The sequence below is a fragment of the Canis lupus genome, chromosome 13, assembly GCF_048164855.1.
Source record: "Canis lupus baileyi chromosome 13, mCanLup2.hap1, whole genome shotgun sequence".
Classification (NCBI taxonomy): domain Eukaryota; kingdom Metazoa; phylum Chordata; class Mammalia; order Carnivora; family Canidae; genus Canis; species Canis lupus.
This window is the reverse complement of record NC_132850.1, coordinates 41,758,416-42,021,230: the sequence shown is the minus strand read 5'-3', so window position 1 is coordinate 42,021,230 and position 262,815 is coordinate 41,758,416. Positions and strand designations below refer to the sequence as shown.

The 262,815-nt window shown below is 40.3% G+C and overlaps 5 protein-coding genes and 1 long non-coding RNA gene across 53 annotated transcripts; 3 read left to right on the top strand and 3 right to left on the bottom strand.

Annotated features, from left to right (window-relative positions):
- The first annotated feature begins 34,565 nt into the window (after positions 1 to 34,565).
- GNPTAB (N-acetylglucosamine-1-phosphate transferase subunits alpha and beta) lies at positions 34,566 to 105,962 on the top strand. 5 transcript variants are annotated; one of them, XM_072773307.1, is made up of 21 exons: positions 34,566 to 34,866; positions 56,083 to 56,168; positions 63,931 to 64,050; positions 65,111 to 65,152; positions 67,532 to 67,737; positions 71,961 to 72,025; positions 72,229 to 72,363; positions 79,038 to 79,199; positions 79,845 to 80,024; positions 80,233 to 80,403; positions 82,223 to 82,346; positions 83,422 to 83,625; positions 84,238 to 85,343; positions 87,514 to 87,713; positions 87,960 to 88,179; positions 88,829 to 88,942; positions 90,164 to 90,249; positions 90,502 to 90,600; positions 93,346 to 93,513; positions 96,424 to 96,514; positions 105,589 to 105,962. In XM_072773307.1, the coding sequence occupies exons 1-21, from the start codon at positions 34,750 to 34,752 to the stop codon at positions 105,658 to 105,660; spliced, it is 3,768 nt and encodes a 1,255-aa protein (XP_072629408.1). In that variant the 5' UTR covers positions 34,566 to 34,749; the 3' UTR covers positions 105,661 to 105,962. The 5 variants fall into 5 exon arrangements, with proteins under 5 accessions (XP_072629408.1, XP_072629407.1, XP_072629411.1 ...); XM_072773306.1 differs by lacking the exon at positions 105,589 to 105,962 and adding an exon at positions 98,774 to 100,217; XM_072773310.1 differs by lacking the exons at positions 80,233 to 80,403; positions 105,589 to 105,962 and adding an exon at positions 98,774 to 100,217.
- On the bottom strand, positions 82,146 to 117,897 carry LOC140602975 (uncharacterized). 25 transcript variants are annotated; one of them, XR_012005980.1, is made up of 8 exons: positions 117,757 to 117,890; positions 117,247 to 117,407; positions 114,613 to 114,749; positions 114,096 to 114,184; positions 100,207 to 100,318; positions 86,020 to 86,165; positions 85,554 to 85,941; positions 82,146 to 85,382 (listed from the first exon to the last, which is right to left on the bottom strand). XR_012005980.1 is itself a non-coding variant. In XM_072773344.1 (8 exons), exons 2-8 carry the CDS (start codon positions 117,262 to 117,264, stop codon positions 85,742 to 85,744), a joined length of 576 nt encoding a protein of 191 aa, XP_072629445.1. In that variant the 5' UTR covers positions 117,265 to 117,407; positions 117,757 to 117,897; the 3' UTR covers positions 85,404 to 85,741. The 25 variants fall into 25 exon arrangements, 13 of the variants coding, with proteins under 13 accessions (XP_072629445.1, XP_072629444.1, XP_072629448.1 ...); XR_012005982.1 differs by lacking the exon at positions 82,146 to 85,382 and having other exon boundaries at positions 85,404 to 85,744; positions 85,823 to 85,941; positions 86,114 to 86,165; positions 117,757 to 117,897; XR_012005985.1 differs by lacking the exon at positions 82,146 to 85,382 and adding an exon at positions 95,002 to 96,133 and having other exon boundaries at positions 85,404 to 85,941; positions 86,114 to 86,165.
- A 16-nt stretch (positions 117,898 to 117,913) lies between these two features.
- Positions 117,914 to 128,344, top strand: SYCP3 (synaptonemal complex protein 3). Of its 3 annotated transcripts, none has more exons than XM_072773330.1 (9): positions 117,914 to 118,070; positions 118,875 to 119,024; positions 119,688 to 119,751; positions 119,898 to 119,932; positions 121,691 to 121,808; positions 122,594 to 122,693; positions 125,669 to 125,767; positions 127,758 to 127,862; positions 127,992 to 128,344. In XM_072773330.1, exons 2-9 carry the CDS (start codon positions 118,892 to 118,894, stop codon positions 128,043 to 128,045), a joined length of 708 nt encoding a protein of 235 aa, XP_072629431.1. In that variant the 5' UTR covers positions 117,914 to 118,070; positions 118,875 to 118,891; the 3' UTR covers positions 128,046 to 128,344. The 3 variants fall into 3 exon arrangements, with proteins under 3 accessions (XP_072629431.1, XP_072629433.1, XP_072629432.1); XM_072773331.1 differs by having other exon boundaries at positions 117,923 to 118,070; positions 118,879 to 119,024; XM_072773332.1 differs by lacking the exons at positions 119,688 to 119,751; positions 119,898 to 119,932.
- CHPT1 (choline phosphotransferase 1) lies at positions 124,810 to 161,759 on the bottom strand. Of its 7 annotated transcripts, XM_072773329.1 has the most exons (12): positions 161,678 to 161,759; positions 160,217 to 160,338; positions 159,391 to 159,483; positions 159,127 to 159,178; positions 145,253 to 145,400; positions 144,810 to 144,951; positions 138,637 to 138,721; positions 135,923 to 136,054; positions 133,144 to 133,302; positions 132,561 to 132,686; positions 130,478 to 130,588; positions 124,810 to 125,167 (listed from the first exon to the last, which is right to left on the bottom strand). In XM_072773329.1, exons 4-12 carry the CDS (start codon positions 159,175 to 159,177, stop codon positions 124,934 to 124,936), a joined length of 1,188 nt encoding a protein of 395 aa, XP_072629430.1. In that variant the 5' UTR covers position 159,178; positions 159,391 to 159,483; positions 160,217 to 160,338; positions 161,678 to 161,759; the 3' UTR covers positions 124,810 to 124,933. The 7 variants fall into 7 exon arrangements, 5 of the variants coding, with proteins under 5 accessions (XP_072629430.1, XP_072629425.1, XP_072629426.1 ...); XM_072773324.1 differs by lacking the exons at positions 159,127 to 159,178; positions 159,391 to 159,483; positions 160,217 to 160,338; positions 161,678 to 161,759 and adding exons at positions 148,473 to 148,529; positions 156,820 to 157,097; XR_012005978.1 differs by lacking the exons at positions 124,810 to 125,167; positions 159,127 to 159,178; positions 159,391 to 159,483; positions 160,217 to 160,338; positions 161,678 to 161,759 and adding exons at positions 127,902 to 128,071; positions 148,473 to 148,529; positions 156,820 to 157,097 and having other exon boundaries at positions 130,392 to 130,588.
- Positions 161,760 to 162,655: 896 nt separating this feature from the next.
- Positions 162,656 to 170,283, top strand: LOC140602977 (uncharacterized). Its single transcript, XR_012005993.1, has 3 exons — positions 162,656 to 162,965; positions 163,702 to 163,830; positions 169,944 to 170,283. It is a non-coding gene; the product is annotated as an uncharacterized lncRNA (long non-coding RNA).
- MYBPC1 (myosin binding protein C1) lies at positions 169,217 to 253,121 on the bottom strand. 12 transcript variants are annotated; one of them, XM_072773314.1, is made up of 33 exons: positions 252,966 to 253,120; positions 235,348 to 235,398; positions 233,146 to 233,187; positions 225,543 to 225,581; positions 224,981 to 225,016; positions 223,042 to 223,152; positions 221,384 to 221,532; positions 220,940 to 221,057; positions 219,416 to 219,467; positions 217,308 to 217,364; positions 211,508 to 211,674; positions 209,073 to 209,205; positions 207,383 to 207,507; positions 206,413 to 206,518; positions 205,101 to 205,267; positions 203,506 to 203,668; positions 202,432 to 202,538; positions 201,965 to 202,098; positions 195,411 to 195,570; positions 194,002 to 194,106; positions 193,029 to 193,217; positions 192,008 to 192,142; positions 188,749 to 188,802; positions 187,623 to 187,790; positions 183,980 to 184,068; positions 182,153 to 182,348; positions 179,958 to 180,097; positions 177,099 to 177,258; positions 175,809 to 175,945; positions 174,102 to 174,288; positions 172,339 to 172,397; positions 170,862 to 170,904; positions 169,409 to 169,492 (listed from the first exon to the last, which is right to left on the bottom strand). In XM_072773314.1, the coding sequence occupies exons 1-32, from the start codon at positions 252,988 to 252,990 to the stop codon at positions 170,899 to 170,901; spliced, it is 3,567 nt and encodes a 1,188-aa protein (XP_072629415.1). In that variant the 5' UTR covers positions 252,991 to 253,120; the 3' UTR covers positions 169,409 to 169,492; positions 170,862 to 170,898. The 12 variants fall into 12 exon arrangements, with proteins under 12 accessions (XP_072629421.1, XP_072629412.1, XP_072629417.1 ...); XM_072773313.1 differs by having other exon boundaries at positions 169,470 to 169,492; positions 172,330 to 172,397; positions 252,966 to 253,121; XM_072773320.1 differs by lacking the exon at positions 172,339 to 172,397 and having other exon boundaries at positions 169,217 to 169,492.
- Positions 253,122 to 262,815: the final 9,694 nt, after the last annotated feature.

Sequence of the window (262,815 nt, the reverse complement as noted above, 5' to 3'; positions counted from 1 at the left end):
GCGCCGGTGGGGGGAGGTGTGCCCGACGGGGGTGTGCCCGAGGGGTGTGCCCGACGCGGTGTGCCCGACGCGGTGTGCTCGAGGGGTGTGCCCGACGCGGTGTGCCCGAGGGGTGTGCCCGAGGGGATGTGATGATCGAAGCCGCCCCGGCCCTTGCGCAACCCAGGAGAAACCGAAGGCTCCTTGGCTCGGCTCCTCCAGGGCCTCCTCCCCTGGGGCTCTCGGGTTCCGGCCTCCAGCCCCGGGGGCTTCCCTTCCGCGGTCCCCCGCTGCCCGTCGCGGGTGGAGAGTGTGGCCACCGCTTGGCGACATCCACGGCTGCCGGGGTGCGGACACGGGTGTAGGGTGACGTTCGCCAACCCGGGGGGGCGCCGAAGCTCACCCACCCAGCTGTGTGGCACGCACAGGGACCCCGCAGTCGGGGTGGTGCTGAGCGCCCCCGGGGGCCGGGGTCCCCCGCACTAGAGCAGGTGGCAGCAGCCCCTAGACAGGAGCTGCCCTTGGGCCTCACCGCGCAGGGCCGCCCGCGACCGCAGGGGAATGATCCTGACCTCACGCACCTCGAACGCCCCGCAAAAAAGGCTTCCTGTTCGGGAGGCGCTTGTGAACCCAGTGAATCGGAGGGAGGGTCGTTTACAGTTTACAGGTAGGAGCCCAGGGTATGCTTCCGCGGAGGTCACTGGGTCACAAGCAGGGACCAAACGTGGGTTCTTTCCAGTCACATAGACATTTCTTGGGTGCACACCCTGCAAGCAGCCGGGGTGCAAACACTAAAGAGCGCCATGGGGCCTAAAAAACGGACATGTCAGAATTCAATTCAATTATATGGAATATTAGATAGAAGATAAATAAAAGAATTGGCAGGCAGGGACCAGTGCTCAGAAAAAGGATCAGGGAAGTTTTCCTGCCAGACGATAGTAGAGTTTTGGAAAGTAGGTGATCCCTACCCAGGCAGAGAAAGGGGACACTGGCTTCCCGAGCAAGGATGAAGCAAGAGAAAATGCACAGACCCGTGGACTTGCTTGTGTTTCTGGAACTAGAAAAAGGACTCAAGTGTAAGGCCGAGAAAATAGAGGTGGGCAGAGAGGCCATCCCACAGCAGTCCTGGTCATTATTTTTTTACTTGTTTGCTTTTTGGTAGTGAGGAAATTATAGGAATATGGACACATATATATTTCAAATAGATTGTTGTGGCTGTAGTGGGAGTGACTAACATACTGAATAAAGCAGAGGCTTTATATTAAAGCTTTTAAAAAATCAGGGGCGCTTGGGTGGCTCAGTCAGTTAAGCACCTGACTTTGGCGCAGGTCATGGTGTCAGGGTCCTGAGATGCAGCCCTGCATCGGGCGCCCTGCTCAGTAAGGAGGTTGCTTCTCCCTCTTCCTCTGCCTGCTGCTCCCCCTGCTTGCTCTCTCTCTCTGTCAAATAAATAAAATCTTAAAAAAAAAAAAATTCAGAAGAACTGTCATTCATGGTGGTCCACCTTACATCTGAACCTTGGTTTCTGAAAACTACTCCTTTGCCTAGTCTTCCTTCTCTTTCCCTATGCCCTCCTTTTTTTTCCCTCCTCTACTAATGATTCATCTGATTTAAAAAAAAAAAAAAACCCTCTGAGGCAGAGAAATTATAACATCAAATGGAACTCACCTGATCACCTTATCCTTTTAAGTTGCTTATGTAATTCTCCTAAGAAACCGAACTGGCTAGTAACTGTCAACACAAACATAGTAAGAGTTGTCTGACTATCATGGAAAATAGGTATTTCATTGTTTAAAATAAGTGTGCATGCATGTATATATTTAAAATAGATATATAACTATAACTAACTATATAAACTACATATGGGGCCATAGTGTTGGTTTTCCCCTCTAAAAGCCTTCCATAGCATAGGTCACCTAATACCCTCTCCTTGAAATAGTCAAGTTTTCGGTGGTAAGAAATGCAAAAATCCTGGAAAACAACCTTATATCAAAATATGCCTCTTTGATATAGAAGTATGTTGAGCTGAAGGTAATAAAGCAACAATTAAGAGCAGGAAAAGTTCTCTACCCTCCTCCTTTCTGTCTAAAGGAAGGCTATAAATTCTCTTTGCTGCAGACAGCTCTAAACTCAGCTCAGAGATAGCACCGGAGGAATCGCAAACAAACTTTGCTCTGTTGGTTCCCCCACGTATTCACCTTTCCTTGGAAGCCTAAGACCCTCTCCCTCTGTCCTGTCATTACAAGTCGATCATTCCCTTGTTAAGATACAGTAGGGTTCTAACTTTCACTTGGAGTTACTCATCCCCGAGTTTCTCCCACGTATACAGTTGACCCTGGAGTAACACAGCTTTGAGCTACAGATGTCAGCTTATATGCTGATTTTTACTTTGATAAATAGAGTATGGTGCTTTCTCTTGGGATTTTCCTGATAGTTTCTTTTTTCTAGTTTACTTTCTTGTAAAGAATACAGCACAGGATACCTTATACATCCAAAATATGTGTTCATTGACTGTGACTGTGTAATCAGTAAGGCTTCCAGTCGATGGTAGGCTGTTAGTAGTTAAGTTTTTGGACAGTCAAAAGTTATATGTGGATTTTCTTTTTTTTTTTTTAAAGATTTTATTTATTTTGAGAGAGAGAGAGAGAGCACGCGTGTTCATGCACAAGTGAGGGGGAAGGGGAAAGGGAGAGGGAGAGGCAGACTCCCCACTGAACGGGGAACCCAATGCTGGGCTCCATCTCAGGATCCCAGCCTGAGCCAAAGGCAGGGCCTTAACCTACTAAGCCGCCCAGGCACCCCTCTACGTGAATTTTCAACTGCGTCGGGTTTAGCACCTCAACCCCCACGTTGTTCAAGGGTCAATTGTGTATGAGATATGCCTATGAATAAAATTTGAGTTTTTCCCTTAATAATCTGTCTTTTGTTATAGAGACCTAGCCAAGAACCTAGAGGAGTAGAAAAAATATTTTCCTCCTCTGCACTGAGTATCTTTTAGGATTTTTTTTTTCTTTTAGGATTTTTAATAAAAGTTGTGCTTTCCCCTTGAATTAACTCCTGATTTTCTCTCTGTCAAAGTCCTGCTGACTCAAAGTAAGGGTCTGGTTGGGACTGTCCTTTTGAAGATGAAGGCATTCTTCCTTGATGACCACCACTTATTTAAAGGCAGCATGCTTCCTGATCTAAATAACATTCATGCCAGTGCTTGAGTATCTCCTTTTTACGGCCTAGGGAATAAGGTTCAACATCATGCAGCTAGTGAACATGGGGATGCAGAATTTGAATCCAGGTCTGTGTGGCTCAGATGCCTGTAACCCTAAGCATTGTGAGGAGCTGTCTTGCTCTTCAAATTCCAAAACTCCAGAATTTCAGAAGGAAACTCCTTGAAATATATGCAGTTATCTTTTATTTTTATGTATGTATTTATGATTACATTAGACATAAAAAAATTGCAAAAAAAGTACACAATATTATCTAATAATAAAAACAATGGAGAAGCATCTATGATTCTCTGGCAAGTCAGCTTTCTCAATTTCCTAATTTCTATTTGGTTCTTACTCATAGAAATATTCAAAATAAAATTGCAATTACAATTTTGTAGCTTTATTATTCTTTTTTTAGGATTGTTTTATATATTTGAGAAAGAGAGCATGAGCAGGGGACGGGCAGAGGGACAAGCAGAGCTTGGAGCCTGACTTGGAGCTCTATCCCAGGACCCCGAAATCATGACCTGAACTGAAATCAAAAGTCAGACACTTAACCCACTGAGCCACCCAGGCGCCCTGCTTTAATTATTTTTATTTATGTATTAAATATCTACTCCATGTTATGATCTTTGAGCTACTGCTTTTCATCACTCTATATTTGTCCATTGAAATAATGAACTACGATTTACTTCACTGTGCCGGGTGCTAATATTTATGTTAATCCAGGTCTTTCCCTATTTTAAGGAACATCTCAGTTGTTCTTGTGTTTTCTTTTTTCCTTTAGGTAAATTTCCGTGAGTAGGATTGTGTGCCAAAGGGCAACGTGAACATTTTAAAATCTGTCAACATCCTAAATTATTTGAAAGCATTGTATCAATTTCATTGCTTCTAATAACCTGAGTGTTTCAGTTTCATTATATATCACCTCTATGTCTGCATGCTTTTTTTAAAAAGATATTTATGTATTTATTTAAAGTAATCTCAGTTGAATAGATACTCAACTGAGAGTTGTGGGGCTTGAACTCATAACCCCAATATCAAGAGTCGTGTGCTCTACTGACTGAGCCAGCTGGATGTATTTTTAATGTTCTATGTATTTTTAATGCTGTATTTTTAATGTTCTATTATAGCTATGAAAATACTGCTTGAGATTTTAGCATACTTCCTTTTAAAGTTATTGATCCCTTAGTTTCATTGTTATGATATAGACCACGAGCTACCCAGTGCAGCATCCATTTTTTTTTCCTTTCTCCTTAGTAATAAATCCTCACTTTAGAATGGACATATTTTGCCCCACACAGAAGGGTTAGATTCCTCAGCTTCCCTTGCAGCTAGGGGTGGCCATGTGACTTGGCTCTGTCCTAGGGCATGTAATAAGTGTTATGTGATATAAGGACGTTGCTTAAAGGAAGCTGACTTGCAACATAATGGGATAGCTGGACTCCAGCAGCCATCGGGGACTATGAAGTCATCAACCTTGAGGAGAGAAGCCCTAAGTGAAAACGATCGAGCAAAAAGATGGGTGCCATAGTCCCTGCCGACAGTATGGAGCTGCTGAGGTGGCCCTGGGTCGTCTAGCCCAGGGCTGCATTTATGTGAAAGAGAAACTTCCATCTTACTTAAACACTATTATTTGGGGCATTTTCTCTTACAGGTAGCCACAACTAATACTTCCTATATGGGTTGTCACATCCCCTTTACAAGGTCTCTAAGTCTCAGGTACCCAGTTCTTTGATGGGCCATATTCCTAGAAAACTGAGCATAAGTATTCATTTTCTACATACCACCTTTGAAATACTTATAATGAATCCTCTTGTAAATTACTATCCATAATGTATCTCTTTTGTAAATCTGGATTTGCATATGCTAATTTGCTTAAGCCACTAGTTTATTTCTTCTACAAGGTACTGATAATTTACAAACTCAATCCACAGTCTTTGTTTCCCTCGTAAAGGGTGCTTTCACATCCCTGCAGTTCTTTAGGCACCATATTAAGTTATCCTGGTTGAATATTAGATATATTTTTATTGAAAAGTTACTCTTAGAAATAATTTTAGAAATAATTCTAGGTCTTCAATGATACTGGCTTTCTCCAGTGAATGTTTCGTTTACTTCTTGCCTACAACAGGAATACCTGTTATTCAGCATTTCTGAACCCCATTTTAGGGCTTAAGGTTTTCTATCCACCCAGATATATTGAAGTGAGACTTAGCAGTGTAAGTGAAGGCTGGTTGTTTGTTTACCCTCCCATCAGCCTCACAGCCCTCGCCTCCAAGACTTACTATCCTATGTAGTAACCTATGAAGTAGTTGAGAGCCCTGCTCTGTGACCTCTCCTGACTAGCAGATGCCCCTACTCAAACAGCACCAGAGCTGGACTCACTCTTCTGCTTTTCTATTCTTTTGGTGGATCTTGACCCCCAAAACTCCCCATAATTTGGTTAAGTCTTTGATGCTTTTAGGGAGATGTTTTTATACTTCCCCACATTTTTCAACCTGTCTGAATTTTCTAGTCCATCATTATTTGAAGCAGAAGTTGGGGCACCACATTAAGGCCATTTGTTTTATTAAGAATACATGGTATTTCTTATAAAAGCACCTTAAAAAAATTCATAGTTCAGCAGTTTGGTCACTTGTCCTTACTTGGCTCTTTAATACTAGATCAAAGAGTATAATAATTAGCACTGGTAATTCTGTTTCCTTCATCATGCTTTTATATATATATATATATATATGTATATATATATATATACATATATATACATATACATATATCCGAGAAAAATAAAAACTTGAATTATTTCTCCATTCTAAAAGTTGCAGTATCCCCTCTCCTTGAATGTGGACTAAACTTAGGGATGTGCTTTTTTGAAGCCTAGAGTATGGAAAGGAAGTGAAGTATCTCAATAGGAGAGAAATCTGGCAGACACCACCTTAACCGGATTAAAGGTTAATATCACCAGTGATAAATTAATACTCTATATATTCATAAAATAAGATACAATAATACAATGTGATAAGAAGGTACAGCACCTCTGTGGTATTTTCCCCAAAACCTATACCTGCACTGTGGTCTAATCATAAGAAAAATTGAAGGCCATTCTATAAAATACCTCATGAGTACTTTCAAAGCATCAAGGTCATCAAAACCAATAAGAGGTTGAAAAACTGTCAACAGATTTAAGAGGACAAAGGAGACATGATAACTAAGTGCAGTATGGTATCCCAAATGGATCCTGGAACAGAAAACCTCAGTGGAGCCTTATGGGAAAAACTGGTGATGTCTAGACAAAGCCTGTAGCTTTGCTGGTGCTAATGCGAGACCTTACCGTTAGGGGCAACTGGGTCATGTTATCTCCATTTCTGTGAAATCTTTGCAACTTTTCTATAAATCAAATTATTTCAAAATAAGTTTACTTTTAAAAGTATCAGGAGCTTATTCAGCACTAGCTCAATGTTAAGATCTCATATTTAAAATCTCATATTTCACGAGTCACCTTATAATGACCACAGTACTTTTCTAAATGATATTGTAGAAACAGAAAACATGGCATTGTGGCAGAAATGATTAGACATTCACCTGGAATGAAGGTTCCTGCTCCTTTTCCATTGTGAGCTCTTGCGGGGAAGGAACTTCTCAGACAGGGACTTAATTTACTTCCTCCTGGTGGGGTCATACTAGTGCTAGCCCATGGATGATGTGAGTCACTCTGCAGGGCAGGTGGTGAAATAGCCAGTAAGCCTTCTCTACTTTCTCTCCTCCCCTGTCAGCTGGCCAGACGCCAGCGCCCATGATGACCCTGGAAGCTACATGTTATGGGGAGACTGTCGAATAACTTTGTGAAGCAATGCACTACACCCAGTCCCCACCACCACCACCATTAAGAAATCCTCCTTTGGGTCTTCATATAAATGAGAAACTTAAGCCTTTATGATTTCTGGGTCTCTCTCCCACAGAAGTTCACAGTACCACACCTACTACATACATCGAATTCCCTTGAGTCTCCTGCCTTCCCTAACTCATCTGAACTGGGTTGACATGACACAGTTGCAGAGTCAGGCAGAGGTTAGCAAACACTGTTCTGAACAACATACACATACAGGGGAACTCATGTGAATAGAGGTTATTACAATTCAATATACTTAGAATTAAAATAGTATGTTTTTTCAATGAATGGCAGGGTCACAGGGATCTTCCCACCCAAGTAGCATGTCACCATCTTCTTCCAAAAATCCTTTGATAAAGTCAAGTAAATTTCTTTGTGTGTCACCATAGCTCTGAAAAAAAAAAAAGGCATACATACGAATGTGGACCATCTCTTTTAAATGCAATGTGTGCAAGTTCTCTCCTTTTTATGAAAACTTAAAATATGGGAGTTGGGAGTTGAGGTTAGGTGGAATCCCTTCGTTGTCTTCCTGCGTCTGGCAAAGGAACATTGTTCCATGGGGATGTCATGATGCAGGATGCTGGTCATTGTTGAACGGCCCACCCTGTGTGTGTATTCATTGCGGCAGGGACCGCGGAGTCGTGAATGGATTTGAGCCCTGTTCTCAGGTGTAGAAAGCAGTTACCTCTCTGTAGACAAAGGCAGGAAATGTCAACACATTCTCAGCACGTTTTGAACAGGACAGAGATTACAAAGTGAGCCAGATTTTTCTGGTGCCTTAACTATACTCACTTATACATAATTATCCTTTAAAGACATATCGTTCTTCTTTTTTTTTTTTTTTAGATTATTCATCTGGCAAACTTACTTCAGGGTATTCTCCCAACATGTAAATTCCACCAGGACAGGACTTTCTGCTTTATTTTCTCTGCTATAGTCCCGGGCTTGGAGCAGCACTTGACATAGGTAGCTTAATAAATATCTGGTGTATGCATTCACATCAGCAATGATCTGCTTTAGGAAGTCTTCCCTAACACTCCCAATGTCCGACTTCTGTGGCACACTTCTGTGCCCCAGAGCATCCTGGGCTATTCCTCCTCTATATTCTATTATATGCTCATAGTGTTAACTTGTCAGCCTACGCACTAGACTCTAAACTCTTTGTGAGCAGGAGATACCTGTATCTCCATTGCCAAGCACTGGCACAAAATACGTGGCTAATAAATGTTTATTTTAAAAAATATGTAGGTAAATGCTTACTACTAGGTTACTAGTATTACCTAGAGAACTCATTCTTTATACAATGGTATAGACCATCAGCATATTCACATCTCTTAAGAGGCAGTATTGATCCCATATCACTGAGTACAGAAATTATAGATGCAGCAAAGGTTTAGAAATTTCACTTACTCAAAGGGAAAGAAACCAGAGCCCATCATGGGAGTGATACCTGTTAGTGAAGATAAATTGATCGTGACAAGTTACTACACATTTGGGCAATGGTACCAGATACTTCTTCAGTTTCATAATATTTTCTGGCAGATGTTCTTATGCTACCAGACATAAAGAAGAAAGAATACATTTGAGAAATTTGGGAATTTCCGTTTTGACAATGAGAGTATTTCTTGTAAATTTTAAGAGGGTTTTTTTTTTCCTCCTTCCCCTTATGCTACTTTCTAAATTAACTTGCAAATATAGGAACTTATATGATCTGACTTTCTCAGTTTAACTAATCTTAAGTCTCTATTTATGGCAACAGTCTTATGTAGGGTTTTATCATGATGTGTAATTCATGCATTAGTGACCGTTATCTATGGAAAAACAGGTTTGATGTTCATGTTTCTAATGATCTCATGAATACATTTCTCTACCCAATAAAGATATTACTGAAGAGTGGGGAAGGTTTTGTCAGCTGCTCTTCTCTTGATAGTCTGGCATAAATTAGACAAGATTTGTAGAAGAGTAGAATAATGACAGAAACATCAGAACACCAGGCAATTATTTGCCTCCCCTTCTGAAAAAAAAAAAGTAATTTCTTTGAAGGAGGCATTTCTTTTATAATCATTTTGCTTACTTAATAATTAAAATCTTATTGAAGAACCAACCATCCAGGATTTGTGCTTAATTCATTCAACACTGATCTGAGGATATACAATTTCTCAGATGTTGTGCTTTGGGATGAAGGGTAAAGAGAACACTCCATGCCTGAAGTCTGAGTCACAGGGTTCAAATGAACTTGGTTTGCTTAGGGGAGGAGATGAGGTTCACTGTGGTGACTGGAACACATGAAGATGAGCCTGGGGAGATTGTGGTGATGACATTGTTAAGGGCCTTCCATCAATATGCTGAGGTGTTGGACACAACCTGGAAGCAACCTTTGAGGAGAATGGTGTAAGTTCACAAGTAGGGTGGTATCATTATCAGATCTGTTTTCTCTGGTGAAAACTCCAACAGGCTTTGGGTGCATGGACCAGAGATAGCACCTAGGATAAATGACAGTTGGGCCTTTCTAAGAAATGCAAAAAGTGAGTGTAAGGCAGTGGATTATGGATGGAGAAAAGGGAGTTGATGGACAATTGGATGAATGGAATAAGAGAGAAGAATTGAAGATGAGATGGGGCTGGTTTCCTGCTAGAGAGGCTTGGTTTACTGATCCTCACTTGATCCAGGGAACATAAGAAGTACAGAGGATTATGAGTTCAGTTTTAGATACATAACAGTTTAATGAATTAGATGCTTGCAGGAGACCTAGGTGGAGACAACTTATAGGCAGTTGTGAGGCGTCAGTAGACGGGGGTGGTACATCACCAAAATATGTGAGAACATCAAGGGAGTATATTCTGCAGTTGAAAGCCAGCATGAGAAGAGAAGAGATTGGCTTGGGCAGATAATGATTGACAATTAAAAATTTTTCACGACAGTGGTATGAATAAAAGTTGGATTGCATTGGACTGAGGAGTAAAAACAGTAGGTTCAGACTTCTGTTCCAAGATGATAGGTAAAGAATTACACAAATACAAAATGGGGAGATACTCATTAGTATGGGTTAAGACAGAATCCTATCCAAGGGAGAATCTGAAGACTTCCTAGCAGAGGAAGTAAGTGGTGAAACAGGGTGGTGGAGGGAGAGGCAGAGGAGTACCAGGGAATATCGGTAAGCCCTCTTGCTCAAATCTGAACCCCAACAGTTAAAACTAGAAACAGGCAAGACTGCTTAACTCATGCTCTACCTAAAACCCATTGTGCTCAATACCACACTTTCTTGAGACATCGATAAAGACGTTTTGCAATGACCAGAACATTCCAAACACCAGACCAAAAAAGCCCTGATAGCACTGGAGTGTCTAGAAGACTGCATCCTCTGTGTCCCCTTCCCTGCTCATGATCGTAGGCTCAACACATACTGACTCCCCACCCATGACCACATGCTGTCTGCGTACTCTCTCACACTCTGATTCCTGTCAATCCAATCTTCTGTGTTTCTGCTTAACTCTATCATTGTTACTGATGTGGAAAACAAAGGCAGAAAAAAAATTTTTAGATTTCCTTACTGTCTACAGCCTATTGGCCAGTCCTTGTAATAGGCAGTGACCTTCCTCCAGGGACTCAGCTACCTCAATGTTAGTACCTTGCTGAGGGCAAAGGTGATCTTAGCCCAACCCCCAGGACCCAGTAAGTCTACTTTGACATAGGAAACTTCCTTTGGAAACTTCCTTTATTTCTATCTCTACAAGAGACATGTTGGCGATCTTCCCCCAAGCACATGATATACATATATCTGAATGGTCTCAGGACTCAGGGTTTATTAGACAATAATAAATGACCCCTTCCCAACAACAGCTAGCCCCTGCAAGGTCCTAGAAACCTTGCTTTCAAAATTCCTTACATATTTAAGCTCTCCCTAACTCCCACCTCCCAATGTGAAAGGCTATACTGGGCCCCTCCTCAAGATCCCGGGGCATTCATCCTACCCTCAGGCCCTATGTTCATGCTTTAATAAAACCATATTTTTGCACCAAAGAAGACTCAAGAATTTTTTCTTGGGCATTGGCTTTGAATCCTAACACCTTTCTTCAGTTATTGCCATCATTATCACCATTATTATCCTCACTAATATTGAGCTCTAATGTTTATGGTTAAAATTTTAAACATTATATCTCAACTATATAAAAAGGTATAGCTTCTTGATTTTCTATAATTAATCTAAAAAAGGTAGACAGGAGTGAGGCGGGTGAACACCCATATTTTCTAGTTAAAGGATCATGTAACTGGTCTAATCTTACAGAAGTACCTCCCCAAAATAGCTTTTTTTTTCCTCTGGAGTCTGTTTCCTTCTCTTACAAAGATTCTTAACTTCAAGGCTAAGGGTGTTTTGTTGGCTCAGAGAAAGGGAGAAGAACTAGCTTTAGATCAAGGAATACAAGGGAGGAAAAATAACACGTTTTCCTCTCCTCATTTTAGGTTCTCTGGTTGGGGCCTTGTACATGAGACTGGCAAAAGACAGATTAATAAGAGACAAACCAACAAGTTTGTGAACATGTTCATCACATGCATGGGAGCACTCACGGATGAACATGCCAAGCTGGTACTTAGACTATGGGTCTATATACCATGTTAGGCTAAACAAAGGAACCAGTGTTTGGGCCTTTTGGGTGGGAGGAGGTGAGGGAAACCGTGTATTATGGGAAGATGACCCGATGAAGCATGGTAAAGGAGGGTTGTTGAGTCAGATTTATTAGGCAGATATAATGAATAGTTGGTAAGACTCTTTCTTGTTCTGGTTCCTTTTACAAATGGAAATTCCCTTTATAAATGTACATTTCTTTACAAAAGAAAAATCTACACTGCTTTGTTGGAGGTTTTCCTGTATCTGCTGTTTCTCCATGGATTTTAGCTCAAAATAATCCCTATGGGGTGGCATATTCTGGTGCTGAATCTTCAGAAAGAAGGTACTCAGGGGTGCCTGGGGGCGCTCAGTGGTTGAACGTCTGCCTTTGCCTCAGGTCGTGATCCCGGGGTCCTGGGATCCAGTTCCTCATCGGGCGCCCTCAGGGAGCCTGCTTCTCCCTCAGCCTGTGTCTTTGCCTCTCTCTCTCTCTCTGTGTCTCTCATAAATAAATAAATAAAATCTTAAAAAAAAAAAAGAAAAAGAAGAAAGAAGGTACTCAGGGCGGCCTTCCTGTGGTCTAGTGCTGCAGGTCGTGGACTGTGGGGGAAAAAATTAGACACCAAAACCCCTGTGTGGCACATACCTCAAGCTCCCTGCTGAAACTCCAAGGTGCTATAGCATCACCAGATTTCTCTTCCTTCAGTGCCCAAAGTTCTTGGCCATGCTGCTTTGAAGGATGAAGGAAGTAGACCAAGCCAAGGGGTGGGCAGAAAAGGGAAGTGTATTGAACGATAGTAACATGACAGTACAAAGCTCCCGAAGAGGTGAGGGACCCAAGAGGGTTGCCGCCAGAGTTTCTAAGTCTAGGGGTTCTTATAGGCTTGTTGGCGGGCTGTTTCCATCTGATTAACTCTCTGCTTGCATGTCATCCAATCTGGTTTTTGTCATCTATCGCATAGGAAAGGGTGGAGGGTTCCCTCCAGGGTGGTATAAAATCCTTTTAAGGGTGGCTTCCTCTTAGGGTAGGGTGGCCCCTAGTCCCTGCCTGCCTTTTTGCCAACTATCCTTTATCAGTAGTTGATTAGAAAAGTGTTGAAAAGAAAAATCACAGGCCCAAGATTGTGTCACTTAGGCTAAATCATCAAACTGGGGCTTAACACCTAATGGAATAGTGTTTCAATCTCTCCCAGAAATAACTAGTCAGTCAGGAATTTTCTGATATCATCCATTAGGTAACTTGCACATAGGCCCTCTTCATTCTCAAAAGGAAGACTGAGGCAATCTACTTAATATGACCCCTGCCCTTTCCCCTGATGGAAGGTGAGACCTTGCTTGAAACAATCCTTCTTTTCTTTTGCTAATATCTCTCTTATCCCACCCTCCTTCCTATAAAAATCTTCCATTTTGGGATGCTGGCTCAGTGGTTGAGCATCTATCTGCCTTAAGCTCAGGGAGTGGTCCCGGGGTCCTGGGATGGAGTCTCACATTGGGGTCCCTACAGGGAGCCTGCTTCTCCCTCTGCCTGTGTCAGTGCCTCTCTCTCTGTGTCTCTCATGAATAAATAAATAAAATATTTAAAAAGAAAAACAAAAAACAAACCGTTCCATTTTGTATGGCTCCTTGGACTCCCCTCTCCTTGCTACATGGGATGCTTCCCCATTCATGAATCACTTAATAAAGCTACTTAATCTTCAGATTTACTCAGGTTAATTTTTGTTCTTTAACAAGAAGGAAACCACCATTTGTAGTGAGATAAATCAAATGCAAAGGGAGCCTGGCTCTTGTTTTGAGAAGAGAAAACGGCAGCTCAGTAGTGTGCCCCAGGCCTACTCAGAGTGGCTGCAGCTAAGCAACGAGTTGGAGACACTGAAGGAGCCTCTCCCTTGAGGGCTTGGATGGAGCCAAATTCCCCCTCTCACACATACTTTCAGGAGTGGCAGATAATCAGTGGCATCCTACCTTGGGGTCACATGAGGAAGGAGATGGAGCAGGAAGTGACTTGACAGCTTCTGCCACCAGTCTGGTAGAGATAACACCGAGTTCTCTAAGTTAGGGCCAAGAGGCCAAGGCAGCATTTGTGGATCACTGGGCCCCAGCCCGGCCAGGAGTGTAGGCCAATAGTCTCAATCCAGCCCATTCCAGCAGTAAGTGTCCCCAGGGTCCCCATGACAGGCATTTCTGGGACATTAGTACTAAGTTGAGGAGGATGCCTGAGGCCTGCAAAGGTTTCAAAGCCTAACAGACAAGAGGCACTTTTGGATATAAGAACTCCCTCTTCTCGCCAGGAGGGCACGTAGCTTCTCCTGTGGAACCCAGACACCTTGAAGAGTAAGAGTGGGGAGGATGATGAACTGGCTGCAATGTGGAGTAACAGATTGGATTCTCGGGTATTTACCCAGCAAGAGACAGTTTCAAACAGCACACACAAAGACACCCACCAAGATACCTTTCCCTGGCAAGTGTGACTCTCACAGCATCCCATTTTATGGCTTCCCTTCTCCCTTCAGCTGAGCGGAGTGGGGATTAGTGAGAATGTTTAGATCGATTAAAAATGGAGAGGACCTACTATAATGGGTTGTGGTATTGAAATGTTTAGCCTCATACTTCTATGACCTTTATGTGAATTATCTCATTTAATCTTCACAGCAGCCTTAGAAAAACATACAGGTTATTATTATACCTATTTTACAGGTGAGAAAACAAGGCTTAAAGATAGTAAGAGGGGACCAGTTATTGGGTCTACACTGATTGATTCCAGAGACTGTTCGCTTGAGAAGTTTTCTGTTTTCTCCCTGTAAGTCAAATAGGATACTTAATGAAAGTTTAAAGTTTCAGTAATCAATTGATTAATTGAGGTTATGTATATCACCCTGAAACTTTAAATCTGAGAAATCCCAAGCATCATTCATTCATATACCAAATATGTTTTGAGGGCTTACTATGTGTCAATCCCTGTGCTTACTGATCAAGAAACTGTATCTGATAAAATTGGGTGGTCACCCAATAGGAGGTCAGGATCTCTTGCTCTGTACTTGAGCCTGAGTCCATTTTCAGATTTCATACAGGGTTACTGAAGAGGTGACTGGGTCACGAGGCAGAGGAACCTGGAAACTCCATCACAGTCCTTCCTCAAGGAGACATGGCCGTCTACCAAAAAACTGTGTCTACTGTGTCCTGGAGAAAGAGGAATTCTGAAAGGTATTCGAGGACTACCAAATACAGGGGTTGAGTTGATACTGGTATTTGGAGACCTAAAGCATCGCAATAGGACATTTTTTTCTCTGTATGGTAGGCTTTAATTTAATAATAGGTGTGGGACACATTTAACATATGACTTGCAAATATTTGTTCTTAGAATCTAGATTTTCTTTTATGTTATATGATGTATCATATGTCAGAGTAAGGTTTTAATTGGTGTTAGAGTTCCTTGAGGAGGTCAACTTGGTGACAAGTTGACTACATTGAGCATAGTAGAAGATAACACTTCAAAAGTATTAACCTTCATAAGGGAAACAGCTGACACAATGACACAATAACTAGAGTAGTTTGGGTGCTGGATTTGTATAAAATTTCAAGATAACTAATTCTTTAAAGAAGAGAAATAGGGGATCCCTGGGTGGCTCTGCAGTTTGGCCCTTGCCTTTGGCCCAGGGCGCGATCCTGGAGTCCCGGGATCGAGTCCCGCGGCGGGGTCCCAGCATGGAGCCTGCTTCTCCCTCTGTCTGTGTCTCTGCCTCTGTGTGTGTGTGTGTGTGTGTGTGTGTGTGTGTGTGTGTCTATCATAAATAAATAAATAAATAAATAAATAAATAAATAAATAAATCTTTAAAAAAATAAAGAAGAGACATGAATACACAGAAGAACTTGCTATGTTGCTGCATGAGAATACTAAATGCCTTAGAGATGTCATAGTCAGCAATGGACTTACAGAACACCAAAAAAGAAGGAAACAACCTGAAAGCAGCCAGAGAGACAAGACAGATCACCTGTAATTAACTACTGATGTTTCAACAACGATGGAAACTAGATGTGTGTGGAATGATAGCGCCAAAGTCTTCACAGAAAACTACCTTCCAAGAATGAGGGCACATCCGAGATGTTTCAGATAAACAAAAACTGAGAATCTTTACTACCAATAGACCTTTTCTCTAAACCAATATCTAAAGAATATATTTTAGGAAGAATATATTACAGAAAAAAGATCCAAGAGTCAAAAAAGAATGGACGGGCAGCCCGGGTGGCTCAGCAGTTTAGCTCCGTTCAGCCCAGGGTGTGACCCTCGAGACCCAGGATTGAGTCCCATGTCAGGATCCCTGCATGGAGCCTGCTTCTCCCTCTGCCTGTGTCTCTGCCTCTCTCTCTCTCTGTGCCTCTTATGAATAAATGAATAAAATCTTGAAAAAAAAAAGAATGGAGAAGATGGAAATTGTATAACATGTATATAACTCAAAAGAAGTCTGTATAACTGGGGAAAAATATGTGTGTGAATTGGAAGATTCACTAGTATCCAGGTATAATTCTCTCCAAATGGATTTAAGGATTTAATGCAATCTCAACCAAAATCTCAATGATCTTTTTTTTTTTTTTGTAGGAACCAACAGATTGATAAAATTTATGGAAAATCAAAAGATGGAAACAGTCAAAACATTTTTTAAAAGAAAAAAATACTGGGAGACTCAAATTATCAAATTTCAAGACTTTGAATAAAGTTACAGTAATCAAGGTAGAGTGGTATCGGTGTCAGGAAAAGATGTGAAGAATTTTGTTGGAATTGATGAGAGAATCCAGAAATAGACCCACATGTAACAGTCAGTTGATTTTTGAAAAGATGTCAATTCAATGAACAAAGCAAAGTCTTTTCTGCAAAATGTGCTGTACTGATACACACTGTCCCTCAAAAATAAGAGAGAAGAAACTGTGCTTTACACCATATACAAAACTTAGCTCAGAATTATCACAGACTTAAAAATAAGAGCTAAAATGAAAAATATTTCTAGAAAATATTTATGATTTTGGAAGTGACCAATAGCTTTTAATTGCCAAACACTTGGCAATGTCTGGAGACATTTTTGGTAATTACAACTTTGTGTTACTGTTGTTTTTTAAAGATTTTATTTATTTATTCATGAGAGACACAGAGGGAGGCAGAGACATAGGAAGAGGGAGAAGCAGGCTCCCTGTGGGGAAGCCTGATGTGGGACTGGATTCTAGGCCCTGGAGATCACGCCCTGAGGCCAAGGCAGATGCTCACCTCTGAACCCCACCACCCCACCACCCCTCCGCCACCCTGCCCCCCGGCATCCAGGTCATTACAACTCTGGATGGGGAGTTGCTACTAGCATCTAATGAGCAGAGGCCAGGAATGCTGGTAAACCTTGTACAACACACAGGGTAACAAAATTACCCCTCACAGAATGTTAATAAGGATGGAGGTTGAGAGAACCCTGGGTGGGCAAAGGTTTCTTAAGACAGACACAGAAATAGGAACCACGAAAGAAAAAAAAATTGAAAAAAAAAAAGCCAAAAAAAGTTGGGCTTCACCAAAACTTTTCCTTTTTGTGAGACCCCGTTAGGAAATGAAAAGACAAGCCACACACTCGAAGGTAACATTTGTAAAACACATGTACGTGAATGGAAATGTTCACAAACTGGTGAGTGGAGAAACAACTTGCAGTACAAGCACACAGTGGAAAGCTACTTAGCAAGAAGCATAACTACCGAGAGACGAAGCAACATGCGAGGACCTTAAAAGCACACAAAGACACACACACACAAATATTTACCATCGGAATCCATTTATAGGACAACTTAGAAAAGGTAAAACTACAGGTACAAAAAAGCAGATGGGTGACGTCCACAGGCTGGAGGTACAAGCAGGAGCTGACCTCAAAGGGGCCTGAGGGAACTCTTCCAGGCGATGAAGCATCTTCCATCCTAATTGTGCTGATGGCCACGCAAATGCACACTTTGTCAAAATCCACTGAACTGCACATTTTAAAAGAGTGAGTTTTATTGTATTATACTTCAATAGGCCTGACTTAAAAAAAGAAAAAGAAAAACTCCCTAACCGTTAATTCAAAAGCATCGCACATACTAAAGTCACAGACTAACACTGAGCAATCGCAGGCAGTTTGCAAGTCTACGAACCGGCCACACTTGTATATATTTTATAGGCTAGGTGCCAGAAGGGAGGGGTTTGCTCCTTCCCCACCGTAACTACAGAAGCACAAATTAAAAAACCAGTGAGGTTTCTCAGAGGCACCAAGTTCCCACCTCAGGGCTTTTGCACCTGCTGCCTAAAATGGTCTTTCTCCAGATTTTCATGGGGCTGCTTTCACTTTGTTCACATCTGTGCTTAAAAGTCACCTCCCCGCAGCCCTTTCCAGATGATGCTAACCCCTTAATGCCATCGTTCTCTAGTTCCTTATTGTGCTCTATTTTTCTTCATCACATTTATCACCACCTAACACTGCATTATATATTAACTTGCTCATTTCTTTATTGCCTGCCTGCCCTTGGTGATTACGTGCCCATGAGGGAATTTTGCCTTATTGCTTTTGGATTGTCCTTCTGGCCTAACACAGGGATTGGAACGTTGCAGGTTCTCAATGAGTATTTGTTAAATAATTTTAAAAATGAATACATGAGAAATGGTTTTATATAGTATTCTTTCACCGGATGTGTAAAACTTAAAAAAAAAAAAAAAAAGAAAGAGTGTTATGAGAGATGTAAGAAATCTGATCCTGATATTCTGTTGAGGGGTATTGATTGGTGTAGAATTTTTTTCATGGTAGTTAGCCAATATCTATTAAAATATGCATATCTTTTGACTCAGCCAGTCTACTTCTAGAACATATTTGTCAGAAATATTTATACAGATAAAATTTAAGAATAAGGGTATTCACTGTGTCATTTAATAGTCAAAAATTATTTTGAAAGTAAAGGACTCATTGAATATATTACATTAAATTCATTTGTGGAATATTATGCACCTATAAAAAGAATGGGGTAGATCATATACTATCAACATGGTGAAGACACAGGAGAGAGGCAGTGGTATAGTGGTGTAGCCTACGGATCCTGGAGTTAGTCTGCCTGGGCTCATGCTCCAGCTCTGTCATTTCCTGGCTTTGTGATCCTGGCCAGAACTTAATTTCTCTGTTTCTCAGTCCCAGCATCTGCAAAGTGAAGATTATAATTGTTCTTACTTTACAGGGTTCAGCTAGTTAATATATTTAAAATATTTAAAGCAATGTCAAGAACATATTAGGCACAACAAATATTAGATTTGATTGTTACTGATAATGATAATTATTTTGTTATGTTGTTGTTATGCATTATTGTTATACTACTACATATTATTATCACTACTACTACTATGTTATTTTCTTTTTGTATATTTTTTATTGGAGTTCGATTTGCCAACATACAATACCCAGTGCTCATCTCATCAAGTGCCCACTTCAGTGCCCATCACCCAGTCACCCCATCGACCCCCCGCTTCCACTGCCCCTTGTTCATTTCCCAGAGTTAGGAGTCTCTCATGTTTTGTCACTCGCTCTGATTTTTCCCACTCATTTTTCTCTCCCTTCCCCTATAATCCCTTTCACTATTTTTTATATTCCCCCTATGAATGAAACCATATAATGTTTGTCCTTCTCTGATTGACTTACTTCACTCAGCATAATACCCTCCAGTTCCATCCACATTGAAGCAAATGGTGGGTATTTGTCGTTTCTTTTTTTTTAATAACAAATTTATTTTTTATTGGTGTTCAATTTGCCAACATACAGAATAACACCCAGTGCTCATCCCGTCAAGTGCCCCCCTCAGTGCCCATCACCCATTCACCCCCACCCCCTGCCCTCCTCCCCTTCCACCACCCCTAGTTCGTTTCCCAGAGTTAGGAGTCTTCATGTTCTGTATCCCTTTCTGATATTTCCTACCCATTTCTTCTAATGGCTGAGTAATATTCCATTGTATACATAGACCACATCTTCTTTATCCATTCGCCTTTCAATGGACACCGAGGCTCCTTCCACAGTTTGGCTATTGTGGACATCGCTGCTATAAACATTGGGGTGCAGGTGTCCCAGTCTTTCACTGCATCTGTATCTTTGGGGTAAATCCCCAGCAGTGCAATTGTTGGGTCGTAAGGCAGTTCTATTTTTAACTCTTTGAGGAACCTCCATAGTTTTCCAGAGTGGCTGCACAGTTCACATTCCCACCAACAGTGCAAGAGGGTTCCCCTTTCTCCATATCCTTTCCAGCATTTGTTGTTTCCTGCCTTGTTAATTTTCCCCATTCTCACTGGTGTGAGGTGGTATCTCATTGTGGTTTTGATTTGTATTTCCCTGATGGCAAGTGATGCAGAGCATTTTCTCATGTGTGTATTGGCCATGTCTATGTCTTCCTCTATGAGATTTCTCTTCATGTCTTTTGCCCATTTCATGATTGGATTGTTTGTTTCTTTCGTGTTGAGTTTAAGAAGTTCTTTATAGATCTTGGAAACCAGCCCTTTATCTGATACATCATTTGCAAATATCTTCTCCCATTCTGTAGGTTGTTTTTTAGTTTTGTTGACTGTATCCTTTGCTGTGCAAAAGCTTCTTATCTTGATGAAGTCCCAATAGTTCATTTTTGCTTTTGTTTCTTTTGCCTTAGTGGATGTATCTTGCAAGAAGTTACTGTGGCCGAGTTCAAAAAGGGTGTTGCCTGTGTTCTCCTCTAGGATTTTGATGGAATCTTGTCTCACATTTAGATCTTTCATCCATTTTGAGTTTATCTTTGTGTATGGTGTAAGAGAATGGTCGTTTCATTCTTCTGCACGTGGCTGTCCGATTTTCCCAGCACCATTTATTGAAGGGATTGTCCTTTTAACAGGGGATAGTCTTTCCTGCTTTGTCGAATATTAGTTGACCATAGAGTTGAAGGCCCATTTCTGGGTTCTCTATTCTGTTCCATTGATCTATGTGTCTGTTTTTGTGCCAGTACCACACTGTCTTAATGATCACAGCTTTGTAGTACAACTTGAAATCTGGCATTGTGATGCCATCGGCTCTGGTTTTCTTTTTCAATATTCCCCTGGCTATTTGGGGTCTTTTCTGATTCCACACAAACCCCCTTAAGATGATTTGTTCCAACTCTCTGAAGAAAGTCCATGGTATTTTGAAAGGGATTGCATTGAACGTGTCACTACTACTACTATGGGAAGAGTTTCAAAATTTCTGTTAGAGTAAGCTCCACAATTCAGAGACTGCATTTGCTTTGCTTATCAGTATAAACCTAGGGCCTAGCAAAGTTATCTGGTACATAGTTGAGCCTTGATGAAAAATATTGACGTGTTGAATGAATGATGATAGATTTATAGAGCACGATGTAGACCAACATGTACAAGACATTTTTGAAAGGCAATTTATTAATGTAACATAATGTGTCAACCAAACTTCAATTAAAAAAAGATAAAAGGCAATGTAATGGTGAAGTGTTTAGGGATGATGTGTACTGATCTCTGCAACTTATTTTGAAATACTTATTTTTTTTTAAGATGGATAGTTGAATGGTAACTGGCATAGATATTGGCCCATATTTGAATAGATATGTGGAAAAACAATGAAGGTAACACACTAATAGTAGAACGTAGGGGGTAGGTAAGTGTTTCAATGTACAATTCTTACAGCTTTTCTGTTGAATGAAGAAGCGCTAAGTGGATGTGTTTATACTCAGTATGGAAGAGATCTTCAGGGTTTCTAAGGGGGGAGGTATTCCAAGTGAAATAATGTTTTATCTTGGGGGACCTGTCTAGCCTTTTCAGAGGTGTGAACATCTGAGCACTCTGCCCCTGAGGGCCACAGAACTTCCTAATTACTCTGACAACCACAAAGGTCCTCACCTATTTCCAAATACTTCCATGTTGAGAATGAGAATCTGTATCAAACTGGTAACAATGATTATGTCTCTGCAATTTCATTTAAAAGGGGGATGGAGTGAGAGACACAGATAGGAAATATTATTTGTATTGTAATTTCAATAAAACATGCCTAAACTTAAAAAACTAATTAAATATGCAAAAAATAATTGTCTGGAAGAATATGCATCACTATGTTAACAATGGTTAACCCCTGGGAATAACCGCAGGACCTGGGAGACGATGACCTCTTTAACTTTTTACTATATATGCTTTGATTGTTTTTATTTTTATAAGCATGAATTATTTTGTAGCAATAAAAATGTAAAGGTCAATTTGTAAAAGAAGAAAGCTAGATGAAACATTCACCGAGGAAAAAAAAGCAACAGGAAGAGCTATCAGAGATTTTGTCTCCTTTGGCCTATTTTATGCTAAGAATATAAGACTTTCATGATAAGAAAACTGAACTTCAGTTAAAACAAAAGAGAATATTAAAATTCATAGGAAAATGCATGAACATAAATATTTGTGAAAAAGACGGACACTTTTGGTTTTTAACTCTATTTGTTAGATATTATCTGCACAGACAATGATTCATCGGTAATTTTTCACCAGAAAGAGAATAGTTTGACTAACAGGTTGCCTTGTCATACTCCTGTTATGATCATTGAAGTCTCAGTGACAGGCTCGCTGAAATTGGGCCATTTTGGAAATTATCACTGTGGGTGCTGCCACTTAGTGGTGAAACGTGTTGACTATCTGTTGTCAGAAAGAAATCTGGAATTTCTTTTTTTTCTTAAGAGTTTATTTATTTATTCACAAGAGACACACAGAGAGAGGCAGAGACACAGGCAGAGGGAGAAGCAGGCTCCCTGTGGGGAGCCCGATGCAGGACTCGATCCCAGGACCCCGGGGTTATGCCCTAAGCCAAAGGCAGATCCTCAACCCCTGAGCCCCCCAAGTATCCCAAAAATCTGGAATTTAGACAAGGAACTTAGACGAGTTTTAGGACCATGTCTGAATCATTCATTTATTCATTTTACAAACATCTCTATTTTACAAAGTCTCTAAGTCAATAGAACATTGATAAGCACAGAGAGGATTTGAAGGAGTATGGAGAACAGACTGCCCTAAAATGCTTATAAGCTCATTCAAGACACAAATGCATACTTGAGGATTTCAAGAAAATCGTGACGCAGTGTCGAGAACCATAAAGCCATAGAGTGTCACACGTACAGAGGATCTTAACAGCCATCTGTTCCAACCCAGTGAGATAATTAATGCCAAATAAGGGACAGAAAATTTATGAGCAGAGGAGATCCTTGACTGAGGCTCGTAGTGTATTCTGAGGTCCCCCAAGAGCCTGGGCAGTGATGCAGGCACTGCGATGGTGACATCTATTTCAGACTCTGAACGTGAAGGAAACAACATACATACTCTCCATTTGCTAACAGATTCATGCCCTGCCCTTTGCTGACCCCAAGGACGGCTTTACCCAGCCTCTTCTCCCCTCTGGCTTCGAGCAGTGGGAGGCAGCAGTGTGAAATCAAGGGGGGAAGCAGATGGAGTAGGGGCTGTGGGGGGCACTTCCTTCTGGCTCCCTCACTGCCTGGCCACATCCTTTCTCACAGTGGCTGTGTTTCTGATTAATCTACAAGGACATCTCCTGGCAGGCAGCTCCCACCCCAGCTCCAGCCCTCACAGATTCTGATAAACCCCGTTCCCTTAAAGACATTGTCAAATATCTAATTTCCTTCTAGATATTTCCTTAAAGATATTATAATTTGCCATGGAATAAAATGTAGAAGAAGAGCAGAGGGAATAGGGCTCATCTACGTGCACTAGACCACTCAGGGACGGCAGGAGGAGGACTGTCATCCAAGAGAGTTCTCAAAGAAGAATCAGGAAAATATTCTGTCCTGAACACCAAAGCAAGACAACATTTCAAGAAGGGTTTTTTTTTTAAGATTTTATTTATTTATTCATGAGAGACACAGAGAGAGTGGCAGAGACACAGGCAGAGGGAGAAGCAGGCTCCCTGCAGGGAGCCCAATGTGGGACTCGATCCCAGGAACCCAGGGTCACTCCCTGAGCTGAAGGCGGACACTCAACCCCTGAGCCACCCGGGCATCTCTCAAGAAGGGGTTAATAGGGGCATCCCGGTGGCTCAGTTGCTTAAACACCTGACTCTAGGTTTCATCTCAGGTCATGATCTAATGGTTGTGGGACTGAGCCCCAAGTCAGGCTCCATGCTCAGCCAGGAGTCTGCTTGTAAGATTCTCCCCTCCCCAAATAAATAAATCTTAACAAAAGGGGGGGTGGTTAATGAAGACACTATCAAATATTCCAGTTGGGTCAAGGAGAAGGCGAATGTAAAAACACTATTGGATCTGTTAAGACTCATTATTTCAGTGGTATTTCATTATTTCAGAGGGCAGTTTTAATAGGAGTAACAATAGAAATCAGGTTGTCAAAGGTTAAAGGGGGACCCCATTTTAAAAATAGGCAAAAGGGGGCACCAGACTGGCTCAGTTGCTAGAGCATGTGACTCTCAATATGAAGGTCATGAGTTCAAGCCCCACATTGGGCAGGAGAGCTTACTTTAAAAAATAATAATAAAATAAAAATGGGCAAAGGGTTTAAGTAGAAATTTCACCAAAGAGGGTTGCTTGGCTGGCTCAGTTGTAAGTGGGTGAGACTTGATCTCAGGATCATGAGTTTTTTCAAAGATTTATTTGAGATAGAGAGAGAGGAGGAGTGGGGGGAGGGACAGAGGGAAGGAGAGAGAGAATCTCAAGCAGACTGCACCCTGAGCGTGGAGCCCAACGCAGAGCTTGATCTTATGACCCTGAGATCATGACCTGAGCTGAAATCAAGAGTTTGATGCTTAACCTGCTGAGCTACCCAGGTGCCCCAACACTGAGGCTTTGACTGTGACTTGTTGTTTGAGAAAAAGCTGTCTTCATACGAATGCATGCTTCTAGCTTAACTAGAGGAAACTTCTCAAAGTTAAGTGACAGTGAATCTGCATGTTGTGTAGTGAAAAGAAAGCCAGGAGAATGCACCTGTGGAACCTAGACCAATATAAAGTGAGATGCGAAACATGACACATCCTCATCTGAATTGCAATTTTAGTGTCATTGCTTTATTTTTTTTATTTTTATTTATTTATGATAGTCACACAGAGAGAGAGAGAGAGAGAGAGGCAGAGACATAGGCAGAGGGAGAAGCAGGCTCCATGCACCGGGAGCCCGACATGGGATTTGATCCCAGGTCTCCAGAATCGCACCCTGAGCCAAAGGCAGGCGCCAAACTGCTGCGCCACCCAGGGATCCCCGTGTCATTGCTTTAAATATCTTAAGTATTTATTTATTCATTTATTTATTTACTTATTTATTTTAAAGTAGGCTCCCCACCCAATGTGGAGATCAAGAGCCCCAGGATCAAGGGTCACACGCTCTACCAACTGAGACAGCTAGGCACTCCTGATGCCATTGCTTTAAATTAAGAACTCCAAGAGTTCTCTGAGCCCTAGAGAGGAAGAGGACTGTCCACACTGCCAGGGAACTTCGTATGTAGCTTTTAGAGTTTGTTCAGTTTCGTGAGCACTGCACAGTGCAGCAATTGGGAGAAACCTGCAGCTGGCTCGGACTTGAAGAGATATCTCAAGTCTCTCTCATTTTTCTCAAGTCTCTCTCATTTTTCTTTTCATTGCGCTTCCCTCTGTTCACTCTACTCTAATAACTACCAGCCCTTTACCTTGCTATCCTTCAGAGATTCATACCATGGCCATTGCTTCATTCAGCCTGATGTGTCAAAGCCATCAGTTAACCAGTCTTCTACTATGACATTCACACTATAGGTAAATCCTGGAATTCGTGCCACTATGTTAGTTGACACCACTTGGTTTCATGCAGTTTCCTTAAGATTGTTTACAATGACTGTACTAAATTCAGAGCATTGCCAAAGCACTGCAGCAAAATGTCAGAGTAGCCCTGATGGTCTTCTAGAAGGCATGTGGTGCAAAGGGTTGCAGAAGGGGAGGTGGAAGGGGGGATGAGGTAACTGGGTGATGGGCACTGGGGAGGGCATGTGATGGGATGAGCATGGGTGTTAATACTGTATGTTGGCAAATTGAACTTAAATAAAAACAAATGTAAAAAAAATAGAAGGTATGTGGTGTGAGATGCAAAAATCTCCCCATCTAAATATGCAGTTGACATTGTAATGAGTTAGATAATCAGGGCTTACAGATAATTAAATATAGATGTGGAGTGCTTACTACATTGGATCTGAGGAGCAGAAAACTAAGAACCAGTAAGAAAAATCATGGATATCAGAAAATCCCAAAGGCTTGGAAATCAGGAAATGGATCTAACTTTCAATCATAAGGGTAAGATGTAGCTTTTGCAAATAGGTAGACTGCAGAGTATATCATGGGAGGTCCAATATTAATCCAGGGAAATACCTGGAACCTACTGCTACATGGATGGCTTGTGAGAACTTAAATACGGAGGTAATTAGGAGCTAGGCGAGGGAGGGGATTTTTGAGAAAACCTGAAACCTTTGCAAAAACTGCTCATGTGTTAGGCAAGGAAGGAGGCCTCAATGAATCCCAAAGAGTCAGTATCACACGAAGCCCATTCTCTTACCTTGTTTTGGTCAGATTATTCATAGACTAGAGAAACCACTCATCGTCTTCCACAGAGAGGGATTCAGTTGGTTCACCCACCAACCAGTAGGAGAGCTGAACAAAGAGATTTTAGGTTGGATTTGTAGGAAGGGCTCCCCAAACCTTAGCCCAACTGAACTGCCCAGTTACCAACACTGCCCCAGTCATGAAGAACAGGGGCAGGGTGCCACCTGCTAAGGCAGGAAGTCAGTTCACAGCCCCATTACCAAAAACGGGTACCCTCTGCCCTGCCCCTCTCTCCCGTGTCCCTCTCAGATGAAATCCTCCTGTGACTCCATCCACTCAGGAGGATCTGCTTTTAGAGATGTGCAGGCATCAGGTGTTGGCTCTCAGCTTCAGGTTTCCCTCCCCAACCCCAGCTCTCTGGTCACTGCCTGCACCCAGTCCTCTCTCTCTCTCTCTCTCTCTCTCTCTCTCTCTCTCTCTCTCTCTCTTCAGCCTTTGCCAGCACAGGGTAGTGGACAGACTTTGCAGGGAGAAGCAGGCTCTTGCATTTTATTCTACCCACTGTACCATGGACTGTTAGCCCATGAATATGTGAGGCCATCAGTGATGGTCTGCCCAGCCCTGCACTGCCGGGAGTGCAGGTACTGCCCAGGCCCCTACTGGAGCCACTCAACCATGGTCTTCCCAATATGGATGCTGTGTCCAGGTCCGTGCCCACTGAGGAGCCCCAACTCCCAGTGTGCACCTGCATTCTGTGCCAACACTTACAGGATGCAATATAACTAGTGCTTACAGGTAAGTTTATAGTCTTGAAGCATTAAATAAAAAATAATAAAGACTGAAAAAAGTTGAGCTAAGTATTAAAGTTGAGAAACTAGTGCAAAAGCAACAAAACAAATTCAGAGAACAAGAGGAAAAGAAATGACACAGATAAAGACAGAAATCAATAAAAGAGGGGCGCCTGGGTGGCTCAGTCAGTTAAGCAGCTAGCTGCCTTTGGCTCAGGTCATGAACCTGGGGTCCTGGGATGGAGCCCCACCTCGAGCTCCCTGGTCAGTGGGGAGTCTGCTTCTCCCTCTCTCTCTCCCCCAACCCCTTGCACTCTTCATCATTCTCTCTCAAATAGATAAATAAAATCTTTAAAAATATAAAATAAACCAATAAAATAGAAAAAAAACAAAGAAAAATAGGATAATCCAAAGAGTAAGTGAAAAAAATTAGGAAAAAATGGAGAAAATACAAAAAGAAGTAATGCATGAGATGAAACGAAGAAACAGAAAGTAAATCATAGTAAACATTAACAGAGATTTTAAAAACTAGATGATTAGAGTACATTTCTGGAAATCTCCCATACCAACATCACCCAGGTCCAAATAGTTTTTCAAAGTGAGTTCCATCTCAAAATTTAGGTTTGTTCTTCATAACATTCTAGTTTCATTTAATTCATCAAAATTTTAAGCTCTATGAGGGGCTTAAACTCCCCACCCTGGGATCAAGAGAGTCCCATGCTCTACTGACTGAGCTAGCCAGGTGCCCCCAAATAACCAAAACTTTAATAGTTGCCAACTCTATAGTTGGCACTTATTTCCAAGCAAAATATATTGACCCATTTGGTAGATAAATTATCTAATTGGCTAGTATCAACAAAGCACGATGCTATGGTGGGGATGCAGTTATGAATAAAATAGGAAAGTCTCTTGCCTTTATAATGCCTATAACCCATGGATGGAACATACAACCCCCCCATAAGTAAATATCAAATAAATGGAATAAAGTCTGGTCACACATGAGAAAATTATACTTCTATATACATGATGTATTTGAATTCATGAAACAGTAAACAGGCCGCATTATGTCTTGGCTCTTGAGATTCTCTCAGAAACGTTTAATGATTTTATTTTATTTTCTATTTTTCAAAAAAATTAAAAACTACCCTGGATTTCTTTTTAAGGACAAAGACAGAGAGGGATGAGGTCACTTATAATAGGCCTCCGTTTTATGAACACACACCACATATCCTGAAAGGAGGAAGAAGACCAAAGTCAAGACACACTTTCTGGCAAGAAGCAAGGTTTTCAAGGCTGAAGCTTGAAAGTGAAAGCATTTCACCACCTGAACGTTTTATCCTTTTTTACCTGGAATAAGGCAAAGACAGAACTGAATCCAGATTTATCAGGAGTTATTTCAATGTAGCTTAATCGGCCAGTTAAGGCTCTTTGCTTAGAGACCTTCCCAATTCTCCACCTTTACTTAAATATAGCATACTGTTTTGTGGGTCTGGGGCAAGTGGTCCTTTTCGTGCACGACCGTTCACTTCTACTGTTCATTTTTCACCCAGGCCAAGCCAAAGACAACTCAAGCATGGAGTTGAGTTGAGGTTTTAGGTTGAGTTGAGGTTTTAGGGCCCAGTATGCAGAAGCGTTCTCCTTGTCTCTTGAGCTTGGGACCAGATGAGAAAGCCATGTGAGAATCAGGCAGCTAGAGATCCAAGTGTCAGCTCCAGTCCTGGGTAAGTTGGACAGTGATGCTTCACCTCTGCGGACAAGTGGGCAGGCCGCATTTCACCCCCCGAATGAGACAGAGTTTCTAGGTCCTGGCTCAGCCCGGCGCAGATACTCCCATGTGGGGCAGACAGTAGATGAGGACGTGAGTCTGCGGCAGATAGTTTTAATTCCTTTCTGCCTCAATCAGGCACACCCCTCCTCTCCTGGGATGAGGGCATGAAGGGACTCCAGGACTAGGGGATGATGGGGAATGTGTCTTAAAATGAAAGAAAGTCACTGCAAACCCCCTGAGACCTAAGCTGTCCTGTTTTATTCTATCATATGGTCTGGTCCAAACTCCCTTTCCTAGAAAAGGCCCTGAGGAATCTTGGTCTCAAGTGAACGATTAATTAGCATTTCTGACGATGTCTTGTATCATTCTAACGGATTTTCTAAGACTCTGCCCACCCCAGGATTTAATCCCCCAGGAGCAGGGCTCGAATAAGTACGCAGGGAGGGGCGAGGAGACGATAAATGTCGCCTTGCTTTCAATCTTAACAAAATCCAAACTATTAGCCAACAGTCTGACCGGTGGCTGCAATTTGGGCATCTCGTTTCCAGGTCTCATCGAGGCAGATGACACATACAGGGAACTCAGGCTCATATGTTTATTTCTACACATCATACACACACACACATCACACACATACCCCTCCCAACCCCCTAGCCTTTTGATTAGAATCACGTGGTTCTCTCTGCCATCTGTGTACCACTTTTGATAAGACGTGTGTGCAAAGAAATCTGTCTTACCTGTACACTAAGTTGTAGTGCAAGTGCTACAATACCTGTCACAAGACCTTGGGCCTCGGGGGTGTGAGCGCCACGCGGCCACAGTGAGCAGAGGCCCTACACAAATGCAGTAGGCAGGCCCTACTGAGCCCCGTGGATCGCCGCCAGGCAAACCCTTGGCCGCAGTCATTCCAAGTGAACTAGGCGTTAGGATTAGGGTTTGTCAGTGGAATGTCAGTTTAAAAAGTATCTTTAACAACCTGCCAATCAAGTAAAACTCATCTGCACACCATAGGTTAATCATGTGCGACGTGCTTAAATTACTTTCTTGTGCCCTCGAAAAAGGTCAGCTGGTCGGTTTTTTTGTTTGTTTGTTTTTTAATTCGGAGAGGCTTTTATGATGTTTGAAGCTTTCATCTGAATATTTAAAAAAAAAAACTATTGGGAAAAGAACCTATGGAAAAGAAAAAAATAAGGGCGCCTGGGAGCTCAGTCTGTTAAGCGCTGACCCTTGGTTGTGGCTCTCGCCAGAATCTCAGGGTCCTGAGACTGAGCCCCCGGTTGGGTTCCCTGCTCTGCGCGGAGTCTGCTTGAGATTCTCTCCCTCTCCCTTGCTCCTCTTCACTACTTGCCCTCTCTCTCTCTCAGATAGATAGATAGATAGATAGATAGATAGATAAAGTCTTAAAAAAAAAAGAGAACATACTTTTTTATTGATTTTGTGATGGATCTTATTAGAAAACTGGAAAAGTGCACCAGTGAAAAGAATGGAGTGATGATTTATCAAGCATTTTGGGAATAAATTGATCCATTTCTGTAAATGTCATAGTTTACCAGAGCCTAAGATACTAAACCTCTGGTTTTTCTTATTATCAGTAATTGATCCAGTTTGGAAATATATTTAAAATGTGGATTGCACTGAAAATGTGATTTCATTGAAATAAAATATTTATTAGGATGGTGGGAGGGTAAATTTTACTTTTAAACCTGGGCAGCTCAGTGGCTGAGTATCTGCCTTTGGCTCAGGTTGAGATGCTGGGGTCCTGGGATCCAGTTCCACATTTGGCTCCCTGCAGGGAGCCTGCTTCTCCCTCTGCCTATGCCTCTGCCTCTCTCTCTTTCTGTGTCTCATGAATAAATAAATGAATCTTAAAAAATAAATAAAAAAAATATGGATTGCATGCCCACTCTTCCTCTGGTGTCCCCAGCCCGGAGAACCAGCACTCAGTGGTCCCTACCACATGCAATCAACCCACCAAGTCCCAGCAGTTTCCTTTACTAAGTATACCCAGGATTCTTTCCCCCTGACACTGTTCTGACCCCCTCCAAGCCACTCGTGCCCCTTGCCTGGACCCTCCAGGAGTCTCTCACCTAGGGCTGCCAGGATTGACATATAAAAATACAGGATGCCCAGTTAAATTTGAATTTCAGATAAACAACATATGATACTTTAGTACAAGCCAGTCCCAGATGTTGAATAGGATATGCTTACAGCTAAAATATTATTCACTGCCAATCTGAAGTCAAAGTTAACGAGGTGTTCTACATTTTATTTGACACTGTCTTCCCACTGGTCTCATGTCAACTCCTTGGGTTACCTCCTATACATTTTTTTTTTAAGATTTAATTTATTTATTCACAAGAGATACACAGAGAGAAGCAGAGACACAGGCAGAGGGAGAAGCAGGCTTCCTGTGGGGAGCTGGATGTGGGACTTGACCCAGGACCCCGGGATCACACCCTGAGCTAAAGGGAGATGCTCAACCACTGGGCCACCCAGGTCTCCTTCCCTATACATTTTCCAGACCACAGTTATGATTCTTAAAATTCCTACCTGAACATGTCACTTTTTGATTTTTATTAACATTCTTTGCTATGTTTAAGCCTTTGCTCTTTTAAATGATTTTATTTTTTAAGTAATCTCTACACCCAACGTGGGGCTTGGACTCACGATCCCAAGACAAAGAGTCACATGTTCTTCTGACTAAGCCAGCTGAGTGCTCCAGATCCTTTGTTCTTAATATAGTCCTCAAGTCCCTGCCAACCTCTCCAGCCTCTCCAGCTTTACATGAGAGCCCTCAGTCTGCAAGTCCTGCCTGGCATGCACTTCCCTTCCCACCCTCCCATCTGTAGTCCTCAAGCCTTGGTGTCAGTACCTCCTCCAGGAAGCCTTCCCTGATCTTCCAAGCGAAGTTAGCTCCCCTCACAATGTTAACTTAATACCTGTTTGTCCTTCTGGAATGTAAATTCCAAGAGTCTCTACTAGGTAGCTTCAGGGCCTGCTAAAATGTCCAGCACAGTGTTTGCTGATAAACTATGAATAAACACTAAGCATGTCTTGAACTTTTCTCAAAGATTGGGTTTGTCACTATATCACCTATTGTACGGGAGATACTGGTGCCTCCATTATGTCTCTGTTCTTGCCTCTATTTACATTATTGGCCCCAAGAAGGTTATATTTTTGAACCAGTTTGACTTCTTTTTTTAAAATATTTTTTTCTCTCATTTTTCCTTAATATCATCTGTTTTAGTCACTTCTTGCTTAGGAGAAGAACAGGAGATGGAGCTTTAAAAAAAAAAAAATCTGCCCCCCCCCCCGCCCCCCCCATCTGTCAGGACTGAAAACCCAGACAACAAAAATCTCTCAGAATTTTATCTATTAGATTTCGAGAGGACTGAAGGGTTTGCCTAAAAGCAAAACTCATGGATTTCAGTGGTTTCCTGGCAGTCTTTTTGCTCTCTTGTTTTTTCAAATGGCCTTTCTAGGTTGCCAGATAAAAGATTTGGAGATAAATGAGATGCCACTGTGTATTTTTTCCCACTGTTCAGAAGCTGAGAGTTTAAAATCATCTTCATAAATTTTGTGTTGCTAGATTAATCTTCTGAAAGAACATATTTAATCAGATTATTCTCACACTGAAAAGCCTCACTGCTTATTAGAACAAAGCTACATAGTCTTTTCTTAACTTTCCTTACTTTATAACTTTTTAACTATTTCTTAACTTTTATTGATATTCTTAGCTTAAAATATCCCAGACACTTAAATGCTTTCCTGCATTATCTTATTTAATCTCCCTCATACCTCTCTAAAGTAGCTAGTTACTAGAGATGTACCATTTTATACTCACATTTATTTTATTCCCTCCTGGCTCAGGAGGGAGAGAGCAAGCAAGAGTGAGTTCTCTAGAAGAAAGGGCTTTGACAAAACTTCTGACACCCCTGAAGTTCTCTGGTTGGAGCATAAAGAGAGAGAGAGAAAAAAAGCAAACAACAAAGCAAAATTTCTAGGATGCATAGCTTTAGGTCAGGAGGGGACTAGCAGAGGGAGGCACTTTTCAGGTGCAAATTTAAAGAGAAAGCCCAAAACTCACTAAACAAGGTGAATAATATTTTAATGCTCTTATTTAAAAAGATCAACATTAATACAAAATATCCATCAAAAGCAAAATATCAAAATTTTAAACAAGGACAGAATCTGTCTTGGTCTTGCACTTGCAGGCCTCCCCTCCCTCTGCCCCAGCTCGGTTTTAGAGACTAAGTATACTCTTCCAATCTCAATCCTGCCATTTCCAGGTTGTGTGATGTTAGACAGTTATTTAACCTCACTGTACCTCAATTTCTTCATCTGTACAATGGGGATAATAAAGCTATAGCCCTTGTAAGGCTGTTGGAGGACTGGCTGAACCCTGCCTACAGTAGCTTCTAAGTAGATGCTGGCCATTATCATTGTGGAAATAATGTAATGCAGTCCTGTTGAGGGTTCATGGCCTTATACCTGCCACCATGCCTGAAAAGCCCTCAGAACTGCGTGTCTCACACAACTGCCATAATGTTTGTCATGTACGTGCGTACATGTGATCAGCACTTCCTAAAGAAGGATTGAGAGTTGGCTAAAGGGGCATCTGGGGGGCTCAGCGGTTGAGCATCTTCCTTTGGCTCAGGGTGTGACCCCAGGGTGCTGGAATCGAGTCCCGCATCCGGCTCCCTGTGAGGCACCTGCTTCTCCCTCTGCCGATGTCTCTGCCTCTCTCTGTCTCTCTCATGAATAAAAGAGTAAAATCTTAAAAAAAAAAAAAAAAAGAATTGACTAAAAAGTGTCAATCCTGGGGCTCCTGGGTGGCTCAGTCCTTAAGCTTCGGCCTCTGGCTAGGGTCATGATCCTGGCTCCCTGCTCCTGGGAAGTCCGCTTCTCCTTCTCCCTCCCCCTCCGCCCCCCCCCCCCCCGTCTTGATTTCTCTCTGCCAAATAAATTCATCTTTTTTTAAGCAGTGTAAATGCCTGAGCTTGGATCCGAGTGATCCACTCGTGCCATGTGACCGACCATTCAATTAAGGGCATATTGTGAGTATTTCCTTGAGCTGCTTCTGAAGATAATTCCAAACCTGCTATCATGACGGCAACAGCGGCTACGTGCGCTGTTTCCCGGGGTGACTGGGTCAGGACGAGTCCTACTAACCAGGGGGTACCGGGAGAAACTAAAATTCCTCTCCAAGAAGAGGCGCCAGGGGAGGCCTTCCGCGCAATCACCGCCTGGGAGCCCCGGGGGGAGCGCGGCCCCCAGCCCCGCTGTGCGGCCGCGCCGGGGTCATTCGCTGCCGCTCGCGGCCACCGCCGGGCACTGCCGACGCCCGCAGTCCCTGCATCGCGAGCTGAAACTGGGGTTCGGGCGTTCGGAGCCCAGGGGTTCCTCTGTCCACACGGTTAGGGACCCAGAGGCGAAGGAGCCTCAGCCGCAGCTCGCAGCGCCGGGAAGATGGTCTGCCGTAGCTGCCGCACTCCCGTCAGTGCAGGAAGTCACTGCGCACGCCGGCTCTCGTGGCGCGGGCGGCGGTACCCACACCCCGCGGGCTCCAGGGCCCGGCCCCCGCGTCCCGCCGACCCGCCGCTCCGGGAGGCCGCCGCGCACGCGCCGATGGGAAGGGCGCCCGCCCCTCCGCCCGCCAGGGGGCGCTGGCTGTCCCGCCGCCACCACCGCTGCCGCCGCCGCCGCCGCCTCTCTCCCGGCCAGACCCGGGCGGCGCCGGCCCCCTCGCGGGCCGCGGGTCCGCCTCCGCCGCGCGGAGGGCGTGGGCTGCCGCCTCCCGGAAGCGGCGGCGGCGGCGGCGCGGAGCCCAGCGGGCGTGGGTCCCGCGGCAGCAATGCGTGGCGGCCTCTTGTGACTTGACAGCGGCGGCCGGGCCGGGGCCGCTGAATGGCGGCTCGCTGAGGCGGCAGCGGGGCTGCTCGGGGCGGGGCGGGGCGCGGCGGCCTGATGCTGCTCAAGCTCCTGCAGAGGCAGACCTACACCTGCCTGTCCCACAGGTATGGGCTCTACGTCTGCTTCGTGGGCGTCGTTGTCACCATCGTCTCCGCCTTCCAGTTTGGAGAGGTGAGTAGCGGCGCGGGCGCCCGGGCTGGGAGCCCAGAACCTGCACGACCCCGCGGCCCCCCAAGCCCAGCCCCAGCCCCTGCCCACGCCCCCCGCCTCCCCGTCGTCCTGCAGCCGCGGAGACGAAGGAGCCTCCCGGAGGAGCGCGGTGTCGGCGTCCGGGACCCAGGGCCCGTCGCCCCGACGCTCTGGGGAGGGCGCCCGCTCCGCCGGCAGCGTCCCCTGCAGGGGCTTCCTCCCGGACACTCGGGTCACCGCGGCGGCTCGCGCAGGCCCGCCCTCCCCGAAGCCCCTCCGGGACCCGGAGCCGTGTCGTTTCGCTTTCCTGGACTCCCCCGAATCCTCCTCCTTTGCCCCTCCCGCGGACACCCTTCTGATCTTTCCACTTCGACAAAGGCACTTTGTCTTCTGTAATCTCGTTTCTTGCCGGATTTCAGGACTTTCTCCGAGGGCTGCGTGTACGCGAATTTGCAGTGAGGACGGGGTACTGGACCCGAATTTAAAGACTTAACTTGCGGAAGAGATTTTTTTTTTTTCCGCTTTTGTTCTGTTCTGGGAGCACCAGTTATCCTGCGGAGTCTCTGTGTGCGCATGAGATGTCGGAGAGCTCTTGGCGGCCCAGACATGCGTCCCTATCCCGAGATCAGCGGAGGCCTGGGCTCTCACCTGACCGGGAAGCCGTGACCTGGACTCCGGCGCCCAGCGTCTCCGGAGCCAGCACAAGCCCTTGGGTCATGGGATATGCTGATGATTTAGACTCTGGATAACACGAGTCGGATCTTTCTTGATCTGCTCGTGGTTAATGTGCAACAGTTTGCTTAGACCCTGTAAACTCTTTAGAGGTCCAAACAACAGGTTTGGGGAGGTGGAAACACACAGGTTTAGTAGATTTTATGCCTGTTTGGATAGTAGATTAAACATTTGCTTGAAGGAAACAACCCTTTGGTTTAGGTTGGATAGCTGTTAGATTCCCGACAGTCTAACATGGTGTTCTTGATCCTAAACACGCGGTGTACACAGATTGGGCAGCTCAGAAGTGGAAGAGTACACGGATGTGACTTTAGAGAACACATTTACAAATAAGTATAGCTCCTGGGAGAAAAATTGTATTGTCAAATTGTTGGAAATATGTCTCTTTGTTTTAATATTTCCTTTCTTTTCTTTCTTTTTTTTTTTTTTTTTTTGGTAGGAGGGTTGCAGAAGGTTTTCAAATTAAGAGAATGGTTTTTAGAAATGCCACAGTATACATTTACTTATGCTGGATTGTAAGCTTCATAAGAGAGGGTGCTGTTGACTGTAATCCTGATCCAAGCATTGTGCCAGGTCCTGCCAGCATAGGCAGTCTAAATATTTGTTTAATGAGTAAATGAATTAATTATGTGGCATGATTGCCAGGTGCACAGTTTTAGTAGTTCTTGTTCTAGAGGCAAATGAAAATAAGTCTTAAAAGTCAGGGTAAGTACATGCCCAGACTTGGAAATATGGAATACGTTCTATCTTTGTTTCATGTACTGCAATCTAATATAGTGGATGTAGGTATTCACAGTGGACTGTCTTATTCTTGATAAAAGAGTTTTTTGGCCCTGAGTAATTTAATTTAATAATTTTTAAAGATTTTATTTATTCATGAGAGACACACACAGAGAGGCAGAGACACAGGCAGAGGGAGAAGCAGGCTCCATGCAGGGGGCCTGATGTGGGACTCAGTCTCAGGACCTGATCACGCCCTGAGCTGAAGGCAGAGGCTCAATAGCTGAGCCACCTACGGGTCTCTTAATTTAATTTTTTAAAGACTCTGTTTATTTGAGAGAGAGAAAAGAGAAGGGGGAAGGGGCAGAGGGAGAGGGAGAAGCAGACTCCCCACAGAGCAGGGAAACCCTGTGGGGCTTCATCCCAGGACCCTGGGATCAAGACCTGAGCTGAAGGTAGATGTGTAACTGACTGAGCCCCCCAGGCGCCCTGGACCCAAGTAATTTTAAGTTAGGTATTTACTAACACTCCTGCAGTGTGAAGGTGACTTAAAGGCATCAGTTGCTAGAATTTTTCATTTTATATATTCCATGCTTGGTTATTTATTTACCAAAAGAAAGACATTTGTCAGCTTTGAAATGGCCACAAATCTTTAAGTTTGTAACAGATAAAAGAAGTAATAGGCAAAGAATGTCAGAATGTCAGCATGTGGCATGGAAGGTAGAGACAGCTGGCTCAGTGCCACTAATACATTGCCCAGGTACAATTTCTTTCTTCCTTTTTTCTTTTTCTTTTACATAGGCTCCACACCTATCATGGGGCTTGAACTGATGGCCTGGAGATCTGAGAGTCGCACAGTCTAACTGAGGTAGCCAGGGACCCCCCTGTAGTACAAATGCAGCACAGTGGAAAAGAGGAGCCTTGAGATTGGGCAGATCAGGGTTTGAATCCTGGTGCCAGTATTAATGATCATGATAAGAGCTCACGTATAGGGCTTACTGGGTACCAGGCATTCTCTCAACTGCTTTACATATATTAATTCATATAATCTTCACAACAGTGCCTCTGTGAAATGAGTACTATTATTATGTCCATTTTATAGGTGATGAAACTGAAGCACTTGCACAGACTAATCCAGCTAGTTCATGGCGGAGCCGGGCCTTAAACCAAGGCACTGTCTGGTTCCTTGCTGTTGCTCTTAAGCACGTATCTTCATGGTTTCACACAGTCTGGGCTGTCCTTTGTATGATCTTGGAAAACATATTTAACCTTTTTGAACCTCAGCTTCCTTATCTTTGAAATTGAGATAAGAGTACCTTCCTTGCAGAGTTGATAGGATTAAATAACACTCTTCTGCAAGGCACCTTTCTCTTTTTAAAAAATATTTATTTATTCATGAGAGACTCAGAGAAAGGCAGAGACAGAGGCAGAGGGAGAAGCAGGTTCCCTGCAGGGAGCCTGATTCAGGACTCCATCCTAGGACCCCAGGATCACGACCTGAGCTGAGGGCAGACCAGACACTCAACCACTGAGCCACCCAAGAGTCCCAAGAGGGTCCTTCTTAACTGTGAATTCGTTAATATTCCCCCCTGCCTCAGTATAAGTGGTACTGGCTGCTACCTTTTGATAAGCCATTTATATACTCATCTAAATTTTGAGGAAGAAAAATATAATGGAGAGAAGTATTAACACAATATTTTTTAAGGTTTCCCTTTATGTTGAGCCAGGTAGTTTCTGGAGAACTCTTGAGAACTCTGATCATACAAAAGCAAAGCTGGATCCAAACCCGCAGGGTAACCCTCAGGATGGAGACTAATAGCCACCAAAGTATACTACCTTGGGGTGAGGGTAGCAGATGGGAGCTCATATAATGTCAATGAGTCGATTGCCCAAGTCCTGTGGCCTCATTTCCTTGTCTACAAATGCAGGCACTAGATTACTGTGCTCCTAAGATCATTTTTAGCTCAGAAACTTCTGATTTTAATTATTTGTCCTCTGTCAATATCATATAGACTTTAAAACGTGTGCTTTTGAAGTAGAATTTTATTACTTCATCAGTATTTGGTTGAACCATTTATATACAAATCCACGATCCTGTATCTGAAAATTCTACTGAATTAACCTTATAATTAAACATCAGTAGCGTTTACAGTGAAACAGTATTCTCACTCAGGAAAATAAAGACTATAAATAATTTCCAGTCAGTCACAGGCCAAGTTTTGCCACCAGATGAGTTCAGGTGGTCAGGTTTTGTTGCCAAATAAGGTACAAAAGTCTTCAGTGTTGAGAACTTTCTGGATTTCAGGATTGTAACCTAGAGGACTCTGTGTGCATATCTGTATGTGTGTGTAGTTAGTGTGTGTGTAAAATGTATCACTTCCTTAAGTACACTGAGTATGGACACAAGTAAGTACCCCAAAATTAACTTCCAGGAGGAGGCAGGTTTAGGTGGAATCTGCGTGTGGGGGTCCTAACTTTCCTGGCCTCCCTGCTCCCTCTGGCCCGCATGCTTTCTGCCACTGCGGATTAATGAGATGTTACTGTTCAGTGAAAAAGGTTGAAAACTGGGTCCAGCCCTTGGTAACCAGTTTCTCATCCTCCCTTATTTGAGGAAAGAAATTAATTCCTGTGTATTTGATTAGTTCATTCATTAAACAGATATATTCTGAGTGTGTCCTTTTTTTTTTTTAAGATTGTATTTATTTATTCATGAGAGATGCAGAGATATAGGCAGAGGGAGAAGCAGGCTTCATGCAGAGAGCCCAACATGGGACTCGATCCTGGCTAGGATCACACCCTGGGCTGAAGGCTGGTGCTAAACCCCTGAGCCACCTGGGTTGTCCTCTGTGTTCTTGCCAAAGGCAACAGATAGGTGGAGGCAGGCACCTGGCCTGAGGACAAGTAGGCGGCCCAGCCCTGGATCTAGTTCCACCCGAGCTGTGACCCTCAGTGCTTTCCATCCTGTGTTACTCCTCCCAGCTGCCTCCTGGTTTGGGGCAGCCGCTCTCTCCTCTCTCCTCTGTTAGCTCTACCTCCTGTAGATTTCTTTTGGGGGTAAGGAAAGCTTTTGTTATTAAAAGTAATGTTTTAAAAAGACGAGATTCTAAGACTCCCATTTTAGCTTTAATGTTCTGTGAATATACATTTATTGAGTGCTTCATATGAGAAAGCATGAATTTTTTTCAAGATTGTATTTATTTATTCATGAGAGACACAGAGAGAGGGGCAGACAAAGGCAGAGGGAGAAGCAGCAGGAGCCTGACTCAGGGGATTGGATCCTGGGACCTGCCCTGAGCCCTGAGGGGAAGGCAGATGTTCAACCAGGGAGCCACCTAGGCATCCCAGAAAACATGTATTGTAATGTAATGTCGTTTGCACTACAGAGAAAATGCCAGTGGCCACACAAGAGGCTTTTGAAATGGTCTTTTTCTTTTGTGGGGTTTGGGAAAGACACACAGCCCTGTTAACTGTCTCAGCAAGGACCTTGTCTTAGTCCCTGCTGCATTCTTAGCATTTAGAAAGTGCTTAGTACCCAGTTGGTGCCAAATAAATACTTGATGATGGATGAGTGAGTGAATTAGTTAGTTGGGGTGATCTTCACAAACATCCCTTTAAGCTCATTTCTAAAAAAATAATGCAGACCCTGACCGAGCTACTTTGATACAGAGCCTGTTGCCGACCCGTTGTCCCTAGCTACTGTTGATTTCTCAGACACTGTTGGTCCAACTGTCCTGTGTATGGTGAGTGGCGCTAGCAGGTGTACAAAGACCATAGAGCTTACCATTGGCCGTCCTTGTGTAGTTGAGGTGAGGCTGTGCCATGTGCACGAGCAACTGTAAGAGGAAGTAGGTAATCGAGTGAGTGTGTGCACAGTAATTGCTTAGGCCATCAGAGGAAAGGAAGAAAATTCTGGGTTGAAACATCTTCGAGGACATTGAGGCTTTTAGGGGGAGGCAAAAACTTTTCCCTTTTGACCTGTTAGTGGTTTACAGTTGCTGCTCGCAGTAGTGGCGCTTGGTTGCCCGTGACAGAACCCAGCTCGGACCTGCTGTAGGAAGGCAGGTGGCTCTATGGCCCCTGTAGTTGAGAACAGGGTGCAGAGCTCCTCACGAGTTTGGACAGAGGTGCTCACGTGATGTTGTGGAGAACCCCTTTTTGTCCCTGTGCTGCAGCTGTTGGTTGAGGACTCGGGCAGGTGCTGCCGGCGTGGGAGGGCATGGCCGCCAGTGCCCCGGCGGCTACTCTGTCAGGGTGGTGACCCTAGCAAGGGAGTTTCCTTCTCGTGCCTGCCCGCCATGGCCTGGGTGCCCCTCCTGTGCCCTGGCAAGCCACCCGTGCCATCACAGAGCTGGGCTTGGGGCCTTGGCATTCCTGATCAGGAGCTAAGGGCTCCCCCTGGGAGGTGGTCAGGAACTGAGAGTTCCCCCCAGGAGGTGGCCAGGTGCAGAGGGCTCCTCCGGGGGTCACGAGGCTGTTCTGGAGAGCAGGGCCAAGCAGCAGGTGACCCACAAACTGCCTGACGCTCAAGCCCGTTTCCTCCCCTAGGGCCTGACCATGCACGCTGTGACTGTGGTAGTGTTTACCCTTTACCTTCTTCTTCAAAGTGTAAGAGTCACTTCTGTTTGGGCGGCCTAGTAAGGACCTTGTCTGGGAACTGGTATTCTTAGCTGGGCATAGGGTTTTAGCTGTGCTAATACGCAGCCTGTGTGCCCTTACATCTTTCTGTGGCGACTCATTACATATCTTTAATATGGTCATTTGAGAGTTACATTTTTAGCATTGAGGTCTAAATATTGTTAATTTTGTTAGTGAAATTTAGCATGTTGTGAGAGAAAAAACTTGCCCTTTTTGTAGCCGTGTGCCTGGAAATTCTTATGCCCTCTTTTGTCACAGAGAGCACCCTCCCTGTTCTCCTTGCCCACCCACTGCTCTCTTGGTCTTGAATATTGGGGTTCCCCAGTGTGGCTCCATGGCTGTCTGCTCCCACGGAGAATGTTGTGTTTCAGACCCCCATGCACATGTTTGTGTGTCCTGTCCCCAGCTTCAGACAACAAGCTCCAATCCCACACGTCCTTCTACCTGCCTCCCCTGTGCTCCTTACCACCCTGCCTCCCTTTACAGGCCGTGCTCATTCTTCCAGGTACTTTCTCTTCACCGCACCTGGACATGGCTCCAGAATAAGTCCTTAAAGTGTATGATTCCTCTGTCCTGCAGGCTCTTCCAGAAAGTACAGGAGGAACTTGACCCAAGATCTCAGCAGACTTTTCCTGGAGTTGGCTGCAACTGGGTCATAGAGCATTTCCTAAACCACCCCCTTGAAAGGAGGAGGACGTTGCTTTTTTTTTTTTTTTTTTTTTAAGATTTTATTTATTTATTCATGAGTGACTCAGAAAGACAGAGGCAGAGACACAGGCTGAAGGAGAAGCAAGCTCCCTGCAGGGAGCCTAATGTGGGACCCCATCCCATGATCCCGGAGATCACCACCTGAGCCAAAGACAGACACTCAGCTGCTGAGCCACCCAGGCATCCCAAGGATGTTGCTTTTTGGCCAGTCTGATCCATTACTGAATTTAGGGCCTGTCTCCTAAGCATATATGTTCCATGGGTGTGGAGTTCACTAGAACAGGACAGGGAAGTGGTGTTGGGTCGGCCCCGGCAGTACGTATCATGTCCAGTAAGCACAATGGGGGGGATGTGTGGCACTTGCCACGTTAGATAAGCACCACAGATATGGAGTAAATGTCTATCTCCTGCCCACCTTTTATGTTAACTTACAGGGTTAGCTCTACGTCCCCCTCCGCATGAAGACTCAGGTGGGCTCAAGCCTTCTCTTGTCACTCCCAGGTAATAAAAAGTCTGTGGTCAGTTCACATTATAAATCATAATCTCATTTCAGCAGCTTTGAGCCTGTTGAATTTGAAGCCTCTTACCTGCCTAGCTCAGGGCTGCCTTAGGCAGAAAGCCTGAAAGTGAGGAAGGAGGGTTAGGCACAGTGGGCTACTTTTCTCTTTGCTCATCTGATGCTTCTCCTTCTCCTCCATAGCCCATTTCTGGCCCTTCCTTGGGCCAGCGCCTGGGAGGTTGGAGCACCTAGAAGAGGGGAAGGAAGTGAGAGCAGGAAAGCCCTTCCAAAACAGGTGCCAGAGCTCTCTAGAATTTGCAGGTGTCAAAGCTTATTCTCTCTTGAATGCTTCCAAAGTGTCTCCAGAGACCACACCCTGGGAGCCATGACTTGCTTTAACTCTGGTGAGCGCAGATGCCTCCTCATGTAGGCTGGTTGTGTACCCTTCCTTGGTCTTAGGGATCTGATGATACCATGGGGCTCTCATCTCAGTCTCTTTGCCTTTCTTTTCGGGGACCCTGGACCTGACCTAAGATCTGCAGGTATTCTCTTGTGCATGGCATACATCTGGTACATGGGAGACCCATGCACTTTGCTTTGTAGGGGAGGAAGTATATCTCTTTCCTCTGTTCTTCTGAGTTCTCGGCTAGGGCCCCTGTGACAAGAGGCAGATTGATAAGAGAAAAGCATACATATTTATTTAATGTAAGTTTTACATGATGTGGGAGCCTTCACAAAGAAACAGAGACCTCCCCCCCCCCCCCCCCGCAAAGTAGTTAAACCTGAGCATTTTTATTGTAGTTTTGATGAAGAGGGGAGAATTTTGGAAAATTGTGATACGATAAAAAAGAGAATGAGCTAAGTAGAGTAAGCTGGGGAAACCAAGGCCTGTTCATTCACATTCCTTTCAGCAATACTTGTTCTTCGGAGATAAGGATCCTCCTTTCCTGCTGGTTTAGAGTCTGATGACCTGCTTCAGGGGAAGGTCAGGAAATTCTGCACCTGCTGTTTCTCAAATTCCTTCAGCTTAAAATATTCAATAAGGCAGGTGCTGTATTTGGGGATAGGATATCCTGAACCCTTTCAGCACAGAGACAGGGAGCATGGGCTGATTCTAGCACAGCAGCACCTCTCCTTTGTCCTCAGAGCAGTTAGCCAGCTAGCCCTTCTGTTTCTTGGGAGTGAGACAGATGTGGCATCTACCCAGCTGCACGGGCCTCTCCTAGCTTCAGGAGAATGGAAGAGATTTCCACCCTTCCCTTTTAGATGAGGTGAAGTGGGTTTGCAGAATGCCAGCAGCTTCGTAGACCCTCCCCTGGACCTTTCTAGCATGAGTTGGATGAGTTTTCAGCCACCTCCTGAGGAAACTTTGCTTCTTGTTTCAACTCTTCACTTTGGAATGTGACATCTGGTCTTTTGGTGCCTCAGAAGAAACTTAGGTTTACATGCACATTTTCTCAGTGCAGTTAGATGAGTTTGCCCAGGATATGAAACCTATTTGCCATTTTTGTACTCAGCATCCTGAGCACAAGACATTGCCTTTCTTACCTAAGGGTCCCTGTGCCCAGCATAATACTAAACTCATTCATTCTGTTAGCACATTGTGTGTTATGTGTTAGAGCACCATGCTGGGCCTTGGGCATAGAGCAGTGAGCAAAGCAGGCGGTTCCTACAGAGAAGGAGCTTATATTCTGGTCCTACCGTCAGATGTTAAATGCTTCTTAATACAGTGGTAAGAAATGCTACAAAGGAGAGGGTGTTGTGGGAGAGACCAGCAATGTCCTGTCTGGTGCCTGGGTCAGGAGAGGCTTTCTTGATGTTATTGGAGCTCAGTTCTGAAGGGTCAGAGTTGCTGAGGCAGAGGACAGAGCCTAGTGTTTTCTGTAGGCCACGGGTTCTCAACCAGGGGCAGTTTTGCCCCAAAGGCATTTGGCAATGTTTGGAGACATTTTGGGTTGTCCCTGCTGGGGCACAGGGTAGGGTTGGTGCTACTGGTGTTTACTGTGTGAAGGCCAGAGGTTCTGTGAAACATCCTACAATGTACAGGACAGGACCCACAGCAAAGATTATCCAGTCCCAAGTGTCAGTAGTGCTCAGACTCCGGAACCACTGTGAAGGTCTTGAAATTGGGGTACATTTGAGAAGGTGAACAAGGACCCATGCGCTGGAGGTGGAGAGTGAGAAAGTGAGGATCTAGGGAAGACTGGTGTGGTTGGTGGTGCCTGCCTCCTAGCACTTAGTAGGTTAGAGTTTGGGTGTTTGTCCTGAGGATAGTGGGATGCCATTCAAAGTTGTCATGGACTGGCTTTTACTGAGTGAAAGCCAGGATGCTGATAAACCTTCTGTAACGCACAGGACAGCCCCCACAATAATGTGTTTTCAGTAGTGCCAAAGTGGAAGAAGCTGAATTAGAGAGCAAGAAGGCTGAGGGCGCTTGATCAGGAAACTTGGACTAGGCTGGTAGAAGGGCATGTTAAGGGAAGTGGACAGATTTGAGATATTTCAGAGGCAAAATCCTCTGGTCTTTATGTTCTATTACAGAGTGCCAGACACTCTGCAGACATCGTGGGTTACAAAAGTGAGCAAGACAGACAAGTTCTTTTGCTCTGCCAGCTGCTAACTATAGATGCTATGCGAATGAATAGGTGCTTTGCTGAATACTTACAAAAATCATTTTTATTAATTGATTGTGATTGAGTCCTAGTGAGGAAAGATGGTTTAAATGACGTGCCTGATGTATGCAAGGTACCTTGCATGATGCCTGGTGTAGGATGCTTACTGCATGCTAAGTCAGTGCCACGTGTCCCATCCCAGGACCGTTCTTCCCTTGGCCAGGATGCTGCATGGAGGGCAGCAGGAGACCAGCCTTCTGGTCTGGTGTCCAAGGTCACATCGAAGAGTACATTAATTTTTCCTTAGAGACAGAGCTGGAAGGTTTGCAGTGCTTTCTTTACCTGAGTGCACTTTATTATGGCTGATGTGAAAACAGCAGGGACATTAATTTAACACAGGCTGTGCTTTACAATAACATACGTTATTTGTTCCTTCTAAAATGTAACAGATCACTGTAATGTCATAAGTTCTGCACACTCACAGAGTATCTTGTAATACCTCTTAACTGTCCTTTAGATTGATTGTTCCAGTCTTGTGATCCACATTGCTGTATCTTTAGTAGGTGATTAGTCATCCTGTGTGTGATTCATACTCGCACTAAATTAAGCAGGGGAAAATCTTTGAAAAATCTTTGAAAAATGTTACAGACTAAGTCACACTTGTGCAGGGAGAGCCAGTTGTATTCTACCCTGAGACTAAGAACCATACTGCCCACTTTACAATTGCTTCCTAAAATTATTTCTTCCTTTGGGTTCTAGATTTATCTTTCCCCCCGGATATATCTTTTATTCCCCCTTCACTACCTCATTCCATTAAATTCATTCCTATCTCTGATTCATTCCAAATTGGATAAAACTTCTTTACCAAATTCTCAAAATTCTCAGAAGCCATTTATTTGACAGTTTTACAGAGGCGCTCTGCTGCCTACTGGAGACACAGAGGGTTCAGTTTATGCTTTTGAGGTGCTCACTCTAGATAGGGAGATGGACAAGCAAATAGACAAAATGCATTGTGATAAATTAAGTTGAAGGAATAGGCATGGGTGTTTCTCAGACATAAGAGTGACATCTGAACTTGATCTTGAAGGAGCTAGCATAGATGGCTCAAGGGAAGGAAAAGGAACTCCCACTTGGTTGTGGTGTATAATGCTTTCTATACATTGTTGGATACAATGTTGTGGATAACATTGAGGATTTTCATATCTATGTTCATGAGAAACATTGCTTATAATACTTTTCTTCATAGAATGAATTAGGAAGTTGGTTTTCTGGAAGGAGTTGTAGAGAATTGGTATAGTTTCTTCCTTAAATGTTTGGTAGAAATCACTAGTGAACCCATCAGGGCCAGGTGCTTTCTGTTTCAGAGTTTATTAATTACTGAGTCACATTCTTTAATAGGTCTTTGCCTATTCGGCCTACTTGTTTCTTGTTTGAGCTTTGGTAGATTGTGTCTCTCAAGGAATTGGTCCATCTCATTTAAGCTGTCAGATTTGTAGTCAGGGTTGTTCACACTTCCTTTACTACTCTTTTCAGAGGAGTATTGTAGTCACTCCTCTTTTGAATAATTGTTACAAAACACAAATAACATAAACTTTACCATTTTAATAATTTTTTAAGTATACAATTCAGTGACATCAATTGCATTTTCATCATGCAACCATTACCACTATTTCCAAAACTTTCCATCACCCTAAACAGAAGCTCTGTAACTTTTAAGCAATAACTCCATTTACCCCTTGGGGCCTTGTAGGCTCTAATTTCTGTCTGTACGGATTTGCCTATTCTGACTATTTTATATCAAGGACATTTCATATAATACTTCTTTACTTGTTCTGGCAGTTTCTGCTTGTTTTTCAGTGTTTCTGGGGTGAGCGAGGGGATGAGACATTGGAGTTGCTTATTCTGCCATTTTGCCAACATCATGCTTCAGCCTGATAAGTTTTGATTATTGCTTTCTGCACATAATATTTTACCAAATACTTGATCCTTTGGTGGGTCTGTATGTTTCACAAAGGAAGATACTTAGTTTTGGCCTTTGCTATGTCCTCAGAGTCTAGAATGGTACCATATTAACATTTACTGAGTTATGGAATTAAGTTACTAATTTTTAATAATTATTTGAAAATAAGATTTAAAAAAAAATATTTTATTTATTTATTTGATAGTGAGAACGAGACTATGCATGCATGCACATGCACTAGCAGGGGGAGAAGCAGAGGGAGAGGGAGAGGCAAGCAGGCTCTCCACTGAGCAGGGAGCCCGATGAAGGGGGCTCGATCCGAGGACCCTGGGATTATGACCTAAGCCGAGGACAGACACTTAACTGACTGAGCCACCCAGGCACCCTGAAAATAAGTTTTTTTGTTTTTTTTTTTAAATAGCTTCATAATGTTTGTGGGACTATATTTTCCTGTTCACCTATTGTTTAATTATTAAACTACTATTTTCAGGTTTTATTTTTATAAGTACTAATGGCCATTATCATATTTGTATAGACCTTTGGGTACATCTGCGATGATTTCCATGGCTTGTATATATTAGAACTAGAATTAGCCAGAACAAAAGACATTTTATTTGGTCCTTTCATACATAATGCTAATTGCTTCTCAGGAAAGGGGTAATTTTTTAAAATGACTTGGCAGCTATTTAAAGACATATAACATATTTTTCAACTAACTTATGAGTTTTATGCACTTCAGACTCATAAAAAGAGATCTCTTCTTGATATATTTAAACAATGTTTTTAACTAGCTGTTAGAATGAGATAACATTCATTTTGTTGATGGAAAGCAAGTGCAATATCACAAGCAGATATTTTGTAAAACTTTATCTCATTTCACTAGTTTTTTATTTAAATTAAATTTTGCCAAAATAAAGTAAAAAAAGAAACCTAATTTATTAATTTTAGTTTCTGGTTTAATAGTTACAATGGAAATATCTACAAAGTTCAACTATACTTTCATTCATATTTTGGTTATATTTTTCACATGCTATATTGTAGTTATTTGTCTCATATTTATCTCCCCAGCAGGCTGTGAGCCCCTTGAGGGGCTAAATAAAGTTAGTCTTAATAACTTATGTTTTCTGTAGTATTTTGTAGTTGTCAGAATATATGGATATATATCTGCTCAATCGTTTTTTGTATCCCTTGTAGGATAAGATATTACTTAAATTTTATACTTGGCATTTAGAGAAGTTTAAGTGACTTTCCTAAAATCACAAGACTGGGGCCTTCTTGTGTGACTCTTGCTTAACTTTAAGGATTGAATAGTCACCATACTGCCCAGTGGAACTTTGTGCAATGATGGAAGTATTCTGTGATCCTGAGCTATCCAGTACAGTGGCCACTAACACTATGAGTACTTGAGATGTGGCTGATGTGACTAAGGTACTGAGCTTTTTATTAAGTTTTATTTAGTCTTCATTTAGATACCCATATGTGGCTAGTGCATACCATTTTGGACAGCGCAGGTCTACACTTATAGGTGGAGTAATTGTTTGCCAGCACATTATAGCAGAGACTCAGACATTGGCTTGCCAAGTGGAGCACTGGATTTGAAGTCCATCCTATACAATTCTGTGATTCTATAAACTGACCAGTAAAACAAGTAGACCCACTACACGCAGAAAGTCCATTTGAATACATTTTGAAAATATCTTTGGTAGGTTTTTTTTTTTCTTTTACTTTTTATAAGTGTGGTTGCAGGAGGTTCTTTTTCCCCTTTAGATAAAAATTTTTTTACAATGAACTGTCAAAGTTTTAATGTTTTTTCTTTTTTTTTTAAAGATTTTATCTTATTCATGAGAGAGAGAGAGGCAGAGACACAGGCAGAAGGACAAGCAGGCTCCATGCAGGGAGCCCAATGTGGGACTCGATCCCGAGACTCCAGGATCACGCTCTGAGCCAAAGGCAGATGCTCAACCACTGAGCCACCCAGGCGTCCCAGTTTAATGTTTTTCAATTCCACTTTTTGATATGATTTCCTTAATTATTTTGTTCCCCACTTCCTATCCCTGTGGCAAACAGTCCTCCACCTCTCTCTGCTCCTTCATGTCCTTCGAAATCTGTTTTCTGTCCTAGGACAAGGGGAGAGATTTTGTTAAGCTGTCATCATTAACTCTGTCCTTGATTTTTTTTTTCTGTCAATCACCTATTTCACTGTGTACTTACTTACTTATTTATTTTTAAGATTTTATTTTATTTACTCATGAGAGACACAGAGCGAGAGAGAGAGAGGCAGAGACACAGGCAGAGGGAGAAGCAGGCTCCATGCAGGGAGCCTGACGTGGGACTTGATCCCGGGTCTCCGGGATCACACCGTGGGCTACAGGTGGCACTAAACCACTGCGCCACCGGGGCTGCCCCTCTGTACTCATTTAAAAGCTGAACAGTAAATATTCCTTAATCATTTCATGCAAGTAAATAGTAACAGAGGTGTCAGCTCCTTAAGACAGAGGCCTAATTTCCATTTTGTGCTTCTTCACATGTTCAACAAATGTATGTTGTGTGTCTAATTTTGCGAAGGATTCAAGGAAGGTAGAAATGGTCTAGAAAAGTGTTTTTGAATTTAATTAATGTTTGAGTAAATAGTGGTCATGCATCTTGGATTTGGATCATTTCTTTTATGTGAAATAGGGGAAATCATCCAGTTTTAATAACCATTCAGCTCTTAGTAAGAAATGGGTTAATTTCTTATTTTAGTCACTTTGCATTGGGAAATGCTACAGACTGAATGACTATGTCCTCTCAAAATTTATCTGTTGAAATTTTATCTCCAGTGTGATAGTATTAGCACGTGGGGTCTTTGGGAGCTGATTGGGTCATGAGGATGGACATTAATGACCTTATGAAGAGACTTCAGAGAGATTCTTAACCCCTCCTGCTGTATAAGGTGACACAAGGAGAGGGCAGTCTGAATCAGGAGGCAGGCTTTCAGCAGACACCCAGTCTCCGTGCCTTGATCTTAGTCTTCCCAGTCTCCAGAGTTGTGAGAAATACATTTCTGATGTTGATAAGCTACCCCGTCCATGGTAGTTTGTCATAGCAGCCCAGATGGTGATGAGCAGATTGACTTCCTGATTGGTATCAAGGAAGAGAGTTAGTAGAAAAGATAAAGCTTAGAATATTTTTAAGACATCTTGGTCTCATGTAGTGCCTCTTAATGAAAAATTTTGTTTTCAGAGACTGAGGAACATGTTATAATCTAGGAATATTATAAACTTTTTTTGGAATATTATAAACTTTGAATATCATTATTGGTGTGTGAAAAGCTGTCATTGTTACTTTGGGTTCTTAATGCTTGAGGCTGGAGAGCCCCAATATTTTAAGTTTTATAAGGTAAGCACTAAGCATACCACATTCTTTTTTTTTTTTTTAATCTAATTTTTGTTTGTTTTTAAGTAGGCTCCACACCTAGCATGGAGCCCACCATGGGGGCTTGAACTCACAGCCCTGAGATCATGAGTCGGTCACTAAACTGACTGAGCCATCCAGGCATTCCGCATGTCACACTTCTATCCTTGAAAAATTGAGGAAGAGACATTTGCTTTTACGAAGAGTTTTAGACCCTTGTGTGTCTAGCCTGCCATTGTCTCTTCATTAACTCTAGCCTGTAGCTTTTACCTTGAGTATCCTGGAATGAATCTGAAAGCAGAAAGTCCTGGAGGGAAACTATGTCATGTAAGCTGTTCCAAGATGTTTGCCTTATAAAACTAGTAGCCATTTTTATTCATCCTTAGAATGTTTATTGGTTTTTGTGCAAGGCACTATGCAAGGTTCTGGGAATAAAATTTAGAAAGAGAACAAGTTCTTGACTTTGAGTTACTCATAGAAGTTAAGCAAATATTTAAACAGGTAGATTGTATTGCAGCATGAACACATGAACACTTTTAGTGGATGTATTATACAGCCCTGTGTGATATGCACATCTCATTTACTCATGAGAACAATCATGTGAAATAGGTGGTGTTCATACCTTAATTCCACAGGAGAAGAAATTAAGAATAGACAAATGCCATAGATCATTTATTGATTAAGTGTCAGATTGAAACTCATGTCTTCTGATTGTAAATCTTATTATCATTGCACTGTATACCAGTTGTCTTCTGGATAGTTACCTTTCTCTTTTCCTAACTGGGAAATCCCTCTAATAGGATTGTGGAGCTTGTGTCTCAGTAACTATTATTCTTTTACAGGCAGGCATTTGAACTTGTTCAAGAATTACAAAAATCTTCAACCAAAGCATGTACCAGTTTTATAACTTTAAAAAGTTGATCATCCAAAAATTTTAGTATTTGTATGCACAAGCCAGCTAAAGGACTATTAGGCATTCTAAAAATACTGGGGGAGAAACATAAATTTATTATGGACTGTGGTCATTTATAAACATGCCAGCGTCGTTGAATTAAGGATGAGAGGCATACCAGTTTTGGAATTGGTTGAATGATCACATTTATAAGTGTATGTTTTACAAAGCTAGTTGTGTGTAAAGGAAGCATTGGAGGAGACCTCCTGCTGAAGCTGAGAGAGCCTGGGCAAAGCTGAACAGGAACAATGGCTCGGGAGTTGGGCTGATTCACATCTCAGCCCCATACACACAGCTGTGTGGCCTGTAGCTGCTCTTTGGGCAATGACCCATTGAAGGGCCTACCTCACAGCTAGCACCTTGTTGCAGGGGTACAGTGGGTAGGAGAGGAGCACCTGGCAGAATGGTGTTGGGCAGTGTGTGATGTGCGAGCAACACGTTAAGGCTGACTTTGGCTGCAATGTGTACACAGTGACCAGTAATTGACCTTGAATACCCTGAATGCCATGAGTATTACAATGGAGTCTTGAAAGTGGTAAATATTTTAAACTCGTAGAATAAACTACCTTAAATCATTTAAAAAATTCTTTATTAATAATACATTGCTTATGTGGTATTTCAGAGCTCCTGTAGTATTCTAATAAATAGTATTTTACTTCATTATATCTTAAGTCTTACCAACAAACTACTTTTTTTTTTTTATTGGTGTTCAATTTACTAACATACAGAATAACACCCAGTGCCCGTCACCCATTCACTCCCACCCCCCGCCCTCCTCCCCTTCTACCACCCCTAGTTCGTTTCCCAGAGTTAGCAGTCTTTACGTTCTGTCTCCCTTTCTGATATTTCCCACCCATTTCTTCTCCCTTCCCTTATTTTCCCTTTCACTATTATTTATATTCCCCAAATGAATGAGAACATATAATGTTTGTCCTTCTCCGACTGACTTACTTCACTCAGCATAATACCCTCCAGTTCCATCCACGTTGAAGCAAATGGTGGGTATTTGTCATTTCTAATAGCTGAGTAACAAACTACTTTTAATGGCAGAAAATGTAAATACTCTGAAAAGAATCGTGTAGAAAGGAAGTGTGTGTGTGTGTGTGTGTGTGTGTGTGTGTGTGTGGCGAGGGGGTTGGATAGCACAAAATAGCAAGAAGGAAATTTTTTGAAGGCCAGCATTATGTCTGTAAAAATCATATCAGTTTTCCGTTTTTCTCCATAAAAATTTTGCATTACTACCAATATAATATTTTAAATGTGTTGCCATTATACAAATGATGGTTCAGGAAGAGATGTTTCGTTTACCCGTGACTTCTAACATGCCTGGTACCTTCCTCAGACCTTTTATTTATGCATGTCAAGTGGGAATCCGTCTCATGCTGAAGCAACACAACAGACTGATGAAATACGTTTGGTACTTAGTTCATAGTTGAGGAAACTGAGTACCCACAGTTAGACAGCTACTAAATAGAAGAACTGGGAGGTTCTCCCCCAGAGGTGTTCCAAGTCCCCAAATCCAGTCTTTTTTTTTTTTTTCTAAGATTTTATGTGTTTGGGGGAGAGAGTACACATGTAGGAGCGGGGGCAGGTGTAGAGAGAGAGGGAAGGGTGGACTCCACCCACGCTGAGCAGGGAGCCAGATGTGGAGCTCCATCCCAGGGCCCCGGGTCATGAACTGAGCCCAAGGCAGAAGCTTAATCCCCTGAGCCACCCTTGCATCCCCAAATCTGGTCTTATGCTACTTCTGCCATAACCAGATAATATTTATGACAAGAAGATGCTATATAATGAATTGTACTGGGTATGAGTTGACGATACATAGAATTGAAAGCATTTCTGTACCCTCAAGCAGTTTATAACTTAATTGGTCTGGCCAGATGCTACATGAGGGGGAAGGTAAATAACAATGAAAAAGCCAAGGGATGCAAGGCAAGAAATGTTAGAGGGTAGTGAGTCATTGATTTCCAAATAAGCAGTAGAGAGCAAAGTTAAAGCCCTACGGAGGAAGCATTGAAGGTGGGCCAAAGAATACGGAAAGGCTTCGTGGATGAAAAGGGACTTGGTTTTATAGTAGTTAGTGTTTCTTTGACCTTGTCCTCTGGTCTTTTGTTTATTGCTATTAATGTCTGGAAACAAGATCTGATTGCAAGCCTAGGTCTATTTTTGCTTCTTTGTTATTTGAAAGGTATTTATATTTGTATAGTTTACCCCAGAATAAATAATCTGTTAATTGTCCATTCAGATTTCTGTTCTCTTCTACACCATCCTTGATAGTGTAAGAAAATGATCTGACACTAAGGTCTCCTAAAAGTGACAGCTGGCATGAAACTCCATGTCCCCTGAGTCATAACCCAGTATTCCTACTGTATTCCCTGAGATTGAGGTGTGTACAATTCTGGGCTGATAGGAACACTCCTAAATGTGATTGATAAGGACTCTTTGCTGCTGCTGTGCTTTTTAATAATACACATTGGAGATGGTGAGATAATTTATCAGATAAAGGAAGGCACGTCGTGTCAACATACAGCACATCAGCATTTCTCAGCCATTTGTGAAGTGTGCCCTTCCTGATATTATCTCCCTGTCTTCTGGGTAGCACCAGGAGCCAAGAACAATGATATTGAGCTTCATCTTTTGTGGTTTGTTTTATAAAAATAATGTACTAGTTGTCCTTTAGCAGCAACATAGGGATATTGATGGAGAGTTGCTTCTGTTTGATCTCGATACATTGATCCAAATCAATATAATTATGTTATTAAAAATAGATATATATTCCATATTTGGCAAAGAAGATGGCATTTTATAGCTATATGGCTGCCCTTGGGTTTGGTGTTATGTGTGATACTACCATAGAGCTCATTCCCCTTCCTTTTGGAATTTCCAGTCCAGATGGAAAGGCCAGTTGTATGCATACACAGCCTCAAATCTACCATGGCTAACATGCGGATCCCACCAGCTCTCATCCTCGCTACACCTGTCCCTCCTCTGTCATTAAATGGCCCCACTGTCTCTTTAGTCACTCATACTAGAAATTCTGGAAACCTAGCCACACCTTGTTTCTCTTCCCCTTCATCACTCCCTCATCCAGTCTGGTAGTAGGTCCCTCCAACACACCCTTCATACCCCAGCTGCTGACAGACTCCTGCTTATCCTTTACAACTGCTAACATTGCTTCTTCAGGGAAGTCTTCCTAGACAGAGGTGCTCCTTCTCCAGTGCAGTTGCAGCTGGCAATAAACTTCTCTATTCATTGTTGCCTATAGTTCCTTCAAGCCAGGGAATTTACTTTTCTCTTGGTAAACCCAGTACAAGGCACATTAGACCCTTAGTTTTTAAATCAGTACATTGAGTGATGGGAGGATTATTAGTTGAATTTGTGGTGTTTGTGAAGCATCCTACTGAAGTAAGATTGTGCAGAGGTCAGATATTGAAAATTTGATTGTCATATAAAGAAGTGAGCAGTTACAGCTGGGCACATGGGTCCAGATGGCCTCCCCAGTAGCCACATGTCATCATGCGACTGCATTCAGGCCAGTGAAAACAGACGTGGTAGGTGCCCCTTCTAAGAAGTTTCCTTAATGGAGGGGCATGTCATTCCCTATCTCTCCTTTCTGCTGGCTGGATTGAAATCTGAATGATTTGGGCTCCCATGGTCATCTAAGTGTAGCAGGGCCACACATCCTAGGGTTTGCAGTGTAGGAAACTGGCAGAACCCTGGCAGGGAGGGGGGCATTCCAGGAATAGTAGTGGAATGAAAGGACATATTTAAGGTCAGATAGAAGAAGATGACCTGGCAAAGGATACTGAAAAGGAGTCACGATAGTGTTAGGAGAAAAACTAGGGAAGTGGTTCACTAAGGAGGAACTGGGTAGCTCCTACCAGTTAAGTAAGATAGAGATGGGGAAAATGTCACCGAGTTCCACACCATGGAGGCCTTGGCAAGACCACTGACATGGTAAGGGCCAATATGATATTAGGGAGGCTGAAAGGTAGATAGTGTAGGGGAGGCTCCTCCAAAGGTATTTGCCCTTGAAAGAGAGAATTTGGAATAGAGGGACCAACCGGCAGAGGATGTAGGGTGAAGGAAAGGTTTTGATTATTGAGATTACTGGAATATGCTGATGGAAGTAATCCTGTTGAGGGGAAAAGAGAGCAGACAAGGTCTTGAGACAAATTGATGAGATCCAGAGCAGATGGACACAGAGTTAGCAAGGAGGAGGATCCCTGCCTTTGTGGTGAAGGGCGTGAAGAAGAAAATGGGCACATATGTGGGTGCTTGTAGATTCGGGGTGCAGACGTGAGGGAGCTCCTCTCTGAAGCTTTCTACTGTCTCCTGACATAGCAAGGTCATTGGCTCAAACGTCGGAGACAGTAAGGCCATCACCCTGTCTCATGTCCTTCTTCCCGGGACAGCTTTGTTGCCCTGTGTTGTGAGGAGAGCCTCCAAGTGTTGGGTGGATCACATGGCTGCCTGCAGCTCCTTGAGTGCCTCTGCCTCCCAAGGCAGGTGGCACCTGCAGTTGAGCCCAGCTTCCCATCCAGGCCATGCTGCCCGCTTACTAGCTGTGCCCTGGCCAGAGCCAGCCATCCTGGACCTGGAGTCCACCCAGCCCGGCTGCTCTTTGGCTCTGAGTATGGTCCTGTGGCACCGGCCCTTTTTCCCCACCCTGTGAGCTCACCCTAAGATCCCGTTCTCATGTAGCATCCTTTGACATCTCTTCCATTCTCCCCTGTGCCCCCAGGCCAGTTGCTACAGCTTCTGTCTGTCTGTATAACTGTTCTTTGGTTGTAGTTTTTTAATCTGGATTGAGCATGCTGTTTGGTTTACGTGTGGTAGGCACTGGGCGAATGGATGAATTCTGATTGAGTTACCTGTTCCTTTAGTGATTCTTAATGACATTGAAATGAAATGAAAGTTATATGCTCTTAGTATTTGATGCAAGGAAAACATTTTTCTTTCTTTCTTTCTTTCTTTTTTTTCCTAGGTGGTTCTGGAATGGAGCCGGGATCAATACCATGTTTTGTTTGATTCCTACAGAGACAATATTGCTGGAAAGTCCTTCCAGAATCGGTAAGAAGAGATCAGTTTTGGAGAGTAGCTTATTTGGACTTAAGAGATGAGTCATGAGATTACTCTTACTTTAAATAGAACAGTTGAAGTTGAAGGGGTTTTTCCAGGTGTAGATACGGTTTAACTTACTCGAGACCATTCCTGTCTGAAGGAACTTTGTGGTCCTTCCTCAGGTTTTATGATTGAAAAATCTGATTCCCTAAGAGTAATCCTGCCTTGCAGAGTTATGTGATCATCTTATCATCACCCCAGTTCTGTGAGGTAATTCCATCAGGTAATTCCATCCCCCTGTAGAATGAGGTGGTTACTCTGGCCAGTATTCTTCTTTTCCAAGCCTGGCCCATATTCTTCTGTGGACATCACTCTGTTAACCAGGGGGAGTCCCATGGAAGTCACCAGGACTGACCCCCATCCCGCCCCCACAGACACTACATCTCTGCTGTCCCGCTGTGAGGAGGAGCAAACAGCCTCACAGCTTGGATCTTTTCCTCTATAAAGCCAAACTTCCTGGTACAGCCACTCTTGAAGGCTCCCGTCAACCATTGTTTTCCTTGGAATTTTTTTCCACCCTCATTAAGGTAGGCTTCAGAGTAGAATCAGCCTTTTCCCACATCCTCCTTTTCTTCCTGAAGCTACAATGAATTATACAGTCTGCTTTTAAATTTTGTCTATGAAATTATTACTTATTGTTTTATATCATAAAAGTAGTTTATGTCTGTGGTTGAAAAGCATGGGTGGCTCAGTCAGTTAGACATCTCCTTCGGCTCAGGTCATGATCCCAGAGTCCTGGGATCAGCCCCATATCGGGCTCCCTGAGCAGGGAGTCTGCTTCTCCCTCTGCCCCTTCTCTTTGCTCGTGCTTGTGCACACTCACTTGCTCTTCGCTCTCATAAATAAATAAATAAATAAATAAATAAATAAATAAATAAATAAATAAATAAATAAATAAATAAATAAATGAAAACAGTTCAAATAGCATAGACAAATAAAAATTTATGCCTCCCTGTTCCATTTTGGATTTTCCCTCATCCAGAGGAAGCATTATTAAATTTTTATTTTGGATTTTTCTGGTAATCATCATTCTAACTTTAAAAAATAGATGGAGTTCTCTCCTTTTTTTATTTATCCATTTTATGTAGTATTTATTTATTGACTCTTCCGTTGTCACAGTGCACAGCTAATCATTACAGGGCAAGGAACAGTAGGTGACCAGAACAAATGTAGGGCAGCTAACAAGTGTAGTTACCCCACAAAAGTCTATATGTCAGAGGCCATAACTAAAAAAAACCTCCCTGGATCCTGACTGTCCATTTCCCCCTGAGGATAGTTCTCATAAATCTTTCCCTTTCTTCTCACTGAACCAGAAAACCTAATGGAACTATGAGTAACCACAGTTGGTATCAGTCGGCACACCTGGACAGTTTTCTCAGAACCTCTAGGCTGCATTACCAATCACTCTGGAGCCCTTGCTCTCTGTTTAAAAGCACTTCCTTATCCCTCTGTTCACTTTTTTATGAGTGCCCATGTGATTTCTATCAAATCAGTGGTTTTTAAATTACTGTACTCCTTGGATGTAAGCACTGTTGGAGTCATGAACGTCTCAGGGAGGGAGGGCTCAGGGATTCTTCGAATTGACATAAAGCTTTACTCTTTGCTTCGTGCCCTATGTGTGAATGACATCCCTGAATCTGCTCCCTTTAACAAAAATAAATCTTTGAGTCTTCCTCTGTTTTAGACACTGAGATATTACAGCAGTAAAGAATCGCATAGTCTAGTAGGGAGAATAATAGCATGTAAGCAAATAATTTGTGAAGTAGGGAAACTCTAGGTTTTTTCTTAGGACCCCTCTCTCTTTTTTAAAGATTTTTTTTTTATTCACTTGAGAGAGAGAGAGAGAAAGAAAGAGCAGCGGAGGGAGGCAGAGGGAGAAGAAGACCACACTGAGCAGGGAGCCCGACTTAGGGCTCAATCCCAGGACCCAGAGATCATGACCTGAGCCAAAGGCAGATGCTTAACTATTTGAACCACCCAGGCACCCCTCTTAGGATTTCTTATAAACAGTTTTCAAAGCCCCTAGGGGTCTCTAAAATCAAAACTATTTCTTTTAACAATACTAAGGTGTTATTTGGCTTTTTTACTGTGTTGACATTTGTACTGATGGTGTAAAAGCATTGATGGGTAAAACTGCCACATCTTAGCATGAGTCATTGTAGTCTTCACCACCCCATATTGCAGTGGTAAGATAAAAGCTAGTTTCACTTAAAAATGTTCATGATGAAGCAGTAAAAGTTAATAATTTGATTATATCTTGGCCCTTTGACCCCACATCTTTTTAATGTTCTTTGTGATGAAATGTACCTGACTGTTGGTGATTGTCTTGAGAAAAAGTGCCATGTGATTGTTAGAGCTGCCCCCTATACTAGCCCTTCTGTTCTGTGGATCACTGTTGTCATAACTTGAAAGGACAGATAACAGTATTATTACTCAGACTTGGTCATTTGGCAGATGTTTCTTGACAGTGAACAAAGCAATTGTCTTTCTCTAAGATTTTATTTATTTACTTGACAGAGGGCACAAACTGAGTAGCAGAGGGAGAGGGAGAAGTAGCTGAGCAGGGAGCCCGACATGGGGCCCCATCCCAGGACCCTGGGATCATGACCTGAGCCGAAGGCAGACACTTAACCCACTAAGCCACGCAGGAACCCTGTATCTCTTGAAGGAAAAAAGAATAGTATTCGTTGCCAGTGATAAAATTTGAGCTTTCAGGTGAAAATAAGAACTTGGGAAAACTTGTTTCTGTCACTGTGAGCTTAACAGCTTCACAGTGTAAGACTTATCTGTTTAGATCTGTGACATTGTCCAAAAATCAAATTTGCTGGTATTATATAAGAAAATGAAGGAAATAGGGCACCATTTGGCAGATCTGCCTTAACTCAATAAGCTATTATTTTCCAGACATTGTTATGGGATCATTGTTACAGACGTTACAGAATCTTGCATGGGGAAGAAAGCCATTCAAAGCGCAAGAAGGACCAATGGATTTCAGTGGAAAAGCACAAAAAGTTCATTAATGTGGCTTCATATTCCACACTGCAGCTAATTTTTAAGCAACTACCATTTACTTTGGTGTAGGATCAGAGAGGAAAATCCACTACTACTGGCAAAGGCTATGAAAATACACCTCTCCTTTCCCACTCCATATCTGGGAGTTGTATGAGCCTGGGTTTTCTTCATATATCACCACCAGAACAACCTGTGGGAAAAGATTGAATGCACAAGTTCTGAGGTGCTTTGCTCTCTTCTACTAAGTCATTAAAGAGATTGATAGAAATGTAAAACAATGCCGCTCTTCTCACTAAATTTTGTTGTTTTGGAAAATATTGTTATTTTCACTTAAAAAGTTATCATGTTAACATGAAGAGTTTTTTTTGTTTTGAAATTAATTTATTATAATATTTTTAAAGTGCTGGTTTTACTTTTAAATATGGCAAATGTGAATAGTTATAACCTATAAACAAAAGCTTTTTGGGGTTCTTAATAATTATTAAGTGTGAAGGGTCTAGAGAAAGTTGGTGAGAACCATTTCTTTAACATAGCAGTTCTCGGGGCACCTGGGCGGCTCAGGCAGTTAGGTATCTGTCTTGGGCTCAGTCATGATCTTAGAGCCCTGCAGCTGGTTCCCTGCTTCTCCCTCTGCCATTCCCCTTGCTTGTGTGCATGCTCTGTCAAATGAATAAATAAACTTTTTTTTTTTTAAAGAAGAAACCATAGCAATTCTCAAAACCTTAGTGTGCAGCAGAATCACATGGAAGGTTTGAAAAAATGCATTTTCTCACCATGCCCAGAGTTTCTGAGTCTGAAGGTCTCAGAAGGGTTCAGAATTTTCATTTCTAACAAGTTCACTGAGGATACTGATGCTGCCAGTCTGGTGACTACACTTTGAGAACAATTCATTCTTGGATTCTTAATGAAATAGTTTTCCTACTTCATTTTCATTATAGCTGATTTTCCTAAGAAAACCTCAAAATGAATTGTCTTTTTTTTTTCTTTTAAAGACTTTATTTATTCATGAGAGACACAGAGAGAATGGCAGAGACACAGGCAGAGGGAGAAGTAGGCGACCCTGCAGGGAGCCTGATGTGGGACTCCATCCCAGGACCCTGGGGTTATGGCCTGAGCCGAAGGCAGCCGCTCACCTGCTGAGCCACCCAGGTGCCCCTGGATTGTCTTTTTTTAAATCACATATTTATCAAGCGCCAACACAACCTACTGTGCCTTATGCTGTGCTAAATGCTGATGGTGCATGCATATTTGCAGAAAAGCCTGCCCTAAAGGAGCTTTAAAACTTTAGAAGAAAATGTAGCTTTAGAAAATCCAGATATTGAGGTCAGCAGTTTTAATCAAACATTCTTGTTCTTTTTCTGAAAAATTTTGTGTATGTGTTAAATATTTTTCCTCCTAATTTTAGATTGCATTAAAATATAGTTTGATTTTTATATAAGGATATTTCAAAATTGCCTAATTTTGAAGATGACAAGTAAATGGATCATATATAACATATCACATGTTCTGATATTTTTTTTGATATATTTTTAAATATCGCAGTATTTATAGGAAGTTTTCATTATTTTGCTAGTTTCTCTCCAAGTCTTTTTAATGTTATTTGAAATGTTTAAAACAAAGTTTTGTTCTGTTTGTCATTAAGAAGTGAATATGTAAATTATTTATTGCTATTAATTGTGAGGCATTAAGTCAGTCTGAGGACTAGTCCTTCATTTCTAAAATATAGGTATTAGATTAAGGGTAAAATTTCTTCCAACTCTTTGATTCTAAGATACCATTTAAGTTTTCAGTGTTCTTACCTATTTTATGGAATGTAGAATCAAGGGACTACATTCATAGCATCCTTTATATGTGATAGTGCCTTGTATATTCACTTTAAACTGATTAAAATAAAAGCTATATTACTGTCACTGTGGCTTTGGTTCTGAGTCATAGATGACATTTAGTCTCTAAGATAAAGGCTTTCTTCTCATCTGGAAACTAAGATGTAGTGGTCTCGTGGTTAGAAAGACTCAAACTCGCTGTGGCCATGTCTAATAGTAGAAAAACAACTGACTCACTGACCTTGAGCAGATCATATGGTCTCCTTAGTTTGTTAGTTTAACACTGGAGAATTAAATTGATCATCTAATACAACCTTATTAGAATAGCCAGTACATAATAAACCCATTATATACTTAATGTTTTCCCCAATTAAACATGTATAGATAACTGCTGATTCTATTAAAAAGTTTCTAATAGCAGATAATTACTTGTACGAGATAGCTTTGGAAACGTGTCATTTTTTTTAACCTTAAAAAAAACTTGAAGCAGTTTTTTCAAATTAATTTTTGGTCTGAGAAACTGGGAGTGAGATGACCTTGGACAATTTAGGTATAGGTAATGCAAGACAAAGATTGATGTATATGTTGATAGAATGAACTTAAGAGTTAATTTAGCAAACAGGTATATGTTAAACCCCACTAATAAAAGCCCTATTCCTAGGTGTCTTGTGATGACCAAGAGGAACTCATTGACCTCGTATAGACTTGGCATTTTAGTGGGGGGAGCTGTTTCTTTTCTTTCTTTCTTTTTTTTTTTAACTTAAGAATGTGAACAACTATAAATCATTAGTTCTCAATGTGAATTTCTGGGTTGGCAGCATTAACATTACCTGGAAACCTGTTAGAAATGCACGTTCTGGGGCCCCACTCCAGACCTCATGAATCAGAAACTCTGGGGATGAAGCCCAGCAATCTGTTTTACAAGCCCTAACATGATTCTGTTGCCTCTTTATGTTTGAGAACTATTGGTATAGTAAATGCATTTTAAAACCTAGCTGAGGAAGCTGTCACATGCTGTTACATTGAGGAGAGAGCCTGAAGATCTAGGAAAGAGAGGAAGTCACTAACGCAGCAGGGCACAGATTGTATGGCATCACATGGCCCTAGAGATGCTGCATCTAGTGGAAGACACACATGCATAAAAGCTAGCACAACACAGTGTGCTAGGATCCTTTGAGTACAGGGCACAGCGGAAGCTGCATGATAAGTGGTACCTTCTCTTTGGGGGAGGTGAGGGGAGAGGGCAACTGGGGAAGGAGGAAGTGGTTCAACAAAGCATGAAAGAAAGGATAGTTAGGCACAGGGAGAGACATGTTCAAAGGCACAAAAGCTTGCAAGTCTTCCCCTGTTGGGATAAGTGACTGTAGTGTCTAGAACACAAGGTGCAGATTTTGACACGGTTTAGATGTTACTCTCAGACAGTGGTGACCATTGTCAGGAGGGTTGGTAGATGTCCAGCTTTCCCAGGTGCCTGAATATGAGGTGATTGCTCATTTTTCACATGAAGCTCTGGGTCCCTGATTCTCTTTGACCTTCATCTTCTCTTATGCTCTTCCCTTTTCTTCCCGGTCTCTGCCACACTGGCTTCTAGCTCCTTGACCATGACAGTTATGTGTCTGCTTCAGAGCATTTGCACTTGGTGGTCCCATTCTCTGACCCAGTCTTCCCCCAGTTACCCACATGGCTTGCTTCCTCCCTTCACATCTTTGCTGAAATGTGTGAGTCACGATGAACTCCTATATCATAGATCTGAAGCTGACCTGAAAGATGGGGGGGATTTTGGTCAAGCTGGTAAAAGAAGGGGGAAGAGAGCTTTCAGCAGGAGTGAAACCTGAACAAAACATGAACATGAGGCTTAGGCGAGATACGAACTAGAGGCCTGCCTGACTCCTTATTTTGAGGAACAGATAATAAGGAAAAAATCGGACAGTTTCAGGAAGGTGTGTGCTAGTGGCTCATAAATATCATGGACTCATTCAACAAGTACTGAGCTCCTGTGTGCTGGGCACTTTTCTAATTGGTTGGGTACTTTAGGGAACAAAATAAGGAGGTTTCCTGCCTTCTTGGAGCTTATGTTCTGGGGGAGGGACATGTACAATTAACAATATAGGTAACAAGTTAATTATTTAATATGGTAGAAATGTGGTAAGTGCTATGAAGACAAGGAAAAGCAGGGTAGGGTGAGGAGGGCTGGGAGGGGTTGGGCTTGGGGCAGAAGGGAATAAGGAAGGCTGCAGCATTAAGGAGGGCTGGATCTTCTTTCTGGACTTAGTTTTGGTAATTTTGTTTAGCTTCTCATTTCTTTTTTTTCTTTTTTTAAGATTTTATTTATTTATTCATGAGAGACAGAGAGAGGCAGAGACACAGGCAGAGGGAGAAGCAGGTTCCCTGCAGGGAGCTCGACATGGGACTCAATCCCAGGGACGCCAGGATCACACCCTGAGCTGAAGGCAGACGCTCAACCACTGAGCCACCCAGGCGCCCCTAGCCTTTCATTTCTTTTCTAGGTTTGGCCGCATGTGCCTTGCAGCACCCTGTTTGCTGAGTGCACGTGTACAAGTGTAAACTGAGCTTCCAAGACCTCCTGACAATCCTAAAAGCAGAACGATGGCAGCCTCTTTTCAGGGTGCTTGTGGGGAGGAAATGGTACAGACCTGCATAAAGATCTGCATGTATCTTGCAGAGAAAGTTCTCAACAAATAGTCTCCCAGTGCCAGTTAGAAAACATGCAATTCTCTGATATGGTTGGCTGGTTGGATTACCTTTTCATTGATTTTTTTTTCATAACCTTGGAGTTCAAACCCTGTTATACTCTTATTCCCAAATATTGGCGAAAAGCATGTTAAGTAAGCTGGAGGACTTGTGATTTGCCTTAGGCTCTGTCTGCCCATGCCAATTGATGTGGTTTATACCTGGGTGAATGGCACAGATCTTGAACTACTGAAGGAACTACAGCAAGTCAGAGAACAGATGAAGGAGGAGCAGAAAGCAATGAGGTAAAACTGATGTTTAAGAAAATAATACACACAGTTCTGTGAGTGCAAGTAACAGTGCATTTCAGATGGGTGGGGTGATGTTCACAGTGCTCTCCCAACAAAAATCTGCATCTCAAATTCCTGCTGTTAGAAGATGTTGTCAGTCATGTGTCTGACTCTTGTTTCTTGGTGCCCGAGGAGAATTCAGCCACTTTAGTGACACCCTGGCCTCCCTTGGTTAGATGGCCATTTATGACCATGCCCCTCTAGGGATGCCTTGCTCTCAAGGTCCCTAAAGGCAAAGGGGCCTCCCAAGAGAGCCCTTGTCCCAGGTGTAATAGCTCCATGAAACAAGGTGTTTGTTATGCAATGTAGCCTCATGGTAAGGCCCATTATTCCCTTGAAAAATAAAGCAGGCCTACAGACTTGATTTTTTTCCCATTTGATAAAGACATTAGAAAATATAGTCCCTTTATCCTTTTCAGTATCAAATCATATAATATAGAATTAGAATCATTGCTAATTTTTTTTTATATATGGAATTTTGATCATTTTATTTATTTTATCTGAGAAAGGTACAGTGCCCTTGAATGAAGAGCTGTTGGAGCTAGGGATCTGACTGATGTAACTGCCTCTCAGATTCCTTAGCAGTGTTTGTTGAGAATTTCTCCCTTCATTTCTTTGTAAATGTTATGGGTGCTCCCCATTGCAGGTCACCAACCAAGTTATACAAGCAGCAAATTGTCTCTTTCTTTGTCTTAGAGAATATGATTCCTTCCCAGTGCATGAAAATGACTTTGGCGGCCTGGTACCATGTTTTCCTAGTAAAATGTAAAAGCTTATGTTTTAAGTCAATTTTTTTTGGTCACTGTGGGAAGTATGTGATGGTAATAACTGTTGAACAGATTTCATTGAAACTTTAAATTTATTATGCATCTTAAATGTAAGCATTATATTTCCTAACCTACTGGTTAGTTCCAGGGGAGTAACCAAGAAAATCAATGCTGCAGTTACTTCTTGTTCACGTTTAGGGCTGGTGCTAGCCCATGCATATATAATAAAATATATTTGCTTTTGTTAGAGAAATCCTTGGGAAGAACACAACGGAACCAACTAAGAAGAGGTAAGTGTTTTGAATCTCCTCTCAGGAATCAAAGTTTAAGTACTGAAGTAAAACTTCCAGGTTCTCACTTGGTTTTGTTGGATACACAGTATCTTGTATTTATTGTTCCTCTTCAGTCAGTACTTCATCAGCTAGTTTTTGAAGTAAGAACTCTTACTCAGGTTGTATCTAACCAAAGCTTTACTGTTCCTGATGTGTTAGGCTTCTGGACAGTAAGGTTTTTCTTCCCTGTTTTTATTAATCTGTCTTGGTATTCTGTTCTTTGGTCCTCTTAATGTATGACTTACACCCAGTGTTTCCAATTCTTGAATTTATATCCACCATTCAGTTGTGTGTTTATTATATATTTCCTTATCTTTAGAAAGCTGTCATAGTTGTGTGTCTTGTATTTAAGGACTTGGGAAGGGGATTTAGCCCAGTGCCAAGAATCCGACGTACCTGTTGCAATTTAAACCATAACTGACTCTGATAGGCCCTTCCAACAAGACTGCCTCACTGACTAGTGGAAGTCTCTGCTAACTGTAATCCCCCACTTAGCCATTAGACTTTACATAAAAGAGTTATTTTATAGAAATGAACCTGAGGAATTTTGAGATCTGGAAGTGCCTTCTAGATCATTTCTTTATGTTATATATGTTTACTTATAAATATACTACTGTTAATACTGTTTTTATTTATTTTTAACTTTTATACTGTTATTCTTAAATAACATAAATAAAATTTTAAATTATTCAAAGTAGTGATGCCATGTTGCAGTAAGGTTGAGAGGACAGTGAAAAGAACAGGCTCATAAGGAGCACCCGGGAGGCTCAGTTGGTTAAATGTCTGCCTTCAGCTCAGATCGTGATCCCTAGGTCCTGGGATGGAGCCCCACATTTGGCTCCCTCTCCATCTACCTGCCACTCCCCCTGTTTGTGCTCTCTCTCTCTCTCTGCCAAATAAAATCTTAAAAAAAAAACAAAACAAAACAAAAAAAAAACCAGGGTCACATAATTCTATGGCCTCATTCAACAGCTGTTATTTTCTTATTTGCTTTTCATGCATGTATTTCTAGTTGTAATTTATAATCTATGTGCAATTTTATATCCCTTTAAGATTTTATATAATGTACACATTTCTGTTGATAAATTATCTTCATGCTTTTTCTCAGTTCTAATAGTTGTATAATATTCCATAAAGTAACTGTACTGTAATTTACTAAATGTTGGACACCTCTGAATTTTCACTGTTGTAAAAATTTTGTGATCTTATATTTGGATCTACTATATTTTCTGTGTGTGGGTTTGTTTTTCCTGTTTTGTTTCTCTTCTACTACTTGGACTAGATTCCTGGAAGTAAACTACTGAGGAAGAAGCATATGTATAAGTTTTTATGGGTCTGAATAAGGACACAACCACATGCCCTAAAATTGCTTCTCCAGAGAAGAAATGAGGAACACTCATCTGCAGTGACACCAGCAGTGTTCGAGAGGAATAGGTGTACTGTGCTTACACTAACCTTGAGTCCATTTTTTGAGGGATACTAATTTAGTAAACAAAATGTGTTACCCCATTGTTTTCTTTTGCATTTCTTTTTTTTTCTTTTAGATTCTATTTATTTTTTATGACAGAGAATGAGCAGTGGGGAGGTTTAGAGAGACAGAAGCAGACTCCCTGCTGAAGACCTATGTGGGGCTCGATCCGGGACCTGGGGATCATGACCTGAGCCAAAGAAGGCAGACGCTTAACCAACTGAGCCACCCAGGCGCCCCTTCTTTTGCATGCCTTTAAATATTAGTGAGGTTGAACAATATTATATATTGTTTAACTAGGCCTAGGTCCCACTTTGTGAATTCTCCAGCCGTGTTTTGTCCATTGTTTATGTAGGTAATATGTTTATTCTAGGTATTCCTTATGTTTAGATAGAAATACCTCATGCATTCATCTTAGAACCTTGTCACATTTGCTTTGGTTTACATCAGTGTCGTATCTTTCCATTGTATTTAATTGTGAATTGGTAAATTGTATCTGGTAGGATGATGCTCTGCTAAACAGAATTTACCCACTTCCTACTCTGTCTAATGATAGGCTTCACTGGAATTATGAAAAATCTTTAAAATGGTAGGAATGAAACACTTAATTTCTTGTGCATCTTTGAGTTAGTAAATTTTGGTGGCAATCATTAATACGAATTTGAAAGTGCTTTCTTAAGGACTCCACTTGTTTCATAATTTTATATCATATTGGCTATCTTTTTATATTCTTGAGATAAGATTCTTTATTAAATATGATTTTTATTGGATATAGAAAACTATCTGAAAAATTTAGTAATACCAACAAGCTTTTCAATGTTGATTAATTTTTCAAGAACAATTGTGACCATGTTGGTGTCCCTTTCCAGTGAGAAGCAGTTGGAATGTTTGCTGACACACTGCATCAAGGTGCCAATGCTTGTCCTGGACCCAGCTCTGCCAGCCAACGTCACACTGAAGGACCTGCCCTCTCTTTATCCGTCTTTTCATTCTGCCAGTGACATATTCAACGTTGCAAAACCAAAAAACCCTTCCACTAATGTCTCAGTTGTTGTTTTCGACAGTGCTAAGAATGGTAAGATCGCCTATGGGTATTTTAAAATCATGTCATCGTTGGTTGTTTGAATAACCAAATTCTGAATGGAGCAGACATGATTCAGTTTTAAACAAGTACCTGATAAACTAAAAAATTAAAAAGAGAAGCAAAAGAGCTGCCACTGTATTTCAGCCCTAACTTCAGAAGGGAGTTGCATATGTCATACTCTTACGTAATATACTTGCCTTTCTGTGCTATGGCCAGGACCTTGAATTTGGTATGTCCATTTACCTTATTCTCTTGGCTCTGAGTTATTGTGGAGACTTATATTAGTATTATTATTTTTTACCCTATAACTCTTCAGCAAGGTTGTTTTCTACAATTTGAACAGAACATACCTGGAACATTCTTACTTTACATTCTGAAACATCTGATTTTACAGTTTATTTGGTCAGATAATAGAATTGAAACTGTAATTTCTGGCATAGAACAAACTTGCATGTAGAGATCCCATCTCCCACTTGGCCCCTGCGCTGTTGAACCCATGGCCTGTGTCTCTTCTGGCCTTTGTCTCTCATGCTTCCTCTGCCCTGAGCCTCTGTCCTTAGAGGCTTTGTGTGTTTCACTTGTGTAAAATGAAAACTGTCATGTTTCCTTTACAACATTGAGTTCTGTTCTGAAGTTCCCGTTTTATCAGTGCCATCCCTCCCAGCTTAAATCTTTGGAAGTATCTTGGATGTGTTCTTACTTTTTACCTTCATCACTAATAGATTAACCTCACTCTATTACATGCTTTTGTTTTTTTGCACACAAGTCTCTCTCCTTGCTCATCTCACTTCATCTGCACCAGACTGAATTCATTCACACAGGCTCCAGTAATCACCACCTAGCAGCTCTGTCTGCCTGTGAAGTTCCTCTCCAGTCTGTCTGGCACATGATCTAAATAAATCAGAAAGCTTTGGTTTTGTTGGTTCACTTCCCTTTTGAAGACAGCAATACAGTAGTGTGTATTTGTTTTCCCCATGGATAGAAATTCCTCTTTCTGGTGTTCAGGACGCAGCCTTGCCTTTGCCGTTTGTTCCCCACATCTCTGTCCTCCAGGATCTCCTTGAGGCTGCCAGTGTCTTCACACATGTGGTGCTATCCACTTGGTCCTCTTCCTCTCTCAGCCCATGCCCTGTTCATTCTGGCTCCACCTCAAGTTCTGTCTCCATGAAGATCCTGACAGTACATTCACAGTGATTCTAATTATCTGTACTTTTCTGTAGCCCTATAGTATTTGTAACCTGACTCACAACTTAGTTTTGTTTTGGTCTATTTATTTTTAGAGTGGGGGAGGGGCAGAGAGAGAATCTCAAGCAGACTCCCTGCTGAATGTGGAGCCTGATGCACAGCTTGATCTCACAACCCTGAGATCATGACCTCAGCCAAAACCAAGAGTCAGATGCTTAACTGATTGTGCCATTCAGGTGCCCCCCAACGTAGTTTTTGATTATGCAGGAGTTTATGGTGTTATCATCTAATTTCATTTTGTTTTTGTTTTTTGTTTTTAAGATTTTATTCATTTGAGAGAGAGGGAGGGTGCGTGTCCACCATTGCGGGGAGGGGCAGAGGGAGAAGGAGAAGCAGGCTCCCTGCTGAGCAGGGAGCCCGATGTGGGGCTCCATTCCAGGACCCCGAGATCATGACCTGAGCTGAAGTCAGATGCCCAGTGACTGAGCCACCCAGGTGCCCCCTCATCTAATTTCTTAATCAAGCAGAGACCTTTATCCCTCATGAATGTGTGTCCTGAATAGTGTCTAACTAACATCGTGCTATCTTCTTGGTTCTTAATAGGTTACTTGTAATTTAAAATAAAATTGTAATCTTTCTAAGTATAGAAACTGCCCCCTTTATACTATAGATATGTTTCTGAATTATTTTATGTAACATTTTTTGTATTTAAGTTATAATTTATATAAGGATAGTGAAGGGATAACCCTTGACAAGTTATAACAGATTACCTTGGTTTCTTGTTTGGCTAAATCTAGCTTCATTTTTTAAATTAGTTAAGGTGCTCTGATAATGCTTTACCTGAAGAGAAAAAGGAATGACATTATGTTAAGAATTATCACTCGATTATAACATCTATGGAGAGAATCTTGGATTTTTCCTCTGCTGATTTTATAACATAGTAAAGACTTAAGAGGCTGTCAGTTTTGATATAAATAATAATCTGTATTAAACTATAGTCTTCTAAACATTGTTTTTGAATTCTCACTTGGGTTTCTGTGTACCTGCCCTACTTACCCATTTATGTAGTAAAGGTTTGTTGAGCCTCCGCTCTGTGTTGGTTGTTATTTCAGGTAACAGGAAAGCAAAGCAGAGAACAACAAAAAAGACACATTCCTGCCTTCACAGAGCTTACATTTCTAGTGGGCCACAGATTCCCTTCATCCTCCTCAGTCATCTAGATCAGGGATTGCCAAATTCTTTCTTAAAGGACCAGATAATAAATATTTTAGGCTTTGTGGGTCAGGAGGCCACATGGAGGATATTATGTAGGTATTTTATATAAGTATTTAACATTTAGCTGTTTTAATATGTCAAACTGTTCTTAGCTTGAGGCCATACTATACCTGGCTGTGGCTAACTTTTGGCCATGGAATGCCAGCCCCTGATCTTGATGAAACATTGGTATCTACATTCGATACTCCATTTCTCTCATTTAACCTCTTTCCAGTTAATCATCAAGATCTGTTGATTTTTTTTTCTCCTCTGAAATGTGTCATTTCTGCCCCTTCGATGACTCTGCCACTGCTCATAGTGAGGCTCTATCACGTGGACTGTGCTTCACAGTCACACCGTCCAGGATTGCAGCCTGGGCCTGGATTTCCTCAGCAAAGTGGAAACTGACCTTCACAAGGAATTATAAAGTGCTTCCCTACAGCTTTCTGACACTGGTTAAATTTGTACCTGTTGGGATCTTCCAGAACTAATATAATAATTTCTTCCCCATGTGACATTTCTTCTCACTCCTGTTCTTTTAGCCTTCTCTTGGGGTCTCTCTGTCCTAGTTTGTTCTTCTCACAATGAGCTTTGGTTTCCATTGCTTTTATTTATTATTTATTTTTGAATATTTATTTGAGGGAGAGTGTGCACACACATGTGCACATGGCAGGGGAGCAGAGGGAGAGAGAGAGAGAGTCTCAAACAGACCCTATACCCAGCACGGAGCCTGATGTGGGGCTCCATGTCACCACCCCAAAATCACAACCTGAGCCGAAACCAGCAATCAAACACTTAACCGATGGCACCACCGAGGTACCTGTAGTTTCTGTTAAAGTGTCAGCTAGACGACAGCATTGTTCTCAGGTGGTTTGTCTGCCAAGAGAGCGGGACTGTCCCTAAAGTGTTATGGAGTGTGTACCCTGTGCCAGATAGTGATCCCAGTGCTGAGGAAGCAGCGATGCGGACATGGACTGAGTCTCTGCCCCCATTGAGTTCATGTCTTGGCAGAGGGAGACAAGAACTACAGCATACAAGTACAGTATATAGTTTGTGGAACACAAGTAGTGTAGAGAAGGGAAGGGAGTTGAAGAAGGGAAGTGGGGTTATAGGGGCAGACTCACCAAGAAAGTGACTTGGGAGTGAAAACTCAAGGAAGGTGAGCAGGCCAGCAACATGGACATACAGGGAAGGAGCAGACCAGCCAGTGCAAAATCCCTGAGGCAAGAATGTGTCTGGCCTATTTGAAAAAGAGCCCACACATGCTGCAAGCATCCCTCCATCCAAAACTTAGTTCTTCCAAAACCCTGATAGATTGTTGAACAAGACAAAATCCACAGCAGACCCCTAAACCCTCCTGGTAAGTTGACAGCAGCTTTATGATTTTGTTCTTCTGTCAGAATTGGTTACAATCTGCCAATGTGGAGACCTCGATCACGTCTATTATATCCATGAGGATGATAGGAGATGTCAGTGGTCAGCTTGCTGAGATGATGTGCAGATAGATAGATACACCACATCTATTGGGATTCTACGCTAGTGGACCCGATCTCTACTTCAGTGCTGTAAAATTTAGCATTTAATCGTATACTGGTGTTACATCATCTCCCTTTTGTTGGATGGGGGGTTAATTTTGTCTCCCCCAACTACTTGCTTTTGAGACCAGGTATTGAACTGCTACAACAGCTCTCAGAATGCTTTGGAGTGTCCTGGCAGATGTCATATACTTAAGTATTCATTAAAAAGATGCTTGCTTATTGTATTCTTTATTGTAGTTGAAGATGCCCAGAGTGGAATGTTGAAAGGAAACAGCAAACAGACATTTTGGAGGGGCTACTTGGTATGTTATTTTAAATTAATTGTATTTATGCAATAGATTAGGATAAAAGTATATAAGTAATAAAGCTGTTTTACCTCGAGAGGCTTTTTAAATGTGCACTTTCTTCTAAGCCAAGCTTACAAGAATTAATGATTTAAGTAATTTTAACATTCTGATTTTTTTACAATGCGGAGAGTGAGTTGTAGTTTCATCTCTCATTTCAGACCACAGATAAAGAAGTTCCTGGGTTAGTGCTGATGCAGGATTTGGCTTTCCTAAGTGGATTTCCACTGTCATTCAAGGAAACAAATCAACTAAAAACAAAATTGCCAGAAAATCTTTCTTCTAAAATAAAACTGGTAAGAGCACAGGACACAGCAATGAGGATGGCACACGTCATTGAATGCATGACCTTCTCTGTGGTCCATTTTGCTGTAGCATACAGGACAGTCATGAGCAAAGACGATCCCTGTTCTGCCCCAGTGTTGTCATGAAGATGGTCAAGATGGCCCTTGATAGAAGATCCTTACCCTTTTTATTATTTGGGCAAAAATTTCAGAGCCTTATTTGGTTTGCTGGTTTCCCAGACAAGACACACAGTTTCATTTAGTTAATAAATGAGCTCCTACTATGTGTCAGGGGCTGTCGCACCTGCTGAGAAGATAGCAGTAGACCGAACAGACAAAAGCCCTGATGGCATGTAGGGTGGAAGGAGATGGAAGCACGCAAAGAGGGAGGGGGTGGTCCTACATGCAGTAAAGATACAGGCTGCAACCTGGGTGTTTGTTAGAAGCCTCCCCCACAAAGGAGTATGCTTCAGATATCTGCAGTGTTTGATAATGTGAATCCTTACTCATAAATAGGGATTCCTACCTATTAACTCCTCACATTTTGTTGCCATTTGTTAGAGTTGACTCTGGAGGCTGCCCTGACACATGTCTTTTCCTTAACATTTACTGTCTTCAGGCCCTTTGGCCTGTTGTGTGGGTGGAAGTTCTTCTCTTTGACTTTTTGTCAAGACGCCCATGGTTCTGTCAGAAACATTCCAAGTTGTAAAACGTGAATGCTTTTCTCTTAGAACAAAAAGGGATAAAATCCTGGGCTCAGAATTTTTTAGGGTCTGGTTTTCTTGATTTTACAAGGAAATGTCCTTTAAATTCTGCGCAGTGTTCAGGTTCCTTTTGGTATCATGTAACAATGTGGAGGTGGAAGGATGGGGAACTGGGGGGGGCGAGGGGGGTTGGCGGACAGCAGTGCTTGGCCAGTTCTTACTTAGTTCCTGTCTTGACCATGTTTTTATACCCTGCCTTCCCCCCAAAGTCCCCTTTATCTTGTTTCTTTCCATCAATGTTTCACTGTTTTAAGCTTCACTGTGTGACCTTTTGTGATGGTAATATGAGTGACATTTATATTCTTTCTTTTTTTCCATATTTTTCCAAGTTCTTTTTATGGTACTTGGAAATCTGGTTGTGTACAGCTAGATTGTGGTTGAATTACTTATATTTAGTTATTTAATAGATATTCTTCTTTCCTCTAAGGAAGAGGAATTGAAAAAATGCGACATATAACTCTAAATTTAAGGTTTATAACATGTTACTTTAAACACACTAATGGCTAGTAATTGACTGCCATCGCAGCAGTATTTATCATGTCACACAATTACAGCACAGTAATATCTATACTTGTTATATGGTGCATTCCATCTCTGTGGCTTACATGCTACTCATTGCAAAGTCTGTGTTTGTAAAACATCAGTCTTATTCTCCTATTCTCCAATCCCCATCCCCTGGTAAATACCATTTTATTTTATGGTTTTTATAAGTTTGACCTTTCTGGATTTCACACGTAAGTGATAAACAGTATTTATCTTTCTCTGTCTGACTTAGCTCACTTAGCATGATATGCTAAGCGTAAGATCCATTTGTGTTGTAGCAAATGATAGGATATCCTCCTTTCTCACGGCTGAATAATATTCTGTTGCGTACATATACTACATCTTTTTTGTTAGTTCATCCATTGTTGGGCATTTAGGTTGTTTCCATGTCTTGGCTGTCATGAATGATGCTGCAGTAAACATGGGAGTGCAGCCATTACTTTGAAATCCTATTTTTATTTCCTTTCAGTGTATACTCAGAAGTGGAATTGCTGGATTGTATAGTAGATTTACTTTTAATTTTTTGAGGACCCTCCATATTGTTGTCCATAGTGGCCAGACCAGTTTGCATCCCCACCAGCTTGTACAAGAGTTCCATTTTCTCCACAGCCATTGGTTATTTAGCTTCTTACTTCCACGCTATTGGCACTGGAATCACAGGCCTATGTATCCATACCTCGTTGGCTAAAACTGCTCATGCAGAAAGAATAACATTCTTGGATCTGTTCCAACTATAATGTGTTTTTAGAGGAAAGAAGGTGTATGACACATACCCATTCTCCAGTCAGGTTTGACGGCTCTCTGCTTGCTGCGGCTGCTCACCAGTGCCAACTGCTTTTGGCGCGTCCACCAGTGCATGGGTGTGTGCTGCCGAAGAATGCCAGTCCACACAGTGGTTGACCCTCCAGCAAACTGTTTATGGGTGGTGTGGAGTGTGTGGGGGGTGGGTAGGTCGAGGTTGGGGGGTAGTAACTTGATTTGGACAGGGAGCACCAGCAGGCTCTGCTCACAACTAACACCGCCTGTCTTGTTCCTTCACTGGGCTGCAGGTTTATTTGGATCCCCAGACTTACCTTTGTGGAGGCCCGCACCTCCCTAGAGGGTCAAGCTAATTCCTGTAACGTTCATTGCAGGTCATTTTCATGATGCCAACACCTGCATCAACTTCAGGGATTAGAACTGGTGGTTTTTAGAGGCTAGAGAGAAAATGAGAAGTGGAAGGACAGAAGGAGTGTGTCAGCACATGAGGCTAATTCAAGTGATCATCTGTCTGTGGGTTCCTCTTCTGGTTTTATTATGACTACCCTGAGAATGAAGTTCCCGCCACTGGATTCCCAGCCTGTTCAGAGTGTGAGCTCCTAGATGTCTGCTGCTCTATACCAGCGACTGTGTGAAGGATCACTGAGTGAATAAAGCATTGAGATCATTAGGGGGCATGATCACTTTCACATAAGTGTTGTAAGAACACCGGGGCCTTGGTGTCCTGGCGCAAGAAAGGCTTTGCAGAACAGAAGGCGTTTTCGCAGGGCCCCAAACATGGCAGCTGTTCTCCCAGCACAGAAGAGGGTGGGAGAGACCATTCCAACAAGAGGGAGCAGCCTGAGCAAAGGGCTTCCAGAAACCCAGGCAGCTGTTCCTGGAGGACAGCAGCGAGGCAGAGATTTTGCTGATGCTGAGGTCGGGAAAAGAGATTGAGGCCAGATTGAGAAAAGACCTTCTGTGGGGGAGCCTGGAGGCAGGGGGCATCCTGGGTGGGAGCACTTAACCCATATCTAGGGAACATAGTGGGTAGAGAGTAAGCAGGATGAGGCTGGGCAGAAAGCCAGTTCAGCCACTGCGGCCATAGCCCAGCAAGGTGTACAGGTTCGGCAGGTACCTTGGCAGTGGTGCCAGCAATGAGAATAGGTTCCAGGAATATCTGTGAGAAGTCCTCAGCATGACCTGTGACTTACTGGCTGTTGGTGGGATGGAAGGAGGAATGCAAGGGGAAGTGGGTGTTACTAGTGAAGGTGGAAGTGATGGCCTTCACCACATTCAGAGCCTCAGTGGGAGAAGCAGGGTTTTGGGGAAGGAAGCCCAGAGATCAGTTCGGGTATTATGTTAGAGGTGCTTTGGTGTACATGGAAGGGAAGGTCCGTTGGACGCTGGACTTCAGGACCTGAACGGGCAGGACTGTTTTGCCCTCTCCCCCCACCCTCCCCACCCCACCCTGCCACAGGGTCCTCCAAGAGGCCTTGTCCTTGGCCTGTGGCTCCAAGGCACTCGGTGCTCAGTTCTGTCCTGGATGCCCTGCCCAGCGCAGGCAGCCCAGCACAGACGCTGCCGTGTACCTCTGGTGATTACCCTGGGGCCTGGCACTGTAACTCAACAGCCACCATGTCTTGTGTCCTGGAACATGAAGGTGGATGTCTGCGCACTGTGATTATTTTAGGAAGTCATTTTGGGTTTTAGTACTAAGATCATATATATACTAAACTTTGCATTTATCATTCTGTTTAGGGCAAAACCAGAATCCCCTCAGTGCCCAGGAGGGGAAGTAGGGGTTGAAAATAGTTTCATTTGCAAAATAATAGATTTGAATTCATCAAAACGTTTCTGTGGACTATAGTCTTACAAATCAAAGTCTTCTATTGAAAGCTTTCTGGTTTGAGCTGCTTAATAACCATTTCATTTATCTGTAGAATTTTTGTTTGTGATGGACACAGAATTCACCTTTTGGGAAATCATATGATGTATTTATTGGTCTTTATTTACAGCTCACTCGAAATCATTCTGTATTTTCAGACATTTTCATTTGTTTTTTGATTTTTGTTTTTGCTCACTTCTTCTTTAACTATATGTTAGAGCACATGGAAAAATCTCCCCAAAGCTCTCAAGCCCATTCTCACATTTGGTTTAATTGAATACTACTGGTTGCTGTGTGTGCGCAAGAGCAGAGCAGTAGCTTGTCCTCCAGCTACACAGAATCACATTTGGAGGCAGTATTGTGCACATGTGAAGCATTCAGGTCACGGCATAAGCTTATATAAGGTGAGCTATCAGGGGGAGTCATACAGCCTTCCAGGTGGGGATCCTGAGGCAGGAAGGTCTGTGGATCCAAGACATGGGGACATCTTCAGAGAGAGAAAGAGGCTGATCAGGTCGTCTGTTCTGGCAGGAAGGACAGCACTGGGGGATGGGAGCACCTTCCTGTCCTGCCTGAACGTGGTGGCCTGAGACCTCTGTTGAGGGCACGTTCGCGGTAACAGTAAATTATCATAATAACTGTTTTCGTGTGCCCTTTCGCGATTCCCCTGAAACCATCTCAAGCACCTGCTCTTTTAAAGTATGGTACCCTTTGTGTTGGTTTTATTCCTACAATAGACACTTCAGTAGATTAAACTGATGTAAGTTTTAGAAAACTCTTGAGTTACTAAATTACTGGAATGAGTCGGTCTTCAGTTGTGTTCATTGGCATGTGTTTTCCCTCACCCTGTGCTACCGCGTATGGCTGTCCCAGTCCGTCACCCTAGATGATGCTCTAGTAACAAACACCCGAAATCTCTGACCGAAAAAGAGCAAACCTTTATTTCTCAGTCATGGTGCAGGTCTGCTGTAGGCCTGCAGTGGGTGGGTGTATGAGTTGCTCTCTCTTTGAGAAACTTATAATTTAAAGAATCCAGGGAGGCTTATAATTCCATGTGGGAAGCTACATATGGAAGCAGTTGCTGGCAGCTGCCCAAGTAAGAGCTCTTGCCCTGGGCGCTTAGTACCCCCCTTCTCCTTCCCACTGTCTCTAGGCACCAGAAACTGTGGTGTGCAGGGTGAGGGTGCCACCTGGTGGCTAGCAGGACATACGTGTCGTGTCCCCCCCCCCCCCCCCCCTTGTCACCACGCTCAACTTGGTGGATGATGGTGGCAGGAAAGCTTCTCCAACATATAAATATTCCCTTAAGCTCTTGACTTTTCAGTTCTCGAGTCAGGAAAATGTCTATTAAATTTCAAAAGTTTTGCAGATGAAAAGCAATTTGGATAGAAGAGATTAAGATATAAAGGTATTTGCCCCATAAAATTTAAGTTAAATTAGGGTATCCAAATACTACATTCATAAACATTTAGTGATTTTTAGATTTCAGGGAGCTCTTGGGGGTGCTGTGGAGGCCACTAAGGGAAGGAGGGAGCAGGGGAGGCCAGGGCAGGCAGCGAGACTAGCCAGAGGAAAGCGTGTCTGCCCTGCCTCCCCACCTGCCTCCCTAGTTCCGAAGCAGGGTGGCGACAGCAGTGAGAGCTGATCCTCAGTGGGTACTTGGTATATGCCAGGCACAGTCAGGGGGAGAGGGTAATGAGGCAGGAAGACAATCCACACCTGAGCACCCCACACGTCCACATGCACTTTGTGGTAAGAAGGGGACAGATATAAATGCAATTCTGACTTGAATCTCTCATCTTGGGCATAGATAAACACAGGAAACTACGAAAGATGAGCTAAATATAGTCCTGTAGCATATATGAGAGCTCAGAATGAGCCCATAATAATTTGCATTTGCTCTGTCTTATAAATTAAGAAACTGGCCTTGTTAGGAGAGTCAGTTCAGCCGAAGGGTTTCATTGTCCTAGATGAGTAGTTTTCAATCATCTCTCCCACCTTTTTAAGCACTGAAATCCTCTTTTCATAGGAAATTGAATGATACAGAGTTAGAACACGAACCAGATCAAGGGCAGTGTAGACTCTGCTGATGGTGGAAGCATGTTGATGTTTGTGCTCATCTGAGACTGATGATTTCTTTGAAGGCTTTGCCTCAAAAGGTGCTTTTCCTGTGGAAGTCCTTGAGGCAGCCCTGTCCAAAAATGTTCCTCTTAGTCAGGCGGGGGAAGGGGGGGTGTTGGGGTAGGAGTGGTGGTGGGGGGGGCACAAAAGTTCTTTGGAGTCCCTGCGAGCAGGCTTGTTGCCTACCAATCCCAGCAAAGTTACACTGCAGGGTTTCCCCATGAGCAGACTGGTGATATTCTAGAACAAAGGTCACAGTTGGTGACCACTTGTGTTTTGTTTGAAAGCAGGACAAATGAAAACACCTGAGCCAGCACTGAAAATGGGGAGACTTCACAGAATATTTGGGGATCTGGCTGCACCTGTTGGTACTTGTGAGTAACAGCTGCAGCTTTTGGATGGGGCTGGAGATGACCTATCTGCCACAACTCCACGACCCCCTGGTCTCTAACATTCATCTGGGAAAATGTCTGGCCTGTCACGTCTTCTTTTGGTGATTGTAGGCTTGCTAGTTCATAGTCTATAGACTATACACTATATACATTCAGAGATGAAAGGTCACACTGGGAACTTAGAGGTGTCTCCTCTTTGAGGCTCCATCTTTCAACACATAACCCTTGTGTTATTTACAGTTACAGCTGTACTCAGAGGCCAGTGTAGCCCTTCTAAAACTGAATAACCCCAAAGAGTTCCAAGAACTGAACAAGCAGACTAAGAAGAACATGACCATTGATGGAAAAGAACTGACTCTAAGTCCTGCATATTTATTATGGGACCTGAGTGCCATCAGTCAGGTAAGGGTGCATTCTTTCTTTCTTTCTTTCTTTTTTTTTTTTTTAATATTTATTTATTTATTTATTTATTTATTTATTTATTTATTTAATTTATTTATCATAGACAGAGAGAGAGAGAGAGGCAGAGACACAGGAGGAGGGAGAAGCAGGCTCCATGCAGGGAGCCCAATGTGGGACTCGATCCCGGGACTCCAGGATCACGCCCTGGGCCAAAGGCAGGCGCTAAACCGCTGAGCCACCCAGGGATCCCCGTGTTCATTCTTTCTAAGCCTGGATTGGGGGTCTACATTGTTGAATATTTATAAGTCATTACATGAGGAGGAGGAAGAGAACTTACAGAGAGTGGAGTTGACTGGAACTTTTCTAATTTTCCAGTCATTGCCATTGATTAACTGACATGACCTAGAATCAGATCCAAGAACCTTCTCTTTAAAAAGGCACAACAGAAATGTTGGGTATTTATGTCATTTTAAAGATACCGAGTATTGAATTTTTTGTAATGTTTGGATGTAGGACTTGGTCTTCGGAAGTTGGCCAGAGCACTCTGAGAGCAGATCGTGTGGGTGGGGGACAGCCAGGAGGAAGGAAGAGCATGATTTACTTGGTGTGTGTTTTACATCCTCACGTGTGTAATGTTCCTCTCAGTCTAAGCAGGACGAAGATGTTTCTGCCAGCCGCTTTGAAGATAACGAAGAACTGAGATATTCACTGCGATCCATCGAGAGGCATGCTCCCTGGGTTCGGAATATTTTCATTGTCACCAACGGGCAGATTCCATCTTGGCTGAACCTTGATAATCCCCGCGTGACGATAGTCACACACCAGGTCCATGACTTTCCATGTATCACAGGGCTTGGTTTCCTTGTCTGTCCTTCACCCACCCCTCACTTCATTCCCGTCTTCCTCACCCTCCCCACCTCCATCCCCTTCAATTCTTCTACCCTTCTCCATTCCTTCCTTCCAAAAACCAAAACCAAAATGAAATAATTCTCCTGCACTTTGTTTCTCTCTTGCCTTTGTTGTTGTTTAAAAGGATGTTTTTCGAAATTTGAGCCACTTGCCTACCTTTAGTTCACCTGCCATTGAAAGTCATATTCATCGCATTGAAGGGCTGTCCCAGAAGTTTATTTATCTGAATGATGATGTCATGTTTGGGAAGGATGTGTGGCCAGATGATTTTTATAGTCACTCCAAAGGTCAGAAGGTGAGTGCCTAAGAAGAAAGGATGCCTAGCTTCAAAGTCACTTAGAAATTATAAACAGATCAGGAAATCAGTATGCATACTAACATACATAGTTTTGGTCAAGTTATTTGGTCAAATAATAATTTTTGAGCGCTAAGCTTAGGAGTGTTAACAATGTGGGAGAAAAAAACTCCCTGATAGTTCTTTGCTTCCCTATAGTGTCAGACACCCAGAACCCAGCTTCTAAATTTTCTCCTTCACCATGAAATACAAAATCATGGTTAGAACATTTGGCAAAATTGCCAATATAGACCGAAAAAAAAAAGTTAGCTCAACTGACCTCTCGCTCTGAAACCAATAATACATTTTATGTTAATAACTGAATTTAAGTAAAATTTAAACAAAAACAAAAAAACAGAGTTAGGTCAATTTTCTGCTTACAGACATGGATGAAATTTGCCTCAGGCAGCGATCTCACTCTGGCTTTGGGAGGCATGACGGAGAGCGGTTATGAGCACAGACGAGGAGCCAGCAGTTGAGGATCATCCTGGGCAGTGACTTGATGTGCGTTTCCTGTCTGCTTAGCGGGGAAACTAGAACATCCCTGTGGCTGTTGGGAGGAGTCGGGGAAGGGCTGGAGACTTACACCAGGAACTTTTATGTTACACACCTGTGCACCTGGAAATGCTAATTGCACAGAGCTGCTTTCCCGTTGCCATTCCTGCCGCCCCAGTGTGCCCACTCTCTCTTTTCTGTGTTTGTTCGCCTCCTCTGTGTCTGAAGTGCTACCACGTGGAGCTGTGTCCTGTCAGGGCAGACGCACAAAATCAGTGACCAGGGATGGTGACGTTGTGCTGGCAGATGTGCCCTGGGAGGGAAGGCCTGGGGGCCTAGGAGGGTGAAATCAGATAGGGCTAGAGAGGTTTCCCTATGAACTGAAGTGAACTCTGAAGAACAGGTAAGAGTTAAGTAGATGAAGACAGACATTCCAAAGAGATGGGAGCATGCAGAGGCATGGAGTGCATTTTTTTAAAAATGGATTTAATTAAAAAGTAACCACACACCACATCACTCATTTTGAAAGCAGGCGGGTTCACGACTCAGAACACTGTGCTAGTAATCTATCACAGGGATAAGGATATTGAGAGTTCATCTGCTGCCTTCTCAGCCTTGATGCAAGTTCACGGGTAAATACATTCAGGAATTCATGACAGTTATCACAGAAAAGCGATGACATGTGTAGTATACTTGCTACCTGCTGTGTCATGCTTTTGTCCTCACCTTTAAGTCTGACGTGTTGCTGTTTTATTTCAGGATAGATAATAAGACCAGGTTGTAATAAACAAATGTGTGAGTTGAGTCCTGAGTAAATGTGCTCAGTAACAAATCATCAACAGAGCAGGACTTTGTAAACTACTGCAGGTGCCCACATGCTCAGTGTGAAGTAGGCCACATGGATGCAGACTGTCAGCCCAGGGAGAATCGTGACCTTTTCTGGAGGCTCAATTGCTTCTTTCTTTCTTTCCTTTCTTCCTTTCCTTTTTCCTTTCCTTTCCTCCTTTCCTTTCCTTTCCTTTCCTTTCCTTTCCTTTCCTTTCCTTTCCTTTCCTTTCCTTTCCTTCCTTTCCTTTTTCCTTTCCTTTCCTTTCCTTTCCTTTCCTTTCCTTTCCTTTCCTTTCCTTTCCTTTCCTTTCCTTTCCTTTCCTTTCTTTTTCTCTTTTTTCTTTCTTTTCTTTCTCTTTTCTTTTCTTTTCTTTTCTTTCTTTTCTTCTTTTTTAAAGGAATCCTAATTTGACATTAAAAAGCGTCCATTTTATTTTCTCTGTGGCTTTGTCATTAGGTTTATTTGACATGGCCTGTGCCAAACTGTGCTGAGGGCTGCCCGGGTTCCTGGGTCAAAGACGGCTATTGTGACAAGGCTTGTAATAATTCCGCCTGTGATTGGGATGGCGGAGACTGCTCTGGTAAGGCTGTGCTTGTGTGTAATATGTTCATGTTTACAGACTGTTTTTCATTCTTAATCATCACCGAATATGTATAGTGACTTAAGCATTCTTCATGTATGCAAACAACATATAGAGTAATCTGCAGATTATGGAGTAATGACTAGTATCCCCGTGTAGCTCAGGTTTTTCATATTCTCCCTTGTTGAGGGCATATTCCCAGGCCGGACCTGAAGTTGAAAATGCCTTCTATTATTCAAAATATGAAAATCAAGATTATCTTTAATTATGGAAACTGAAGAGCCAGACTCACTCTAACTGGTTCTTTAAGGAGCTCACAGCTGGTGACTTTCAGCAGCAGCTTGCTGTCAGCTAGCAACTATGGAGAAATAGAGATCTTATCTCTCTCTTACACGGTTATATCTGCATTTGTTGATAATAGCATGTTTTTACATTTACCGATTGCCTTTCAGCTTATAAAGTATTTGCATTTATACAGCATCCATTATCCACCTGAGTTTCTTAGTTACCCAGGGAAGAGAGGGTGTGCACAGACACTGTTGTCCTCATATTCCATATACAGAGACAGATGTGAAACAGTGCTGAGGATTAGAAGAAACCAAACTTTAGGTTGTGTTCTGTCTAATACACTCATGAAAAATGTGAGCAGCCACAGTTGAAAACAGAGACCTGCTAAGAAGATCCATGCAGTCTGGAGACCTCAGGTGAACACTTGGTGATGAGGTTGGCAGCCCACGTTAAGATGTGTGGCACTGCTGACAGCCTTCAGAATAATCTCCTCCTGCTTCCCTGCCCTCCACACGCACCCTTCCACGCACCCCCTGTGGGCAGGTCTGTATTTAGGGTTGTGCAGCTAATAAGTGCCAAGGCCTGGTCAGCCCGTGCCCAGCCTCTGGCAAGTGATGTTCCCTTTGCTCTCTTCCTAAGGTACGTGTAGTCTTCTGCTAAAGACTGGGGTGAACCTTCTCTGACTGACATGCAGGACTCAATCCTGATAGCATTATTGAGAAAAGAGGACTATCCTTTTTTCAAGATGATAAGCACAGCAAGATTCTGTTTTCTCCTCCTTCTGCAGGTAACGGTGGTGGTAATCGCTATGCTGCAGGAGGTGGGGGGACCGGCAGCATTGGAATTGGACAGCCCTGGCAGTTTGGTGGAGGACTAAATAGTGTCTCTTACTGTAATCAAGGATGCGCAAATTCCTGGCTTGCGGATAAATTCTGTGACCAGGCTTGCAATGTCTTGTCCTGTGGATTTGATGCTGGCGACTGTGGACAAGGTATGTTTATCACTGTGAAAAGATGCTTAGACTAAGGGGATCAAAGTCCTCGACAAGTAGAGGGAGGTTGGTGTGGCTTAATTATTCTGAGTCCCTCACCCAACCTTGCATCCAAACAAGTTGTAAGTGAAAAGTAAGAGAGGATACGGACCGTTCACAAAGATCAGTAGACACTAGAGCTGCATCTTTTCCTGTTACTGCTTCACTCGGACTTACTTTGTACTAAGCAGATGTACCTTCGTTGAAAATATATGGTAAAGGTTTAAGCCAGAAACAATAAGAAGAGACCACTAATAAAGGAATAGTTTGAATGCTGGATCTTGTTGATGGGAGTCATTTTGGCAGAAGGTTGTAGTTTTTCAAATGGACACAAAGATGAAAGTTGATCAGTGGAACCTGCCATATCTCTGTAGTGAGTTAGACTCAGCATTCCCTGTTAATAGTGATTGCTTCAGATAATAAAATGAACCCCGTACCAGCCGCTCTTGTGTTAGAATGGTTGATTATTCTAAAGTCATTCTTAGAAAGTGAAAACTTAAACCCTAAGAATTAAAGAAAAAGGATGAGAAAAAGCCTCGTTTTTAAAGTCATGTTTGTGTTTTTTTCCTCTAGATCATTTTCATGAATTGTATAAAGTAACTCTTCTCCCAAACCAGACTCACTATGTTATTCCAAAAGGTGAATGCCTGCCTTATTTCAGCTTTGCAGAAATAGCCAAACGAGGAATTGAAGGTGCCTACAGTGACAATCCAATAATTCGACATGCTTCTATTGCCAATAAGTGGAAGACCATCCACCTTATAATGCACAGTGGGATGAATGCAACCACAATACATTTTAATCTCACGTTTCAAAATACAAATGATGAAGAATTCAAAATCCAGATAACAGTAGAGGTTGACACAAGAGAGGAACCCAAAGTGAATTCTACAACCCAAAAGTCTTACCAAAATTTGGTTAGCCCTACATCACTTCTTCCAGAGGCGGAAATCCTATTTGAGGATGTTCCTGAAGAAAAACGCTTTCCAAAGTTCAAGAGGCATGATGTTAACACGACAGGAAGATTCCAAGTGGAGGTGAAAATTCCCCTGGTAAATATTTCACTCCTTCCCAAAGAGGCCCAGTTGAGTCTTCGTAACTTGGATTTGCAACTAGAACATGGAGACATCACTGTGAAAGGATACAACCTGTCCAAGTCAGCCTTGCTGAGATCATTTCTAAGGACCTCACCAGATGCTGAAATAAAAATAAATCAACCTATAATAATGGATGAAAGAAATGACAGTGTAGAGGCCCCACTAGGAAAACAGGTTCACAAAGACACCTTGCCGAACAGCTTGGAAACATCTGAAAGATTACAGAGGTCAACTTTTCCAGCAGTCCCCATGAAAGTGAACAGCCACTACCAGAGTCGCAATCTACCCCCAGAGTTAGAAATCGAAGGAAAATCTAGATCTGAAATTCTGACCCCACATGTAAGAGCTGGAAGTGTTTCAAAAGAAAAACTGTTGTCTCACATCGTTCCACCAGAAAGCCAGATGACAAAGGAGAAGCAAAGCACAGGGAAAGAACAAGAGAAAAACAAAATGGAGGAGAATGCAAACAATTACATAGATGTTAATGAAGTACTACCTGGAAGAAAGCTGCAGCACTACACAGACAGTTACCTGGGCTTTCTGCCGTGGGAGAAAAAGAAGTATTTCCAAGATCTTCTTGATGTAAGTTGTAAGTCACATCCAGCTTTTTTCCTTTCCATGCTCAGGAAAAGTAAATAATTTTGTAAGTGATAATTATGTAGTAATAGGTACAATTTATTCATGACTTTCTGTGCCAACCATTAGACTAAATGCTTTTTCTTCCATGGTTTTATTGTCCTAATACCCCTAACAATAAAAATACTATACAAAAAAAATATCGTATGAGGTTACCTGCTATCATGATCCCATGTCACAGTTAAGAAGTAGCCTTAGTACGAATGAGTAAGGGTGTTAACTAGGAGCATGCCTCGAGTAAGTGGTAGGACAGGGGTGGAATCTTGTCTTCACTTGGCATGTTGTGACTTCAAAGAAAGCTTTTATGTCTGTTGTGTGAGTCAGATCTGATGATTTTTCCAATTTTACTGATGAAAAAAAAACCCAAGGTGCAAATAAATTCATTAGCTTCCAGTGGAGCCAGGCCTCAAGGTTTAAGTGCTCACCCTCTGGTACCACGGTCTCCTTGGTGCTGCGGTGTCATCTGTACATCTGCCAAGTGCTGTCACAGGGCTTGCTGCAGGGGAAGGCAGCTCATGGAGCCTCAAAGGGCAAGCCTGGAGGACTGTGGGTGAATAATTGTAGCAACATGATAGGTGTCTCTTGAGCTATGGGCAAGGAGTCCCAAGGGACAGCTCCTTACCTTTTCCTAGAGGTACTGGGGAAGGCATCCACGAGGAAGTGCCCTGTGAGCTGACCTGTGCAGAGTGTGTAGGAATTGACAGACCAGGACAAACCTGTGGTCTCGGCTGGATCAGGAATAGAGCACAGCCATGAGGAGGTGTCAGGCTGAGAGAAAGGAGGCCAAAGAGGGGAACGTATTTATCTCACTGTCTTCTGAAAGTATCTTATCACCAACACAGTAGTTGTTTACTAATTGCTAAGTGACGGACTATAGAGTTCTTGCCTGTGATGATTTCCTCACTTCCCCCCCTTTCATTACTTATTTTAAATTGCAAAAGTGTTTTAGGTTAATAGTAACCATTGCAAGCAACCCAAAACATAAACAATATAAAAGGGAAAGATCTTCATCCTTTCTTCATCTTCCTACTTGAAATAATCACTATGAATAGTTTGGTGGGTATTTTTCCAGTATTTTTATATAGATATGTGAACATATGAACTATATAATATTTGTTTTGTAACAGTGAAATTACACTATACTCATTGCTCTGCCTCTTGATCTAGTAGAACATGAGCAAGCCCACGCTAGTGTCATTGTTTTTTAATAGCTGTATTTGTTTTGCAGTTACAAATAGTGTTGTGATAAATATTCTTTTATGCATAGCTTACTCTTGAGGAAGTTTTTACTTCTGTAGGTAGAATTGCTAGATTACAGTTAAATTTAACTGTGTCCTTCTAGAATGTTGTACCCTTCATACTCCACAGTGTATAAGAGTGCTTGTTTCTCCACAGGCTAACCAACAGTAATGAGTATCAATCTGTATATATATTTTTTACCACATTGAGAAGCAAAAATATCTCATCTTTGTAAAGTGTGTTTATATATTTTGCTATTATTCTTTGCCCATTCACTCAGTTTTAGCTCTTACTGGTTTTGACAGGGTTCTTTACATTTTATAACATTAACACTATTATGGTAAAATAATCCTTTTTTTGTCCTTCTGTTCAGAACTCAAGTGCTTACTGATTTGATGTCACCAGTAGAAATAACGGATATTGAAAGTGCTATTTTAGTTAGCTAGTTAGTTAGTAGGCTCCACCCAATGTGGGGCCTGATCTCACAACCCTGAGATCAAGACCTGAGCCAAGATCAAGAGTCAGATGCTCAACCAACTGAGCCACCTAGGCACCCCTCTACCAAATGTATTTTTAAATAAATGTTCTAAATATTGCATTGAATTGGCTATGAAATCTCATGGTCGGTGACTAGCCCTTGAAGAATACCCTATAAATAGACCTCCATCACACTGCAGTCATTCACAAGCCAATGTTGGTGATACTTTGACTGAAATACAGTTTAGTCCTGCTCTTAGGATCCTTAAAGTGACCAGTTAGTGCTATTTCATTTGCCACAGTTAGTGGCTCATTACATAAAATAGTACCTTTATCTCTCGTTAACAAAATACTCTTGTGCACTAAATGCAATGCTGTGTTCGTGGAATTCTCTTTTTAGGAGGAAGAGTCACTGAAGACGCAGTTGGCATACAACACCGATGGCAAACACACTGGAAGGCAACTGAAAGATACATTTGCAGATTCCCTCCGATATGTAAATAAAATTCTGAATAGCAAGTTTGGATTCACATCTCGGAAAGTCCCTGCACACATGCCTCACATGATTGACCGGATAGTTATGCAAGAACTTCAAGATATGTAAGTCCCGCTTGTTGTTTCAGTTGCTTGCACATGCTCAGAGCCAGGTCTGCTTAAAATGGGCATCTTTACTGTGCCAGATGTATGGCTCTAACACTTGACAACTGATAAAACTGAAGGTATTGGCTGAATAAGAGGAAAAGAAAAGGATTCTGACCCCACAAATGTTGGAATATATTTGAACGTAGATTAATGTCTATATATATTATAAATATCCAGGGCTCACTCTATGTTATGTTTTCTCAGGTTCCCTGAAGAATTTGACAAGACATCATTTCACAAAGTGCGCCATTCTGAGGATATGCAGTTTGCCTTTTCATATTTTTATTATCTCATGAGTGCCATTCAGCCACTGAATATATCTCAAGTTTTTGATGAAGTGGACACAGACCAATCTGGTGTCTTATCTGACAGAGAAATCCGAACCCTGGCTACCAGAATTCACGATCTGCCTTTAAGTTTGCAGGTGTTGTATTTTTTTCTCCTAAACTTTCTTTTCTTTCACATATGTCAGCATAATGCAAGTAAAAGTAATTTGTAATATTTAATGGGGGTGTTCACAACTAGTCCACTTTTAGTGCTGAATTAAAACCAAATTTGAGGTTCATATTTTATGAGATTACATTTTTAGGCTTTAAGTAGGTGTTGCTCTTGTATTATCTGGAGAAGAGCCAGACCATCCTGCATATAAGATTCTTGTGATGAGTTCTTTCAGGAGCTTTAGGTATGCCCCATGGAGCTGTGTCTCAGCCAGGCCTGGGTGGTTGCAAGGTCCCCTCGGTCACAGATCCTCTAGTCCCAGGAGTGAGAGACTTATTAATGGAGAGTGCTGAGATGTATCTAACTGCAAGAACTCCTGCTGGGGGATCCCCCTGACCCCCTTGTGTAAAACAGTGCCTCCCAGTCCATATGTTCTACTTTGAGATGAAGATGAAATATTTTTTGTATTATCTCATTCTGTTCTTTTTTGGAGTGTTTTTAAGAATCACATAGTCAAACTCTCTTTGAAGATAGTGTTTAAAGAAATATTGGAGACTTCTACTTACTTTTTATTTTTTAAAGCCACAGTTATTCCTTGTACGTAGAAGGTTTATCCTTTTATTTTGTTTTGTTAGGACTTAACAGGTCTGGAACACATGCTAATAAATTGCTCAAAAATGCTTCCTGCTAATATCACTCAGCTAAACAGTGTTCCACCAACTCAGGAAGCATACTATGATCCCAATCTGGTAAGTGGCATGAGTTTCTCTGTGTAAAAAGGAGGTATATCTTTATCAGGTGTTATTTACACCATTTCTGTATAGCACTTCAAACAGCAGAAGCAGGCCCTATATTTATGTCTTTGGTACACAGCAGGAGTCCTGATAATCCAGAGTCATTTCTGTCTTTTCTTTTCTCTAACCTAGCGGATGTTAAGCTGATATACTGAGATTAACTGTTAATATTCTATAACCAGACATCGGCTCACCAAGGACAGCAGAAGGTAGCCATGAGAGTACTTCAGAGAGTTTTGCTGGTGGCACAGCCAGTGTCCCCTCTCGCTCAGGACTTCTCTTTCCCCCACCTGTGCTTCTGTATCTGTCCCTCACTATCTGTCTTTCCTCCTCTAGTTTTCATTGTTTCTCTTTTAAACTAGGTTAAACTGGGTTCCTAGTAAGACTTTAGAGTTACCAAGCCCCTGCATTTATACAGAACTTGCAGAAGTGTGTTCTTCTCTAAGGAATGTGATATACACAGAGAAAACTTGTTTTTCTTGCCCTGTTACAGGCACAGTGAAGGGTTATTGAGATTTTAGTTTTCTTTTGAAATGCATACATTTCTCTTCATTAGCAGAGTATTTAACATATGCCAGCTTTCTGGCATGAGATTTAGAATCAGCAAATATCCTTTGAGTGTGAAGGATAAAGTAAAGGCTGCTTTCTAATGGTAATAAGTTAGTCTTGAGGCTCCTGCGAATAAGCTGCTTGGAGCATGAGTACTAGTTATACTAGCAACATTAGGAAAGGAAGTGGCTTATGTTGTTTGGAGCAGGTGGAAATGCCTAGTTAACCTTATTCAGGTGAACTCTAGCAAGGTATTGGCTTCATTACTGTAATTAACTGATTATACCTAGGATAAAGTATTTTCTAATAAGACTGACAAGTGAGCTTATGAGCATCACGTATTGTTAGAGTTCGTTAGAAATTTCTTTCTGAAAAAAAATGCTACCAGTAGCTTAGGAGACTTTTAACATGCAGTGTTTGTGTGATTAAAATAAAAATTTATTTACAAAAACAGGCAATTAGCCAGGAGGCTATCCCATGCCTATTTGATTTTTTTCAAATACTGCATTAAAGTATTTGTCTTGATTACAGAGTCTTTGGTCTCCCCCTTAAATTTTGCACTGAGGTCAGTGCTTCACCTGCCCTACCCTAGTCTTGGCCTGATGCAATGTCTCTATTTTCTCACAGCCACCAGTCACTAAGAGTCTAGTGACCAACTGTAAACCAGTAACTGATAAAATCCACAAAGCATATAAAGACAAAAACAAATATAGGTAAGTAGTGCAAACTTTCTCTGTTTAGTTTAAGAATAATTATAAGAATCTGGCATCTTCATAATTTTACAATAGTTTATCTCTTAAGCTTTCTTTTTAAATTTATGTGAGATTGTTTTCTTTAGTAATACCGAAAGATTAAGTCCTTCTCAGGATGTTGACTGTTGAAGTTTTATAAAATACTTATCTCAATGAAACTGCTTTTATTTCCACATAAATATTTACACTCCTTAAATATGTTTTGATAATTAGGTTTGAAATCATGGGAGAAGAAGAAATTGCTTTTAAAATGATTCGTACCAATGTTTCTCATGTGGTTGGCCAGTTGGATGATATAAGAAAAAACCCCAGGTACTTTTTTTTTTTTAACCAATAAACTTTACTTTTTTGAGTACTTTTAGAAGTTACAGCAAAATTGAACAGAAAATACAGAGAAAACCCATAACTTTAAGAAATGATCCTTAATCATGCAAATAAACATGCAAAAAGGCAGCACGAATCAAGGAAAGGAAGTGGTTTATGTTGCTTGGAGCAGGTGGAAATGCCTAATAGTGACGTAGTGTCAGTGTCTGAGCTAGAGATGGAAGCTGTGAGTTTGGAGAAGGTTCCCCCAGGCACAGGGGCTAGCATGGACTTCCAGGAATCTGGTGACAGGAGCTGTTCACTGAGGCCAAGGAGTGACTCCACCATGGGGAGTGAGGCTAGATAGCTGGGACTCTCCTAGCATTCTTAAGAAGGTGCTTCCAGAAAAGTTGTTTTGGTGATTAGACTTTGCAATTCAAAGCAAAGTCCATTATTAGCTTCTGAAGAAAAAGAAATGCTCTCATAAATGTGAAAATTAATCCAGTAAAGTGCAGGCATTCTTTGGGGCTGAATAAATGTTCAGGCTTATGTAAGCCTTGAAAATTTCCAACCTGGCCCTGTAACAGTTGCCTGGAATAGTTTGATAAAATTAGTTAAAAATCTGCATTTTTGAGTTTTGAACTTTAGTGGGAAATAGATATTTGATGGGTTTCCTAGAAAAATAGACTTTGGCATATAAAATTGAATATTTTTCATCTGAGTCTTTTAAGTACCTTTTAAGTCTTCAGTTTTTATGTCCTCATTTATTATGATTTTAATGATAAATGATCAGAAATGTAAAATTTCTAGACAGGTAAAGCCATGGTATTTTTTTTTTTTCTAAAATTCATTCCTGTTTGGCAGTGGGATGGGGAGAAATTGGAATTTGAAGATAAATGGAAACATCTTTCATGCTTATTTAGTGTATTCAATAATTCAGTAAAATACTTTATTTCCTATAAAATATTTCCCACAAACCAAGCAAACAATAAACTATTATAATTAATAGTTACTCTGCTTCAGCTCTCTATACCTGCTGTTCCCTCTGCCTGGAATGCCCTGCCCTAATTTTTAAAAATAACTTTAAAAAGCAATTTCAATACTTGCTTTTTGCTTCCCCCTTTTTTTTTGATGTGCTCTCCCATTTAGTTATCTGTAATAATGGCATGTGGGAGTTTGTAGTTTTCAGTTGTACCTTGTCCTTTACCTCTTGGTGCCAGTTCAGAAGTTATGGGGTTAGAAAATTTGTAGACCTTCATGGTACCTAAACGGACAGGGGTTGACCAGAAGGATCCCTGGCAAGCCAGGCTGTGTCTGTTGGGCCCAGCTAGCTCCTGTGACCTTGCACAGATCTTATTAATTCTCAGCTGTTTTACTTTTATGGGTGCTCACCCTAAGTCAGGAGTGGAAACCTGCGTTCTAACCGACTAAACCTTTAAGGACAGGTTCATCCCCATTCGCAAGGAACTTTGCATTGCTTTTCCCTCCGACTATTAGTCTCTGCCTCTCCTCTTCAGATAGAGGTAGGGCACCACAGTGGTTGGAGATGTCCCTGCAGACACAGCTGTGCTATAGCACAGAAATGGATCACCCCTTTGTATGTGCGGTGTGCTCACCACCCCCGCCGCCGTTCTTTTTTTTCTTTATTTATATATATTTAAAATTTTATATATAAATTTATATATATTTAAAAATAAAATATAAATTGATATATATTTAAAAATAAAGATCTTTATTTATTTATTTGAGAGATAGGACATGCTCATGACTAGGGGTGGAGGTAGAGGAACAAGCAGACTCCATCCCGTGACCTTGAGATCATGACCTGAGAGCAGAAATAAAGGTCAGATGCTTAACTGACCGAACCACCCAGGTGCCTCTGTGCCCCATTCTTATATCAGTCACCATGAAGAGGATTCACATCACAGTCAGAAGCTGCCTCTGGGGGAGGGAGTGGGCTTCCCTCCCCTTGAACTTCAAAAGTGGGGTTATTCCTGCCTACTGATTTAATGGGCCCTCAGTTTAGTGACTTCACCTTGAAAGGAACTTGAAACAGTAGGGAAGTAAGACTGTCATCTGGTTTTTGCCAGAACTCCAGCAGCTTGGTTGGAAACATAAGAAGAGGTCACTGAACTCATAGAATCCACAGCTGTAAGGCACCATCTTTATCTCACTTATCTACAACACTATTCTTTTTTTTTTAAGATTTTATTTATTCATGAGAGAGAGAGAGAGGCAGAGACACAGGCAGAGGGAGAAGCAGGCTCCATGCAGAGAGCCCGATGTGGGACTTGATCCCAGGATTCCAGGATCACACCCTGGGCCAAAGGCAGGCACCAAACTGCTGAGCCACCCAGGGATCCCCTGCATCACTATTCTTAATAATGTAACTGTATAGAACTTGGTTTTCATTGTTTACTAATACCTCCCTGGCTGCCAACAAAATGCTCTCGTCAATAAACTGCATTTATTGAACACTTAATTGGGGACATGCTAAACAGAAATCATTAATTTATTCCAACAGCTAGAAGACACTTTTAAGATTATCTTCCCTAGTTCTTTTTGTTTTACAGGTGAGGAATATCCAAAGAAAAATTTTATAGAACATTATTCCCCCTAGAGAGTCGTATCAACCCATGCAACAACATGGAACAGGAGCCCATTTAAAATATATTTGGAAGCTACATTTCTTGTTTTATGATGTCAAGATGATTCTCACACTAACTAATAACCATGGATCTCTGTTAATTCTAGGAAGTTTGTTTGCCTGAATGACAACATAGACCATAATCATAAAGATGCCCAGACAGTGAAAGCTGTTCTCAGGGACTTCTATGAATCCATGTTCCCCATACCATCCCAGTTTGAACTGCCAAGAGAGTATCGAAACCGTTTCCTTCACATGCATGAGCTGCAGGAGTGGTAAGGGCTCACGTTCATGTGTGTGTGTATGAGTGATGAATTCCTGTAATGTGTTATTTGATCTAGAATTACTTTATAAAAATATGCTTAAAAAAAAAAAAAAAAAAAAATGCTTAAAAGTTTTTATTTGAGCTTGCTGGCCAAGCACATCTGCCAAGCCTAACTCATTGCTATCAGAATAGCGACTGTGTTTCTTACATACCTGCTACCTGGCAGGAGAGCATGATAAGAGCAGATGAGGCAGCTGTAAGTGGTAAATGCAGCCTAATTTCCAACCTTGCATATATTCCACCGCAACCTAAAGCTGCTTCATAATATCTCCTTCATGTCTTATTTTACTGCCATTTACCCCAGCCATGTGCTAGGAATACACAGAGACAGAGGAGTGTGGGACCAGGCTCTGGGGTGCTCATGGCCCCTTCAGAGCAATGGGCTACAGGCAGACAGCTGTAGTGTCAAGTGCTGTGGCAGGATCTGTGCTAGCGGGGTGTGGATGAGGGAGCAGCTAATTGTTAGGGGAGGGCGGCATGGGGACTTGGTTTTCAGTTGTGAAAAGGACTTTTCCAGGTAGAAAAGAGCATTCCTGATAGAAGAAATGGCCTGTACAAAACAAAGCACAGGACTGGGAAAAGAGAGTGTGTGGAGAGAAAAGGAGACATTGTGAAGGGCTTGTGTCTGAATTAGACTTTTTTCTTTGGAGCATGGGGCGCCCCCAGGAGAAATTTTGTTTAGGTGTTTGCAGTGATCAGACTTCATGATTTGGAAAGATAGCAGTGTGGAGTTGGAGTGGTGAGGAGTTGTTTGGAGTGAGGCAGTGTTGTCTGGAAACTGGAGGCAGAGAGACAAGATCTAAGCATTTCAGTAGCTCTGACACAGTCATGGTGTGACCAAGGACAGAGCTCAGAGAATAAGGAGAATGGAGTAGATGGAATTGAGAGACACTGTAGAGGAAATTAGTGACCTTAGTGGCTTTCGAACTCTTGGGTATCTTGGGGTTGGGTGAGACAATCAGTATGTATGTTGTTAATAGCTATATATATTTTTATTTTCAAAAGAAGTTATTACTAACTGTGGGTCTTGTCTTCTAGGAACAGCTTCTAATCATTTTCACTTTCCTTTAGCTCAAAGGAAAAAGATCTCTGGATGAGTTCAAGTGTTAACTCCCCAAGTCTAGTTTGTGACTACATTTATCTTCAGGGGTTCAATCGAATAAGAAAGAAGTGGGCTTATGATTAGTTTGAGAGCACTTTGATTTCTGTGTTGTACAGATAAGATGAGTGAGGTGTAATTCCCTGGGGGCTTCAGTTTCTTTATCCTGCTCAGCTTCTGTGTCCTCTCTCACTGCAGGGCCACCAACACCTCCCTACCTTCTAGAAACTTTACTTTTCTCTTTCCTTTCATGCCATTGTGCTCCTGAGTCCCTGTCACCTTTCTCTGGTGTCCCTAGAGGCCATCTTCCTGTTCCCTTTCCTTGGGGCTAGCACTCACTGTGCAGGAGAGCCATCTGTCTGGTATGCTCGTCTCTCCTAATAGAACGTAGGCCGTCTTCAGGGGCGTAGATGATGTCTTACCCTTCTCTGAGTCCACACTGCCTTTCGCGCACATAGGAGGCGCCCCATGGATGAGTGGCTTAGGGAACCTCCAGCTATCCTAAGGTTCTGTGGTTGCTATACGACTCATTAGCTGTGTTACAGCCTGTGGCTTCTTAGCTGTTTAAAAATTACATACAGATTCTGAATGGCACCCTAGGCATTAGACTGGCTGTGCTGCTTGTGATCCGATTATGAGACACAGGAAGTGCTGGAAGCACAGAGGTACCATTATCAATCTAGGACTTGGAACAGAGACATCCACCATAAGATGAGCTCTGCATGAGAATCCAGAACTCAGCACAGAGGCCTGAACTGATAGTTACTAGCGTATCTTCCAAGCCTTATGTTAAGCATATAGTTCGTCTTCATGGTAAATCATATTTCCAAGTTACAGATGAGGAAACTGCTCTATTGCCACCTCGAACCCCAATATCCTATCTTCACATCCACTTGATTCTACTTAGAGTATGTCTCCGTTGCCTGTTGTCTTTCATTCTCACTGGTCTTTATTACGTTCTCATACCCAGACTAACGTGACTGCCTGCCTTATCACCTTGGTCCCCCCCCTTCAGATGGCCACCATATTCACCTAGTTGTCCACACACACCCACACTTGCCATTCCATGTGCTTTCCCAGTGGAGTATTATGTCCAAACCCCACTGCATATTTTCCAGAATACCTGCACTTTCTTCCCACCTGCCTCGCCATGGCCTAGCTCTCTTCCTTCTGCCCCCCCGGGCAGATTCTGTTCAGTTCTGCCGGACTCTCTCTGCCTTACTCAGCTAAATGCTTCCATTTCAGGTCCCCCACCCCACTTCGAGGTTTAAATGAAATGTTACCAATGCTGAGGTGCTTTCCTTATGTCTCTGTTTTTCCATAAGACTTTGCTTTTGATGGTACATTTTTTGGTCCATCTTGTGTGGTGGCTAGTTGTTTGCATGTCAGTGACTCCCCAGGCTTATAAACAGTTTACAGCAAGAACTTCTTGTTCATCTGTCTGTATCCACAGGAAGTGTTGGTCAAGTGACTGTGAAGAAATGGATATGAAAGAAAGTGTATTTTTGTTTAAATGTGAGACATAATTTTCTTTTGAAGTCCTCTCCTCTGCCTGGGTAACTCTGACACTTCAAATATACTACTTACCATGACCTAATGAAAAATCTGAACTCACATTGGAAATGTACATTGTATTAACATTTTCATGTTGCCTCCACACAATGTTTTTGTGTTTTGCGACTTTTTGCTAACCTAGTATATAAATAATTCTAATGCAGTGAAACTGCACAGAACTGCATATTTGCTTCTTTCTCTGAACAGGAGAGCATATCGAGACAAACTGAAGTTTTGGACTCATTGTGTACTAGCAACACTGATTATGTTTACTATATTCTCATTTTTTGCTGAACAGGTAAGTGTTATGTATTTCATGTGGGGATCAAACAGTATTTTTTAATATAAGAGTATCTAATTCTTTTAGAAAGTGATATAAATTGGGCAGCCCGGGTGGCTCAGCGGTATAGTGCTGCCTTCAGCCCAGGGTGTGATCTTGGGGTCCGGGGATCAAGTCCCACATCAGGCTCCCTGCCTGGAGCCTGCTTCTCCCTCTGCCTGTGTCTCTCCGCCTCTCTCTATGTGTCTCTCATGAATAAATAAATGAAATCTTAAAAAAAAAGTGATATAAATTCACAAGAAAATTTTAATTTCTTCTTTTGGCTTATAACTAAGATGTCAGTATGTCAGACATAGCTCATAATATTCAGACAGCAAACATAATATCCTTTTATTCATTTTTCTTCTAGATGCACTACCAGTATTCTTTTTACCTGGTACTCAGTAGATTAACTTGTAGACGTCAAGCTAAAACTGAAAACCTCTAAGTATTTCTAACCAAAAACTATCTAGAATCCTCACCTCATACTGATTTTGCATGGGTTTCCAATTTTTTTCTTTCTTGTAACCTTTCTAAAAGTGACTGCAGTGTGTTCAGACCTCCCACTATTCTGTGGACAGTGCTCATTATGCTCACGTCCCAATTACATTTCCTTTGAGTTGTTGGAACTTCTCTCCATACAGGTGCATATACAACCTCCTTGAGGTGAAGTCCCAAAAGTAGAAGGGAGGTTTGTGAGGTAAAAAGAAAGGGATCAGAGAATCTTTATTTGGTCTGATGAGAAAGGAGTGAAGACAGGAGGGAACCATGTCTGGGCTGATCTGACCTGGGGCAAGCCTCCGTTTGAAGGGACTGTTGAGTGGAGCTTTTCCAGCTGTCACGGAAAACTCACACTGAGTTTACTTAAACTGAGAAGAAGGAAGAGGCTGAAGTATTGAAACTTTAGAATTAGCAGGGCCTGGGCTTCCTGCTGTAAATGGAAGGAAATGAGAAAATGGGAGATTGGGCAGGTGAGCAGGACTGCAACTTAATCTTTATCCTCTTCCCAGCAAATATCAGTCTCGTGTTTGATATTTGTTGCGATTATTCATGGCTGGTAAAGCCATCCCTGCTCCAGAGCAGAGAGGTCCAGTGAGGAATGAGGAGTCAGTTGTGTGCCGCCTGCCAAGGGGGGAAGAGGAGGCACCCAGGCTGGAAGCAGTGGCTGGCAGTGGGGGGGAAGGAACCAGAGGGCCAGTCTTTCATCTGCGTTACTTATACAGTAGAGGATAGGGAACCAGAGAGGCAGAAGGCAGGAGAAAAGAAGGGAAGAATAAACCGTAACCCTCTCTTCTCTGTCCCCTTGCTCTTTACCTATGGGAATCAAATCTTTAACCTCAACCCTGCTTGCCGTGAATCAGCCAGCACTGCCCCTTCCTCTGCCCCAGTCCCAGCTCATTGTCTGTATGTGGGTGAAACCCTGCTTCCCCCTTGAGATGAAGTAGACAGTATGATCCCAAACTGAAACCATAAAGAACACATTTGTTCTTTTGTTTCAATTCCAACAACAACCAATTGTTGTTCTCACTGACACTCCGTCATAACAGCAGTCAGGTTTCCTATTTCAAATGTGTCATGGATAAACCATTTCTGTGAGAAACGAGTGTTTATCCAAATTGTAAGGTAGTAGTTACAAAGTAATCTTTTGCATGACAACCCATGTCATAAATTAGGTGTTACCTATATTTTCAAATGATTATTGCTGTGTTTAAATACAGGGGGAAAGTAGTGACAGGATCTTAATACAAAGGTTTTTTTATTTTTAATTCTGTCTTATATATGTAGTCACTTTCAAATTGAGGGGAATGTTGATTTCATGTAGAAGCCTAATTACAAAGGGCTAGAGTTAAGTAGCAGAGCTACCTTCCAGATGTAATAGCTAAACAGAGGCAGTTTCCTTCAATATAAAGACTTGAGAAATAGGTGTCTTGAAAATAAATATGCTTGGTAATCACTGTGTAAAAATTTGTAGATATAGGTTTTTAAAAAAGTGAAGCATGGGCCAAAATAATTTTTATCCTTGTGGGTTTAAATATTTTGTGGGCACATATATAGGCATATCGACCCTATAACAAAAGTCGTGAGTAGCTGGTTTTATTTTGGAGAGAATGATGGAGACTTATTTACTCTGTTTTTTTTATGTAGAAGACTGTGGAAATGATTAAGGTCATAGGACTCAAAGTTTAAAGTTTGTCAACATGGAGAATTAAAATTTATTTTCTGTCTTTAATTATCTAGTTAATTGCGCTTAAGCGGAAGATACTTCCTAGAAGGAGGATACAGAAAGAAGCTAGTCCCGACCGAATCAGGGTATAGATCTTCATTTGAAAATCATCTACCTCGGCATTCACGGAGCATTTTAAAACTTGGCATCAGAGAGATGTCTTCGTGATGTGATGCTTAGCCAGCCTGGCCTGCAGAAGGAAAAGCATCCAGTACAGTACTTGTTTTGTGGCCTGAATATAGCTGACTGGCCAGGAATTGTTTAACCAAGACATGGAAAACTTGTATGTTGAGCAGCTCTGATCTGATTTCACTTTTAAAGCATTTGCTTGTGGACCCATCATTCTTTTAATGAAAAGTCTGACAAGAGAGCTGCCAAGTTCCCCTAAGCAACCATTGCCAACTAACTTTCACATGAGAAGCCTAGGCCAGCTTGGGAGCCATTGCTAAGAGACCCCAGTCTTTGCATTCCAAAGACTTGTGCTGCAGTTTTACATTTTTGGTTTTTTGGTTTGGTTTGGTTTGGTTTGGTTTTTTTCCAGTTCTCACTTTTAAATAAGTCGCTACTAAGTTAACTATTTACCCTTACTTCTGAAAATAATGACTTGGGATATCTAAACATGTTTTTATAGATGTTATTTAAATAATGCAACAATATCACCTTCTATTGGCAATACCTAAATTATGGATTTTATTAACATTTAAGACCATAAGTGGTCAGCTACTGATGAGATCAGTCACTGACATCTGATGCATTTTGTGCTTTACTTCAGCCCCTAAGAATGTGATTTCATGCAGAGGCCTAATTAAAAGGGCTAGAGTTAAGTAGCAAAGCTACCTTCCAGATGTAATTAATTATGTTTTGGAAATGTACATATTTCAAACAGAAGTGCCTCATTTTAGAAATGAGTAGTGCTGATGATACTTGTCACATTACAGTGGTGTCTTTTATAATAGTATATTCTAGTGGCTAGCTCTTCCAACTGGTTTCATATATTGCAGGGGTCAGCAAACTTCATGTAAAAAGCCACATAGCAAATATTTGCAGGCCACATGAATCTCTGTTGCATATTCTTTATTGTTTACTTTTAGTGGGGTTTTTTTTAACCTTTAAAAATGTCAAAAGCCAAGTTTAGCTTGCAGCTATACAAAAACAGGCCACCACCTGGATCTGGCCCACAGGCCATTGTTTGCTGACCACTGGGATAGAGAATTCATATTTCTATGTATGATTAATCTGTGATGTTCAACTATATTTTATTTATATGATTGTATGGTGGATTTCTGGAGATTAGATTCCATAAGTCCTTTTTGAACTCTAACAGGTGTTTTAGATCATGATCTCAACAGTATTGTTTCAAAACCTATTTTGTAAAAAGAACTTGTAAATACTTTGTGCTATAAGAGTTATGTATTTCAAAATGTGATGAAGTCTCATAAAAACTTACATTTTATCTGATGCTTTGTTTTTTAACTCTTTGAGGAATGAATTCATTGTTATCCGGATTCTATAATCACTTGAGGGCTTGTACAGTGTATCAGTGTCCATGCTGAACACAACTGAAAATAAATGGGAAGTAATGTAAGGGGAGGATAGTACTAGAACACACTGGAGAATGTCATGGGGGAAAATAAGTTCTAAATAGGATTTATCATATGGTAAAAGTTTAGGAAGTATCTGGGTGTCATTCTAAATTGAAGAATTTATTATAGAAAAGTTATAAAGAAATGAACATTTGGGTGTGTTGGACATTTCTGTGGTTAGATCTTTGTCTTTCTCTGACTTATTTTACTTCCATATTGTGCAAATGGCAAGATTTCATTTCAAGAGCTGAGTAATATTGCATTTTATATATATGTGTACACACACACAAAACACATTATCTTTATCCATTCATCAGTCAGTGGACATTTGGGCACTTTCCATAGTTTGGCTATTGTAAATACCAGGGTGCACACACCTTCAAATCTATATTTTTATATCCTTTGAGTAAATACCTAGTAGTGCCATTGCTGTGTCATAGGGTAGTTCTATTTTTAACTTCTTGAGGAACCTCCATACTGTTTTGATGAGGTGTATATTTATACAATGGAATACTATTCAGCCATAAAAAGAAGGAAATCTTGCCTAAAGTATAAGTATTATGCTAAATCAGAAAAAGACAAATACCATGTGATGTTACTTATGTGTTGAACGTGGAAAAGAAAACCCTTCAGGTACAGAGAACAGACAGGTGGTTATCAGAGGGGAAGTGGGTTTGGTGGGTGAAAAGGGTGAAGGGAGTCAATTATATGATGACAGATAGTAACTGGACTTCTTGTCACTTTGTAGTATATGTAAATATCAAATTATACATCTGAAGCTAATATTATCTGCCAAATTTGAGACTTTAGGCAATAAAACCCCGAAGCCTTTGTTTGCAAAACCTTAGATACAAGTGGTAAAATATATGATCAAAAATAGGAAAAAAAAATTGGGGCATCTGGGTAGCTCAGTTGGTTAAGCATCTGACTCTTGATTTTGGCTGAGGTCATCCTCTCAGGATTGTGAGATCGTGCCCTACACTGAGATCCATGCTGGGGATGGAGCCTGCCTAAGACTCTCTTCCTCTGCCCCATCCCGTATTCCCTTAAAGAAAAAAAAAAAAAAGGAAAAGAATTGCAGAGAGATAGGAAATCAAGGCAGGTACAAAATCAAAAAATATTTAAAAATTATCCAGAGGAAAATCCATATATGTACACAAAGAATGAAATAATACTCCAAATTTTACTATATTATCTCTTGGTAGTGAGATTATTAGTGAATTTCATTTCCTTCATCAATTATTTATCTTCTAAAAATTGTTTTACAATGAATATTACTTTAAAATAACAATCTAACAAATTTTAGGTAAAATTATAATGACCCATATTAAGTTTTTAGTGGAAAGTAGAATGCTTTTTATTAGCTAACCAAGGGAAAGCTAACTTTGAAAATCCATAAAATGCCTTTGGTTCCATATTAAGAGACTTTGTGTGATGAAACAGTCATTTCAGTTCTCGTGGTTTTGTTTAGTTGGATAAGGATTAAAATTTGAAACTTAGGAATACAGATGAGTTTTCATTTGGAGCTAGAAAAGCCAAAAGATGATATTATCTAATCTTGATTATTCATGGGGCCAATAATTCATTCATATCTTTCGTGTCTTATTTCCTTTCTGTTTTTCACATCTTTAAGTTTCCTAACATTTGAGAAAATAAGGCATTGGTGTTAGTAAGTCACCAGATGGAGAGGTTGAACTGTTCTTGTATATGTAGCAAATCAAGTTAGTGGGCCCCTACTTTAGTCAGTATGAGAATGACCTGAAGAATTATTTAAAATGCAGATTCCCAGTCCTCACCCACAGAATTAATTTGGTAGGCCTTACTTGGGGCCTAGGAATCTGCATTTTAACACCCCTTTCCCAACCTCCAAATACCACATGTCTCCACTTCATCTGCAAGTGATCCTGACACAGGCTGGATCCATGAACCACACCTCGAGAAACTTATTTGAAGCCATGTGTATGTATGAAAACATTTAGAGAAAGAGTAGAAATTGAGAACTAAGTGAAACCAAGTCCTGGGGACCTCCAGCATCTGAGGGTACACTGAAGAAGAGGAGTTAACAAAGATACTGAGAAACTGCCAGAATGATAAGGGGATAGCAAGAGACTGTACAGCTATAGAAGCCAAAGGAAGCCAATGAGGGAGGGAAAAAATGGTTAATATTTTGACTTGCTGAGAAATGAGATGAGGACCAGAGAAAATGCATTTGATTTATCAACATGGAGGTCACTGGTCACTGTAGAGTCAGCATCATTTCAAAGTACAAAGGACCAAAGGTGGTTTATGGTGGTTCAAAGGGTCTACCGAAGCAAAGGAATTTGAGGCACCAAGCTTAGATGATTCTAGAATTCTGACTGCTAAGAGGAAGACACAGGGGAACAATAGTCTGTTTGGAAATAAGGCCCAGGAAGTTTTTAAGTTGTAAGATATTATTTATAAACGTTAATGGGAGGGATAAAACAGAAAGGGAAAGCATGGAAAAATGCAAGATTCTTAGAGGACAAGAGGCCGTGAACGCAGAACACAGGAAGAGGGAAGAATGGACTCAGGTGCAGGTAGGTTGTAGCTTTGATGGGAGAAGTTTCAGGGGTTTCAGAGTGAACTACTCCCTCAGGAAAACAGAGGAGGAATGTTAAATGTGAAGGGGAAGTGTTAGTGTGGAAGGTTGAGTAGAGTAGAAAAGGCTGGGCACAGTTGAGTTGTCACAGGGAAATGGGAAAATTTGGGGCAATGTTGAGGGTCCAAATGAGGCTGAAACTCAGAAATAAAAGGTTGACAAATTTGTTCCTTTGGGTAATTTTCTCCAGGGGCATCGGAGCAAGGGTAGGCAGCCCTCAGAGGAGGACAGCTGAGTGTCTGCAGAAATAACATTTTACCAGATATATGCAGTCAAACTACAGGTTCTTATTTGCACAAGATTGGCTGAAATGATGGAAACTGAATCAAAGGCAAGAGGGGGGCTCATTGAGAAAGGAAAAGTAAAATGGTAATGGGTTGAAAGTCTGCATGAGACTGGCATGTGGTTATAGGGTGAACAGATGAGACTGAGCTGGAAAGGTAGGAGGTACTGGTTTGAAAGTAGGATCCCTAACAGGAATTGTCAGGCTGGAGCAGCGTCAGGTGTGGTCATAAGAGTTGGGGGACTGTAGGGGCAGGCCATTTTAGATAAAGACCTTGAACTGAGAGGCCAAAGGATGAGGGCAAGAATTGGGGTGAGAAGACTGTGCCAAATACCATGCGCTCAGTAGAGAATGGGAGACCGAGGAGATGTTAAGGATGCTTAGGACATCTGCCTAGAAGATTAACTTTCTAAATTATGTTTTTCTAACTGACTGCAAAAATACCAACTAGTTATATATAATCTTGTCCCCTTCAAACCTTCTAAGGAGGCTCCTTTGTCTTGGTGAATGGAATTACAGGGTGGATACAACAGAAACATGAGTAAGTTGTGTTGTTTACAGAAGAAAAGTAATGGAGTGATCCAAAAGGGAAGATCCAGGGCAACAGGAAGAAGGAAAAACAGGGGAGAGCTGTATGGGAGAAGTGAGAGAGAGAGAGAGAGAGAGAGAGAGAGAGAGAAAACTAACTGTGAGCAGCCATGAGGCTCTCTTATGGAGACTTGGAAGGAAAAAGCTAGACAGTCCTATTATACAACCGTCTAGGAAGTCATTCAGTTTGATGTGCAACGTGTCACCTCCCTAAAGTTAATGGAATCATATCACTTGCCTGTTACAGGCAGAATTGGATGGGACAATGTGAGAAACTGGTCTCGACTGTGAGGGCACTACCCCAGGGCCCTTCTTAAACCAGTCTATGCAAGCAGTCTTCCTCATTAAGTAACTGTGGACTTCTTAGAACTTTTTGGAGAAATACTTAAAGAATCAGAAATGCCTTGTGACATTTTATATCTTCTAACTATTTTATTTGAGAGAAAGAGGGAGAGGGAGAAGTGGGGAGCAGGGACCCTGACTCAGGGCTTGATCCCAGGGCCCAGAATCATGACCTGAGCTGAAGGCAGACGCTTAACCAACTGAGCCACCCAAGTGCCCCTAATTATTTTTTGAAAAAAACCTATTTTCTATCCCTAAGTCCCTAGTAAAATATTCCAACTCTAATTTTTGTGATTAAAACTTAAATTTTCTATGTTAATTAATTAATTAATATGTCTGGCACTGGTAGTATTCATATACTCAGGAAATGGTATACCAGTGACAACACACACCTCTTATAATATTAGTAACGGTGGTAACTTATGTTTACTAAGTACTTGCTATTTGCTATTGAGTGCCTACTAAGTTTTTATGCCTTATTTCACTTTTTAAAATCCAAATTTCTAGGGTCCCTGGGTGGCTCAGCTAGATAAGCATCTGCCTTGGGCTCAGGTCATGATCCCCGGATCCTGGGATCAAGCCCTGTGCGGGGCTCCGTGCTCAGTGGGGTGTCTGCTGTTCCCTTGCCCTCTACCCCTCCCCCTGCTCACTCTCTCCATCTCTTAGATAAATAAAATCTTAAAAAAAAAAAAACCTCTAAATTTATATGAGATAAATACTTTTATGCCCCCTACATTAGTGAAGAAGGAAACAGGAGAACAGGCTTAGACAGGTCAAGTAATTTGCTGTAGGTCTTACGGTAAATGGCAGAGCCTAATTTAATTTTGTTCTGCATTTTCATGTCATGTTTTAAGCCATTTTTATGAGTTTCTCTTTGATTAACATCATGCTTGCTGTTAGGTGTCAACCTGTGAGTTTCTAGGTGATAAACTGTGAGCAGAAATACCGTGTGCCCCCTCAGGGTTAGCCCATCAAGCCTCCTGCCCGCCGCTCCCCCGTAGTGGTTTCCCGTGCAGCTGGCTGGTATAGAGACGGCCGCTCTGATGGCTGTGGAGCCCGTAGGCTGAAGATGGAAGCATTTCCATCAGCCTGAGTCCCTAAATGACTGCACACACCTATTTATTCTCCCAGTACTGTTAGAGGAGAAATAAACTTTTTTGAGTCATGAGACATGCTTGGTTTTATCTGTTACAGTAACAGTCTACCCTAGCTAATGTACACTTGGTTAGACAAATTTCAGTTATGTGCTTCCAAGTCATCCAGCATTGTATTTGGTTGCATTCCACAGTCACTTAACCAAATACATTTGCCCACACTGCAGCAGAGATACAGAGAGGTGCAAAATATAAAGGAGAGGCTTGTGAGAGCTTATTTGCAGAGATGGCTACAATAATGCTGTTTCTGTCTGCACAGATTTATGCTGCTCCACCCATCAAGAGGCTGAATTTATTTATCCACTCTGTGAAGTGGGGCTTGGCCATTTGAATAACTTTGGCACATGGGACAAACGCAGAGGTTTGAAAATGATCGTGCTTTGGGGCTTGCTCGCTTTTGGCTTCACCTGGAACCCAGATACCATGATGCGAATGGGCTTGAACTAGCTTCTTGGAGAACCCACTCTGAGGAAAACTGAAACACCCCAGCCAACAGCCTGCATGCCCCCAAATACTATAGCATAAACCCAAACTGGATATGCACCACGGGATATATACATGGAATATAAAAGGATGTAGAAAAAAGCATTATTAAGGTCACTACATAAAGATTAAAGTTTCAACTGACAGAAAGATGAATAAATTCTAAATTTGTATGCACCTAATTAATTTCAAAATATAAAAGTCAAAAATTGATAGCACCATAAGGGAACACTTAACAAATCCACTATCAGACTGGAAGATTTTAACACATGACCAATAACTCCTCAGTTATTCCTAGGCCACAGAGACAAAGATATCACCAAAGTCATAAAAGATTTGAATGACACAATTAGTAAACTTGATTAGATGGACAAACCTAGAACTGAGCACCTCCAAATTAGAGCTTACCCATTCTTATCAAGCACACACAGAATAATTTTTTAAATGGCCCTTGTACTAAATCATAAAGCAAGTGGTAACACATTTAATATCATAGGTATGATCCAGATTACAGGGTATCAAGTTAGAATATTTTAATTAAAAAGATAAAATTGAAGAACTACATTTGTCTAAAAGTCTAAAAACACATTAACTCAGGAGTCAAAGAAGAACTCATTTAATAAGGCTGGCTAATGGTTTGTTTATCTTATTAATTCTTTCAAAGAACCAACTCCTATTTTTGTTAATCTGTTCTACAGTTCTTCTGGTCTCTATTTCATTGAGTTCTGCTCGAATCTTTATTCTGCTCTTCTTCTACTGGGTGTAGGATCTATTTGCTGTTTTTATTCCAGCTCCTTTAGGTGCAAGGTTAGCTTTCATATGTGAGTTCTTTCCAGTTTTTGGATGGAAGCTTGTATTGCGATGTATTTCCCCCTCAGGACTGCTTTTGCTGTATCCCAAAGATTTTGAATGGTTGTATCTTCATTCTCATTAATTTCCATGAATCTTTTTAATTCTTCTCTAATTTCCTGGCTGACCCTTTTAGCAAGATGACATCTTTTAGCAGGATGGTCCTTAACCTCCACGTGTTTGAAATCCTTCCAAACTTCTTGCTGTGATTTAGTTCTAACTTCAAAGCATTATGGTCTGAAAATATGCAGGGGATGATCCCAATCTTTTGGTATCAGTTAAGACCTGATTTGTTACCCAGTATGTGGTCTATTCTGGAGAAAGTTCCATGTGCACTTGAGAAGAATGTGTATTCAGTTGCCTTTGGATGTAAAGTTCTATAAATATCTGTGAAATCCATCTGGTTCAGTGTATCATTTAAAGCTCTTGTTTCTTTGGAGATGTTGTGCTTAGAAGATCTGTCGATTGTAGAAAGTGCTACATTGGAGTCACCAAGTATAAGTGTATTATTATCTAAGTATGTCTTAACTTTGGTTATTAATTGATTGATATACTTGGCAGCTCCCACATTCGGGGCATAAATATTCATGATTGTTAGGTCCTCTTGTTGGATAGACCCTTTAAGTATGATATAGTGTTCCTCTTCATCTCTCACTACAGTCTTCGGGATAAACTTTAGTTTGTCTGATATAAGGATGGCTACCCCTGCTTTCTTTTGAGGACCATTTGAATGGTACATGGTTCTCCAACGTTTTATTTTCAGGTTGTAGGTGTCCTTCTGTCTAAAATGAGTCTCTTGTAGACAGCAAATAGATGGGTCTTGCTTTTTTATCCAGTCTGACATCCTGTGCCTTTTGATGGGGTCATTAAGCCCATTCACATTCAGAGTTACTATTGAAAGATATGAATTTAGTGTCATCATGATACCTGTTCAGTCCCTGTTTTTGTGGATGGTTCCCTTGGACTTCCTCTTTCTTTTACAGAGTCCCCATTAGTATTTCTTGCAGAGCTGGTTTGGAGGTCACATATTCTTTCAGTTTCCACCTATCTTGGAAGCTCTTTATCTCTCCTATTCTGAATGAGATCCTTGCTGGATAAAGCATTCTTGGCTGCATGTTCTTCTCATTTAGGACCCTGAACGTATCCTGCCAGCCCTTTCTGGCCTGCCAGGTCTCTGTGGAGAGGTCTGCTGTTAATCTAATATTTCTCCCCATAAAAGTTAGAGATTTCTTGTCTCTTGCTGCTTTAAGGATCTTCTCTTTATCTTTGGAATTTGCAAGTTTCACTATTAAATGTCAAGGTGTTGAGTGGTTTTTATTGATTTTAGGGGGGGGATCTCTCTATGTCCTTGATCTGAATGACTGTTTCCCTCCCCAAATTAGGGAAGTTCTCAGCTATGATTTGTTCAAATACATATTCTGGCCCTCTGGCCCTTTCGGCACCCTCGGGAACCCCAATTAAGCATAGATTTTTCCTTCTGAGGCTGTCATTTATTTCCCTTAACCTATCCTCATGATCTTTTAATTGTTTTTCTCTTTTTTCCTCAGTTTCCCTCCTTGCCATCAACTTGTCTTCTATGTCACTCACTCGTTCTTCCCAGGGGCACTGGGAAGTTCACCTGAGAGTTCACTTGTCTCTTGAATCCTTTATGCTTTTTTCTAGAGCCACCAGTAGCTTTATAATAGTGCTTCTGAATTGGCTTTCTGACATTGAATTGTAATCCAAATTTTGTAACTGTGTGGGAGAGAGGACTGTTCTGATTCTTTCTTTTGAGGTGAGGTTTTCCTTCTAGTCATTTTGCTCAGTGCAGAGTTGCCAAAAACAAGTGGTACTTGGATAAAGGAGAAAAATAGAGAAGAGAAAAAAGAAAAAAAAAAAGAGAAAAGAAAAAAAGGGGGGAGAAGTAAACAGAAAACAAAAAACAAGGAGGAGTATCCTCTGATGATTCTATATACTGTAAATCCCCCTTCCTACCTTGACTAACTAACTAACTAACTCTTCTCACTGTAGCATTCCCTTCCCACTGTAGACTTCCCCTGGAACTTTCCAGTGCTGCTTGGTCAATAACTTGCTTTTCCCCTGTCCCTCTAGCTGGTCTTCTGGGGGAGGGGCCCGCTGTGCTGATTCTCAGCTGTCAGCACTTGGGGGAGCTGCTCAGCCCCCTGCTTGCAGGCTCAGTGAAAGTTGTTTAACCTGTTTATCCTGTGAGTCCACTGTGAAGCTCAGTGGGGGGTTGTTTATCCTGTGAGGCCCCAGGAGGAGCAACAACAGCAGCGGCCAGCTCTCCAGCCCTGGAGTTAGCTCTGCAGGAACTACCGCAGCTCCTAGTCCGCAGGGGCCTGGATGCTCGGGGCGGGGGCGGGGGGGAGCGCAGGTGGCGTGGATCTGCACAGCTCAGGGCTGCCCCGACAGGAGCGTCCTTGCTGTCCTGGGCCCTCCCCTCCTCCGCCTGTCGGGGGGTGGGGGGCCGGGATCCTGGGCTGTGTGCCCCCGCGCCCTGGGCTCCCGGGCCTGCACCTCTGGAATCGCGCTCCCGGGGCTGTGCAGCCCTCTCTGCGCGGAGCCGCCGCCTGAGCCGCCGCCAGGTGCACTCCAGGCCTCTAGGGAGCTCGGTGGCGGGGTGTGGCACGCTCTTCCCGGGGCACAGGTGTCTGTTAGTGCCCCTGGGAGCCTGAGGGCATCCCCGCCCTCCTGGGGTCCTGCTCTAACTCCCTGCGAGGCCTTTCCGCCCGGGAAGATTGGTGCAGCTCCTGCTTCTCCAGGACGGTGCTCTCCTGTCCTGGGGACACTACCCCCAGCCTCAGCCCGGCTCTTCGCGGGGCCCCTCCCCCTTGGATGCTTTTTATTTATTTATTTCCATCTTCTCACTGTAGCATTCCAGCTGTTCTCTCTTTAAATCTCAGGTTTTCACGATGATTTAAAAGTTACCTAGGTAATTTGGTGGGGACAGGTGACTTGGGGACCCTAGTCTTCCACCATCTTGCCCCCTCCTCAAAGAAGAACTCATAATGGAAATTTAAAAATATTTAGAATGTGATGGTAATGAAAATACTGCACATCACAACTTGTGGGATTCAGTTAAAGGGTACAAAGAAATTTATCATCTCGAATGAGTATCTTGGTAAAGGTAAAGAAAAAAGACTGAAAATAAACAAGGTAATGACCCAACATAAAAAAAACTACAAAAGAACAACTGAAGTAAGGAAATAATAGTAAAAATTAATCAAAGAGAAAAGTAAGATTTAATAGAAAATATCAGTAAAGTATAAAAGTTGTTTTTTAAAAGCCTAATAGCAAAGATACATCTCTGGTGATGTTTCTAAAACAAGGAAATACTTGGGGAGAATATGATAACCTCCCTGAATCTGAATCTCTCCACACATCCTGAGAACCATAAAACAACAAAAGTGAAAATAAAATCATACATAAAAACCTATGCCTTCAACATTACTAGGAGACAGAGAATACAATGAACTTGTCTAAGAGAAACAACAAATTCCAACAGAGCTTGTGCCATTGCTGCAAGCCTGTGGGCACAGGCCTGAGCCTGTGGGAGGGGAGCCTTAAAAGACTCTATGCAAGAGAAGGCCGGGGAGCAGAACCTCTAGATGAAGCACAGATAAGATACCTCCTAGAAGACAAAGTCTACACTAAGAGCCCAGACACAGAACACAGGCCTAGGATGCGGTACTCATGGTACCAGCTAGGTTTTGAAAGCAAGCAGGACCAGCAGTGGCACAGCCTCCAGAAAACACGGCTTCCAGAGGAGAATCAGATAGTAAGAAGGGGTGGTACCCTCAGAGATAACAGGAAGAGAGAGGGAAAATTAAAGATCAATCCTCACTCCCACCTACTGTCCCTTAGCGAAACTGCAGTTCATTACACAGACAGAAGGAGGCGCCCTTGAGCTACAAACGCCATCCACAACATGTACAGGACTGGGGGAAAACAAAAACAATCCAACTCCAAACAAAAACGGAACCAAAACCAAAACGAGACCATAACCAAAACAGGCACAGGGAGGAAAGAACTATTAATACTACAGAATTTTAAAAATCTAAGTAGACCATACATCTCGATGCAAAACTAAATGAAATCAAGAATTCCTTAGAAAACCATAGTTTACTATAATTGGCCCCAATAGAGACAAATCATTAAAAAGACCAATTTCTATAGGAGAAATCAAGAAAACTATCAAGGAACTACCTCACAAGAAACTATCACTAGGCTCAGAACCATTTTACAAAGAAATTCCACAAACATTTAGGACCAAAGACTCCCAATATTAGTTGTTTCAGAGCACAAAAAATGAAGGAAAACTTGAAAATTCTTATTTTTTAAGAGTTTTTATTTGAGAGAGAGAGAGAGAGACCATGAGCAGGAGGGTGGGCAGGCAGAAGGAGAGGGAGAGCAGACTCCTTGCTGAGCAGGGAGCCTGATACAGGGGCTCAATCTCAGGACTCCAGGACCAGAACCTGAGCCAAAGGCAGATGCTTCACCAACTGAGCCACCCAAGTGCCCCAAATCCTTTTTATGAAGTAAATATGACATTATTATTTAAATCTGATAATTGCAGCAACATAAAGGTAATTACAGACCAATATTCCTTATGAATATCATTGCAGAAATCCTGAACAGACTTCAATATTACAATAAGAAAATAATATACCATGGCCAAGTAAGACTTATTCTAATACAGAGATTGATCAATAATCATTTTAATATAATGTATTGTATTAATAGGTGTAAGGAAAAATTGTATAATTATCTCAACAGGTGCTGACAGAGCCTTTAACAAAACCTAACACTCATTTAAAATAAAAATTCAGTTGTAAAGTCATCTTAAAATGGGGAAATACCTGAGGCATTCTTACTAAGGTAAAGAAGCAAAAATGCCCACCACTTCTGCTACTGTTTAACTATTTGACACTGAGGTTTTAGCCAATGAGTGTCAAGAGAAAATAAAGACCCAGGAATTGGAACTAAAATAATCACTGTTTACAGATGCTATGAAAACATACCTGCAGAACTCTACAGGCTCAGTAAGTAAATTAATACAAACATGAAAAGAATTTTGCAATGTGGCAGGATATACAAGTAACATGCAAAACCCAAAAGCCTTCATTAACACAAAAGATAATCAGGTATATAATGGAAGAGGAAAAAGTTTGATTTATTCTTGCAATAAAGACAATAAAATATTTAGGAACAAACTTAATGAAAAACATTCAAAACCTGTAGTAAAATATTTTTAAATGCTTCTTTAAGATTTTATTTGAGAGAGAGAGAGCTTGCACACATGAATGGGGGAGAGGCAGAGAGAGAGGGAGAAGCAGGCTCCCCGCTGAGCAGGAAGCCCAACACAGGGCTCCATCCCAGGACCCCAAGATCATGACCTGAGCCAAAGGCAGACACTTATCTAGCTGAGCTACCCAAGGGCCTCGTATGGTTTTAAATGTACATATAAACAAGAATAAAGTGCCACCCTGAAATTCATAGCTTTCGGATCACAGATCTGATGTCATGGGGACTGTACATGTGGGCCCTTGACATGTGTCTTGGTTTGCTATCCATGGGCAGATAGTTCCAGGGTCTGTTCGACTGATCTCCGGCCCGGCACCTTCTTCCCTCCAACTACTTACCTATCCCCATAAATATTGGGAAGGGAAGAAAGGGAAGGAAGGGAAGGAAGGGAAGGAAAGGGAAGGGAAGGGAAGGGAAGGGAAGGGAAGGGAAGGGAAGGGAAGGGAAGGGAAGGGAAGGGAAGGGAAGGGAAGGGAAGGGAAGGGAAGGGAAGGGGAAGGGGAAGGGGAAGGGAAGATATTAAAAATAGAAAGTATACTACAATGGTGGAAAGATATCTTGCTCTTTGTTGGAACATTTCACCATCATTAAGATGACATTTTTTCCTAAGCAAATTAAAAAATATAATGAGATCCCAATAAAAAGTCAAGGTTTTTCTGAAATGAGAAAACTTGAGCAGACTAATAAGCAAAGAAACTGAATCAGTAATCAAAAAATTCCCAACAAAAGTCCAGAGTCAAACAGCTGCACAGGTGAAGTCTACCAAATATTTAAAGAGGTCATATCAATTGTTCTCAAACTATTTTGAAAAAATAGAAAAGGGAGGAAAACTTCCAGATTCATTCTATGAGGCATTACCCTATACCCAAACTACATAAAGACTCCACTAAAAAAGACAACCGGCTAAATCCCTGGTGAGCATGGATGTAAAAATTATTAATAAAATACTAGCAAACTGAATCCAACAACACATTTAAAAATAATCATTCACCATTGATTAAGTGGGATTTATTCCTGGGTTGCAAGGGTGGTTCAATATTCACAAATCAATGTGATACACCACATTAATAAAAGAAAAGAACCATGTGATCATTTAAATAGATGTAAAAAAAAGCATCTGACAAAGTAAAATATACATTCATGATAAAAACCCTCAACAAAGTAAGCTTAGAGGGAACATACCTCAATGTAATAAAGGCCATATATAAAAAACCCACAGCTAACATCACCATCATTGGGGAACAACTGAGAGCTTTTCTTCTATGGTCAGGAACAACACAGGATGTCCACTCTGACCATTGTTAATGAAAACAATCCTGGAGGTCCTAGTCACAGCAACCAGAGAGCAAAAATAAACAAAAAGCCTCCAAATCAGCAAGGAAGAAGTAAGACACTTACTATCTGTTGGCATGATACTCTATAGAAAACTTGAAAAGACTCCAACAACAACAACAACAAAAAAAATGGCTAGAACTGACACATGAATTCAGTAAAGTTGTAGCATACAAAACCAACATACAGCATTGTGCTGCATTTCTATATACTAATAAGGAAGCAGCAGAAAGAGAAATTAAGCAATCAATCCCATCTACAATTGCATCAAAAATAGTAAGATATCTAGGAATAAACCTAATCAAAGAGGTGAAAGACCTGTACACTCTGGAAACTACAAAACACTAATGAAGAAATGGAAGACAACACAAAGAACTAGAAGAACATTCCGTGCTCATGGGTTGGAAGAACAAATATTATTAAAATGTCTATACTACCTAAAGCAATCTACACATTTAATGCAATCCCTATAAAAATAACATCAGCATTTTTCACAGACCTAGAACAAACAATCCTAAAACCACAAAAGACCCAGAATAACCAAAGCAACCTTGAAAAAGAAAAGCAAGGCACCTGAGAGTAGCTCAGTCGGGTGGTTAAGCAACTGCCTTCAGCTCGGGTCACGATCCCAGGATCCCAGGATCAAGCCCTGAGTTGGGCTCCCTGCTCAGTGGGGAGTGGGCTTCTCCCTCTGCTCCCCCCACCTCATGTTCTTTCTCTCTAAAATAAATAAAATCTTAAAGAGAAAACAACTATAATGAGATACCATCTCACACCTGTGAGAATGGCCAAACTCACCAAAACAAGAAACAGCTGGTGTTGGTGAGGATGTGGAGAAAGGGGAACCTCTTGCATAGCTGGTGGGAATGCAGACTTGCACAGCCACCCTGCAACACAGTGTGGAGGTTCCTTGAAAAGTTAAAACAGAATTACCTATGATCCAGCAATTGCACTACTAGGTATATACCTAAAGAATACAAAAATACTCATTCAAAAGGTTGCATGCATCTTAATGTTTACAGCAGCATCATCCACAGTAGCTAAAGTATGGAAACAGCCCATCCATCAACTGATGAATGGATAAAGAAAATGTGATATAGATATAGAATGGAATATTACTCAGCCATCAAAAGAATGAAATCCTGCCATTTGCAGCGACATGGATGGAGCTAAAGGGTATTATGCTGAGCAAAATAAGTCAGTCAGAGAAAGACAAATACTGTATGGCTTCACTCGTGTGTGGTACTTAAGAAACAAAACAAAGAAGCAAAGGGGGTGGGGAAGAGAGGGAGCAAACCAAGAAATAGACTCTTACCGATAGAGAACAAACTGCCGGTGACCAGAGGGAAGGTGGGCGATGGGTAAAACAGGTGATGGGGACTGAGGAGGACACGCACTGTGATGAACACCTAAAGTTGTACGGAAGTGCTCAATCACTACCATACGGTATGCCTGAAACAAATATTACACTGTGTTAATGGGGGTTTAAATAAAAACTTTTAAAAGTCAAGGTTTTTCTTCTTAGAGAGACGTAAGATGGTGCTAAAAGCTGTATTTTAAAAAATGCAAGAATAGCTAGGAAAACCATGGAAAATATGGCGATGAGGGGAACCAGCCTATCCAATATTAAAATATACTCATGGGGCGCCTGGGTTGCGTGGTTGGTTAAGCTTCTGACTCCTGGTTTTGGCTCAGGCTGTGATCTCACCATGGTGAGACTGAGCCCCTGCGAAGTATGGAGTTTGCTTGAGATTCTCTCCCTCTCTCTGTGCCCCTCCTGCTCTTGTGTGCACTCTCTCTCTAGAATAAATAAATCTTTAGAAAATACATATGCTCATAAGTGTCTATGATTCAGTGTGGTACTGGTACATGAATGATATGTCAGTGAGATGTAACAAAATCCAGATATTGACCCAACTCCTTATGGAAATCTAGTGTCAACTAAAGGTGGTATTTCAATTCAGTGGAGGCAAAGATTGACGTTTTAGTAAATGATGTTGGGATAACTGGATAGACATTTGGAAAAAGGTGAAATTAGCTTTGTTCCTCACACTATATACTACACAGAGTTTACATTCTAAAGGGGTTGGGGGAGACAATACGGTAAATAAATTACACTTATAATAAGAAATTGTAAGTGCTAGGAGAAAGGTAAATGGGGAAGGGGAATAGGGAAAGAGAAGAAACAAGGTGCAGAGTTTGCATTTACAGTACCTAAAAGTAGCGGCAGAAGAGGCCTCACTGATATGAATAGTAGTGTTTGAACAAAGACCTGACAACATGGAGCAAGCCATGTACATAGACTTCATTCCCAACTAGGTAAGAGCAGAAAATTACAAGCCAACCTCAATCATGAAAATGGACACAACACACTGTTGAAATCCAACAAAGCAATGTGCTTAAAAAGTGAATATTATCAGGATCCACTTGGGTTTATCACAGGAATGTAAGTTTGGTTTTACATTAGAAACACATATAAATCTTTCTCACCACATTAACAAGCGATTATTTCAATAGATATAAAAATAAAATGCAGCAGTCATTCGTGATTTAAAACAGAATGACAAAACAAAACAAATAAGCACACAAAAAACAGCGTACTACAAATAGAAGCTACATTTTCAAAAAAAGCAAACACCTAAATCCTTCATTTAGCATCATTGTTAGTAGAAGTCTTAGAAACGTGACCTTTAAGATAAGGAAGAATGTTCAATATTGATGCTTCTATTCATCTTTATACGAAACATTCTAGTGAGTACGGTCAGAAAAGAAAGCCAAAGAATTAAGAGACAAAAATGTCGTTATTTGCAGATGATATGATTATACAGCCCCAGCCTCTACAAACTATTAGAAGTAGTGTATTCTTATATCAGATTAATATCAGAAATCAATTGGATTTTTATATACCAGCAATTAGAACAAGATAACAACATGACTTATAATCTAATAACAGTGCAGACCTTGTGCAGAGAAAAAAAAAGGACTAACTTTATTGATTGATATTAACAAAGTTCTAAATAAATGAAGAATATGCTATATTCAAGAATAGGAAGACTGAAAAAAATTTTTTAAAAGATTAAAAAAAAAAGAATAGGAAGACTCAATTTCCTCAAACTGAGCTACAGATTCAATGCAACGCCTATCAAAATCCAAGTTTTTTTTTTTCCATGGGACTTGGAAAATGGATTCTAAAATTTACACGAGAAACAAAAGTTCAAGAATACACAGAATATTCCTGAAGAAAATAGATAAGGTATGAGACCTGCCCTATCAGATACCAAAGAGATAAGGCTGGAGTGATGAAAACTACAGTTTTGGCCAAGGAATAGCAGACTGGCCAGTGGAATAGGTTAAAGAAGCAAACTCAAAAACATGTAAAAAATGTTATATTATACAAACAGATACAGCTGTTGAAAGTTTGCACTATTCAATGAATTGGATTTCTCATGGGGCAAAAAAAGTAATTGGATCCGACCTTGACACCAGGCACAAAAAAATTGCCTCTAGATGAACAAAGGCTTAAAAAATAAAACCTTAAACCCTCTATATTTTTATGACTTCAGGATTAGGATATGTTTCTTTGAAAAGCTAAAGAAAGAGTCATAAAGATTAACATCCAGTATATATAAAGCCTCAAATACATCAACAAGAAACCTCCAATAGAAATCTTGAGAAAAAGAACATGCAGATGGCCAATAAGCCTAACAGGAGCATAATCTCATGAGTAACTGGAGTAAAATAAAGGCGGCCCGGAAGTCGTACCATCCTCTACCTGCTAGAATGGCAAAATGAAGAAACCTGCCCACACCACGTGGTGAGTCCACCCAACGGCAGCCGCTCGCTCTGTCGGTGGGAGCGCACCTCGGAAGCCAGGGCTGCGTTACGTGTGGTCCAGTTTGCGACCTGGTGACGTCATACCTCGGGTCTCTGCAGACTTGGTCGTATATACCTGAGCTCCGAATTTCATAGGGCCGACGTTCAGACAGGCTGTGCTCCGACGCAGCCCACATGTGCCGGGCAAGAAAACCGATGAAGAAGGTGCGGGAGTCACAACAAAATCTGTGCAGTGAAGATGAAAGAGCTACGGATGCACTTAATGATGTAGATTCTCTGAGTGACATAATGTGAAGTAAAACGTGAGTGGCCGAGCATTACAAGGGATATGGTATCATATATGTATGCTAATATGACGTATATATTTTTACTATCACCCAAACACAAAACCAAGCGAGGTGAAGGACACATATATGTAGTAATAAAACTTAGAAAATAGGAGGGACGACGAATTACACAGAATTCCGGATAATTAAACAAAACAAAACAAAACAAAACCCACACATCTGAAAGGGGAATTCGGGGCGAGGATGGAATGGAAAGGCCTTCCTAAGGAAATTCCAAGGCTTCCAGTAAATTCTACTTCGCGAATTAGGTCGTGTGTTCATCATGTTTCGTGACTTACATATTCTGCAATTTTCAAATTAAATTTTAAGAATTAAAACTTAATCTAGAAAACCACACACGAACAGGCCTCCAGGACACCAAGCCTCCACAGGCCGCGGCCCGCAAGGCACTCTGGGGCAGCCGTCTCTTGGTCGGTTGCCCGCAGGGGCGGAGCCTGTGGCCTTCTATACGCACGCGCAGAGCCACCAGCCAATCAGCGACGCCCTCACTAACCAATCAGCGACGCCCTCGGGCGAGGCGAGCCTCGCTTTTCTCCCGCGTGAAGTCTAACTTTCCTCAGAAGCATCGTGGCGGCACAGCGAACACCTCGGGGTAAGGGGCTGGAGCGGTTGGGACTGGAGTGGCGGGACGCCTCTCGGGAGACCAATTCCTGTGGTTTTGGCCATTGGGGACTTTTTTCAGGCGGGAGGAAGGGAGGACTTTGCCTCGCGCTCCCGTCCGAGGCTGCTTTTGATCCGTGAGGTAAATTTTTAGGGCCTCTGACAGGAAAATGAAGTCCGTGAACTTCCCTGAGGGCGGGGCTTCCTGCCGTCGAGTGACCGGTGGAATGCAGCGGGCAGAACCGGATCTGACTGGTCCCGACGGCTCAGGCCGGTTTCTGTGGGTGGGCTTTCGCCCGCCTGGCGTCGCTCGCTCATGCGCGCCCCCCCCCCCCCCAGAACGTGATGAACTAAGGGCTTTTCCTTTGTACCCCGTGTTCATGTTGTGAAAATCTTAGTCGGAATCGTTATTTCCCGCGGCACGGGGTGCGAACCGCCTTTATTTTAGATTTAATTTACCGTGAACTTACGGAGGGGCGTGCTGACGGGGTTAACCCCACCAACTATTCTACAGTTTCCCTTTGTGACGGAAGTGCACAGACTTGAATTTAGCGAGAATCTTGACAAAGGCGGGACTAAAATTCAGATCTCCCAGCCCCCAGAGGCGAACCCTCCATGGGTGGGTGTGTCGTTACCTCTGTTGATTTGGGGCCAACAAAATAAGTGAGGAGGGAACTCCTAGTAAAGTGTTTTTCGACTAAGATCTTTATTCGATAGCGCTGATTTTGAAATTTTAGCAGTTTACTTAAATGATGTCTTTGGATTCAGAAGGTTTGAGAGATTTATTTTTTAAAAGTCAGAAAACCTGTGACTATGGTGCCCTCTGGAAGAAAGCACACGGGGAAGTCTGGGAAGAAGTCCATGGAGGATCAGGTTATAAGAGCCTATGAGTTTGAGAAAGAAGATAAAAAAGATCTGAGAGGTTCCGAGGAGGATGTCCCTGAAGGTACGCAGTGTTTAAGGTGGTCGGGCAGTGACCATGCCCTGGCGGTGATCTGTTTGAGACGCACTACAGTTTAAACTTTAATAAAACTTTATTTGTAAAGCGTTTTCATGCACTTCTTATTTCTCATTTCAAGTTTGAAAAGCTTGTACAGGGACTTCTGGGTGGCTCAGTGGTTGAGTGTCTGCCTTTGGCTCAGGTCGTGATCCCAGGGTCCTGGGATTGAGTCCCGCATCGGGCTCCCTGCAGGGAGCCTGCTTCTGCCTCTGTCTTTGCCTCTCTTTGTGTCTCTCATGAATAAATAAAATCTATTTTTTTAAAAAATGAAAAGCTGCATACCATCTCTTGCCATTACAGTCACTATTCTCCAGATGCCTGCTTCATGAATATAGAATATACACATAACATTAATGAGCAAAAATAAAAACCTCACTTATGACATTAACATGGGAAGGCTTGCAGAATTGTTCCTATAAAATGGTCCCGAATCCCGATTTAATTCTATCTAAACTGCAGGGAAAGTGTGGTATTTACATGTCTGCTTTAAAAAGTTATGTTGGCAACAAAAGCCTAAAAGTACTCAAAATTAAGATATCACACCATAAAAAAGTACCAAAATGGAATACTTAGTTTCGAAATTTTTTTTTTTTTTTATTGTCAATGCAGGGAAGACTCCAGTAATTGATAAGCATGGGAAGAAAAGGACTTCAGCAGTATTTGAAGATGTGGGGTGATGTGTTCAAAATAATTTTTGCCTGTTACATAACGTACTTTAAGAAAAGTCTAGTTTGGTTGTGCAGTGAGTATTGTATGTAAATACATTGTACATACGGTATTTCAATCCTTAATGAGAAGTTTTTTGATGTAATTTCACAGGGGTGAAGTACAAAATATGCTGGAAAGATTTGGAGGTATGTTTTAGGAGATATTTGTCTTTTAAGATAATTATTTCAACAGTATAGCACCTAACTTATATAACAGGAAATGTTAATCAGTGGACTACAAGACTTACCACATAGATTTCCTTACTTAACCTTCTCCAGTTGTCCATAGGAAGAGTAAAAATGGTATTAACGGTGTTGAGGTAAGAATGGTGATTTTATTTTATACATGTGTGAATTTAATGGACTTTGGAATTTTAGAATAAAAATGGAAGGGGAAAATATCTACCCCTCTTTGTATGAACTTTCACAAACTCACAGACCAAGTGTTACAAACACACATATCTGTATGTTATGTTTTCATTTTCTCAATTTAGTTATTTTCTATGACATTCCTGTGTTCTTAGGAGGGGCAATATAAATTGAGCCCTTTAAAATCCCTTTTTATTGTTATTTTTTACATTATTACATTATGTAGTTGAGAAAGGTAACCCTGCTAGCTAGTAAGAGCTCTATAATCAGATAAGTTCATAAACTTTAAATGGTATATTAAATATCAGTTACCTTAACTCTGTTAGAGGATAGGTTTTTGTTTTTGTTTCTTGTTTTTTTGTTGTTGTTGTTTTGTTTTTTAAGATTTTATTTATTAGGGCACAAGCCAGGAAGGGGCAGAGGAAGTGGGAGAAGCAAACTCCCCATTGAGCAGGGAGCCCAACACAATGTGGGGCTAGATCCCAGGACCTGGAGATTGTGAACAGAGCTGAAACCAACACTTAACCAACTAAGCCACCCAGGTGCCCCAGGGGTAGCGGTCTTAAAAAGAGAGTCAATATTTGTTTGGCTCTTCTATATGGATTATTCAGTCAAGTGTTTCTTGAAACCTTTGCTCTATTTGGTGGTGGAAAAATGTTTGCTTTTTAATCTTTTAAATTTGTCATAGGTGGATATTGGAAATATAAAATATTTGTATAATACAGATCCATCATGATTAACTGAAAAATAACTATTGGCGGTAGAGCCATAGTTTAGCAAAGCATTTTTTGAGGTATTAAAAATTTTATAAAATACAGTGCTTAAAGATGTCCTATAAAAAGCTTCAGAAATCACTCTTACTCATTGAAACTAATATGTAACGCTGTGTTGATTATATTTCAATAAGAAATAAGTGTTCTTTTAATAAGTCCAGGGGAAAAAAGTTCCACAAAAGTATTTAAAAGATTTCATGAATGAATTTATCAATATATTTAAGATTTTTCTATGCTTGGTTTTTTATATTTTTTTGGTAAAAATTATATTTAAAAGTATCACAGACTTTTTTAAACTAATTTTCCTATTTAACTGTTTTTATTCTTTTTGGATTCTTTTTAAAAATAATTTTGCGTTTCATATGATGAGTTCTAGAAATAACTCATCTAAATGAGTTTCAGTTGGAGAGTATTTTACAAATTCAGAAAAATTTAGCCTTTATTAGTTTTTTCTTATGAAAAAGTTAAAGGTCTGTCTTTGAGACCCCCTTTTTTTCATGTTTAGCATTTTTCAGTCCTCTCTAAATTAAAAAATTAACCCTAGTTAGGAAAATCAAAATTGAGATACTAATAGCCGGAAATTTCCTTAGGAAAAAAAAAAAAAACAGATAATCTTGCTTTTTAATATTGTACCAACTGTAGGATTTAATTTTAACCATCTTTCCAAAACTGTTGAAGCAATTATATCTCTATTTAATTTGAATATGTGGGAATAAAATAATTTTCAACATTAAGTTTTAATGGATATTTATTTTTAATAAAGCTGATATTAACAAGGCCCTTCTTGCAAAGAGAAAAAGACTAGAACTGTATACTAAGGCTTCTCTCAAAACCAGCAACCAGAAAATTGAACATGTTTGGAAAACTCAGCAAGAGCAAAGGTAAGGTTGTTGGTTTTTTCATAGCCACAAAATTTGTATCATTTCTTGGTACAAATTATGAAAAATACTATCATTTATTTATTGGAGTCTCTAGTAAAATACATATTTGGCTTGATTTTTCTTTAAGCCTGTTAGTCCTAAAACCTTACTCCTTCACAGACTTGAGATATATTTCTTAGAAATCAATGCAGGTTATAATTTTCTCCATTTAAATAACAACTGGTGTTTTTACCCTAAAGGTTATTTTTATTCTAGAAATACATTGAATAAAAAGTAAATGTCATATAAATTATTAGCTTTGTGATAGTTACCTGTTTTTAACATTGTAGAAAAAGATCAGTTTTATTGTAAATAATCTGTCTATTTTAGCTGAATTGACTTAATTCTTTTTTACAAAATCATTATACCAAAATGGGGAAAAACCAAGTGGTATATTTCTATTTAGACATCTTACATGATAAACACAATAATTTGACTTAATCTACTTATATTGGAACCTATATTCAGTTGGAGAAAAAAACTGCTTGGAAATGAAATGGACTTTTCTGAAAAATGTATATATAATAAAACTTCCATAGTTTCTGAGAACTAAAGCCTGTGAGAGGGCTTTTCTGTTGTTAGCTGGCTAGGAAAATCAGCATAAATCATAATTTTACTTTTTGGTTTCGTATTTGACAATTTAAGATGCCATTATTTTCTCTTTTAGTATTTATAAAGTATGTCATCAATTTTGTTTGGAATATTTTGATATAAAATATGAAAATATTCATTGTTATGTTTTATAGGCAGAAGCTTAACCAAGAATATTCTCAGCAGTTTGTGACTTTGTTTCAGCAGTGGGAAATGGATATGCAGAAAATTGAGGAACAAGAAGAAAAACTAGCTGTTAGTATCATGCTTAATTTTATAATCTATTATAACCGAGCGTCAAGTGGGAATGGAGACCTTAGCCATGTAGTAGATCTAGGACACTCGGCTGGGTTCCATTTCCCATACTGGCTATGTGTTTCAGTCCTGCTGAATGGTAAACCAGAGAACTCAGGCACATTTGTGAAAGCTATTGGCCTTTGCTTCCTATATTGGTTGTGATTCTTGCAGTTCTAAGTGACAAATTATCAAAGTACAAAAGAAGGATTATTTGTTTATATAAAAGAAGTTCAGGTGTAGTTTAGTTAGCTTCAGACATAGCTGGATGGATGTAAGGAAGGACTGCATATTATATAGTGTCATTTGGGCTCTGTCTGCGATTCTTAATAGGCTCTTTCAATGTGGTAAGCAAGATAGCTTCTTAAAATTTAGACTTACTACAAGTTTAGTAACCAGTGGACTGTTGTTTGTTTTTTTGTTTTTTGGGGTTTTTTTTGTTTTGTTTTGTTTTTGTTTTTGTTTTTCAATAGCTAGCAGAAAGAAAAGTCCTCTGGAGGAATATCACTGATAAAGTTTGGATCATTTGCCCATTCCTGAACCAGTCATTACGGTCAAAACATGGTTTACTCTTAATGGCCAGACTTGTGTTACATGCGCATCTCTGTGGGAGATGGAAGTGTGCTATACCTATATGTTATATAACTACAGTAACTATCCTGTTATTTTACTCTTTCATTTATAAAATTATCATGTATTTCTTATTTAAGAGTTAAGTACTATTCATATTAAATAATTTTAGGGGTTGGTTGATCAGCTCAGTTTTGGAAATGTTAATATGAAATACCCAAGGGGATGTGTTGAGTAGGCCCATTGGTATAGAAGTCTGGAGTTCTGGAAAAAAATAAGAGCTGAATGTGCAAAGTTGGGAATTCTCAACATAAAGACAGTAGTTAAGCCATAAGATGGATGATGAGACCACCAAGGAAGTGATTGTAAATGTAAAAGAGAGGCCTAAGGACTGATTTCTGGAATAAGTACTTCAGTGTTCAGAGTTCAGAGATATGAGGGAGAACCATAGGGTGGATTTGGCAATGTAAAGGTTGTTGATGTTCTTGATCAGAATGATTTTGGTAGAAAATGAGTGCAGAAACTTGATTAGGAGGAGTATAAAAGAATAGGAAATAGAGAAATGGGGTGGTAGCTTGAGCAAAAAAGGAATAATGTGTGGTTTTTGTTTAAGAATGAAGAAAGAGCAACATGTTTGCTGAGAAGAACAATCTTGAGGGGAAAAATAAGTAATGGAAAAGGGGGACAGTTGAATTCTTAAGAATGGTTGGAACATGTGAAAAAGTTGGGGGTAGCAGAGAACAAGGACAGTTCATCCTTAAAAACAGGAAAGAAGGTAAAGTATGTGAGCACAGATATAGGTGGGTAGGTAGAAATGATGATGGAGACTCAAAGTTCTCTTTGGATTGGGTTTCTTTAGTGAAATAATTAGGTTATTGGATGGTAGAAAACATGTTGCCTTTTGAGGTCAAATAAAACACTTTCCTGAGTGGATCAGTGAATGGACTAGGGAAATATAATTTCTAAGCAGCATTAAGGATCGAATTTAGGCCAGTGATCATGATTTCAAGTGAGACATGTTAGCATAATTGTGGGATTTTCGCTAGTCAGGACCAGCTATAGGGATGCAGGCAGAATTACTGGAGAGTTGAATTTTCCAGGATTGGAGTTTAGCCAGACAAGTGTGACAGCGTGAGAATTGGGCAGGATATATGAAAGGATGATTCACCATAGAATTTAAGCAGGATAGGAGGAAAATGACATGGGAATAGGGATAGGGGATGTGAAAATGAGTAAGATGAGTGGATTTTAGGTATGATAGAGATTACTGAATTATGGTACCAAGAGGTAACTAGCATGGTAGGCAGGTAGTGGTTGTGAATAGTGAGTTATATGGAGAAATAGCATGAATAATGAATGGTTAGACCTGAATTCTGGAAATTCACTCTTTGGAATCACATCCTGGTATCACCAAATGCTAGCTGTGAAACTGAAAAAATTATCTTGATGCCTGTTTCCTTATCTATGAAAGAGGAGTAATAATAACCTCATGGAGTTGTTTTGAGGATTAAATGAGTTCATATATAATATGTTTATTTAAAGAGTTCAGAGTAGTATCTAACACATAGTTAATGAGAAATTTTCTATTGTTTATACTGTGTAGAGGTTGTAGTTATTGGCAGTGACAAAATCTAGGGTATGAGCATGTACTGTGAATGGCTAAAGTAGAGTGGGGAACAAAAACTGTTGGTGAAAAGTGGTCCAAGGAACTGAAAGATAAGCATTGGAAAGATCATACAGGGGATCCATGGGTGGCTCAGTGGTTTGGCGCTTGCCTTTGGCCCGAGGCGTGATCTTGGAATCCCGGGATCGAGTCCCACGTCGGGCTCCCGGCATGGAGCCTGCTTCTCCCTCCTCTTGTGTCTCTGCCCCCCCCCCCCATAAATAAATAAATAAATAAATAAATAAGTAAATAAGTAAATAAGTAAATAAATAAATAAATAAATAACCTTTTTTTAAAAAAAAGTAAAGATCATACATGTTGATACTGAGAGCACCAAGAATTAAAACATATTTTGGTATTGTTGGGGCACCTGCATGGCTCAGTTGAGTAAACTTCCAACTATTGATTTCAGCTCAGGTCTTGATCTCAGGGTCATGAGTTCAAGCCCAACATTGGGCTCCACATTGGGCATGGAGCCTACATTAACAAAGCAAAACAATATATTTTGAGTATTGTTAAGTGTTGCTATTTTGTGACTGGTAGGATTATTACTGTTGTATATTAGTGGTGAGCTTGGTCATAGTAGTTAAAACTGTTGATAGAAAAACTATTCCTTTTAAATGTAACGTAGAATCACATTTTGCTAAATTTTAAATTTCACCCAAATTGTTATCACATATTTTTTTTTTGCTTGTATTTGTAGAACTTGTTTCGACAGCAACAAAAGATTTTTCAACAGTCTAGAATTGTTCAGAGCCAGAGACTGAAAACAGTTAGACAGCTATATGAGCAGTTCGTAAAGGTCTGTTTGTTGTATTTGGTTATGTAATACATTGTGTAATACATTGTTATATAACATTATATTTGAAAGCAGAAGATAGTATTTTTCTAAGTTTAAGGGAAAAAATTATATATTTTAAATTCTTTCCATTTTAAGTGTTAAATATATTTTTACTTTAGGATTCTAATGCTTTGTGGGGATTATTCAAAACAAGAAATGGTAAATTGGGAATTTTACCTAAATATACATAATGTGCATAAAATTCTTATTTTACTAATAAGAATAGTAATAGTAATAGTTCTGTCTTAACTGAAAATAAAAAGTCCATAAATCATTTCTAGGTAGTCTTTTACTTTGTATCTCCAGAATACAAAGTACTCAATTGAAAATGAGGAATATTTTTCATTTTCTAATATATATGTACGTTATGTCATATTTCTTGTTAGGATTACTGCAGTGACTAAAAATGGCTTTATATCCCATCTTACAAGAAATGGCTCAGATACATAATAGAACGAAAAACCCAGCTGATTAAAAACTTGTGCATCGAGAATTATCTGTTATGCATATTAACAAATTGTGGTTTGTGGCATTGACCTCTTATTCATGCAGATATGTACTTTTTAGTAACTATTTGTAGGAGTTCATTGGAATCCTGCACATACCTTTTTTTTTTTTTTTGGTGTCAGGATTCTGTTAATCTTGTGCAAATGTTAAAATGTCACCCTTTTAAAGTAAGTGGGATGCTCTGAATGAACTAGTAGTAGTTTTAAAAACTTTTCTATGTACATCAAAGTTATTTTTAAAAGTGTTTCCAATCAGCTTGCTCTAATGCTCCCTAAAAACCATTTAATCGGTGTGAAGATTGATAAAATACTAACAAAGATTTCTTTAAATCTTATCACTAAATGTTACCACGTAGGGTAGGAACTTTAGTATTACGTTTGACTCCTCCATCTCCCTTATTGTTCATAGTAGGTCCTGTAGTTTTTACTCCTGCAGTGGTTCCTTCTTTTAATCCCCAGAACTACTCTCCTAATTTACAATCACATCATTCTTTGTTTATACTACTAAACCTCAACTCATTTCTCTTTTCCAAACTACTCTTCATAGGTCTGTCATATCTTCCTAAAACAGTTCTTCCCTCCTGAAAAAGTATTTCTCATTTTCAATTCAATTCTTAGATTTCAAGTCCCCTTCCATAATGTGATTCTTCTCTTTATGCTTCAGTTACTGCATTTGTTAGGTAACTCCCACCCCACCAGATAATTGCCTTCTCTGAACTCATTCATTGTGTACTTCTATGCATTTATCTGTGCTCTTGCTCTGAAATGTTTTTAATTACTTTTTCTTTTATATTACTCTTTTGCCAACTAAATTGGAATTAATCCCTATTTTCTACTACATAGCTATAACATGTTGCACTTCGTTCTTACTATTAAATTTTGGATTATTTTGTATGTATCTCCTTACTGGAGTAAGGGAGTAATCATATATTACTACTTTTTAATTTCTCCACAATACTTAATGTAGTACTTTTTATATAGTAGGAGTTAGGATCACTATTTGTTAGATGAGTAATAAAGATTTATATAACATAACTTGTTTTTCATAAATTGAAAGAAGAGGTAGATTACAGATCATTTTATTCTAATGAATTCACATCACATTGACTATTATAATAACATAATTACTTGATATTTAGAAAGCTTATTAGAAATTGTAAGTATTACAGCATTCCTTTTTTGTTCTATTTTGACCTTAGCAGCTCATTAACCCATTATTTTGAGCAAAGTATACTACTGTCATACCTCCTGTAATACTTGATCCATGTCTGATGGTTTTCTTCCTTTGTATTTTAGTTTCCACTATTAGAATATTTTCATTTGGCATAAATAATTCACATTATTTGAATAGTAGAAAGTTCCTACTATTGAAAATTAATTATATAAGTTTAGAATCTGAGATGAAAAGTGATGGTTTGTAACTGAACTAGCCTTTTGTGTTTTAGAATATGGAAGAGTTGGAGAAGAATCATGATAACCTACTTACTGGTGCGCAAAATGAACTTAAAAAAGAAATGTCTATGTTGCAAAAAAAAATTATGATGGAGACTGTAAGTCGTTACATTTTAAGTTGGAAAAATGAGGAGTAATGCAAGCATTGAAATATTTTATTTGGTGAAATATGTATAACACTTATCTAAAAATTAAACAAATGTTTAATATTTCCTTTCATGTAACAGCAGCAGCAAGAGATGGCAAGTGTTCGAAAGTCTCTTCAATCCATGTTATTCTGATGACTCTTTGAAGGAAGAACTTGAACCTAAGTAATATGATACAATTATAACATTAGCTAAGAGGCATGTAATTCTTTTAGAGTGGTTTAAAAATTCTAGTTTAAAATAATACATTGTGTTGTTAGCTTAAGTGCAAGACCTCTCTACTTGTTAACTTTCACATAAAGCTGAACAGTTATATGAATAGTAGCAATTCTTAAATTATTTATACCAAGTTTCCAGCTTTTTAATAGTATTAGTGTATTTTTCTCTTTAACACTTGTATATTAACTTTTAGCAATAAAGATGATTTAATTTCAGTTTTTGGCTTCGGTGTATTTGTATTAGTCCCAAAAGGTAGAAAGCTACAAAGCACAAGTTTAGAAGGTTACATTGTTCTTCTTTAAGAAAAAATATACAAAATTTATGTTATATGTACATTTTACTGTATATACTTAAGTTACACAGCCAGTACTAATTGAAAATAAGATTTCAAAAGAAAATTAATAAAATTATAAAATTTATTAAAAGCAACTTAAGTTTGTGTTCTGAAATAAACTGCTAAAAACTATTAAGAAAACTAAACAAGATATATAAAAGTTTTAAGACATGTATTTGTGAATATGTCATTTCCAGAAAGACGTCTAAATGCCATTTAATTAGGCTTGGTCCACAATTAAATGACACATGCCCTTAGTAATGACTGAAAGTATATCATTAACATACCTAATTACTTATGGTTTAAATATGTCACATTCGTCTTTAAAGTTAATTACCTAGAAAATATTTTGTTTTTCAGTTTTAAATTCAGTAAATATATGGAAGTTTGATTACATTCATTTTCAAACTTGAACACTTAACTTTATACCTTGTCACTAAAACTCTGCATTTTTTAAACACAGTAACATGAAACACTAGAGTCAATAGACTAAATTGTCTCAGCATTTGAAATATATCCGCTAAACTTTACTTTTTGCTGAAATTGCTTTCACTGAATCATTCAAAACAAAAAATAATGCCCATTAGGAGGAAAGAATTGATTTTTTCCCTCTTTTTTTCATGTTTTATATTCTGATTTTTGCCACTATAATCCACCTTTACCTTAGTTTCAAGGTTTTCCAAGTTTTAAAAAGCAAGTCCATAAGATAGTCCATGACTGTCTTTTTCTAACTATGATAAGTTATACAGGAAGAAATTAACCATTATAACATTAAGGAAACAGTTCCTAAATTTTGTGAAGGACTTTTAAGCCAAAGTGTATGTTGGAATATACATGTTAAGTACTATTTAAACCCCTAATAAAGTCCTATTTGAGCTTACTAATAGAGGCAAATAAGTACTCCAGAGTGGTTTCTGTGTACTTAATTCACATATTTTTTACTTTTAAGGAATATCAACTTTCACTATTTTTTCAATATGCCTTTTTATTACTTAAGGTGTAATGTGTGTTCATTACTCCTTTATTTTTTTAAAATTATTTCATCATAAGGCTATGGTCTACAGAACTTGGACAAAATTAAAAATAAGGTAAAATGGGTAATCTGAGTCACAAGTCATACTTTTAATGAGAGTGGAAAGATAATTTATAATGTATTTAGTGATGGGATAACTGATATTTACATTATCCAGATTTCCTCATGAGCCAATGTCTATTTGAGGTAACTGTGGCTGATATTCTAAAGGGAAGATATTTTTGCCATGTCGTCACAAATTACTAATTTTCTTACATCAACTTTGCTTTGGCTATTTTTTTTTTATGTTTCATAAAAGGGGATCTTTTTAATGTCCACTTTTTTGTGACTGAAATTTTACTATCAAGGAATAATGTTTAAAGGTTCATTTGTTTTTCTGAACTGTGAGACACATTCCTTTTACTAAATATAAATTATAGAAAATTCTAGTAGCCCTTTTAAATTCTAGTTCCATTTCCTTTTTCCAACAGTAATTAACTCCTTTGAAAAATAGCTAAAAAAATCATTTCTTATAACATCATTTGACTCCGTAATTACAATCCATGCACTTATGCAGTATTATGAACTCATCAATTATTAGCAATTGAAGTAATAAGCATCACCCTTAAGATGGCTAAAATCCTCTAAGCCCTCCATTTTTATGTAATCCTTTAGCAATTAAAATCCCAAGTATCTGATAAAGATTTTTGAGACAGGTTTTTAGAACCACAATGGTTTACTTTCGTGTCCTCAAAATTTGATTTTGTTTCTAATTTATAGATTGTAATATCCTGATAATACCTGTGATCAATAATGTTGATAGGCAATGAGGGCTTCACAACTGAAATAAACATAATGGAATCTACAGGACTTAATGTTCTATAGTCAAATATAACCTTATTTATTGTATACTAGCCTCCTGCAAAGGGGAATTTCCTTCACTCATAGGTTCCCCTAACTGCTCCTCTTTTCCTTGGGCTATTAGTCAATATGCTTGTGAACCTGTTCGGGTGCTTCATGATATGAAGTCTTGAAGATATTTAGATGAAGGTGTCTTGAAATTTGCAGGCACAAAGCACTAAAATACATCATCATATCAAATGAAGAAATGACCTTTAGAAGCAAAAAAAAAAAAAAATATTACAGTCTATCTTTTCTGAAGCAGCAATTTTTTTTGTCTACCCCCCCGCCCCCCGGCAAGATCTCAAACCTTAACCTAAACTTCTTCAATGAAAATACAGTATTTTAGAGTACTTTCATATATTTCATATTTGGATCTCCCTATAATCCTTTGGAACATGCAGAGTATGTCACAGTTATAAGTACTGAGGCTCAGAATGGTAAACGGCCTAGAAAAAATATAAAAGCTGGCAACACAATTTGTCTTCTGACTCCACATTCTTTACATTTTCTGCTGTGCAACAAGGCTCAGAATGGTAAACGGCCTAGAAAAAATATGAAAGCTGGCAACACAATTTGTCTTCTGACTCCACATTCTTTACATTTTCTGCTGTGCAACGAAGCCATAAATTTTCTATTAGGAGGGGCTGTTCGTCACTTAATAAAATCATTCCATCATATACATTTCTTTTTGCTTTGAGATGGTTGTAAGAAAATAAAGGCCTCGAAAAAACACCATAGTTGAGGGGATGCTTTTTTTTTTTTTTTTTTAATTTATTTATGATAGTCACAGAGAGAGAGAGAGGTAGAGACATAGGCAGAGGGAGAAGCAGGCTCCATGCACCGGGAGCCCGATGTGGGATTCGATCCTGGGTCTCCAGGATCGCGCCCTGGGCCAAAGGCAGGCACCAAACCGCTGCGCCACACAGGGATCCCGAGTTGAGGGGATGCTTATACAAAATTGTGTTGAATACAAAATTGAGGAAGACACACTAAAAAGTTTACCAGAGACCAGGGACAAATGCTTCCTTTCAGAGAAAGGAGGCTCACTGCTCTGCCAGTAAAGCAGGAATTCTCTCACTCTTGAGGGGAAAATCTCCCACATCATTTACTTGAAGCTCTGTCTGACCCTTTTCTCGCTGAAGTAAGCTTTTCTCTAATGATGTTAAAGGACACATAATGTTTTGTTTGATTCACATAAGTGTTTTCTATTGTTTTAAATTGTCCACATAATATTTTAGAGAAAAATTCAATTTGCTTTCCTCACCGTAATCTCTACCACAGGCATAAACCAGGCCTAACTCACTACAAAATAGGTGCTTGAATTTTTAACATCTGATTTAATTATGTTAAACAATTCCATTTGGTAATACATATGCAAGATTAGTAAAAGAAACCCTATTGAGTTTTCAGATATTTTGAATAATCACCCTATTTCTTAAATTTAGATTATTTTGAAGCCCTAAAATTACATATACTGGATAACAAAGGAAATTACTCTGATTTTCACTTTTTAGACTACTGCCTGAAAATTTGCAAGGATTAATATTTACATCTCACCACCATTTGAAGAATGGAAGACTTAAATATTTTAGTGCCCAAATCTAATAAATAGGGTAGATTATTTAAATTATCAAGAGATTAACTGAAGGATTTATTTTAGCACACTTTAATATGTGTCTATATATTATTAACAAAGCCATGAAGGTCCAGAGGTAGGGGAAAATGAAGCAAAGATGTTCAGAACCACCATAATTGAGGACAATAAAGATAATGTCTCAAAAATGCTCCTTTCATCCATGTCTGTGACGATTGAACAAGTTTAAGTAAAAGTCAGACACTTAAGTATTTGCATTTCTCTGGGCAGAGTGAGGTGATTTTTGTCATCTTTGTATTGTTTTTGGTGGGGAAGAAAGATCTATTTGTAAGGTACAGGGTTGTGTTTTTAAAGATTTAAGTTGTTGGAAGCCTGATCTCCATATGTGGGCCATTTCTATACCAAAAAATAAGAAAATAATAATAAAAAAAAAGATGCACAGCTTGAAAGGAGTTAATTTTAAATATTCTATTCAGGAACATTTACAGAATAGACTAGATAATGAGGCTGCTATATCACTGAAGTAACTTTTTAGCATAAGGTTATCTGACATCTATTAAAGAAAAATATTAGCAGTAAAGAACTTACCATTGCTATCCAAAGAACAACATATTCGTCTATAAAATTATTAAAGTACTGGTCTAAAAATAAAAGACCTGGGCCAAAAAAGACAGTGTCTTGAAGATACAGTTCACTTTTGGTCATGTGAGCTATCTATAAAAAGATAAATAAAATAATTTCACTATTAAATTTTAAATATTTTAACTTTCAGTTTTTAGGACAGGATTTATACTTTAATCGCTATTAAGACAAAGATAAAGAGACCATTTAATCTCACGTTTAATATGGAAATACTGATTCTAAAACTTCTCACATTCATGACTGGGTAGCTCATTAAAGTTCCCAATATTTAAATTCCTTGATATCAGAAAATTATAGTTGACAATTATAGCTAAACAGATAATTAAAAGAACTTAGCATTCAGAAAGGAAAGTATCTCCCTGAATATAACACTAACTCATTTACAGTTTTACTTGGAGCACAAACAGCCATTTATTATAATGACCATACCATTAAAAGCCTACCCATTGTATGAAACGGTTTCCAGCTTTGTATTTGAAGACCAAGTACATTATTTATATTATGAAATATAAATGAAAGAATTTCTTACCACCAATTTTTGTGATACTTTAGCAAAGACACATCCAAACATAAGGGTATAAAGACAAGGATGCTTTTCAAACACATTAGTTGCTGACTTTTTATAGATCATTATTGCCAATATAATAATAATTCCTATGTGGAGTCCAGGTGACAAGACACTGGTGCCCTAAGGGATAAATCAGAAAATCATATTTTAACATTGCATTTATCACAGTGCAAACATTTTCTGAACATCTATTTTGTGTTAGAAACTAGAGACCTAAAGAATATAACATACTATATGGCCTAACAGAGTATACAGACCTTAACTGTGCCTTCAAACATCCGTAAAACCCTAGTGTTACAAAGAGGTAATACAGTGCCACAGATGTTTGATTTCAATTTTATATATACTCACATTTTAAACTAATTGCCACTAAGAAACAGTATGATTTATTGTACACCAATTTTACTGTGCCAAAGGCCATCGACATTTGGATTGCCAAGTTAAAACATATTTTTGTTACAGGTATTGAAATAAAGTTTAACCTGCCAATTTTATTTTATTTTTTACTTATTTTTTAAAATTTTATTTTTAAATAACCTCTACACCCAACATGGGACTTGAACTTAAACAACCCTGAGATCAAGTATCACATGCTCTACCAACTGTGCCAAGCACTCCAACCTGCCAGTTTTACAAAGTACTTTAACTACCGATCAGGAAAAGTTAATTTTGCCCTGGTCTCTCTATACCAACAGTCCTCACCTCTGCCTTTTTTTGGCATTTGGATTGCAGATGCTCTCTTGTATAACACTGTAATTCCAACCCATTACATTTTTATCTGTGTGAATCAGGATTCTCTCAATACTGCTTATCCTAAACAAAATACTGAAATAAATTTGGTATTAAGGCTTACAAAATCCCAAACTACCAATTTAAATATATTCATCAAAACAGCATTATTCTTGTTTATTGTTTACATGTTATAAATTAGAATTTACTATAAAATTACAGCAACATTATAAATACTATTATACATATTGTATGCATAATAAAATGTGTACTATATGTTAACAAGTCATAAAAATTTAGACTAATAAAATAGTGCTTTTATCTGTAGTATGGTTCTGTAGATTTTATTCAAGAAAATCTGCTAAAAATATTGGAAAATCAACAGCATAGTGTTTGATTTTTTTGTCTTCCTTCAAACATTTATTACTTATTTCTTAATAAAATATTCTCTAAAGTGGATACTGATCCTCACTAAATCTTATTTTCTTTAGTAAAATTCATGTTCCAGGTAGTACTCTATTTTATCATCCATGGTCAAGCAACAAGTATTCCTAAGCACCTCATGCATAGTACTGAAGTCAACTGACAAAACACCTCAGAAAATGACTGATTTTTCCAAATATATCAGGACTTCTGTATCTAAATAAGTTTTATACTTATGAAATAAATTGGCTCTCAAGATAATTTCAAAGGAATCCACATAATTCATAAATTTTCAATCTTTATGAACACATTTTATATACATGATTCAGAAGCAATTTATGTCATTTAAGAAAATGAGGCTTTTTTTTTTTTACTAAAAATGCCACATTTCATGCTTATTACTCTTATTTATTAAACCTGGCTCCATATGACTTTGGCTTTTTCTCGAAATCATAGCTACTCTTGAAGGACAGAAATTTTGAACTACAGCACCAAAGAAATCCAAGAGAGTAAGCTATCGCTCAAATGACTCTAAAAAGTCCAACAATGTTTTCATATTTTTTTTTCCTTTTTAAGTAGGCTCCTGGGCATGGAGCCCAACACAGGGCTTGGACTCATGACCCAGAGATCAAGACCTGAGCTGGGACTCTCAGCTGACCGAGCCACCCAGGAGCCCCAGTGTTTTGATAGAAGATGACATCACTAGACTAAGTACTTATCTTCTTATATTTATCTTAAAGATGACAATATGGTTTTTAAAAACATAGATATCATATTTGTTTAAAAGTTGGCAGGAATTCTGACCCTTTCCCATATAAAAGTATTGAAGTTTTAAAGAAATAAGTATGAATAAATACAAAAGTATTATAGCATGAGCAAAGTGTAAAAAAAAAAGTACACAAGGTGTACCTATTCAATATAAGAATTAAGGTGTAAAATTTTACCTTTTAAAATATTAGAATAATTTTTAACAATACATTTCAGTGAAATTTCAATAAAATTTATTTCATGAGTATTAAATTGCCTCGTATGTGAAACCATGACCTTTGGCAACTTTTCTGCTATTAAATCAGGAATTCATTTCCTTCTCCTCCTCCTCCTCCTCCTCTCCCCTATTAATGTAAGGTACAATATGCAAGAAAACAAATGGCAACTCAATTATATACAGTAATGAGACAGTGGATGATTATACAGGATGTCAGAAAAGTCTACTAAGAAAAATAGAAAGTCAAAACTTTTAAAAATACTTTTGGGGCAGCCCCAGTGGCCCAGCGGTTTAGTGCCACCTTCAGCCCAGGGTGTGATCCTGGGGGCCTGATTGAGCCCCACATCGACCCCACATTGGGCTCCCTGAATGGAGCCTGCTTCTCCCTCTGCCTGTGTCTCTGTCTCTCTCTCTCTCTCTGCGTCTCTTATGAACAAATAATATCTTTAAAAAAATACTTTTGTATTATGTGCCTAAAAAGAAAGATATTTGGTTTCCTTTCCCATTGTTGGAACATTGACATGCTTTTAGTATCTCTGGATCTGATAATAATAAAACTTATAATAAAATTAATATTAAGTGATGATGAAATTAATATCTTACTGCTATAGTGGATCCATTCTTGCCAACACCACCATGGAGGATAACATGGAAATAATTTGAACAGGAAAATATTGCTCCACCTACTACTCCAAGAACTGGAAAGATCTTCAATTTTATTTCTAGAATGGGTATCTTTAGGGGTAGAGGAAAGAAACAAATCATTAAGAAAAAATAATTTCTTTTCCTATTAAATAGTAAAGAAACATTATGATATGGCCCTGTACGATTAGGTATCCTTTTTCTTATAATCAAACCTTAACTCCTGGATATAGCCTGTAGTGACAACTTTTTCTTTTAACAGTTTTATTCATTAAATGAAAAATGAATCCACCATATTCATGTCTACTTACATAACTGTAATGAAATATTTAATCTCACAAATGAAAAATGATAGTCCATTTGAATTTAATACCTCTAAAAGGCAGCATCACAGTAAAAGTCAGACACCATGATTTGCATCATGAATGTGACAAATATCACAATGTGTGTGCATGCAAGAATTCTGTGTAGTTAATATCCAGGATTAAATCTCTAGCAATATATTTACCTGTTGGTCAATTTGCTGTTCAAGAAAACTTCCAAAGGCAGCAAAGGATTTAAAAAACAGTAACAATAAATTTCCAAAAGCTATAGGCTAATGTGTTTTGAAAATAGGCTTTGAAATATTGTACCAACATTTGTGGAAACTACAGACTAACAAATTTAGAAAATCTACATCTAAAATAAATATTCTTGTTGGTAAGAATAATAAAGTGTGCTTCCCTCCTATGTTATTGCCAAAATATTGAATGAAATGATTTTAAGATTAAATTAAATTATTCCCCATTATAACTAAATCAGAATTAAATTCAGACATCTGATTTAATAACCTAACTGCCTCTAGGTCAACATTCACCTTTTTATGAGAACCAGCTGAGCAGCTAACACAGAAGACAAAGACACATCACATCATATCCCTCTAGATTTACTTTAGAGGTCTACAGTAGCATATCTTTGATTCTGTTATTCTTCTGGGATGAGAAGGAATACGAATGTCTCAGGAAATGTACCACTACTTAAAAATATGCTCCAAGTCTGAGCCCAGTGGTATGTACTTTAATTGGCTATTCTGAAACTAAATGCCACAGAGAAATCTTACTACTTTTTAATAGACTTAACTTTTACAGTAATTGTAGATTCATGGCAAAATTGTATGGAAAATACATAAAATCCTCATATATTCCCTTCTGTCTCCCCCCAGTGTCTCCCCTACTATCAACATTTCCCGCCAGAGTATTACACTTGCTATAATATGTGAACCTACACCAATACATTCTTATCACCCAAAGGCCATTGTTTATGTCACAGTTTAATACTGGTGGTATACACATTCTTGAACAAACGGCTTATGACAAATATCTGCCATTACAGTATCATACAGAATAGTTTTATTGCCCTAAAAAATCCCCTGTGCTCTGTTATACCTCCTTCCCCCATAACCTCTGGCGACTGCTGATGTTTTCACTGTCTCCATCATTTTGCTTTTTTCCAGAATGTCATATATCTGGAACCATACAATATGTAGCCACCTTTCCACATTGGTTTCTTTCACTAAGTAATATGCACTTAAGGTCCATCCATGTCTTTTCATGTCTTGATCGTGCTTTCTTTTTAACACTGAGTAATAATCCATTGCCTGCATGTACCATAATTTATTCATCACCTACTGAAAGACATCTTGGTTGCTTCCAAGTTTTGGCAATTATGAATAAAGCCGCTGTAAGCATCCGAGTTCAGGTTTTTGTGTGGACATAAGTTTTCCGCTTATTTAAATATCAAGGAGCACAGTCGCTGGATCCTATGGTAAGAGTATGTTTAGTTTTGTATCTCTTACTATTGTTACTGGATGTATATATCTGAGTGATTAAAAATATAAAGTCTGGAATCAGTCTTCTTAATTCCAGTACTTACTAGCTATGTGTTCTTGGACAAATTACTTAATTATTCTAAGACTTACTTATAACACAGAATAATGATAATATCTATTTCATAGTATTGTTCTAAGGGTCAGATAAAACAGTGATGGTAAATTGTGGGAACATAAGGTGTTCAGTAAATGTTAGTTGTTGGCTGTTGATATTATCCTTATTATTCTTAACTCTATGGGCATGAGGTTGTGAGTCAGCCAGTGTATGGACTTGGGTTGCAGAGACAATAATTTATTTCTTCATAAATTCTTTTCCTATGCAAAGCATGGATTTGTAACAGTGGCCTCCCAAGAGTTAACTTTTATGAAAATACTGAGGCCAACCAAGCAGAACATAAGAACCCTCCTTAATATGGGCCACTTTACCTTATAGTAGATTATAAAAAATGCAAATTATTAACTTCTCTTTCTAATATTAAGGGACAAGTTTCAAACAAAATATTTTACTGAATTTACTTTTCAATATATTTTATGAGATAAATTTAAGCCTGGAAAAGGTAGTTCAACTAGTGTGTTAAAATTTTGTATTAGGGTAATGGGGTCATTTTCTTCTATGTGGTAACATATTCATGCATAGAGGAAAATGCCAAAATAAGGCATATAGGATAGTAAAGTTATAAAATGAAGAAAAAGGGTTAAGAAGTAGTATGATCATTAAATACAATGCCAAGAATTTCTGAAGAAAATTAACGCATTTTTTCCTAAATATCTGCTAAGTATTTAAATATAAATTTAAATTCAGATTTACCGTATAGTCCCACATTGTTGCTCCTCCAAATGTAGAAAACACAAAGACCATCACTAAAGCTATCTGAATTTCAGTTACATCCACTCTGAAGAGAAAGGACAAAGAATAGAAAAGGTGTTTGTAAATAAAATTTCTGAATATGAAAATCAGTTAACCATATGTTAAATATCAAAGATGTAAAAATCTTTATAGGCTTAGCTTATTTTTACCTTTAGTTCCATCATTGAATTATCAATTTAAACTGTTAAATAAGGGCAGCCCTGGTGGCTCAGTGGTTTAGCGCCGCCTTCAGCACAGGGCGTGATCCTGGAGACCCGGGATCGAGTCCCACGTCAGGCTCCCTGCATGGAGCCTGCTTCTCCCTCTGCCTGTGTCTCTGCCTCTCTCTCTCTCTCTCTGTGTGTGTGTGTCTTTCATGAATAAATAAATAAAATCTTTAAAAAAATTAAAAAAGTAAACTGTTAAGTGAAAAGCCCACTGAACAACATGTGCTCACATACAGGTAAACATTATGATGTGCACAGAGGGGAGAAACACTTGTACAGAATGTATAAAATTGCTATGAACAGTTATTATCAAGATTACAGAAGGAGTTTACTTTCAACTTTATGTACTGTAAAGTTTGAATTTTTAAATAACAATCAGGTATTATTCTTGTAATGAGGACAAATTATAACATAAAAACAGCCAGATGACTTAAGACAAATTCTTAAATACTCCCAAGTGAATGTCACTTAAAAAATAGGGAAAATTCAAATAGCTTTCCTTATTAGGTTACTAACAGTCACTATAGTGTTTTGATTTCCACAGACATTATTTTTCCCTAATGTATGAACACGCTTAAGTTTCTTAAAAAAAAAAAAAAAACACTAAACCAACCAACATCAGTCTCTAGTTAGCATTCCCTGAAGCTACTGACTTCTCCTCTGTGCCATAATTAGGCTAACTGAAAAGTAGTGGATATATGTGTAACTTCCTCCTCTTCATATTTGCTGCTTAATTCATCGTAGTCTGGTCTTTGGCCCCATTCTACTAAAATCGTTTAAGGTAAATAATGACTTTCAATTTATCAAATCTAAGGGATACATTACAGTTAATACCTTGGGTAACTTTCTGCAATATTTAAAATGCTGATTGTTCCCCCTTTCTTAAAATGTTTTGCTATGTTCTTATTTATTCCGTGCTTTTTCATGATTCTGGTGCCTTGTTGGAAGCTCTGCTCAGTCTCCTTCCTAGACTGCTGCTGCTTCCATTCTGCTACTAGTTCCAGAATTCCATCTTTTCTCCTTTTGGATTTCCTGAACCATTGTGTCTATGCTTAGACTACCATCTGTAGGCTAAGGACCTCAAAATCCCTATCTCCAAATCCACATCTTTTGTTCTGAGCTCCAGATTTTTATGTCTGTCTATCCACTTGACATCTCTGCTTGGATGCCCTGGAGTCTTTAGATGATAGAGGAATACTCTCTGCTCTGCAAATATAAGATATGTAGTAATTATATGACAAAAAAAAAAAAACAGGCAGGGAAGAAGAAAAGACTTCTAGACTAAGTTACTTTGGGGGCAGTTGAGAAGGTGAACTGAACATTAACCTACAAATAAAAGGGAAAATAGAAAAAATGATAACTAGTATTTGTAAGATCAGTGGCAGGCAAACCAAGGCTTCTAGGCTGTAAGTTAGTTGAAGAAGGTAAACATATTAATATAACATGTAGTACTTTGTAGAGAAAAAGGAGGAACCTTGGTTTCACATATACATCATTCATACTATAGATTTTAAATTAAACTCAAAGCTTCATTCTCCCTCTCTGCTTTTTAAGGATAAACTAAATAAATAACAATTATTAAGTCTAGAAAAAAGAAAGCTGAAATGATAAAAAGGGTAGAATCACTCACCAAATATTCAAACATCTGAACTATGAAGAAAGAGTTGAGGCTTGAAAAATATATTAGATTAAAAGAATCAGAATTAGAATTATTAGAATAAAAGAATGTTCTATATAACAGTTTACAAACTTAGAGAACTCAATAATGGATCTAAGTTTTTAAAGTTTGGATCCAAAAAAGACTTTAAAACTCCAAGACAGATGGATACTGGGGATATTGTGCAAGTTATCCTTAATCCCCAACTGTAATCATGGAGGACAATCCACAACACTGTTACAATGAGATTGGTATAGAAATTGAGAGTAAGCATTTAAAAACTTTTATGGTATTTGACAGAGTAATTTTGTATTTGTTGAATTAAATGAAATATTGAGGACTGTATTTTGCAAGTAATTTTTCGTTTTTTATTTTTAAACTGCATGTTATTAGTCCACCATGGATTGAGGGTACAAGTAGAAACTAGTCCTTTACTGTAATTTTTTTGAGAAATGAACCTAATACCATATGGAAATTCTCATACTTTCAAATAAAAGAAAGTTAATAAGTCTATATGTTCACATGTAAATAACAAAATAGCACATAATACAAGTAAACACTGGACTTGGTTCAGGTTTTAAAATTGAGTTTTAAGCATTACTCTATAGAATTGCTTAAGACTCTTGCTACAGGAAAACAAACACTATAAATAAGTCATGTCTTATCTCACATGGCAAACATTAATATACAGACAGATTTTAACTGTAATCTTATATTGTGCTAAGGGAAATACTAATTGATGTGTCACTGATTTATTTTTAAAAAACTATTTTTTTTGTTTTTGTTTTTTGCTTTGTTTTTTAAAGATTTCTTAGAGAGAGAGTACAAGCAGGGGGAGGGGGGTGGCAGGCAGAGGGAGAGGGAGAAGCAGACTCCCTGCAGAGCAGCGAGCCAGATTCAGGTTGGATTCCAGGACTGAGACAAAAAAGTAGGGATCATGAACTGAGACAAAAGTAGACACTTAACCGACTGAGCCACCCAGGTGCCCCCAATTTACTAAAAAAAAAAAAATCTTTAAACAGTTGAAAATTATAGTTAAAAATACTTAGTAATGTTTTATAGTTTAAATGATCTAATTCAAGGTACCAAATTCTTATTTGCACCGAAATCCACTTATTTTTAAAAGATAAAACATACAACAATGAAAATATCCACAAGTAAAATAGAATATTATTTACATTTCTCTTCTGTATTACAATAATATAAATACTATAAAAACTAAGCCTCTCAATAGATGGATAAATATACGAGATACACATATATACATGTGTGGGAATACTAGCCGTAATAAGGACAAAATCTTGCCATTTGCAGAAACATGGATTGAGCTAGAGGGTAAAACGCGAAGTAAAAGAGGTCAGAGAAAAACATACCATACAATTTCACTCCCATGTGGAATTTAAGAAATGAAACAAGCAAAGTAAAAAAGAGACAAATCAAAAAAACAGACTGATGGTTATCAGAGGGTGGGGGAAATGCATGAAATAGGTGAGGAGGATTGAGAGGACACTTACCACGATGAGCACGGACTAATGTACAAAATCATTGAGTCACTATGTTGTACCTGTGCTAACATAACACGTATGTCAACTACACCGGAATTAATTTTTTTTTTAATTTAGCCTCTTGGAAAATGACAAATTTTCAATTGCCAACAGACAATTGATACTGATATGGTTCGTAAGCATTTCCGAAGGTGTGCTTGAGAGCCTATATATGGGTCCTTCTTGTGATGCTAAGCTAAGCCATCATTGATTCTACTCAATGCTCTATGAGGGGATCCCTAGGTGGCTCAGCGGTTTAGTGCCTGCCTTCTGCCCAAGGCATGATCCTGGAGTCCTGGGATTGAGTCCCGCATCGGGCTCCCTGCATGGAGCCTGCTTCTCCCTCTGCCTCTCTCTCTCTGTGTCTCTCATGAATTAAAAAAAAAAAAAAATCTTAAAAAAAAGTGCTCTATGATATTTTTACCTTGACAAAGTAAAAAATATACTACTTAGGATCTCTGCCCCCTAGTGTTGGTATTAATTTAATTAATTACTTAATTTGGGGGGGAGAAGCAGAGAGAGAGAGAGAATCTCGCAGGCTCCACACCCAGCATGGAGCGGATGTGGGCTCAATCTCACCAACCTGACATCAAGACCAGAGCCAAAATCGGAAGCTTCCAAAGTGGAAATTTTCCAACTGACTGAGCCACCCAGGTGCCCCATAATGTTAGTATTTTAAATGGCTGTCTACCCCCGGTACTGTAGGATCCTCTCCTGTCCCCTATACGCTAGGGACTCAACCACAATAGTCGTTTCCCTAATGTTCTGAGTACTTTCTTTCTTCATCCTTCTTCCTAGGGGCTTTTACTCCAATTTGTCTGGCAAGGACCACCCACAAGTAACTCATCTCTGCTCCAGTCCTAGGCACACATTAGATTCGCAATCAACAGCAAATGAGTATAAAATTTACAACTAGGCCAGAGTGAACTAATTCATTTCAGAAAGATTTTTAATGAAGTTAGAAGCCAAAATGATAAAATATAGTTATTAAATAGTAACAACAATTAACCAGAACACTCATTATTATATTATTCTAGTTTACCACAGCAAGTTCAGCAAATAAAAATACATTAGATTTTGTAACGCTATTTTTCTATTTTAGCATATCTTTTTTTTAAAAAGTATTTATTTATTCATGAGAGACACAGAGAGAGGCAGAGACATAGGCAGAAGGAGAAGCAGGCTCCATGCGGGGAGCCCGATGTGGGACTTGATCCCGGGACCCCAGGATCACGACCTGAGCCAAAGGCAGACGCTCAGGTGAGCCACCCAGGTGTCCCTATTTTAGCATATCTTAAGTTTTTAAAATAGATACAGATTCTTAACTTCACATAATTGCCTAGAATTTTTTTCGTCAGGCTTTCTGATCCTTGGGCTCTTGATCAGCAGATAAAGAATTCTAAAGACTCACATATTCCATAAAAGCTTTCTTAAACTAATTCAGCCTATTGTTACCTTTTCCTTACTTAGTATTTCTTCAGTGCTTATGGAAACCTAGAGAAAGGCGTTTTCCCCTTGGTGATGGAGTATATTAGCAGTGTCACAGAAGTATTACCTCATCCCTTTAGTACAGTGCATTATAGCTCTTTAAACAGGGATTTTAAAAATGCATTTTGTATCCTTCTACAGACTTTAACACATTGCTTAATCCAATGTGATTAGCTGAACAGCAGTCACTAAGAGTATGGGGTTTGGAGTCAAACTTGAGTTTTAATCTTGGCTCCATACTTAGTAGTATAAGAAAGGTAAAGAACCTCTGCCTCATTTGTACAGCAGTTAATGTGAGGAATAGATGAGAAATACATATAAAGCCCTTAGTACAGTGCCTGAAACATGCAAGTGCACTAGATGGTAGCTGCAATTATTCCATAATTTAGAATCAATCTGATGAGTTCCCTAAGCCTTCCCTCTGTTATATGATCCACAGATTTGAGCTTCTCTTTTTTATCATCACCAGAGGTTTGTGGTGGTGTTGTTTTCCAGAGCTGTTTCTCCTATGCAGCAATAAAGACGGGCCAAAAAAGAACCAGAAGACATGGGAAGGTAGAGCTGAGAATGAACCAATGGCAGATAGTTCTTGAAGGATTGGGCAGAGAGGCAGCTAATGGGAAACAGGAAAAGTGAACTGAGCTCCTGCTTCATGCACTATTTCCTGATGTCTAAGAAAGAGGCATCGGGGGCATATATATCATCTAACATTTAGCTCTGACATTTTCAAGGTGCTTTTACAGGATCTCCCCAATTGCCTACCACATTTAAAGAGTCTCACAACTATCTGTTGTTGGTGACTGATGTAAGGGGTGCACCTTTTTGGGCACATGAAGACTTGATCAATAAGGACCTTTAGATTCTATATTTCATTATTTTATTATGTAAGTCAAATGCTATTTACTTAAGTACTGGACATTCTTTTTCTATATTATTCAGGTCCTTTATTTTTCTCTTTCTCTTATATAATGTAAACTTGGGTTAGTAAGCTACTAAAGTGAAGAAAGGGAGAAAAAATTATCAAATATGTAGCTATTTATAACATACAGAATATCTACAAGACTTAAAGTGTAGCATTTATGGATGCTCCAGTACATTTAAAAGATAATTTAAATTCCTGATTGAAGCTTTGTTTCCTTATGGATAAATAAAATATAACAGACTGTGAAAATAAACTGGATTATATTCTAAAACGTACAACTTGAAAAACATACTTACTTTCCAAACCTCAACACGCCTGAAACATAAGTCTGCCAATGAGCACAGTAAAACATGAACATCCCAATAAAAGAGCAGAAAAACAACCAGTCAGGATGAGTTCCTAAGCGCACAGCAATTGAAGCTCCAACTGCCATAAATACTGAAAGAAACAAGGTTTAAGAACCATTAATAATTAAAAATGATTAATGAAATAATGGTCATGTACTGTTTTTAAATACAGAGTTTTAAAGTACGTAATCTTGACATTACAATAAGGTACACTAAACAAAATTAATTTTTGAACATACTTTCAAAATACACTGCAAATTTTCTCCCAAGTGTACACCTGCCCAAAAAATTGACCAAACAGCTCAGTTCATTTTAGTTTTTGAGCCATCGTCCCCCCACCAAAAAAAAAGGGAAGAAAAAAGAAATAAAGAAAAAAACCTTCACTAATTTACCTGTGGAAAGAGAGTCACAACCATGGTCAAAAAGTTCTCCTAAAGGAGAACAAGAATTTGTTCTTCTGGCTTGTTTCCCATCAATAGCATCCAGTGACTGGTAAATAAAGAGTCCCAGTGCACATAAAAGGTATGTCCAGTATGGTGCCTAAAAATAAACATAAATAAGAAATACTGTTATGTGACAACAAGCTGGCTTCTGTTTGAAAATAGTTCAGCCCATGCTAATTGACACATTTTTCTTGTGTTCTCACCTTATATTATCTCAGGGTGTTACAAGAAACATTCATAACCCTCCTTTTACAGATGAGAACTAAATTGAGAAATCAAATGAACCGTTCTAAGTCATGTGAGTAAAGGGACAAAGAAGTTCATATGGTGAGAAGCACAAAGTTAAATGAGCAAGGATTAGGACCCTAATTTTAGTTCCTAATCCACAGCTCTTTCAATATATTATTTACATGTGGCCCTAGATTTGAAATTATTCAATAAGATTTTCTACGAAAAAAAGATCTTAAAGACAAATTGTGATTTGGAAGATCTCTGCTTCCATTCATGATAGAATATGAGGGGACTGGACTATTTCCCCACCTTATATAACCAGAAAAGCAATAAAATAAATGAAACAAGCTTTCAGACATTGCAGGCAGTGCAGCACTATGATCCCTGACAGAAGAAAACAAAGGAGGTAAGCCCTAGATGATTCTGGCTTAGTACCTACAGGCAGTTTTCCCATCACAGTATAAGAATGGAGAACCCTAACTCTGTCAATATCTTTATCCAGAGTTCCTGTTGCCATTTTTGTCGCCAAGAAAGGCAGGATTACATTTTTTTTTTTTTCAGATGGAGTTGGTGTATTCTTGGTTATCAAAATACTCATAGTTTGGGGACTTTGACATGATAAATATTCATGGTGTGTAAAAGCATGATACATAACTGTACAATCTTACTTAAAATGCTTACTTGTGTAGATAGATACACACACGGGACCTAGAAGTCAAACTGCAAACTGCTTGTGATTATGGATGACTTTGTTCTTTGCTTCTTGTGTTTTTCAGTTTCCTTTTATGCACATATTAACTTTTAAAAAATAAATTTTTAAAAAACCTAAAAAAAAAAAAAAAAAAGAATGGAGAACCTGAACAGAGCCCAAAGATCTTGCTATGTTGAGAAGAAACGTAGCAGAATTCAAGAAGGTCAAAGCAGCTAGAATTTGTGGAGCACAGCACAGAGAAAAGAGGGACACAAGAAGGTACCTTTGAGTCTAGCTGAGAAGTGACCTGTGCCTGAATGAGAGAAAACTATACCAGGGCCAGGGAAGGAAACACCGAATGGCAGAAGGCCACATAATTCTTGAAGACCACTGAAAGCTGGGAATTTTTCATGCTCCTAGTATACACAGCAGAAAGACTTTGTAATACCTAGGATACTGGGTAGAGTTCTCAGGAATGTATCGCCTTAGCAGTGGGGAGAAATTAGCCCCAAGACTCACAGCCTCCTGGAATAGTCCTAACAGACATAAAGTCCATCCTCAAAAGAACCCAACTGATCCCATGCAACTCAATTACAGCCAACACAAAGTATCATGTCTTAAAGGGACAAAAAAAATCTAGTACCCAAAGATAGAAAGTTCACAATGTTTGGCATCTAATAAAAAATTACCAGTCATGCAAAGATGTAGGAGAATATGATCTACAATTAGAAGTAAAATCAATCAATACGATTGGATCCAGGAATGACAGAGAAAATGGAATTAGATGGAATTATATGAGCACATTAAAAGTTATTATAACTATGCTTCACATGCTCAAGAAGGCGAAGGAAAACATAAAAGATTCAAGTGAAATCCATAGATATGAGAAAACAATATTTGAAATGTAAAATATACTAGATGAGACTGGACAATGCAGGAGAAAACTCCTGATGGACTCCTGATGGAAACTATCCAAAATGAATGCACAGGAAGAAAAAAGACCACCAATAACTGATCTTGGTATCAGTGACTGGCGGGACAACAGAAGCAATCTAACATTTTTATAGGAGTCTTGGGAGAGAGAAGGGAGGGTTGGACATGAAAAATATAAGAAATAATGGCTGAAAGATTCCCAAATTTGGTGAAATTTATAAACTCACATATCTAAGAAGCTCAACAAACACAAAACAGAATAAATCATAATCAGAAACCAGAAGAACGGGCAGCCCGGGTGGCTCAGTGGTTTAGCGCCGCCTTTGACCCAGGCGTGATCCTGGAGACCCTGGATCAAGTCCCACATCAGGCTCCCTGCATGGAGCCTGCTTCTCCCTCTCTGCCTGTGTCTCTGCCTCTCTCTCTCTCTCATGAATAAATAAATAAACTCTTAAAAAAAAAAAGAGAAGCCAGAGGAAAACAGAAGCATAGATAATAGTGTTGTCAGATTTCTATGTCTTAGAGAGGAAGTACAGCAAAATTATTAAGAAGGGTTTTGAAATTAGCTCTGTGTGTGAATCCTTGGCTCTGTCATGTAATAGCCAAGTGACCTTGGTCAAGTCACTTTAAAGAGTCAGTTTAAAGAGGTTACTCTTTAAACTGTGGTTACTCACATGGAAGATATGAATAATAGTTCTTGTATCTGATGAAGCAATTCTTAGCTCTTTATATAGAGCCTGGCAAAGAGTAAGTGCTCAGTAAAAGTCAGCTATTCTCACTAAATTGTTTTGTATACTTTCAGTGGCATATATATTTTTAAAACACCAAATACGTGGGAATTCTACAAATATCTAGTCAACCTGTTGACTCAATATTTCTAAGCAAACAGAAGTTTACTTTCAACTGACTTTAATCAAAGTTTCATCATTTGCTAATATTATGTGCCCAATATTAATGATTACACTACTAATTGCTTAAAAGGACTTATTGAGTCTCTTCCAGTTAAAAGACAAGCAGTATAAATATAATTAAGACTAGAAGCAATCTGAGTTGTGAATATGCATATTAAAATATCACAGTCAAAGAAACAGTAAGTATTGGTGAGGATGTGGGGAAAAGGAACCCTCATGCACTGTTGGTGGGCATGCAAACTGTATGGCCACTGTGGGAGACAGTCTGCAGGTTCCTCAGAAAATTAAAAATAGAGCTATCCTATGACCCAGTAATCATACTACTTGGCGCTTATCCAAAGAATGTGAAAACACTAGTTTGAAAGTACACATGCACCCCGATGTTTACTGCAGCATTACTTACAATAGCCGAATTATGGCAGCAGCCCAGGTGTTGAGGAACGAGTAAAGAAGATGCGGCCTACATACAAGGGAATATTACTCAGCTATAAGAAATGAAATCTTACCATTGTTGGACAAAACATGGATGGAGCTAGACAATATAATGCTAAGTGAGATAGTCAGAGAAAGACAAATACTGTTATATTTCACTCATATGTAGAATTTAAGAAACAAAATAAATGAATAAGGGGCGGGGGAGGAGACAATCCTAAAAGCAGACACTTCAGTATGGAGAACAGAGGGTTCCCAGAAGGCCAGGGTTGCGGCGGTGGATGAAGGGGGATGAAGGGGCGCACTTGTTGTGATGAGCACTGAGTAAGGTAGGGAATGGCTGAATCAGTGTATTATACTCCTGAGACTAACGTAAGACTGGATATTAACTATGTTGGAATTAAAATGAAAAAATTAAATGTCACATTCAATTCTAATTAGCATAAAGGCTTATCTGTAAAATATGAAACAAGAGGGAGCTAAAAATCAGAACTGATAAATCATTGTGACAGTATAAAAGTAGAAAAAGCAAAATAAAACAAACCACCTAGAATCTTTTTTGAAAAAATCCCAAAGTGTTTTGCAGAGAACAATTCTGGTGATTCTTTTCAAACTAGCAAATTCTTTTTTTTTTTTTTCAAACTAGCAAATTCTTATGCATTTTTTCCTACTATGAAAAATTATATTGTTTTAATTTTGATAAAAAGGATAGCAAAGTTACATATCAAACCTATGCAAAATTGGAAATTGAAGTTCTTAAAATTTCCAGAATGCCATAAAAAGTCGCTTTTCTTACCTATTTTCCATCAGGTACCTTCCCCCTAAATGATAGACTCTAAAAGTACACCCTCTCTACCTGGCAGGTAGACCATTTCTCCCTTCTAAGCACAGAACCTTCTTATACTAAGACATTGGAGCCAAGATCCACGTTAAAAGCTTAATTCTGATCTCTGATCTGGGAGTCTGGCTACAGCTAAGTTGAAAGGTCAAGGCATTAATGGAAAACCTACTGACAGTGCCTGGGTGGGCAGCTGGCTAAGTGTCTGCCTTTGGCTCTGGGCATGATCCCAGGTCCTGAGTCTGGTCCAGGGTCTGGTTCTCCCTCTGCCTCTGCCCCTCTCCCCTGCTGGTGCTTCCATCAATCAATCAATCAATCAATCAATCAATCTCTCTCCCCCCTCTCTCTCTCAAATAAATAAAATCTTTTTAAAAAATCCATACTGAAATAATTTCAGTCACTCCAGGACACCACATTTGGGGGTAGACTCTACCTCTCATTTGGAAAAAGGAAAGGAAGACTTACTAGTTCACTAACTTAAAATGACTTCATCAGGACACTAGAGGAGTTAAGATTTAGAACTTAAATAGGTGAAGAGTGCAGGGGAATTTGAACAAAGAAAAGAGAGAGGAGGTCTCAGCCAATACGAAGGTTGAGGCCTGGAAAATGCAAGATTTACCCACAAATCAGGGATCAGATCCCTGCTTCAGGACCAGAGGATCCATGAGCAATTACAGCCATTGGATCAGTATCTTCAACAGGACAACAAAGGGCATTCTTCAGCTTTATGTCGCTTGATGCGGCAACCCACAGAGGCAGGGCAGTTATCATGTGCTTGTTATTAAAGTAGAAAGGAAAACCTAAGGGGGAGTGAAGATATCCTATTGAGATGAGTGGCCGGACTGGGCCCATGAGTCAGACCTGGGTCTCCTGTCCTGCCCTAGGTAAGGGACCCATCATGCCACAGATGGCACAGACCCTGCTGAGAAGCGCTCTCCTGCTCACACACAACCCAATTTCAAGTGCACTGAGCCTGAGAAGATGGCTGTGACCACAGGACACCTGCTTCCTTTTAAACCCAGGAAGGCACTCTGATCCCCTGTATCCGGTTCACCCCTTTCCAGTCTTCCCAAGGCCAGAGGGGCCCAGCCTACCTTTTCTTTTCCATGATGTCATCATCTCCGCCCCTACCTGGAAGCTATTACATAGACTGCAAGCTGTCATCTTCTCTCCTAACTTGTTATCTCTACAAAACCAGGTCTCCAAAACCAGGTTGGAGATCCATTGGCTAAGAACTGCAGGACCCTTCCTTCCCAGAGTCTTCTCAAAACAGGTATAATTACAGAAGAGACTCCAGATTGAAGGAGGATCTACAAAATCCACCCCAACTCATTTCATCTTTTCATGTGAACGTCTTTTCAAAAATTTTAAACATAAGCCTGGAAAAGTCAGGCTTGGATTATGCATTATAAAGTCATAAGCAATTTATCAAAATACTACTACAGAAGGAACCTATTTCAAAAAGTAGAGCTTCTCCAGGTAAGATTAGATTCCTGACATTTAAAGTTTTAAATTATATAATTTTCATAGTATTTACTATGTCTTTTAGGATCAGAATTTAACTATATTGTCATGGGAATCTTTCCAGGTCAACCATTAAGACCTGCATCAATCTTTTAAATGAGGACATGGTATTCAATTATGTGGCTATATCACAATTTAAGTAATAACTTCACCAATGAAAGATAGATAGATAGATAGATAGATCCTATTTATGTAAATTTTTAAACTTAAAAAAAATGAAGTCTTTGCTTTAAATGGCCTTGGTGTGTGAGCTGACACATAGGCAAAAGTTATTATATAACCAGGAACAACGGGGTCAGCTGCTAACAGCAACTGACTTCTCTCTCCCTAAAAACAGAAAGCGCATTTGTAAGAAGTTGGAAGAAAGAAAATTAGAAGACAAATCATGCCTATGTGAAGAAATGTAATGCTGGTGTGGTGTTAACAAGAGAATTTTTCAAAGAAAATCCGTGGCTTTTCTTATAGACACCTAACCTGACACTGTGGTGCCCCTGACATGACTGTGAGGCTGCTGAGCGCCTGTAGCTGATCAGGCCACTTCCCTGGTCACAGAGGGAGTTCCCCCCAACCCCCCCCCCAGGCCCCCAGAACCGCGGGGGGCGAGGGGGGGGGAAGGCGGTGCTTGCACCAGTGGGGAAGGGACCCAGGGCCTTACTGGTTTGAACTGGACAGAGCCTCAACTCTGCTCAGGGCCAGCACTTGAGCCGGGCAAACCCATTTTGAGGAAATGAAGCAGGTTCCAAGACGGGAAGGAAAGCAGGCAGCATACAGCAAGGTGGCTCCACCTGCAACTTAGGACCCGAGGGGCTCTCACGATTTTAGAAATCTGTACTTTGAAAGGTAGCTTTCTTTCATTTTATATTTTGGGAAACAGTCCTTTTTTCCCCTCTCTCTTAAAACCTTCTTTAGTATTTGAGCTTTCGTGAAAGTGCCAGTCCCCCATTTTGCTCAGGGGAACCAGAAGGAGGGGGGCTCGAAGAGAATCCCCTGAGCCCGATGGATCATCAGCACCAACTGCACTGGGTGCTTTAACACCTGCTCTGTTAACGTTGCAAAACCCAAGGGGTCAGAGTCTTTAGACCCAGGTCAAAAGTCTCAGGAGGAACAGCTCATATAATGGAGCACAGGGAAACTATGGGAATCAAACGGGCAAGCCCCAAGCAAGGCTGGGACTAGGGTGAGGCCCGGGAGTCCATGCAGGCCTCAGAGGTGGAGGCTGCACTGACCCTCAAGGTTGCGGGCCAGCACATACCTCCTTAAGTCCTGAGGTCCGAGTGGCTGCTGGCCTCAGTTCCCTTTTGCTCTAGGAGCCTTAAATCTTGCTTACTCTTGTTAAAATTCCCAGGCCAGAAAACAAATACGTATTTAATCCAAGACCAGCTTAAACTGGGTAAGAGTGGGAAAACATCATCTCCTAGGATGACATTTCATGCATAAAGGCAATAATTTAGTGAATATTTATTTAGTTGGCCTCTGTATTATGCAAGGCACTGCGTGGTACACAATGTACACACGGGCAATCTCTATCTGAACTTAAAAGCTTGTAGGTTGTCCTGCTCAGTAAGACACACAGAACCAAAATAAAATGGAAAAGTTAGGCCCAGTCTAAAGTTCCAGGGAGACCTACAAAGAAAGCCCTGCGGCTGAAGCGCCACGGTCTGGCTTGGACTCTGGTCTCCTTTAAAGCTCTGTACCCCAGCTTTGTAGCACAACCTGAAATCTGGCATTGTGATGCCCCCAGCTATGGTTTTCTTTTTTAAAATTCCCCTGGCTATTCGGGGTCTTTTCTGATTCCACACAAATCTTAAAATAATTTGTTCTAACTCTCTGAAGAAAGTCCATGGTATTTTGATAGGGATTGCATTAAACGTGTAAATTGCCCTGGGTAACAATGACTTTTTCACAATATTAATTCTGCCAATCCATGAGCATGGAATATTTTTCCATCTCTTTGTGTCTTCCTCAATTTCTTTCAGAAGTGTTCTATAGTTTTTAGGGTATAGATCCTTTACCTCTTTGGTTAGGTTTATTCCTAGGTATCTTATGCTTTTGGGTGCAATTGTAAATGGGATTGACTCCTTTATTTCTCTTTCTTCAGTCTCATTGTTAGTGTATAGAAATGCCACTGACTTCTGGGCATTGATTTTGTATCCTGCCACACTGCCAAATTGCTGTATGAGTGGAAGGAGCCTCGGTGTCCATCGAAAGATGAATGGATAAAGAAGATGTGGTTTATGTATACAATAGAATATTACTCAGCCGTTAGAAATGACAAATACCCACCATTTGCTTCAACGTGGATGGAACTGGAGGGTATTATGCTGAGTGAAATAAGTCAATCGGAGAAGGACAAACATTATATGGTCTCATTCATTTGGGGAATATAAATAATAGTGAAGGGGAATAGAAGGGAAGGGAGAAGAAATGGGTAGGAAATATCAGAAAGGGAGACAGAACATGGAAGACTCCTAACTCTGGGAAACGAGCTGGGAGTGGTGGAAGGGGAGGAGGGTGGGGGTGGGGGTGGATGGGTGACGGGCACTGAGGGGGGCACTTGGGTGTTATTCTGTATGATGGCAAATTGAACACCAATAAAAAATAAATTTATTATTAAAAAAATAAAAAATAAAATGTATAAACTGTAAGTGAAAAAAAAAATAAAGCTCTGTACCCCAGGGGCGCCAGGGGGCTCAGCGGTGGAGCATCTGCCTCAGGCTCAGGGCGTGATCTCAGGATCCGGAATCAAGTCCCACACTGGGCTCCCCCCACAGGGAGACTGCTTCTCCCTCTGCCTGCCTCTGCCTTTCTCTCTGTGTCTCATGAATAAATAAAATATTTAAAAACAAAAACAAAAAAAGCTATGTATCCTGGAAGAGGGTAATTTCCCTTTCAGTTTCCTAATCTATCAAATAGGGAGAATAATAGTACCACTTCATAAAGTTGTTGAGACGAATTTAAATGAGGCAATAGGCTAAAGCACCTTAAAATAATGCCTGGTACATAGTTAATATCCAGTAAATGTTAGTTGATGTTGTTATTTTTATTGGAGTTTAGAGGATTGACTCTGGAGAAGGAAGAAAAATTTTATAAAGAAGTCATGTTAGAACTGGGCACGGAGAGATGGAAGCAGGACAGGAGGAAGGAAACAAAAGGAGAAAAGAGAGGGACAAAAAGAGAAATCCTTGCTAGAGCAAGTAGTTGAATTTGGCTGCAGTAGAAGTTCTTTAACAGAAGCAGTAGCACGACATGCAATTCAGAACACCATTGTAGGGGGGAAAAAAGAAGGAACACCGATTGTAGTACTCCACATAAATCACTTATTTTTTTTCTATTTACTTCCCTTCATTCCCATTTCTGTCCTAGAAATGAACATAGTAGTTAAAAAAACAGATCAAGTGTTATTATTAATAGACATATATAGTCAACATTGCATATACATAACCCTCTACAGGTAGGATTACATCCTGTACGGGTACATAAGCCTAAGCAACTAAATCCAAAAACCTTATGGATTTTTCCTAACCCTTTCTGGGTTTTATCAAGTTTGAAAAAGCACTAATAATTCTTAAGCTTAAGAATCTGAAAACATGTTCCAAGTCAGGTATGTCACTTAACCCTCAGGGGCCTCAATTTCCTCTTAATAAAAATGTGTATACTACTATTACTTCAGGATGGATGGATAGAAGAAATACGAAAATGGTAGAAAGGCCATTCTAGGAAGGGAAAAAATTTGCCAAACTCTTAGGTGGATATAAAACACAAAGGCAGCAATGGATGTGAAAGCACTTTACATACCTGATAAATCTTATATAAGACACAAGAAATTTTTCCTGCATATCACATAGAGAAAGGCAGGAACTCCATACAAGAAGGTGATGTGTTGTTTATATATATATATTTAAATATATGTATAAATTTAATAAATATATTTGTTATGTTATATATGGTTATAAACATAACCATAGAAATATAACTTGTATAAATATATATAGGCCTTGGGCTCAGATTGACTTGGATCTGAATCCTGTCAGGTCCTGTCATTTACTAGCTTTGTGACCTGAAAGCAAAGTAGCTCAGGCTGCCAATGCTTCTTTCCTGTTATTGCTAGGATTTTATCAAACAGGCAACATGAATCCTGTGATGGCTTGTCCCCTCACTACTTCAGCCACTTAAAAGCATGTGCAGGAGGATCTAATATGTTTCAGAAACTCTTCTCAGTTTCATCTTATTACTTTAACTCTCATTCCTCCTTTTTAGGGCCATTCTGATTTTTTCACTTTTCCTTTTTTTTTTTTTTTACATGTCTGAGATTCCCCTCCCCCCAGCATTGTTTTTGTTTGTTTGTTTGTTTGTTTTTGGAATGAGGCTGAGCCTAAAAATTAATCAAAAATTACCTCTTCCATCAGGCCCCTCTTGATACTCCTAAACAGGATCTCTTGGACTTGTTTGTGTGCCTTTTTTTTTTTTTTTTGCCCTGCTTTTTGTAAGTGCTCAACAAATGGATCTGAAATTAGTAATATTGACAAGTCACAGTTTAACTGGCAAGTATCAGAAACATCCAAATGCTGTTAGCCAAATTTAGGCCCAATAAAAATTAAATTTAACTACAGGTTTTTAGGCCATTTTTAGTAACAGTGGTATTTTTAATGTGTTGAGTAATACTTTTAATTTGTTGGGCAAATCGCCACTTCCTACATTTATCTTCAGCTAATACAGTATTTAATCTTCACTGTGTCCTTGTGAAATTGGTTTGGCAGGTATGACTTTCTATTTCACACATGGGAAAACTGACCAGCCGGTCTCTCCATAATGTGGCCAGATGAGAACCCAAACCCAGCGCTCCTTCCATTCTAGCCCACGACCCCTAGGTCTCTAGGAAATTCTGCAAACAAGTTTCAAAAACCAAAAACTAAAGAAATTTACTTTGTGCAAACAATATGAAAATGAACAACAGTGGAGACGTCTGCCGAGAACTCATATGGTAATACACATAACCACCAACGGGCAACAGGTGTTTAAAAAAATGTAGGCTCCATGACGTAGTTTGTTAAATGGACACACTATGGAAGGCATAAAATAGTTCCATTATATTCCTGCAATCCAGCCTCGATTTGAATCAGTTCTCCCACAGAACCTATGCTCACATATGATCATAATGGGGATTTCGCTATTTGGAGAGCAAAGACAAGAAAGTGTGGCAGCATGTGCAAGGCGGTGTTACCGGCCTGAGTGCACCGCAGGACAGCCAGGGGCGGGAGTGGGCCCCCTGGGGAGCCGGGCCCTGCGGTGCGGTGCCCTGGGGAGCCGGGCTTCCGGGGAACAGCTGCCCGGAGGGAGCCCCGCTCTTCGCTCTTATTTGGGACACAGGCCATACACGCACGGCCAACACGATCTGCGGTTCCCGGGTCGTGACGATAAGGATCGTGCTCTCTAACTCCCTCTTATTGGTCCTGTCAAGGAAGCACAGAGGAGTCGCTACTCGGAAGTACCGTGTCTTCCATCGGGGCCACCGAGAATTTCGGGGTCACCAGCACAAGCCCCAGGAACCTAGGGAGTCATCAAAGTGTGCACAGGGTCCCTCGGGCGGGCCGGCCGGGCGGGGACGCGGCGTTCAGGCCGCAGCGTGCAAAGCAACCGACGGCTCCGGGGGCCCAGCCGGGCGCCGACCGCGGGGCGGGGCAGGCAGGCCCCCGGCTCGCGGTGGAAGGGGCGCGGCTGGAGTGGACCCGGGGCGGCCGCGGCGACCTTGACGACCCGGCCGCCGCCGGGGAGGCTCGGGGCGGACCCCGCGCGGGGCAGCGGCCGCGTCCCCCACCTCCCGCCCCCGAGGGCCAGCCGCGCGGCGGTCCCTCCGCTCCCGGGACGGCGGCGCACTGGGGCGGGGCCGAGGCGGGGACGCGGGCTCCGGACAGCAGTTGGGGGGTCCCTCGTCCCCCGGGCGGGCGGCGGGCCCTACCTCCTCGGTGGCCGTGGGGCAATAGGAGATGAGCGCCAGCGTGGTGAACAGGTTGACGGCCAGGCCCAGCAGGGTGATGGAGTTGGGGGCCACCCAGAGCGGGACCCACCGCAGCAGCCAGGTCCAGTAGACCTGCAGCGGCGGCTCGAGCAGCGACACGCCGGCCGCGCAGTAGCGGTGCTCCTCCAGCCGCCGCAGCTGCGCCGCGCTCAGCGGCTCCGCCAGCGCCCTCGGCCAGCGCAGCCCCGGCCTGGCCCCTGCGCCCGCCGCCATGGCCGCCCGCCCGCCCCGCCGCCGCCGCCGCCGCCGCCGCCGCCCGCCGGCCGAGCCGGGCGCCGGGGCGGGGACAGGTGGAGGGAGGGGCTCGCGGCTCGCGGCTCGCGGCTCGCGGCTCGGGGCTCGCGGCTCGCGGCCTGCGCCTCGGGGTGGCACCCGGCGACCGCGGGCGCGGGCGCGGGCGAGGGCGAGCTCGGCTGCCCCAGGTCCCGGGGCCCCCGCCCCCAGAGCGGCCCGGCCGCCGGCGCGTCCGCGGAAGGCGGGGCCTCGGGGAGGGGGCCCGGGGGAGGGGTCGGGCCGGCGAGGGGGTCCGGAGGACCGGGCGGGCTCTCGCCGGCCAGCGGGTCACCGCCGGGCTCCCACGCACGGGAAGTCTCGGGCCGGCGTGCCGGGACCGGCGTCCCCGCGGGGCTGGTGCACCTGCGTCTGAGGTTCGAGTCTTCTCGAGGAGCGTCTGGCGGCGCCGCGCGAGCAGGGGCTCCTCCCAGGCCGCCCAGGGAAACGCCGGCCCGTAACGCGCGGGCTGGTGCCCAAGGCCGCTCGCCTGGCGGGGGCGCCCTGGCGGGCTCACGGCCGCAGGACGGCGCGGGCCGGGGGCGTGTGAGAACCGCTTTGCGCGTGTGCCCGCCCTGCCGGCCCCGGCCCCCCCTGCGTGATAGACACACAACGAAGCGACCCTTCTTCCAAGGAGGCCCTGCCACGAATTAGTCCCGGAGAAGGCTCCCCGCGGGTTCAGGACTCAGAGTTTAGAGACCGAGGTGTTGAAGCAACAAACCAGGACTTGGAAACATTTGCTGAAAAGGGGCCTGAAGGAATGACTGAAAGCCCAACGCCCTTTTCCCAGAGCGTCCGGAACCAGTAACGGCGGGTGCTTTACCGGCAGCCCGCTCGGGGCGCAGTCCTGGGCCGGCGGTGCCCTCCCCCCCGCCGCACGGCGGCCTGAGCTCTCGGGCCTCCCAAGCTACCTCAGCAGCGCCCCCTCCCCCCACAGCGCGCCCGTGCAGGCCGCGGGCGTCCCGTCACACGCTGCTGCACACCCCGAGATGAGCCTGCCGTTCGCCTTTCCCTCACTTCCTGGTTCTGACCTTTATGCAGGCTTCGAACGCACAGAACCACCTGGGACACTGCTTTCCAGATAGTGAAGCACCGTCTGTCTGTCAGCAGATGCAGTCTGTCCCACAGGATTCATTTAAATACCTTGGAGAAGGAGCAGCAAAGCACTCCACAGCCCACCGCTGGTTTTAATACAGCCTACAAGCGGAGTGGCTGAAAAAAATTCAGAAAAAATTTTTGATGCGAAATTATATTACGTTCAAACTTCAGCGCCATGGATAAAGGCATGTTTATGCCCCACGTGTCGTTTACCTTATCACTCTAAAAGCAGAGTTCAGTGGTTGTGACGGACACCACACTGACCTGCAAACACTGGAATATTTATTTACAGTCCGGCCCTTTACAGAAAAAGGTTAGCAGCCCCTGCCTTGGAGCAATCTGAGGGTTCCTACAGACCAAACTATTCGTTGAATATTCATCTCCTAATCTTTAATATGAAAAAAAAAATGAGATCCTGAAAAGTGCAGGAATCAGAATGACAGAGATCTACTTTTTACTATGCTGGTTTTATATAGTGTAAACTTGGGGACATCTGCTTTTTAATTTATCAATGCCATCCGAGTAGAAATCCTTTTCCACATTAAAAAATTAAATGCTATTACAGATAATTTCCAGTGTACATCAAAATGTCACAGGAGGATGAAAAGACAAGCCACAAGCCATGGAAAGGTATTTCTCTCAAATAAAACCCACATTGACTAGTACCGAGATTTTATTTTTAAAAATTCCTAAAAATCAATGAGAAACAAAAACACTCAACTGGGCTTACATTCAGATACCTGTAACGAAAATCCCCCAAATCTGGTGACTTAAAATGAAAGTTTATTTCTTTCTCACATAAGTCTAGAATTATGGTGGCTTCATGATCACCAAGAACTCAGGCTCTTCTTTCAGCTCCAACATCTCTCTGACTTATACCTGTAAGGTCATCTCTCGGTTCTTCTGAATGGCTGCTGGAGCTCCAGCCATCCTGTTTGCATGTCCAGTAGCAGGAAAGAGAAAGAGGGTGAATGAAAAGTTAGATACTGCTGGCAGCTGAGCCAGCAAAGTAAGGTGCTTTTCTAGAATTCCCAAATGGCACATCAGCAGACGTCCCACTGGCCAGAACTTGGTCATGTGGTCTACCAGAGTACTAGTGTTGGCAAGGAGGAATAGATGGGGTCAAGCATTTTGAAAACCAACCTGGAATGACCTGCTAAAGTTGAAGATGCACATTCTCTAACCCCACAATTCTGATCCAGAAGTATGTCCTAGAGAAATTGTGGCACGTGTGTCCTAGGAGACAGGTGTAAGAATATTCATAGCATCTTTTTACAATAATCAACAATTATAAATATCCTGAATGTCCAATAATAGTGAATGGATCCACTGAGGCATTTTCACATAATTTAATATCACCCAGCAAAGTTTAATATAGCAGTGGAAAATTAGCGAACCATAGCTATACTTATTAGCATCAATGAATTGTGAAAGGATAATATTGAGAAAGAAAAAAAAGCAGCTTGTAGAAAAAATGCATACAGTAAGATTTCATTCATATAAAGTTCGAAATGGGGATGCCTCGGTGGCTCAATGATTAAGCATCTGCCTTAGGCTCAGGTGGTGATCCTGGGGTCTTGAGATCCAGTCCCACATCCCGCTCCCCACAGGGAGCCTGCCTCTCCCTCGTTGCTCATGAATAAATAAATAAAATCTTTAAAAAAAGGAGTATGTCCATAAGTGAACAGTTATGAAGAAAAGGAAAAAAAGGATACATACAATTCTAGAGATGGGATCGTTAGAGGAGCACACAGATGGCTTCCAACATATCAGTAATTGTATTAGGACACAAAGCCCCACAGCCTAAATATGATGTACCTTTCTCTCCCCCAAGGTAGGCCCCTCTGCGCTTGGCTGGCGGCTCCTAAGTGTCAGGGCCACAGCTTTCCTCCATTTTATTAGTCTGCCATCCTTAGGGTGCCCCCCTCGCCCTCGTGGCCAAAATTGGCTAACCCCGAATTGCATTTACCTGGAAGGGGAAGAGAGGGCAGAGAATACAGCACCCATGTCCTTGCTGGGCGTGGCCTACGTGTATGTGTCACCTCTGCTCTCCTCCTATGGGCCAGAACCTGGTCACATGGCTGTGCATAGCTACAAGAGAGGATGGCAATATGGAGTTGAGATGGCCAACTGTTCGCCCTTCTAAATACCTTCTATTACTACCAGAAAGTGGGAAAATGGATATTGGAGGGTCCTTTTGCTCTCTCAGCCACGATTTTTAAACTAGGTAATAGGAACGTGGTATTCATTTTATTATTATTTGTGCTATCTTTAACACTCATGCTCCTAAGCTGTTTTTCCCTTGTTTTGGGGGGCAAATTTTTGGAAGTTTCTAATGAATTGGAGACCTATTAAGGCCAACCTGTCTAATGTCAAGGAAAAGTAAATTACAGATTTTCTACTATTTTATCTCTTGCATCATAGCTCCCTTTGATTATCATGGTTTATTAAATAGTGATTGATGTATGCAAATTTTTATTTTTCTGAACTAACATGGTAGCTTACATTTATGAGCTCCAATGAGGCACTATTGTAAACATCAGAATTATTTAATATTCATAAAAATCCTGTGAAATAGGTATAATTATTGTCCATATTTTATACAGATTTTTTCACTGGAGCCTAGTGAGGTTCAATAACTTGCTATGACTGCATAATTAGAAAAGTAGTGAAGCAGGAATTTAAGACCACATAGTCTGATTCCAAGTCCTATACTCCTAACCACTGCTAAATACTGTCTAATAAATTATACATATTCAATATTGGACTTACAGTCAGCGAAAGACAAATACCCTATGACTCATATGTGGAATTTAAGAAACAGGGCAGATGAACATGTGGAAAGGGAAACCAAAAAAAGAGAGGAAAGCAAACCATAAGGGACTCTTTACAGTCAACTAAAGAGAACAAGTTGAGGGTTGCTAGAGGGGCAGGAGTGGGGGTGGGGTTGGGGCATGGGCTAGATGGGGATGGGCATTAAGGAGGGTACTTATGGTGAGAGCTGGGTGTTATCTGTAAGTGATGAATCACTGAGTTCTACTCCAGAAACCAATAAAGAAATAAACAAACAAATAAATATCGGACTTAGATGGGTGTTTTTGTCAATATAAAACAGACATGATCTACAGTTTCTGTAGATCATGTAGATTTGGTGCTATTTCAGTCCTTTCTAAATATTATGTAAAATTACTTAAATACTAAAACTGATGATGAATTTCCCTGCTCAGATGCCTTCAGTGAAGTTAAGTTTCCTCACTTGGGATTTGAAGGCTGAATCTACTCTTCCAGTTTAATCTCCCAAATGTCTCCCCTTCCTTCACCTCCCTTTCTGCATTCCATGCTGCCATTAGTTGTTCCCGAACACACCCAGAGCCTCCCCTCACCCTGATCCGCTCCCTGAGCCTGGGGAGCACCCTCCATCCCTCATTACCTCAAAAACATGCTCATCTGTCTGGACTCAGCTTACATTCCCTCTTCTCTGAGATGAGCCCTCACATCTTCCAGTTTGAGGTCTCCTGCTTCCACACAACCAAACACTTTGTACTTGTATCCCAATCTATCTTTGGTCACTTAATAATGTGCCAGTGTGCCTCTCACCCAGCTTGTAGAGTACCAGGACCACATCCCTGCACTGAGTGTGTTCCTCAGTGCCTGGCGCTTGGTAGACATTCACACTTTAAAAAACTTTTTAATTTTGCAATAATTATAGACTCAGAAAGTCGCAAAAATAATACAGAGATATCTCTTGTACTCTTCACCCCAGTGGTAACATTTTAACATATTCATAGTAGGATAGGTCCATAGGTTTTTTTGATTGTTTAGCTGAATTGAATTTCTTTCCCAAAAGAGAAAGGATCTTGGTTTTACTCTTGGTTCTCTTTGTGTCTGTAACTTTGACACACCTTTCAAAACTCCTTCCTCAGCATCCTCAGCATCTCAGCCAATTTCCCACAAAATGCAACACTGTCGTCTCATTCAGCCAGATGAGGAATGCATCTGTTGTGATATGACCACTTCAAAACGCCACTGACTTGCCCTGGTTTGGAAAAAGGCCTGGGTTGCAATCAAGTAATTCACTGGATGGGTTTTTGGTGTAGCAGGATGTTATCACGCAGGGAACCAAACTATCCGCGTATTTCCAGGTCTGGACTCGGAGGCTGGAGTATTTATAAAGATTACTACGGTTCTGCAGGGTGAAGACTCGTGCTTTTTTATTTACCTGCTTTGATCTAATTTATGGTTTTATAGTTTTGCACTTTGAGACTTTAAAGTCCACAGATTTTATAGAACTATGATACCTTACAAAATACATGAGCAGACATGCAGTGTTTACTTGCAGATTGCCAAAAACCTTTGCTCTCCTCTTTTACAAATGCTTGATTTCCTGGACAAGATCAGAATACAAAGTTTCACAATAGGGTCACTGAGATGCTGTAATTGTGCTTTTTATCTGAAATTGCGAAAGCAATTTAGGATTAAGGAAACGGATTTCCCTCAGAGACAGTTCTTAGCACTCTTTTTTATATCCTTTAACCTTTTCTTAATTCATTATCCTTTTTGGAGCTCACAGCCTACTGCTTTAAAAATTTTTCCACAGTCTGATTTGAGGAGCATGAGCGGGAATGCCCTTCCTCCAAGATTCCTTCTTCAGCAGTCCAAGGGACCTAAAATCCCAAGAGTTATTCCTGTGTTCAGGACAGGGCTTTTAGGAGTGACAGGTTAGGTCACATTTCAGTGTTAGTTATCGGGAATATCTTAGGAGGGACATTTTTATCAGAATGTCTGTCCTTTGGGCAGAGAATGGCCCCAAATACAGATGCACACAGGAAACAGGGTTGGAGTGTGCTTCTCTCACAGGGCCAGGCACAGGACTCACCTGGAGATCCTGTTACAAGGCAGGTTCTGAGCCAGGGGATGTGGAGTGAGTGGTGCTTCGAGGTGACACCCAGGCTGCTGGTCACAAAACCACAGTTTGAGCGATGAGGAGGGAACTGAAACATCCAGTCTCAGAAGGAATGGGTGGAGGCATTGCTCTGGCGGAGCCCCTGGAGCCCCAGGGTGGGCTGGGGCAGAACGAAGAGACAGAGCACTCAGGGCAGTTGAGGGACAAGAAAGACCAATTTGACTCACTTAATTTTGCTTAAAGCTATTCTTCCCAGGGCAAAGAAGAGTTCGCTAGATAGATAGATGATAGATTAGATAGATAGATAGATAGATAGATAGATAGATAGATAGATAGATAGATAATAGATACAGATGATAGATAGGATAGATAGATGCTCACAATTTTGTGTTTTATATTTCTGAATTTATATTCATGTATAGATTTATTTAAAACCCATCACATACTACTATCTCCAGTGAAATCAAAATCTACTCATTGCTCCCCAGTGAAGGTGTTGGCTGGTGGTCGTTGGTGAGGCCTTTCTAAGATTATGCCTCTGTGCTTCCCAGACTGGGACACCCTTCAGCTCCCTGACAGTATGTCTGGAACAACATCCATTGGAAGATCTGGGAAGGGAAAATTGGTTTCTAGACTCCTGTACCATGGAGAAGAGAACAACAAGCAGATGAACGTCAATGGTAAGCATGCCAGGGGGTGGCATAGTAGCCTCAGGCCATGCTCTCAGGTTCTGTCCAAGGTTTTCCATTTTCTGCAAAGAGGGATAGGGCAGCTGTGGACAGGCTAAGAAACCACAGCTGAGAATGTCTGTAAGTAAGGAAGTAGGTGCTCTTTTTTTTTTTTTTTCTTTTTAATTGTTGACTTTATCATTGCCATTTCCTCTTTCTTTAGTTCTTGCCTTCAGAGGTTATTTCTGGATTTGTTTCTATCTCACTGCTCCTGACTTCCCTTCCCTCTGTACAGATAGTAATGTGTCAGTCTGTCCTCCTTTTCTCTCGTTTGATGTTGATTCTTGGTCTTGACCTTTGCCCAGCCCCATCTTGCCATCTCCTGCTGCTCTGTCCCTCACTCTTGCTTAACCCCCTAGAGAGTGGCCTTACTAATGGCAGACTTTGGGTCAGGGTCTATGCTTGCCATCACAAGGACCTGACTATCAAACTTATCTCACCAATGAGCTCCTACTACTGCTAGCTAATGTTTATTGAGACCCAACAATGAACTATTAAAAATAACCCTGTGCAGAGATAACCTGCCTCTTCTGGGCAACCTCCACTATCACCCCACCTGCCCCCAGCTCAGTGGTACCTCCCAGTGCAGGAATGGGAACCGAATTGACAGTGAGCCCCAGTGCACACTCAGGAGTGGGACTGAGATGACCAGTCCAATGGCGCTTCATCCCATAGTGGGCAGGGGATGCATTACTTGGCTCTCTAGTGCCTGGAATTTTCCAAATGACTGTATGACTCCAAATCAGTTTTGGTTTATTTTGCAATATGGCTCCTTTCCAATTACCCCTCATCCCGATCCTTCAAGAGGGACGCCTTACAAAGTCTGAATAAGGGTTTCTTTCCTTGCCATAGTGTTGCCAGTAGCCCTTCATTCTTATTTATTTATTCATTTCATTAACCAGAAAACTGTAAGTCAAGATTTTAAAATTGGTATATAATGTTTTTAAAATGTTTTCTTGCTGAGTGAAGTAAGTCAATCGGAGAAGGACAAACATTATATGTTCTCATTATTTTGGGGAATATAAATAATAGTGAAAGGGAATATAAGGGAAGGGAGAAGAAATGTGTGGGAAATATCAGAAAGGGAGACAGACCGTGAAGACTGCTAACTCTGGGAAACGAACTAGGGGTGGTAGAAGGGGAGGAGGGCAGGGGGTGGGAGTAAATGGGTGACGGGCACTGGGGGTTATTCTGTATGTTAGTAAATTGAACACCAATAAAAAATAAAAAAAATAAAATAAAATAAAAATAAATCTATTCAGGGGAAATATGAACCTATAAAATGTGGTTTGAAGTCTGACTTTTCACGTATCCAGGTTTCTCCATTTATTAACAATAAAACCTTGGATAAATTAAAAAAATAAAAATAAAATGTTTTCTTGGGCTCTAAGTCAAGGATGAAGGTAAGAATATAGTAGTAAAGGAGGGAACCTCTTGCCTGTGGATGGCTGTGTAAGTGCCTCTCTCCAAAGAACGGAAAGATGCTTTCTAAAGTGATTGCTTGGAAGAGAAGGAAGTTGTAGATTATGTGCTTGAGTGCAGTGTTTTTTCCTTTCTTTTTTTTTTGTTTTTTTTTTTGTTTTTTTGTTTTGTTTTGTTTTGTTTTTTCCTTTCATGACTTGAGTCAGCCAGTGTACCAAGCCACACTGAATGCATGCCCCTCTGGGAATGTTTAATTGTCTTGCTGCCTCTCTGGTATTTTGTTCCTAGTAATCTACTCCAGATAGAAGAAAAATATTCAGTGAGGCCATAGATTGCTCAGGCCAGTGCATTTGGGGACAGAGAGAGCTCATCGGGTGATGTAAAGAGGGTGATGACAGACCTTAGCATCAGGAGAACTGGTTGTTCCATTAGGTTATTTGTTTCTTTAGTCCATGATAAGTTATCAGAGTTTAATTACAAAGGATTTTATAAATATCTACACATAGCAACCACCTGAATCTTTGGTGCAAGGATGGTAATTGGTGGCCCTGCTAAAATAGGAAATAAAACAAATGTACAGTTCAATCTAGAGTCAATTAATATCATAGGAGAATTGGTAAGAAGACTGTCTGGTATTATTATTCCCAGTTTTATTCCTACTCCCAGGAAAAAGAGGCCAAACTTGTATTTCTGGAATTCTCATCTAGTAACTTAGGTGTGGAAGGAGAAGGAGGGTCAGACACAGAGTTTGGGAAGTGATGAGGGGGATGAGTTTGGGGCAGGGTAGGAGAGATGTTGGATGGGGACCCAGGGAAGGAGACACAGGAGGTTGAGAGGTGGCTGACCCCTAGCTTTAATAGCTCATACACAGAAGTATAAGTTATAAATCAAGCTCACAGGTGGCTAATAAAATAGTTGCATCCTCTAGTCTTCATGGGCTGAATCCATAAGGACTTGGAAGGCCAGGTTTGAATTATAGAATGATCAGATTCCTCAGAGATACTTGCCAGAACATTGTGACCCACTGCCAGGCTCTGGTTTCCCAGCTTCTTTCATCCTATGGCCTTCTCGCACCACACCATGAGGGTTCTCAGCTGCCTTGGCCTCAAGCACAAGTTCTGGTCACATCCCCCACACCTCAACCTCCTGACAAACAGGTATCTCTTGGCCAACCCTTGGGCCGCAGCATGCATAAACTGGGGACGTGTTTCTTCCTTAGGAGTTTGAACTCAGGGAAGAGGCCCAGCAAGTGAGCTTGGGTTCAGTCTATAAGAAGGAGATGTGGTGAGGGTTCCGAGTAGGCACATCCCCTTGGCATCTTGGCCCTCCTGTGGAGGGAGATGCAGGTGGACGAGGCCCTCTTGCCCAGGTCCAAGGCTAGTCCTAAGTGTAGAACTGTCCAGTGTTCCCACAAAGAACATCTTTAAAAGGAACAGGCAAATAGTCAAGCTATGGCTTTGGAGGTTGAAAGACCCCAGGTCCACTCTTGTCTGGGAAGTTTTGGAGTCACTTGTCTTTGAGGGGACCATGATGCACTGGACACAGACATCTCAACAGTCATCCATGTGGACTGAAATGGAGAGACTTTCCTTCTCTCCTTTTTCTAGGGGCAGAAAATATTCCAGTTGACCCAGAGCCTGAAATAGGACCTCCAAACAGAACAGAGAGAATTGCTCAATCTCCCTGGCTGGTGGAGAGCCATATTTTAATTTGATTTAGAAAAATAAAGTCAAACGACACATCCTGTACTTCATCTTAGTGTGGTACATACATGGGTAATAATAAACACAGAAGCCACATTATCCAGCTTCTGAATCCTTAGCATGCTCTCCTATACCTGCTGTCTTTCCAGTTTATGTATTTCCTTTTGTATTTCTCTTCTGCATTATAAACCCCTTGAATGCATGAAGTGACTTATTCATCATTGGATTCTAGCTGAATCCATCACAGTGCTATGCATGCACACATCAGATACTCAATAACTCATTTGTTGAGTGGAACAGAATGTTTCAGAAGTATTAAAAATGAGTGGCTAAGGACATATTACTTTATTCCAATGTTTCTTGGAACTAGTGATTTTTTTTTCTATTTCTGTATTAATTTAGATGAGGCATTCATTAAGCTTTCTTTTTAAAGTAAGTAAATAAGCATGATCCTTTAAAACATTTTATAAATGCTTAGTTTCCAAAAAGAATTCTTAGTAAATTCCTGTGATATGTAATTTTTCTTAAATAAAGTGAAATTCAAACAGAATTACGATAAAGTTGTAAGAAAGCTAATAGCAACAACAGTTTCTGACATTTTTTTGTTCCTTGTAGTTTCAAAATAGATTATTTTTCCTTTTTGGGACTTTGTGGTGCATGAGCACCCTTAATAAGAGATTGCATGTAGAAAAGTACCATTATCTAGTACAAAATTTGAGAGCATAAGTCATGACTGGAGAACCAGTATTTTGTAAGGATACTTTACAGTTACTTTTAGGCAATGTTTATAAAAGGCCTAACAAACTTGACCCTGACTTGGCAAAATCAGTCAATGATGGTTTGAATTAAGCAACCAGCTGGGGCTCTGGGGTCCTGGCCCAGCGGCTAAACTGCTGAGGCCACACTGCTTGGTTTTGCCAGACAGTCTACCATTGGGTTTGTACATAGAAATATGACCTCCTTGACTTTATAGATACACCAACCAGGCTTCTCTTACATAAGATAACATGTAAATATATTTTCTGATTAAAATGGTTATTTACCTAAGGGTTGCACACACTACTCTTTCACAGTTACTGAGCATATGGGATGGTAGCCAATATTCTTAACATCCAGTAACAAGATCACCAACCCATCAGAACAGAAGAGACCCGAGTTGGGACAAGAACATGAGTTTTCCCTGGCCATTCCCAAAGGTACTACAACCACCTGAATTCTCCACTCCTTCCCTCAGTGAGATCCCACGTCAACCCAAGAGCATGACCACCATAGCTTCCCAGCTCTAACCTGGAAAACAAGCAGAGCAGATATTTTAAAATTCTGTCCCAGGATGCTACAGGCCCAGCTGCAGGTGGCAATGATTCTAGCTTCTAGGACGAAAGACCAAAAGGAAGAAATGGGAGGGGGCAAGGGAGTAAACAACAGGGGTGAGGTGACACACTCACACTTCACCCCACTCCCTGAACTGAAACCTGTCTAGTGCACAGGGAAGAATGGGAGCAATTTGCCGAGAAGGTGATGAGCTCCTGCAGATGTTTCTCAGCTTCCAGATGTGGACAGTCGCCACCAGGTGGAATGGATGCCATCAGCACACTCCCCATCTGTCCCTGCTCTGTAGCCTGGGAGCTCTGTCACTGTGACTAGCTGTGTTGGCACGGGCCCTGGTGCACTGGCCAGGAGGCTGTGCCAGAGATTAGGGAAGGTCAGGCCCACGTTGAATAGCACCCCGGCTCGCAGCCCTTTGTCCTCAGCTCTTTCTGGGCACACAATCCCAGACACCTAAATGAATGCCGTGTCACCTCATCATAAGCACTTCAAATTTATTGTACCATTTATTGAGTGCCTTTTTCTCTTCCATTGAGAAAACTCGTCTGAAAGACTATGAAGTCTCACAGTGAATTCAAATGGGAAAAAGGATACAGATTGACTGGTGTTAAGCAGGATTGTGTGAAATGAACAGCCCTGCTTTGCATAGAAAAATCTCTAAGATCAAAAGAAGAGTGGATTTTCAAGAGAAAGATGGGTTTTCAAGATCTGACTGTGCCCGTTGTACTACGTGTTTTCATTCTGGGAAAAAGAAAGCATTTACAGCTTACTATTTATTTTAAACTAAAGCAACTGCTTTTGCTAATTCTACAGCTTGCTCTTTTTTTTGTGTGTGTGAAGTATAGGGACCAAGCACAGACAATAATGATGAAAAAGCTGACTTCAAATGACATTTTGTATGCAATTTTTAATGAAGCAATCCGTGCAAACATTTTTTTTTTCTTCAACATTAGGAGGAAAGAAAACGACCACACTTGAGTGCCTGGTGGAAAAACAGAAAATGCTTTCTCATTGCAACCAGATTTCAAAGCAGTGGAGTGTAGGGAGGCAGGGCCCAGGCCCTTAGTATTCCTCGGGATTGCTTGATTGCAAGTCTCGCAAATATGAATCAATTATGTTAGGAGGCACACCTTGCAAGAGGAGCCTGCAGAAGGAAAGGCCACCTAGAGAGGACAGAGAGGAAAAGGCAAAGTCAAAACCGTCTACACGAAAGATTATTCAGATACTACTTCCTGACTAGCTGCCTAGAAATGTGACTAATTACGTTCCAGTTAGTTACAAGATTCATTCAGTCCCTGCTTGGAAACCTTCTGGGTTTAGTACATTTAAAATTTAAAGCGCTTGGCAATGGGAGGAAAAGCAAGTTCCCAGCAGACCCATGGCAGTTTTTTGTTCCCTGCTATTATTCAGTCTTAGTTGAAATTCCTGACTGGTTGGAAAGTAGTATCTATTGGTCTTGGAGAGGTTTTGGGATTCTTCTACAGATGATTTAAGCCTCCTGACTGAATAGTAGAATAAAGACAAGCCATGTTACGAATCAGCAGGAAGAGCTGTTCCCTGTTTGTTAATGTTCTTTTTGTTGTTGTTGTTTTACATTTTATTTATTTATTTCAGAGAGGGAGCTCATCAACGGAGGAGCAGGGGGAAGGGCTGAGGGAGAGAGAGAGCATCTCAAGCCGACTCTGCACTGAGGGGGAGCAGATGTGGGCTCCATCTCATTCTCACGACCCTGAGACCATGACCTGAGCAGAAATCGGGAGACAGACGCTTAACTGAGCCATTCAGGCGCCCCTTGTTGATGTCCTTTTTAATTAAGCACAAAGACTTCCTATTCAAGTATATTAGAGGAGAAAATAGGGACCACTCCTTTAACTGTGGCTATTTATACCCTGTCAAAAGTGCAAAAATTGGAAAGATTTTGTTAAAAAGAGTAAAACCCATCCAGTATCTTCTGTAGGTGAAACACCTACTGATATTTCAAACTTATCTTCCATGTTTCTGAATTATATTTAAAAAATAAAAGTACCCCTCACCAGAGAAAAACCAGAAAAATTCATGGTCCTTTACAGAAGTGGTTCACTACTTGCTAATAAATTCACGTCCAGGCAAAAACAGCATGCCATTTGAACATTCTTAAAACTTATTTAATGCAAATTTGGGAAAGTCATTCTCCTTTTTTTAAAAAAAAAAAATTCAAGTCACATATAGGTATAAATGATGCCACTTATGTACATGTCCATTCCTTGATGCAAAGCGTTCAGAATGCTTGGGTATCATTTTCATCTACATTAAATGCTTTAATTCATGCTCTACTGCATTCAACAACTTGCTTCATGTCAACGGGAGATTGCTGCGATAAGTACTAGCTGTTAATTTCAAGATACTTAAATACAAATTAAAACTACAAAGTTAGAGATTTTAAATCGTCTATTTTCATTGGATTACATAATGAAAATCATGCCATACTCCACAGGCTTTGTATGGCTTATGACAGTCATAAGCTTCATATGCCAAAACCATATGAAAGCTTACCTTAGATGATAATATACATTCAAAAATCCTTACTGTGCTACAACTAAGGGAAAGAGAGAGAGAGAAAGAGAGAGAGAGAGAGAAGTTGTAAGCATTAATAAAGTGCTAAAACCAAAGTTGAGTACTTGTTGGATGAAATTATAGTCATAATTATGATGAGGTGATGTCATTAATCCTTAGTCATGTGAAAGATGTAGGAAAGTAGAAGCGCATGGAATGAAGGGCAGGGATCCAGTCACTTCAAAAGGATCATTAATATGTAAAACATTTATTAATATGCACAACCACTTTGCCTGAACGAGTGGCAAAGCCAATCTGATTGTACAGTGAATATTTATGGTAAGAGCTTCCAAACCATCAGCTTAAAAAAAAAAAAAAACCTACAACATATATATATTGTGTTTTTCAACAAAAGAAAAACAGAGACAATAGACAAAGCATTAGTGTACATATATATATGTTGGAATTCTAAAAGGCAAAATTATCAAGTAGATATAATATTAGAATAGCGTACTCTGTAACTGTATTCTGAACTGATTGTATATAACTGATGTAAATAAACACAAGGCTTAAACAAACTTAGGCTAGAAAGTAACTATATGTATAATCTATGAAACTTTAAAGAAGGAGCCCTAATTCTGTCATCTTTTGCAAGCTGATATTATCTCTGGGAACTGTAAACTCAGGCACAGATTTACATCATCAGAGTTTACATCACGTTGCTTACCCAGGCCCAAAGAACTTCATTCATTCTTCCAAATGGGGGCCCATTATATATATAGGATAGGACTCGGTTATTGCTTAATACACTAGTAATGGAGCCTGGAATTTTCTTTCAAGTTCATAAATATATGAAACAATTTTGATACTATGAAAATATCCAAAGTGTCCAACAGATAAATGGGTAGACAGAAATTCTACTGGTAAATTTTTCACTGGAAATTTTATACAGGAAAGCTCCAGAATATTGGATCCAAGTATCCCAAATAATTCTTATTTGTGTCCTCTCTCCATCAAAAATGTCCAGGATACTTTTTCTACAACTCACAATTTAAAAACATTCAGTCTTCTGAATTTTAACATGAATCTCAGGAGACTACAGTGGAAACTATCTTAAAGGAAGATCATATTTCTCTACATTTGAAAAATGAAACTATCAAAGAAATGTTATGATTACTAAGGTCTGATAACCTGATGTCTACAGTGAGGTCATCTTCAAATGTAGCTCCCTGGCTTTACTTATGGGGGCGTGGGGTATGGTACTTAGCTTTCTGACAAAACATACTGTCTACATTAATTAATATCCTTGAATAATTTGGCCTTCCTGTTCATGGCATAAACAGTGTATGCCATGAGCGGCTAAGAAATACAATGAAAAGCAAATGAGAAAGTCAAGCTTTACATGCAAAGTGCGATTTCATGTAAGAGGAATGGAACAGAAAGTAGAAATATCCAGTGGGATATGAACTTTTAAAACCTGTTGCTGCCCCTCCAGGAAGACTGGTTGTCCAGGGGTATTTACTCCTTGATATATCACTGTAGAATTAGAATATTTGTACCAGTATTTATTTATTCTCGGATGACATTCTTACCTTTTTTTTTTTTTCACAGCTTAACTTGATTCAAGTCACCTATTATTATCAGATAACAATCTGATGATAAACAATCTTGACTTTAATCTTAGGACCAAAAGTTTTCACCAGTATATCACAGTTGCTACCTTAATATGAACTTACATCTACGGTACATTAATTATATTATTAAATGCAATTACTATACAACTTACTATACAATTACTATAAAGGATAGGTCATCCATATGTACAATATTACTGGCTTCTATGGAAGACCCCAAATGTTGAACCATTTATGAACTAATCATTTTATATCTTTAGCAACATTCTTTATTTTCAAAGCATGCAGAAGTGGTACTGAGTTTTCATTGTTGTTTTTTTTAATTGGATATTGAGATATAAGTACCAACAATACCTTGAAAATAAGTCTAGGAGTCGAGAAACCAAATATATTTGCAACTGTTAACTTAGCCTGTGTTTAGAGCTAGTAAACAGCTAAAACGATATTTAAACTTGTAAATACTATCTCAATAGTCATATTTGACATTTTCTAAGGATATTGTTGTCTTATACTTGAGAGAAAAAAAGCAAAAAAATTTTCCTCTTATTCAGTTATGAATCTACTATGCTGTATTACTTGGTGGACAGAAATCATAGCAAAAGGAATACTTTTTTTAAAGTTCGAAAAGAACATTTTTTCAAGAAGTATATTTATATTAGAGTCAGGACTAAAACCTCTTTTTTAAAAAAATATTAATACCTTAAGTATTTGCTATGTTTTTTTCTAAATAGATATTTACAAAGTTGTATTTCTGATTTGGGGATCATAATTTCTTCATTACAGAGAGGTAAAAAAAAAGATTTTGGTTATCACAGAAAAGCAATATAAGAAAAAGAGAAAAGGCATTTATTTGCATCATGTCACACATTATCTCGTAACAGTGACTCTGACATCTGTAGGAGTTCCCATGGCCCAAAGTAGGTTCTGATTGTTGAGATAATTTTATACTTCAGTATAAAAATTATACACAATTACTAGAAAAACTGATTCAGATGACAGGTCATTCTGAGACTTTCCTACCACATAAATCCTTACATGTTTTCTTGGTTTATATGAGTTGCAACACTTCTAAAAACTGGTATAAATGAAATGCATACTTATAAATGGAAATCCTCTAATGAGATTTTTAAAGCAATTGATTATAATAGGGATATGCTGTATTCTATACATGCAATAGTAAACACTAAATTAGCAAACTTACCCATATAAATATATATATTAGAAGTTTCACAAAATAGTCAACTAATTAAAAATAGTATAAATTCCTTAATTGCCGTTTCATTAGATGAACTTTTGCACTAGTTTTTTTTAAAGTGGATTATATCACCAGAGTCATATCCCCCTGTCTTTATTCGTTCCCACTGTGCTATACATATACTAGAATTCCACTGAAATTACTATTCCTTTAGTTAACAAGAATTGCAAGTGATGAGAGAATAAGTCTACTTAAATAAATTAGAGTGAATGCAAACTGTAATAACGTCTTCTCTCCCCTCCCTTTGCCATCCCCAGACATTTTAGCAAACAATTTGGATTTTGCAGTAAGGGCAATAATTAAATGGTTTTCTCTCATTTTAGTCTATACATGAGATCTTTGATGTCATACCTTTCACCTCCAGTTTGCATTCGATCTCCACTGTCCCAAGGTCATTGACTGCTTTGCAGCAGTAAGTGCCTCCATCATAGGGGCTGGGCTTGCGAATCTCCAAAGTACAGACCCCTTGGTTGCTGAACATCCTGTACCTTGGATCATCCACAATAGCAACTTTATTTTTCATCCAGGTTATTTTGGGCTGAAGAATGAAGTAAATAGGTCAAAACATATTGGTACCTAGCATAATAATAGACTATTTAAGCCAGTGACCAGATTTTAAAGCATGTCTTAGAAAGAAAGTACATCTCAGATGAATCCACATCTACTTGAGCACGGTTCCTCTCAAATTAAATTCTACTTAGTGCTTGGTAAGAAGGCAATGAAGAGCTCTGAAGAGGCAAGCCAGACTTGTTCAGAGGACAGCGCTGGGGCTCTCTTCCCAAACAGATTCTGACGCCTCCCAATCTGATCTACAGGTCCCTGAGCTCCATTCATCCAGGAGAGTGTATGTTGCTGGGCATTTTTCAGAGAATCCCAATAAGGTGTCAGAACTGTCTGCTTTTCTTCACTTCCCTTTCCTGACATTCTTTTCTAATTCTTTATGGGCTGCTTATTCCTCCCCACCATTTCATCTCTCCCCGAACATCTCTATTCGTCATCTGGTGGAATGGGTCCACTTCCCATAATGCAAGATCAGTAATGACCAGTCACCCAGGAAGCCGACTCTCCTCTCCTTGGCCTCTGCATTATAGTCAATACCCTTGTTCCCCACTCCCACCATACTGCCTTCTCCTCCCTTAGGTAAATGCACACTCTCCACATTCTCTGTTCTACCTCTTACCTACTTTTGTGTTGCTCAGCCCCTAGAAACCTGCTTCTGTGTCTCCTTCATACCATCTTCTTCCTCCTTTTAGATGGGACCACTCACTGAGGCTTATACCTTGGACTTTGGCTTTCTGCTCACTCCTAAGCTCTAGTGAACGTCTCTCTTCCCTCCTGGCCATTCCCATTTGGATATACTGATGTCACCTGAACTCAACAGGAATTCAGGATCCTCCTCTTGTCCTCAGTATAACTTCTCCCTTGCCCCCTTGACTCCCACTCATGGTATACACGGGAAAATTACTACTTTGCAATTTTTCCAAATTCTAGGGCACTTTTCCCACAGTGCCACCCAGGAATCGATATCTCTATGGGCAACATTCATCAATTGGTTGTTCTTTCCAAATGCCAACAAGAAACCTTAAAACCCTTCTGAATTTCTTCAATCGGATGCAATTCCTTCCTTCCTAGGACTCTGTACCTTATCCCAGCATATCTTCAATTCTGCCTTGCATTATAATATCATCATTTACTTCAATCTGTTTCAGAAGATTTGATGAATTAATATTACAACTTAATTTTTCAGGTGAAATGTTATTACTTCCATCTCCTTAACTCTCAGGTTTTTATTAAGAATGAGTGTTTTGTTTTTTCCTTAGTAGGTACCCTTTAGTTAGTATAGAAATATAAGCATTTTTTATTACTATATTTAAACGGTGGGCCTGATCATCCACCAACACCACAATGCTGCACCCACCTTCCTATCCCAGAGAAAGACACAATAGCACTTGGTAGGTCTGTTCATACTATTACTCACAATTATAATGTGTCTAATATTAAAAACAGGAAAGTTGTGACTAATTCTTAAGTTTAACCAATGTGATTAAAAAATGTTACCTTAGGATTTCCTCTCACACTGCAGTTCAGGGTAGCATTGTAACCAGCCACAGCATAGGTGTTAACCAAAGGCTGAGTAAACATGGGTGCCTCCGTGAAATCGAAATCTTCAAACACTGGATTTTTGTAGATTTTACCTTAGAAGCAAGCATTAGAAATCTACAAGTTGGCCTGAGACGATGTTATTCTTGGCATATTTTACTCATGGCAAAATTCCCTGAGCTTCGAAGAACATATTAAAAACATGGGTGATCATGAAAGACTCCTAACTCTGGGAAACGAACTAGGGGTGGTGGAAGGGGAGGTGGGCGGGGGTTGGGGGGTGACTGGATGGTGGGCACTGAGGTGGGCACTTGACGGGATGAGCACTGGGTGTTATTCTGTATGTTGACAAATTGAACACCAATAAAAAAATAAATGTATTAAAAAAATAAATAAAAACATGGGTGAACACCATACAACATTCATTCTGAAGGGTGTAAAGCAATAGCCAATCCCACCTGGGAGAGAGAGCCAGTGTGGTCCTATGAGACTGAAAGAATTATTGAGGAGAATTTGATGTCTGAGTATTTTGATCCACGATGTGCTCTAATGTGAGAGCAATGAGCAAGGGCTTTCAGGAGAGTGGCTTATTTGAAATGAAATTCCTGTGTCTGTGACTTGAGCCATTTCTAGACCCAGCCCAGAGGTTGTAATGAATTAAAGCTTACATTTTTTAAAAAAATGCAATATTAAAAAATAAAAAGAATTGTACTGGTAAAATGAACATGCTACTCAAAAATTTTTACCACAATTTAAAAATATGTTTTATCAATTTGAATTCCTTTTCATCACATCTCTTCTTCTAGTCCTCTCCATGTGGTCATGGAAAACTGAGGTTTCCAGATGTCCAGTTGTGATACTGTGTTTATAATAAGAAGTAGATATGGTCTTCTGGCCCCATTTCTGGCACAGAGCTCCTAAAACCCTTGGAATTTCCTCAATGAGGAGAGCTATAAAGGGGTCTTTGTTAACATTAATGAGGTGACCTTGGGGCCCAAGGATGGGGACTGGTTGCCAGGGAAATCAACTCTGCGTTTAATGGATTCAAACATTAAGCCCTATCCCCAGAATTCCAGGGAAGGGAGAGCAACTTGTGTTCAATCACAAGGGCCAGTGACTTAATCACTCCCATGTAGTGAAGCCTCTATAAAACATCAACAACAACAACAATAATGAAAAGAAACCCCTCCCCCCCACACACTAGAATTGAGTCCAGAACCCCCTTATACCAGTCCACTGCTAACGCACCATCCTTGGCAATCACAGCACTCTCCTTTGTCATTGTCGCGTCCTCACTCAGGCCACACATGTTCTCAGCAAAGACCCGGAAATAATACTCATTTCCTATGACCAGTTCAGAAATGGTGGCATTGGTTCGGTGATAATGTTCAATGACAGTGAACCATTCCTACAAGAAAAACCATTTTTTTTTTTAGAAAAATCATCTAAAAATACATAGCTATTCACACTGTTGATTAGAATAAATAACAGGGATGTTTCATTAACTGAAAAAAAATAGTGCTGATTTTTATATTGAGAGTAATAACAATGGATGTTTAATTTAATGCCTTGCAATAGGCTTATACTATGGCTATGTATAATTTAGTCCTCATTGACATGTTAGAGTCATATACCCTAGATGGCAACTCCTACCTTTGTGTCTTTTTCACAAGTATACAGTGTCTTCCACCTAGCTTTTGTATAGCAAGATCTAATTACAGAATTTTAGTGCAAACTTATCTAGTTTAAGAAAGAGATGATGTAAAAAAAAAAGAAAGAGATGATGTTAAATCACTAGAGAAATATTAATATCGCCCAATAAATTTTCCATAATGCTTTTAACGTGGGTTCTCCCAAGACTTTGCTCAGATATCACCTCCTCCTCAACTGCTTCCCTTTCACTCTCAGGTGGTCACACTCTATTACCTTAACTTGGCTAAGTGTTCTTTGCAGAACTTGCTGATTTTAATTCATTATACATCATAATTATATATACTGTTTTACTTATTCGCCGTCTGCCTCTTCCACTGAAGCAGACACACTGTGATAGTAAAGACAGACTTTTTTCTCACCCCTGTATCTCCAGTGACTATTATAATACCTGGCACATGGTAGGAACTCTGCACAAAATAAATGTTTATTATATACTTGAATGAATGAATGAGTGAATGAGAAGCTAAAACAAGCTTTTTAATTTTCTTTTCAGTGTTTCCTCGCATACCAAGAGGTAAAGGAGTCTCAAAAATTTATCTTGCAACCAGTAAAGAACCATGTTGCATTACATATGTTTGGTACCACTATTTGAGAAAATACATTTTCTGACATAAAAGGGAAAAGGATTTTTCTTAGAATTTTTAGGGGCCATCATTGTATCTGTATTTGAGATGTTTTGAAGACACCAGACAAATGTAGCTACATTCCCCCCTATATTCCCAAAGCATTTTACTTCGTGTATTCTGACATTTATTATAGTGTTTTATCATTTATCAGGTTTTATGATGTCTTTCTTCTTGCCTAGATTATGAATGCTCCCCCCCCCCCTTTTATTGGATCCAGCAGCTGGAACAGTGCTCAACGCATAGTAAATGAATGAGTATGTTAATGTGTCGGCGCATGTAATGAAAACGTTTATGAAGCTATGACTGACAAAAGGAACTTAACTGAAGGGTAGCCCCTGTCACCACAGTGAGACAATGGGGTGGTAATCTCTTGGGACTTACACTGGGCAGAGGGAGCATCTTTCGGTCTACAGGTAACAGACCAGAAATATAGGGGTCCAGGGACTGGGGATCAGCCCCTGTCACCAGGGAGAACTCAGTTACATGAAGCAATGGGAAAGTCCTGCTTCTTCTGGACTTGACTGGATACCTAAGAAGACAAACACCGGGCAAGTCTGCTGGGAGTGGAAGAACAGACAGGATGCCTGAAGGACCCTATAGAAGAACCACAGTAGCCCTGGATTCGCAGCCAGTCTCTGGGCCGAGGCCCTTCTTGCTGAGGAAATCTGAGATGTTGAGATCCTTCCCTCACCAAGCAAATCGGCTCATCCCGCTCTGGAGCTGCCCGGCTTTAGCAGAGAATGCTGCCCTACGTGCCAAATCTTACTTAGTTGTGTAATACGCACCCAGGAAACAAAAACAAAAGGACAAAAGGACATGCTAGACATAGTTTATGGAAAGGAGAGGCTTAAGGTCCCTTCCTGTCCCCAACACTGTCCTTTCCAGCCCTCTCCCTTCTATAACTTCAGTCCAGAGGTTACAATCTGATGTGACCTCATAACCTAAACTCCTACTGAGATCTACTTGTGCAAACACCTAAAGCCTTTCTCTCAATATCATGAAGCATGACCTTTTACTTCTCCTGTAAGAAAGAAGAAGGTCTCTATGCCCTCATGTGCACAGATGGTCACTTATTCGTTCATGCACGCACAGGCAGGGTAGGGGTGTGGTGCAGTGGAGGAACTCTGAGGCAGGAATACCCAGACTTTCACACTTGAAATCTGGTGATCACGAGCAACTCCTTTATCCCTTCTGAGCCTCAGCTTCCTCAGCAACAAAATGCAGGCCACAATAACTCATCCTCTGACCCAAGGGAAAAAGTAACTTACACTAAGCTCCTTCCCTCTTCTGGACCTTTGCACACACTGTCGTTCCCTTTAGAATCTTCTTTTTCTAACTGGTACTCCTCTGTCCCTGTTACATTTCTTTTACAAGGAGAAAGACTTGCATGATAGAGATTTGAGTTAGAATCTGGAGTAAATATTTGGTGAACAAATGAATTTATTAAATTCCACTGGGTGTTGTGGCAGCTGCTTTATATTGTTTTAGCCTCACCATAACCAGGCAAAGCAAGTACTCGCATCCCTCTTTTATAGAGGAGGAAAATGGGGACCAAAGAAGGTAAGGGACCATCCCACACATGCTCATAGTGGCTGTGCTGGGGTTCAAGCCCAGTCCTGTGGCTCCTCAGGCCTTGCCCTTACTCGGAGGTCACACCATTTGCCCAGGCCCCCTGTGCTTTCCTCGCCACAGACGGCTTCGTGCCCCACCTCTACTTCTGATAAAATGGGATTCTGCTGCTGCTGCATCAGAGAAAACCAGACCTTACCATGCTCTTCTTGTCAGCCTTCTGGATTGTGTACCCCGTGATGGCTGCATTCCCATTATCCTTTGGTGGTGTCCACGACAGAGCAACGTTCTCTCCCCACACGTCCTCAATCTTCACCAGCTGAGGTGGACCTGGACGGTCTGTAAGACGAATTCACGGCACCCCCGTGAGACCCCTTTCCCTCTCCACACAGGCAGTGTCCCCCCTCACGGCGGTACCGGGATCCGGAAGCAGGTGCTCCTCCTCCTGACATGGGATCAGAAGGTCAACGGTGGCCTGAAGCAAGGTCAATGCCCATGATGCTCACGTCCCTTCCTGCTGTCACACAGGCACCTTGCTGTCTCAGGCATTCTCCTCGGGCGTGAGTACACGCCACGGGCTGCTTTGCGAGAGGGAGCACACCGACGGCGTTTACCCCCCTGCTTCATGCTTGGCTGTCGCGGCCGACTCCTGTGCTCGTGTGTAAGTGGAACCCCGTCACAGGAACAGATGTACAGACTGGCCCAGGGCACACACAGGGCCGGGCACCCCCCGTAGCCCCACACGTCTGGGAGCATGTGTCCCTCGTGCCTCCGTCCAGCAGGATACTGGAAATGTCCTCCCATCCCTGCATTTCTACCCACGTTGCCTTCACCATTCCTACGCCTCGGGGACTGGGATGCCCCAGCCAAGCTTACCTGGAAGCTCCTGACTGTCATCTTCATGGAAAGAAAAGGGTTTTGAAAAGAAAATTTAAATGAAACGTCAAACCCCATCAACCTTCCCTCCTGGTGAAGAGCCACACAGCCACCTGCTAATGGGACACGCGCTGGCCCTGGGCTTCAGATCACACAGCCCACCTGGGTAAGCATCTCTGGCTTCTGGTGAGAGGCACAGAGGCCACAGCTCAGGTTCCTCTGTCGTACCCCAAGACACCCTAAACGGGCAGGAGGAAAACTTGTTTTCTCTCTCTGCCAACACAAATTTGGAACTAGAAAAATAACTAGGATAATAATCGTTATTATTATATAAGAAATGTCCCAGGCACTTATAACCACCCGGTAAAGTAACTACACGGCAACGTAGAAAAGAAAAGTTCTTATATGGGATGTCTGGGTGGCTCAGGGGTTGAGCGTCTGCCTTCAGTCGTGATCCTGAGGTCCTGGGATCGAGTCCCACATCGGGTTCCCCGCAGGCAGCCTGCTTCTCCCTCTGCCTGTGTCGCTGCCTCTCTCTCTCTGTCTCTCATGAATAAATAAATAAAATCTTTTAGAAAAAAAAGAAAAGTTCTTTCATATGCCTCAGAGGGCAGGGCCCTTACAGACCCTCCCAGGGGAGCTTCCATTGTTGTGGAGGCAGGCCAGGTCCAAGGACACAGGGTGCCCTCAACACTCTTCTCAACGTAACAAAAATCAAGAAGCTTTAGCCAGTGGGAAGAGAGTATTTAATTCAAAGGGCATGAACTTTTACCCAATCTGTCATAGGCAGTTGCTCCTCGGGTGAGAAAATCCTGGGTTTCAGCAAATTTGCTGAAATACAATAATAAAAATGACTGGAAACAAGGCTTCTGTAGCTCTACTTTTAAATGTATTTCTTGACATGGCAAAATTCATAGAGCGATCCAATGAGAGGGGTCCATCTGCTAGAGCACCTCCCTCAATTCCTCTAACTCTGGACAGAAGTAGGAACTATACTTATTACTTGGACAAGTGAGTGAGTACCTAGCCCTACAGGATCAACCAATTTAGTGGTTTAACTGTTTAGGTACATCTTTCTTACATTTATAAAAAAAAACTCTTCCTTCTCTGTTAAAAGCTTATTATTAGCAAATTTTAGGGATGGTAGGAAACATGTTAAGTTTTGTCTAGAAGCTACTATGTGTTTTATGCAAGAATTCAAAAAAGGAAATAGTTTCATCACCAAGGGGTTGAGAAACAGAATAAGAGAGAAGTGGATCACAAAGCAGTACAGACAGTTTGCACTAAAAAGCAGATACATTAATTTTCTTTAACACATATGCCCTAAGTCTCCAAAAATTAGTCTTTTTAGTAAGTAAGAGATTATTTGAAATACTAACAAGTCTTACTAATTCATCTATTTTTTTTTAATTTTAAAAAAAGAATTTAACAGAAATTCTTACTCTTGCTCTACTGATAAGGACAGTTAGTCCAACTACTGCTTTGACCGAACATTCTAGTTCCTTCTTCCAAACCTACCAACGATCTGGATATCAATTGATGCAGTTTCCACGAATTTTTCTACTTTGACTTGCAGGTCATATTTCCCAGAGTGGCTCCTCTCTGCTTTTCTGATAAATATGATTGTATCAGTCTCAGAGTTGCGAATGTTTATTTGATTCTTATCAATTTCTGCACCATCTTTCTTCCAAGTTAATTCTGGTCTTGGTTTTCCCTAAAAAGACAGAAAAAGTCTAGGAGGAGGGGGAATCAGATTGTCTCAAGACTTTTTTTCAGTGTTACAAAAACTGACAGTTGCTTCCCCCATTCTGGGCAAGGGTGGAGAGCCTGGTGGTCAGCAGCCTGGGCAGAGGCATAATACCCGCCTTGCCTGGGGACTGCATGCTTTGTGCAAGGCACTGCTTTAGGTGCATGATGCTTATTATTTCCTTTAATCTTCACAGCAAGATAATCGGCATCATTATCCTCATTTTTTGGGTAGAGGAATTAAATGACATGCCCAAGGCCTTGTGGCTTAAATAAGTGCTGGAACCAAGTCTTATATCCAGGTCTGTCTAGCTCTAAAGCCTGCACAACACAGCATAATTGTTAAGAACATGGGCTCTGGGGCCCTGGAATCTGTATTTGGATGCTAACTTCTTAATAGCTGTGTGATCTTGGGCAAATTACTTAAACTCTCCATGTTTCAATTTCCCAATCTGTAAAATGAGAACAATGATAGCACCTATCTCACAGGATGTTTATAAAGATTGAATCCGGGCATCTGGACGGCTCAGTGGGTTAAGAGTCTGCCTTCTGCTCAGGTCAAGATCCCAGAGTCCTGGGACTGAGCTCTGTATGCATCAAGTTCCCTGCTCAATGGAGAGTCTGCTTCTCCTTCCCCTCTTGTGTTCTTGCTCTCTCTCTCTCTCTCTCTCTCTCTACCCCCTCTGCCAAAGAAGTAAATAAAATATTTTTAAAAAATTAGGTGCAGAAACCTAAATTCCAATTCTAGAACCATGCTGACATAACAGCCACAAGCTACACACTGCTATTTAAACTAAAACTAATTAATATTAAGGAAAATTAAAAAATGAATCTTCCCGGTTGTGTTGGTTCCAAGTATCACATTTCAAGTGCTCAATGCTCATATCTGGCTGGTGGCTACCATATTGGACATGGATGCTATCAAACATTTCCATCATTGCAGAAAGTTCTACTGGACTGTGCTGTCTGGAGGCATAAAAGGAGTCCAAGTAATGGGGTGGTGGTGCAGTTTGTGTGTGTGTGTGTGTGTGTGCACACGTGCGCACGCACACACGAGACTAAAATTGATTATTGTAGGTGAAGGCTGGTTAATCTTGTAAACCACAGATTGTTTTGGGGAACAATGATTTAACAATGTTTGCATTGTTCAGTTTGTGGCATCAAGATTTCAACACTCAGTTATCCTTCCTTTGCTTTGGGCTAAGTGTGGAAAGTAAGTACACGCTGTTTTCCTGAATGTGACACCAAAAGCTTCCCTTAAAATGAAGACCAGTTTTACAGATGTGCAGGGCCAGAATCTTCAAGCATTCCTTATTTTTGGCCTCTCCTTGGTATTTCCTGTCTACCCAGCTGTAGTTCCTGAGCTTCAGACAGCCCAAGCTAGGTGTCATTTGTCTCACGCAGAAGGAAAATCTATCAGTTCAACAGATTTCTAACAAGCACAAGATTTACTCACTCCCCAAATCTCTTCCATTATTTATCTACTTTCCCTCTGACAAAAATCCTGAAGCACGAGGAATTTAAGTGCTAGAGTACCTATCTCTACTTCCTAAACTCTCCAGCACTGGAAAGAGAAAATAATTAACCCTGAATTATTACCTGGAAAGGTATAACCAGATTGACGGCTTCTCCAACTCTGCGGATATAAGTCTGCTTCAAGTGCCTTGGGATGCGAATCTTTGGAGCCTCTGAATGAGAGCAGAATAGCATAATTGTGTGATGAGTAGAGCACACTGGGAGTAACCATACACAAGCATACAGCACAATACTCACTGGGATATCCTTGTGTAGATGTCTCTACGGTAAAATCTTAGGTGTGCTATTACTAGCTAACTTTGCTGCCAAACGTTTTCTTCAAGCAGAGATGTTTTCACAGTTTGACTCAACAGAATGTATCCTTGACCTCCCTGATTTCATGGCAACTTCCTTGACCTCCCTGATTTCATGGCAACTTCCTATTTTTATAGTCATTATAAGTCTAAAGCAACTTCATAGAAAAACACTAAATTTTCTCTTAGGACCTTATATGCTTTTTTCATAATTTCTAATAGCAAGTGTATTTATTCTCCAGTGAACATTCCACAAAAGATCTGCAGGCACATTAGCTGGTAGGACTACCCATTTTTTTTTCTCACCAGAAACAAAACCAAAAAGTGCTTTTTATGCAGGTAATTCTGTTGGAATTGGACAGTAACTTTCTTTCTGTGTGGCTAGCAGTACATAATAGGCTGCTCCAGCCCACTCTATATTGATGTTCATTAACTGAACACCATAAAGATATTAAACCATGTTCGCAGTCCATCAGAAGCAGGGAGTCAAAGGCTCTTATGCCCACAGGGATGAGGCAGTTCTCATCACCTGAGTGCTTAGTATGTGACAGACACTGGGCTAAATGCTTTTCATAGGGGACTAATTTAGATCTCAGGGCCACCTAGTAGGATGGGTACTGTTTTACTTCATGATAAAGAACAGGGGCATAGGAGGTTAGGCAACTTGCCCTTGGTGACAGCCAGGATTAGAAGCTGGAGTTATCCTTGAGTGCCTACGCTCAGAAGCATGGACTTCAGAGTCAGAGATCTGGTTGGAGTCCTATATCTGATATATAGGAGTTCTGGTTTCAGACCTCTTCTTCCATAAAATCAGAATGATGAAAGCATGTAATTCATAAGATTGTTGTGAGAATTAAATAAGACTATGTATAAAGCATTTAGCAAAACAGTTGAGAATAATAAGTGCTCAATAAACTTTAGGAGATAATGGTGATGATGATTACCACATGTTGGGGCTGGAAGAGAACCTGGAGATCCTGAGCTCCCTAACTTTACATATGAGGAAAAAGAAACTCAGCCAAATTCTGCAGTAAACTAAACCACCATCATAATAAAAGATAACACATATAGAGAGCTTATGTTGTGGCAAGCACTCTACTAAGCAGTATCAGGAATCAATGGATTTAGGCCTCAGCCTCTTGATGTGTCAGGTACTATTATCTCTGTTTTGCAGATGTTAAGAAATTAAGGCTCAGGAAGATCAATCAAGTCTTGTGCCCGAGGTCACACAGCTAATAAATGATGGAAATAGGATTCAACATATAAAGTATGTCTCCAGAATCTACTAAGACAATATGCAAGCTTCATGCTTTCATCTACTCATCCATCCATCCATCCATCCATCCTGTAACTCACTTCCTAAAGGCTTCAGTCAGCCACCCCTTAAGTCTGTGGCAGAACATGGTCTAGAACCTAAATATCCAGGCCCCCAGCCCAGTGTTCTTTCCCTGGAGCAGCTACTCTCAAACGTTTTGGTCTCAGTATTTTATCACACTCTTAAAAAGTATCAAGGACCCCTGCCAAAAGAGCAATTTCTTGGCTTGGTTTACGTGTGCTGTATCTATCAATATTTATGCTAGTAGAAATGGAAATAGGACTCCTGGGATGTTTACTTATTAATTTACAAATAAAAATATAAATAACATTTTCATCATATTAGTTTACATTTTAGCAAATCTACTTAATGTCTGGCTTAATAGAGGATATCTGGAGTCTCCTATTTGTCCCTGCCTTCAATCTGTTATATGTTGTATTGGTTGAAGTCATTTAAATAAAGAAAATCTGGTTTCACAGACATGAGAAATATTTTAATAAAGTTTTTAGACAATTTTGGATATTTCTTTTTGATTCTACAGTAAAGGTGGGCTGCACTGTGAAACCTGAAACCATTTCAATTAACTTTTCACACTCTGTTACACTAAAATCCATTGGTCTAGCTTACATTTTTAATATACATTTTACCCATGCATTTTTTTTAAAGATTTTATTTATTTATTAATGAGAGACAGAGAGAGAGAGAGAGAGAGAGAGAGAGAGAGGCAGAGACACAGGCAGAGGGAGAAGCAGGCTCCACGCCGGGAGCCCAATGTGGGACTCGATCCCTGGACTCCAGGACCACGCCCTGCGGCTAAACCGCTGAGCCACCCAGGGATCCCATCATGCATGTTTTTTAACATGCATTTGTCATTTGGAAAATATTGCTTCACTAAATTATGTGGATCTTCCAAATGTTGACACATTCCGTTATTCGATTTCAAAAAATTACATTCATTAATGTTACTGCTTATTTATTGAGGACAGTTTTAAGTGTTGAGAGCTGTCAAGTCCATGGGGGTGGATATAAGTTTTCCAAAATTCTAATTTTTGCTTGAAAGCTCACTTTTTTTTTTCATTGAAACACTGACAACAAATGCTATAAGTTGTTTTCTGTGAAGTAACAGGCTCATTGCATCCATTTTCTACAAAACACCTGCCAAATAGCCAGTCATTTTTTTCAAGTAAAAATGGAATATTCTGAAAAAGGTCACTAGTTTAGCTTCTCACTCAGTTGCACAAGTGCTATTTCTAGAGACCATCATTGCAGTACAGTATGTAATGTAAAACCACTATATGTACTTTGCATTTCATTGCCTATAGACATTTCATTGCCTATTTCCTATAGACATAGGAAAAATGTGTACTCAAGGACCAAGGTTTAATAAAATTAATTTTTATCCTTCATCAAGAATATGCTGAGGTGGGGCACCTGGGTGGCTAAGTCAGTTAAGTGTCTGCTTTGGGCTCAGGTCATGATCCCACAGTCCTGGGATTGAACCCCTGCAGAGAGTCTGCTTCTACCCCTCCCCCGGTTTGTGCTCTCTGTTTCTCAAATAAATAAGTAAAATCTTTTTTAAAAAAGGAACATGCTGAGGCAAAGCTGGCCCTTTTATTTGAGCTATGAGTGCAAGGTGGTGAGGAAGATGGGAATAACTAGCATAGTTTGGTGGCACTGACTTGGTCTGTGCTAAGCCCCTGCAGCTGTACCCACTATCACTTTTGCACCATCAGTGCAGATGTCAAACACTGAAAAGGGCAACTAGTGTGTTCATTTCGTTATGAAGATGCTCATTGGAGCCAGGCTGCTGCCATGTCTTTGCCCTGACATTCATACCTCCTTCTCTTCAGTGTGAATTGGCAGCCCAGCCAGTGCTGGCTCTTGGAACCTGGTGAGGTCCTCATATGGAGTTACGAACTCTGAGCTGACCTCCACACTGATGGAAAAGAGTTGTTTGGTTCATCCCTAGCTCCCTGGGGCATAACAACACATCAAAGGAGTGACGCAAAATAGTAAGTTTTGAGAAAGAAAGGGGTTAAAAAATAAAACCAAATAATGTTGGAGATGGAGGCCAAATTTCGAAAGCCTTGCCACTCACCTATGATTTCCTTCACCAGAATGGGCTGGGAGTAGTACTTAGGCTCACTGGCTCCCGCGGCATTAATAGCCTTCACGCGCACAAAGATCCTTGCATCCGTAGGCAGGCCCGTGATGGTGAACTTGGTCTTCTCAATCAGATCTGTGTTTGCAACTATCCAATCTTCAGCTGGAAGTCCATAAAAGAAAAAGAAAAGAAGGAGAAAAGGTGTTTAGTGAAAGAAATCATCCTAACTGGTATAGTTGGCTCCAAACTAGTATTTTACTCATAATTAAATCAGTCAGAGGAAATATGATTTTGGTCTGGAGTCATACTACATGGGTGAGCATTTTTCATATTTAAATGAAAAATGGCCTAGAATGGCAAATGTAACTGACAGGAAGAAAGATAATCCGATTCTGCGATTTCTGAAAAGCCTTTTATTCAGGATACTATGATACCAGAGTAATCCTGAATCCTTGGCCACAGTTACTGAGATTCAGGATACTAGAATGATACTGAATTACAGTAACTGTCCCCAAGAATTTGGGAGCAGTTTTATTACAATTCAATTGTATAAGGATTGACATAATGATGACATTTGGCCTCCTACAGACGTTAAACTTCAGAACAGGAAAATGCTATTCTTAGGAATGAGAGACACAGACTTTTACAGTCATATCATCTGTTTTATCTCAGCTGCTTTTATTATGAGGTACTAAGATGGGCCTGGGGAGTCTGATCATGCTCCCAATTAGGAAGACAAGAAGCTAATATCCACAGCAAAAAGGAAACACAGTTCAGGAGCCAAGACCTGATAGAGAATTGGCGTAATTCTTTCACCTCAATCAAAAGGTTGGAATTTTTAAAAGGTTTTGGTAGCTTTGTCCATAAAATCAAGAGAGGGGTTTGCAAGTATTTCAACTTCTAAAAGTTTCTATGCATGATGCCCTCAGGGGAAAAAAAGAAAAAGAAAAGAAGTCTTGCACATTTCGCACATTATGAGTTCACTGCCCGCCCACCCCCTTGATCTCTGAGGGCATCTGTATATGTGGGCAGTAGATGTACTTCATGCTCGGTCATGGAACATTCCCAGAAACATTATCATATAGTAAGAAAGTCTGAAAGCTTTCAGAAAATACTTTACCTGGTAGATCATATGCAGCCTCCCCATTTTCATCAGACTGTTTTGCTGATGTACCTTTGAGAATCCGTCATTAAAATTAATTAAAGACACCCACTTTCACACCAGAAGAATATCGTATCAGTAGTCAGCATTCTCTGTTAGTAAAGTATGCAAAGTATGCAAAGATATTTGTCTTCAGAGCAGTGACGGAAGAGACTAAACACAGTAGGAAGGGAGACAGTTCCTCAGGAGAGCCACAGCCTGCTCTGTTCAGACTGTGGTTTTTGTCCTGAGGCACCTGCCACAGAGAAGAGGAGGAGAGAAAAGAGGCTGGGCACTTCCAGTCGTGGGAACGAGAGGCAAAGAGGAACAAAGCAGGACCCTGAAGAGAAAGGAGGAGCAGGTCCTGGACTGCACACAGTGGAAAGGCCTAGCCTTTCACCTGTCTCTGCTGCCCTGGCCTGGGTGGGTCCTCCCAGGGACCCAGGGAACAAATGCCCCCACTATGCGGTCTGTCGTCACAGGATGGAGGTGAGTGCCCTCATGAGAAAGCCAGCCCTGTCTTCCCAGCTGCTGGGGGCGGCGGGGGGGGGGGGGGGGGGGGGGCAGCTCCCGGTTGCCACGACAATGAGCTCAGCAGTCAAGATGACAAATGGCACTCTCCCAGGGGGCCACATGCACATGGGGTGAGGGAATGCTGCAGGCTGGTGGGCTGGGGGTAGGGGCACCACTGGCTTGGGGTGATGCCTTTCCAGGTTGTCAGAGAGGAGCAGGGGAGCGAAAACCCTGGAAACTTCTCCTCTCTCTTCTATCCCTTTCAGGAGTATCAGGGGGAAGGAAGAGGGAGCCAGAGTATCTGGTGGCTGCCAGGGCATGTGGGTTGACACCAATGACTTAGAACCTTGAAAAAGAGATACGTCTTTAAGCCAATGGTCAGATTGGGAGCTAAAGTGCTGATATTATCAGAGTGAAGAGACAGTTGACGAGAAAGTGAAAACAGGAGACAGAAAATGTGCTCAAAAGAGTGAGGAACTGGTAAAGGAGAGACTTCAAGAGAAAACAGGACGAAACAAGATCAGAGGGGAACAAAAATAGCCCATCCCTTCACATCTGAACCACATTAACTGAGGAAAATGGAAGAAAGAAAATGGTGTCCGAAGGATGGGGAGGCATATGGAAGTTATTTGATACACGAGGAGAAGTTTTAAGAAAGAAAAGAAAGAGCTAGAGTGAAGGAAGATAGCAAAGAAGAGTAATGTGCTGCAGGCATTTAAAAAAAAATCAAAAAACCAAAAACCAAAACAAGAGAAAGGCAGAGTCAAAACCAACACACGATCTTATCAAAGAAAGAATTTTCTTACAGAATAAAACCTGACATGTCTAAAAGCATTAAACACTACAGAAAATTAGTCTGGAGGACAACAGCCATTAAAAAGAATGAAGAATAGGGCAGCCACATAAAGAAAGAAAAGACCACAAGAAGAAAGATATACACGAGAGATATACACGTTATGAAAGAACTTCCATAAAAAGCTAATTCCAAAACGTTATATGGCAAAATATATACATCATAATGACTGTGTACAAATACATATATGTATATATACATATACATATATATCTACACAGACCACACACAAAATCATGTAAAATACACTTGGTTGTATTTTATCTAAGGTGGGTAACATCAAAATGACAGCCATCTATCATTTTGCTGTATCTTCTTACTTTTTAAACCTATCAGAAAGAAAAGAGTAAAGAATTTGCTCTGTTTCATACATACACAAATGCTCGTCCTCAGCAGCCACATCCCATGTAAGAGTGGGAGACTTTGCTGGTGGGGGTGATATAAATAACTGACTGGACTACTCATCATTTTTTGACATGGGGGCAGGAGGAATGGAATGGGAATAAACCATACCTTGAAGCGCTCAAGAATCTACCTGCTGCATTAGTGACACCCCCCGCCCCCCACTGGGATTCCAGGCAACTTTCCCATAACGTCCCCACTACTTTTGGTTAATAACTTTCTAAGCCCTGGAGAATTCAAGCAGAGCGATCTGTGAGTGAAGCACGGGAAAATGGAACTGTTACCAGGATACCTTGTCCCCCCCATCTTGCTCCCTTGCAACCGACATCAACGCTGGTCATTTCCAGGGACACCCCTATCCAGGGGCCTGGGATTTCCTTTTCAGCAGTTTTCTCTTCATACAAGGCTTCTTTTCTATGGAGCTTTTCCTCCTGGGAAGGTGCCTTTGTGTTCACATTCCTCATTTCCCAAATGTACTCTGTAGTTTCTCTTTCCTTCATGTAAGATCTGCGTTTGGGATCTGAAGGGTTTTCTCAGAGGTTAAGTCTTGGTCCATGATTTGTAGAGGTGGGAACAAGCTTCCCTGTGCACAGGTTACCTACCGTCACTAGAGTGGAGCCTGGGTTCACACTGGGACAGTTCTATTCACCGATTTTCACATCCCATCAAGCAGGAAATCAAAAATCACAAGAGGCTTTCAATGAATTTCATATTATTTTTGGTTTTAGGTACACTCTGGCCCACATATTCTTGTGTTGTTTCTCTTTTTCTATTATTTCTATCAACATTTCTTTTTTGCCTGTTTCTCTTCTCCTCCTAAATTAAAGTGATTACATTTTTATATATTGTGACAAGTTCCTGTCACATGCAAACCTATTGTATATACTCTGGGATTTAATGCTGCTTCCTCTAAGCACTGAGAGTTGTCCTTAATAATAATAATAATAATAATAACAACAACAACAACCACAACAACTCTTCTTTAACTCCTTCTTCTTCTCCTTCTTCTTCTTTTCCTTTAGGAAGGCAGGGGATGATCACCTGCTAGACAAATATATAGTCTCTCCTTATCATCCAGAAATAAGCAGCACTTTGATAGCTGACCTCTGCTCAGTACAGGGTTTAGAATTTCCAACTTGCTTCATCCTAACTAGACTTTTATTTTGCTTGGTACAATTTAATTCCACCAATTCAAGAAGTGGAAATCCCTGAAGTTTTGTCAGAATCCCTTCCTCCTTGGGCATCTTAGACCTTCTTATGTTGTCTGATCCGGCAGGATATTTTTGAGATCTCCATTTGTTAGTATTGAGTACCAAAGAAGGGCGAAATTGTTATCCATCTTAGAAGGATGACCTTTGCTCATTTTCGATAGGAAGGTGAGGATTTCCCAAGAATGAGCAACAAAAGAAATGGGGGAGCATATCTCACCTATTGATGATGGTATTCATCTTAACTACCAGTTGTACTTACTTCCTTCAAAGCAATACTCTAGCACATAGCCATCTAAACCTGCTGCACCAATCTGGTCTGGAGGCCGCCACTTCATCGTGACAGTGGTGTCAGTTACAGAGTCCACGGTCAGAAGGGTAGGAGGGCTGGTTACAGCTTCAAAATTTAAAAAAAAAGGGGGGGGAGGGGGGCAGAAAAGAAGAAATTATTAACTATAGTGTTACAGCACCAGCTGTGATAAAATGAACTAGAATACAAATAAAAATATACACATAAAGCTCATGTTTTAATAAAATTCAGTGAAGATTTCTTAAGCAGATGCTGTGTGGAAGGCAAGGATCTGCTAGGCATAGAGAATTTTAGAAACACTTTCCCTCCGGTTTGGGAGGTTAGTGTGGGAGGTTGGGAGGGCACAAGGAAATTGAAAAAAGTTAAAGCTTGAGATCTAATGGTCCAGAGAAAATCCCCTAACCCTCTAAATTTAAAGTGCAAACTCTTGAACCAAATCTTTTTTCTACTGAAAAAAAGTACTTCACTACCATAAAAGAGTGAAGACATCTTATCTTGGTTTCTTTGTCTTTACCCAACTGTCTTTGTTGGACTAACAGATAACATTTAAGGTGTGATTGTAAAGCAAAGAGACTCGTTTCCAAGTGTGCTTTCAAAGTGGTCTCTTTTTTAGTCATAGTGTTTACACCAAGGTGCTGGTTTATACCTTCAGAAGGACAAACGGGGAGTGGTCACGTGTCAGCAGACTCAGCTACCTGTTTTCAGTGCGAAGTAGCAACAAGATAAGTAGCTCTTATAAGAGCTCTCACTGGAATTCTGGTAACAAATCCCCCAGTTTATGTTATAAAGACATTCAACCCTACCAAACTGTTTTTCATTTCTTAGACAGAAAATTGCCCCTAATTGCCTCCAGCCTCCAGCTCACCCACTACTCTAAGAAGCTTCCAGGTCTGTTCCAGTTAGAGGCCATAAGGAAGCAGTCACAAGTCAGAGCAATGATTTCCATGACAGACATACATCTCTATTGACTCACCCAAAGGAACGAAAGGCTTGGAGGGCATACTGGGTTTGGAGATGCCGATGGCATTGACTGCAAAGATGCGGACCTCATAGGCCACACCTTCAATCATCTTCTTGGGCTCAAAAGTTGTTTCTTTGCAGAGATCAAAATTTAGCCTCATCCACCTGGAGCTTTGTTTCTTCTTCCTCTCAATGAAGTATCCTGCAAGTGACACAAAATGGAAACTGAGGTTTTTCCATGGTCTCCAAAATTAAACTTTGTTGGGTGTTGAAATTCTTAAAATTTCCCATATTCTTAGCACTCTAAGTGAAATATTCAGGTATGCATATATTTTTAAGCCACCTTATTCCATCAGTTGTTTGAGAGAGATTACAGGGAATACAAACATTAATATTATAGGATATAGAGAAAATAATATTAAAATACTAAAAACAATATAAGAAAATTGTATAGGAAGAGAAAGAGAGAAAAACAAATCAGATATGTAGACTGTAGAAACTTATACCATTTCTAGGGTTGATTAAAAGATTTGACTCCAAGTCCCAACAATGTAGGTAAGAAGAGGGAAATGACCAGTTTTATGAGCTTCAAGTAGAAAAAAATTCTTGTTACATAGGGAAAGGAAATTCTTCTGAATATTTATCTCTAAAAGAAATTTCTTCATAGACATAGCTCTATGGAATGAGACATTTACTGACTAGGACAATTTAAAGTTAGACTTATAGATGTTGCAAAACTAGATAATAAATGTAAATGTCAAATAGAAAAAGAGAATAGGCAGCCAGAAGATATTCATCAGAGTTATTTAAGTCTCAAGTACTCACAGAGAATTCCAAAATATAGTTCAATTTGAGTGGATATTTAAAGTCATGGTATGATGGGTTTTCTGCTAAGTGCAATATTTTAAAATGTGCTCTATGTTAATGAGCATAAAGAGGATTCCAACTCCACTGGCAATTCCACAGACTGACCAACATATAGTTACCTAAGATTGGGGACCCTCCATCATAGGCAGGAGGCTCCCAGTTCATGATACACCAATCATCTCCCACATCTGTCACTTTTGGTGCCACTGGAGGATCAGGGATGTCTGTAGCAAACAGAAAATGGAATAGAATAATAAAATAAAAGTGAGAGCACTAAGTGTTAATTGGAAAATAAAATTTTTTTAAACATTTTCTTTTCTTTTTTTTTTTATTTATTTATGATAGTCACAGAGAGAGAGAGAAAGAGAGAGAGAGAGGCAGAGACACAGGCAGAGGGAGAAGCAGGCTCCATGCACCGGGAGCCCGACGTGGGATTTGATCCAGGGTCTCCCGGATCGCGCCCTGGGCCAAAGGCAGGCACCAAACCGCTGCACCACCCAGGAATCCCGGAAAATAGATTTTTTGGTGATAATCATCAAAGCAGTGTTTTTTCTAAATACCTTTCCATGTTTATTCAGATGCACATAGTAACTAATTTAGGCAAAAAGTCACACTCCATATGGGATAGGTGAAGGTGAATCTGATAAAGATAAAAATAATGATGTATTTAAGTCCTTTAAACTAGCATTGCAACATTAGAGAACAAGCTCCATGGAAGGACACTTGTCCTTTACCTTGAAAATGGTAACTAAGAAAACTAAGAAATTATTGTCTAAATATCAGAAGTGATTTTGTTTTATGTTTTTTAACTACAAAGTGAACTTCTAGCAGAACTGAATCAAGGACTAATTGTTGTAAATCAGTTGGAAGAATCAAGATGTTGACTAGTAGAAATCCAAGTTGAAAATGGCAAGCTACCATGTCTTGTTAACACAGTTCAGCACCTGATAAAGTGACCCTCGTTTCTGTTCCATTTGGAATACATATCTTGAGGGAAAAATAAAGTGAGATGAAGAGACCATGAGAGCTTGGCCCACCAATAATCTGCGGGACTCATTTCACTTGGTTTCAGGCTTATGAAAAATGCACTTAGGAGGTCATCTAAGGACCGAGACAGATCTTACTCTTCCACAATGATTGTGATGTTGGAAATTGTTTAGCAACTGTGTTTCAGTGACTTTAGCGGGCACCGGAAGGAAATATGACTGTGGAGAGCTAATGACCAGCAGCCGCAAATGGCTGACTTTAATTATGCATTCCTGCAATTGGACGTCTAGGCAAAGAAAAAGAAGAGAAAGGAAGGGTTAGGGGTGGGAAAGAAATTTTTAAAGAGGAAAGGAAAGAAAAGAGAAGGAAAGAAAAGGAGTGGCAAAGGTAGAAAGATGGTGATTTCTAAAAGACAGCTATACTGTGTTTTTCTTTGTTGTGTATCCAAAAGAACTGGGAGAACCAAGAGCTGGCAAAGTCTACTCTGGATGTGGATTCATGTCAGGTTGATTCTAGAAGTCTGTGGACCCGGAGGACTTACCTACAACTTTAATCTTGATGCTTGCATGTGCTTCCCCAGCTTCATTTTTCAGATTTATGTGGTAAACACCAGAGTCATCTCTTTCAGCGACATCAATGACCAGGGTGCTGCTGTCAGGGTAAGATTCTGCTCTTATCCGGCCGCTGCCCTCCATAATGGCCTAAGAAGGAGAGAAACAAAATATGGCACGACCTGTATGACAAGGACTACCCCAGAATGCCTTAGAACCTAAGCTGGATGTGGTGCGAATGCCTAAAAAACATATTCTTGGGGATCCCTGGGTGGCTCAGTGGTTTAGCACCTGCCTTCGGCCTAGGGTATGATCCTGGAGTCCCAGGATTGAGTCCTACATTGGGCTCCTGCATGGAGCCTACTTCTCCCTCTGCCTGTGTCTCTGCCTCTCTCTCTCTGTGTCTCTCATGAATAAATAAATGGAATCTTAAAAAAAAAAATTCTTAGTGTGATCTTCCGCCAACCCTAAGGACAGAGGTATTAACATCCCATATTGCACAGAAGAAAGCTGTGGCCCAGGGCCGTATGGCTAAAAATGAGAAGAACTGGGATTTGTCTCCAAAGCCCACTAACCATGAACTCACTGAAAAAAAAGCTGGAGGACTAAAAATATGGCTGCAGAAGTGTTATTTTAGGAGAGGAGCCTCTTTGTATGTAAAATTAGAACACTAAAATTTATATCAGGGACTAATCATTATTTGCCTATTTCCTTATACATCTTAAAAATTTAGAAATACTGAAAAGGGCTGAAGAAGACCAGAATGCTGATTTTCCATACAAGTTGTTAAGAATGGATTTTAAGTTGTTAAGTATGGATTTTTCCCTTCTGATGGGACACAGGACACAAATGAATGTCTAATTCCCAAAGGAAAGACAGGGTGAGGTTGGGCCTTCCATTATACTTTCTTTTTTTTCTCCTTTGCCTCCTCCTCCTCCTCCTCCTTTTCCCTTGTCTTCTACCTCACTTCTTCCCTTTCTTCTTAAACCAGAAATTTAAAATAGCATTCCATTTTTCTGCTTCTTAGGTCATATCTCTTATGGACAACGAACAGCCAGTTATAAAGAGAAAAAAACAGAGGCGGCCATGGTAATTTAGAATTCTAATAACTATTAAATTAACTCGTTACTCTTTTGGGTCTGGATTGGAACTCTTACATCTTCAATAACAAAAGATTGTGACAACATTAAGAATGCTGCAATAGTTTATAGTTTTCATAACTCCTCCTTTTTACAATAGAACAAAATTTCCTCATATTAGCCAAATTCTTTTTTTAAAAAAGATTTATTTATTTATTTATTTATTTATTTGAGACAAACAGAGAGAGGCAGAGACACAGGCAGAAGGAGAAGCAGGCTCCCTGCAGGGAGCCCGATGCAAGATTCAATCCCAGGACCCCGGGATCACGACCTGAGCCAAAGGCAGACACTCAACCACTGAGCCACCCAGGTGCCCCCATATTAGCCAAGTTCTAATCTTAAGATCATAAAAGATGTTCTGCTTTCTTTTTAATGTGAAAAGAAAAATACTTATTTAGGGTGGTGTTATGTTATCTTCTTTAGTTTTCCCTAATTTCTTTGCTTGTCTATTGTGGTATCATTTATAATAGAGTAAAATTCACACTTTTTAGACAGAGTTCTATGAATTTTGACAAACTTGTGTGATTGTGTAACCACTACTGCAATCAATATACAGACCATTCCTGTGACCCCCAGCAGTCACCCAATGTTCCTTCATCATCAACTCCCTCACCCCACACTCTGGTTCTTGGCAGCCACCAATCTGTTATTCATCTCTCTAGTTATCCTTTTTCTAGAATGACATATAAAGGACTCCAACCATATGTAGCCTTTTGAATCCGTCCTCTTTCACTTAGCATAATGCTTTTCAGATTCATCCATGTTACTGCATATATTACGTGTACCTTCCTTTTCACTGTTGGGTAGTATCCTATTGTATATCCCATGTGCAGTTGGTTCATGCATGTACAAACTGTATGTTTGTAAAATTGCACTTTTTGGGTTGTTTCCAAGTTTTGCTAATTATGAATAAAGCTGTTATAAACATTCATGTACAAGTTTTTGTGCAGACATATGTCTTCACTTCTCTAAGGTAAATGCCTAGGAATTTCTTTGAAGAGTTGTAGGGTAAGTTCATATTTAACTGCATAAAATACTACCAAACTCTTCCAACGTGGGTGTACTATTTCGCATTCCCATCAGTGATGTGTGAGTCTTTAGTTGTTCCATATCTTTATAAGCGTTTGATATTGTGTGGTTGCTGTTTGGCTTCTTTCATTCAGCATAATTATTCATCCAAGTTGTTGTATAAATCCTCTATTGCTAGTAATATCCCATTGTGTGGATATCCTATAATTTTTTATCCATTCATTTATTGATGGACATTTGCATTATCTTCAGCTTCTGGATATTATAAGTAAGGCTACTATGACCATTTGTGATAATAGAATTTTTTTGTAGGCTACACTGAATTTTCTATATCTATGATTATGTCATCTGTAATAATATGTACAGTTCTACTTTTTCCTTTCTAATATGGATGTCTGTTATTTCTTTTTCTTACCTGATTGCCCTGACCAGAACCTCTAGTACAAGGTTGAATGGAAGTGGTGAGGATGGGGTGGGGGTGGGGGGGTGGTTCCTGGCTGGTTTAGTTGGTTAAGTGGCTGCCTTCGGGTTGGGTCCACATGGAGCTCCTCATCAGGCTCCCTGCTCAGTGGGGAGCCTGCTTCTTCCTCTACCCTGTTTGCACTCTCTTGTGCTTGCTCTCTCTTAAATAAATAAATAAATTCTAAAAAAAAAAAAAAAAAAAAAAAGAAATAGTGAAGATGGATATCTCTTTTGCTCCTGATCTGAGGGAGGGGAACCTTCAATCTTTCACATTAAGTAGAATGATCACTGTAGGATTTTCAGATGTTTTTTTATCATGTTGAGGAAGTTCCTTTTACTTCCTAGTTTGCTGAGAGATTTTTATTAGGAATGGATATGGGATTTTGTTAAATGCTTTTCTGTGTCTACTGAGATGATCATGCTTATTTTTTCCTTGTTTGTTAATATAGTGAATTATCTTAATTAATTTTCAAATGTGAAGCCAATCTTTGCATTCCCAGGATAAAACCCAGTTGGACATAATGCATTATTCTTTTTATATATTATTGAACTTAGTTTGCTTAATTCTGTTTATAATTTTTCATCGATGTTCATGAGTGATATTAGTTTATAGTCTTCTAATGTTTTTTTTTTTTTCTGGTTTTGCTATAAGGGAATAACTGGGCTTCAAAAAAGAGTTGGGATATACCCCTATTCTCTTTTAAATTTTCTGGAAGAGTTCGTGTAGAATTGGTATTATTTTTTTCTTAATCTTTGACAGAATTCTCCAATAAAGCCTGGAATTTTCTTTCTGAAAGGTTTGTAACTACAAATTTCATTTCTTTAATAGATATGGGGTTATTTAGTACTTACTTAATAGCATTCTGCAAATTCTAATATGTGGTATGCTCATAAATATTTTCTAATTTCCCTTGTGATTTCTTTTTTTGATCTATAAATTATTCAGAAAAAATGTTAGTTTCCTAATATTTGAAAATTTTCCAGATACCTTTCTGTTATTGATTTCTATTTAATTCCATTGTGATCAGAGAACTTTGCATGAATTAAATCCTTTTACATTTATTGGGGCTTACTTATGGCCTATCTTGGAAATTTTCCACATGCAATTTTAAAATAATGCCCATTCTGCATGTGTTGGACTGTTCTATAAAAGCTAATTAGATCACGATGGTTGCCAATATTGTGAAAACCCTGAATATCCTTACTGATGGTCTCTCTACTTGTTCAATCAACTACTGAGAGAAGAGCATTGAAATCTCTAATTTACCTATTTTCTTTGCAGTTCTAGTACCTTGCTATTTGTTTTCTACTTCTCTCATCTGTTCTTTGTGCCTCTTTTTCTGCCTTTTTTAGATTAAGTATTTCTTGCGACTTCATATTATGTCCTTTGTTGGCTTATCAGCTATAACTTATTATTTTAGTGCTTCCTTTGGGGCTTATCATCTACATTTTTAACTTTTCAGCCTCCCTTCATGTGATATTACAATAACATACCTCTCTTTTAACCCTCCTAATTCTTACTTTCCATCTTTCCCCTCCTGACTTTGTTTCTTTTGTCATAAATTTTACTTTCACTTATGTTACAAACACCACAATGCATGGTTATTACTTTTGTAATAATAAAAACCTCATGTTTATCCATGTAGTTATCATTTCCGATGCTCTTCATTCCTCTGTGAAAATGTTTCCATCTGGCATCATTTTCCTTCTGACTTAAGGACTTCTTATAGCATTCCTTGTAGTGCTAAAATTGTCCCAGTGACAATTTCTTTCAGCTTTTATATATCTGAAAATGATTTTATTTTGCCTTCATTTCTGAAAATTATTTTTCCTTAGCACAGAATTCTAGGTGATAGTTTTTTAGAATGTATAGAATTTTTTTAGAATTCATAGAATTCTAGGTTGACAGTTTTTTTCCTTAAAGATGTTATGCCACTGTTTTCTCACTTGCCTTACTTTGAGAGAGATCTGCTATCACTCTTGTCTTTGTTTCTGTATATTTAATGTGATTTTTTTCTCTGCCTACTTACTTTTTCATCTTAACCACAGGTTTTGAGCAATTGGATTATTATGAGTCTTGGTGTGGTTTTATTAATGCTCCTTGTGCTTAGGTTTTCTTGAGCTTCTTGAAACCGAAATTTTTTTATAAAATTTGGAAAAATTTTGGCCCTTATTTCTTTTTTTAAAAAAATATTTTATTTATTCATTAGAGACAAACAGAAAGAGGCAGAGGGAGAGGTAGGCTCCCTGTGGGGAGCCCGATTCAGGACTTGATCCCAGGACCCTGGGATCATGACCTGAGCCAAAGGCAGATGCTCAACCACTGAGACCCCCAGGCATACCTTGACCCTTATTCTTTATACATTCCTTTGTCCTTTTTAGGGACTCCAATCACACATATATTTCACTGCTTGAAGTTGTCCTAAAGCTCAATGATGTTCTTCTTTTTTCTTCCAGAAAACAGAAATTTATTTTTTGAATAATAAAAATAATTATTTTTAAGAGAGAGAGAGTGGAGGGGCAGAGAGAAAGGGAAAGAGAGAATCTTTTTTTTTTAAAGATTTTCTTTCTTTCTTTCTTTCTTTCTTTCTTTCTTTCTTTCTTTCTTTCTTTGTTTCTTTCTTTCATAGAAAGAGAGCACAAGGAGGGAGCAGCAGAGGGAGAGGGAGAAGGGAGTCTGAGGTGGGGGCTTGATTCTAGAACCCTGGGATCATGACCTAAGCTGAAGGCAGATGCTTAACCAACTGAGTCACCCAGATGTCCCTGGAGAGAGAGAATCTTATGCAGGCTTCATGTCCAGAGTAGAGCCCAATACGGGGCTCAATCTCACAACCCTGAGATCAAGATCTGAGCTGAAATCAAGAGTTGGATGCTTAACTGACTGAGCTACCCAGGTGCCCCAATAAATTTTTTGAAGCAGACTTAGACTCACTGCAAAATTTAATGGAAAGTACAGAGAGTTCTCATATATACCCCTCCCAACACATACACAACCTCCTCCACATCTGACATCCCACATCAGAGTGGAATATTTGTTACAGCTGATGAACCTACACTGATACATCATTATCATTTAAAGTCTATATTTACATTAGAGTTAACTCTTGTGTTATATATTCTGTGGGTTTTTCCAAATATATAATGACAGTGTCCATCATTATAACATCATATAGAATAGTTTTAATGCCCATAATATATTTTATATAGGGTGCCACAGAGTGACACTTGAGCTCGTACTAGTCTACCACTCCAACCTTATTATTCTCCTTCTCATACACTCTGACCCATCCATACTGGCTTCTTTCCAATTTCTTCAACACATCAAGTTCATTTTCTCCTCTTCTCTTGTCCTTTGCACTTGCATTGACTTTACCTGGAAATCTCTTTCCTTTGATCTTCACATATGGTTTTCTTGTCCTTCATAGAGACTATTGTCATTTACCTCACAATCACTTGCTAATCATATTACTCTGTTTTTTTAAAAAAATCTTCATAGTACTTATTACTATCCAAAGTGATTTTGTTCATTTATTTATTTAATAATTCATTGTCTATTTCTCTTCAGCTTCATTGTCTGACACCCATTAGAATGAAATATGGGATCCTGTTCACTGCACATAAAAACTTGCCTGGTGAAAAAACAAACAACAACAAAACACACACACACACACTCACACAAACACACAAAGACTTGCCTGGTCACATAGTAAGTAGTTAGAAATATGAAAAGTAAATGCATGATGATTATATTTGCCTGAAAATCAGTGATCTTTCTTAATCAAAAGGGATTATATCTATACTGAACCCCTATACATATATTTGCTTTCTTCTTTCATCTGACTAATGGAAGGCAGGAAGTGGGATGGGCAGTGTGTGTGTGTGTGTGTGTGTGTGTGTGTGTGAGTAAAACAAACCTTATCAGCACGGCTCCAAATGGCTTTGGGAGGTGGCTCTCCACTGATAGGAATCTCAAGACGAAGCTTGCTTCCTGCAATTACTGTCACTGTATTGTCAGCATCGAGACCATCCAGGATGATCTTAGGAGGATCTAAAATATTAAATATAGCCTTTGTCATCAGACAATCATTTCCATTATGAATATCTGGGCTAGTACTTTGCTAGTGCTAAATATTGGTCGTAACCAATATTTTATCTGGCCAAAAAGAACATGAAGAGTCAAAGTAGTTAGTGCCTGGCAATCTTGCAAAACGACTTCACTATAAGACTTCGTATAAGAATCAACTGTTATGATTAGTGACTTATACCAATTAAGTCATTTTTTCTTTATATATCATACTATTCAATGTGTTATATTTCCAAGGTAAGCGAAAAAACACCAAAAACCAAGAACACAAAATTCTGCAATGATTTATCTACTCACCAATAACATGAACTTTGGCAGGCAAAGTAATAGAGTAGGCATCTGGTGCAAATACATAATCACCTTCATCTTCAAGGAGAGCATTGGCTATCACTAACTTGTGGATTCTAAGGAAATACGAAAAACATTTCTAAGAATTTACAAAGATTTAGATTGTTTATGGCACAACTGAAGAGACCCTGCCCTTTATCTGATTAACTTATTTAGTGCAGGCCGGAGAGAAAGACAGACCAAGAAACAGAAAGAGAGAATATGAATATGAAAGCTTAATTTTCCTTTTTATTGGTACACTATTAAATATTCATCTTGGAGTATATGAAATTATCTGCACAAATACAGCCTGCTTATTATGCATGCAAGAGTTTATTATTCCTTTCTCATCACATAGCTTTTAAAAAAGACTAAAATATAACATCTCACTAGAGCCACACTTTAAGATTTAAGAAATTACCAATAATAATCTTGATTTTGGCTTTATATGCTAAATCTAAAAGCAGGAGTTCTTAACTTTTTGGGGGTCAGTGAATATCTGATGGACACCATCGATTTGCTCTCTGGAGAAAAGTGTGTATTTTTGAATACACAGACCTTGCTTACAGCTTTAGAGAATTTATGGGGCCCTCTGAAGTTCATTTATGATATCCTAGAATTCATAGATCCAAGGGTAAGAAAGCTTGCCTTGGATTTTTGCTAGATTCTAGGATATTATGTCCACCCCAAAAATTGTGAAAGCTCACACGACACTTACTAGTTAGGGACAGTTAATCCATTTTGATTCACTCCTTAACTAAGATTCAGTATCATTCCTTTAACCTCATGTTTGATGGAAAAAAATGAGTTGATGGCATTTGAATAGACAAAGCACCATGCCATGAGGTACAAAAAAGGAATCACTGGTAGGACAGGATGTAGAACAGAGAAATCATGTTCTTGCTGTTTGGAAGCAAAGAACCAGACATAGATCCTCTCTTTATGACTACTCTCCAGGCCTCCTCACCAAATATGTTAATTTAAAAGGTAAAGAAAATAGATATGGGGATCAGCCCTCCCTTATGGATCACCTAACTTGCTTACCTTCCTTTGTGAACAACCTTTAGACGGTCACTTTCCTGAATAGGTAGGCCATTTTTAGTCCATTTTCCTGATATGTTTTCAGAGATTTCACACTTCAAGCAGATTTCTTTTCCAAGGTGTACAGTTTGATCAGTCAGAGGTGTCAAAATCTTCAGAGGTTTCACTACAGAAATAATAGATAATTATAAGTGCCAAACCCAAACTCCAGACAGGCCAAGATGGTATCTGGTTTTAAAAATGAGAATTTGTTCCAGTGCAATTGATTTGTTAGGGGACAATTGGAACATAACACAAAGTTTGTGCTTGATTATGCATGATTTCATTCATGAAAAAGAGAAAATGGCACCCAGCTGACTGAGCCAGGTAGGACTGCACAAAATGCATTCGCACACACATACACACGCACGTGACAAATATCTACCAGTTACCTGAATTCACCCACGCAATATGAGACACATTCATGCACACTGGCGATTACCACTGTCCATCCAATTCCAAATAACCTCTTTCTACCATTTCACAGTGGCTCACTAGATGCAACACTTCCCACACCATTTCCACAGGCAAATTCCAGGTCTCGTTTAACATAAAGTGCCATATTTATTAAGTATTTGATGTGTAAAACTGTGATACTAGTTTTATTAGGTTCTTTTTTTTAATGCGTGCTGACAAAATTTTTGAGTGTCGTGCCCATCATCTCCCTTTCCCCAATTTGTCTTGTGGTTTTTATTGCATGAGTTTGTACAGCATAGTGATTTTAAAAATGCGTATATTGCATTATGGTAGAACTGACGGTAATTACTTTAAATGGCTACAAATAGCAGGTAAGGATCTGTCTATGATTGAAAAATCTTCTTGGTATTAAACTAAAATGGACACAATTCTGTGAAGCATAAGGAGTGTAACTGAGATAACCTCTGAATAATTCAGTGATCCTATGGATCACAATTGGACTAAGAAAGAAGTAAGGAAGCAGGGCTTCTTCTCTGCGTGTATTGCCAAACTTCCTGTGAGATTTGCAATTTTAATTTTCATGGCTAACTAGAAGATCCCGACCCTGCTGCTGAGGACTGACTACTATTTGGGGCTTTTGGGGAAGTACATGAATTCTCTCATGCCTCTGGATTCTAGCAGCAAATGAGTTCTTACAACATTCTCATTTCAGCCTCCTTGGTTTGAGCAACTTCCTTTCTACTCCAAGTGTAGTTGCAGAATGTTGAATGTTTATTTAACGAGTAGATAGCAAATTCATTCATGGGTTATGCAAACATCAGGATTTTATATCCTATCTAAGTATTCACTGTCTATATATGTGGTCTTTGGATTAAAGTATTTCTTTAGTATTTGGATAACTTCTCTGGCAAGTGATTTTTATACTCCCTGATACTGTTATACTATTAAATTGAGTAGTCAGTTCTATCTCAGAGATCCTGACTGCTATGACATAGACATTCATTAGAATGGAATCCAATTTTACATTTTTAAGATTGCCACAGTAGAAATCAAATAGACTGAAACTTTCCTAAATTTGAATTTAAAAAAGGCAACACCATTACTTAGCCAACTTGGAGGATACTCAAGGAAATCTTACTTACAGTCAACACTAAGCTTAGCAGACGACTGTCCTCCTGTTGTCATTACAGAATATTCTGCGCTGTCAGCCTTCGTTGCTCCTTCTATGATCAAAATATGTTTTTTGCCCTCAACTTTAATTCGGTATCTTGATCTTGGACCAGGGATAATCTCCTCACCATTCTTAAACCTGAGTTAAAACAGATTATAAAATGGATTATAAAAAGAGTTTTGTAAAAGACTCTTTAGGAGATGCACATTATTGGTTTTTCTTTTTTTCTGTATCCTGGAATCTAAGAACTATTTGTTAAATTAAACAATGTATGGATCGTTACATCAAATGGATTAGTAATATAACAAGTATTGTCTGAAAAATTCCATTAGAAGGACATCAGTCTCTTCTTCCCATTCAAGATCAATCAGATGAAGATGCTAAGAGTGGATATTACCTCTTGACCCACACTAATAAGAACAGCATCATTTAATATGTCTTAAAGTTAGCTATGATTCTAGATAAGAATGAACAATCTACTCTGTACCAATTACCACAGGTACATGCTGTGTAATTTACTATACTTCTCCACAAAGCATTTCATTTTAGGATTCTGAATCTCGTACCTTTAATTTTGAGGTTACTCACACAGAACTTGAGAAAACACTCCCTATCCACACACACGCAAAAATAATACTTTTATTTTTAAAAGTATTTGGTGATTCTTAGTCTAAAATATTTTCCTGTGGTACTGTGACAATAAGGTAAGTGGGGATTAAATGAAAAATATACATGTAAGTATACTTTTCCATGTAAGTTGCCAGTGTGGCATAGTGAGAATAAGCGAAGTATACACGTTAAGAGCATCCAGGGCAGCCTGGGTGGCTCACCGGCTTAGCACCACCTTTGGCCCAGGGCATAATCCTGGAGACCCAGGATGGAGTCCCACGTTGGGCTCCCTGCATGGAGTCTGCTTCTCCCTCTGCCTGTGTTTCTGCCTCTGTGTGTGTGTGTGTGTGTGTGTGTGTCTCATAGATAAATAAATTAAAAAAAAAAAAAGCATCCACAGAATTTGGAATCAAACAGACCCAGGCAACTGTAAGCCACCCATTTCTTAGTAAGTGCCTACTTCCCCACATTTATCAACCTAGATTTCTGAATTGCTTTCCAGTTTCATAGGTGAAAAAGCCCCCAGTATCTTCATAGTTTTAGTTACCATTTCTACTAATGTGAATGGTTATGATTCTTTTCACATGTATAAAAGCCATTTCCTGTTCTCCAATCCATGAAGGCACATTTTTTTAATCTATTACAAATAGATAGACGTCTGGAAAGTTATTTACCATTTCACATTGGCGTCGTCTTCAGACACCTCACATTCTAATTCCACTCTTTCTCCACAGTAAGCATTCGTATCTTCCAGCTGTTTGGTTACCAAAATTGGAGGCTCTAGTGTGAAAAAAGGGAGAATCAGAATCATTAAATGTCCAAAACCTGCTCATGACCACAGATTTGTTCACAGATGAAAGACCAACAGTAAGAAAGTGTCATCTACCATAGGGCTATGTTAGATGATGGTGAGGTTGGGTTTTTTTTACTTTTTTTTTTTTTCAAAATAGCTGGCAAACCTGGGTGGGGCTTTCCCAATTTTCTCAGAACTCTTCAAATCAAATCAATTATTGTTCTGGAGAGCAGACAAAACACGTATCAAATATCCTTCTTCTGGCAAATATGAAATCAAGTGGTAGACATGTCTGATGAAGGAGAATTGGTAACTATGATTCTTTGATTCTGGTTCTAGGTGGATGATAGGTCTGTATTCAGAGGGCCTCAGGGACACAATGTTTTAGTAAATGATCATCTTCAGCATCCTCAGTGTCAGCCACTGATACCCTTTTACTAGTGAAGCTGGTTTCTAGAGAAATCTCTTTGTGATCAGCTGAATGTGCAAAATGAGGATTATCCAGTAGAGCTTGTTGGGTTCCAGAAGCTATAACTAAGAATAATTGTATATCGCTTGCTTGAGTCAAAAACATGGGGCATTTTGACTCACCAGTTTGTTTGTTTTTTTCTCCCCTCAGCCTTTCTAGTCTTCAGCAAACTTGAAGATTAAGTAGGCTATACAATAACCGCCAGTGTAAAGGAGCTTCCACTCAGAGCCAACCTAACACCTGGGCTGACCCACTTCTAGAGATACTATTACCTCTGCTCTAGAGCTCAAGAGCTCACCTTGTCATGCTCATTTTGATCACTATCCCTGGGAGAAGGAGCGCCCAAGGCTATTGAAGACGACAGTAAGAAATCTCACTTTACCTCTCACAAAGAGCTCAGTGGAACATTTCTCATCACCAGCTGTCACATAATACTCTGAATCATCCGTCAGCCCACAGTTATTGATAAACATGATTCTTTCACATCCTTTATGTTCAAAGATGTATCTGTTTTAAATAGGAGGGAGAGAACAGTCCGTGACCTTGATTTATTCTTTCCTTTATTACCAGCAAATCTGGCTTATAATTCAGTAATGTTTAAAAGTCAGGGATATAATTTTGATCTGCCATTTATGTAGCACATCTTACATAGTGAACACAAAACATGAAACACTTGTTATTTTTATAACACATAATGTAATACATATGCCTCTTTATACATAATATTTAATTTCTGTATTTTTATAAAAGGTTTTAATTTCCACTACAAGTCAGTAATAATATATTTCCTATTTAATTTTTTTAACCTATTGTTGGAAAATAGGCTTGGCTGAGGTTGTCAGAGAGATTTGGAACTCTGTACAGTTTTTTAAATGACCAGTTCATCTAGTTTATAGGTAGAGAGGGACTCAATCTTATTCATTGATTCATTGATCCCACTCATTGCCTAGTGCAATGTCACATAGATTTTGTTAGGTGAATAAGTGATTATACAGTCTAAGCAGTAATATGAACTTAATCACTAACATAGGCAGTAATTTTATAGAATGTGATGGCCTTTTAATTGAGCTTAAGAACTAGTGTTGTCACATCACAGTAACCACCTACTAAAAAAGAACTTGAGTGTTTGGAAACAAAAAACTAAAAGCCAGGAATATCACAAAATTTAATTGTCTGTGATCTGGATTATGAATGAGTATATTAAGGCATTATAACAGACTGATGAAAAAGTTCTCATTTGGAAAATTCCCAAATTGAAGACTTCAAGAATAAAGCATTACACAACATTTTCTAAATAAAGATAACTGATTAAAATTATGTTTTTGGTAAATTCAAGCCACTTTCAAGAGATTTTTATCAGACTAAACATTATCATCATAAAGTCACTCTGCAGGCATGGCCCCATTAAGAAACTGGAAACCACCTAATTGTACTCCAGAAGCGACAGATTTTCAGGATTAAAGTCTTTTTATAAATGTGCATGTGGCTCCTGTTAACTTAAAAAAATACACTGGAGTTGAAAATCTCTCAGGCTGAGAAGGCTCTCTGTGAAGCAGTTTCATAATAAACTAGCGATACCATCAGACATCAGGGATTAGTCTGATTCCTTCCTTTGAGAGGGCCAAAATATAAAACACAGGATTTAGATACTCTTTTGTAAAAACAAAAGTTCTCTAATTATAAGGTGTTATTTCCAGTTGGTTTATCAAGTATGTATTTCAAAATTTTCAAAGTTTTATTTTAAAAATTGGGAGAAGTTTGGCAATGCTCTGAAATAATCACATATAACATATATTGACACAAAGCTAGAACTAGAATCACTCAAAAATAGTTTGTATAGAATTGAAACATAAAACAAGGTTTTATATAGCACTATATGTTAATGGTTCCAAAACCATTATATAGCACTATAATGTCAATGGTTCCAAAATCTATGAAAAGTTTTTATTCTCCCTCCATCTGATTTTGCATTAAAAAGGCATAACTAAAATGTGTTTTTATTTACAGAAAATTAAGTCAAATTACTGTTTGATTTATTCAGCTATCCCTGAGTATTTGCAAAGCCCACTTACTTCGTACTGGGTCGAATTTCTTGACCATTTTTATACCATTTCACCTCCAACTTTGGGTCTGCCAGTTCCACAGCAAACCTTACTCTGCCTCCTTTATCCACTTGATATGCAGGATCAAGAATTTTTGCAAAAGCTGATAGAGAGAAAAAGGAAAACTATGTCAATATGTGCACACACATGCTATGAATTTAAATAGTTGATGTATGTATAAGAACCTAAAACTAAATGAAAATTCGAGACTCGAAGTAGAAAAAAATTAGGAATCTTCCAAAGTATCCTCTATGTTTTAGAATTCAGTGTTGATTTATATATGATAAGATGGTTTAAAAAACTGAAGAGAATCCACGTTTTTGAAACAAACATAAGAATTATTGAAGAGCAAAGAAACTGAGGGTTGCTAGAGGGAGGTAGTGGGAGGATGGGGTAAGTGGGTGATGGGCATAAAGGAGGGCACGTGATGGGATGAGCACTGGGTGTTCTATGCAACTGACGAATCACTGAACTCTACCTCTGAAACTAATGGTACACTTACTATATGTTGGCTCATTGAATTTAAATTTTTAAAAATGGGGGGAAAAGGAAAAAATAAAAATTGGAAAAAAAGAATTATTGACGAGACTTTAAAAATGATTGTCCTAATTCTTCAGGGAATTATAAAGCACCTAAATGAAACTGAACTTGAAGAACATGCCTATTCTCCTAGCATGACTACTATCAGAATCAAGGGCACTATCTTTGTACTTATGTATGTCACAGGAAGTTTTTTTTTTTTAATCACAGAGTTTATGAGATAAATTCAATGACTCATCAAATTAAATAGAATGCCTTTGACTAATTGAAATAGTAGGCTTATCAAAATTTTTGTATTGTGGAAACTTGCCCAAATAATGACACATTTAAAACACTCCTACAGGGGCACCTCGGTGGCTCAGTTGGTTAAGTGTCTGCCTTTGGCTCAGGTCATGATCCCAAGGTCCTGGGATAGAGCCCTGTATCAGTCTCTTTATTCAGTGGGCAGTCTGTTTCTCCCTCTCTTTCTCCCCCTGCCCTTCCCCCCCACTCGTTTTCTCACTTTCTCTCTCAAATAATACAATCTTAAAAAAAAATAAAGATAAATAAAACACTCCTTACCTAAATAGTTAGGAACTCAGGATTTCAAAACATTTTAAATAACAGAGGACACAGTAGTTAAAAAATATATGATCTTTGAAAGGTCCTAAGCAGATGTTAACTTCTTTTCTTAATTTAATTATTTTTCCTTGATTTTAATGATAATACTCATTTAGAGAGTTTGGAAAATACAAGTGTGTAATGCCTCATGGAATTTTTATGCTTGCATTTACATCATCCCAACTTTGTTATACTATTGCTTAAATAAGCTCACTTCCTTGTATTTTAACACAGTAAACACTAGCTTTAAAGAAAGTTATCTATCCTATACCTCAAGACCTCAATTCAGAGCTAAGTGGTAAGAATTAGATCAGCCAGTGTGGAGAAAAGAGATGTCTGCTTGGCATTCACATGTTTGTGACTCTCAAGGACAACACTTCTAAAAGTTTTGAAGTTTCAAAATAGTGGGAATGGCTGAGTTCTGTAAACAAACCAAAAACAAGACACTTCTATATTTCTCTGGGCCTAATTGCTCCACCAGTTTACAGGGGGTTGAAAAATAATGGGTAGATTTTTTTTTAAAAAAGGAGGTGGTGAGAGACTTTAAATTCTATTTGGGCACCCAGGTTGGGTACTCAAATAAGTGAAAACATAAATTCTATTGGGACGTTAAGAAATAATGAACAGTAATAGGATTGATATGTTCCCTTCATGCATCACAAAACAGGTAACTGACCCAACCAGGTACAGGAAATTTGGAAGAGCACGTAATCAATTTAAAACGTATTTAAAAAAAAAATTAAATTTTAATTTAAATTGCAACATCTCAAAGTATTTTTTTTTAAAGATATTTAAAACCACAACAAAATGCAGTCACTTCAGATCCCTAGAGAGCTGCACAGCTATTTTCCAGAACCTTCTGGTAACCGCATCAGGGTGAGAGGTGGATTCCCCGCCCCTCATGAAATTGGTTCAAGACTATGAGGGTCAAAGCAAGGAACATCTACTCTATGCACGTAAGAATCAAGCATTTGAGAGGGAGGGCGATGTGGAGGCTGGAGAAAGGGGCCCCGTGAAACTCCCAGTGGCAGCGAAGATACGGGGACGTTTACCCGTGAGGTTTGACCGTTCGCCGGCTCCCGTCTACCCTCACGGCTACAGATGCCCGGAGCCGTGACCCGCGTCGCCTGAGGCCCGGGAGCACGAAAGGAAGGGGAACGCCTGTCCCCGCCGCCCCCCGGGTCCCCGCGTCCCCGCGTCCCCGCGTCCCCCGTCCCCGCCAGCTGGGAGGACGCTGCCCCGCAGCCCCGCCCGGGGGCGCTCACCTGCACTCTTCTTCTCCACCCTGCGCATGCGCTTGAGCCGCTTGAGCATGCCGCGCAGGTCGGTGATGCCATACTGGAAGGCGATCTTCTCGTACTCGTTGGGGTTCGCGTTCTTCAGCAGCTCCCACACGTCCACCTCGGGCTCCTCCTCCTGCTGCTTCACCTCCCTACCCGGGGACGGGCCCGAGTCAGGAGCTGCCCCGGCCTCGCGGGCCGCCAGCGGGACCCACTTCCTGGCTCAGCGGTGGAAGCGCTGCGCGTGAAGCCTGGCTGGGGGCAGCCCGCAGCCCGGGACACGGCCAGGCCCCTAGAGATCAGGGGTACGCGCCTGCCAGGCCCCTAGAGATCAGGGGTACGCGCCTGCCAGGCCCCTAGAGATCAGGGGTACGCGCCTGCCAGGCCCCTAGAGATCAGGGGTACGCGCCTGCCAGGCCCCTAGAGATCAGGGGTACGCGCCTGCCAGGCCCCTAGAGATCAGGGGTACGCGCCTGCCAGGCCCCTAGAGATCAGGGGTACGCGCCTGCCATGCGCCTACATTAGCATTGTCGCTTTGCTAGTTAAAAACAGAATATTAGGAAGATAGCAGAAGACATTCTGATTATGTCCTTACTTCTTTTCACTTGGAAGTTTAAAGAGAAGGTGAATTTGTGAGGAACTTAAGATCCCTTGTTATCCGGGACATGGGTACGGAAATCATTTTGAAAAGTGGATTGAGAATGAGAAGATTTAAATACTGATCTATGAAAGGAAAATGATCTCTTTCTACCTTCGTGAATGTACACATCCTAGCTATCTAGGAAGACAGTACAAATAGGTCTTTTAAACCTTAGGATTTCGTAAATAGCATTTTCCCTACTGTATTAGTAAATGTGCACACTAATGATTTTTTGCTGTTTTTTTCTACCAAGAAATTGAAACTGCCAGGTTTTTTTTTTTAAATACGATTTTTGTGGATACGTTCACTTTTTAAAAGACATTTTTTTTCTAAGTTGGCAGGAGAAGTTTGAAGCAAAAAATCCTCTCATATTTCGTCTTAAATAAAGCACTGTCTTGAATTTTTTAAGGCAGGTTGTATATGAATTATGAAAATATGAATGTTAAACTCTAAAGCAAATGGCTAAATTCCAATGAACAAGGGGGGAGTAACTTCTTAGTGTAATTATCAAAATTATGACCCTAAATTTTGATCACTGACTAAAGAACATACAGAAAATATAAAGAATATATATGGCTAGAAAAATATAAAATTTAAAGTACACTTGTCTGTTCTTATTTTAAAACCAATAAATGAAAGAAAAACTCAAGAATAAACACTCTTTAGGGAAAGAGCCTAGGGTTAATGCAAAATGTAATTTAAATTGAACAAAAAAAATTTCCTTTGCTGGCTAAATAGCTCTTGATTTTTTTTTAAAGATATAGGTGACTGGGGACAACACCTGGGGGACTCAGCGGTTGAGCATCTGCCTCTGGCTCAGGGCATGACCCTGGGGTCCTGGGATCGAGTCCCACATGGGGCTCCCCGCAGGGAACCTGCTTCTCCCTCTGCCTGTGTCTCTGTCTCTCTCTGTGTCTTTCATGAATAAATAAATAAAATCTTTTTTAAAAAAGATATAATTGACTATTTTCATCAGGTTAATTTGGAAATGTTTTAGTGACTACTTCCAGTGAATAATGTGATATGATTTTCCAGAAAACTGGTCAACATCAATGTGAAAACAGATTCATGCTATCATGCCATCAAATGATGGTTACATATGTTTGCATTGTCACATTAATTACACCTGTTTCTGCATTTTTTAAAATGGAAATAGCAGATTGTAATCCTAGTGAAGGGGAGGAGAATATAAATATTAACATAGAATTTAGGGTGGCGTTAGGCAAGGATGACTTCTCAATATCTAATTTACATTGTCATGTAAGTCTGTGCACCCAGTGAAGGAGGATGCTGAGGCAAATCTCCTGGAAAAATGAAAGGAAGTGAGAGGTCATGGGTCCGTCAGTGACCTTTATGGGAAGGACTAGGGAACACCATGAGGAAAATGTAACTCTTAACTCAAGACATAGGGCACCTGGGTGGCTCAGTCAGTAGAGCATGGGACTTTTAATCGCCAGGTCATGAATTTAAGCCCCACGTTGGGTGTGGAGCCTCCTTAAAATTAATTAATTAAAAATTTAAAACGTGAGAAACAAGTATTATTTTCATATCACTGAAATAATAACTACAGCCTCTATTAATACAGGCAAATTGAAAGCTTAAGAAAATTGTCCTGAAGTTGTAATATTGGTAATAATTTGCAACGCCTAGTAGGTCTACCACCTGAAAGCAGTCTAAATTTCAGATACATTCTTTAAATATTTTGTAGGCAGTCTTGGATAATTGCAATTAAAATGTGTCTATATGTGCCTATATAAAGTCTCTGTAGATGTTTCTTCAACCGCTTTATTAAGGCTATATTTGTGTCATATTCCAGCCTAAACATAGTCCCCAAACTATAAAAATATACCAAATTACATTGTGTTAAATTCATACTTCAACCAAGAAGAATTACATACACATTTCCACCATCCTCCTGACACTGGTAAAAGGATTCCAAGATACCAAACTAGATTAAAATAGATAGCAGGAAGCATAAGTCAAACACTAAGGCATATCTAGATCCACGAGGTGAATATTTATATAAGGGATGCCAATATAAATATCATTTTCAGTGTGATTTCATGTCAGTTTTGTTGGCAGATTCATCAAACTGATCATCCTCACCATTTTTTTTTCATTATAAAACCAAAATACACCTCACTCTACCATGTTCTTAATCTTATCAAACTTATCAAACTATATACACTCCAGGGACCTCTTACCTACTCCTTCTTTTTCTCTCCATTACTTAATTCAATTCCAAGTTGCAGGAAGTATTCATTATTTTTTTACTACAATGTGAGGTCAGGGCTCCCACCTGTAGCATTATCGAAACTCATCCAGCACATAATCTTTACTTACCACGAGGGCTGCACATGACCCTATCTGCATGGTTATGTTAAATTTCAGCAGGGAGAAAAATTCAAATTCTATAGGCATCACTGATTCTTTTTCAAGCATTGGGATAGACCTATATCAGATTCACAGTACTTGCATCTACATCAAAATTTCTATAACTTGATGGTCCTAGTAAAGAACAGAGCAATTATAGAAATTTTATATAGAATAAAACTTTCAAGTATATATATACATATACACATACATATATATAGGTCAAATCCCATAACAAGAGACTACCTAATAGATTTAATCTGATTTAGCTAATGTCTATTTGAAATACTCTGGCTTTGTTCAGGGCAGAGAGATCTTTTGTTGTAGAAAGATGTTGGTTGCAAAGACGTTTATGCTGATGGGGATTTTGCCACACACTCTTGGAAGAGTAGAAACGGTGTCATTATCACAATGAAAACACATGCAATTCACAAATTAGTAGGGAAACACAGTGATTTCTAAAGTTACACTGGTAGATTAGTAGAGTATATTAAATGAATATATTCTTATGCTAACAACAATTTAATTATGAGTCAACATCATAATTAGGGGATGTAAAGAAAATGAGAACTGGAGATATGTTGACTGCCCAGTTTTTTGCCCAGTTTTTCCTAATAATTTTTTTCTTTGTTCATTTCAATCATCATTAGCCTTCTTTTACTCTATGAACTACTGGTAGTCTGTTCTTTTTTCTTCTTGATCAGAGCATGGACTTTAATAATCTGTTGTATCATATTGTGATTGATTCATATATGTGTATGTGTGCCTGTATATTATGTCTTTTTTATGAATATAGGCTCTTCAAGGGAAAATGTCACATTTTTGGTGGGAGTGAATACTTGACACTTGCCATGAGCCAGCCTCTTACATAACTGATTTAACTAGTTTTTGTTCTCCACGTTTATGAGTGTGGAAAACAAATCTCAGAGAGGACATGTAATTGGACTGAAGTCATGCAGTTAACAACTGGGAGAATTGAGACCCACATCCATGTTTTTACCACTACATTGTCCTTTCTGTGTGCTAGGCACTGGAAGTCACTGTGAAGAAAGCATTTAGTGTTTTCCTGGTTGAGTAAATGACTGCAGGAGAGAGAGGGAAAAAAAAGACATATTCTCTTCTCTTCCCAAAGTGTCGATTTGTGTTATGAACTGAAGCACCAACTTCCATAACAGATTTAGAGTAGTATTTCTTAGGTGGTATTTCTTATGGGCTGACTCAGAGGGAAACTTGGGTTTAGGTTCCTGCTCTGTCTTTCATTCACTGTGTGACTCGGGGTAAGTCACCTGACATCTCTGTTCTTTGGTTTCTCACCTGTAGAATGAGGAAGGTTAAGGTTCACTGAGTGTCACTTCAGGTACTATTGCTTTAAATAAATTTGGGTAATTAGTAAATATTATTGAGACTAATGCTTATTTGAAGTATCCAAAGAGAAAAAGAAGTATTTGGTACTGTCAAGGTCTCTTGATTGGCTGATAGTCATTGGTAATTAATAAACTGCACTGGTTAATATTTCTGTTCTCAATCTACATGTTTAGAGCTGGAGGAATTTTTCATTCATAGGGACCTGGATAAAGCCATTCAACTAAACTGAGAACAAGCACAAGTCCAGTTTATTACTACTTGTAATCTGTTGTGAAATATATTTATATGTTTCCTTATAACCATAGAAGGCACTAAAAGTAATAAAAAGCAAACCTGAAAAGCTAAATGAAAACTGATATCAATATTATATATTATTAATTTAGAATCATAGTTTTATTATTTATTCACAAATTTGGTACTTAAATAAAATCCCTGCAAAAATCAAATTCTTTTTGTTGCACTATAGTAAATATATGCATAGCTTTATATATAACACATATATGATTACATATGCTTGCATATATGGTCAGAAATCCTATAAAATGGTTATGTACTGAATATTCCTAATGAAATCTACAAGTTTTATTGTAAGAGAACAGTGTTAAGGGAGTGTGAATGAGAGTGCTAAATATTGCCATTTTGTAACTATATTTTATTTCTTCTAAAATGCATATTTTTTGACATTTTAAACATCTTAAATAGGCATGTATCTTATGATAAATAGTGTGTCATAATAAACTCTCTGGAGCAATTTTTCATTGCTTAGTGATTTATGAAATACAGGTATATATTAAAATGTCTTAGATTTGGTGAAGTATGGTAAACATAAATACTATTTTAAAGTAGATCTGCCTTTACTATATATATATATATATATATAGTACATATAAAGTACATGTACATAGAAAGTACTATATATGTATATATGTGTGTGTGTGTATGTACACACACACACACACATATATACCTACAGAGACTTTTACCAAATTTGTGAAACTGATTTTTTGGTAAAATATCAAAGGCAGGAGAATAAAGTCTTTATTTGATCATGCCAAGGAATCATGATTGAAATGATAGAAATCATCAGAGAAATCAGAGGCTTCTAGGTATTTGGGTTGTCTGCTTCAGTTTTCAGATCTTCTCATCCCCAACTGAGAAAGTATGTGAAGACTCATGAAAGATTTGAAAAGAAGGGTAAAAAACATCAGCTAAAATCTTTAGCAGATTAGTAGGCAGTAGTTTCTCTGTCTCTTTCTTAGTCAACTCTGTGTTATATATTCTATAAGCAAACACATTTTAAGGAATGAGAAATTCTCCGAAAAACATCCACTTTAAACTTGAGTTCTCTGAGTGAGTGTCTACAAGATTTCCAGGCCACAGCGCCTCACTCCATCGCTTGGTTCTCACCTACGTTTCAGGAGACCACTAAAGTCAAGTTCCCCTGCATCGTCTTGACCTTCTCCACTGTCATTAACAAAAGAAAAGCAAATCTGGGTTTAATGCTGAGACATATACACATCAGTTTCCCCCAAACACTACGTATAACGTATATGCAATTTCGTACTGGCACACAAGTCATCAGACTAAATCCACACAAACTATCTCTTTTCACACAAGTGACATTTTAACTTCTGGAGCATGTACTTGTGGAAAAGTAAACGTGAGGAGCTTGTGTTACTCTGCGATTTCAGGAGACACATTTTTGTAGATTGCATATATGAAACTGCTTGGATTTGTGTTAAAACAGAGTAACACAAATGCGCTTAAGCCAAGCAACACAAAGTACTTTGTTTTTCCAAGTTGGGGGTGCTAGAAACATACCTGCGTAAAAAGCAAAGGACTTTTGCTGATCTCTGTTATTCATGTCAGAGATTGGCTTGGAGAACGAAGTATACCAGTGTCAAATATATAAGTGCGAAGCTTATATTCAAAGGTAACTTCTTTGTGTCCGTTGGTAGTTCAGTCAGATAATGCGGTACCAACATAACGTACAAATGAAGCTAGTGCAGAACTTTTTTAAAAGATGCATTCCTTTCCGTTTTAAAGGGATATCATTCTAAACCTTTCATTTTCTTGTTAACATTTATGCCCTTTAAAAAGTATTTTTAAAAAATTTGTCTTTGAATTATTGACGAGCTCTATACTAGGAGTGCTTTCCTACTGAGAAATGCATCTTACATTAGGCATGCAGCCACCTTCATAATTTCATAGAAACTCTAAATAGAAGCTATGGAGCTGACATTTAAATGGCACTACATACTTACATGTTTAATTTTTTAATGAAGATTTTATTTCCTGCTCTTTACAAATGTTAGTTATGGTTTCTAAGAAAAGAGTCTGCAGGTTTAAAAAACAGCGTGTGTATCACATAAGTTTGTAAGAAGTAAACTCAAATAATGTGATTTCAAAATTTCTTTAATAGCAGGTATTTAGAGAAGACTTTTGAAGTAAACCCATTTGCATTCTTTGAAATAAAAAAAATTTAGTAGATTACATCTCCCTGTGTTAGAATATGCTTGTACATTGGATGAGTATATTATTGGATCATACATATTTGCTGAACATGGCATGAAGAGAAGGTGGAAGGAAAGTAAGAGGGATTAAGGTTATGACTTTAAAAAATACCAATTGATTGATCAGGTAATACTACATACATTTAAAGCCATTAAAATTTTCATTTTAGGAGAGAAATGTACCTTTTATTAATGGATTAAATCATTGCTCTATGATAGTTTGGAATAACTTTCCTTATTCATCAAAACTAAGTGGATTCAGTCTTAAGAAGAGCAAAACATTTGCTGTCGCAAATGAACTTACATTAGGAAAAATTAAGTGCAGAGAGTAAAATAATTCAGGAAGGGGCTAGTTACATGTGTCATACTCGATTTTTTTTTCATTTTTCTTCTTTGTCCCTTCGCCCCCCATTTTTCAGCCTTGGCAATTGCAAAACAAATCAAATAGGTATCTATATTTCGTCTTTCTGCAGTGTTTGTTATTCTAGCAGACCTAGTAGTCTTTCATCTAACAATCCCATATTTAAATAGCGCTAACTTCGATAAGTAGCTACTTAATTGTGATTTTCTGGATACATGGTTCAGTAGCTCCATGTCATTTCTAAATGAAAAAGCACTTAGGATAAAAGTTTTCTGACATGACTTAACTGATGTTATATTATTATATAGCTTTCTTGATCATCTGGTGGAAAATAATGCAATTAAGAAAGAGCCACATGTGAAGACATTAAGAGTATGTTTTTATAAGGCAACTGTAAAACCTGAAAAAATAGGAGCCTCACTCTGACAAGAATATTCTAAAACATGGTCAGTATATGCTTGATTTGATGTTAAACCTATGGCTTTTCTAGACCACTAACCTTTGGGCACACAGCATGTTTGGCTACTGTGAAGAGGTGCTTGCTTTGGAATACAGAGTGTAGAGGAAGGGAATGTGTGGTTTGAAAAACCCTCCACTTGCACATTATATAAAAGCTACCTACATTCCCCTTTCAAAGTTACCTTCTCTTGAAAGCAGATCTGATGTCAATGTTTGGAGTAGTCCCGGTAGATTCTAAGAAAGGAAAGAAAACAATAAAATAAATAACCATTACATAGGCAATTTTGTGCTCAGTTCCTTTGCAGGCTGTGGACGATTCTTCAGATGTAAGGAATGCCAGGTAAAGAAGGGCTGGGGGATGGCTCTGCTCCAGATGGCTGAGCCGCTGAGGTATCATACCTCGTCCTCCCTCACACAGAATCAATGTGGGGCTGCAGGAGCTACTGTATCCGGTTGTCATTCCCACTAGAATCACCTGAAGAACTTAAAAAAAATCAGCTTCTTGGTCTCCTTGTTGGAGATTTGGATTCACCAGATCAGGGACAGGCACCAAGAAATCAATACTCTTCAACAGCCCTTCAGGTGATTCTCAGAGATGCTTGGCCAGGCTGAAGAGGCACATCTAGGCACCAGATTCCCACTCAACACAGAAATCTCCACAGCACCTCCAGGATCACCCAGCCTTCATTTGATGTCTCTTGAAATGGGGGGATCTCACTTTTCCCAGGCTGTTTACAGAACTTTAATGAAAGAGCTCATGCTAAAATTAATACAAAAAATTCACCTCCTCCTAATTCCTACCTTTAGACTCTAATTTGTCTGAAATACTCTTGTGTGACAGCACTTCCCCTGTTTATAAGTTGTGCATGCCTGGCCTCTTTCACACCACATTCAGCTGCCTGGGATGTAGTTTCTGCCTTCTTCATCCTACCGGGCACCACTCCAGAGGAGGTCCAGATTGATGTATGGTGCCCATGGCCACAGACATCACTCCACATGTGGAATGAGTACCAGGTTGCAGAGACTAGTGTTATTTCCTAAACCTAGATCCTATACCTTGTAATGGCTCAGCATTAAATTACACCAACTCTGTTTCTTGTAGCTTTACCATACTTTGGACTCACCTTAAATTTATGATCTTTGCTGTCAAGTCAACTTTCTCTTTGTGTTCTTATAGAAGTGCTCCCCCCGACCCCAATCTACATGTACATCTTTATATTTATTCCTATTAAATTCACTCTGAGCACTACACAGAACCTATGGATGAAGAACTTCCCCATCTGACATTGGTCCTTATAAGAGAAATCCTTCTCTTCTACACTACTCTTCGGCCATCTGGGAATCCTGGACATCCTTGTATTGTATGAACTTATCCCCAAACTCAGGTGGGAATAAGTGGACCCAAGGAAACAGTTATGTTCAGTAGAAGAAAAATAAATGGCATCAGCCCTTATCTGGGAAGTTGAGGAAATATAGATAGCATGGAGAAGAGATACTTAGCAATAAAATCCCTGAAATTCCATTTTAAAATTGCTTAATAGCAATGTAACTCAGTGGGCTTGATGATACTACCACAATCAGAAACACACAGTCTGAAAGAAAACTTTATTTTCAAAATCTCGTAGTGTCAAGTGACCTTCTCCTCCTCTATCCCCTCACATGCCATGAAAAAACCCACATCTATCCAGACAAGAAGACTCTCTTACCGTGTACTTCAAGATCGAATGTGCAGCTGTCAAACTTATCCTTGTAGGTGACCTCGCACCTGTAGTTTCCCGCATAGTTCTCTTTGGCCTTGATGATCTGCATCTCGAATGTGTACATCTGCAATGAAATGCATCCAGCATATTTTAACCCCACCTTGCAGACCGAAAGAACCTACCATGTTTGGATGGTTTTCAAATTCCTCAGTATTAGCTTAGAGTTCTGTCTATATCCGGGCATTCCAGCCCAGCGTTCTCAACATAGGAGGGGCCAATGTGCTCCCTAGCTCCTGGCACAGCAGGGACAATTGCCTGAATGTCGACACTAGGGATGGTAACTCTAGAGAATTTTCTGGGACTGAAATCTCTCAAAGCTGACCCTGACAGTGACCTTTACTCCGTACAGAAGGAATGACCCAGCCATGCCCCAGGACTTAAGGGTCATACCCGAGTTTGCCTTTCAAAGGTTTCCTTCAGCTGGAGGTGCTTCCCAGCTTTGCTGGCCAGGTCCATCCATTTCCCTTTGAACCATTTGATGGTGGGTTTTCTAAGAAGATCTTCAGCCTTGACTTTGGCTATAAAGGTGATATTTTCACCTAGAGAAAGCACAAGTGATTCAGACTGTGGCTTCAAAATTGCCATTTGTTTGGGAAGGAGTTACAGAGGATTGCACAGTACAGACTATGGTATGACATTGTGCCCTGATTTTTTTTAATGCATGCCCTAGGAGTTCTTTGGATACTCCAACTTGTTCTGCTTTTGAGGTTTCTGAGGCAGAAAAGGAGAAACAGGTCAACCAGTGGAGCTAGTTGCTGTTTGGCTTTATCATGTATACATGAAATAAAAATGGAAAGCTTCACGAATGTATGGATTTTTTCCATCCTTTTTATTAGATAAGATGATGGGAAGTCTGGACTTACATGACTAAATATGACTAAATGAAGCTAACCTTTTAGAAATAAACCTATCAATTTGTATTGATTGATTGGGTCCCAAGGACATTAAAACTCTAGCCCAGCACTTTGATGTCTTCCAGAAACACCAGGGAGCAAATATTTCCATCTACATGCGGTGTGCTCCTATATTCTAGAACTGAAAGAAGTAATTTAGGATATGATCAGTCAGCTATGTGCTTATTTGTTCTCCTCACAACAAATTCCTCATAAAAATTTATTTCATCAAAATTCCCAGACCCCTAAGTCCTCTCTAACTTACCACCCTGTTTATTTCCTTCATGGCACTTGGTTTTTGTGATTATCTGTTTGTTTGATTTCCTGTTGTGTGTTCTTCCCATTAAGACTGTATGTTCTGAAGGTGCACATGTTATACTCAGTGTTCAGCACAGCACCTAAAGCAGGAGGTGCGCAAGCACTGTTTTTTGAATGATATCTCCAAAGTTGAGCCCTCTGTCCCACTTGTTTCCTCTGAGATACTACCCATCATCATATAGCATGTGCACAGATTTGTAACCATCTTACGGGATGAACATGTCATGATGACAGCAAACTCTGACTCACAGCTCTGAGATACGCCAGGTGCTATTCAAAGTACTTCATAGGGACCGTCCCCATTTTACAGATGAGGAAACTGATGTGAACCCAACCTGGCTCCAGGGTCCAGGCGCTCAGCTACTATGTGCTAAAAGTCACTGAGATGCTAGCTGTCACTCTCCTTTTCAGGTTATAAAAAACAAGATTTAGTATATGACTACAACAGAATAGTAGCCAGCCATGAAAACGAATGAAGTACTGATTCATGCTACAGCTTGGAGGGGCCTCAAAAACTCTATGGTAAGGGAGAGGAGCCAGACACAAAAGGTCGTGTATTGTATGATCCTATTTAGACCAAATATACAGAATAGGGAAATCCACAGAGACAAAGAAATCAGTGGTTGCCAGGGGCTGGGAGCGGGGGGTGGGATGTAATGGGATAGTGGGGTACCTGGTTGCTGTTTGGGGTGATGAAAATATTTGGGAACTAGATCAAGATGCTGGTTGTGTAACACTGAGAGCTGCTGGTTATTGACTTTAAAATGGTAAATTTTATGTGACGTGAATTTCACTTCCATCTAAAAAGAAAAGCAGGATTTAATGCTTGGCACTCACCAACTTTCACCGATCCCGTTTGAGGCTTTTCCACAAACAGGGTGGACAACTGGGAATTGGCATTCTGCTTGTCTTGTTCCTCTCCAGCAGGTGATTCGCCAAGAGACCACTCTAAGGAGCAGAAAGGAGGAAAAAAGATCATTTCGGGGACACATTTCTCTTAGGCAGACTTACCTGGGGTGCTGTCCTCATCAACAGTGAAGCTTTTCTTTGTCTAATAAGCCTGGGTAAATATAACCTCATTCTTTCCATCCATCGCCCCTGCAGCCATCCATATAGTGACAGAGTCCCGTTCTTACAGGGTTGCCTCTTTCATGATGGGATAAAGACCATTTTCTACTCCTAGAAATCATGAAACTTTTCAGGTAAGTTGTTACTCTGTGTGTGTTGGCAGCCATGGTTGCTTTGTTTCCCCATCCTTCCTGTGTCCTAGCAGGCACATGATGGTGGCAGGTACACTAAGGCAGTACCATGTCATGTCAGGGGTATGTCTGTAACGTGTCGCATGGGTACAACACAACTGGAAAAGACTAAAGTGATGAGTCACTTTGCTGGTCAACTGGGAAAAGTCAGACACCTAAAGCTGGCCTGGTATTTCTAGATTCCTTGCCGTTATGTGATCAGATAATTCCATGAGGGCTGTTTAAATGAGGCCATAGCTCGACAGTTAAGGAACGGATCATGACCTGCAGGCACAAAGTTCAAAAACACTAAGTGCATCCTGCAAGAGGGGAGGAATGGAAAAAAAGAAACATCAACTCTCTGAGGCTTTCCCGTGAAAAGAGAGAAGCTGAAAATGAAGCTTATTTTCATTTTCTAGGATGCACTCCAGGAGCTTAGCTGGTATTAATCAGTAGTCAACTCCAGTGAGGACGGCAGGAGAGAGAACAGTAGACATCCCCTCTGTCTTCAAGAGCTAAACGGAGAGACATTCAGTTTCAGCCACTTAGTAACTGGAAAAAAATGCATGGGTGCCAACCCTCTGTTAATGTTTCTTGAAAAGAGGGAAATGTACATTTAGTTATTTTAGTTTTCATGTATCAATCATGCTATCCATGGAGATCATCATTTTCACAATGAAGTCATACAACGTAGACACATAGTTACATACGTGTTGGTGTATGGGGGGAAGGGTGGTGTGTGTGTGTATGTCTGTGACACTCACAGTAATGATGAATGTGGGCACTCATATTTGTAACCCAGGGGAAAGAACTTGTATTGTTTGCATCCTTTTTATACCTACAAGTACCTGCAAAAGTGCCTGGCCCCTGGGATGCTTGGGTGGCTCAGTGGTTGAGTGCCTGCCTTCCACTCAGGGCATGATCCCGGGGTCCTGGAATTGAGTCCCATATCGGGCTCCCTGCAGGGAGCCTGCTTCTCCCTCTATCTTTGTCTCTGCCTCTCTCTCTCTCTGTCTCTCATTAATAAACAAATAAAATCTTTTTAAAAAAGTGCCTGGCCCATAAGGCACAGTAGGATTGTAGTAGGTCCTCAACACAAATTTGCTGAATGAATGAATGACCTCACAAAATTGTAGTGATTGCTGGCTGACAAGATGCATTTCAAGGTCTTTCTGAAATATAATAAAGGTCTATGGAAATGTGAATTATTCTCCAACTTTAGCACATACCCAAAATGGAGGTTTTTAGTTTCTTAATCCCTGTGTATTTGCTAACTGCTAAAATTGATAGCTCTAATCACCATAAATCTGTGGTATATGTGGTTAAATTCCTGAATTTGTGTGTGAGTGTGTGTCATGCAAAATTAATTATTTCTCAATACATTAGTTTTCTTGTAAGAGGATACATAATGAAAGATCGCTAAAAAGGCTACAAACGGAATAAAACAAAGATTAGAATCAAAACAGCTTCAAGAAATGAGGTCATTAGTGACTAGATTAGGATGGGGTCGGGATGCCTTGCTCCAGGCGAGTGCTCACCTGAATCTTTTCTTTCCAGGGCCCGACTACCCACACCTGAAAGGAAAGCGTGATTTGGATGATACATGGGCAAGGAGTGAAAATGGAGAGCTGACTTCAACCTTCTTGGATTCCCCCAAACCCCGTCTTTCCCCATGATAGAAAGAGCTAGATGTCAGCTTGGATAGAAAAATCAGTAGAACTTCAACTATGAAAGCATCTATAAAACGTATGTGTCTTACTTAAGAAAGAATAATAAAATAAAAGAATTCAAATATCTAAAGAACAGGGAATAAGGGCATATAGGTGGAAATGGAAGACAAACATTTTTGTCCCTAAAATTTATATCGAAGATCGACTAATCTTATTTACTTCATAAATAAATAAATAAATAAATAAATAAATAAATAAATAAATTTCTCGTTTTGTGAAAAAAAAAAATCATCATTAAAGTCAAGTTTTTCCCTCCTGGTGTTGGCAAGGGCAAAACATTGTCTTATCAAGGTTCTCTACCTTTTCTTTTTCTTTACTGTCAATTAACAATAAGTTACAATGTAGGGTAAGGGGTTGGAATGGTCCTAACCTGGAGGCACGGCGCTAGGTGGGGAGGCTTCCTCTTCATCTGAAACAAGAAATGGGAGCAAAAAGTCAAGAAGGAAAGGACTTTGTCCTGAGTATCCTGTGAAAAAAAGAAAGCTGGAAAAAAAGAGAAGAAAACACAAAATACTTTGAACTGAGGAGTCAGCCTTAGAAGACTCAGTACCTGAAAGGTTAAATTCAATATTTCAGACCAAAGAGAGAAAGAAATAAATAAATGAGTTGAGGGAATAGAGAAACCCAGTGAAAGTGTAGATGGAGAAATGGAACTCTGCACAAACATTTCATGTGATTGTATGTTAGAAGAAAATCTATGTTAAAAATCAAGCCTTGACAAAGTCAACAGTAGAGATTTTTTTTTTTTTTTTTTTTGGTAACAGTAGAGATGTTTTCAAGTTCTTACTTTATAACTAAAATCAATGTCAGGCATAATTCATATGCCACAGTCATTTGAACGAGACGTGGAAAAGCATAAATGAATGAGAACTCATTCTCTCCTGCTCCTGAAAACCTTGTGATTAATTCCCCTTTCATATTTAGGAGACAAAGGGAAGCATTACCAACATTACCTTGACTAAGAGAAAATCAATTTTTCATACTTGCTAAATTTACTAATATTTACTTTGGAACTTTGAAAGCATTTTCCCATGATTATATTGGTGTTGGTCAATGCTGTATATTTTTTTAATCTTTATGAACGCATATTTGCAAAATTCAAAATATGCCTTATAGAATTTATGTGCAGACGCACCGCATATTCTTCTTTTCTAAAATGTCTGAGTTTTAAAGTGTCTTTACAACTTTAGATACTTAAATAGGCATTTGGCATCACCTGAATCTCTGCCTCTCCTTTCCCAAAGCATAAAAATTAATGTTAGAAAAAAATTAATGTTAGTGTGAATAATAATAATAATAATGGTTGTACTTAAAATGCTAGAATAATTGTGAATTTCATACCACAAACCAATATGACTATATAAGACAGGATACAGAAAACACAGCTGTTAAATTTAAAGTGCTTTTAAAAATTCCCAACAAGAGGTAAAATAGCACATTTTTAAATAATCTGTTAGAATATTTACTACAAAGATTATTTACTAGCCTGAAATTTCTTTTCTAAAACGACCAACCAAGAATGTTTTATTATTTTTTAACAAAATAATTAAATGCCATGTATTTAATTCCATATTTAGCATTTTATTCTTGGAACCTATTCAGAGGCTTTTATTTACTGAAATGTGTAAGGAATCTTGATTTAAAGTCCTGTCAAAATTCTTGAAAAAGTTTTAAACCTCAACCAAATCCTGTAAAGGAGTTCCTTTATGATATGTAAACTAGAGGCTGGAACCATTTTGAGTCAAATGAATACTTCATTTTACACGGGGTTTGTGGTTGCTTGTTTGCTTTGTGCACTATGCATAGTGAATTGAGTTGGTTGTTTGGAACGCAAAATGATTGAGAAAAGAGTATTTACATACTTTCATAAAACAAAAATGAAAAGAGAACCCACCTGTTAAGCAAAAATTTGATGGGTGAGTAGTTTCAGAGCACACTAAATGATAGAGGGAGGTGGGCAGGGCCAGGTGAATTAAATGGACGATGGGCATTAAGGAGGGCACTGTTTTGATAAGCACTGGGTGTTAGATGGAAGTGATGAATCTCTGAATCCTGCTCTTGAAACCAATATTATTCTATATGTTAAACTAACTAGAATTTAAATAAAAACTCTAAACAAAAAACTTTTAGAGCGACATGCACAATTATTTTAAACTATTAAGGCAGCTGCAGTGCTTCAAGGTGTCATGAAATGATACTCTGATGATCCAAAATCACTTCCAAACAGCAATTACTTCTCAACTGGTGATTCATTATACATATACTTTCAAATTTACTAAAGTGCTAGGAAATATAATTGGCCAGGGGCAAAGTTTTTTATTTCCCCCTTTCAAAAGTAGCTTTGGTCCTGGCATCCCATTGGATTGGGAAATGGAGTTAAGATATTGGATCCTGACCTTAAATTCTTGAAAAGTTGCCTGCTTGCATTTGGTTCAATTGGATGAGAATAAAAGGTCTAATTGTTCTTATTTATGGAGGGAAAACGGCGACTATTGTTAGAAGGGAAACTGAATATCCAGCTCTTCTGGGTTGTGCCTAATTGAACAACACATATAGGAAAGACATGGCATCATACAAAGAATATTTTCAAATAAAAGGAAACAATACAATATGTGAGTCATTAAATTCATTCTATTTAAAAGTGACTACAATGATGATTAAACATCTGGTTTTGGCTCTTTAGAATATAGCATATCTGAAGACCTCAGACCAGAGCTGCAGACTATCTCCCTGAGCTCATGGAAGAGAAATTTTCCAAAGCAGAATTTTACTTGTCTTTGAGTCATGGAAAAATGGCATTTGTAAAAACATAAACATGATTCTTTAAATGACTGAAGTTCCCAGAGAAGAAGGCCTGGAAAGTAGAGAAGAAACTCAGTATCATAATGCAAGCCTGAGATTTTAGGGGGGCACACATAAAATCTGGAATGCCAGGAAAGAACTGCAGAGATAGTAGACTATATAGATTCTTATGATCTCATATACTCTCTTTGGCATAAAAGAAAACTTCAACATATAGTCTATTTAAGTTGCCTTTCTTAATTAGTTTTTTAAGTCATACAAACTTGGGACAATTGATGAGATTCTTGGAAAGACCAAAAAGCACATAAAATATATGTGATTCTCAACAAGCCTCAAGTAACTGCTGATACAATAATACCTTGTTTGATTGTGACCAAGCTCTGAATCCTCAAGCAGAGAAATCAGTTGTGGAAAATATTGGCTCCCATGACCAAAATAACAACAGCAGTAACAACAACCACATATGGAAGGCAATAGCACCAATGGCTAACATGAATTCATCATGTTTGGAGGCATCTGATTAATTTCTCATACTTTCTTAATGAAAAGGCACATGTCTCCATACCTTGATGCTTCTAAAATCAGGATTCATCCTACAGTAAATATATCATTTTGATGAGTTTTTTTCTCCTCCAAATTTATTAAACCAATGCTGCAACTTATAACGGTTGTGTCACAGAATTGAAAAGTATGGTAATATTAGCTTTTAACAAAGATCATTATGAAGAAGTAATGTAACTATAAAGTGTAGAGAAAGCTCATTAGATGGTTGGTTGTCTGATACCTAAAGGTAAAACTGCTCAAAAAAAAATTTAGCATGTGAGTAAAAAGCACCAGAATAATGTTATTGCAGGAAAGGGATCTAAATGAAGAAAAAAGTTTAATCATTCTTTTAATTAAAAAAAAATCATATCATTTAGGAGAAAACTTGCTGGAGCTTCTGCTGATTCACTTCCTCATCTGCCACCCACATTTGGGCCAAATGAAAGACTCTTCACATCATGTTATGTGAGATCTTTAATAGGCACGAGTTTCATTCACGATTGTTTATGCAGTAATACTAATGTTAATGCCTGGAAAAAGAAAATAAGTCTTTATTAACTTGCAGTGATTACCAAAGTCAAATATTTTTTTCTGGAAGAAAAATTTAAAAAGGCAGTAAATATCCCAGTTGGGCTTACCAAAGTATAGATAAGACTATAAACTATTGGGCAGCCCCGGTGGCGCAGCGGTTTAGCGCCGCCTGCAGCCGGGAGTGTGATCCTGGAGACCCGGGATTGAGTCCCACATCGGGCTCCCTGCATGGAACCTGCTTCTCCCTCTGTGTCTCTGCCTCTCTCTCTCTCTCTCTCTTAATCTGAATAAGTAAATAAATCTTAAAAAAAATCTAGACTATAAGCTATTAAGATGCAAAAACAAAGAAAAATTTTAATGTCAGAAGTTAGCATCAAAATGAATCCTAATCTTCAAAGTAATGTCTGATTCTAATGCTCTGACACATCTGGAAGCACTCTCAAGACCAGTTTTGAACCTCCAATTGTTAAGGTAAAGAAGAGACCCAATCCCATTACCCTGTATTCACATGTACCAAGGTTGGCTGACAAAAAAAAAAAAAAAGTATGATCCCACTTGATCACCCACATAGCTCTCTACACATGGCTCTCCGTGACAACACTGAGTGAAAACTTGCTGAATAAATGGACATTGAAATAAAAGACAGATCTTTGGTCTTCCTGAACATATAGAAAAGGAGAACTTATACTTAGTGCTCCATTGATTGGCCACCTGATTTATTCTGGAGGAATTCTAAGCCATCAGTATGGTTTTTATAAGGACATTGCTCCCCGGTATGATTACTCTAGAAGAAATTTGTACATCTAATTTCTGGTATTGCTGTTTGGTTATACACACTTCCATGTTGTCATCTCTATTGTTTCAATTCCAGGACAAAGTTGGCAGTACAAGGGAGCAAGGCAGCTGGATGGACAACTCCAGAGATAAGCAAGCAAATGAAACACATATTAAAACCCCTTCCTGGGAAATCAGCTATTTCCCAGACAGAGACCCTTAGTAAATGTGAAAAAGTTGGCAAATCTAACCACAAACACTACTTATAAGATTGACAGAGGAACCAAACAACATCCTCCAGCTATAAAAATAATTTTTTTTAGGACATTTCCAGATTGCTGCAGAAAGACTCAGGCAATCCGAGGACAACATTAAAGCTACATTGCTGTGAATAATGTTCTTACTGGTGACAGTCTTGGGGCTATTAATTGAATATACTTCAAAGAATTCGATAGATGACTAATTCAGGTGCTGAAAATGTACTAATATCCAGGCATGACCATTTCAATCATTTTAAGTGAGTTGGCCTTAGAGTAAAAAGCATCCATCTGTTCTGAGGAAGAACACTCAGAAAGCACAGCACAGGTATCTTATCCTGAGTCTCATTGACTAAGAGTATGCATGAGATAGTCATGCTCCTGCCCAGCAAACATAGAGAATGGGATAAAAAATCTATCTAGCTGACTGCTGTCCATATGATTCACAGCTAAGCCCACCTGGAAATTCAATCATTCGTTCTACAAGCATTTATTAGGAATTTGCTACATGCAGCTCTCTGCCAAACAGTGCAAGAGGTGAGCTAAGGGAACCAAAGAGGTGTTAAGACATGGTACCTGACTGTCAAAAAATGTACAACCTCTTTGGGAAAGGAGTGAACCACTACTAGGTGAGTAAGTGGAGAAAAGAGCGATTTAGCAACAGAGGCAACAGGTCCAAGGGAAATCAGGAAGAGGAAGGGCAGATGAAAGTGAACTAAGCGGCACCGAGGAATGGAACCTGAATTGACTGGCTAAAGAACAATGACATGGATGAGCACTGGGTGTTATTCTATATGTTGGCAAATTGAACACCAATAAAAAATAAATTTATATTAAAAAAAAAGAACAATGAAATAGCCTGAGGGCTGGGGGAGGCTGAAGGGCAGGGAGGGACATTGGTCAGGGCTGGAGGAAAGGTCCTGTTGCACCTGTCAATCTTGGTTTTGCTCACGCAAGCCTTCTTTCTCAACCAGGGCAATGCATACAGCTGTGAGTAGTGTATCTACCTTCTACTTGAGCATTTTCTTTGAAATTTCCCTGTCCTTGATGAAAGTAATAGTTGAAGAGGACTGTGTATCAGTCCTTCCAACCTCTGACCTCCTTTATTTAGGGATATCACTTTCTATCATAGCCCGATTTGCTTTCTTGTCTTGTAGAGCAAATACAAACATGGCAGTTTATGTGGCTGGACATGTGACTACATGTGGCCATGGCCTTGCTTAACTTTCGCAAATGTCAGAAAAAGTGCTGTTAACTTCAGGATGCCCGAGTCATTCGGCCTTGCTCTCTCATCCTACTCTGTTCTGTGTGTAGAAAAGAGTTTTTGTTGATTGGTTGACTGGTTGATTTTAACCATTTTCTCATTTAAGCATACAAATACAACATGATGACTTTTCACATTAAGGGTCAGGAGCGGGCTTTGTTTAAATGCTGACAGCTTGCCCTCTGGGATTATATCATCAACTTTGTTAGTTGAGCCTTACAGCCGGGTCCAACTACCTTTCCAAATTTGGAAACAGAGGTGTATGCCATTGGCCTTGTAGAGAATAATGTTACAATAGCTTCAGCCAGGAAGTCTAAACATCCTTGAACCCATCTCATGGAAGGAGTTCTAGGAGTTTGAACTGTCTGAATTCCATAAGCAAATAACCTTTAGACTGTAGCCCATGTGGCCAGGATTTGTATTCATGTTACTATCCACGGGAGCCACTGAAGGTCAAGGACAAAGTGAGTGTACTAACATTATGTGTTCATTTATGAGACCATAAGTTCAAGTGAGCTGAAGAAAAGAGGTCCAATGTACTGAAAGAAAGAAAAAAAAGTATTTTACTAATGTATAGGAGACAATAATCACAGGAATCAGATAATGAAATATGATGTAGTAAGAACAGAGAAATACTCGGCATGATTTTGAGTAGCATCCAAAACAAAGAGAAACATCTTATTGCAGTCAGGAAATAACTGGTTATTCCAAAATTCAAACTATGTGATTCAATGCACAAATAAAAGATGAACTCTTAAGAATGATGATGCAAACATAGAAGCAGGACCATCAAGTTTACCTCTGTAAAAACCTGCTTAATGACTTCCTCCACAGGGAGACAAAGCAGTGAATGTTTCACAGATCCCAGCAGTATGTGAGAAGATTCATCATTTCCTCAGACTGGACTATTTCCATATAAAGTACAAATGGAATAATAATATTACAGTGATGAATGAGCTTCCCATTCAACAAGGAGCCGCATAATATTTGCTTACGGTTGTATCGTCAATATATATATATAAACTATCATGTAAGTCTACACAAATACATAGAGCTACCAAATGATATGCTCACCTTCAAAGTTACTGCTGAGACCTGGCACAGTTCACACAGTAACACAAAAACAGTTCGTTAAAAAAATATATATACCTGTCATCCAGATAGCTTTCCAAATTTGCATAACAACCCAAAGACCGAACACCTCTTTTCCTTTCCATGCCCGTAACTTGGAAACTACCAATTAATTTGTGGGCATCTCAACAAGTGCTTGTGATATTTTTATCATTGTTGTTTTTCTTTTAGAAAAGGGTCTCCTGGGACGCCTGGGTGGCTCAGTGGTTGAGCATCTGCCTTCAGCCCAGGGCGTGATCCCGGAATCCCGGGATCGAGTCCCACGTCAGGCTCCCTGCATGGAGCCTGCTTCTCCCTCTGCCTGTGTCTCTACCTCTCTCTCTGTCTCTCATTAATAAATAAATAAAATCTTGAAAAGAAAAGAAAAGAAAAGAGAAGAAAAAAGAAAAAGAAAAGAAAAGAAAAGAAAAGAAAAGAAAGAAAAGAAAAGAAAGAAAAGAAAAGAAAAGAAAAGAAAAGAAAGAAAAGAAAAGAAAAGTAAGAAAAGAAAAGAAAAGAAAAGAAAAGAAAAGAAAAGAAAAGGGTCTCCTGAAAACTGATTCATTCATTTTGCTGACACAGATAAGATGCAAATGAAGAACTCTAAACTACAGAAACAAAAGATCATTACTGACCTCTTTCTGCTTCTAATTTTGTTGTATTCAGCCTCATGGTCCCTCCCTGCAACTCACCTTTTGCTGGCGTAGTTCCGGCCTCCTTCTCTTTATTTGGTTCTGTGTGGAAAGTACAAGCACATTTTTAAAAGCGTCTTAAAGAAAGCATTTCAGTGTGTGATGAGTAATGGGATGGAGGGTGGGAGAGAAAAAATTAATGACAACAGAACAGGTCACAAATGATGCTACATATTCATGCTGTACGTGAGTTATGAATTTGAGAATGATAATGTAAAATCACATTAAACTTTTAATAAAAGCAATTAATAAATCTGATCATTTTGAAAAAAGTACAGAGAAACATGCAGTACAGATTTTGTCAACATATGCTTTGCTATGCTGGGACTGTGTTAAACACGCTGGTGTGGAAGCAAGTATAAGATGTAGGTCACTTCATGTTTAGACCCCAAAAGGGACTGACTTTTTAAGGAAGTTTGAACCAGGTAATGACCCCAATTGTTTGGACTTCTCAATAATATTATAATAACGAGTGAGGGTATAAAATCTGTAACTGTAAAGTAGCTTCAAGGAAAATACTTTGGTGCACGTACTAATCTCCTAGGTTGAGCTGAGTGGCAAAAAGTGCAACACAAGAGCAGTAACACCCGATTTTGTCAACTGAGACAGACCATCTAGCTTGCTCCTCTCTGTCCAGAGTCATATTAACTTAGGTACCTGCAAACAGTGTATGACTTGGGACATACATAAGAAAATAATTATTTCAAGCATGAATTCTCTTTCTTGTACTGATGAACAAAGGTCTGATTCTTGGTTAACTAATAACTTACTTAGTAAAGTTTGGTAGGAGAGTTGTTTTAGAAGCAGGAGGTCAGTATTATACGATGGATATGGAATATGCCTACGCCGTCATAGGGGAAACTCCAGAGGGGCCCAGTGACGGCAACTGATCTGAAGAGCAGAAGGGAAAGGTTATGTCTATAGTGGCCTGTGGGGTTTCAGTGCACTCATACTGTCCAAAATAACTCTGTATGTGCAAGGAGCAAACATCCCAAAGAAGAACATCCTAAGAAGAATGTCCCACGTCTATACTGGCTGAAAGAAAACTAAACTGAGCTTGTCCCTATTTGAACTCACATGGTACTGAGCCTGCCTCACCATCTCTAGCAATATTATTGGATTTAATGGTTTCTTGAGCTGTGAATCCAGTGTCCTTAGCTGGACAAAGGGGCTCCTGGGAATGGCCAGATTTCTCAAAGCGCCCTCCTGAAAATGATGTCCAGGATGGAGAGCTTCATAATCTCCTCATCAATTGCCATACAAAAAAATCACCAGCGACTGAGGCCTATTTGTTTCTTGCCTTCACCTGGACCATGGTCTGCAGTGGCCTTTCACCCCTCCCTTCACACCATATTGTCAACCAAAGAAACCTTCGCTAGGTCACAGACTGCCTCGTGAGGTTCTCGTGGTGTTGTCCTGTGTTTCAGTCTAATGGTTGTATTATATCGGGTTGTTCTCCAGATTGTATTCTATTTTCTACTTGGTTGCAAGCAAACTGAATCCAGACAAATGTGTTCTGCTTAGAATTCCAATCCTGTTCTTTTCCTTAGGTCTGTGTCAACATGCAAGCAGGCTTCACCTGTCCTGTGAAGTAGTGATGCCCACATCCCCAGGCCTTACCTCAATCTTCCAATGAGGGCAGGAGAACTCTGCACTCCCTGTGTTTTTGTTGCCACCTGGTGGACAACAGGGTCCTAAGACGGGAGGAGGGAGCCTCAGAGGCCACCAAACTGTTGGGAAACCATTTCTCATTCAAGGTGCTTGATGGTGACATAGTTTCCATGGGCAGGAGGCTGCTCATCCTCCAGGCTGAGGGGGGATGCATTTCCTCCTCTCACAACAAAGGTGTGGGCTTCGTTTGCCTTTAGCTCTATGTGAGAAAGTGCTGTGAAGCCTTTACCTCCTTCATCCTCTGTGATGCTACAACAGGGACATAACACTTTGGCATAGCTAGGAGGGTGTCGTGAGTATATGACATGCCATCCAAATCAGATCAACATGAGGGGACCACATAAACACAGTGTATTACTACTACTACTACTACTACTACTACTACTATTACTGTAAACTCATTGAAACTGTGCTCATCCAACCTCTCCATAGGAGTTAGGTTAAAACTCATAGCTCCAGTGGAGGCAGATCATGCTGGGATGGACGTTTTGTATTTGCAGCCCAAGCACATGAAACGGTGTTTTTACTCACCTGGGGCTGGAGGTGGGGGTGGAACTGGGGCCGGGGCAGACACTTCATTTTCTAGAAATGAAATGAATAGTGGAAGTGTTAGTCTCGCTTCTCACAGACAGCAGCTACCTTCCCCAGCCCCAGGCTACTGCCACTCCAGGGCCAACACCTGTGCACTAACGAGAGGGGTGGAGCAGCACAAGCATCAACCTGCAGCCAGCACACACTGCCTTTGGAGGTATGGTGTGACACGAGGATCTAAATGGTATTCTAGAACTTCCCAAGGGCTACTGACGGAGCATAGGTAAATTGGGGATTCAGGGGGTCTTTGGCAGTTACTTATCCCCAGACAGCAGACTGAGTACTTAATGGCATGGAGCCTGTTTTCCGCTTCTGGAAAAGTGGACAGGACACCTTTCCTATATGCACGGATTGCAAAGAGGATGAGAAGAGACGCTGTGAGGAGCATGTATGTGCCTTCAGACCTCCAGGGCTCACATTCCATATAACCTACAGTGAAGATGGTCTTGGTAAAGGAGAGCCCGCTTTCCCCAAAAAGCAAGTGTCTCTGACATCATCCTGCCCTCCTGAGACATATGTCCCAAATGGTGACGCAACCAAAGTCCCTGGGCTCTGCAGAGTCTCCTTCTACCACAAGGCAAACCATGGCTCATTGGGAAACAGAATTAACCCCTCTCCCAGTCGTTTCTGGGAGTGCACATACCTGGAGTAGAGTTCTTTCCTTTTTATTTATTTATTTATTTATTTATTTATTTATTTATTTATTCATTCATTCATTCATTCATTCATTTGAGAGAGAGAGCGAGGAGGAGGGGCAGAGGGAGAAAGAATCTCAAGCAGGCTCCATGCAGGCACAGAGCCTGATGTGGGGCTCAATCTCACAACCCTGAGGTCATGATCTGAACCAAAATCAAGATTCAGAAGCATAGCTGACTGAGCCACCCAGATGCCCCCTGAAGTCGACTTCTACTTACACTTATTCAACTTTTTGAGTTTTCATTTTGAGGTTTTATTCCTGGCTTGGATATCCAGGAATATAGAGCAGTCTGGCCATGAGTTGTTTTAAAGGAACTTGTGCTAATGAGTACACTATGTCAAAGTAGCTACAGGCATAGCCCCTGACCCAAAGGCATGGACTTTTCCCCGTGGCATCCCCCTGGATCCCCTGAACTGGGAATTAAGTGACGTGTGTATGAATCAGCGTCTCCTACTCCAGGGCAGGAAGAGGCAGCTAATGATGTTGATCTCTCTTAAACTCACTTCCTGCTTGGTGAATATCAAAGAAAATTTTTATTCTATAAGCACCTGGGATCCCAGGGGCTTCATCTCTGTTCAGATCTAGGATGTTTTACTTGTATTCTCCACAAATGGCTCTTTCCAAGCAAAGAGAATGACAACTCATCAGTGTGGCCCAAAGGTCATCACTACATGTAGTCTAGGCAGGCTGGAATGAGCATCGAAGAACAAGTGGACTGCACCCCAGTAGAAATCAAGAAAAGAGCGACATGGGGCTGTTGGGAGGCCACAGCATCTTCTTATATCACTAATTTTTTTGTGCTCAGTCTAAACTCCAACTTAAAAAAAAAAAAAAGAAAGCCCTTTTCCTTCAGATGACCATAAATATGTTACTACTTACTAAGGAGGGAGAAAAATATAAAACCAAAGGAGAGAACACACCCACTGTTCTGGTGGAAGGCAATGTGGTAGGATGCAATGTAGATAGAAGACACGGTGAAACAAGTGGCCCCCGGATAGCCTCGAGGGAAATGTGTTAGGTTCTTCACCACTTCGACAAGGATCTGCAGTGCTAGCGTCCACCAGGAGACAAAACCCTAAGTCAAAGTACTTTATCTTCAGAGATCTGAGTGCAGAAATGTAAATCTCATGTTGACCTCCTGGCTTGGGGTGAGCTGCTGTGGCACACAAATATCAGGACACCGAGAGCAAGAAGCCAACTTCTTTGGCGTACTCTCTTGGATGGGGTCGTCATTGCCTAATGCCCAGAGACCTCTTCCTGGCTCTCCCTGCAGACGAAGTTCTCCGCGCTCTACTCTCTTTTCCCCACAGCTGCAGGGATCACTGTGTTTCATCCCAATATTCTACCAGAGAGGGTCTCTGGGATCTGTTTGGTGAGGTCTACACTCTTTGCCATCACCAGTAGGCACGTCCTCCTTCCCTCCCCTTTAGTGCACCATGGTTCCCCCCTCTGTTCTACATCTGGTTTCTTGATTCAACTTCTGACCTGTTGAATAAAGAGTGATGATCTTTTCCCTGACAGACCTTTTGTTTATTCCCTGAATGTGACTGCATCAGGTAGACCTCAGTTAGAATCCTGACTCTAGGCCTTATTAGTGGTGTGATCCCAGGCAATCCCTTCATCTCTATGGGCCTTGGTGTCACCATATGCGAAATAACAACAAGATGTTAATGTATGTAAAGTGCAAGCACAGGGCCTGCAGGTAGACAGATCTTTATAATTTGCAGCAATAACTACTACCATTGTGTTGTCAGTCTTGGTCTATCTTTTTGACAATTCTCGGAGCACTCCCAGAGCTAATTTTCCCTTCTGTTCCCCTCCCTTATTCTCTTGGCATTCTGGACCACATGATAATACACCTTTTATTCACTAATTATTTTAAAATTACTTTCCATTTTTCTCAGTATATCTATGTTTATTTTCCCTCTCAATGGAACAAGGACAGGGATCTTTCATTCCTTTCCTATTTCCCTAATACCTCATTTTGTTGTTGAAAACCCATTAAATCCATACTGAATAGATTAAAAAAAATCAGAAGACTTCATTGATGATCGTGTAAGTACTATCACATCGCCCATGCTTTCTCAACATCTAGGTAAACAAAAGCCCATTTTTGTAAGGGAAACTGTGGTTACTTAAAGTCTTATTTTGGAAGTAAGGCCAAGATTAGAATCCAAAAGATTAAATCTAATCCAAAAGATTAGAATCAAAAGAATAAAAGAGAAATATTTTGGGTACTGAAACTGTAAATGTGATCTGAACATGAATCACCCATTTCCATGGTGTTTGGAGCACCGTGTTCTATGCAAATGCCCCCAAATCAAAGAAAAATGAAAATTTAAAGGGCTTAGTTCAACTTCCAACAAATCCACAGAACTTCAATCATTAGCAGCCAACTGTACTATAGTCAGAACTATAGAAATATTACAGGATATTAATGCTGATGTTATTAGAATGTTTGCAGGAAGTGAAAGTAGGAAAATGCACATCTGCCCAATACTGGAAGAGCCAAAACTTTTCCTTCTTAAAATCATAGAAACCTTGTCACTTTTTAGCCAGTGGAGGAATAAGCAAGTAATAACCATGTATAGGCTCCCACTGCGTGGAGGACGTAGTGTCTGTTAATGTCTTATAATCCTTACAACTTTCTGAAGCCAGTGCTTTAATTAAACCCACTTTGCAGATGGTAACGGAGGCTCGTGGAGGCTCCACAGCTCTGCCCCAGGTCTGCCTCCCCGCCGCCCTGACCTTGGGCTCTGCTACCTGGAGCTGTACTTCCCTTGCTCAGCTTTCATACTTGTGGAAGCACAAGTGGGTTGATGGACTTTTGAAAAATATCCCTCCATTCTTCCTAGTGAATTGGTTGGTCTTACTGCCATGGCCACCCAACTTCCTGTGGGTGTTCTCCTATCTCTAAGGAGGCCCTGAGGAATGTGCCTCAGGGCCTCATCTATGCAGGGGAAATAACAGCATGACCTATCTTAAGAGCCCTTGGCTCATCATCATTTTGCTCTGACACACCCAGTGAGAGCTGCACCCTTATCTCGCTAGGGATTTGCCTTAGCCCTAAGTGTGGGGCTGCATCGTGTTAGAACAGGCTTGGAGCTGAGGTAGGGGTGAAGAAACAGAGGAGGTAGGCCCCTTGCTCTCCCACTGTAAAATAGTAATAATAATTGGTGTTGATGATGTTCACATGCATTGCTGAGCTTGAACAATGGAAAACACAGTGACTAGGGAATCAGTAAATCCTGGTAGGGCAGAGAGGATAAAACGATGAACTCTCCAGAGTCTTTGGTTCTCTGGGACAGAAAATGCTGGCTGTCCTAGGCCTGGAGAAATGGGGCATCTGGAACGGTGAAGGCCAAGCAGTGAAGGACCCGGCCTGAAAATGCACAATTGCAGCATAGCACCCAAGGCTTAAGGGAACTTCTCGTGCATCTCTCACCCCAAGGCATGTCTGTTACCCACAAGCACCACTGGCCCAGCTTCACCCCCTCCTCTAAGAGCCACTTGCACGTTCCCCAGACGCATTAGTTGCCTCTGCAACAATAACTCCCTCCCAACGACTTCCACAGTGCCTGCTGAATGGGGCCTAGAGGAAGAAGAACCATGCGACCAGAGTTCCCTGAGCATAAACGCATTATACATCTCACAGGAGTGGATGCTTATAACAGTGGCTCAGATGAGATGTCTGTGTTTGACAGGCTCACAGGTTCCTGGCTCAGTAGGTAGAGTACGCACAACCCCGACACTGGGTGTAGAAATCACTTAAAAAAATTTGGGTGGAAGGGGGGTCGCCTGGGTGGCTCAGTTGGTTAAGCATCTGCCTTCAGCTCGGGTCCTGGTCCTGGGGTCCTGGGATGGAGCCCCCTCGGGCTTCCTGCACAGTGCGAAGTCTGCTTCCCCCTTCCCCCTATGATCTCTTTTGCTTTCAGTCTCTCAAGTCAATAAAAAATCTTAAAACAATTTTTTTAATTAAAAAAAAGAAGCTCACAGGTAAATGAACTACTCTTTTCTATCATGTTAGGCTTTGCTTTCTCAAAACGTTTGAGACTCACCACCTCTATTGTCCTTCTAGAAATTGCTGTTTGCATATGAATCACTTAGGGAGTTGGTCAACTGCAGATTCTGATTCTGGGGGTCTGGGGCAGAGGTCAAGTTTCTGCATTTCTAACAGGCCCCCAGGTGATACTGATACTGCCAGTCCACACACCCCACATGTTGAGTAAGAAGGCTCAGTCTATGCCCTAAATATCTCCTAATCTTGTCCCATTTCAAATGTGACTGTGAATGGTAAAAGGTTTACAGTACTTGGGGGACTGTTCCTCTCTGATCACAAGCTTCTTGAGGACAAGGCCCGTCTCCTCCTCCTTTTTAAATTCTGCACAGCAGGTGCTCTATAAATATAGTTGACTGGCAGACTGTTCCTACCCACACAAAAGCCCCTTCTCCTTGCTGCCAAGAAATCAAGACCCATCCACTGGCACTCCAAAGGCAGCTTTCTTCATCCGCATTACCCACAGGGAACACTATGTCTCCCATTGGCGACCCTTCTGCTGGCTGGACGCTGAGAGGCACTTATCCAACCCCACCATTTCTTAACAAGGGCAGGAGAGCAACTAGGCTAGAGTTTTGGCCCTCAGTGCCGATACACCACTGGCCTTTCTAAGGAATTCCCCCTTTCAAAATCTGGGCTGCATTTCTTAGCAAATAACTCTCCATCAGCCATGCCAACTCCACTGTCAACAAGCTTAGCCCTGTCCAAACCATCAGGAGGCACCAGGCCTTGGGAAGCTCTCCAAATCTTTAGATTTAGAGTAAAAGGCGATTTACTGAGGAGAGACTCTGCTATACTTCGGCTTCTTCCAAAACCCAAAGGCAAATTTTGTAGGACGTTTCTGCCAGGTGAATAAAGTCAGATTTTTGTCTCCCTCTTCCGTCCTCCCCCATTGTTGTCTTGATTAGGAAACACACAGAAAGGATGGACCAAAGATATATAAGTTGCTGTGCTAAGCCTCTTTTTAGTAAAAAGAAGAAGCTCAGAAATGCAGAAAGTAATAAGCCCAAGGAAATATTTTTATGGACAACATAAAAACTAGCTAGATTCTGAACCAGCAAATAAAGCTACCCCTTTCCTCATTAGGCAAGGACGGGTGTTCTTTGATCCTTTCTGGTTCACAGAGATAGACTTTCTCTCCCTCTGCGACACTGAAATGCATTCAAAGGGCTTGATCTATTTCTGGTGGATTTTTCCTATGAGCACCTACTGTAAAAAGCACAGGTATGCCACCAATGGCATGCCTGCACAGCGAGTGCCAGGGCCTCTAACTGACGGGCACTGGTGGCAACTAGTAAACAGACAGCCCATAGGTGACCTCTGTGCTCTGCTGGAAGACCAAGGACCCAGTAGCTCCATACATGGTTTGGCTTTCCCCTCTGCAGTCTGAACCTATTTTCCATGATCAAGTGCTCCATGGTCAGTGATTGAAGGGGGAAAGAAGCCTTTGGTCTTAGGAGGCATTATTAGCCTGCCTCTCTCTATGTATGGGTCTCCACACCAAAATGACAAAAATGTCCCAGCTCTCTGCTTCCCATGGGCCCACTAGCTCATAGAACACACTGTTTGACTTACTTAAAAATACTCTATGGGCTCTCAGATGCAATGCAATCTAGCCTCTTGCTAGTATGGAGAGCATAATTACAACACGTGAATATGCTGTCTAGGATGGAAAAGACAGGAAGAACACAGAATAACAGTGGTTGTCACTGAGTGGTAAGATCATAGGTATTTTTTTGTGTGGCTTTCTTTTTGTGACTTTTTTGGATAAAATAAATGTGCTAAAGCCATCCTTTGGTAATTTGGTGTGCAGAAGACTGTTAGGTTATTCCTATTATTTATTCTCAAAAGCACACTCTAGGTTTGAACAGTCTACGTGAGTGCTTTATAGACTGTAAACATTGTGGTGATTGAGGCGCTATCTGGCCAACTCCTATTTTTGTCACTTTTGGTAATGTAGCAAATTATCTTTCTTTTTAGGTTCAATAAGCTAAACACTGTCTGGCATATACACTGTTGATAGTGAGGTTTGGCTCTGGTGCATGATGCAGCCTAGACCTCATATGCCCAGCAAAATGGAAACTGCTTTAATAGAAAATATTATTTGCATGGAGGTGTTAATAATGCTTAGAGAAGTTTTGGTTAAACGAACTATAAGTGTCACAAAAAAATATCAGCAAACACAATGACAGTGCATTTGTGCAGGTTGTATTCCTTATGTATCGGAATGTAGATTTTGAGCATAAATTAATGTTTAAATGAACATTTTCACAGTTAAGTTGTCTTCTATTTTATTCATCATGGGCTATGGATGTGGATATCTTATACTTTGGGATTTAGGAAATTAGACATTTTTTTTTGAAGGCAATTTTTTACTGATTTATAATAGTGATTCTTCAACTATGGTCTGAGATTCTCAAGAGCTCCTGAGGCTTTTCTGGGGAGCCTATAAGGTCAAAACTATTTTCATAATAATGTTAAGGCACTATTTGCCTTTTTCAGTCATATTCTCTCATAAATATGCAGAGGATATATAATGTGTGATGATGTCGACACTCCGACAGCTAATACAACGTGCACTGTGTATTTTGTATGTTTTAAACATTTATCAATTTTAATTCTTAGTATAGTAAATATTGACAGATATAGTGTGTGTAAACAGACACTTTTTAGTTTCTCAATAATTACTAAGTGCCAATGTATCTGAGACCAAAAAGTTTGAGAAACATTTAGAATTTACGGTAAACCTTCTTAAAAAAATATTTTGTGTACATGAACTTTATTTTTTTAATTTTTTTAATTTTTTTTAATTTTTATTGATTTATGATAGTCACAGAGAGAGAGAGACAGAGAGACAGAGAGGCAAAGACACAGGCAGAGGGAGAAGCAGGCTCCATGCACCGGGAGCCCGACGTGGGATTCAATCCCGGGTCTCCAGGATTGCACCCTGGGCCAAAGGCAGGCGCCAAACCGCTGTGCCACCCAGGGATCCCTGTACATGAACTTTAAAAAAAAAAAAAAAAACTCTCGTCATATGTCTCATTTAGGAAAACTCTTTAGCCTTGGTTAATAAAATGAACGAGGCAGTCAAAACAAAAGCCATAAATTGGTTTGGTGGGCTGAAATAGAACTTACTCTCCTGTGTGTATAATAAGAGAGACGAGAGGACACTGAGGCCTAGTATCACCTCCCCTGCTCAGAATTCAGCTCTCTAGCAACCTCACTTGTCCAGATAACAGCTGCTTACCATCCAACTTAAAAGGGTCTCCAAAATGAAAAATGGATTTGTGTCAAGCTCCTCAAGCCCCGTGCACTAAGAGTGCAAGTGCTCTACTCACAAGAGAGCCCACCTGGGTCCTCAGCCAGCCTGGGGACTGGGACCAGGGTGAGGCAAGCCTGGGCCAGATTCAAGGTAGCTCTCTCTCACAAGTGCCAGCAGCACCTGAGGGTGAGTGCTTCCTTAAACACGGGGCTTCTAAACGCTTCATCAAGTAGGCCCACGCAGGGGTGTGCAGGACCTGGCCTGGGGTCCACAGCAAATAACAGAAAAGAGAGGGCACCTGCAAGTACTGGCCAACAAAAATAATGAGAGAAGACAGCAGACTTGTAGCAAGGGGTGAAACAGGAGAGCTGTGGAAAACTGGACACAAGTTCAAAACACAAATAACATGAACCCATTTAATACAAAAGCAGATAATTTGGGCTCTCAGGATGTCACGTGGAACTCGAACAGACATTTATCATTCAAGGCAAAGTTAAGTTAAATGCAACAGTCCTTTGTTTCTAAAAGCCAGGAGTAACAGGTTACATTTTTCGGTATGCTTCTTTCCAAATTGGTAGAAATAATAAGGCTCAAGAGCAAAATAAATTCATCGCTATCCAAGAAAACCAGCTGTTTCAGACGCTTCAGTCAATTAAATCCATTTTCATTTACTGTGGTGGAATATTGCCAGACTGTATTTGAAGGTTCTGAAGAGATGAAGTCTAACTGTGCATCGAGGATGCAAATTTTCAATGACTCATTATTCAGCTTGATGGAATTTCCCTGAACCCACAGGACTTTTCCCCCCTTCTAGTCAAATTGTTCTGATGTTTTTCTAACTGCACATGTTTCAACTTCCAGATGTTATTTCACACAGGAAGAGGATTAAAGTAGGGTTGGTATTGCACAGCAACAGGGAGCTTCTCACCGTTCACACAGGGCTGGGTGAAAATAAGGTCTTTCACTAAGATCTGATGAATTGTCTCTTTGCATGATTCTTACTGTATTTTGAAGTAAGAATCAAATGGGGGTTGGAGTGGCATAGACAGGGGTGTTGGTGTAGGGAAAATCTTTACTCAAACTGTAGAAGTTTAAAATTTTAGTGCAGGTCACAAGGAAAAAGCAGGTCACAAGTGAAAGTGATTCAAATTGTTAACAATCTCCCCTTTTAGTCTCTTATTATGTCTTTCCCGGGGCGGGGCGGGGCGGGGGTTGGGGGTCTATTCCTGGGCAGACCATCACCACGATCATACTGCTTTTATGTGGTTATGTGGTTATCAGATAAGTCCCCTAAAGGCCTTGCCCCAAGGCATTGCTGGGCCTCACATTGGGTGACTTTTAAAAATAGAGGAAGGACAGGCCTGCTGCCAGGTGGGGTCATAAAAATAAATTCCGCAGCAGTAAATGCAGTGGCACTTAGTCAATCATATCCATATGTGGTCATGGAGAGTTCTTGATGTGAATATCGCAGAAATACTCAGACCTGAGGAAAGACCCCCACCTGCTAAAAGCACCCCTGGTGGGGAGAGAAATCTTAATGTTCCATAAACCCAAGCCTTTCAACCTTTGGTGGTGGATATAGTTACACGTTCAACTGTGCAGGGTGACTCTTTCATCTGAGTGGGAAAAGGCTATGTTCCCACCATGGAACAGTGAAGAAACAACTAGTTATCTTCATCTGTTTAACAACTGGAGACCCTGGACATGACTTATTTCAATGGGAATACAACAGAGGCCCTGCAGCATAGACCTCTTATTTGATCTGGGCTTCTGTGGGTGAAAGCTAAGATGATTTACAAGTAAAAAAGGAAATATTCATGATGGCTAGGATAGCAACAGCAACTCTTTGGGGATGTATTATAAATATTAATAATACTTATTAAATAAATATTGAGAGGAACAGGGGTTGTTATGTACCTTACAGGAGTTGTTACATGTAGGTGGAAATGCCCTCAAGGTTTACGTTAAGGGGGAAGGCATTTAGCACCTTATACTGCATTCTGAGTTCGCTGTTTTAGGAGGAAGATATGTAAGTTCTTATGTGCTAGGTCTTGTTCTGAGCTTTTTTACATTATTTATCTTATTTCCTTGGAACAAACACCTAATGGGTTAAGTAATATTATTATTCACATTTCACAGAGGAGGAAGCCAAAGCATACTGAGTGTGACTAACTCAATAGATGGTGCAGCTAGAATTGGAATAGTCTAGAATGTTCTATGAATAGTACATTTTGTTCATGTCACTGCATTTAATAATGAATATTAGTTAATATGCATAATGAAAAAGCCAAAGTGCATACTATACGCAGAACAACTCTAAAGTCTAAAGACATCTAACTTTAAAAACTGAAAAATTAAAATGAAGAATTATATGAATAGGTGATTTTTTAGTTATAAGGAGAGCATTCCATTGCAAGATTTATAAAATTTTGTTAAATGCAAAAGCTTTTATCTGATACAAGCAAAGAATGCCTGAGGAGTTTTTTGTTTTGTTTGTTTTGTTTTGTTTTTTTTCATGAGAGATGCAGAGAGAAAAAGAGGCAGAGTGTACACAGGCAGAGGGAGAAGCAGGATCCATGCAGGGAGCCCGATGCAGGACTCGATCCTGGGTCACCAGGATCACACCCTGGGCTGAAGGCGGCGCTAAACTGCTGAGCTACCCAGGGATCCCGCCTAAGGAGTTTAAAAAGAGATTTGATACTATTTAGAGGGAGAATTGAATGATTTTGGGGAGAAAAAAACATTTTCTAGCCTAGATTCTTGTAAATCTACAGTATAGTTCAGAAAAATGAATAAAACAAAATTATAAGATCTAACATCTGACATATTATTAAACATAACTTTAGGTGTTGTATGGATGTGCCAAATTGGTGCCTAAAAAGATTCTTAAGGGAGTGTAAAAGGGCAAAAGACTTATCAGAGTGGATTTCGGACTTGAAAGGCATAATGAAAGTCAAATTACAGTTAGCTTTTTATGAACTCATTTAGAGAGAAATAAGCATGAGATTACATGATCTTCATTTGCCAAACTGACCACTTCACGTCCCAGTCTGATGGAATCTAAAGCTCTACTCCGTAAATGCATAAATAATGCATTGCCCATAACATAGGAATGGAAAACCCATAAATAATCCGCCCCGTGAAGGGGAACATCCTGAAATTCGGCTTGTCTGTTGGTGCAGCTATCCAAAATGAACTCTTAACTCTTTTGGAAGTTAAAACGGGGCCCAGCCGCGCAGAGGACAGCAGACAGCATCATCTCTTTGACAGTTAGAGGCTGTCTTTACTACAAGTTGTGGGGACCGAAGCCCCATTCTCTCTGGTTATGAGACAGTTTGCATACTTAGAGGAAGCTGAGTGATCAAGTCTTTTGCACAGTTTCATATTCCTTAATCACTACACTTTCTGATTTGAGGAAACTGCTCTTGAGTAAGCAATGGCTAGTTCATGATTACCCTGTCAATCCACAACTGCCTTTCTGCATATTTGGGGGGTTTTCCTCAGGTATAATAGGTTGGACCAACAAAGACTCCAGAAAAGACATCTGTTCCTGTCAAGAACTGACAGGGAATGAAAACAAAGAAAGAAGACATGGCCATATCCCCTCAGGTACACACATAAAATAAGAACTTTCTGCTTATTTTTTATTGCTAGAGCTTTCTTTAATCTTGTTCTTTATTACCTAACACACCCAAGTATGTCTAGAGATGAGGTTTAGAATTACCAGAAGTCATAGGCTGCCAAGAGTATTTTCTGTCTCTTAACATAGGTTTCAAGACTAATTAAGGAGGAGTGCAGATAAAAATAGTAATTATTAACAATAATAAAAATTCTTTTCTTTGTGTGCATAAAGAGCCTACGAGTAAATTTTGGAGAAAATAATTATAGAAATTTCAGCAAAAATAACAAAAATGCTTTCTGGGACAGTAAAAACCACAGTACTGATTTTCTTTCATGGCAGTTTCATCCCACAACTCTCTAACATTTTTAAAAAGGGACATATTTACTTACAAAGGTATTGCAGAAGCCTTGTTTTCATATCTGCTCAGGTTTTGCTCAGGTTTATTTTAGCATTATGCCCATGCATTTCTTTTTTTTTTTTTCTTTTTTTCAGATTTTACTTATTTATTGATTAAAGACCCAGAGAGAGAGGCAGAAACACAGGCAGAGGGAAAAGCAGGCTCCCTGCAGGGAGCCCAGGGCAGGACTCAATCCCAGGACCCCAGGATCACTCCCTGAGCCAAAGGAGATGCTCAGCCGCTGAGCCACCCAGGCGCCCCTGCCCATGCATTTCTTAAAAGTGACTTTAGCCAGGGTGGTTTCTTCAGCATTTATGTGAGATTCGGGGATCCTTTGAAATTGCTATAAGTAAGGAACATGTGACTTGTGTGCCCATAAGGGGCCTAAAATAAAATGTTTCAAGGCCATGTCTCTCGTCCAAAATACAGGGAATCATTGAGGGAACAGAGGCTTGTGAGTACTCTCCTTTTTCCATTCTTTTGGGTCCCTCAGAGTCGCCTAAGAGCCCAGCCTTTTCCTTTGTTCACTTCAGGACCTGCTTTACCACTGACTTTGCTGTGCTTTGACAGGCCTGGGGAAGACTTCTTCAGATTTACTGGATGAGGAGCAAGGATACAACTTGTTTTTCCAAAGTTTTTTTTAAAGCGATATATTTAGGGCGCTTGAGAGGAAAGAATTGGCCAGTCCTTTATTTATCTTCCTAACAGGTGCAGCCCGGGCAGTCATAAAAGCAGGCTACTGAAAAAGAATGATTTTGCCAAGTATTAAGCCTCTGTGGTGTGCATTTGCCCCAGAGTATTCCTTCTTGCAGCAGAGAGCTCAGATCTATACCACCTATCTCCTGTACAGCATGGCAGAGGGTTTTTGGGGGGTGGGGGGAGGAATTATCATGGCATTCATTCAGACAACTTCTTTATTCCTCATCCAAATCTACAACTTGGCCTAAATGAACCATTTCAAATTTGGAGGAAACCAACTGCCCTTGATAAAATAGCTCCTCCCTCTTTCCCATTCTTTCCCTTACTTCCTACAAATTAACTAGTCCTCAATTTGAACAAAATGTAATATTCGACATGTAAGATGACATTTCCCCAAACAAATTCATTTTGGTGTTTGAAATCGGCTATCCAGTCTCATGTAGGTAGAACCTGAAGGTCAAGGAATGAATCTGAGAGGGAGGTTTGCCATCACTAGGCACCTTTTCTGATGATGACTAAGCCTTGGACGATGCCTAGAAATGAGCAAGAGGTAATGAATCCTCATCTACGTTCAAGATAGGTTGGGGCAGAAGTTTAAAATGGGATGAAATCTCTTGGGACCAAGAAAGAAAGATAAAGTAAAGGAAAAACTCCTATGGACTGAAAGAAAAGTCTTTTCCCATTACCATGTTCCTATCTATTCCTACTGGAAAAGGCCAAGATAGTTTTGGCAGATAGATCTTGTATGTTGATATAACATAAGGGTCTGTAGCAATAAGGCCATATCTTTGATTCCGGAAGCTATCAGAATGGTCTCTTATGGCTGTGGTCACAAATAAACCTATGTTTTGTCATATGTTTGAGTTTTCAAGAAGAGATCTTACATGGAAGAAGACAAGGTAACAGTGTTTCTCCCAAGGTTTTATGGATCACACCAAGTGCCAAGGAGGACTTTTGCCTCTTTCCTATGAGTTAAGCACATGAAATATACTAGGGCCTGATACATCACATAACAAAAACTGAAATTCCTGTTAAGGTCTCAACCTGGTATGTTAGAAGATAATTTTTCCAGGTCCTGTAGATGCTGACACTTAATAATTGTCTAAGTATCTTAAAGAACCAGATTTTGATTACCTACTGCAGAGATAGAATTCTGAGGAAATAACTCTCATAGGTTTAAAAGCCATTCATTGTATTTTTAAACTATTAGAGATACTGTGACAGAAGAATCTTCTAATTTCTAATTAGAAATTTCCTAATTTCATGTTGATAAAAATCACTCTTTGATAGGAAAAGAGAAATTTGTAGTGAAAGGTAATTCCTTTACATAGTAGAACCCAGAGGCAATGAACCATGAGTGCTTTTAGAACAGACACTATGCTGTATAGATCTCTGAAATCCCAGAGACTAGCTTACAGTAAGAGCTCAATTAACAGTTGATATGCGAATACATGTACCAATAAAGCATTCTGGGAGATTCCTACAAACCTGAAACTTCCGTCCACATCCTGTTGCTATTTGATTAGAATAACTTAATTTCACTAGGGCCTCGGGCTCTGCATGAAGCCTGAGGGTAAGATAGGCCTTTTATTTGGAACTGACAGCACACATACTATAGTTCTCTGATGAATAAATATACAATTGATGAAGGTGGAGAGGAGGGCAATGAGAAGTAGTTACTCCTTAAATGTAAGCTTTCCTTCTCCAAAAGGGGTTACTGAGCCATACAGAATATTCTCAATCATCTAAATCAGGACTGTTGACTAGCTACTTCTATTAGACTTCCTCCTGAAGGTCCAAAGTTTCTCTACCTCTTTTTTTTTTTAATTTTTATTTATTTATGATAGTCACAGAGAGAGAGAGAGAGAGGCAGAGACACAGGCAGAGGGAGAAGCAGGCTCCATGCACTGGGAGCCCGATGTGGGATTCGATCCCGGATCTCCGGGATCACGCCCTGGGCCAAAGGCAGGCGCCAAACCGCTGCGCCACCCAGGGATCCTCTCTACCTCTTTAGAAGATTTTAGTTCTCCCAAGACACAACAGGAAGCTACCAGAATTTGGCCACTGTAGGTTGGGAGGCAGTTAAGAGAGACATCTTTTACAACTTCAGGTGCTGAAAGCTCAGCCTCTTTTGAGGACTTGCCAGGTGCTCCTGGATGCTAGGTCCATGTACCCTATCAAGATTCACAGCGAGTGGTCATGTCCTTCCTGGGCATGCTTCTCCCAGCTGGACAGGAGATGTAAGGACATCTAGGGGGACTAGAGGAACCTGTCCCCTGGGAGTGCTCCTGCCTGTGGTTTAAAATGACTCTGGCCGGGCGCGGTGGCGCGCGCCTGTAGTCCCAGCTACTCGGGAGGCTGAGGCAGGAGGATCGCTTGAGCCCAGGAGTTCTGGGCTGCAGTGCGCTATGCCGATCGGGTGTCCGCACTAAGTTCGGCATCAATATGGTGACCTCCCGGGAGCGGGGGACCACCAGGTTGCCTAAGGAGGGGTGAACCGGCCCAGGTCGGAAACGGAGCAGGTCAAAACTCCCGTGCTGATCAGTAGTGGGATCGCGCCTGTGAATAGCCACTGCACTCCAGCCTGGGCAACATAGCGAGACCCCGTCTCTTTTGTTGAGGCCAAAAAAAAAAAATAAATAAAATAAAATAAAATAAAATAAAATGACTCTGAAGAATTGGTTTGGTGGCATATTTTATTCTTGAGGCTATCTTCCAGAAGGATGCTTTTATGGAACAAAACCAACCCCAGTGAAAATGAAATCAGTAAGGATCAGGGTCATTCCTGAATTGCCATGCTCCTTACTCTTTAATGGAAACAATATTAAAATACAGTGATTTCACCAGGAAAATGGTGTAAGGTGCAGTTCCTTTAAGAATCAGTTCTTCTGGCAAGGAAACAAAAAATTCCTGTACTTCCTCAAAGAACTTTAAATATATCAGTAACCCTCTTTTTATCCCCACTCCCCACCATCCAAATTTAAACTAACCAAAGAATTTATGAATATACAATTACTGTCTGGGGTGGGGGGACTCCTACACAGAATATCAACAGTGCTTTTATAGCAAAAAATGATCATGGGGACTTTGGCATCTGTATTGACTTATTCAAAAAGAAAAAATAAAAATAATTTTTTTGGGGGTAGGGATACTGAAGTTAAAGATCTTCTTCTAAAATATCATTATCTCTAAAAGCAATGTGGGTCAGATTGAGTTGTCAGACCAAGGGTAAAACTTTATCATATCTAGCAACCAGAATAATTTAATTAGCTTTATAGGCTCGCCATCTGTCATCTTATTTATTAGTTTTTCAGCTTGTCATTTTCAATTGAGCGTTAAAATAACCCATGCAAATTCACCCACTAAACACAAGATAATTAAAACAATATTCTGTCCTTAAGTCGGGAAACACAGAATGCATTTCATCCAAATAAACCTTGAAGAGGCTAGTCAAGTGACAGATCAAATAAAAAGGACACTTAATACACATGTAAATCATTTGCATTACAAATAAGACACTTTAGCAGGGGTTGGACTCACTGCCTGATAGTTGGGATTAAGTTCCCATATTAATGCATGCATTTGGTGTGGTTATTTCGGGTGGAAGACTTCATCCATCAATGCTCTCCACCACTAAGTAAAGCCAACCTGTAAACTGATCACTACAGCCTGTCAACACTGGTTACTTAATTACATGAAGAAAATATATCTCATAAACTTTAGATAATTTGCTAGTATTTCAACATTAGGCGCAATTTCTAGCATCTTTTTCAAAGTTCTTTAAAACAATGGTTAAAAGCAGTTTTAAGAATTAAAATGGAAAATACTAAATACTATTTTTATGCTTCCTGGTCATCTTTTTTTTTTTTTTTTTTTTTGCTTTTACTTGCAGAAATCAAAAGTAAAGATTCAGTTAGCATTGATGAAGACTAATATGAATGAAATAATATCTTAAAAAGATATTTCCATTAAAAATTAAATTCAATGTACTTGTGCTGTTACTTTGTGTTTCTCCTTAGTGATGCAGTAATTTCTAAATCCAATTTATGTATGCTACTAATTAGTAGTTTTTAAGAGTTGATATCTTCATAGAAAGAAGAAACTGTTTATTGGAGGAAGCATTTCTTCTGATGAAGAACATTGTCATATTTCTAGTGTGATTTTTTTAAAAGCCTATATATTATGAATATGTCTGCAACAAAAATCATTAAAGAACACAATCCAGCAGTGATAGTCAAAGACATTCTTTTAGTTGTCTGACCTTTTTTTTTGCATGCAAGAATTTAGTGACATAATAAATAATGAAGTTTAAAACGCACCGATAAAAACCAAAAAATACCTGCATCTGTATCTCTGTATATTTGAAATACCTTCCCATGAAAAAAATAGAGTAAATCAGGAAATACTGTCATAAATTCTTTTTTGAAACCTTGATCAAATTTATTAACTAAGAAAGCACTGCAAGCTCCTCCCACCACCCCCGAATCACAAATACCTGGTGAAAAATTTGTGACCGAATCCAAGAAAATATGCCTGAAAATGCAACCTATTCATCATAAGCAATCAACCATCTTTAAGTAACACTCTGAGGATCCCTGGCAACCGAATGATAAAAGTATAATTTGATCATTGTAGTCAGTACCCCTTCATCAGCCATCTGTACCAGGTATCTTTCCATGGTCACACTCTTCCTATACTTTCCGTCTGGCCTGTTTATTCTCAAGGACCTTTCCTGAAATCAGTGATTCCGTTACCTCAGTCTGCTTAAGAGGTCAGCATACTTTATTGAAAAGTACAACAAAGAGATTTAGGGATGAGTCTTACCCTCCTTCTTGGTGGGTTCTGGCATGACCACAGTAAAGTGTTAGCCTCCGAAGAGTGTCTTCCCCTCCGACAGCAGTTGGCTGAGACCCCAGGAGCGGCAGAGAGGATGCAGGTCGGCGGCGCGACAAGCAGCTGGGGCCGAGTGCAGGGCTTTTATCCGCGGCGGCCCCGCCCTCCCCCGGCCCCAGGATGCTGGCACTTGCCGCCGAGGACCTCTCCCGCCTCCGCGGCTCACCCTGCTCTCTCGCCCACGGGGAGGAATCTCCTGTGCATCTCATGTGGCTCTGAGAGCACCTCTAACTTTCTAAATTCAGCTGCAGCTTCGTGTGTCTTCTTACTTTTCTCCTTCTGCCCGACACGGGCATGTGTCCACTCAGGAGTGCTAGTTGGACGGTCAAAAACTAAGTTAAAAATCATTATATGCTAATCCAACGTACACCTTGGTTTCCACTAAGATTACAAGGGAAAAACAATTTCCGTTTTCAGAGGACAATTCTGTGCTCCCATTAGCTTTGCGTATTCATCCGTTCTTGATTATTGGTGTTAGTTTTCTTTTTCTTTTTCTTTTTCTTTTTTACTTATTTAAGAGAGGGAGCAGAGACAGAGAAAGCAGAGAGAGAGAGAGAGAGCACACAAGTTGGGAGGAGGGGCACGGGGAGAAGGAGAAGCGGTTCCCTGTGGAGTCTCCATCCTGGGACCCCCAGGCTCATGACCTGAGCTGAAGGCAGACATTTAACCAACTGAGCCACCCAGATGCCCTGGTTTTAATTTTCTTTCCCATTTTTATTAATATGTTAATATTAATGTGTCACACCAAATTTCTTTAAAAAAAAAAACATTTTATTTGTTTTTTTGAGAGAGAGAGAGCACAAGCAGGGGAGGGGCAGAGGGACAAGCAAACCCTGCTGAGTGGAGAGCCCCACTTGGGACCCTGAGATCATGACCTGAGCTGAAGTCAGATGCTGAGACACTTAACCTACTGAGCCCCTTCGGGCCACATTTCTATCCTGAAGAACCTGTCTCATTTTCTTTAAGTTTCTGTTGAGTAATACTGAGCGTCTACCTTTTTTCAAGAAATGTCCTTTGAAAAAATTACAGGGCATAAAGAAGAATGAAGGAATGATACACACTGCAACTTGGGTGAAGCTCAAGAGCAATACGCTAAGTGAGAGGAGCCGGGGCCAAAGACCACAGTGCACAATTCCACTAGTGTGAAATGTCCATGTAGGCAAATGTATAGAGTCAGAAAGTCACTTAGTGGTGGCCAGGGGCAGAAGGGGGCTGGAGTTGGGAGTCAGTGCTCATGGGTATGGAGTTTCTTTGGGGGATGATGAAAATGTGTCCTAGGATTAGGTAATGGTTATGGTTATACAACTTTGTGAATATATTAAGAATGACAGAATTATATGCTTAAACATACATGAGCCCTGAGAAAAGACAGTCAGATATACCAGTAGCCATCGTCTTGCTTCAGGATGGCAAACACACAAACAAACGTAACCTTGCATATTGGCAGACTGTATCAGATTTGGCCACTTTCTCCCAAAACTCTCATGGAATTGACAAAGAAATATGAACCACCATGTGGTCAAACTAAAAAAGACATCTTGCTTGCTTTGTCTACACCCATGACACTGCAAAGACCAGGATGAAATTTAGTTTCTGTGTCAAGACGACTGTTCATGTATCTTTTATGAGTATGTGTTTTCGAGATTATTTTCAAGGGACTTTGATTGATTTGTACGAAACCAGCCACATTGTCTCATTTAATTTCCCTCGTGGCCAAGAGCACAGCTGGTCAGACTTAGCTCCACCAAAATCTGTGCCAAGCTACCTTTTCATATAAGGATGGAAATCTAACTTAGAACTTAATGGCATCATGCTTTAGCTATGTGGTGGGGAGAGGGAGGGAAGTCAGTTAAGAAGGTCAGTGAACATCTTCTACAGAGAAAGACTTTTTTGAACCACATAGGGAGGCACAGAACATTGTTTTGCTTTTTCAGATATTCCTTTGCTCTGAGACGCTAAACAGATAAATGTCAGCCAGAAAACATTTTGTCATATAAAGTTGGAAGTGCCTTGAAAGAAAGTGACTTTTTGTTGTTGTTGTTGTTGTTGTTGTTGTTTCCTGTGTCTACTATGAGAATATCAATTAAAAGAAGAAGCAATTAAAGAGGCTAGAATCTAAAGTCACACCCTCGGGTTCTGTTTTTCCACCTATCATTAACCAGCTGAGGTACTCTAAGAAGTCAAGTGGCCTTTCTAGACCTCGGTTTCCTTTTGTGTAGGAGGAGAGGCTGAAAAAAAAAAAATGACCTCTGAGTCCCCTCCTAGTTTTAACATCATGATTCTAGATGAGTAGTCCCTACAAAAGAATCTTTTTTTTTCTTCCCAGCATTCTCAGCACACTGTACACCACACATGTGATGGACATAAGGACAAAGTGTTCATGTTGCAGAAGAATGTCCATAGTGATGGGCAGATTTCACACATGCCATGTAAGAGGTGCCACGCCATCACTGGCTTCTGCAGAAAGCCCATTGGGTCTTTAATGCACTGATCATTTTACTGAAGTGGACACATGCCAGGAAATACTGCAACCCATGGAGAAAATAATTTTATGACCTGGAAAACTGTTTGGCAATATAGGACTTGATTAAAAAAAGACAAAAACTTATTGGAGGAATTGGAAGTATGGACAAATTCTGGGATAAATGGCTATGAAGTGTAGAAGATGGTTGAAGTAAGATCTAAATGTAAATAATAATCAGATATGTATACTTTTTCCAGGACTATATTGTTTTAGGAACACATAACCCTCATTCCAGATCTTCTATATCGATCTTGTAGGTTACAGACTTCATCTCCAACAACACTCTCAGGAAGTGGGGAAAAATGATCAACAGGGCTCTTTTTTTTTATTAAATACTTTTTTGAGCTTTTTCAGAGTTATATTTATTATTCAGTTATATTTGAATGATTATAGCAGTAATATAACAACAGTTATGTGAAGATAGAACTGTTTCTTGCTCACATAAAGCAAGTTCAAAAGTAACTAGTTTAGAGTCATCATAGTGGCTCCACAGTGTCATCAGGACTCCAACCTCCTTCTCCTTGCTCCACCATCCTCCAGGTAACTTCATGGCCTACTATGGCTGCTAGTGCTCTGGCCATTACATCCACCTTCCAAGCAGCAGAAAAAAAAAAAAAAAAGAAAGAAAAGAAAAGAAAAAAGGACTCACTTCCTCCATTTTAAGATTTTTTTGAAAAATAAATAAATAAAAAATAAAATAAAACAAAAAGATAAATAAATAAATAAATAAATACTTATTTGAAGTTCTACACGAAACATCTAATACATCCCATTGGCTAGAACTTGGTTATATGGCCATGTTTGGGTACCAAAAAAAGCTGGGAAGTGTAGTTCTTTTTAATTCTCAGTAGCAACAGACTTCTACTACTAAAAAGAATGACGAGAATAGATGTTGGGTAAACAAATATCAATCTCTGCCTTACTTTCCAAAACAAAAGCAATAGGGATCCCTGGGTGGTGCAGCGGTTTGGCGCCTGCCTTTGGCCCAGGGCGCGATCCTGGAGACCCGGGATCGAATCCCACGTCGGGCTCCCGGTGCATGGAGCCTGCTTCTCCCTCTGCCTGTGTCTCTGCCTCTCTCTCTCTCTCTCTCTCTGTGACTACCATAAATAAATAAATTAAAAAAAAAAAAAGCAATAATGTTCCCTTCCCTAAACAAAGAATACAGAGAAATATAAATATAAGCCCCTTCCTCTTTCCAACCTTATTCTCACTTCATGGTGTGAATTAACGTCTAAGTTCTCTTGCGTCTCAGAGGGCAAACTTATATATTCATATGCAGGGAGTTATTTATTTTTTATTTACATTGTCCTTCAACTTGTTTTTCCCATTTAACCTTCATACACGTGTGCATGCATATATATATATATATATATATATATATATACACACATATATGTGTGTCCGTGTGTGCATATATGTGTATGTGTGTGTGTGTGTGTATATATATATATATATATATATATATATATATATATATATATAACAAACTTAACCTTTTTTATAGCTGAATAATCCCTCATGGTATGGATGAGCCATATTGTGCCTTATTTTTTCAATTCACTTCCCTTTAGATGGACATTTAGGGTATTACCAGTGTTTTAGCACCACAATTAATACTGTAGTAAACATCACAGATAACCTTATATATTGATATTTTCAAATTAATAGGATAGATTCTTAATAGTGACCTCATAGTGCAGATGCATAGTTTGAATCTTAATGGATTTTTACTAGAATACTCTCCCAGAAGGTGGCCTGTGCAACAGGTCAGTCAGCAATATATAAGTCTGCCTGTTTCATATATCCTGGATGTTATCATTAAAAGAACAAAACCACATCAACTTAATGCTTGTTGACTTAATGTGTGAGATAATACTATTCATCATTTGAGTTTCCATGTTTCCAAAAGGTTAAGCCACATTTCATGTTTATTGATCTCTGTTTCTTTTTCTGTGAATTACTCTTTTCTAAATCCTTTAGTTTTTTTTATTATTTTTTATTTCTTTTTATTTATTTTTTTATTGGAGTTCAATTTGCCAACATTTAGCATAACACCCAGTGCTCATCCCGCCAAGTGCCCCCCTCAGTGCCCATCACCCAGTCACCCCAACCCCGCACCCACCTCCCTTTCCACTACCCCTTGTTCATTTCCCAGAGTTAGGTGTCTCTCATGTTTTGTCACCCTCACTGATATTTTCACTCATTTTAACTTCCAAAGAAAATTTTTGATTTTTTTAGCACTCTCTTCTGCTATCCACAGTGAACCCCTAGCAATATCTCTGATTTCTCCTTCAGGAAAGTTTTAAAGTTCCCTTCAATATGGGCCTTATATTCCCCCCCCCTTTTATATTGGAGTTTAATTTGCCAACATATAGCATAACACCCAGTGCTCATCCCATCAAGTGCCCTCCCTCAGTGTCTGTCACCCAGTCACCCCACCCCCTGCCCACCTCCCTTTCCACCACCTCTTGTTTGTTTCCCAGAGTTAGGAGTCTCTCATGCTCTGTCTCCCTTTCTGATATTTCCCACTCATTTTTTCTCCTTTCCCCTTTATTCCCTTTCACTATTTTTTATATTCCCCAAATGAATGATACCATATAATGTTTGTCCTTCTCCGATTGACTTATTTCACTCAGCATAATACCCTCCAGTTCCATCCACTTCAAAGCAAATGGTGGGTATTTGTCATTTCTAATGGCTGAGTAGTATTCCATTGTATACATAGACCACATCTTCTTTATCCATCATCTTTTGAAATGTTGGAGAGGATGTGGAGAAAGGGGAACACTCTTGCACTGTTGGTGGGGATGTGAACTGGTGCAGCCACTCTGGAAAACTGTGTGGAGGCTCCTCAAAGAGTTAAAAATAGATCTGCCCTATGACCCAGCAATTGCACTGTTGGGGATTTACCCCAAAGATACAGATGCAGTGAAATGCTGGGTCACCTTCACCCCAATGTTTATAGCAGCAATGTCCATAATCCTTTAGTTTTTGTTAATGATATGAACTCTGTAACATATGTTTCAAATAACTTTCCCTTTTTTGCCTTTTGATTTTTTGACCTTCTTTGCAATAACAAATTTTTTTAAGTTTATATTTATTCAAATCTATCAACTTTTCTTCTATGGCTTCTGGGTTTCCTGTTTTACTTAAAAAAAAAAAAAAAGTCTCTCCACTCAGGTTTATTCAAATACTCTTATAAATTTTCTTCAAGTATTTTTAAATGCTAAAATATTTTTTATTTTGTGAATTAGGGAACCTGAACTTGTTTGTGATCCCACCCCCCAGCTTAACAGGGCCTCTTGCCAGCACCATGTCATTGTTATTCTATTACTGACTTGAGATGTTACCTGGAGTTCCTGGGGGGCTCAGTCAGCTTGGCATCTGCCTTCGGCTCAGGTCATGATCTCAGGACTCTGGGACCCAGGCCTGTGTCGGGCTCCCCTCTCAGCAGGGAGCCTGCTCCTCCCTCCTGTGGTGCTCTCTCTCTCTCTCTCTCTCAAATAAATAAATAAAATCTTAAAAAAAATTTTTTTTTAATGAACCCATTCCTCCTCTGCCCAGCCCCCAGCAACCAGCAATACATTTTCTGTCCCTCTGGATTTACCTATTTTGTGAATATTTTATACGAATGGAAACTTACAGTGTGTGACCTTTTGTGTCCAGCATATTCTGTCTGGTATTGAGCCTAAACTCTGTCCCTTTCTGACAATAAATAATAATCAACTATGAATAAATAAATTAATTGGGAAAAAAGTATTTTCCACCTAAAAGATACATTTTCAAATATTATTTTGTGTGGAATAATCATTATCTAGTAATATCTTTTATGCTGCTTTACTCAATCGTGTATAAATAATACTTGTGAGAATAACTTAATTCCAAATACATTGTTAACACTGTAAGGCCTTGTGGTCACAGAAAAAAAATGTTTCAAAAAATTTCTATTTATATGACTTTTGAGGCAGAGAATATAAGATACAAAATTCTTTAAAACTTAAGACAGGGATTCCTGGGTGGCGCAGTGGTTTAGCGCCTGCCTTTGGCCCAGGGCGCGATCCTGGAGACCCGGGATCGAATCCCATATCGGGCTCCTGGTGCGTGGAGCCTGCTTCTCCCTCTGCCTATGTCTCCGCCTCTCTCTCTCTCTCTCTCTCTCTCTCTGTGACTATCATAAATAAATAAAAATTAAAAAAAAAACAAACTTAAGACAAAAAATATCATTAAATGGGAAAAGAATCTCTTAAGGTAAGTAGAACGAAGCTATTTACTCAAGGAGAAAGGGAATGATGTTAAATTTCCAATGGTTAAAGAGTTTATTTATATGTTTTGAATATAATATGGTAGGTGTTATAGTGCTCTGACATTTTTATCCCATGGAGATGCTTGAAATCATGAGGTTATAGTTTTATTTTTGTTTTCATGCCAGTTTTTACAGAAGGTTGGAAATGACATTCTTTGCAACCATTTAAGCTTAGGACAGAAAATTTTAAATAGCAGTTGAAAGGCATGCCTGGGTGGCTCAGTTGCTTAAGCCACTGACTCCCTTTTTTTTTTTTTTTTTTTTTAAGGAAGAGAAAGAGAAAGAGCACAGTGTGCACTGGGGAGGCACAGGGCAGGAGAGGGGGAGAGCACAGTGTGCACTGGGGAGGCACAGTGAGAGAGAGAGAGAGAGAGAGAGCACAGTGTGCACTGGGGAGGCACAGGGCAGGAGAGGGGGAGAGAGAACCCAAGTGGGCTCCATGCAGAGATGACTTGGGGCTCGATCTCACAACCATGAAATCATGACATGACCCCAAATCAAGAATCCAGACACTTAACCGACTGAGCCACCCAGGAGCTCCCAAGTGTCTGGCTCTTGATCTCAGTGGGGTCTTGATTCAGGGTCATGAGTTTAAGCCCTGCACTGGGCTCCACATTGGGTTGGAGCCTACTTAAAATTTTTTTCTAAAGAAAGCAATTTGAAAATCTATAAGGATCATCCAGAATTTTCTTTGATGGTGGCATTAGTTAACTCAGGTGTCCATAATAGAATATCATAGACTGGTGTCTTAAGCAACAGAGGTTTATTTTTCATGAGTCTGGAGGCTGGAAGTCTGAGATAAGAATACCAGCACAATCAGGTTCTGGTGAAGGCCCTCTGCCCTGCCTACCCATAGCCGCCATCTCTTTGTGTTCTCACATGGCAGCGAGAGACAGAGAGCAAGCTCTCTGGTGCCTCTTTTTTTTTTTTTTTTTTTAAGATTTACTTATTTTAATTTTAAAGACTGGAGAGGCACAGAGGGAGAGGAAATCTCAAGCAGACTCACCAGTGCAGAGACTTTGTGGGACTCGATCTCCCAGCCCTGAGAGCATGACCTGAGCCGACACCAAGAGTTGGACACTTAATCGGCTGAGCCACTCAGGAGGCCCTCTGGTGCCTCTTCTTATAAGGGCACAAATCCCATCATGAGGATCCCATCTTCACAATCTTATCTAAACCTGATTACCTGCCAAAGGCCCAATCTCCAAATGGCATCAATTTAGGCTTAAGGACGTAGCATCTAAATTTTGGAGGCATGCAATTCTGTTCATCGCAAAAGGTATGTGAACAAAATAACTTCAGGGCTTTGTTCATATTGCCTGTTTCAGAAGAGGGCAGTGGTCAGGAAGAAGGGGCCCCTAGATCTGAGTGGCAGGATACAGATACTGCTTCTCCCCCTGCTTTTCCTCTCTTTTTTTCCTGGGCCCTGGGGGTTTGGGGATGGGGGCTTTCCCCACGATTCTGCTCCCAGCCCTCTGCTCTCTCCGTACATTCTCTCCCTTGGTGAGCTAATCCCCTCTCACATTCTCAGTTATTACTGTGTGAATGCTTCCCAGAGCCCATCTCTGACCTTATTCCTGAGTTCCACTTCTGAACCTACAACATGCCTTGAATATTAAAAATTTAACCCATTAGAGATGTAATAATTACTAAAATTATTATATTTCCTTCTGTTTTCCCCTTTGCATATTTTATGGTATGTTCTGAGTTTTAACTAAGTCATGAAAAGCACAGGCCCAGTATCCAAAATGAGTTAAGACAAAATACAACAGAGAGCAGATTATCTAGTCATTTAAAATATGAAGCCTGACTGCACAGAATTATAAAGGACATTCTCGGGTCTATCAGTTCTCCCCATCCTAAACCGTCACCTCATTGTACGTGAAACCAGAAGGAACAAGTGGCAAAGGTGGTGAAGGCTTCGGGAATTTGTGAAATTTTAACAGAGTTTTGCAAAGCAATGTCTAAAGTGAATTTTATTTCTCTTTCATTCTGTGTGCATGTTTGAGTGTTAAGCTTGTTCTATGTGCCCTTGCAGCTACCAGGACAGTGATGTTTCCACCCACAACATTATAAATTGATATTATGAATAACTGATCTTTAAATGTAACCCACTAACGAACAGATGGTGATAAAATGGAAGATGCTCCCCCTCAAATACTCTATGGGAATCTATTCCATTTTTAAAAACTTTCTTGCACAAAATGTTCCTGTACTCATCATTCTTGAAATGAAAAAGAAAGAAACCTGCCTTCTTGACATTCCTTAGTGTGACTTTGAATTTCAGCTCACACCGAGTACAAGTTCATGCTGGAAGCCCTGCAAGCTATCAATAGAACTCTACTCACCCGCCTTATTTTAAAGCAGAAGCATGTTAAGCTCTCTAAGCCTCCTCTCATAAGACATACCCTTCATCTCCCAAATTAGTCCTGGTGCCTTTGCTGGACCCCTTCCAAGACTCAGATGTTCTTTTAAGCTTCATGTCCTACCACACACCATGCAGTAGACTATAAGCAGTGAGGGCTCCTTTGCCTCAAAATCTCCTTTAATTTATGAACCCTAACAATTTCCAGCCTCCATATCTCCTATCTCCTACTCTGTGCTTACGGTGCTTGTTGAAAACACAAAAAATCCTTCCTATGTTTGATGACTCTATATTATGTGTGCAATACATTTATTATTAGTAAGAAAGTAAAAACGAAGCAAAACAAAAAACAAATGTAACTCAGAGGTCCCTGACCTTGACCCATCATCACTTCCTATGAGCAGACCCTCCTTCTTACTATTTCTGGCAGCTGAAGCAGAATTCCTACCCTTCACAGTGGCTCCAAGGCTGACCCATTTTGGAAGGCTAAACTCAAAGACTTCCTCCACAGAGTCTTCTCTAATACTCCAGCTGGAAATTACCTCTGACTTCTCTGAGTACTTCATATACAGTCCTTGCATGGTAA

Bases quoted from the DNA above. Each gene is read 5' to 3' on its own strand.
- GNPTAB (XM_072773306.1), top strand. From the start codon at position 34,750: ATGCTGCTCAAGCTCCTGCAGAGGCAGACCTACACCTGCCTGTCCCAC. The intron at 56,169-63,930 runs GTAAGAAGAGAT...GATTTGCCTTAG, and splicing joins GGAAAGTCCTTCCAGAATCG to GCTCTGTCTGCCCATGCCAA. The intron at 85,344-87,513 runs GTAAGTTGTAAG...TTCTCTTTTTAG, and splicing joins ATTTCCAAGATCTTCTTGAT to GAGGAAGAGTCACTGAAGAC.
- LOC140602975 (XM_072773334.1), bottom strand. The intron at 114,185-114,612 runs GTAAGAGTCTAT...ACTGTGTTGCAG, and splicing joins CGGCAGTTTGTTCTCTATCG to GGTGGCTGTGCAAGTCTGCA. The intron at 86,166-100,206 runs GTAAGTTTTTAT...CCTTTCTCTCAG, and splicing joins AACAAAGCATCAGATAAAAT to CCTGACACCTCCTCATGGCT.
- SYCP3 (XM_072773330.1), top strand. From the start codon at position 118,892: ATGGTGCCCTCTGGAAGAAAGCACACGGGGAAGTCTGGGAAGAAGTCC. The intron at 122,694-125,668 runs GTTAGTATCATG...TTGTATTTGTAG, and splicing joins AACAAGAAGAAAAACTAGCT to AACTTGTTTCGACAGCAACA. The intron at 127,863-127,991 runs GTAAGTCGTTAC...TTCATGTAACAG, and splicing joins AAAAAATTATGATGGAGACT to CAGCAGCAAGAGATGGCAAG.
- CHPT1 (XM_072773324.1), bottom strand. From the start codon at position 157,092: ATGGCGGCGGGCGCAGGGGCCAGGCCGGGGCTGCGCTGGCCGAGGGCG. The intron at 133,303-135,922 runs GTAAGATATTAA...TTTATCCCTTAG, and splicing joins AGAATGGATCCACTATAGCA to GGCACCAGTGTCTTGTCACC. The intron at 130,589-132,560 runs GTAAGTTCTTTA...TTGCTTCTAAAG, and splicing joins TTGTTCTTTGGATAGCAATG to GTCATTTCTTCATTTGATAT.
- MYBPC1 (XM_072773311.1), bottom strand. From the start codon at position 252,990: ATGCCAGAACCCACCAAGAAGGAGG. The intron at 207,508-209,072 runs GTAAGTGGGCTT...TATTTAAAACAG, and splicing joins GAAATTCGACCCAGTACGAA to ATACATCTTTGAACATAAAG. The intron at 182,349-183,979 runs GTAATAATTCAG...CTGTCTTTTTAG, and splicing joins ATCTGGTTATACCTTTCCAG to GGAAAACCAAGACCAGAATT.